Genomic DNA, 288,358 nt, shown 5'->3' on the forward strand with positions numbered 1-288,358 from the left:
GCAGCAAAAAACCGTTCTGTTAAAATATCATAGGTAGACTTAGTTGTTTAGATCCATCAAATAAAATTATACTTGCCATGTCATTAACCGTCATGGTTTCGCATACAAAAAAATTGTTTTATAAAAAGGAAAACTAGTCCATTGAAATGTTACATTTAGGGTTGCATTTCTTATAGGAGTCAATTTTATTCTTTTAATGTGTAGGGGGGTTCAGTAGAAGCTTAAGTTCAAGTTTTTGGGGTCGCCACCCTTGTCCCCCGGCCGCCATATTGGAAAACGGGGTGCAAAGAGCTTTCACGCTGTATCTCCTAAACTAGCAATCCTACAGAAAATTTAATACAACATAAAATGTAGCAAATTAAATTTTCTACAATTTTTTATTTATTACTTTTTATCGTCAAGTGACCAACAAAAAAGTTATAAACAAAAATAATAAAAAATTTTGTAAGAGGTTTCCTTTTGGAGATTATAACTTTTTTTCCGTTTATTTCACAATAAAATAACATCATAGCGATTTTGTAGAGGATTTTTTAATGAAGAATTTTCACTATAAAGTTGTTTAATTTTATTTATTATCTAGGTTTTACAGCGCTCCAAACTTTACCAAATTCTCGAATTCTCATAGGAATACAATAAAAACAATATTTTTCTATCCATATATTAGGCGAGCGGCATCAACCGTTATGCCGACCACGAAAATCACACTTAAGGTGAATGACCATTTTTTATCTATTTTTATGTTTTTGAGGTCGCTGAATCCGAATATGAAGTTTCATTTTATCTAGAGTTGGTGGAATATGTTCAAAAATGAAATTATACAGGGTATTAGTAAATAAGTATGAAAAATTTTAAGGGCTAATTCTACATGAAAAATTAATGCCAGTTGCTTTATAAACATATGTCCGCAAATGCTTGGTTTCGGAGATACGGGGTGTTGAAATTTTTATTTCAAAATGCCAATTTATTTATTGCTCTAAGACCAGTTGAGCTATGAAAATTAAATTTGGTGAGTTTTAAGAGGTAGTTATTACGAATTTTATGACATACAATTAAGAATTTTGTATTCATCATTGGCGCGCCTACGGGCAATGGTCTGAATTATTTTAAAGAAAAAAATAGTACTCCACTGAGATATTTCGAATTAGAAATTATTTTTAAATTCCACGTCTAATTTATGATATAAAACCTTTCTTGCCTTTTTTTCACATAATGCACCGTTTTTATGCAGAAAAATAAAACATCTTGGCGCATATTTTTCATTTCTTAATACATCATCAAGAACTATCCAATATAATATATAATAATACTAAACTAGAACAATAACAGAAAATATTACTAATACCATTTCAACTAGGTACAAAGCTGCAAGAAATGTTTAAAATGGTTTCCTTTACAGGTAACAGAAGAATTTTATATTCATCATTGGCGCGGGTACGGGTAATGGTCTGAATTTTTTGAAGAAAAAAATTATACGCCACCGAGATAATAATATGTCAAACTAAAAATCATTTTTGAATTCCTCGTTCAATGGACGACAAAAAACCTTTCTTGCATTTTTTTCATATGTGGCGCCGTTTTTATGCAAAAAAATTAAACATATTAACGTTTACAAAGTATTTGAACTAAGTTTCTATACATATGGAAACTACCTCAAATACTTGGTAAGCGTTAAGATATTTTATTTTTTTGTATAAAAACGGCCCCTCGTATGAAAAAAAGGAGAGAAAGATTTTTTGTCGTAAATTGAACGAGGAATTCAAAAATGATTTTTAGTTGACATATCTCAGTGGCGTACTATTTTTTTCTTCAAAAAATTCAGACCATTACCCGTACGAGCGCCAATGATTAATATAAAATTCTTCTGTTATATGTAAAGGAGATCATTTTAAACATTTCTTGCAGCTTTGCACCTAGTTGAAATCTTATTAGTAATATTTTCTGCTATTGTTCTAGTTTAGTATATTATATTGGATAGTTCTTGATGATGTATTAAGAAATGAAAAATACGCGCCAAGATGTTTTATTTTTCTGCATAAAAACGGTGCATCATATGAAAAAAAGGCAAGAAAGGTTTTTTATCATAAATTAGACGTGGAATTGAAAAATAATTTTTAATTCGAAATATCTCAGTGGCGTACTATTTTTTTCTTTAAAAAAATTCAGACCATTGCCCGTAGACGCGCCAATGATGAATACAAAATTCTAAATTGTATGTCAAAAAATTTGTAATAACTAACTCCTAAAACTCACCAAATTTCATTTTCATAGCTCAACTGGTCTTAGAGTAATAAATAAATTGGCAGTTTGAAATAAAAATTTCAACACCCCGTATCTCCGAAACTAAGCATTTGCAGACATATGTTTATAGAGCAAACTGATATTAATTTTTCATGTAGAATTAGCTTTTAAAATTTTTCATACTTATTTACTAACACCCTGTATACAAAAATGCCAAAAATCAATTTTGATGATTTTTCAAATTGACCTCGCTGTATCTTGAGTCGCTGTAAATATTTCCTTTTGAAAATTTTACTGTGTCATCTCTGAAGTATGTAGATAACAACGAAATTTGTCCAAAATGTTGGAACAAATTAAAAAAGGAGTTGCTAATTTTTAAACATTTTGTCATCATATTTCGTTAGTTTCATGTTTACTTAAAAAAGTTGAGCGACAATCTTTTTAGTTTATAATTTTAACTAACACAGCAATAAAATATAATTCATGAAGTAAGTTTTTTGGAAAATATTAAGTCAAAATATACAATAGGAAAAAAGTTATGTTACTTCAGAGACAAGCGGCACAACCAAAAACGCTTAAATCTCGAGATCCTGACCACGGTGTGATGAATGGCTAATTTTGATCATTCTTTATGATTTTGATATCAAAAATCGTTTTTTTGCTCTTCTTAAGAATGTTGCATTTTACTGTTGCGTCATTCTTCTTCTGAACCTAAGAATTTGTCCTCAAACAACTTCTTGGGCCTTTTCTATATATGCTTGGGGTTATAAGTCTTATAGTGGGGAGAAAGGTCAAAAACAGAATAATAATAGCATAGCAATGTTAAAATCATAATAAATTGTATGAATAAAAAATATATATAGATAGAAAAGTAAGCCTAGCTTTTGTTTTTATTGTATCCTTATGAGCATTCGAGAATCTGGTTAAGTTTGGAGCGCTGTAAAACCTATATAAATAAAAGAAATATAGTGGAAATTGTTCGCCGAAAAACCCTCTACAAAATTGCTATAATATTATTTTATTTTAAAATGAACTGAAAAAAAGTTATAACCTCCAAAAAGAAACTTGTTAATTTTTTTTACATATTTTTGTTTATATCTTATTTGTTGGTCACTTGACGATAAAAAGTAATAGAAACAAAATTGTAGAAAATTTAATTAACTACATTTTATATTGAATTAGATTTTCCGTAGGGTTGGGAGTTTACGAGATATAGCGCGAAACCACTTTGCACCCCATTGCCAAGATGGCGACCGGGGGACAAGGGTGGCGACCCCAAAAACTTGAACTTAAGCTTTTACTGATCCCCCCTACATAATAAAAAAATAAAATTGACTACTCTAACAACTGCAAGGTATGGCTTAAAAAATGTAGCATTTTAATGGACTAAACCATTCAAATTACAGTATCCTATCCTACTCTAATTCCTTCACTGCTTTATAGATAACAAAAGAATGCGAGGAATCTTGTACACCCATATATACCATAAATATATGTATTCTCTCTGCAGTCTTGATTTCTTGACCCCTTGAAGGGAGGGTAGTAGGGTAGTGATACTATGATAGTCTCCATAGATTTTTGTATCCGGCCATTTGTATTACATTATATTTATATTACTGTAATATGCAACTTCCTGGGATCTGGTTAATGCATCTCGCTTGAGATTTTCCTCGTATTCTGCGGTGTTCTACCGTCCCTTGAGTGATGAGTCTTTCCATATTGTCTGTGTCTGATCTCATGATATTATGTCCAAAATATTTCAGTTATTATAGTTGAGTTTTGCAGCAGAATCTCTTACTGATCTTTAGTCCGTTTAGAATGTAATTATTTGTTCTTAATCATCCATGGAATTCGCAAAACTCGACTCAAGCAGAACATTTCAGTGACTTCTACCTCTTTTCTTTCTGATTCTCTGAAAGTATGTCAAACACTTTTGCTAATCCTTTGATATGATTTTATATCTCAGTTATAATGGAAATTAGGTGCCTTGGCATGCCCACTTCTTTTAATCAGTCATAAATGATATTTTGCTTGTCAAATGCCTTGCAATAATCTAAGAAACTCTCTTGACTTCTCAATTGGTTTTCTTATATTTAAAAGTTGATCTTGTGTACATGTACCTTTGGCAAATCTGGTCTGCTCTTCTGTTATCTCTCTTTGGAAGAAAGTTTTCAGCCTTTCATTAATAATTGATGGTATTACCTTGCTGATAGGTGAGATAAGAGAAATGGTTCCATCATTGTCGCACTTACGAAAGCTGCATTTTTATGTAATCTGATTATAGTATGCGTCTAGTCCAGTCAGTGGCCCATTGCCGGGAATGCCATATTTAACTGCAGAGGAGAAAAAGTATGTTTATGCTGATTTATTTTATTTCCTTGGGCATTTTTGTTATCATATCTAGGCATGATGCCAAGTTAATTGATTGTCAGTTTTATTTCGCCTTCTAGTAGGTATATCTGTTCTTTCTTCCATTTCTTCTATGTTAAGATTGACATATTATTTGTTTTAGGTATTATTATGTCTTTAATTCTCAATTATTTGAAATGCGTAATCTGTTATCCAGTGTTTTCTCTTTATAGAAATATTTGTATTTACATGATTCGTTGGTATTATTTCACAATGTTTGACAGCTTCCTATATTTATTAAGATGTATCCAAAAGAACTCCACATCTAAATGTGAAAAAAAATTATTTAGAACTGAGTATTGAAAGGTTGGTACGACGACTGGATTTGAATGACAAAAAAATTTCGAGAATCACTTTTGTAATTTCTAAGTGCATCAATCAAGAAAAATTTAAGACTATCGGTTTGAGTGCTACGATCAATATATTTTATACTTCTAGCAGGGAGACTTCTACTTCTATACTGTAGAGACATAAAAATAGAAAAGAGAAGGGAATTTAAAGACATACTAGACAATCAAACCTTTTTCTTCTTCTTTTTCTATTGACATGTATTTGTCTGTTTTTCAATGTAAGTTGTCATTCCATCGTTTGTGTGGTCTTCTGACTGATCGTCTTCATATTTTGGGAAACTATCCCTTACCGTTCTTACTACACAATTTGTTGTCATTTTTTGTACCACTATGATAAAACAAATTTCTTTGATCTTGGTACAGTTTGGCAATATTTACTTTCTGAAGTTTAACAAACTTTCTATCATTATTGATTTTTCATAGAATTGATGTTTGCCATTTTTACTAGCTACATTTTTCTTCCGACAACACCACAATACTTCAACGATAAAAATTTCAGAGAATGGTCTGCCTGCTACATATAGATGAGCTTTTGAGATCAACGATAGATACGATCAATTTCGCGTTAATGATTGCCAACAATATCTTATGGAAATTGTCAGTTTCGCCATAGCTTTGAATTATTTCTAAAAAATGAGCATTGTAATAAAGCGCTGTAAGTGACATATTTGTTGGAAAGAGTCATTTTTGTATTGTTAAAGTCTTCCACAGAGCAGAGCCCGTGATGTTTTTAACAAATAACTGCTTTGGAATTTATTTGCTACTAAAATAAAATGGAACTAAACATAGTGTGCCAGCTAATATCACACCAAATTATTATATTTAATATTTTAATACACATAGTGATTAGAGTAATTTTTCACTTGTTTCATCCACAAACAAATCACAAAAAGAAAGTGAACAACATCAGTTTCTATTCTTTCTAGTCATTTGTTCGATTCGGTCTTGAATTTTAAATGATTTCTCTTTTCTCTTAAACTGTCGCCATCTTGCTCTATCCTCTGCAACTCTGAAACAATTCCGTTTAGTAGAACTCCGACCTCTTTTCTAATGTTGTCCACATACGTTGCTGGTGATCTTCCCCAGATCTCACTCCTTGCACCATCCCCTGCAATGTCAACTTCTCCAGACCATCTCTAAGCACCACATGACCCAAGTAAGGGGTGATTTTTTCGGCTAGAATATTTCGAAGCCTACTTGTAACATGCAGCTATCTAAGAATGTAACGACGAAATTCACCCTGTAGGAATAATGGAAAATAGAATTTGACAAGATGTTGATATGTAATATAAGGGGATGTAAACGTGTTATACAATTTAAAGAACATGTCCTCGGTTGCTCTGTAACGGAGTAGATATGGGAGTGGCTCTTAACGGGATGTTGTTAATATTCTCTTATTAGCTTAAACGTAACTGCATTTTAGATCTCCCAAACTCAATCTTCAGAAACCAAACGCCCCTTCCAAAATAATTTGATTTCCCATCAATAATCCTCACAACTAATTACAGACTTAAGGCACTCACTTCAAATCAAAATCTTAACCAATAGGAGAATGCAAAATACGCTCTGGGTTAAACCCTCTGGAGTAAACCAAAACAGCTCATCCAATCACCAAGAGGACAAACAAAACCGATTTTAGTAGTTCCTACGAGCTTCTTCCCACGAAAAATGCCAAATCCACGAAAAAGACACTTGGACCCGCTGGTAACACTTAGAACCAAAATCCACAAGGAAAGAAAAGTTTTCCTGTAGTTGGCTGTATACCATCAATCACAAAAATTGGAATAAATCCTTTGTAAAAGGTATAAAATTTATTAAAATCCCTAAAGGGCTACATCAGAACAAAACGTTTTCGATTTTATTACAAAATCATCATCAGTGTAAGACAGTCTGGATGCTAGCTGAGCCGCCAAAGAAATATAGGGGTAATAACCCTTCAAATATAAAATGTATGCTTTACAGATGCATATTTACTTAAAATGCCTTGTGATGGGCAAAAGGCAACAGGAATAATGCCCTAAGGTAAGGTATTTAAATTCCCAACAAGTGGGATACAAAAAAATTTGAGTTTACATTTCGATGACTTTATGGCAACTCACCTACAATACCTTACCTTAGGGCATTATTCCTGTTGCCTTTTGCCCATCACAAGGCATTTTAAGTAAATATGCATCTGTAAAGCATACATTTTATATTTGAAGGGTTATTACCCCTATATTTCTTTGGTGGCTCAGCTAGCATCCAGACTGTCTTACACTGATGATGATTTTGTAATAAAATCGAAAACGTTTTGTTCTGATGTAGCCCTTTACGGGTTTTAATAAATTTTATACCTTTTACTTAGAACCACTTATCCCCATAAGATAAACATTTTTCAGTTTCACATGTGCCAAAATCACATTAGTGAATGATTTATACCTAAAGATCACTTTGGCGGTTTGAAATAACGTGAACACGTGGAGAAATAAAAATTTATCTATTCATGAGAAAAACAAGATCAATCTAACACTGTGAAAAACGAAAAAGAATCACAGACGACATAATCCCATGCAATACACGGTACAATTCCTGAAACCGATTTAGCATACAGGGTGGAGCGATAATACTAAGGATTCGAAAATGTTAATGATTTTTGTACAGGTTACAAGAACAGACTTGTTAATTCTTCTTGTTATCCAGGGTATTTGCACAATTGTAGGTATGTCAACTTCTGTCAAAACCCAGCATTCAGATCCATATAAAAAAATGGAGAAGACCATTGGCTTTACAAGCCTTATCTTAGTATCCATGAGATGTTGTGGATTTTCCATACTTTGGTGAGCTCTGTCGTTGCTCCCTTGGCCATGGATGATCGTATTTTTATTTCTTTGGGGCATCCTCCGGAATTGGTTGTCAAGGTGCCCAGAGATACAAATTTATTTACCACTTCGATATCAATGATTCTGGCAATGTTTTGCTGGCTGTTATTTCTTTTATCTATGATCATAATCAACCTTACAGTTTCTTAAGTTCTTCCAAGAAGTCCTGCTATTACAACAACTAAATTACTGAAATTTTGGAAAAAATAAAGCATATTTAAAACATGAACATGTAGCTATATTTGATAGGTAAACTACTTCTGATATTTTAGTAAGTCGTATTTCGCTCTCATCACCCCGCCTATTAGTTCCTTAAGTTACTTTATACACAACTTTCTTGTTGGCATCCCATCAGCGGCGTTCTTACAGTAACTACCTCCCTGTGGTAGATGCCTGGTTTATGGGGGAAAATTACGGACGCGGGGGACACCATTGGGGAAGTTTTGAGGGGTGGCGGCCGTCGGTTGTGGTCGATTTGAGCGTAAATTGTGGGGTCGTCTCTGTGCAGTAACGTGCCGTACTGATTTCCGCCGTTTTTGATGGGCTCCAGGGAGTTGGGTCTCACGTGGGATAGTTCGGCGTAGGTCACTTCGTTGTCAATCTGAAACCAAGTGCATATATTTTATTTATGAATAAAAGCGATTTTGTTTTCAATTTATTTTTAGTAAATTCGGAAAATTGCTAGAGTGCTTTTTACAAATATCTGCAAATATTCAGTAAATGTATACAGTGTGTCAATTTTAAAACTTACAATGGGCTATATCTCACGAACAAAAGCTGATATCGAAAAATGCTTGAAACGTTTCTAGGATAGTAAGGGGGAACTAAAATGACATGAAAGAGAACTCACCCTGATCAACCCCCTAGGGCCCACCCACCACATCCAAAAAAGTTTAAATTGCAAACCCCTACTTGTGATACATCATTGAAAGGCTATAAAAAATTCTATCCAATGGTATAAATAATAATTATACAGGGTGAAGCAATAATTGTGAAACTTTGGCTTAAATGAAAAATTTAATAAGGTTTTTGTTGAACTACAAATTTGTTAAAAATGTCAATTAAATAAATGTTCAAAGTAGCTTCCGTTGTTTTGTAAACAATAATACAGCCTATTTTCAAATTCTGCACGAACTTTGGCAAATGTTGTTCTTGTAATAGCGCGACATGCTTGCGTAATTCTTTCTCGCAATTCCTCAAGTGACGCAGGTTGAGTTTTATAAACAACTGACTTGAGGTAACCCCATAGAAAAAAGTCAGGTGGCGGTAAGTCTGGTGATCTCGGTGGCCATTCAATAGGACCTCTCCTTTCAATCTATTTGTTCGGATAATTAGTATCTAACCAGTGCTTAACTGGAGCTGCATAGTGAGGAGGTGCTCCATCTTGCTGGAAGTGCAGAAAATCTTCGTCTAGAGCTAGGTTGCCTTGGTCGTCCCTTTGGTTCTCTAATTCATGCACAATTAAAGTCTAGATGGTTTTTTTGCAGCATATCGAGATAAATGTCGTCAATTAAATTGCCTGGTATGAACAAGGGGCCAGTTATAGCACCGCCTAATATTCCTGCCCAAACATTCAGTTTTTCAGGATATTGAGTGTGACCTTCTCTGAATCGATGCGGGTTCGCATCACTCCAGTACCGACAGTTTTGTTTATTTACATTACTATTCAGCATAAAAGTACTTACATTCATCAGTGAAAGAAATATTTTTTAACAATCTCGGTTCAACGCGAATTCTTTCAGTGATGAGTTCACAAAACTCAATTCGTCGGTCTGGATCATCATCGCCTAGTTCTTGAAGAATTTGTGTTTTGTACGGGTGAAACTTATGTAATTTCAACACCTTTCTAACCGACTCATGTGAAAGTCCTGTCATTGCAGGTACTTGACGTGTTGATGCAATTGGCTCTATTGCAAAATTTCCAATTAACTCAATTTGGGATGCTTCGTTCAGTAATCTTGGGCATTCCTTTTTTTATTTTACACTGATCCCGTTTCTCTAAATTTTTCAACTAAATCGCGGACGTACACCTGACTTAAATTTTTGTCCGGATACCTTTCATTAAAAATACTTGAGCTGTTCGTAAATAACACTGGTTCTGGGACGCAAATATTAAAATGATCTCCACGAGTTCAGGTATACTGTAAACTTTGTACACCATCATGACAACTACAAAACTAATGATATTTAAAGGTCCCAAATAAACCAAAAATTACTGTATCTGACAGAAACAATAAAACAGATGTTTTTAACTTGTTTTGCAAAAACGGCAAATTAAGTTTTTATACAAAAAAAATGTACCAACGGACATTATTTATCATTCACAATAATAGTCCGGGAGATAGCATTACAAATATAAAAGTCATAGTAAGCCGGCTGATATTAACACCCTGTATAATTATTATTTATACCATCGGAGAGCATTTTTTATAGTCTTTTAAATGATGTATCACAAGTAGGGGTTTGCAATTTAACATTTTTTAGTTGTGGCGGGTGGGGCCTAGGAGGTTGATGGGGGTGAGTTCTCTTTCATGTCCTTTTAGTTCCCCCGTACTTTTCTAGAAACGGTTTCAAGCATTTTTCGATATCAGCTTTTGTTCGTGAGATATAGCCCGTTGTAAGTTTTAAAATTGACACACTGTATATTGTATATGATATCAATAACTTGGTCAATTTTAATATTTTGTGATGACAATTCACAATCCGATTCAGATTTCTGTTAATTTTTCACATAGATTAAGAAGCCCGAGATGTAACATGAACTTATTTAGATAGCTGTGCGAATGTTTCCTTGTTTCTAAACAGAATCGCTCGGGTTGGGAGCTTCTACATAAATGAAACAGAGTTGGATTCAGAATAAATAATAATATTTATTGAATTAGTTTCGAATATAACACAAATTAATATACACTTATTTAACTAATTACACTAATCGTATTGACTAATCACAAAAAACAAGAAGTTATCTTAAATTTAAAATTAATATCGTCGGTCTAATGAGCAAATTGCCTAAGTCCATTTTTTGCGAAAATTGTTTTTTGGTTTCATCTAGTAGTAGACGGTAAAAGCTACCGCCTGACAATTCCCACAAGCACAATTATTATTTTAGTTCGCGGCATTTTCGCTAAACGAAAGTTATTTTCCTCATAGAACATAGGCAAACTCCACACTTTTTTGTCTCTCCTGTAAAATTTTCAATTTGTGACTTAGGCAATTTGCGCATTAGACCGATGATATTTTAATGTAGGATATGCACACGTTTGAAATATACTTTGTTTACCGTATATTTTTATAACATAAAGTTTTACAATAATAGTAGATTATACCACGAGTCAATAATTATGGCTATTATTCCCGAGGAATATTTATGAACCGAGCCGCGTTAGCGGCGAGGGAGTAACATTCCGAGGGAATGAGAGCCATTATTGCGAGTAGTATACTCTACTTTATCTACGACAAATTAATTAATTTAAGATTTTTAATGAACAACTTTATTTGTTAAAAACATTAAAATAGTAATAGTACAATTAATAAACTGAATTGGTTGAGAATCATCATTAACTTTAGTAGAGTTTTTAATACAAATATTTGGGATCTCGATTGCTGTAGAACAAGAAGATGGTACATTACTGTTTATCTCTTTAGCGATAGTATCTGCTGTAGTTGCCTTGTTTCTCATAGACTGATCAATGTATCCTTCAGCTACCTGTGTTGACTTCCAGCCCCCATGACGCTTTAATCCAGTTAAATCGCCTCCTCCATCAATATACATAGATTTAATCATTGAATAGAATGACCATAATAGAAGACGGTTTATATTTTGCACTTAATTCAGCGAAATAGGCCAGCAGAACATTTTCGGAAAATGATTTCGCGTTGTTTCGAACACGCCATTCGTTGAAGATTGCGTACGTTTTATTATAAATGGATTTCGATGTTTCAGGTATTAAGGTAGATGCTGTTGCTGTAGCTAGTTCTACAATTTCTGGTGGTGTACAATTAAAAGATTCTTCATTTTCGTCCATCTCAACACAAACTGTCAAATATACTATTCGTTTGACAGTGACACTTTTTGAGGTTGATTATTTTGTTTCCGTGGTGAATTTTGTGATTGTTGTGCCAGAGGGATTAATAGCTATTAATCCCGCATTATTAATCCCTAAGGGATTATTATATGGCATTATATTGCAAACACCACAAGTATAATATATATATTATGTATCAGTCGTAGATAAAAATAATCAATGATCAAAAACTAAAAAATATTTTCATTGTCCAGAAAATAATGTCATTTTATTGTGAATAATTTTTTTACTTTTACTAGTATCTATAATTGTTTTATTATAATGATGAATTCGGACGTTAATGTAGGTGAAAATTATTAGTTTTAATAAATTGGAATAATGTGACTCTAAAAAGGAATAATATTTTAAATTGTTGTTTAAGTTCTTAAATAATAATTGTTCTGTTAATTCTTTTAATATTTGGATATTAACAATATTAACATTAATACGTTTATGTGACACTGTAGCACTTTTTCGGCAGTAGAGCAAATAATAACAACATCTTTGGATGGATAAGTTAAATTTAATGTATCTCTTTGGTTGACGAATGATGTCAACAAGTCTGCTCGGTCTCCTATAAGTGCGTTTACACAATCTTCACATTTCAAAATTATCGATATTTTATAAATGACATCCTGAAATGTATATAATAACTTCTCTCTTGTAATGTGTAAATGATAAGTTCCTTAATTGAAGTGATATAAAATTTGTATTGGATATGTCATCGTTATCATCAACACAATCGTCTTTAACAATTCGTTCTCGGCCACAAGACTTATTAACTAGTTTTTCAGGAACCATAACTGTAATCAGTTCTAAAGAAGTACAATTTCCTCTAAAACTAGCCCTTAATTCTAAATGTTTTAACAATTTTCTATAAGCTGCCTTAAACTGTTTAGCAGTTGGATTATTGCTATAACCCCCCCACTGATCTAATTAACCCCAAAAAAAGTTTCTTTGTATTTATTTTGTATATATTTTTGTAATATTTTTTTAAGTTATATTACATTGCATTAATATAAAACATATTTAGAATCAACAACTAACTGACTACGACATCTTGAGCATATATTTAAAAAAAATAAACAAAACAATACAATGCTAAAATAAGTAACTCGGTACTTTTTACAATTACAAACAATCTGGCATAATACCACCCTGGTGTCGAATGTAAATAAAGCGGCATTGGAATTTGGAGCTTCGAACATGATCGGCGGTTCTCGTCACGATACGAAGCTAATGTCGACTCCAATTGGTGGAATCGCTTAGGTAGGGATAAAGAAGAATTTGGCACACTGCGCAATGAACGATGTTACATCTCGGGGTTTTCATTAATCTAAGATTTTTCACAAGAACATGACACTCCCTAATAAGCCGTTAAAAAGTTGTAGAAACAAACCGGAATTTATATTTACTAAACCAGTTTTAGCAGGCTACTGCTTGCGCCACTTAATTTTTAAAATTTTTAGTCTTGCTTAAAATTTGTAGACTGGATTTAATAATAATTACATTAAGGTTGAATTTCTCATGTCGAATTCAACTCAAGGTTAAGCTGAACTTCCAGTGAACCACAGTTAAACGTCAAAATTTTGACGTTTAACTGTAGTTCACCAAAAGTTCAGGTTAAACTTGAGTTGAACTCGACATGAGAAATTGGCCCTAAAAAAATACGATTGCAATTATAAAGGCATTAAATAGTCATTTTAGTAGCAATATCTCAGCCTGGTGTTGCACTTCTGTAGAATAGTTGATATCTACAATTATTAGGGGAGAAGAGGGAGACTTGATCATATGTGAGACTTGATCACTCTTTAAAATTTCAGTAAATAAGTAGCCTAACATTATAAAACCGGCAACAAAGCGTAGCTGTTAGTATGTCTGAAATTCCAATTTAATTTAGTTTGTATTAGAATACTTTACGAAGAGCACGTGTTTATTACAAGTTTTTTGTCCCTACCGAGAAGTGTTTTCAGAATTATTTCAAGTTGATTTTCTTTAATATTCGTTAAGGTGAGTTTTTCGTATCATTTTTATTTAACACCATAATCATTCAGTTTACGTTTTGCACAGTTTGCAATGAGTTCTAGTTTGTCGACATATTTTTATAGACAAAAATGTTAAAACGGCGTCTTGGGGGAGACTTGATTTCATCTGATCTGGGAGATATGATCCCGGGATCAAGTCTTCCAGAAAGTCCTTATAGATGAGTGTTTTTTATTTTATAGATATGCCACGTTAATACAAAAGGAGGAAGGAGGTTTTAGACCTGTTTTAGACGTTATTAATAACGGGACGTCTCTCAAGGGAACGGCAAGTCGTTATCAAATAAATGTTATGACATTAAAAAGATACGTTCGCCGACAACGATCAGAAAATGTTGAAATAACCTATTATCCTGATTACAAGAAGGCTCAAATATTTACAGATGCAGAGGAAAATATGTTTAAAGATTATTTAGATGTTGCCAGCAAATTACACCATGGCCTTACAACCAAAAAAGCAAAAAAAACTAGCGTACGAGTTTGCCGTAAGAAATAATAAAAAAATACCTGCTTCGTGGAATAAACATAAGCAAGCCAGTTACGACTGGTTATACAGATTTCTGAAAAGGATGAATACCTTATCACTACGATATCAGGAAGCAACCAGTCTTACTAGCGCAACTAGCTTCAACAAAAACAATGTATCAACATTTTTCATAAATTTAAAGACAGTTTTTGAAAGCAATGGAATTGGACCAGAAGCAATTTGGAGCGTAGACGAAACTGGCCTTTCAACTGCTCATAAGCCAAAGAAGATCATTGCATGCAAAGGTGCAAAACAGGTTGGTAAAATTACGTCAGGGGAACGTGGAGCAACAGTAACTCTTTGTTGTGCAATCAACGCAATTGGAAACCATATACCGTCTTTTATGGTTTTTCCTCGAAAACTTTGGCAAGATCGCATGATTGATCATAGCCCACCAGGGACCACCGCCGTAGTTTATGAAAGTGCGAACATTTTCTAAAACATGTAAAGGCGACTACCGACAATAAATCTTTAATCATAATGGACAATTACGATAACCACATTAGTCTGGAAGCCATAACGTATGCCAAAGAACACGGAATAGTTCTTCTTACCATACCACCACATACGTCGCATAAGCTCCAGGCGTTAGACAGGAGTGTATTTGGCCCTCTCAAGAGTTTTTATAATACTGCCTGTGATGATTGGATGGTGGCCCACCCAGGAAGGACAATTACAATATATGAAGTCGGAGGATGCTTAGCTTGCGCTTTCCCCCTAGCTTTTACTCCACGTAATATTGAGAGTGGATTCAGAGTTAAGGGTATATGGCCTTTCAATTCCAATATTTTTACCGATGAGGATTTTATGTCGGCGTATGTTACTGATCGCGAAGATCCGGAAAAGAAATCTACTTTATCTCAGTTTGATGTTGCACAATCAGCCATAGATAACAATAACCAACCCTCCACTTTTATTGGCACTTTCACCACCCCTGAAATTATTAGACCACGTTCCTTAAGTGGATCCATTTCACATAATCAACAACTACGACGAACACTACTTGAGGACAAAAATTAGCCTTCTACTTCTACTGGCACTTTAACCACACCTCAAATAATTAGATCCCATTCTGTAAATGGTAATACTTCACAAAATGAACAGCTACAACAAACATCAAAGGAGCACAATAACCAGCCTTTCACTTCTGCCACTTTTGCTAGCCCAGAAATGATTAGACCCCACCCTAAAGGCGGGCCCAGGACTTCAACAAAGGGTAGAAAGCGAGCAACTACACAAAAATTCTCACAGCAACACCAGAAAAACTTGCGTTTGAAGCTGAAGTTAAGGCTAAAGTAGAGAAAAAGTTATAAAACGAGCAAAGGGCCAAAATAAGAGCACTAAAAAGAATAACTAAACAAAAACTTAAGGATTTGAGAAAATCTTTAAGTTCGGGGGGCAGTGACATTATACTACCATCGTCAGAGTCTGAATATGATCCTAATGATAAAATGCAAGTTGAGACAGATAGTGAATGTGAATTGGAAGCAGAAGGTGACGAGTTTGAATTGAGTGTGCAAGATTGGGTAATTGTCAGCTTTGTCTCCGAAAGAAACTTAGTCCATCGTTACGTAGGACAGATAATGGGAAAAAGAAGGAGGATTTTAAAATCAAATTTGCCCAAAAAAGGGATGAAAAAACCTTTAAGAGGCCAGAAAAAGAAGACAAAGGTGAAGTCGCACGTGACCAAATTTTAAAAAAGTTACCACGCCCGACTTTTAGGAGCTACAGTAAGCGCATAGGATGTTTTGTCTTTGCTAAATCACTAAGGATGTTCAATATTCGAGAATAATTTTTTTCTTTTATAATTTTTCAGTATAATTTTCTACCAGAAAGTGTTATATATTTTTAATAACATTATTTGTTATAAGTCATGACTGAGTAAAGTTAGTTTTCAGCATCCAATTTTTGGGTTTATTTTAATATCGTAAATCTGTTTTATTTTAATATCGTAAATCTGGAAAGGCGTAATCAAGTCATGATTAGTTTCTCCATATTATGAGATTCTACAAAAACTCGTTATTTATTAGCAGTATATTTTTCGGGTGTATAATACCCAAAACTGTGATAAATTTGTAATGTTCCACTAAATTATCAAGGTTCTAGATTGGTTGTAAAAATAGTTATTTGAAAAAATGTAACGGTGGAATCAAGTCTCCCTCTTCTCCCCTAAAGTGCAAAGTATTGTGTCGTTCAGATAGCCAAGCAGGAGAGGCGCTCAACTCGCAGTCGCTAAAGCAAATTGCGATAAATGAAATCTTATTCTTCATGTGCCATCTCCGCGACGGAGGTTGGCAATCATCATGGCTATTCTGATCTTAGATGCTGCTGCTCTAAATAGTTCGGTTGATGTGCATCCGTACCATTCCCTCAAGTTACGCTGTTATAAATGTCAAGTATTAAATGAAATAGATAAAGCTAAAGCAAGAGATACTAGACCAAGGCGGATCTTTGAAAAACGTTTACATTTGGATGTCAGAGGTTATGTCGTGATAACTTCAGTAATAATAATTGACTTATCCGATAGATTATTCGATAAATTTTTAAAAAATATTGAACACGTAGTTTTTAGTTTTTCGATTTGACGTTTATTACGCGAAATTTTCGCTTTTTTGTAAAACTTTTTGACCCTTCCATTTCCGTAGGCCCCGCTCAAATCATCAGATTTTTCAAATATACACTTTCTTGCATGTACTTAACTTACCTTATCTTAATCTGACAATTTGGAGTATTTTTAAGGATATATTTTTTTTTCGGGCCCCCCTGAACGAACTCCCCTATGTTAAAAGCCAATATATGGTACATCTGCAGGGTATCACGTTTCTTCCCATATGATAATCTGACGCGCTCGAGTAACTGCAAAAATCCCCGCTTGGGCTCCCCTACCATTATAAATGTCTTAACAACATAAGTATCATTGTGCTGGTTTCCTAAAATTTCAGTATTTCATAATTCAATTTCAATAATTTGTGCTAGATTATTAAATTTCACTAAGAGACCGCTGTCTGTAATTTTTTGGTTATACATAATTCAATATAACTTTAAATTTCTCAAACATAATCTTTATACAGTGCTCTTCAAGTCTTTCCATTTTTAGTAGTAATTAAACCTTTAAAGCAATACCAATTTTAATAATCTTTGTGATTAACGACTTCCTTTTAATTATTATTTTAACAAAAATTCCATCAGAGCTAAGTACTTTCGTGAAGTAGCAGCTTTATGTTTCCAAAGGGACCGGTAATAAATTTAATATCGCTTGTAATAAACTTAAATATTTCGTTAAAACAACTTTTAGGGAAAAGGCACTTAAAGAAGTAAAATTACGTGCAAAAGCTGGAAGCGACTGATAAAGTGCAGTTTTAAGTGCTCTAAGCGATATTCGTGTAGTCTTAAGAACACTTACTAATTAATATACATTTGGAAGAGGTGTGTAACGTTCCTAAAATAAAAAATAAAAGTGTAAACGCCAAACAAAACTTAAAGCAAAATTAAAATAATAAAATAAAAAAGTAAACAAAAATGCCAACTAAGCAAATAATATTTTAAAACAAATATAATAGACCACTCATCAGCGGTAAAAAAGCTGTAAAACCGTGGAATTTTGAGAATCAATACTGATTTTAATCAAAAATTTGGGTTTAAGCTCTGTTGACACTCTTCTTCAAAATCTACCCTATGCCGAACTGCGCTTTTGCCCTGGGGTGAAAACAACCCCATCTAGTGGTTGTTCTATAAAATTTCCAAGTTATTTACGATGAACTATGCATTTGTCATTGAAAACATCACGTTTTATAACCGTTTTTCACGAATAACTTAAAAATTTAATTTTATAGAAAAAATCATAAAAAACAAAATTGTGGTTAATAAAAAAAACAAAGAGATCTGCGTCGAAAAGACCTATTCTGCGTTCCGCAGTCACTTTGCACTGTGGGCAGCATATCCCAATATAAAACTTATGGAACTTTGCAGCTCAGTGTTGCCGGTTTTAAGCAGACGAACTTAAAGTCCGTCTAAACCGAATATTCCAGAAGTCCAAAACATCTTGATATGACAATCTGTGGGTTTTATTATTTTTAAATAATTCATAAATAGGTACTACGAAAGATATTTATACGGTATTAAAGATATATCATTTGAATATTAATTAAATTAGCCTGTGATTAATATTATATTTAATAGTTATTTATGATATAAGTGTGAAAAGTATAATTTTAAGGCACGCATGTGAAAGTTTGCAGAATGAGCGAAGCGAATTCTGCAATTCACATGAGTTCCTTAAAAATGTAGTTTTTAACACGTGTACGTTGTACGCACGTAAGAAGTTATACTTCCATTATATGATTTCAACGAAATAAATATACTTTCAACAGGTTATTTGTATTTAAAGAGTAAACTAATTTTTACTCACTACTTTCCAAAAATTTTTATTAAGACAATACTAAAAATAAAAAAAGAGTTAGATAACACACGGATTCGAACCAGGGACCTCTCGATCTCAAGTCTAACGCGCTACCACCGAGCTAAACTCCCTTTACTTTAATAGCTTACAAGATTTCTCATCAAAACTGATAAATTTAATAGACCAAGTAAGGTATAAAAATACTTTAAAATTTATTTAATATAAATATTGATATCTCTTGGCAACACTGTTCTTCATAAGAGTCTGCACTGAAAGGTGACCGTGGAACGCAGTATAGGTAAACCCAATAACGATTGAGTTATTGCTCTTTAAACAATAGTTATTTTCGAAGAACCTCGGAATGGAGAACCTTCAATCTCAAATAACTCGAATGTGGTGAAATTTTTTAAATAACTTAAAGGACATTATTTAAAGCTCATTAAAGCATCTTTAAAATAAACTCTGACAAAAGTTTTTTTGCATAATAATTGACTGACTTATGACGAAAATAAAGTCGCTCTCTACTTTTTTCTTTTTGAAATGTAAAAATTAAACCCTCGTCGTTAAAATCCTAATAAATATGAATAGCTTCCCACTTAAAATTAATTTAATTTGGGTATAATTGATACGATCCATGTAATTCGACCGGTTTGAAAAAATAGTTGATTAAATCGAAAATGGCATTATTATAATTTAAAAAAGTGCATTTTCTTAAATAAACCTAAAAGTTTTCATGATACATAAACAAACAAAAAATCAAAATTTACAATAAAAAAAATTCTACAAATAATATTCGAACCATTTTTTGCATATTATGAATATTTTAGATTTATTTAAGAAAAATGCACTTTTTTAACTATTAAAAATGTCATTTTCGATTTAACCAACTATTTTTTCTAAACTAAGCATTCCCAACCGATAAAATCGCATGTATCGTATCAACTATACCTAAGTCAAGTTAATTTTAAGTGGGAAGCTATTCATTTCTATTAGGTTTGTAACGAAGAGGGTTTAGAAAGCGACGTTATTTTCGTCATAAGTCAGTCAGTTCTTATGCAAAAAACTTTATCAGAGATTATTTGAAAGGTTTTTAATGATCTTTTAAAAGATGTCTCTTAAGTTTTCCCAACAAATTGCACCACATTCGAGTTATTTGAGATTAAAAGTTCTCCATTACGATGTTCTTCGAAAATTACCATCCTTTAAAGGGTAATAACTCAGACGTTATTGGGTTTACATAGGTCTTCCAGACGCCAATCTCCTTGCTTTTATTAGCTACACTCTTGTTTTTAACAATTTTTCTAAAAAGGTAATTTTTTTTAAATTATTTATAAAAAACAGTTATAAAATGTGAGTTTTTTCAATGAACAATGCGTAGTTTTAATAGTAAATAACTTGAAAGTGTCAATTTTGCAAAAAAATTTTATAGAACAAAACTTACTCAGAATTGGCCATTTTATCGAATTCCATATTTGTTTTGATTAAAAAATTTTCATCCCCTAGATGGAGTTGTTTTCACCCCCAGGGCAAAAGTGCAGTTTGGCATAGGGTAGATTTTGACAAAGGTTATAATTATTACCTAAATCCAAATTTTCAGTAGTAATTGCACAAGAGCTCTACAATTATCGAATTTTTCCCGTGTGACACTTTGACAGTTTTAATTTCACAACCCGAAGGGGGTGAAGTATATCCCCCGGGCCAAAGACCCTCGGTATATACACCATTGACCTCAAGCGTTATTATCCTTATAATACCCTTGGCACCTTAATAAATATAATAGCTAAACGGTGTCTAATTGAACAAACTTTAATGTACGGAAACACTGGAACAGGAGAAGTTTTAATTGTGGAACAGGTTACAGGTTTCAAACGTCAGACAAACGTCGGACAGAACTTCGAACTGAGTTACTCTCCTTTCATTAAACTCTCATGCAAAACTCAGACTGCTATTTACCACCAATATAAATCCTGTTATTTGACATGTTTTACGTCTCGAACTTATTAAAATGCCCAACATAATTATCGGACACAAACACTGTTTCATATATTATATATAAAGTTTGCTATTAAATAAACTTAAAAACAACCTGCTAGTTTTTACAATCATAAACTTGTCGGGATGACACGTTCCACAATTAAAACTTCCCCTGTTCCAGCGTTCCCGAACATCAAAGTTTGTCCAGCACCGTTAAGCTATTAACAAATTTGCAGCTTGCTATTAATCAACCTTTTTTTGGTACGCGGGATCCAGGCCTATATGTAAAATCAAATCAAATAACAAATATTAACAAATGTAATAGGTTAACATTGTTGTCATCAACATCAGCATGATAGAAAAATACAGATAGTGGTAAAACGACGTCTAGCGTTGTCTGTGTTAAATGCGTCATCTCCACTTTTTATAGCAATTATTGATGGCCATTCCAAAATTAAAATTTGCATGCTTTAAGTTTTTTTTTTAAATCGTGTGTTTCTGACATAATGAATTTATACCATACATTTGAATCATACTGTATGTTAAATAATTCACTTGTTTCTTAATTAATTTAATGGCTAAAGTTAGAGAAACACTAAAGAATTCGTCTGTAATTGATGTATTATACAAGCCATTACCTAGAATGTTCCATGTTTACGAAACATTTTCGGTAATTGTGGCGTTGCTGGAGTTTATTAGCTAGCTAGCACTGTTTTACCTCTTCCATTATTTTCCGTTCATTGTAAATCACAGGAGCTGTCGTATGCTACTTTTAAGGAAGAGATATTGCGCTATCGTATAGTGGTTTGAACGTAACCGATAAATTTTAACATGTACTTACCACTTTGATAATAACTAAAATTTTTTTATATGGCAAGCTACAAATTCTATAAAACGATTACCTATTATTTAAGGGCTAAGGCCCAAAATGTCGCCTGTCAAAATATTAATGTGTTCTAAGTGTATTAATTTTTTTCCTATTCTGAGAAAACTAATAAATATTCTTAAAAAAATTTAAACGCAGAATGAAAGACTGCATTATTACTGAGGGCCAAAAGTCCCAGAAAATTTCTTTAATGTTTATTTTAATAAGTTACAGGGGTGAAAACAAAAGAGAAAATTTAGTGTGATTTTTAATTGTAAATATTTCATCCAAACGTAATAATAACGTAATAATCTTTCATTCATTCTGCGTTTAAATGTTGCACAAATAATTATCGGCTTTCTCAGGGTTCGAAAAAAATGAATACATTTAAAAGACATTGAAAATTTTGACAGGTGACATTTTGCACCTTTACCCCTTATTATCTCTTTTAAACCATTTTAAACACTTTTTTAGGTTTCGGATCTAACAATATTGTTTAGTATGCAGTGATGAGCAAGCTAAAAACCGGCAGAATAACGTAAAAGTAGAAAAACACATTAAGTTGTGAGATAAAAAGAAATCAAACTAGCGGAGGTGGGAGATTTCGCGATAAAAACCTATAAATTTACATTCCACTTGTTGATTCCCACCTTCAGACATATCGGACGAGTTTGGCAACTGCCACTATGACAGTGACGGTTTTAGTTGACATGCTCCTCTGATACATCTTAAGACAAGAAACAATAAATAGAATGTAAGTTTATAGGTTTTTATCGCTAAATATACTACCCCCACTAGTTTTATTTATTTTTATCTCACAACTTAATATGTTTTCTATTTTTTGCGTTATTTTACCGGTTATTAGCTCGCTCATCACTAAAGTCCGGATTATAAGAATGACAGAAAGGTCAAAATAAGCTCTTATATAAGCAAAAAAGTCGCAAAAATAAGCTGTTTTTATGAAATAAGCAAGGTTCAAGAAAAAAAAAACGTGTAAGTAAACATGGATATAATGATATAAATATGAATAAAGGACATTAACATTAAATTATATTTATTTTTAATTCTCGTATTACTAACAATAAATAAAAAATTTCAAAAGTGCCAAGCTATAATAAAAAAAATCGAAAAATAATTAACATATATCTAATATATTTTTATTCATGGCCATAAATTAAAAACCAATTAACAATAATATGTTTTTCAAAATTTTCTTGTAAAAAGCTATGGTTTCTATTTGTATACATATATTTATGCGTAGAAAAAATTCTTTCAACATCTGCAGATGTGATTGGTGCGTATTTAAATTTCGACAAATAAATGTACCTGTCTGCAGACAAATTAGTTTATTACATGGACAGGGATTAAAATTCTTATGATTTATTGAATTATTCGAGTTTTATAGCTCCGTATACTTCATAGAATTTTGCTTAAGACAGGAAGTAACATGAAATTTTACTATAGTTTATCATAAGAAGCAAAATAAACAAAGATAAGCAACTTATCTTTAAATTAAGCATTTTTACTAAAAATCCTAATTATACGCAAAAAAAGCAAAATGTTTATAATCCGGACTTTAACTTATCACTGTATTATGTTTGATTAAATTTTGGCAATTATTTGAAAAGGAACTTAATTTTTTGCAATCTAAATCGTCTTTAGCAATCCGTGCGGGGTACTAGTTTCCAGGCGTCTTTTCAGATGGCGGTTAGGGAGGATGGGGAAAGATGATAATGATGATGAATTTATTTAAAAATTTTAAATAGAAAATGTATTTTTCTTTGCTTTTAATTTTCTGAGAATCGTTTTTTCGTAGCCTATCACCAAACTAGAATAGTAATGAAGAGCATTCTAGTTTCTGGGACTACTACATCTTCTTTGGATATTTACTTACTATAGATCGTTGGCTTAGCTACATTTTAACTCGCTTGAAGCAAATTAAAAGAAAAACTGATTGAAAAAGTTCTGATTGAACTAGAATATAAAGCGGCTGCCGTTTCGTGTTGCAACGAAATTGAAAACGGTTATTCATTTTTCATTTACATGTTTACTCTGATTGGAGTACGAAGGAAACCATTCTGGTTGGAACTTTACCGCGCTGAGCAGATGGGACGTGAATTATAAATTGTAAAATTCCCTCATCTTCTTTAGTCCCAGCATCGTTATGGCTTGCAAATTTTAGAAGCCTCGGAGGTGTAACCAGAGAAGGTTCCCATTGTTTTCAATCTGGTGTGATGTAGAGTAATATTTTTAATACTATTTTATGTGCTATTAGATTGAAAACTTAGCCTTTTTTCAAATTTAAGAACTTTTATTACTATCCAAGACTTTTATGGAACCCATTTTGAATATAGATAGCTGAATTATCATCCATGATATTCTTCTGTAGCCTTGTTTCATTGGTTCTTCATCTTCTTTCTCTGCTTTATATTTTGTAGGAATGTGTATTTTTGTCGACAGATTAGATAGCTCAAGTATTCCAATTTTCCCTTCGTTATGCTTTTTATTCGAAAAATCGAAGCCTGAAATATACCAAACCGAAATTAGGCAAGAAAAATATTATAGCTATAAAAAAAAATCAACAAGGCCAACTAGAAACAAGCAAAGCTCAGATATCGAAGATAATTGAAAACTTCTATACTGAATTATACCATTCAAAAAACGATCCCCCCGACTGTTCAAAGCAAAATCTGAAAAGACAAATAATGGTAGGGGAGCCCAAGCGGGGATTTTTGCAGTTACTCGAGCGCGTCAGATTAGCATATGGGGAGAAACCTGGTACCCTGAAGATGTACCTCTACCATATATGGGCTCTTAACACAGGGGAGTTCGTTGAGGGGGGCCCGAAAAAAAAAATCTATCCTTAAATAAACTCGAAATTGTCAGATTAAGATAAGGTAAGTTAAGTACATGCAAAATAGTGTATATTTCAAAAATCTGACGATTTGAGCCGGGCGTAAGGAAATGGATGAGTCCCAAAATTTCACAAGAAAAAAGCGAATATTTCGCTTCGATGCGAAAGTTCGATGTATATCAACTAACAGAAAAAGCCGGTTTTAGAAAAGGCTTCAGTACATGCGACCATCTTCATACACTAAAGATCCTAATAGAAAAAGTTAACGAATACAATTTACCAATCTGCTTAGCATTTATAGATTACGAAAAAGCTTTTGACAGCATAGAATTATGGGCTATTGAGGAAGCACTGGTCAATAGCAGAATCGATTCTAGATATAGGATATTAATACATAATATATACAAACATGCTGAAATGGTAGTCACGATGGATAACGACATGAAAACTAGGCCAATCAAAATCAACGGAGGAGTAAGACAGGGAGACACCATATCTCCAAACTATTTACTGCCGCACTTGAAGACATCTTTAAATCATTAAATTGGGAAACAAAGTGACTCTCGATAAATGGAAAGTATTTAAACCACCTAAGATATGCAGATAACGTGGTACTAATAGCCGACAGCTGGAAAGAACTGAAGGTGATGATCGATGAGCTTCATAGAGGATCCTTAAAAAAAGACTAAAAATGAACTTGAGCAAAACTAAGCTAATGTCGAACAAAGATGATCAACCAACGATAACCATCCAAGGAACAAAAGTGGAACATGTAAAAGAATATATATATATATATATATATATATATATATATATATATATATATATATATATATATATATATATATATATATATATATATATATATATATATATATATATATATATCTAGGCCAGAATATCAAGGTAAACAAAGAAAACCAAACTACCGAAATAAGCAGACGAGTAAAAATGGGATGGGCTGCATTCGGAAAACTCTCACATATACTAAAAGACAAAAAGATACCACAATACCTTCGAACCAAAGTGTTCGATTCTTGTATCCTTCCCGTTCTCACTTACGGAGCTCAAACCTGGACATTCACAAAAATGAACATGGACAAGATTAGAAAAACTCAAAGAGCCATGGAACGACAGCTGCTTGGTATCTCACTCATAGATCGGCAAACAAACGAAGCAACCCGAAACAAAACAAAAGTAAGGGATGCCGTGGAACAAGCGGCTAAATTAAAATGGAAATGGGCTGGACACAACGAACGTCTCGAAAATGGTAGATGGAGCAAGGAAGTTGGATACTGGCGACCGTACGAAGCGAAGAGACCAAGGGGAAGACCTCAAATGCGCTGGAGCGATGACATCAGAAGAGTCGCAGGACCAGTGTGGAAACGCCTCACACACAACAGAGATGAATGGCGAGAAATGGGAGAGGCCTTTATTCGACATTTCGAATAGAAAAAAGGCTATAAAAAATGCTTTTTATTACTTCAGGCCTTTTGTCCATTCGTCTCAATACTTCTTCATTTATGATTCGACCTTCTTCATCTTCTTCAAGTGCCGTGCTCGATTATCGAACGTTGGATATCAAATTGGCTATAGCAATTTTGTTAACAGCAGCTCGGAAAAGGGATGCAGAGGATCTGTTATACCATTCTCTCAGATTTTTAAGCCATGACTTTCTTCTTCGACTCTGGGTGTCGCATAACATGGCAAAAATATTCAAGTTTTCGATTTTTAATGATTCGACCAACCCAACTTATTCTTAATATTGGACGATAGTATCGAATTTACAAACTATTAACGCTGTTTTTGTTCTGTTTTAGAGAGTAGGTACGGCTTTTACGTCATACAGCAAAGTACTAGTACTAAACATATTTATGTTCTTAACATTATTGTTCATAGAGAGAGACTGTTTAATAATCGTGATATTCTGTGAGAATATCACGATAACAGTCATTATCGGATTAAATACTGTTATACACTCTGAATTTAATTTTGCTGTCTATTTCTGGTTTCCCAAAAATTGCATTATTGAATGAGTAACCTTATTCAGTTTATTACTTATTGCTATGGCCGTTTTATCGTTATCTTATTTCCCAAATATTCAAAAGTAGATGCTTGTTCCTTTAAGCTTGTTCTATTCAGCCTGGTCGTCTTCCATTTCTTTCTCTATCTCTAATCTTAGACGTTTTTTTATAAATCTCGTATATACCTTGAAACTGACCAATGACAAGCATATTGCTCTATAATTATCACATTCTTTATGTTGTCCTTTTTTGTATATTGGTAGAACTATATTTTTTTTTCTAGTCTTTCTTCTGATATTTTCTGTGTACTCCATGCATCCTTGCATATCTGTACTAGCCAATCGTCTCCTTTCTATCCCATCTTTTTTAGCATTTTTGGATCTATTTGGTCCTCTCCTGCCGTTTTTCCAATTTTAATATTCTTCATTGTCTCTTACCATTCTTCCTACTATTATATTCTCTGGTTTCTCTGCGTCTTCCACTTCTGGTCGATTTCCTCCTACTTCGTTTCTTTCTACTTCTTCTTGTTTGATTTTATCTTCGTAGTGTTGTTTCCATACTTCTTCTATTTCTGTAGTCTCCAATTTTAAATGGTTCTTTATTTTTGATTCCATACTATTTCCTACCTTTTTACCTAAATATAAATATGAGGATATGTATAGGGAATCCTTTTAAAATATTGTATGTTTGCTTTATCACGTATAAATCACCTTGTAGTATACGGCATATTTTCCAACCATGGAGAATACTAATGCTTACTTCTTCTCTTCTTCTTCTTCATGTGCCTTGTCTGTTGTGGACGTTGGATATTATCATAGCAATTTTAATTTTGTTTGCGGCATTTCTAAATAACTCGATCGATGTTAGTCCTAACCATTAGCGTAAATTTTTAAGCCATCAATGTCTTCTTCTTCCGCGTACGTGTTTGCTATCTATTTTACCCTGTATTATCAGTTGGAGTATATGATATCCATCATGACTCATAATATGACCGAGGTATTCAAGTTTCCGTTTCTTAATTGTGAAAGAGGTTCCCTTTTGTTTTCCCATTCGGCGCAACACCTCTACGTTGGTGGTGTGAGTCTTCCAGGATATTTTGAGGATACATCGTTACTCCTACATTTCGAAAGCCTCCAGCTTCCCCAATAATGTTTCCGTTATTGTGCAGGCCTTGTGCAGGCCTCTGTGCCATACACCAAAACTGGAAATACATAGCATTTTAGCAGCCGTATTTTTAGTGGGAGAGATATGTCGGAATGGGTGAATATATTTCTCATGTTGTTAAATGTTGCTCTGATCTTTTCAATTCTAGATCGTATTTCAATTGTTTGATCCCATTTCGTGTTGACGACTGTTCTAAGGTATATTTACGAGTCAACGTGTTGAATTAATTGGTTTTTTATTTTCAATAGTCTGAGAGGTTTTTGAGTTTTGCTGGCCAGCATCAACTTTGTTTTATTTATGTTGAGGATAATTCCTCTTTCTTCACTCGCTCTTTGTATCCTGTCCATAAGATGCTGAAGTTCATCGATATTACTGGCAAGTAAGACTGTATCGTTTGCATACCGGATATTATTTGTCAATTCTACATTGATTTTAATGCATTCGTTTGCTTCATCCAGTGCTTTTTTAAAAATTTGTTCAGAGTAAATATTAAAAAGGACAGGGGAGAGAACACATCCTTATCGCACACCTTTTCTGCTATAAATGCTCACTGAGGACGAAGTGCCAGTTTTTACCCTGGCTGTCTGATTCCAGTAGAGACTTGTCACAATTCGGATGTTCTTATCATCTATATTTTGTAGAATTTCAATTAGTTGGTCATGTCTTACATTGTCAAAGGCCTTTGAGTAATATACAAAGCACATGCAGACATCCTTGTTCATATCTCTATACCTCTGTACTAATCCTTGCAGGCAAAACCCTGCCTCCGTTTTGCCTAAAACGTTCCTAAAACCAAACTGTTACTCATTGATTTCCGCTTCACACTTGTTGTTGATTCTGTTATATACGATTTTGGTGAAGACTTTGATCAGTCTATGTTGGTCACACAATTTAGTGTTTGGTTTTTTAGGTATGTCGGTTCAGGTTTGTTAGGTAACCAAATTGTGTTGGTTACACGTAAAAATGTGTCCCTCTTAGATCAAAAATCGACTTGTTTCGTGATTTCCTTAAAATCTAATAAATACTGCCAAATATCGAGGTTGACACTTTTTTTTGGCCCACTCTGTATATAATAATAATTGGTCTTTTACATTACTATATATATTAAAAATCAAATAGCACTGGGGTGAAGTGAACGCAAAGATATTTTCTGATGATCAAATTTTATGTAAAAGTATTATTAATCTTGTACAGCTTGTATGTTCAGACAAAATAAGATTCATCAAGTAAAGTTACCTGAAAGACGTAAACTACGTCGTCTACATGCAAGCACAAGTTTTCGAACACCTCATAAACTTTTGTAAACTTACTAGTATCGACGCTCTATTACAGCAACACTAAGTATGCAAAACAAGGTAAACTGAATTAATTACCATTATCAGAAAGTTCATCTTCCGTTCCAAATGAAAACAGACATGTAAATTGAGGTTGGGGAGATAGTTACGGAACTATTAGGTCTATTAAGCTTTTGTTCTTATGATTATAAGTTTACGGCATAATACATAGCGATATCAAAGTTAATTTAAAGTCTGACAATTGTTTTGCATGACTGAGAGATTCGAAAAGCTTTACGGTGAAGTTATTCGCGCGAGGATAAATTCTTTCGATTGTGAACTTTCATTTACAATATTTTCTATAAGTAATTTAAATATAGTCCTGGTTAAGAAAAAGCTGCTCCAATACGGAATTATTATATTTCATTGCGTTTTGCTACCTGAGATACGATGAACTGTTTGGGCATTGGGCTACAAGGGCATTGAATACCTAAGTGGTAATGTTTAACAGTACCCAAAAATATGAATCTGGATGTAGGGATGTAACATCGATATCAAATTAATACTAAAACCAACGATCAAATGTGAAAATTGGAAGAGAAGTGTCAGAAGAAATAGAGATAAGGAAAGGGGCCAGGTAAGGTTACATACTGTCGCCGTTATTGTTTAATGCTTATTCTGAATATATCATACAAGAAGCTTTGGTTAACGAGACAGTTGGCATAAAAGTGAATGGAAGTTTAATTAATAACATTGGGCATGCTGATGATACAGTCATAATAGCCGACAAGTTGGAAGACTGAGAAAGAATAATGAACAAAATATTAAGATGTAGTGGAGAATACGAACTCTGTCTTAATATCAACAAAACCAACTTTATGAAAATTAGCAAGAACAACAATACAAACGAAATATTATCGGTGGGCCGTCAGCACAGAGTAAAAAAATGTACTTATTTGAGAACGATATCTAAAATAACGATTATACTGCAGAAATAAGAGAGAATTGACAAAGCACGTGCCAACTTCGTGCAATTGAAAAATATTTTATGCAGCAATGATCTGACATTGGTCCTCAGAATAAGGCTAATTAAATGTTACGTACACAGTGTGCTTTACTGTGGAGCTGAATTATGGGCATTAAACAGAAATGCAATAAATCGACTTTTGAAATATAGACATTTAGACTAGAGTTACGAATATAGAACTGTTAAGGAGACTAATAGGCAGGGAGAGGGTAATGGAAAACATAGTAAAAGAAAGGAAATTGCAATATCTCTGACATATGATGAGAGGCGAAAGATACATCTTCTTCTTCTTCTTCTTCTTTTTCTTCTTCTTCTTCTTTTTCTTTTTGTATAGACATGACTGTCTGTTTTTTCAATGTGCCTCTAGTAAGTTGTGGTTTCATCGTTTTCGTGATCTTCCCACTGATCGTTTTTCTATTGGGGAACCGTCTCTCGCTGTCCTGACTATCCTATTTGTTGTCATTCGGCTTATATGGTCATTCCATGCTATTCTTCTGTTTCTTACCCAGTTATTATTTTTATACACGTTGCATCTCCGTCGTATATCTGTACTTCTAGCTCTGTCCCATAGAGTCTTACCATCGATTTTTCGAAGGGTTTTCATCTCCGCTGTTTCGAGCAATCTTTTTGTCCTCTCTGTGTCGGGTCGTGTTTCTGTCGCGTATGCCATTATTGGTTTGATGATTGTTTTGTAAATTCTGACTTTAATTATTTCTTTTCCGATATTTTTATTTCTCCATATTGTGTCATTCAGGCAACCTGCGGCTCTGTTTGCTCTATTCACTTGATCTTCCACTTCTGTTTAGAGCCTTCCGTAGCTAGATAGTGTGATGCCTAGGTATTTAAACTCCATCACTTGTTCTATTATCTGACCTTCCAGCTCCAATTTACATTTTATTAGATCTGCTGTTATAACCGTGCATTTTGTATTTTGTGAGGAAATTAACATGTTAAATTTTCTGGCGATTATGTTGAATTGGTGCAGCATTCGTTGTAAATCGCCTCCACTTTGAGAGATTAGTATTGCATCGTCCGCATAACAGATTATTTTAAGTTGTTTTTCTCCCATTTGATATTCTTTTTTAGTTCTTAGTTTTTTTATTATTTCGTCCATGATCAGGTTGAACAATAAAGTACTCAAGGAATCCCTCTGTCTTATCCCATTGCCGGCTTCAATTAGGTCAGTTAATTAATCGTCCACTTTTACTTTTATTGTGCTGTTCTGGTAGATGTTTTCGATCGGTTTAATTATTCCTAGAGGTACCTCTCTCGAGTATAACAAATGGTTAAAGTCCTTTAATGTGACCCTGTCAAATGCTTTCTTAAGGTCCACGAAACATAAATATGCCGGTTTGATGTATTCCAACGATTTCTCTTAAACTTGCCTCATTATAAATATAGCGTCAGTGCATGACCTTCCCGACCTAAAACCTTGTTGTTCTTCTGCTAATGTTATAATTTCATTCAATTTGTTTGTTATCACTTTGGTTGTTAATTTTAATGTTGCGTTTAATAAGTTAATTCCTCTGTAATTCTCCGGGTCCGATTTGTCTCTTTTTTTGAAGAAAGGTATTAGATACATCTTGAGACTCATAATTCAAGGAAAAATAGAGGCTAGGAGAAACGTGGAAGAAGACGCGTTTCCTCGTTGAATAACCTGAGAGAATGGCAGCTCAAGGCAATTGTTCAGAGAAGTTGCCTCGAAGGTTAGAATAGCCATGATGATTGCCAAACTTCGTCGCGGAGATGGCACTTAAAGAAGATGAATGTTTCACAAATAAACTTACAGTTAATGCATATCACGGAAAAGTATTCTTTTATTTTTTATTTGCTGAGTAATTTAATTTCTTATTTAACTTAATTTATTTGAACAATCTGTTCCGCCCATCGGAAAAATAAGTCAAATTTATGTAGAGTGAGGACGTTTGAGTTGAAATAAATTCATTATCTCGAGAAGAGGCGAATTTGGAGAGAAATCCTGAGACAGGTCGATTTTTGTTTCTAATTATGACTTTTTGGCGTATATATCATACTAGTGACGTCATCCATCTGGGCATGATGCCGTAATTGGTGATTTTTTTTAATGAGAGTAAGGGTCGTGTGATAGATCATTTAAAAGGTTTATTAATTCTCTATTCAGTAATATAAACGTTAACATAATAATTGTTTATACAAGATGTCCAAAAATTTTTTCTTAAATTAAATTAATTGGGAAAAAAGAAGAATGTATGTAATCCATTCATGTCAGAATACATTTCAGTGCTGTCAGAAAACAGAAAGAAATGTTTATTTAACAAATAAACATTGTTTTTCGCTTAAATTCAATGTTAAAACTGCCACCCACCTGTCTCTTAGCAGTTTGGTCATTGACTTTAAGTGAAGAGCCAAGCTAATTTGTGAAATAAACAGTATTACCTGTTTTCCTGACAGAAGTAAAACGTATTTTGAATTAAATAAATTACTTACATTTTTCTTTTTTGTAAATTAATTTAATTCAAAAAATGTCTTTTGTACACCTTGTATAAATATTTGTGTTAAAGTTTATTTTACCGGATAAATATTTAATAACCTTTTAAACCAGCTATAACACAACCCCTACTCTCATTTAAAAAAATAATCGATTACGCCCAGATGGATGATGTCACTAATATGATATACTTAGGTATATGCCAAAAAGTCATAATTTAAAAACAAAAATCGACCTGTCTCAGGATTTTTCTCCAAATTCGCTCATTTTCGAGATAATGAATTTATTCCAACTCAAACGTCCTCACTGTATATTACATAATTAATAGTCCTGTAGAGAGAGCTTCCAATAAAATTTCTCTTTAACTAAACATTCAATATTGAGGGACATATGGACACTTACACTTTTACTAATAAAATACTCGTATTGTAAGGTTATTCCGTATTTACATCTAGAATAGTTATCCTAAGTATAAGGTAGATGTAGTACGAAAATAATTCGTTACTAATAAACTCGGTATAAGTTAGATATAAGTATTCCCACTTTATTCCGAAATAATAGTTTGGCAACGTTGCAATCTTCTGCACAAATACATAGAACAACGATATATGGTGTCAAATATGTCAATTTTGATGTTTCTCTGTAACTGACAAACCAAATTAACCTAGTAAATAGGCGAAAAGTTTTCGGAATGATAAAAATGAGCTTTTATTGATTTTTTAAATGCCAACGTTTAAAATACCAGTATTCTTCTTTCACATCGTTTCCACAGAATGGCTGTATCATTATTATTTTCTGAACGAATTGACGAATCACCTTGAAATTTTTTGTGCATTATATGGACTGTTTGACTCAACTTTTCGTGCAATATATATTCAAATTCAAATAAGTGAATAACCTATTAAGTTTTCTAAAAACCTTACACCATCTTTAGAAAACCGATATTTAATTCTGAATTCCTTATCGGTGTATTGTGAAAAGTGATTTATTCTATCTTAGAAAAGTTTCCCTTTTCGTGTATTTTCTATCATGTTAATTAAATTATCAACTTCTTCGACACCCCTTAAACAAATTTTTTTATTATATAATAACTCACAAAACAAATCAAAAGATAATACATTTTTGCCTCTGATGACACTGACAGTCATAAAATAGGTTATACCAGACTTAAACAAGGGTGATTGTCGGTATGTATAAACTTGGACTAAATTCTTGTACCACGTATAACCTATATCTAAGTTATTCCATGTGGTAACAGTGATAATGTTTAAATTTATTTCAGTCTGATCTTAAAATCAAGTTAATAAGTCAGTTTGACTATAACGTTTTAATCTGTGTACTTCACCACTATCGTCGAACAGCTCATTCACGAGAGTGTTGGAATACACACTTAAGGCTGATTTGTCTTACTACGGACGTGGACGGCAAGTTTGTTTTACGGTGCATGTTGAAGAATCGGGTGATATGAAAAGCTTTGGCTTGTTTATAGTACAATGGATTGGGGCGACAACGGGGACGTGCTCTGTCTATTGTTCTACGTCACGTGCCGTCGACGTCCTGTCATAAGATAAACCAACCTTTAGTTTCTCTTTGTATTTTTTTGCGGAAGGTGTACCTTTTCATTCCTTTCAATATCAGTACGTACAGGCACCACAGTAAACTCAATTTGTTACTCTTTCCGATCTAAATCAGATTCTGAAGACAGTTCCAAACTAACTCAAAATCAATCCAATTTGATTACAGTGGCTTTAATGCCTCCAGACAATTAGATCTAATTTTTACACATTTGTTCCAGCAGTTCCTCGTCATTAGTTCTTGAACGTACATAGGTATCTACAGTAGAAATTTCCGCTTGGAAGACAGTAGAGTGATTATCTAGTTTTCACTAGGGGCTAGCCTTGGTTCTCTCCGGATACCTCAGCCTTATCCTTAAGAAGTTGGCAAAATCGCAGAGGCCACGTAAAAACGATCCAGACAAAGAAAACTTTCGCATCAAAACCGACAAATATTTTTTACGAATAAGTGGTTTCCCTTAAGTGCTTTCTTGTGGCTTTCAATGAAACAGACAATTTCATAAAAGTTATCGCTTTAAAAAAGAGCACCACCTGGGAAACGAAGACTGATTCTGACCAATGAAAGACTATTCCACCAAACAAGTGATCTAGAGAAAATTTAAAAGAAGCGAGTATGCATATTTTGTTTGAGATTCTTGAGTACGAAGTCATTACTCACGTGCACAAAAAAATAAAAAGTTTCTACCATCTTATCTGACCCTAGAAAAATTTATTCCCTTTACAAGAAATCATACCAAAATCCTGTGTGGTATCTCTATTGTAGATCTGAATTTTTTAAATTAAATCTGTCATTTGTTGCTGCCTCGAACTGATACTTGCCATAAATACGACAAGTTTATTATGCTACTGAAATGCAGCAATGGATCAGAGAAAGAATCTGCAACAACAGAAAAGGAAAATCACGTGGTCTCTGCAGAACTGGTATATTAGATACCAGCCTCTTTATTAGTCTTCACTCTTAAGCTGTCCGGTGCCAGCCACCGGAGGAAGTCGTGCGCGTACGAGCGAAGCGGAACAGAAAAATCTCCGCTGACAGAAAAACAGAATACGAAAAAAAGAAGCCTTCCCACCACTTTCTGGAGACGAGGCAAAGTCATGGGAAAGCAAAGCCAACGAAGATAGGAGGGCTATGTCACTCCCTCTCATCCTGCCAAAAGGACCAATAGATCTAATACACCCAGCGACTAACACAGATGTGGATGCGCTTGCCTTGCGGCATCCCAGTGGTCCGGAGACAGAGATGTAGACAAACTAAAGTGAAGAAACCACCATGTGGCTCGAACAACAGGCAACACCACATCGAAAACCGCCTGTAATCAAATTACAGAGCGTCAGCGAGACAGGGGCTATCCTCACCGGTGTCGCGAAAAAAGGTCGCCAACAATTGGTCGAGCGAAAAAATGTCGCGCACATTTGAGCGCGTATCAAAAGGTCGCCGGCGAAAAAACAGCGCCGACGAAATAAGGTCGCGTGCAATTGATCGCGCGAAAAAAGATCGCGTCATGTTTTACATTATTAAAACCATTCAATTGGTTTTCAAAAAGGTTCTAAAGAAATTCTATTTGCATACTTTAACTTTATGCATTATGAGCCGATTAGTCTTGGAATTCCATCTAATTACTTTTTAATGTATTTTGGATGTATAAGAAGATGGGAAAAATAACGTATATCTAAATACTTTTTAATGTATTTTGGATGTGTAGGAAGATGGGAAATATAGGAGAATGGGAAATTATTTCATATGGTATTTTCAGGTTATTCAAGTGAATATACTTGAAAATTGAACAATTTTTAACATGAAGAAAGTATTTTTTTTGTTCTACGTGAATAATTTTAATATATGGATCTAAATTCAGAAAGGTACTTTCCTTCACACTTTTTACAGGCTTAGGACTGTCAGCAAAAAACTGGCGTGTTTAAAAGTGTTTGCTCTTCCTAATCGGATATCGTTAAAAATGTACAGTAATAATAGTTCTATTTACAGTATATATTACATACAAACGAATACCAGGTACCAGTTTACCTATTTTTGGTATTTTCAGAGACCGGTAATTAGCATAATTGGTTCTTAGTAGAAAGTCGTTATGCAGATTAGTGAAGAATAAGTAGTTTAGATAAGGGCACCTTATTGTGTAGGTATTTATTAGGAATTCCATGAAGTCATTACGATAAGACATTATTGGAAATGCTAAAATAAATATTGTACAAAAGTTCTTTGTCTAATTGTGCGTTATTCACTAATGTGGTAATTATTATTCCATATTCGTGAAACGTACTTTTATTACTTTTTAATGTATTTTGGATGTATAAGAAGATGGGAAAAATATCGTATATCTCATTATTCATTAGCTTGTCGATTTGTCAAGATGGTCTTAACTTACGTAAAGAGTCAAAAAGGTGCCAATATGTTGGTGTATAATGGATATATCCATAGAAAGGAAAAAACGATTGATCAAAAGACAATTTGGAAGTGCGCTCAGTACAATAAGCATAAATGTACCGGGAGAGTTCACACAGTGGGAGATGAAGTAGTGAAAAGTACAAGTCACAACCACGTTGCCGATGCGTCAATATTAGAAGCAAAAAAGGCTTGTAACAGAATGAAAGAACTGGCTCATCAAGTTGAACTAACAACACAAGGAATCATAGCTACCGTTTCACAAGAAGTGTCTGTGGGTGCAACTGGGCAGCTACCTTCTATTTCATCCCTAAAGCGAACTATTCAGAACACACGCCAAAGAGTGGAAGCTATTCCGGCAAATCCAAGAAGCTTAACAGAGCTTATTATTCCGGAAGAATACACCAGAAACAATAACGGCGAACCGTTTCTTTTATTTGACAGTGGTCCAAACGAACAGAGAATTTTAATATTTTCCACTGAAAGAAATTTAACTTTGATGGCGAGCTGTGAACACTGGTATGCCGATGGAACATTCACATGTACTCCTCTATTGTTTGGTCAGCTGTATACAATACATGGCGTACAGTATAGCAACGTTATTTCAACTGTTTTTGCTCTACTTCCTAATAAAACTCAGGCAACATACACTCGACTCTTCCATGAATTAAAAACGTTACGACCAGGTTTACGTCCTACAACAATAATGGTGGATTATGAAAAAGCAGCAATTAATGCTTTACAACAAGAGTTTCCTGAAGTCAGAATCCGTGGATGTTTCTTTCATTTCACACAATGTTTGTGGAGAAACATGCAAGGTACAGGACTGCAACAAGTTTATACAGAAGACGCGAATTTTGCTCTACATCTGCGACAATTGGCAGCCCTAGCCTTCGTACCTGAAGTAGATGTTGTTGCAACATTCGGAGAGCTACTGGACAGCGAGTTTTACACCCAAAATGAAAATTTACTAACACCTTTAATAAACTACTTTGAGGATGTATGGATAGGCAGATTGGATCGACGACAACAAAGAAGACCGCCAATGTTTCCAAGGAATCTTTGGAATTGCTTCGAATTTATAGAGGAAGATCTACCGCGTACTAATAATGCTGTCGAAGGTTGGCACAACAGCTTCTCCTCGATATTAAATGCAGCACACCCAAATCTATGGAAGTTTATTACGGGGCTAAAGAAAGAAGAGAGTTTAAATCGATTAAAAGTGGAGCAATACATAGCTGGAAACCAACAACCTCAAAAAAAATTTATAAAGATACAGCGCGGCGAATAAAAACGATTTGTTTGCAATACGGGAACCGGCCAAATCTAGAATATTTAAGAGGAATTGCCCAAAATTTTCAACTGCAAGTATAAAAAACTAAAAAACAATTAAAAAAAAAATTTGAAAAAAAACAAAAAAAAATAAAAATTAAAAAAACACAAAAAAATAAAAAAAAATAAAAATTAGAAAAAAATAAAAAAATTAAAATTAAAAAAACTTTTAAACACGCCAGTTACTAACTGCCAGTCCTAAGCCTGGATAAAGTGTGAAGGAAAGTTAAAGTATGCAAATCTGTTATTAATATAAATGTATTCTTTAACTATGATATCTTCAATAAGTACTCACCAGTGACAATGTATTAATGAAATTGTGCCTGTTATATAATTTTTAACCACAATATCATTATTTTATTTGGGAAATTTTATTTTAATAAAGATGGTAGCCCTTAACCTACCCTATCTATATGTAGTATATACCCTGTAAAATATATTAAGCTTATATTAAAACTTACTCTTAAATAACCAAGGGTAAATTTTGCGACACTGCTAAGTCGTGAAATAATACCTCTAGGTACTTTCCCTACAACATTTACAGTTAAAATTACCTTAATTCGACCATTAAATTGGTCGAACATTTTACATGATCAATTTCAAATAGGATTATTTACTTCCAATTATTTTCCTATTATTTAAAGTGGAAAATAAAACTAAAGTCATTTAGAAGTCAATATTGGGTTGACGAAATATTTTTTTCCACCTACCTCTACCGAAAGTATACTTTTCCGGACCTGATTGTAGGGAGCAAAGTTGTACTTTTCCTCCCTAGGGAGGAAAATATTTTTCCTCCCTAGGGAGGAAAAGTAAAAGTGACGTCATGGTATTTCATTCATGAAATATAACTTATTGACGCCCTGTATAATATCTATTTTCTATTACGAAGTATCTATACATTTTAACGTTTATTTATAAAACATCCTGTATTTTGCAGAATGGTAAAAAACAGTAAATTGTTATTTTGATTTAACAATGTTTACATTAATAATTTGACTTATATTTGACAGTTGACAGTTATATTGTACCTACTTGTTGTTTTAGTTCTAATAAATTTTGTTGGTTAGTTACATAAATAAATTAAGTAAAAATGAAAAAATTACTTGTTATTTGAGGAAGGTGGAAAACCCATATGTATAACATGGGAGTAAAGTGCCTTTTCCTCCCTTGAATGATTACTGCCCTCCGCTACGCGTCGGGCAGTAAACTTCATTCTCGGGAGGAAAAGTTACACTTTCCTCCCTTGTTATACAAATAGCTATTACCAATAGGTTAAAATGACTAATAAGAAAATATTTAACTGTTTGGGTCATTATTTAACAGCAGTCCTTTAGTTCTATTGCATCATCTAAATCTGACCTAAGCCTGGATTAAGTGTGAAGGAAAGTTAAAGTATGCAAATGAAAACATATTTTCTGACGCGATCTTTTTTCGCGCGATCAATTGCACGCGACCTTATTTCGTCGGCGCTGTTTTTTCGCCGGCGACCTTTTGATACGCGCTCAAATGTGCGCGACATTTTTTCGCTCGACCAATTGTTGGCGACCTTTTTTCGTAGATCCATCCTCACCATAGCTCAAGCACAAACAGTATACACGGCCAACAGGATTTCCAAGAGTGGTAGGGAAACCCTCATCCAGGCGAAAAGCCCGGAAGACTATAGAAAAATGGTGAGGATAGTGGAAGAGTACGCGAAGACTTACAACGCCAAAGAAAAAGTCAAGAGGCTACAATGAATAGCCTTCCCGTTAGATGAGGACGTAAAACCCAGAGTGGTTTTAAGAGGATTGCCCACGAACACCACAGAAGACGCAATCCAAGAAGAGATGGCAGCACAGTACCAAATACCCTGTCACTCCGCGAAGAATATGTCAACCAGAGTAGGCCCAAAAAGACAACTACCCATGTTCATCCTGACTCTGAATCATGAGGACGTCGAAAAGACAAAGCGTATCACAAATCTGTGCCACATGAAGGTTGTAGTAGAGGACCTACGCAAAGCGACCGGACCAACGCAGTGTTTCAACTGCCAAGACTACCACCATGCCCAGAACGCGTGCCACAAGGACCCAAAATGTGTGAAATGCAGAGAAGACCACCCCTCAAAGCTATGCAAACGAGCCAGAGAAGTTAAGGCGACATGTGCTAACTGCAATCTAAGCTATCCAGCCAACTACAGAGGATACCATAGGTGCCCAACCTGGGGAAGACCTTCACCACAGAGGCCACAACAAACGAACAGACGACAGCAGGCAACCGGGGTATCCTACGCCCAAGCCACACAAACAAACAAACAACAACAACAAACATAGAACAACACAGCGATCCCCCAAGACGAAGACTACTTAGTCAAAATGGTCATAAACATAGTGACTAAGGTAGTCCAAGAAGTTATCCTAGGCACCAGGCAGACGCAGAAGTAATGCAGGCCGACAGGGGATACTTGAGGATAGGCTCCTGGAATCCAGGCGGCATATCAACAAATCAAAACATCATGGATGAACTCGCCAACAGATACGAGATGGACATCGTAGCAATACAGGAAACCAAGCTTACAAACAACTTTAACCTAAAGTTTCCTGGGTACGATGTATATAGGAACGACCTCACAAGAAGATCAGAAGAAACGGCCATCCTAGTCAAGAAGGGAATTAAACAAACAAGACTCACGACCCCACCACTTGTAAACATGGAGGCAACAATAATAGAAGTGAAAATGAGGCAAGACGCAGTCAGAATAACATCAGCCTACGTAAGACCGCAAGACCCACTAATGGACGATGACCTAGATGCGTTCCTAAACATCGCTGAAACATCAATAATAACAGGAGACATAAATGCAAGATCCATCAACTGAAACGATAGAGTTATGAAGAGGAACGGACGACTACTAAATAGCTATATAGAAAATAACGAAGATACAATGGCAATGGGCCGAGAAGAACCAACTCACTTCCCAGGAAATGGACTTCCCACCCATATCGACATCGTTGTGGCCAAAAATCTAGGACTACAAGCTGAACTAATCATGTTGAACGAAGGAACCACAGATCACAACCCCATTCTACTAGAAATAGGAACATGGGAAGAAACAAACCCGCCGAAAAGAATAAAAAAGAATGTGTGTGTACTTTGTACACACGTAAGAAGTTATACTTCTATTATATAATTTCAACGAAATAAATATACTTAACAGTTACAATACAAAAAATTAACAATAATTACCAAAAATTAACCAAAACTTAACAATGCCAAAATTTAAAAAAAAAATATGAATCATCCGGGATTTGAACCCGCTATCTCGCGATTTCTCGATCCCTGGTCTAATGCTCTACCAACCAGGCTATCAAGGCACGTGTTATTGACGTTTCGGATATACATAATTACACATAACGGTGACAAGTGAAATATAAAAATAGATATTTTATTATTTTACGCCCAAGGAAGACAAATTCAAAGACACAAAAATTATAATAAATAATACATTTACTGAAAAACACTAATATATTATTTTAATGGCTTATTTGCGCTGATACATAATTTGAAAGATTAGCAACTAAACGTCATACTGTCTGTGTGCGCATGCGCGCAGATTTATGAAAAATTTTACTCTTAATCGCGCCTAAAGAAGTATAACTTCAAAAAGAAAATAAAGTGGACAAATTACAAAAGATAAGTGAGTGAAGCAATAAATATAGTGCCAGTTATAAATAACCCTCAAGAAATAAAAGAAAAAGTCCTAGAGCTAGGAAACATCATCCAAGAAGCAATTAGAAACAGCACAACAGAGGAAGAAATCGAGATCCACACGGGAAGATTCAAAGACATACCACAAGAAGTAGAAAACTTAATAAGGGAAAAAACAGAGCGAAGCAAATAGCCAGACGAACAAGAAACCGAGTAGACAAAACCTGGGCAAATACATTAAACAGAGAGGTCAAAACGGCTCTTCAACTACACCGCAGCGAAAAACGGGACAACTTCGTACAAGAGATGGAAGAACTAGACTCAAACATGAAAAATGTTTGGAAGCTCCAGAAAATGATGAGAAACAACAGAAAACCCATCCCCCCATTACATGGAGAAAACGGCATGGTGTATACCATAGAAGAGAAAGCAGAGGTGATGAGGTCTACACTCGAAAGATAATGCAGGTTAAACTTCCACCAATACGAGGACGTAGACTTCGTGGAAGAAGTCGAAGAGCAAGAAGAAAGACCAGAGGATGCAGAAGATATCATTCCCCAACATCTACGGAAGAAATCAACGAACATATAAGAAATAGTTCACCGAGAAAAGCGCCTGGTCTAGACGAAATAACAAATAGAGCCCTAAAATATTTGCCTATTAGAGCTATAGTGTACTTTACAAACATAGTGAACGGGATATTAAGATACAAAATATTCCCGAACAGATGGAAAGAGGTCCATGTCATCATAATCCCGAAACCTGGCAAGAACCACACATTCCCGCAGAACTACAGGCCAATCAGCTTACTCCCAGCGATCAGCAAAATAGTGGAAAGAATTATCTTCAGCAGACTGCAAGCGGAAACAAACAGATTAGAGATAATCCCAGAAGCTCAATTCGGATTCAGACCAGAGCGCTCCAGCGAGCTTTAATTACTCAGATTAACTGAGTACATAGCAGCTGGATTCAACGACAAGCAGTACACTGGATCAGCATTCCTGGACGTAAGCAAAGCTTTCGGCAGAGTATGGCACAAGGGGCTCATGGATACAGGGGAGCGATGACGAGGCTGATCTCCTTGTACTTAGGCGGCCGGAGTTTCAGGGTTCGGATAGGACAAGTCCTGTCCGAGCTCGGAAGCCCGGAGGCTGTAGTGCCACAGGGAGCGGTCCTGTCACCTCTGCTATACACAATATACACCGCTGACGTACCTAGGACACCAGGTACCCTAATGAGCCTCTACGCCGACGATACAGCGATAGCGGCCAAACACAGAAACGTAGACATCGCAGTGACCAACCTGCAAACAGCGTTAGAAGACATCGAGGAATGGTGTATACAATGGAAGATAGCCATCAACTCCGAAAAGACGCAAGCGGTACTATATAAGAAAGGAAGATAACAGCCAGAAGAACAGCTGACGGTGCTGAACAACCCCATCGAGTGGAAAAATGAAGCTAAATACCTGGGAGTCATCATGGACAAAGGATTAACCTTCCAAAAACACGTAGAAGCCACAGTCCAGAAGGCCAACATGGCGAGAGCAACTTTAAAAGGACTCACAGGAAGAAAAAGTAAACTAAGACTAAAAACGAGGTTTAGACTAATAAATAGCATAATATTACCGGTATTAACATACGCATCTCTCGCATGGGGACAAGTATGCAACACCCACAAAAAGAAGATACAAGCGGTCCACAAGGATCTTAAGCAGCTTAAGAGAAGCAGCCAGAGTACCAAGATACGTCGCAGAAAGGTTCCTATTTAGAGAACTTCAACAGGTGAGAGTCACCAAAATGATGACAGATAAGGCAAGGGTCAAATTCGCGGAGCTGGAGCACCACCCAAGTCACATACTGCGAGAGATGCTAGGGTATAACGCGTTCCACTGATGGAAGCACAAACGTCCTAAACAGCAAATAGTGGATTAAAGTGAATCGAATATAGCAAACAAAGAGTGACAAAGTAAAATAAAAAGTAAAAGTGAAAGTAGTAGTCAGTTCGTAGCTCGAAATACCAAGTGCCGAAGAAATACACAACCCAAGCGTAGGTCCAACATCACGACCAGGTAAGAAAATAGAGGAAAAGGCGCAGGCCAAACAAAAAACAAAAAAACAAAAAAGGCGTAAGCCACCAAAAAAAATCATAAAAAACAAAAAAATCATAAAATTCTTGAGCACCAAGCCATTGGACAGAGCTCAGTGGGGCTTGGTACAATGACTTGGGGCCCAAGCAAGCAATTTTAGTTCCGCGGATAAGTAAATAGAAGATAAAGGCATAGAGCGCTTCACGCTGGCCTAGTTTTGAAATTCGATTAGGGCACCACATTGAAATCTTATTACCCAGGATTCCATTGTGAATGGCTGATAGTTGGTATCAGCATTTGGCTGATAGTTGTGCCCCCATTGCACATCAGCGTGCTATGGGGGGAAAGGGATGGCCTGGGGCATTGGAGCGAGGTGGGGTGATCCCTGTTTTTTACTCGGGTCAAAACACCTCGCCCCAATGAATTGTTACACACGAATGTACTTTTTCGATAGGGTGGACATCTCCCACAGGTCGGATTGAATCAAATTGCTTGCTTCCTTGCTTGCTTGCTTAGTCTTCACTCTTCAGTCGCTTTTTACAAGTGACAGCTATGGGCATTTAACCTCATTTTAATGGATGAAAATAAAAAGTCCAAGCATTTAAGGTGGTACGAACGTACTGTAAAACGAGGGACCAATGAGGTTAGACCATGTTTGTATAAAATATTTCTAGAATTGTCTCCGAAGTTACCCATGTTGCGCTTTATTAAAATACATGTGGAGAACAAAATAAAAATGCGAATATTTCATCCATGATTATGTCAATATTACACAGATCACAAGTAAACGTGCAAGTAGCGAATCATAAGTTTATGGTACCTGGGCATTGGGCATACCCACATGGTAGCACAGTTCACGATCGAGAAAAAAAAAAAGAAAAAGAACGAATATAGGATTTTTTCTTCCTCTTAATTGGTAGCAGTTGGTCCTCAGATCAACAAGTTCAAAATTTGAAGTAATGGAGATGGCCCGTAAGGATTTTTTCGATTTTGCTTCTCTGCTAAAGGGGCCATTGGTGTCTAGGAAAACAGACGAGCAAGGAGAACCTTTTGGCTGTTCTGATGTGCAATGGCCAAATTATAGAAAAAGGGACCATGAGAAAATATGTTCCAAAAAATTCTTTCAGAGGAGACATTTAAGGAAATTTCTTTTATTAGACTAAATGAGATGCTTTCATTGAAATAAAAGGCGGGTGTAGAAATAAATAAAGAAAACAAGAAGGATCTTCTTGATTTGCTTGTCTTAACCCCTACAAGTTTTCAAGGTTTCTATGAAAATTTTTCGTCGAGATAAACAGCGTTGCTGGGGTACTTATCTAGGTATCGACGAAGATATTGATTAAACTAGTTACATAATATTATGTTTAAGTGGTTCACTCTTTGTTTTTAAGATGTAAACTTCCTTTTCCAGAGCAAATAGATATTTTTGTTAAACTTAAAATAGTAAATTAACGGAAAGCTCGTAATAACATAAACTAATAGCAATATTGGAATAACTTATATCTATATAGTTTGGGTTTTTAACGAAGGAACGGAATAATTTCGGGCACGAGAAACTTACGTGTTGTGGTGGATAACTCCTGTCCCGAGCCATGTAGGCCTCCTGCAGCGGTCCCAGCGGTTGTTGTTGAGAGGCGGCGGTCACGTTTACTACCCCCACCGGCGTTCCTGTAGCTCCGTTCCCGGTTGTCGTCTCGTATTCGGTGGGAGCAATCCCTGAATTATTCAGACCCGGAGTTTGCAAGGCCGAACCCAACTGGTAGTCGGAATCTGCAAAAAATTATTAATTCGTACATTATTAATTCCAAATTTTCAAGGGCCGTGCATTGCAGCCATGAAGGATGAGGGACAGGTTCGGGAGTTCGAGGGTCTTGAAAGGGAATTTGATATTTCCTTAACGATTACGTACTGATTGCGGTCGAGTGAAAGGATGGGGATAAAAAATTTAAAACGGTACAAAAATCTCGTATATTATTGCTCTAACATTAAAATTCATCATTTCACGGGCGTGTGCCAAACAAATATTTTGGTTTATTTCTAAAGAATAATATATATAGTCCGGGATCCCAGGGCCATTTTCACTATTTATTACTAACAAGCTAATTTTTCGTGAGTATCTTCATTTTGACAAGACGCCCACCTTTTGTCCTTACAATAATTTTTGTTTGTGGTAGCTAACAGGGCTAGCAGGGATGAAATATGTTGATTTGACGATTCTTAGAAAAGTATTACTAACTGGGTTATTTTGTTATTTTTGTTAGTTTTCAAGATAATTATCTCAATTAACCGAAAAAATATTTGTCCTACAAAATGACAGGCTTTATCAAAGAGGTCATGAAAATGATTACTAACCACCTGATTTTTTTGTTGGTTAGTTAATATTTACTTAATTTAACACTCTCCTACAAATTGTGTGGTACTTTGTCCTGGTCATACGTTCTAAAGTTTAATACCACAAGACCATTTTTTTCACTAGTTACTTTAGTACAAAGGTATCACGTGATAGGTGTGTGTATTTTTCATCCAAATAAAACAATATCCTACAAGATAACATGTGTGCATCGCAAGTCTGACAAGAATTGTCATGCGCACAAAAAAGACGTGGGTGTTAAATTATATAAATATTAATTTTCATGACGTCGTTACTGATACAAGTTGAAAAGAGGGGATTCTTTACCGTTTACCCTTTACGGCTAATTTAGATAATCAACTTGAGAATTAACAAAAATAACCAAGTTAGTAATAATTTTTTGAAAATTGTCAAATTAACACATTTCGCCCCTGCTACTCTTGTTAGTTACCATAAACAAAAATTTTTGTAAAGACAAAAGTTAGGCGTCTAGTCAAAATGAAGCTAAGCACGAAAAATTAGCTTGTTAGTAATAAATGGTGAAAATGTGCCTGTAATCCCAGACTGTATTTGTATTTGTGATTATATACTTTTCATTTAATTATATTCAACGTTTGTGCTGTAAATATAGCATCGTTTTTGTTGCTGGACTGTAAATTTTCTTGTGGTAAAAAACTATGTAAAAAAATTCGATTTATTTTTTTAATATCAATAATTTAGCGTTGCTAAAAACTGTTTTAAAACAAAACTAATATTATATGGGCTCCTCTAACTTGCTGAACTTCTGCACAACGTCCAAGCCTTCTTTCAATCACATTTTTAGACCAGTTTCTTTATCTAGTTGTTCCCATTCTTCCACTTCCTCGACCTGTTGTAGGTTTCTTAGTGGCTGACACAAGCGCTTCCCGAGGGTATCCCAAATTTGTTCAATGGGATTTAAATCTGGACTCCTAGCTGGCCTCTTCATAACCTGAATATTGTGGATGGTCAAATAATATTGCACTCTTCTGGCCACGTGCGGTCTCGGATACTATATTTTGCTGAAAAATAGATTATAGACCCATGTGGTTTAAGTACCTACTTCATTGCTGCATTGCAGCCCTGAAGGATGAGGAACAGGTTCGGGCGTTCGATGGTCTTGAAAGGAATTTGATATTTCCTTAACGATTACGTACTGATTGCGGTCTGGTGAAAGGATGGGGATAAAAATTTTAGAACGGTACAAAAATCTCGTATATTATTGCTTTAACATTAAAATTTTTCGTTTCACAGGCGTGTGCCAAACAAATATTTTTTTTGTCAAAAGAATAATCTACACATATGTACACTGATGAAAACGAAGAAGGGGCCACTTATAAGGATGTTCGTAGTTTTCAACTAATTATTTCTATGAATATATTATTTTTATTTAATTACATCTAACGTTATTAGCTATAAATATAACAAAGTTTTTGTTACTGAACTGTAAATTTTCTTGTTAAAAAAAAGTAATAAATTTGAAAAAATTCAATTTTAATTTAGCGTTGCTAAAAAATATTTTAAAACAAAACTATTAGCGTGTATGGGCTCCTTTAACTCACCGAACAACGTCCAGGCATGCTACCAATCACATTTTGAATAGTTTATTGATATAATTGTTACAATTTTTCCATGAGGGAACCGGTCCTGGTAAAGAGACAGTGAGGTCGATTTAAATCCGCTCCGCAAAAAAACTTCAAATACTGAAGCTTTGCGAGCAGAAAAATCACCAAATTATTTGCAAAGTGTAAATAAGTGAGTTAAGAAATTTACAGTGTAAATTTAAAAAGAATATTGAAAGTAAGATCCATACATTATTAATCTAACCTAGTTTTAATAAAATTTTATTTTAACTACTAACAGTAAAATAATTACAGTCATAGTCAAGTTTTTTGGCACTGATAAGAAGTCAAGGTCCTATGGGTGGACTAGCCGAAGCTGCTTTCAGCAGTGGTAATTACTAATAAATTGATTTAATTATAATTAAGGTACTTCGGTATCTATCTATCGAAAAATACAGAGTCGGCTTTCTGAACGAAAACAAGAAGATATTGAAGAATAAGAAGATATTGAAGAATAAGAAGATATCGAAGAATAAGAAGATATTGAAGATAAGAAGAAGACATTGTTGATAAATCTAATTTATTCAAGTGAACATTAATTGTTGATATAAATAAATAAATAAGATATTAAATGGTATTTAAATAGTTTTATAATTAAAGTAAAAAATTGAATAATATATAAATATTTTGAAATTAAAGTAAAAAATTTAATTAATTTGATTTAATCAAGTAGGTTTTAATTTGATTTAATATTTGTATTTATAAATACATACCTACTTTAATAATTTGAATAGGAAGAAAGATGGCGGATGGTAATGATAGCATTAATGAGGACGGTAAAAGAAAAAGCAAAGAGGAGCCAGATATATTTAGCAGGAGTAGAAAAGTGAACCGAACACCAGACAGGTCGAAACCATCAACGAATGAAACCAGCAGCCAGAACGAAATGATGGAACTAATGAGACAATTAGCAAGCGATAACAAAAAGAAAAACAAGGACCTGGAAGATATAAAAAATACAATGGGTAATATGATTGAGGAACTAAAAGAAATTAGGAAGGAAAATAATGAATACAAATTGCAAATGAAAGAAATAATAAGAGAAAATGAAAATCTAAAGAAAGAAATGGCTACGATGAAACAAAAAATAGATAAAATAGAAATAACCTTGGAAGCACGTCAGAAAGAAAAGAAGAAAAATAACCTAATAATGAGAGGCTTACCACTAGACACAATAGGAACAGAGCAAATAGAGAACTTCATAGAAGCAAAAATGGGAGTAAAATCAGAAATAAATAGGGTACAAAAGATAAATGAAACAATGTGTGTTATAGAATGTAAAAAATTCGAAGATAAAATGAAAATACTGAAAGCCAAGGGTAAACTAATGAGCTATAAACAACATAGAGTATATATAGAATGTGACCTAACATTAAAAGAGATAGAAATACAAAGAAACCTTAGGAAGATAGCAGCAGAGGAAAAGACTAATGGGAAAAGGACAAAAATTGGATATGGATTCATAATTATTGAAGGCATTAAGTGGAAATGGAACCAAAAAACAAGCCGGATAGAAAAAGTAACATACAATACAGAACCAACTTGTTCAAAAAACTAGCTGTAGAAAACACAATGATGGACCGAGAAACAAAACAGGCAAAGAACAGGGACATGACCAGATTTAAAGATAATAACACAAACGTAAGGAAAAACAAATTGAAGTACAACTTAAACATAGAAAAGAACAGAACAATTTTGAAAATGGCATCATGGAATGTAAGAGGTATAAATGGGAAAGAAATAGAACTGGGGGAAGAAATTAGAGATAAGAACATTGAAATAGTAGCTATAACAGAGACAAAGAAAAAAGGAAGAGGATCAATAATATTAGAAAACGGAATGTTACTAATATACAGTGGAGTGGAAGAAACGAAGAGAGCTCAGGCAGGAGTAGCGTGCCTGATTAAGAAGGATAGTATCAACAAAGTAAAAAATTGGATATATTACAACGAACGTATACTAAGAGTAGACATATATATGGATACAGAGGAAACCAATACAAACCTAATCATATGCTATGGACCAGATGAAGACGCAACAAAAAACGAAAAGAATGAGTTCTGGGACAAATTACAAGAAGTGATAAATGATTGTACAGAGAAAATGGTGATCACAGGAGACATGAACAGTAGAGTGGGGAAAGAAGCAGAAAAATGGAACAATGTCATCGGACCGTATGGGGAGGAAAAAATAAACAAAAATGGAAAATTACTACTTGAATTCTGTCTAGACAATAACCTGGTGATTATGAACACACACTTCCAACATAAAAGGATACACAAGATCACAAGAGAAGTCAAATCAAGAGACGAACAATCAATTATAGACTATACTATAGTGCAAAAAACAGAGAAGAACTGGATAAGAGACGTAAGGGTGAAAAGGAGTTATGAAATTGGTAGTGACCACTATCTACTAGAAACCACATTCAAAAGCAAAAGAAAGAAATAAAAAGAAATGAGAACATAAACAGAGAACACAAAGAAATAATAAAAATTTACAAACTAAGGGAAGAAACAACGAAAATAAGATACACAGAAGGGCTAGAGAAAGAAATAGACAATGAACATATAATAACAGAAACAATAGAAGAAGAATGGGGAAAATTTAAAAATGCGATGATAAAAACAGCTAAATCAATATGTGGAACCACAAGAAATAACAACAGAGGGAAACGAACGTCTTGGTGGAACGATGAAGTGAAAAGAGAAATAAAAGAAAAGAAGAAATTATGGAAAGAATACATACAAGACAAAACACAACAAAAATATGAAAATTATAAGAGAAAAAGAACAAAAGTTAAAGAGATAGTTAGGAAAGAGAAAAAGAAAAGTTGGGAAAAATTCGGAGAAAAAATGGAAGAAAACAGCACAGAAAACGTAAAATTATTTTATAGAACACTGAAAAACCTAAGAAGCAACAAAGAAACGAAACTGAAACAAATAATGAACAAGGAAGGAATAATAATAAATGACGATAAAACAATAATGGAAAGATGGAGGGAACATTTCCAGCTGTTACTGAATGGAAATCAAGTGAACACAATGGAGAAGGAAAGCCACATAAAGAGAGTATCCATAAGAAACACGGAAAATCCAGAAACTATAGAAAAAGAAGAACTAGAAGAAGCAATAAGAAAGATAAAGATTGGAAAAGCACCAGGAAGCGATGAAGTAGCACCAGAAATGATGAAATATATAGGAATAAAAGCAAAAGAAAAATTGTTATACATATATAACCTAATATGGAAGAGAAAAGTAATACCCAGAGAATGGACAAATGCAGTAATTATACCTATATACAAAAAAGGAAACACAAGAGACTGTAAGAACTATAGAGGTATATCACTACTATGTGTAGCAGCAAAAGTATACGAAACCATAATAGAAAGGAAAATCAGAAAAGAAATAGAACATAAATTAGAGGACGTACAAAGTGGATTCAGGAAAGGACACAACACACAAGACCATATATTTACCATGCAACAAGTAATAGAAAAAGCATTAAAGAAAAATAGAGAAATATACCTGAGCTTTATAGACATGGAAAAAGCCTTCGACTCAGTCAAAAGAAAAGATATATGGGAAAGCCTAAAGAAGAAGGAAGTAAGCGAAGAACTGATAGAAGCAACAAAGAGTATATACATGAAAACAACAAATACAGTAAGAATGTTAAATATACAGTCAGAACCATTTGAAACAACTCAAGGAGTTAGACAAGGGGGAAGTCTCAGCCCAGTGCTATTCATAAATGTAATAGATGAGATAGTGAAAGAATGTAAGAAAACTTTCAAGAAATACTGCATCGGTTGGAACAGAATGCAAATGATAAACGCTGAGATGTGTATATTTGCAGACGACATAGTATTAATTGCGGAAACAGCAGAAAAACTGAAATACAACTTAGAGAAATGGAACCTAGAAGCAAGCAAATACAACTTAAACGTAAACAAAGAGAAGACTCAGATAATGAAAATATCAAGGAAACAAGGGACGGAAGATCAAATAGAAATAATGATAGACCAACATCAATTAATACAGACAAATTCATACAAATACTTAGGAACAGTAATCAACAACAAAGGAGACATAGAGGACGATCTTAACAACAGAATGGAAAACACAGGAAAACTATTCCAAGCACTAAATAGAGGATTCCTTAATAACAAAGAAATATCAACAAAGACCAAGATGACAATATACAAAACAATATATAGACCTACGGTGACATATGGAGCAGAAAATTGGATATTAAACAAAAGACACCAGAGCAGAATACAGGCAGCAGAGATGAAATACCTCAGAAGAACGATAGGAGTAAAAAGAACAGATAGAATCAGAAATGAAGAAATAAGAGAAAGACTCAAAATCAAGCCGATACTCGACTCAATCAAGAAGAAAAAATTGGCATGGTTCGGACATCTAACCCGAATGGACAATGATAGACAAGTGAAAAGAGTGTGGGAAGCCAAACCAATAGGTAAGAATAGAAGAGGAAGGCCCATCAAAGAATGGAACAGTGACATTTCGCAGATACTGCAGAGTAAGGGTAAGACTTGGCAGGAAGCAACACAGATGGCATCCAATAGGAAGGAATGGAGAAAATTCGTTAAGAGCTAGGACAATTCAGAAGATTGTAAAATATTGTAATTTATTGAATTGTAATTTAATGAATTGTATTATAAATGGCCCTACACCGAAAGGTACTAATGGGTCTACTGATTAAGTAAAGTAAAGTAAAGTGTTTAACAAACGGTACCAGAATAATAATAAGTAAGTAAGTTTTCCATGAGAATCTCCTCGACATGTTGTAGATTTCTTGGTAGCTGACAATCCTTCAAGCGCTTCCTGAGTGTATCCCAAATGTGTTCAATGGGATTTAAATCTGGACTCCGCGCTGGCCACTCCATATCCTGAATATTATGAGTATTTAAATTATTTTGCATTATTCTAGCCACGTGCAGTCTCGCATCATCTGGCTGAAGGATAAATCATGGACCCATATTTTCATCAAATTGGACATGTGGTTAAAGAACTTCGTTAATGTACGCTCTACCGTCATTACCCCTCACCGAATAATTACTAGGTCAGAGCGGCCATTTAAAGTTATCCCACTCCAATTCATAATTAAACTTTCGCCAAAAGCTTAGGTTTATTAAATTGTGGAATCCAAAAACGCTTGCCTAATCTTTAATCACTATAATTAACACTGCAATTAATATGATTCAAAAGACATCTGGACTCGTCAGTAAATATCACGTTAATCCATTATGCCACGGTCGAATTCATGTGTTTTTCAGCAAACAAGCGTCTGTTTCAAAAACTAAAGAAAGGCTCAAAAAATAAAGAAAGGAAAAGCGGTAGGACCAGATGATATTCCTGGGAAAGTATGGAGAGCATTGGGGAGATAGGAACAAGGTGGCTAGCAGGTCTATTCAATAGAATTATGGAAGTTGGACAAATGCCAGAAGAATGGAGAAGCAGTATACTGGTACCTGTTTACAAAAACAAGGGAGATATACAACAATGTACAAACTACAGGGCTATAAAACTGCTTAACCACATCATGAAAATATGGGAAAGAGTAATTATTGATAAACGGATACGTGAATAGACCGAAATATCCGAGAATCAATTTGGCTTTATGCAGGGGAGATCAACAACAGATGCAATTTTCATTACAAGGCAGTTGATGGAAAAATACAGGAGTAAAGAAACAAACGCTCATATGGTATTCATTGATCTTGAGAAAGCATATGATAGAGTTCCTCGAGAACGGTGTGGTGGGCACTCAATAAGAAAGGAGTCCCTGGTGAATATGTAAAGATTGTGAGGGATATGTATGAGGGAGTAACAACTAGTGTTAGGACAGGTGTGGGAGAGACTGATAAATTTCATGTGAAAGTAGGATTGCACCAAGGATCTGTGCTTAGTCTGTATTTATTCTCATTAGTTTTGGAGCAGATAACAGCGAAACTACAGGTTAACATTCCATGGTGCTTGATGATGTCGTGTTAGTAGCAAATAGTGAATGAGACTTAGAACAAAAACTGAAACAGTGAAGGCAACCTCTGGAGGAAAAAGGATTAAAACTTAGTAGGACAAAAACAGAGTATTTGGAATGTTCATTTAAAGATGGAGTTACTACAAATAAAATGGTACCTTTGGATGGTGAACTGATTGTAAAAAGCAATAGTTTTAAGTACCTGGGATCGGTATTACAGAGTAATGGAGAAATAGATGGAGATACATGCAGTAGAATTAGGGCTGGATGGATGAAGTGGAAAGAAGCGAGTGGTGTGTTGTGTGACAGAAAAGTTCCAATGAATCTGAAGGAAAAATTCAATAAAACAACCATAAGACCGGCTATAATGTACGGAACTGAACGTTGGACAGTAAAGAAGAAAGAGGAACAACGAATGCTTGTGGCGGAAATGAGAATGCTTAGATGGATGAGTGGAGTGACAAAGAAGGATAAAATTAGAAATGAGTATATTAGGGGAAGTCTAGGTGTGGCACCAATTGATGCCAATATGAGAGAGCATAGGTTAAGATGGTTTGGTCATGTTCAACGTCGAGACGTTATTCACCCAATACGAAGAATAGCTGAAGTGCAAATTCCTGGAACTAGTAGGAGAGGAAGACCAAAGAAGACCTGGGGGGAGACGATAAGGCAGGACATGTTGGTAAAGGGGATTGACATTGATATGACCCAAGATAGAATTGTATGAAGAAGTGCAATTAGGGAAGCCGACCCCGCATAGGGATAAGGCAAAGAGAATAATGATGAGGTATATTCTTGGACTTATTCTATCTCATTGCCATTTAAAGTTATACGTCTTGGGTCGTCTGTATTTGTTATTGTTTTTGTTTTTGCCATATTTATTTTTAGACCGACGGATGCGACGTATTGGGAGTTGTCCTCGAATGTGCCTTGTAGATGAGGGTGTCGATAGCGAATCTGAGGTAGTTTTGATGGCGTCTTTTAGGGCTAGATTAAAAATCTTTGGCGATATTACGTCACATTCGTGGATAAAATTTTGTCATATAATTTTTGTTATTTGACTATAATAATGAGGAGCTATTAATTGTAGAATATATATTATATTCTACAATTATTAATAACTTGTCTGTGGCCCACACCTCATACTGTCAAATGCCTTTTCATAGTCTATGAAGACAAGAAATACGGGTAGTTGGTATTTGTCTTCCCTATCAACGTCTCATTGTCAGCAGATGGTCTGATGTTACTTTATCCTTTGCGAAGCCAGCCTGTTCTACCGGTGGGTAAAGATCCAAGTCAAGTAGTTATTAATAATTCCCATAAACTGTTTGTATAGTTGACCGAGCAACGATATACGTCTATAAATACATAAATTACTTAACACATTCTTTTAAAGCCTTTAAAATATAGGAGTGTTACGATTTTTGGTTATCCGATGAGCAAATTGCTCACCCATTAGGACCATTATACAGGGTTGCGAAAAAGTCTGACAACACGGTAATTTATCGGAAACCGCTAGCACGATTTTTATGTGTTTTTCTGGTTGAGGGTATTTTAATGCGGCCGATATCACAGTGGTAATTACATTGTTGTCAAATCGTCCGTTTTTCTAGAAGTATACTAAACTTTCTTATTTTAAATGGAACACCCTATAAATTTTTTAAGTTTAAGTTTCGGAATCCATAAGGAATACTTATTCTTTTTCGTACGATATTCCCTATAATACCTAAATGCCATAATTTCGGAGTTATTGCTACATTTATTAAAAAAAATTAAACAATTTATAAAAATCAATTTTTCGGCCTGGATAGATAATATTTTAGATTCTTCAGATCATTTGGAACAAAAAAGTTCTTTTGTAATTTTTCTCTAAACTTATACGTTTTCGAGTTATAAACAATTTGAAACTGAAAAAAAAACGAAAAATGACGATTTTCAAGGTTCAAAAACACAAGTAAAAAAAATGTGTGTGTACTTTGAACGCACCTAAGAAGTTATACTTCTGTTATAATAGAATATCAACAAAATAAATAATATACTTAACAGATTAGTTGTATTTTATTTAAATATTAAACTAACTTTCTTACCTACCAAAAAATTTTTATTAAAACTACCAAAAATTAAAAAAAAATGAATCATCCGGGATTGGAACCCGGGACCTCTCGATCTCTGTTCCAATGCTCTGCTAACCAAGCTATCGAGCCCCTTGTAATTGACATCTCGGATATAATTACACAACACGGTGACAAATAGATCAAGTGAAGTATAAAAATGTTATGCCTAGATATTTTATTATCTTACTACCGAGGAAGACAAATCCAAACACACAAAAATTATAATAAATAATACATTTACTAAAACCACTAATATTATGTTCTTTTAATGGCTTATTTGCGCTGATATATACATACCTATCTTGAAAGATTAGCAAGGAACTACATACTGTCTGTGTGCGCATGCGCCAGGGAATTATAAAATTTCACTCTCGATCGTAAAGAAGTATAACTTCAAAAAATAATTTTTGAAACCTACTTAAATTCAAGATCAAACCTTCTTCTATCAGACACCTTTTTGGCACGTTTTATTCTAAATTATTGTTTTCTTAATTATAATGAAGCGAATATGAGAGAACGGGAGATCGGACTGCATTAACAACTAAAAAATAATATTTATTTACAAGACCAAATTGCTTATCGGTATCTGATAAAATATTGCTCAAACTTGAATTTAGGCACTTCGTTGTTTCAAAAATAATATTTTTTGCTTGTGTTTTTGAATCTAGAAAATCGTTATTCTTCGATTTTTTCAGTTTTAAATTGTTTGTAACTCAGAAAGGATCAACTTTAGAGGAAAATTAAACAAAAAGTTTTTTAAACAAATTTAAACTTAAACAAAAAAGCATCCGTTATAGCTTGCAAATTGTAGAAGCCTCGGAGGTGTTACCAGAGAAGGTTCCCATTGTTTTCAGTCTGGTAGGATGTAGAATGACATTTTTGGATGTTGTTTTATGTGCTATAAGATTGAAAACTTAGTTTTTTTGATAGCAGTTGCCGCTAGGGCATCCCTGCCATTTCGTTCGTTGTAATCCGTGACTGCACGCCGTGGTTTGTCCTAGTTGGGTCAGAGAGCAGCATATGTGCCTCCTGATGAGAGACTAATAAGTTTCGAAACCGGTGGAAGTGCTTGCTGCACTCTCTGATTGAACTGGAATAATGATGCGGCTGTAGTTTTGTGTTACAACGAAATTGAAAATGGTTATTCATTTTTAAAAACTTTTTTGTTCACAATGATCCAATGAACCTAAAATAGTGTCTACCCGGGCCGAAAAACTTAATTTTTTATAATTGTTTACATTTTTTTTTAATAAATGTGGCAATAACTTCTAAATTATGGCATTTAGGTAGGTATAGGGAATATCATATGAAAAATAATCAGTATCCTTTAGGAGTTCCATAACGCAGAAAATATACAGGGTGTTCTATTTAAAATAAGAAAGATCATTAGATTTCCAGAAAAACGGAAGATTTGACAACAATTTAATTAATATCGGCCGTATTCAAAGACCCTCACCCACCAAAATCCATAAAAATCGTTCCCTCACCCGTAAAAAAAAGCCACGAGGTGGCTAACGGCAATTAGATATTGGGGAATACATGGTTTCGGATTTGGTGAATCCATACAAAGAATCTGGGAGAAACATAACCACGGACAATGTTTTCACTGCACTACAATTAGCTGATACGTTGAATTATAGGGATATGAGTGTATTTGGATAAGAAAAATTATAAGCGGTTTCTATCACCAAATGTGTAACCTTTGAAAAGTCGAAATATTTATTCGAGTAATTTTTCGTATACAAAAGAGGTCACAGTTTGTTCTTATGTTCTCAAAATTATTAATAAATAGTTAGTTATGCTGTCATCAGTCTACAAGACTCCAAAAATATCAAACACATTATCTGCAAAAAACAGAAATTATTCTATAAAAATGTATACCATTCATAGAAATTATTCTGTATTGTACAATAAAAATAAAGTAGAGTTGATACAATAAATAATATTTATGTTTTTGGAATATACCACTAGGCGAGGAATCCAAAGTTGGTGACTGGAATTTTTTTTTCATTTTAGACTATATGTGACAGCTTTGGCCATTTAGAAGTATATTATATGTATAGATAAGAGTCGTAAACTAAGAAACGTAGATAACACGCATCGAATGTTTCTCAAAAACTCACAAGATCAACTTTGCATTGTGCTCATCCGTACTCGTCTTACCCTTCCAAAGGTAGAAGGAAAATAGTTTAACAAAACGGTTACGGAAGCGTCTTTGCGACATCAACTATTGCTATCTACAATACTGGAACTTCAAAAAGGGCAACAACGTATCGCATCTTGATACGTCATCTTGATTGGCCGTTGTTACATATGCCGCCAAGCCAATTACAAATAGCGAAAGACAACAAAAGGTCCAAACCAAAGGACCAGACCAAAATTCAACAATTATTGTATAAATAATTGCGTTGCGCATTAGAATTTTATTCGGTGACCTATAATGAGGTAGGTACATATATAATATATGTACCATTTCAGTAATAGAAGTCACTAAAAAATACCATTCAAGCTTTTTGCCACTTCGAGTCAATCAAAAAATCATAAAAATGTTTATTTTTTGGACCTTATTTTGATTACTCCTAAGAAATCAGCCCCTGGATCTTTTTTAGAACCAAATCAATAAAAAGTAGATAGCAAAAGTTAGATGTGTACCCTTCCAGTAATTCAAAGGTTAAAAGAGAAAAATCGAACAATTATTAAAATTGCATAAGACATAATAACACATCAAGTAGTATACATATATTTTTATGCATAATATTTCTCATATTAAAATTTTATTACTGAATAAAATATTCATATTAGTATGAAATTAAAAAGAGATAACGGGACTACCAAAAAATATGTATTACATCTTATCTACATATAACTATTTATTGCTTTCACTTGGCTGTAATTAGGGAATTTTGGTAGACAAAAAAAAACAATCAAATAAAGAGGAAAAGAGAAATCAAAAATATGTACACATCTTATCTACACATAACTATTTATTGCTTTCACTTGGCTGTAATTAGGGAATTTTGGTAGACAAAAAAACAATCAAACAAAGAGGAAAAGAGAAAGCGTTGAATTGTTGTTATCGATAAAATTTGATAAACAACTTAAAAACATTTAGATTGGGTGGTTTCGCTTAATGAGGGTGTGTTGCAGGTAAGACAAATTTCTATATAACAAGAAGTTTAATAATATTTTAGTTAGTTGTGATAAAACTTTTTAACTGTTTAATTGTGTTACGCAGCAAAGTTCTACAAGATGGGTAATAAGAAAAATTCTCAAAAGAGGAAAGGCAAACCAGGAAGACCAAAAACGTAAGTTTTTTTCAGTACTTATATATACAATTCCTATTTATTGAACAGTTTTCTATTATCTATTTCGCCCTTCTCCTTTTTTTATCTGTTTCCTATGAATTATTGAATTCCGGCAAAACGTTTTTTTAAGTAGCTTCTATCCTGGAGACCAAATATAACATAAAGTAGTTCCAATTACTGTTTTTTTTTCCTTACATTACGCATCAACCACGCAGGGTTATTAGCGTGTATGGATTGTGTTACAAAATTATAACTTAAAAATAGATTTTAAACATAACAATAGGAAATTATAAAAAGCTCTAAGTCTATACAAAGTAAAGTAAAATACTATATTTTTGGTAAGAGGTTGCAGTCTTTGAGGAATGTGAAGATGCTTTTTGTATCACTGTCTTTTCCGAGTGCACTATTTAATGTTGGTGGTATGTTGCACTTTTTTTCGTTGCACTTTATACTTCGGACACTGAAATAAACAATGCTTTACGGTAAGGACACTTCTACACAAATCACACACAGGTTGATCGGCACGTTGGAGTATGTAGTCATGGGTTAATCGAGTATGGCCAATCCGGAGACGAGTGAAGATTACTTGCTCTCTTCTGTTTTTGAATTGTGGAATTTGATTGTGGTTAATGTCGACTTCGTATAGCTTGGTTGATGAGTCCCTCCATGTATCCTGCCATATTTTAAAAGTATTTACTTTGAAATATGCTTTCAGGTCGGTGTGTAGGGTTTTCATGTTCTCTTCTGCGTTTGGGTTATTAGGTGCATTCTTTGCTATTTTGTCCACAACTTCGTTACCTTCGATTCCAGTATGAGATGGTACCCAAATAAAATTAACTTTAATATCCATATTTTCTGCATATTTCAGTTCCTTTTTAATGAAAAGTAGTAGTGGATGATCAGAATAGAGTTGTTTTAATGCCAATATTGAGCTGAGAGAATCTGTGATAATGATGTTTCTCTGATGATCAGAGCCAATGCTTTTAGAATAGCAAACAGTTCAGCGGAGAACGTTGTTGTATATGAAGGTAACTTATAAGCTGCTGTGTAATCTGACGAGTAGATTGCTGCGCCAGTTCCGTCTTCGTTTTTGGAGGCATCGGTGTAAACTTTGAAGCAGCTACCATATTTGCTTAATATTTTAAGAAATTCTTCATTTATTTGACTTGCAGGCGTTTCTGATTTGTTTAGTCGCAATAAGCTGGTATCAGTAAAGGGAAGGCGAATTGTCCAAGGAGGAGGGGTTTGGATTGCGGAAATATCATAGGTGTCTGGAAAATGAATACCTATTTTTGATAAGTAAGTTTGTATGCGGTAATAAAAAGGGTGATCAGTTCTATTTGAGTTTTGGAAACAACTTTTAAAGCGGTCAGCAAATACGTTGTGTATAACTGAGTTATCTTGATTAGAGGATACTGCAGCGGCATAAGAAAGACTTAGATATTGTCTTCTAAACGTGAGTGGGATCTCTCCAGTCTCCCAGTATAGAGTTTGTATTGGACTTGTGTGGTGTGCTCCTAGGGAAATTCGAAGACCTGTGTTTTGAATCACATCTATTGTTTTTAAGTACGTCTTTTTTGAGGAGTTGTTAACGATTGAGCCGTAGTCAAGTTTGGAACGTACTAGGGCCTTGTAGATATGTAGTAATGTAGACGAGTCGGCGCCCCATTTTTTGTTTGCAAGTGATCGTAACAAATTTATTCCAGGCTGACATGTCTTTTTTAAATATTCTAAATGTATTTTCCAAGTTAGTTTTTGATCAAATATCATACCGAGAAATCTAACTTCGTCTACATATTTAACCTCTGCTCCATTTCAGTATAAGTTCTTCAGTTGTATTTGGTGACTTTTTGTAAAACACACTGCTTTGGTTTTAAGGGTATTAAACTGAAGTCCACTTGTGGATGACCATTCTAATTACTGTTTTTGAATTACTAAAATTAATATTTTTGAATATTATTAGGGAAACAAGTTTTTCTCGGGCCCCAGTATATGACGGAATTGTTCTTTATTATACCCATAGTAAACAAACCTATAATGCTTTCTGCAGAAATTTTGGCGTGGTTTTTTAAATTTTTGATAATTTAGTGCGATATTTTTGAATTTTCGGTTACCATTAAAAATATTTATACTTCAATATAAATATTTTGTCTATTAAGATATATCTAGATAAATCTTTTAAACTGTATTTTTTTAAATTGTTGTTAAAAAAACACCAATAAATTACCGTATGGAAAGTAGACTTTAATTCTAAAATGAATTAAAACAAGTTACAAAATAGTCTGGGCAGATTATGGGAGAATCAAATCTTATGATTCTATATACAGGGTGTTTCATTAATAATTGTCCATATAGTAACTGGAGAAACCTTAGCATAAAATACGAAGATTTAACTTAAAACGCTTAAATAAAATGTGGTTCCTTACTGAGTTACAGGGTGTTTTATCTAAAAATTTGAAAACTATTTTGGCTCGGCATTTCAAAACTATTGAACGTATCTTTTACATACTTGGCAGAAAGTGTAACTACTAGATACCCTACTAAATTATGATAAACAAAGGTTTCTAGCTACTACCAGAGGCGTACGACAGGGGATGGTGAATGGTTGACCCTTCTCAAATTCTACGCCGCTGGGGGAATTACTATTTTATTACTATTTTTGGATTCTCCAATACTTTCTACGTAAATAATATACTCTTCATTGGTAACGATGAAGTCATTAGTTTTCGAGATATTTGAAGTTAAATATGAAACGGCACAGTTATTTTGATTAATTTATGATATGATTCATATGATTAAAATTTAAAAATTATTTGTACCCAGTACTTTAAAACTATTTGGCGTATCCTTATCATACTTGGCAGAAAGTGTAGGTACGCAAATAGGCAAAGTACGCGTAGTGGCAAATTCTACGCCACTGACGAAATTGCTATTTTAGTGTAAATTTTTGATTTTGCAATACTTTTTATGTAAATAATATACTCTTCATTCGTAACGATAAAATGATTAGTTTTCGAAATATTTTAAATTAAAAATGAAGCGACACAATTCATTAATCAAAATAACCGTGTCGTTTCATTTTTAACTTCAAATATCTCGAAAACTAATGACTTTATCGTTACGAATGAAGAGTATATTATTTTCAGAGAAAGTATTGGAGAATCCAAAATATTAACTAAAATAGCAATTTCGCCAGTGGCGTAGAATTTGGAAAGGGTCAACCCGTCACTTTCCCCCGTCGTACGCCTCTGGTAATAGCCAGAAACTTGTATAGTACCTATACTTCCTGCCAAGTATGAAAAGGATACGTCGAATAGTTTTAAAATGCTGAGCAAAAATAGTTTTTAAATTTTTAGATAAAACACCCTGTAACTCAGTAAGGAACCACATTTTATTTAAGTATTTTAGGTTAAATCTTCTTATTTTGTGCCAAGGTTTCTCCAGTTACTATATGGGCAATTATTAATGAAACACCCTGTATTAATAGTATAGGTATGCAAAGTCCTCACATAGTGTGCACACTTTTTTATAAATAAAATGGAGCCCCAAAAGCCTGTGTTTTTTTCAATTATTGCTCTATAACTCAAAATATTTTAACTTAACACCAAAAACATCCAAATAAAAATTCACCGTAATTGAATTCTGCATTTATGTTCTTTTCGATTATTTCAACGAAAATTTTCTTTGGAAAATACTGGGGTTTCCAACAAAATTTTTAATTTTCAACTAATATTTTATGTAAGTAATTATTTATCAATAATTAAATAACTTGATGACAAAGGACAAAAAGCCCTTTTGGTATCGATTATACTTCCAGAAGCCTATGAAAATTGAATGAAAAGTTTAGCAACAATTAAATTATTAATTAACAATTTACGGTCGCTGTAATAACCATAACAATTATGATACATAAGAATAACTATGAGTTTTGTACAAAAAGGCACTATACCTATATAATGTACTTTACAGAATTGAAATTGCACTATTTAAAGGGCTTAAGGAATATTCGAGATTATAAACAAAATTTGGCTTATAAACAAATAGAATATCTCAGCGCTATTAAATTTTGAAAACGGTATTGGGAAAAATGCGACAGGACGCTTTTTTTAAAGAAATAACATTTAATTGTGATGAGTGGTTCCTGAAATACAACGGGTCAAAATTGACCGGCATGTACGGCGGAGATAAAAACAATAAGATGGTAATTTTCGAATCATCACCTTTTTATTTCAATTCTCTCTCTCCACACAAATGTTCATATATTTGAAAATAAAAACTATCCATATTACGAATGAAAAATGCCAAAAATACCAAAATTCCAATCAAAAATTGGGTTGGAGAAAATGGAATCTCAAAGTTCAAAATCGGTATACGTTAAAAACAATGCATTTGCTCAGCTTCAAAAGCGTATTTTAACAAATTAAAAAAGGGGTCCGGTCCTGGAAATCGAAAGTGACAACGTGAAAAATTTAGCTCTCATAAAAATCAAAAATTAAGTGGTATAAACAAATAATAAAATATTAAAAGTAAGATTAATAGTTAAAGGAAAGTGCAGTGTACGACACAACGCAAAAGCCTTCAGAAAAACTGTAAGTTAATGCATGCCTAGATTAATATTCATAAAATCAAAAATCCAGTACCTAATATTTAAGCATATTATAATCAAAAACTAAATAAAATAAACCAGGAACAAAAAAACTTGTCGAGAATAGATTAAGACCAGCCGTTTAGCAAAATTAAATATAAAAGTCAGGGACGGCTTTGGAAAATTTAATCAGGTGGAAGATAAATTAAATTAAAGTAGGTAGGTAGTGTTTTTCTCTGAACGGATAGGGTGGAAGACACTGCCTGACGCCAACTTTAAACAAAATAAGGTTACGGGTATAATCCCACTCGAATGAACAATAAAAGGAGCAAACCGGAGCATGATAATTCGTTTGACAAAGAGGAAGCATTTAAGAAAAGTAAGTCAAAAAAAGAACACCACCCCAAAAAGACGATAAGGAAAAGCAAGAAATGGATGAAATAAAGAACATATTAGCAGAACTGAAGCAGGAGATTAAAACAGAAATAAATAACTTAAAAACAGAAATGAAGGAAGAAAATAAGAAGACCAGAAGTGATATAAAAGAACTAAAAGAAGAAATAAAACAAAATAATGAAGAAATAAATATTATAAAACTAGAAATCCAAAAAATGAAAAATGAATGGACTAAGGAAAGACAAGATTTGATAGAAGAAAATGAATTGTTTAAAAAAGAAAATAAAAAGATAACAGAAGATATAAAAGAACTCCAACGAACAATAGAAATAATGGACAAAGACAAAAGGAAAAATAATTTAATTATTAGTGGGTTAGAAATTGATACTGACGATTCAGCAACACTGAAATAAAGAGCAACAAATATGATTGGAAAACATTTAGGTGTAAATATTAATATTAAAAGAGCATGTAAGATTGGAATAAGAACATGCTTAATAGAACTAGGAAACGAAACAGAAAAAACAGCCATTCTACGAAATAGGAACAAACTAAAGAATGTTGAACCCAAGAAAATATGGATAACAGAGGACCTTACAAAAAAAGAGAGAGAAAAAATGAAATATCTAAGAGACAAAGCCAGGGAAATGAGAGATAAAGGAAAAACAGTGAAAATTGGGTACAACAAAATTACAGTGGATGGTAAGGAATGGAGATGGAACTACAATGAGGAAAAGGTAGTGGAGGTAGCGAGTCCAAAAAACTAGCAGAGCGACAGAGAAGAGACGAAGTAGATGCCAGACAAGGATCAGAAAACAAGGAAATTACGAATACACTGGACAATGAAAATAAAAGTATAGACTCGATTAGTGATAAGATTAGGTTTAGGAGTTCAAATGTTAAACATAATAATAGAAATAGGATGGGTGGTGGAAATATTGGTAGTATAGGTAGTATAAATAGTAGTAGTAGTAGTAAGAACAATAATGGAAAATCAAATACTAGTTTTGTAAATGAAGAATCAGAACAAATAGGAATAGCAACATGGAACGTGACCTCAATAAATGGAAAGGAAATAGAAATAACTGAAGAAATGGAAAAAATGGGTATCCAAATAATGGGAATAAGTGAAACAAAAAAGGTAGGAGGAGGGCACATAAATCTAAATGAGGAATATAGTCTTTATTATTCAGGAGTACCGCAGGGACAAAGAGCAAAGGAAGGAGTTGGTATAATAGTAAATAAGAGACTAGAATCAAGAATAACACACTATGAAACATTATCATCTAGAATTATAACAATCCAAATGGACCTAAAAGACAAAATAGGATTCATACAATTATATGGACCAACTGAAGGCAGAGATGAAGAAACGATGACAGAATTCTACAATGAACTCCAAAGAGCACTAGACAAATTAAGAGAATCGAGAGAGAAAATCATAATTTTAGGAGATTGGAATTCAAGAGTGGGCAAGGATGTCAACAAAGGATTAGGATGCATTGGAAAATACGGAGAGGAATGTTTGAACAGGAATGGTGTCAAAATGCTAGATTTCTGCCAAGCAAATGACCTACTAATAGGAAACACATTTACAAACCAAAACATCGAAGACAAATATACGTTCGTGGCGGAAGAGAGAAGAGCGAAAAGTTTGATAGATTACATAGTTTATACGATAAACCTAGAAGATAAAATACATAACGTCTTAACTGAAAAGGAACCGGAACTAGCTACAGAGCGCAGGATGGTTACTGTAAAACTCGAGGATGAAAAAATAAAGGAGGTGGAAAGAAAAGATTACCAAAGAGTAAAAGTAAATAAGCTCAAATTAGAACAGGTGCGAGAACATTACAAAAAAGAAACAAATAGAAGATTAAGACAACTAGAAAACCAAAAAGAGGCATGGACACTGGAAGAAAGATGGAACGCCTTCAAAGTAGTCATAAAGTCTACAGCAACAGAAATATGTGGAATCAGAAAACATAACAAACTCCATAAAAGAACGAGATGGTGGAACAATGAAGTTAAAACAGCAGTGAAGAAAAAGAAAATAGCATGGAAAAAATACATTGAGACCGAACTGGAAGAAGATAAAGAAGAATACAAAAGGCTGAGACGATTAGCGAAAAACACCATAAAACAAGTAAAAACAAAAACGTGGGAAGAGTTTGGAGAAGAATTACAACAAAACTATGTAACAAATAATAGAAGCTTCTGGACAACAATTAGACATATGAAGAAAGGAAAACATAAAGAAATAACAGCCGTAAGGGATACAACAAACCAAATCCAAACAACTCCAGAACAAATAGCTAAAGTATGGAAAGAATACTATGAAAACAAATTTAGAAATGCAATAATAGATGATAGAAATGAAACATATCAAGATAACGAGAACAAAGAATTGGAGCAAATAAATAGAGAAGAAGTAATATTGGAAGTATCAAACGTAAAAATAGGTAAAGCTGGAGGGGATGATGACATAGACCCGGAAATGGTCAAGTACATGGGAGAAGAAGGGATAAACTGGTTGTTGAAAATATACAAAGAGGCATGGGAAAAGCAGCAAATCCCAAAAGACTGGCAAAGTAACCTTATAGTGCCAATATACAAAAAGGGAGAACACGTCAACTGCGAAAATTATAGAGCAATATGTTTATCATCGGTATGTTTTAAACTATACACGAAAATAGTAGAGAAGAGGCTAAGACAAGAGGTAGAAAAAGAACTGGGAGAAGAACAAGCAGCGTTTAGACCAGAAAGACAGACAAACGATAACATTTACATCATTAGAAATATAATAGAAAGAAGTATTGACTCGGGGGGAAAGCTCATTCTAGCATTCATAGATCTAAGGGCAGCATTCGACTCTATAGAAAGACAAATTATATGGAAATGCTTGCAGAACATGAAAGTACCAAGTACACTGATAAAAATAATTGAAAATATATACGGAGTAGTAAAAGGACGTGTACAGATAGCAGGAGAAAGATCTGAAGAATTCAATTGGGAAAGAGGTATCAAGCAAGGAGACAGTCTTAGTCCGCTACTATTCATAATAGTCATGAATGAATTGACTAGAAATACTGGAGAAAGAACGAACCAAATACAGACAACAATAGGATACCAAAGATTACAGCCAATAAAAATAGAAGCCCTATTGTATGCGGATGACATAGTCCTTATAGCAGATTCCGTGACAAAAATGCAAAAACTCATAAATGTATGGACAGAAGAAATAGAGAAATTAAAAATGGAAATAAACATCGAGAAAAGTAAAATAATGGTCATCGGCGAAAAGGAAGAAAATGAAGTAATTATAAAATGCAAAAATACTCAACTGGAAATAGTTACAGCATATGATTATCTTGGAAGTATTATTACCAATGATGGGAAAATAGACCTCGAAATAACAAACAGAACTAAAAAATCAAATAAACTGTACTACGCACTAGCGCCAATTCTGAGGAAAAAAGAATTGCCCCACGAAACAAAAATTAAAATCTATAATACGATTGTGATACCGACGATACTGTATACAAGCGAAAATTGGACTTTACAGAAAAAGCATAATAGTAGGATTAATGCAATTGAAATGAGACATTTACGTGCTATAGCCGGAAAGACCAAATGGGATAGAATAAGAAATGAGACAATAAGAGGGATAACTAAACCGGAACCAATAATGAATAAAATAATAAAGAGGCAATTAAACTGGTATGGACATCTGATGAGAATGAAACCTAGTAGACTAGCAAGGAAAATTCACGAAACAAGGAATATTACAAAAAAGAAAAAAGGCAGGCCGAAGAAAAAATGGATACAGCAAATAGTAGAAGCAGGAAAAATCAAACAGAAAACGCTAGAAGAAATGAAACTAATAGCACAGGACCGAAAAGAATGGAAGAGATGGGTGAATATGTAGCTAAATTAAACCCAAATCCGACACCTGAAAGGGTATAAGGAAGGGGAGAAAGAAAGAGAGAAAGAACAAATTAAAAATTTTTGGTATAATAACTAAATAAATTTATTATAATAAAATAAAAGCAACTTTGACATTTAATGCGTTAGATAGCTCTACTCGAGTTACTTGGGAACAAAAAAAAAATGTGGAAAATTGCTCCATCGGAAACCGAAAAAATACATTTTTTTAACATATACCGATTTTGAACTTTGAGATTTCATTTTCTTCAACACAATTTTTCATTGGAATTTTAGTATTTTTGGCATTTTTCACTCATAATATCGATAGTTTTTATTATTATAATATATGTTATGAGTCTTTTAAAGATGTGAAAATTTGTGTGGAGGAATAGTACCAAAATAAAAAGGTGATGTTTTGAAAATTACCATCCTGTTGTTTATATTTTCGCCGTACATACCGGTCAAATTTGACCGACTGTATCTCAGGAAACACTCATCGTAATTAAAAGTTTTTTTCTTTTAACAGAAGCGTCCTGCCGCGTTATTTCCAATACCGTTTTCATAATTTAGGAAAAAAAGTGAATATGTTCATTTCAAAAAATTGTGAATATGTTCATTTTTCAACAAAATAACCGCGCTGTTAGACGGTTTTTCGCAAATATTTTAAATAGTAAGTATTTTGTCGAAAAAAACAATCTTAGCAAAAACATAGCCCGCAAAAAATTGAAAAAAAATGTGTATATTTTAGGTTCTATACCTGGTAAAAGCAGAGTTATAGCTAATGAAAAATAGGTACATATTCGTTCAATTCCAAATGGAATATTTTAACGTGAAATAAATAAAAAATGAAGCACGTTCGGGGAAAACTCTTTACAAATTATTTAAAGTATTTAAAAAGGTTTCATTTTTGTTTTACAAAAAAAATTTCTAGCATCAAAAGTAAACAAGTTACGCTCAAAATAAAGTTAGTCCCTTTTTTTTTGGTAAAAAATCGGTAAAATCGCCTCCTAATTAGTATCTCAGATGAACTTAATCGTTACCACTTCATAAGTTTCTTTACTCGTGTATGTATTGTTTATATGATCTGTAAGTTTCATCGGTTCAAAGTCCTTATTTTTGAAAGAGCTGTAGTTAAAAGGGCTTGAACGAGTCACTGATCACGAGTGTATGCAAAACTTAATCCACCAAATCTTAATCCATGAAACACCAAATCTTAATCAATTTCTGTCTTACAGAAAAACAAAAAATACAAGATATTCAGAAAAGTAATACCTACTGACTTTTATGTTTTTTGAGATTTTTGGTATCTCTAACAATTTTTAAGTTATTTTTAAAAAAAAGCATATTTTTCAAAATTAAAAATTTTAAAAATTTTATTTCAAAACCAAATGTTTTCAAAAATAAGCACTTTGAGTCAATGAAACTTATATATCTTATAAACACAACTTAAGTTAAATAATTTGTGGAGCGGTAAAGATTAATTTCAGTTAGGTTGCCAATTAGGTGGTGATGTTCCCGATTTTTTTTGCCAAAACAAGATGAAGCAACTTTATTTTGAGCGTAACTTGCTTAAATTTGCTAGAAACTTAAAAAAAATACAGTTTTTAAACACTTTAAAAAAGCTGTCATAGGTTTTCCCCAAAAAGCGCTTTATTTTTTGGATATTTCACGTTGAAATAGCCTATTTGAAATTTGGCGAATATGAACCTATTTTTCATTGGCTATAACTCTGCTTCTACGAGGTCCAGAGACCTCAAGCGTACATAATTTTTTTTTATTTTTTCACAGGCTTTATTTTTCCTAAGGAGATTTTTTCGACAAAATATTTACTTTTTGAGTTATTTGCGAAAAACCGTCTAAAAACGTGGTTATTTTGTTGAAAAATGAACATATTCACTCGCAAATAACTCGAAAAGTGTTGACTTGTCGAAAAAACTCTATAAAAAAAAAGTTACTTAAAATTAGTCAGTTTATCTGTTTCCGGACTTATTTTTGACATATATCTTTTCACCCTCAAGAGGGGGTGACAGTCACCCCCAGGCCAAAAGCACACATTGGCACAATATCACTTTTTTTCTTTGACATGTTAGCTATGCGTATGCCAAATTTCATCTCAATTCAAGCGGTTCTTAAAAACTTACCGCAAAAACCGTGAAAGAATGTACTAGATAAAATTATTAATAGTTTTCGATTTAATCGCTATCGAAAATGTTAGTTTTATATCAAAAAAATCAATGTTTTTCGATAGACTCGTTTACGATTCACTCAATTTTTGCCGTAGAAAAAAATTTTTAAACCAATTTCTTGGAAATTAAACAATTATACAATTTTTCCTATCTCTGATGCTATATGATGATCTTTGTATTCTGAAGAAAATGACATTTTTTACCAAACTACACAAATTTGTTATTCGCTTTTACCTCCAGTCTTTTAAAAACTAATCATTCTAAGCCAGTCAGACTCATAGAATCTATTAGTAATACATAAATAAAGAAGAATGAATAAGGCTAATGACCAAAAACACCGCCAACTTACATTATTATGCTTATGCTTTATACTTTTTTTTTTTCAAAAAAATATATTGATTTTTTAACCTTAACTTTTTTATTTTTTATCTTAGAAAGTTTGGTAAAAAAGAATTTGGTAGGTTTTTACAAGATCTATTAGCCAATTAATATTAAATCTTTTTATAATCCTCAGTCGCAAAAAGAGGTCACTTTGAAAGGGTTGCTAAAGGTGGTTTTTGCATGTTAGTATGTAAAAGTTTTAATTATTGTCAAGAGCTCACTCAATTTTTACCGTGAAAAAAATGTTTGCAAACCAGATTATTGGGAATTAATTAAGCTACAATTTCATATTTAAATATTTTTTCGTATTTCTGACGGTAATCTTTCTTTTCTGAAGAAAAAGCCATGTTTTCAAAACTACAAAAATTCGTTATTCGTTTTTAACTCCATTTTTTTAAAAACTAATTATTCTAAGCCGGTCAAACTTCTAAAACCTATTAATATTACATAATTTAAGAAGACCAAATAAGGTCAATGACTAATTTTAATTAGAGTGGTGATTATGGGTTTGTTTCGGTTCACTTTTTCTATGAAAAACAGTAGGGACTGATATTCTTTTCATTATAAGTTACTTAATTTTTGAGCTAGAAACTTTTTTTATTTCTGGAGATAGATATTCTTAAATAATTTAAATTCGTTTGAATAAGTTATCCTCGAAAAATGCTTAGTTTTCCCGTCTTTTCACTTTGAAACCACTGATATTCTTTTCATTATAAGTTACTTAATTTTTGAGCTAGAAACTTTTTTTATTTCTGGAGATGGATATTCTTAAATAATTTAAATTCGTTTGAATAAGTTATCCTCGAAAAATGCTTAGTTTTCCCGTCTTTTGACTTTGAAACCACAATATTTAGCATTTGACGAAGAAGAGCTGACATATATAATAAAGTAAAGCTCTATTACCATCGGTCCTAAAGAAAATTCAAAAAAACGGTTTTGTTTATCTTTTTAAAAAGCTACATTTTTGTTAGCTAAAGTTGTTTTGATAGAACGAAAACTTTTGGAGTTATTAGCAGAAAATTTATTAAAACATTGATTTTTTGGAAATATAACACTTTAGATAGCGAATAAATCGAAAACTATTAATTTTATCAAAAAAATGTATAGAACCTTTTTTGCTTAGAATGAATGTTTTTACCAACATCTGTAGTCAAAATATAATAATAAATTTCCACCCCGACATGGGGTGACAACCACCCCCATGGTAAAAGCGCCTTTCGGAATCATGCAGATTTTGATCCTTGGACTATCCATTACTTATTCTCAAATTTTTAAGCAAATCGATCCATTCTGTAAAAATTGCGAGGTTTTGTCCCTTCATTACTTGGACTATTAGTGACTCCCCCTGTACTGCTTTATTCCATTGTTTGTATCTATATCCATAAGTTGTCGATCTATTCTGGCATTCGGTCTGTGTCAAGCTGGCAAGTACCACGTCAGTTTCTTCGAGCAGGGAAGCCATGTTGCTCTTTAAGTATTAAAATCTGTTAACACCGACATAGTGTCGCCTTACAAATGCATATTGTAATCAAAAACCGTGTATTAATGATGTCTTTATTTCAACTAGTGGCCTCGTTGCATTTACTAAACAGAATGTCACTGCAGATGATCTGACTAGATCGAAAACGTTCTGATGTTTATTGATGTTGTGAAATTTCTTAAAGTTTCAGGGTAGTCTTTAACAAATTAATACCTCTAGAAAATACTGGTTGTTTTTTAGCACGATTTTAAATAATAGGAATATCAGTCTTGTCCTTGGCTATTTAGAAGTTGAGAGGTGACTCATATGTTTTTGCAGAAATTGCTTGAATATAACTTATATAATAATATTTGAGTTATCCTCCCACTGAAAAAGGTCCGGAACATTGTTTAAGTATTCAAAATGTCAAAAAATGAAGAAAAAATTCGATTTTTTTCTTCGTTCTTTGATTATAACTTTGAAAATATTCATTTCTGAGAAAAGTTCTACTAACATAAAAGTTGCACAATTAAATTCCCTACAATATAGAATTTGTTAAAATTTTTAAAAATTGCCACCTTTGTTGCAATATAGCAATAATTGCGAAAAAACGATAAAATAAACAAGATTTCGCATTTTACGTTCTTCAACCATTTATGCTACACTTAGGACCTTCATATTTTTACCAAGAAAAAGTTTATAATATAAGAAAACAATACTGTGAACTTAATTAGGATCAATTGAATAGATTTTGCAAAATAAATTTTGCAATCCAGCTTTCGCAAAAAAAAATAATTTTTTCAAGACTGCAGGACTGAATATAAAGCAGACAGCAAGTTTATTTTTTTTATATATAGAAGAATACCGTACCTTTCATTTTCAATTTGCAAAATTCAAATCAATTAACCACTACGGCGTCAGGATTTTTTTTAAATACACAATTTTTTTGTGCTACGCGCAGGACAGCGGATAGTTTGCTCTGATTGGGCATTCCAATGACCTTTGATAATGATTGACAAATTTTAATTTTTAGTACATTTTGATATAAATAAATAAATTTGTTTATTGCAAAAAAAAACCCATGCTCTCTCCTTTAAAATAACACTTTTTTTGGCAAAAACTTTCTTTTTTTCATATATTTTAAGTTAGAGAATAAAAGTTTATTATATGTAAACATATGCAACTGTTTAAACAATATTTCACAAACAATAATCAAATTAGTTTGATTTTTGTGGAATTAAAATATTAAAATACAACAAAATATAGTGTAAGAAAATAATATATTAGATAAATATTGGAAGAAATTTTGGTGGAAATCAACTTGTGTGAATCGAAAACCGCTGTCCTGCGCGTAGCACCAAAAATTAATGTTTATTTAAAAAAATTCTTGACGCCGTGGTAGTTAGTGGATTTTAATTATGAAATATGCAAATGAAAAGTACGGTATTCTTCTATTCGTCAAAAAAATTGCTATCAACTTGCTATCTGCTTTATTTTCAGTCCTGCAACATGTTGAAAAATGAATTTTTTTTGCGAAAGCTGGATTGCAAAATTTATTTTGCAAAATGTATTGCACCGACATTAATGAAATTAAAGTATTGTTTTACTATATTATATAGTTTTTCTGGGTAAAATATGATGGTCCTTAGTGCAGCATAAATGGTTAAAATACGTAAAATGCAAATATTTGTTTTTTATGTTTTTTTCGCAATTATTGCTATTTTGCAACAAGGGTGACAATTTTGAAAATTTGTAACTAATTTTATACTGTAGGAAATTTAATTACGCAACTTTTATATCAGTACAACTTTTCTGGAAAGTGAATAATTTGAAAGTTATAATCAAAAAACCAAGAAAATAATCGAATTTTTCTTTCATTTTTTGACATTTTGATTATCTAAACAATGTTCCGGACATTTTTGAGTAGGAGGATAACCCAATTATTGTTATAGGAGTTACTTTCAAGAAATTTCTGCAAAAAAAATAGTCACCTCTCAACGTGCATCTCAAAACAGATGCGCCATGGACTATCTATTCTTCTAAAGTATTTAAATGTCTCTCATTATCTCGATAACTAATGTTTTCAATTGATCAGTCATTGCCGCTCTCCGATATTTCAAAAAATTTTTTTAAAAGTCAATCCATATATCCATTTCCATCTGTTTTGGGTCAACTGATTCATTTACCTACGCTTTCTGAACTTATAAAGCCTCATGTTTCTTTTTATAAACCATAAAAATCGTGCTACACTACTTCTATTGAGAAGCGTTCCCAGTGCTCGTTTTTAATTCTTCTCATAAATGCATATGTTTCATTCCTTACTCTCTTGTAATTTTCATATAATTGTGTCTTGTTTCACATGCACTTCAAGCATACTTTCTTTGTTTTCTTGAATTTTTCCTTTACCTCCACACAGAACGAGGGTTTTATCGCTTCTAAGAGTGACTTGCTTTTATTTATCTCTTTTCCTCCCAGCTTCTTTAGCTGATATGTTCGTTTTAATTTCTACCCAGCTTTCCTTGACTTCATCTGTTTGGATGATACACATATAATATGTTTCTGCATTTTTTGTCTCCAAGCTCCGAGTTGGTATAATTTTGTTTGGCTCATGGTAATTTCCATATTTTTTTTCTTTCTTCCTTTTCTTTAACCCTATCATGGTGTGGGAATTGGGCTAGCTACTTTAAGTTCCATTCAATATCTCTTTCATTCTTTTCAATTTTCTGATATTGGGGGGAAAAGTAGTTTTCTTTTAATTTGATTCAGAGTTGGACCACCAACAAGCCTGCCTTTTAAGGGAAATCACCGCGATGCAGTAATTCCACCTTTGAGGCGCAAAACAGAGCAAAACAGCAAAACATCTCTAGTAAAACTAGCAAGACGACGAAAAGACCCAGATGCAAAGTTTACTGTAATAAAACAATTAAAATAATTGAAATAAAACAATAAGCAATATTTTAAATCCAAGACTTTTCGTCGAAAGAAACTGTATTCTGGTTACATCCTGAATCTCCGGCTTTATAAGCAACAAGACGACGAATATAGAAGAAAGTAGAAAGGACAACGGTCACGTATCTACTATATTTTCGTCTAGGAAAAAGTGCCGAAAGACAGTTTCGAGTACTCAAAAATCTGTGTAAAGAAGAACAAGGGGGAAAGGCAGTTTTGTTTTAATTTGATTCAGAGTTGGACCACCAACTGGTGGAGTTTCGGGTACTCAAAAATCTGAGTAAAGAAGAACAAGGGGGAAAGGCAGTTTTGTTTTAATTTGATTCAGAGTTATACCACCAACTCCACCAGTTGGTGGTCCAATTCTGAATCAAATTAAAACAAAACTGCCTTTCCCCCTTGTTCTTCATTACTCAGATTTTTGAGTACTTGAAACTGTCTTTCGGCACCTTTTCCTAGACGAAAAGGGAGTAGATACGTGACCGTTGTTCTTTCTACTTTCTTCTATATTCGTCGTGTCCGTGCTTATAAAGCCGGAGATTCAGGATGGAACCAGAAAGCAGTTTCTTTCGACGGAAAGTCTTAGATTTAAAATATTGTTAATTGTTTTATTTCAATTATTTTAATTGTTTTATTACAGTAAACTTTGCATCTGGGTCTTTCCTCGTCTTTCTGATATTAATTTCAAATCTTCGAGTAATTTTTGTTTAACTTTTCCTAACTACTACTTGATGCGTCCATTTTGTTCTTGGTCTGCCCCTTCTTTTAACGATGGTCTTTGCTTCGCTGATTTTTTTGTAATCCTATTGGATGGCATCCTCATCTAATGCCCATACTAGTTCATTTGTCTCTTTGCTATTTTATTCATTATGGGTTCTTGGTTGGCCATTCTCCTAATAGTCTCGTTACTTAATCTATCTCATTTTGTCTTTCCAGCTATTCTTCTTGCGTGTCTTATCTCCATTGCATTTAATGCTCATGTTTTCCAGAATTGTCCAGTTTTTACTTGCATAGAGCACAGTCGGTATCACTATTGTGTTATTTACTTTTATCCTGGTCTCTCGTGCAAGTCTTTTTCCTAGTATTGTTGCTCACATTACATGAAAAATATGCTTCCTAATTTATTGTGTAATGTTATTTATTACGTTATTTATTTTAACAATATATGTTTCATGCTATAATATACAGCTATAAATTTAAGTATATCTTAACCACTAGGTTTATTTTTTGGTTACAGATCTGGAAAATTAGATAGTCCGATGATGACAGTGGAAGAAAACTCTAAATGCCTAGATATGTTGGAAAAAGAGAAAACCATGGTACTAGAGGCACCTGAAATATCTAAACTGAACCAAAGTTGTAACAAGTCTACCATAGTCTCGAATGACTATAAATCTTTTAAATCAAATATAACACAACTCGCATCTGATGCTCAAAGTTTCCTCAGTGTAAATGAAGAATTAACTGAAAATAATGCAAATGACATTGATTTAAAGATGGATATAGAGTCCCACCAAAACATGTCAAGCGAATCAGCAGTCACTAGAAATATGTCAAAAGCTTCAAGAAGCTTACATAGTGATCAAGCTGAAAGCTCAAGTAAATCTTCAGGAAGCTTGCAGAATGGTAAAGTTGAAAATATCAAAGATATTGTAGCAGAATATAAAAATAAAAAGGTTGTTGCCATCGAAACTACCCAGGAGAAAGTGAAACCTAATTCTAGAAGTAGTAGAAGACATCCTGTACGAACTGTTAGAAATACAACGAAAAATCTCACCACACTTCAAGAGGATTTCCCCAAGAATACCAGTGTCAATATCGTGGACAAGGAAAATAAGGTAGGAAGCTTTTAATAATACACTTAAGATCTTCGTTAACGATTATATCGGGTCAAAAACATATTTTTCTACTCCCATACTTTAATATATCAATTATGATTTAACTACCTGTATCATAGTGAGCTTCATTATGATACAGATTTTCATTATAGTACAGATTTGTAAAGAATAGAATCGCGAGATGACATTAGCGGTGAGGTGGCACATATGCAGTGACCAATGTCGAGTCAAATGTATACGGGTAATTCCATTTCAAATCACAATTTTGGAGCCAAAAAAAATTTGGATCTCAGATTTGTCTGAAAATTGGTATGTAGCTTCTGCGGGACGTAAAAATATGATATTTGAGGTCAAAATATCTTCTTCTTTTTTTCTCAAAATGTTTTATGCGATTTTACAGTGATTTGGTGTTTATTTAAAATAATTTGCATTTTCTATCGTAAAGTATCAATGGAAAACATAATATTTTAAATATTTTAATAGAAGGGACTCAAAAATGTCACTATATGGTATTATAATCAGTTACGTTGATTCAAAACAAGTTTTTGACCAAATTATATAGTGTAGAAAACGTTAAAATACCGTTTTTTACATTTTTCCCCATTCCCAAAATAAATCATAATAGATTGGGCTTAAGAGTTGTCCACGGATAGCCAAAACATAGGGCTTTAAGTGGTGAGAAGGATTTGAATTTTATTACAATACCAAAAAAGTTACACCAATATCATAATCAAAAATATAGGCGTCTACTGTAAGTAAAATTAACACGAAAATATCGACCTCACGACAAAAATTGTTAAGAGATTGTAATAAATATAAACACGATTTATTTGGAACAATTTCAGTTTCTACCATTTTTGTCGAAAAGTTAAAAATAGCGGAGATATTGAACAAAACAAGTTCTCCTTTAAAATCAAGATGGCGGCTAACGTAACGGAGGAATTCATTCGTGATTTTAAATTTAGGCTACTATTGACTCCCCTAAAGATTAGAAAATAGCTATTTGTATAAGAAGGGAGGAAAATGCTACTTTTCCTCCCGGGAATTAAGTTTACTGCCCGACGCGTAGCGGAGTGCAGTAATCATTAAAGGGAGGAAAGGCACTTTACTCCCATGTTATACATATGGTTTTTCCACCTTCCTCAAATATCAAGTCATCTTTTCATTTTTACTTTATTTATTTATGTAACTAACCAACAAAATTTATTAGAACTAAAACTAATAAGTAGGTACAATATAACTGTCAACTGTCAAATATAAGTCAAATTATTAATGTAAACATTGTTAAATCAGAATAACAATTTACTGTTTTTTACCATTTTGCAAAATACAGAGTGTTTTTAAATAAACGTTAAAATGTATAGATACTTACGTACTAAAAAATAGATATTGTACAGGGCGTCAATAAGTTATATTTCATGAATGAAATACCATGACGTCACTTTTACTTAGGGATGACCCTAGGGAGGAAAAGTACAACTTTGCTCCCTACAATCAGGTCCGGAATAGTATACTTTCGGTAGAGGTAGAAAAAAAAATTTGGGCAGCTCGGCATGCTATTCCGACTGGACTAATATACTTTAGAGTCTGATATTACTACATGTAACTTTTTCGGTATTGTAAAATAATTCAAATCCTAACCACTTAAAGTCCTATGTTTTGGCTATCTGCGGGCAAATTTTCAGCCAAATCGATTATGGTGTATTTTGGGAATGGAGAAAAATGTAAAAAAAAACCTTGTTTTGAATCAAAATAACTTGTTATAATGCCATATAATGACATTATTGAGCCCCTTCTATTAAAATATTATGTTTTTCATTGATACCTTGCGACACAAAATGCAAATTTGTTTAAATAAACACCAAGTCACTGTAAAATTGCATAAAATAAAAAAAAAACAGTAAAATCCTTTATAAAATTTATATATTTAAAATCCCTAAAAAGGGCTACATCACGATCACATAACTAGTTTTCGACTGGTTTACCAGTCATCATCAGTGTTTTCGTGAAGTTTACATGCTAACTACCAAAACATAAATTAACAAAAATATGAGGGTCAAAGCCCTGTAATAGTAATCCGTCAAGGAAATATTTATTTATTTATTAATAACAGATACAAACAGGTTTCCCTACTTACATGTATCCGTATCTACAATGACAACAGTTTAGTACAACATGCACATAATGTAATAATTCGAGGTAATAGAGACAAAAACGACAGATGTTTACCAGCAAAAACGTTAAAAATAATAATAAAAACAAAACCTCTCTTTATATTATTCATGCAATAGACGTTTAAATAATTGCAAATTTATTCCAAATAATTCCAGACAAGTGGTTGTTGTTAAATCGTTGTAAATTTGGCACATTTTATTAAGTGGGCTAGAAGTATTTACAAAAAATACTATGTTTCTTGGACGGGTTCTGTGATCCGGGATATAAAATTGTATTTGCCCCAAAAGATCAGGCGAGTCTATTAAGTGATTACATAGTTTATAGAGAAAAATTAAACAACGTTGAAGTCTTCTTTGCTCTAATTTTTTATATTAAATTCTTTTCTTAATGGTTGATACGAATCATATTCTGGCGATATTTTATGCTTTTTGTAAAATAAATATTTAATAAACTTGTTTTGAATTGATTCAATTTGGCGCATGTGACCACTATTTATTAAGGTACTCCAGACAATACTCCCATATTCTAATTTGCTTCTAACAAATGAATTAAAGAGCCGTTTAATTGAGTCTATATTATGAAATTTATATGTTACAGGTTTAATAAGTCCCATCATTTTGTATGACTGAGACATAATATTTTGCACATGTAAGTTGAAACTTAAATTATTTACAAACGTAATACCAAGATCCGTCACTTTATTGATCCTATGTAAGTTATTATTTCCCATATTGTACATAAAATAACTAGGGTTTGCCTGACGACTATATGTCATGATCGTTCATTTGTTCAAATTAAAATACAGTTTATTACGTATTGACCAATCATAAATCTCGTTTAAATCGTACTGTAATTGAAAATAATCATTCAAATCTTTAATTTCTCTAAATATTTTTAAATCATCCATATAAAAGGCACCGAGATGTAAAGAAGGTAATTCATTCACAAACAGGAAAAATAATAGCGGTCCTAAATTTTAACCTTGTGGTATACCTGATTCCACCAGGAAAACCTCCGATTTATCTCCTTTATATGATACAAATTGCCTTCTATCTGTCAAGTATGTTACAAAAAGTTCTAGCAATGAATTGCTTAGCCCAAAGTACAATAATTTTTCTAATAGAATATCATGGTTGACCTTATCGAAGGCTTTGGCGAGATCAGTGTATACCACGTCTACCTGGTTCTTGTGGACTATGACATCATTAATATAATTAGTAAATAATAATAAATTAGCTTCAATAGATTTATTTTTACAAAATCCATATTGTTGTGAGCATATAATTTTCTGTACATGTGCATACATTTTTTCATGTAAGATGTGTTCAAAAATTTTTGCTATACAATTCAAAATTGCAATAGGTCTGTAATTTTTGCAATCATTTCGTGAACCTTTTTTATGGATAGGAGTTACCTTAGTAATTTTAAAAAAATTCGGAAAATAATTATTATCTACTATTTTTTGGAAGATAATTATTAGAGGATATGTAAGGTAGTCGCGACATACTTTAAATATATACCCCGGAATACCATCAGGTCCCGAAGAAAACTTTGGTTTTAATTTTGAAAATGCGTTATGTATATCACGCACTGTAACTTTAGTGAAACTGAGCAAAGGAGAATTATTGTGACTAGAATTAATAAAATTTAAATCGTATGTAGAAGATTTACTTAAAATAATCAGCAAACTCTTGAGAAATTGTTTTACTGTCAGAAATTATTTCATTGTTTCCATTAATTATATATTAAGTGTCAATACTCGCTTTCTTGTTTCTATTTACCAAATTCCAAAATAAGTTAGGGCTAGTATTGATACTGTTTTCGGCATTATGTATGTATGACTCATGCGCTTCCCTGATCCTATTTTTTAAAAGTGCTCGCAGTCTTTTATATTCAGTTACATGATAAACCGCTACATTTTGCATACCCCTATGAAACTCTTTCTCCCTTTGCAAACGAATAATATCTGGAGTACACCACACAGGAAATTTGTTTATTCTACTCTAAGTTCGAAATCTAGGTACACACATCTCAAGTATTTCATAAATTTTATGATAAAAATAGTCAACTGCAATGTCAATATCTTGTATACATCCTAAATTATCCCAGCTACAGTTCCTCAATAAATGACACAACATAGGGAAATTGGCTTTTTTAAAATTAAATTGGTTAGTTAGATTATTCATCTCATGACGATTGATTGTTCCTGTCTTTATCATGTTAAATTCTATACTCAAACTGGATGTTCCTTATCCTCATTTGTAAATGGATAGTTATTTTTACCAACTAAAATATCAATATTACTCAAAATTAGATCTAAGGTTCGCACATCCTTATTCACAATGTTATTGAAAGACTGAAAGTTATACATACTAATTAATTCATGAATTGACAAATATTTGAGAGAAGTGTTGTTTTCAAATTTATAGTCAACACCGGTTACACAAGGTAAATTAAAGTCTCCAAAAACTAAAATAGATGTGTTCATTGGATTATCTATGTACGAAAAAAGATCAAAAAAGCTATATAATCGTTATTGCTCGACTGGGGGGCAAATATACGTTACTAAGAATTAATTTATTTCCAAATACATCCAATTCAACGAATAGTACCTCTAATTCAGTATTTACTAAGATTTGTTTAGATTTATATTTTTTATGAACTGCAATCAGAACACCTCCGCCTCTTGCCTTACGCGTCCTGACAAGGTCCCTTTCTATAAACCACATACCTTTCGTCAAACAATTCAGAATCATTAATGTCATTACTTAACCAGGTTTCCGTCAAACCAATAATATCCAAGGTTTCTATCAACAAACTTTGGTAAAAATCTGTTGTTTTCGTCCTTAAACCTCTCGAATTTTGGTAATAAGCGCTAATTTTCATTAAAAAAAAACTCTGGAGCTCCATAATTGATTATACAACTTATATAAAATAATTACTTAATTTAATATCCTTGGACGCAAAACTTAAACAAAAAACCTAATTAAATACAAAACAAGTTGTTACCATATAATACCATAATTAAAAATAAAGAAAGCAATAATTATTATAAGTACTGATCAATCATTAACAAAATGAGGAGTTCCCAAATACATTAAACAACTAAATATTAGTATCTAAATTAGATTAAAATAAAAAAACATGTCTACCATAAAAAGTGGAAAGATAAATGAAGGTACCAAATAGTTTGTACTAGATACTACGCAGATAATGACCAAACCTCCATCTTGTCACGTTGCCACGTTTACCATTAAGTAGCTGATTTAAAGATCATGGTGCGACGTAATATTTTTGATACCTCCGTCCTTAATAAAGATTTTGCCATCCCTGGACCATGCATTTTGTTTACCGTATTTTTGTTTTGCTGCATTCAGTAGCTGATATTGCGGCTTCGTAAGGTTTTCACTAATAAATATGTGGGTACCGTTTAACAACTTTTTTGAAATCAAAATTTCTTTCTTCTTTAGATAGGATACCATTTCGAGTAAAACAATTCTTGGTTTATTATTATCAACCTCTCTCTTACCCAGTCGATACACATTATTGATATAATTTTCACTTAAGTTCTCGACTTTCATTGTTGAATGGATTAATTCTTTAACCACCCTAGTCAAATTCTCCTGTTCCTGTTCTGGTAAACCATATATTCTGAGAGTATTATTCCGTCTAACCTGCATAATACCATCCAAATAGGTTTCATTTTTTATAATCCTATTGTCATTACTAACAACCCTACTGTCAATTTTATCTACAGTAGTTTTTAGACAAACCAATGTCTTATCAACTTTAATAAGCCTTTCATTAAGATCTTTAACAATTTTGCTGCATACCTTTTCAATTAGCATTTCCAACGTTCTATCATCGGGCAAAGACATAGGCGTAACCAGGGGGGGTTTTGGGGGTTATAACCCCCCCCCCCCCATTGGGATGTACTTTGAGCTCTATACGCTTAACACCATACCCTTCAGAGACCTTCCAGTAGTTGTAACCCCCCCCTTTCAGGTAGTTGTAACCCCCCCTTAGGATCATCCTGGTTACGCCTATGGGCAAAGATATGCTTCGGCTACGGGTCCCTTTATCCATTTTTCAAGATGTTCGTAGGTAGATATTAGATGATGTTTTTTCCAACACTGAATTATACCCACCTAAACTTTAGACACTAATGACGGTATAATGTGACTTAGTAACAATTTTTGTGAACATTAAATTAGTAATTTGATTCAAAATATCGGAGCTCACTTTCAGACATTTACACGTGCATGCGGCGTTGCCACGTTCTGAATATCGCGCATCGGTTGAAAATAGAAACTTAAGCGTGGATGTTTGAAATATTTACTAATATGCCCCAGGTAAAATCTGAGCTGTGGATTTGACTTGTTCACATGGTGGAAGTGTGGCAGCAAGTGACAATGAAAATGATTGTCAATGAAAATGTTTTATTGCCATTCAAGCTATGTTTTTCTTTAAGTGGTTTGAGGATTTTTTTCTCCAACACTGATATAAGGATATAATGGATTTTTCTCCATTTGTGGTCAATAGTTAAGCATTTTCGCATTATGTTCTTTGATTTTTCTCATAAAGTGAACTTTCGTCAAATAGCAGTCGAATCTGTCATTTACTTAAATCTACCTTTGAGTAAACCGTATGTAGAATCGTTTGAGAATTTAGTTTGTAAAAGAAGTTAATTTAGTATTGTTAAACTGTGTTTTTTACACACTTATGCACATAACAACATGGCGCCTCTGGATCCAATTCTGAAAGAACTTTAGAACCAATTTCAATTTTTTTTAAATTTATTTAATATTTGAAAAAGTATATCGGTCTCTGTAGTATATTAATTATTATTGAGGCTTAGTATACTTTATTAGATGCTTCAAAACGAATTGCTAACATTCCTTTTTGTTCTTTGCAGGCTGTGACGAAATCTCCTGATGCAAAACTTCCTGAAGAATATCCTGTCCACGTACACGAGAAACATGATTCCAAGCCAGAACCGAAAAAAAGGAAATTTTTCGCTAACACTATCCGAGATCTCCAGGACTCATGCACATCTGACCAATCAGATCTATCCAAGAAGCCACCGCCTGTCCCCAAGAACCAACTGAGCTCCTGTACAGCAGCGAATAGGAAATCTGTACCCAAAAAACTGAAAAAACCAGCTTCACCAGTAGGGATGGGGGAAACTGTTCCATTGGGTACGTTAAAACCTTTAATTAACAGTACGACCGATTTGTTAAAGCAGTATTTTATTAGTACCAAAGAGAACCCAAATATCATTAAATCAGATTCTCCTTTGAGTAGTTTTGAAAATAAGGTGGAAATTCTTAGGAACCAAGCTTATTTGTTTGCGATAGTAAATAATTTAGGTAAAAGTGGAGTTACAGAAAAATTTAAAGATTTAAATTTACATGATGATGGGAAAAAATAGGATATATATTATGTGTAAAGTTAAAATTTTTTTAGCTTATAATAACCTGTTGACAATATCTTTTATTGTAAGATTTGAACTCAATATTGGTACTATGATATGTTTGACTGCAGATATTACTGATATACTGATCCCAGTTTTACTTCCAATTCTTTTTTACCGTTTAACTAGAGTCTTCTTCACTATATCTACATGTACCACGTGTATCACCACTCCATGTGATATTTCAACATATATTATTCAATTTAAGCAACACTAGGTCTCATTTTGATGTACCTTTTAAATATCTTTCTGATCATATATTTTATCTTACTCTGTTACTAGGTATACTTTACTTGATCCCTAGCATTCTTCTTTTTCTCAACCTTCAATGTTCTGGATATAGGCATCACCCAACTCCTTGCATCCATTTCTATCCTGAGCAATACCCCCAATTGTTTCCGGCTATTTTATCGATAGCATCTACCCTTCTCATCTGCTCTTTCTCTTGATTGTTTGTGTTTTATCCAGTACTGTGTGCCAATGTTTCAGCATTGTCCTTTTTTCTAGCATTGTGGTCTGTGATGGCAATTTTGTTTTTGACTATATTATGATCACAGTATCTTTCTATCTGATGGTCGTATAACTATACAATGATGAGCACGCTAATAACCGGCAAAATAGCTCAAAAGATGGAAACATCATACAGTGATAAGCGCGCTAATAACCGGCAAAATAGCGCAAAAGATGGAAAACATAATATATTGCGAAACAAAAAGAGATGAAACTAGTGGAGATGGAAATGACCGTTATAAACGTATAAATTAACATTACATTACATAATTTCCCACCTTTAGAAAGACGTATTAGAGGAGTATAATAACTGCCACTGTGACAGTAGAACTTTATAAAATACTCCTGTCACAGACGTCCAAAGCTGGGAAACTATGTAATGTAACGTTAATTTATACGTTTATAACGATCATTTCCACCTCCACTAGTTTCATTTCTTTTTGTTCCGCAATGTATTATGTTTTCCATCTTTTGCGCTATTTTGCCGGTTATTAGCGTGCTCATCACTGTATATTGCGAAGCAAAAGCGGATGAAACTAGTGGAGGTGGAAATTATCGTTATAAACGTATTAATTAACATTACATTACATAGTTTCCCACCTTTAGTCGTCTGTGACAGGAGTATTTTATAAAATTCTACTGTCACAGTGACATACTGTGTTATACTCCTCTGATACGTCTAAAGATGGGAAACTATGTAATGTAATGTTATTTTAGACGTTTATAACGATAATTTCCACCTCCACTAGTTTCATATCTTTTTGTTTCGAAATGTATTATGTTTTCCATCTTTTGAGCTATTTTGCCGGTTATTAGCGCGCTCATAACTGTATAGCATAGTGTTATATGTCTGTCTTGCATTCTGATTTCTGTTGTGGTTATGCCATTTATAATTTCCTTTATTAAAGTCCAGGTTTGATATCCATATCATGATAGGAAGGATACACTGGTTGATCATTTTGCTCCTCCAATATTGAGGTATTTTGTGGTTCTTAAGTATCCAACCGAGTTTTCCAAATTCTGTTCATGCTATTCTTATTCTTTTAGTGATTTTCGCACTTTGGTGTCCTTTGTTAACTTTCAGAATTAGGCCTAGCTAGATATTATTGTTTATTTTAAATACAGTCGGAAAAATGAAAGAAATGAACGATCACATCAATCGCTTATTTTGTATTTGCTGTCTTTTTCTATAAATAAACGTTTGTCATGGAAAAAGAAAGCAAATACAAAATAAGTGATTGATGTGATCGTTCGTGGATATCCTTTCATTTTTCCGACTGTATTAGTTTTAAACTAATTTTTACATACATAGATACAAATTTATCTATTAAATAGCCTTAACTATTGTAGTCAGTAATAAATTTCGTCCATTTTTAGCAATACGTTATATGAAATACATGTAGTACATTTTTTGTAATATTTGAATTTAAATCAAAAGACTGATGGTAATAGACTCATTTATAATGTATATACCTACCGTAAAATGTATGTTTTTATTAAATTTTTTTGGAAAATAAAATGTAATGTAAGCTTTTATTTTGTTTAATTTATATACCTCGACTCAAAACTTTGATTACTTTTTTAATTGTTAGTTAGATATAATGTATATATTAGTCCAGAAAGCCACTGCGCATCCGCTAGGAAAAATAATCTGATTCGGATTTTTTGCACAATCTTACTCAAAAAGGACTCCTTTTAACAAATTTTCATGTTACCAGGACCAAAAGGTGGTCAAAAATTTTTTAAACGTTTTTTTTTGTTTTTTTCCTAAAATTATTTTTTTTTTGCATGGAAAAAAGTTTTTTTTTTTGGTTTTTTGGATCATTCCAAACAGAAAAGGTCTTTAGTGACTTTTCTCTAAAAATGATAGTTTTTGACATATAAGCGATTAAAAATTGCGAAATCGGCCATTTTTAACCCTCAAAAACTATGTGAAAAACTAAAAATTTAAATGTTGCCAAGGTAGGTAGATATTCTTTAAACATCGATTGATGAAACCTTGAAGAGCTTTTTGCAATACAATATTCAAAACTCCTTTGTTTTTTAATTGATAATAAAGCGTGCGCGACACTATTTTCCACCGACAGTATGGTGCAAATGGAAGAAATAAATTCGTTATTTCGTAAACCCGCGACTAAAAGGAAAATCCCGAATCAGGTCGATTTTTATTTTTAAGTTATGATATTGTGGCATATATGGTATACAGTCGAACCCGCTTATTGGAATAGCCTTCGTGCCAATCAAAAGTATTTCTATAACCGGGATATTCTAATAACCGATCATTGGTCGCTAGTAGAAACGTTTCGGGACCTCAAATTTCTATTCCTTAAACCGGGATATTCCTTTAAGAGGTATTCTAATAAGCGGGTTTGACTGTACTTGTGACGTCATCCGTCTGGGCGTGATGAGGTAATCAATGATTGTTTTAAATGAGAATAGGGGTCGTGTGGTAGCTCATTTGAAAGATTCTTCAATTCTCTATTCAGTAATGTAAACATTTACATATTTATTTATACAGGGTGTCCTTCTACTTCTTCTTTTGTAAAATAATTTAATTAAAAATTTCTTTTGGGCACCCTGTATAAATAATTATGTAAATGTTTATATTACTAATTGAACCTTTCAAATGAGCTAGCACACGACCCCTATTCTCATTTAAAAAAATCATCGATTACGTCATCACGTCCAGATGGATGACGTCACTAGTATACCATATATGCCACAATATCATAACTTAAAAATAAAAATCGACCTGTTCCGGGATTTTTCCTTAAAGTCGCCGGTTTACGAAATAACGAATTTATTCCTTTCATTTGCACCATACTGTCGGTGGAAAATAGTGTCGCGCACGCTTGATAAACAATTAAAAAACAAAGTAGTTCTGAATATTGTATTGCAAAAAACTCTTCGGGATTTCATCAATAGATGTTTAAAGAATATCTACCTACCTTGGCAACATTCAAATTTTCAGTTTTTTCACATAGTTTTTGAGGGTTAAAAATGGCCGATTTCGCAATTTTTCAATTTTTAATCGCTTATATGTCAAAAACTATCATTTTTAGAGAAAAGTCACTCAAGACCTTTTCTGTTTGGAATGAGCCAAAAAACCTAAAAAAACTTTTTTCCATGCAAGAAAAATAATTTTAGGAAAAAAACAAAAAAAAATCTTTTAAAAAATTTTGGACCACCTTTTGGTCTTGGCAACATGCAAATTTGTTAAAAGGAGTCCTTTTGAGTAAGATTGTGCAAAAAATCCGAATCAGAATATTTTTCCTAGCGGATGCGCAGTGGCTTTCTGGACTAAATGTAATCTTTATAATATTTACTATTTTATACTGTGTTCCATTGCTCTCCATTTCATTAATTAAAAAATTTCGTTCTACGATTGAACAGTCGGTATTATTTTTATTCTTATAATTGTCGTAAATTACCAATTTTCATTAATTATAAAAGCAGAGTGATCCAGAAATATCTTAATGACCACATTAGTAAAATATCTGCGATATTTAGTACAAAAACAACACCGATAACATGTTCCCCTTGTCTCTCGTGACAACACAATAAAAATAAAGTTACCACTTCCGACTTCCCTGTAGAACTCTTTAAGAACTCCATTTATTTCATCATATTTCGCCAACCGTACTCAAAGGCTAAATGGATAGAGTCAAGCTCCGATTATAAAATTGTTTCCCACACAAAAGTTTTGAGTTCAACCACTCGTTCCGGAGCTACCGCCACGTCGTTCTTTTAAGCATTCTAAGGTTCAATGTAATGAACAATTTAACTTTAAATTTCTATTTAAATGCAGAATTACTGAATTCCATGATACCCACTAATTGGTCTTTTGAGGTTTTCTATTTAAAATTTCAACTTTTATATCGGCAGTCGCTACGAATAGAAATGTTTTTATTATTAAAAAACATTTTAAATTTAAACGTCGATGTAAATTAAGCCCTTCTTTTATAAATTGCTAATACCATTCAGTTAGTTTCAGTTTCAATACTCATTGTATTCTTTTTATGCTGGTTGCTTTTGTCGGTTTTATATCTGCAAACTGGAATTTGTTTTAGTCGATATTATGATGCCAATATGCTGTGATTAATAGTTTACTGAAAATTTACGACTAGACGAAAACCGGCTTATTTATAAAAGAAAATAATTATAAAAATTGATTTTTTTCCTTTAAAATCCAATTTTTTAATAATTTTGGTTATTTTAAGACGACATATTTATTGTAGTTTTTTTTTCTAAAAATGCTTAATTTAAGCGTAAAATGCAATAAACAATGAAACACGTCAAAAAGTCCCCTTTAGAAATAACAACAGAGGGAAACGAACATCTTGGTGAAAAGATGAAGTGAAAAGAGAAAAAAAAAGAAGAAATTATGGAAAGAATACATACAAGACAAAACACAACAAAAATATGAAAATTATAAGAGACAAAGAACAAAAGTTAAAGAGATAATTAAGAAAGAGAAAAAGAAAAGTTAAGAAAAATTCGGAGAAAAAATTGAAGAAAACAGCACAGAAAACGTAAAATTATTTTATGGAACACGACTTAAAAACCTAAGAAGCAACAAAGAAACGAAAGTTAAACAAATAATGAACAAGGAAGGAACAATAATAAACGACGATAAGACAATAATGGAACGATGGAGGGAATATTTCCGGCTGATTCTGAATGTAAATCAAGCGAATACAATGGAGAAGAAACGCCACATCAAGAGAGTATCCATGAGAAACACGAAAAATCCAGAAACTACAGAAAAAGACGAACTGAAAAATATATAGGAGTAAAAGCAAAAGAAAAATTGCTATCCATATATAACCCAATATGGAAGAGAAAAGTAATACCCAGAGAATGGACAAATGCAGTAATTATACCTATTGTATATACAAGAAAGGAAACACAAGAGACTGTAAGAACTATAGAGGTATATCACTACTATGTGTAGCAGCAAAAGTATACGAAACGCCTTAAAGAAAAATAGAGAAATATATCTGAGCTTTATAGACATGGAAAAAGCATTCGACTTAGTCAAAAGAAAAGATATATGGAAAAGCCTAAAGAAGAAACAAGTAAGTGAAGAACTGATAAAAGCGACAAAAAGTATATACATGAAAACAACAAATACAGTAAGAATGTTAAATATACAGTCAGAACCATTTGAAACAACTCAAGGAGTTAGACAAGGGGGAAGTCTCAGCCCAGTGCTATTCATAAATGTAATAGATGAGATAGTGAAAGAATGTAAGAAAACTTTCAAGAAATACTGCATCGGTTGGAACAGAACGCAAATGATAAACGCTGAAATGTGTATATTTGCAGACGACCTAGTATTAATTGCTGAAACAGCAGAAAAACTGAAATACAACTTAGAGAAATGAAACCTAGAAGCAAACAAATACAACTTAAACGTAAACAAAGAGAAGACTCAGATAATGAAAATATCAAGGAAACAAGGGACGAAAGATCAAATAGAAGTAATGATAGACCAACAAAAAATAATACAGACAAATTCATACAAATACTTAAGAACAGTAATCAAAACAAAGACCAATATGACAATATACAAAATAATATATAGACCTACGGTGATATATGGAGCAGAAAATTGGACATTAAACAAGACAGTAGAGCAGAATTCAGGCAGCAGAGATGAAATACTTTAGAAGAACGATCGGAGTAAAAAGGATTTAGAATCAAAAATGAAGAAATAAGAGAAAGACTCAAAATCAAACCGATACTCGACTCAATCAAGGAGAAAAAATTGGCATGGTTCGGACATCTAACCCGGATGGACAATAATAGACAACTATAAAGAGTGTGGGACGCCAAACCAATAGGGAAGAACAGAAGAAGAAGACCCATTAAAGAATGAAACAGTGACATCTCGCAGATACTGCAGAGTAAGTGTAAGACTTGGCAGAAAGCAACACAGATGGCATCCAATAGGAAGGAATGGAGAGAGTTCGTTAAGAGTTAGGACACCTCAGAAGATTGTAAAATATTGTCATAAATGAAGTGTATTATAAACGGCCCAACACCGAAAAGTACAAATGGGTCTACTGATTAAGTTAAGACGACATATTTATCCTTGTAATTTTTTTCGAAAAATGCTTACTTTAAGCGTAAAATGCAATAAACCATGAAACATGCTAAAAAAAAGCCACCTTTAGCGTTTTTGAGTCCATTTTTCAGTAGGTTGGATATCGAATTAAAGAAAAACAAAAAATATTCGATGGGAGCTTAGTCAGGTAATATTAAAACGCTCAATTCTATTTGGATTTTATATGGCATAAGTCAGTTTAAAAATTCTACATTATAGTTTCAAAAGTTATGCATCACTTAAAATTAAACAAATTAACGGATTCCGCTAATTTTTTTTATTATTTTAGATTTTTCTTTGGTATTTACACAGTTGGGAAAAGGTTTACTCAAACTTCTCTTTTGAATTTATACCGGGTGGAATAAAAGATATGTTTTTCTGATGTTAAGTTTGAGACACCCTGTAGGGAGGACGAGGTATATGTGTGGGTAGGTATACATCAAAATCGTGTTATAGCCTTATGTTTTATGAACATTTTGTTTTTTGAATGCACCTAAGAACTTTCGAAACAAAGAAATTAGACGGTTTAATTCTTTAATATGACGTGTTTTCGGGCGGAGGTAAATTCCTCACCAACCAGTAAAAACATATAATCCGACAGGTATTTTCTTCACCAAATTTAAAGGTTCCTATTAATCCGGTAGGTATTTTCCTCACCAACTCACTAAGGTAATAAAATAAAAATATAGGTTTAATTTAAGAATGTCTATTATGAAAGCATCCGAAATCCGAATTTGATTAGACTGATATTTTATTAATAAATTTACTACATTTTTCAATTTCAGTTTAACTTGTTTATCTTTGATAGGTTTTGCAATATGCCAACTTTAAATTTTAACATACGTAACTACCTGAAATTCTTTAATTTTTTCAAAGAAAATATATATGGATGGATGCGTATTACAAAACGATAAATTAAAATGCGAATGAAAAGATTCGCAAGCATTCGTAATACAAATAACAGATGAATTTGCCTCTGTCCGCAAATATGGGGAGAATATGGCATTTTCGTCTATAACGTTTCAACTAAATAATCAACATATCTATTTTAAATTTCATTTCGTGGTTTGCATGACATTAATTCAAACACAAAACAATCTGATACGTCTTCTGGTTTTATATGTAAGGCCAAAAGTATGTTTCAGCCACTTGCCTCTTTCAGAATCATTTTTATATTCTGATATTAAATCAAGAGACCAAGATATTTCTATACCAAGCTTAGTGTAGGTGAAATTTACAACCATGTATTTTAGTGTTCGGACACATTTCAATAATTGCATTCCTTTTCAAAATCTTCAAAAATTTTACTAACATTAAACTCAATTTTGAGAGCTTTAAAAATTTCTGATTTTAACAAATAAAAAATATTGTTGTAAATTTCTGTTTTTTTTTTGTTTGGCAGTAAACAGTATAATAAAGAAATATAATGCCCATTAATTAGCCGATGAATAATGAATAATTGCAATGTGCCATCCATATAATAAAATTCAATGTGGCTAAAAGTCTTAATTTATTTCACAACTAAATACAATGATCCTACTTTTGACACAGTTTATAAAGAGAAAATTTTCCCTCTTGGTTGTTTTTTCAGCACACCCCGTCACAAGTTCTTGAACCACATCAATATTGGAAGGAAGTCGACCAGGCATCATTTTTCGTCGATAATTATATATTTTTTGTTATGTAATTGACAACAATCGTAGTAATTGTTTCAGACAAATTAGCTGCAAGTGCTTGGCGTAAAATTTTTGCTGGTTTTTCAATTCTCTTCTGCTTTACGTTTACCATCGTTAGAAACAATTTTTCGATCTAACTTCTGACAATCTGGTTCATGATTATGTTTTCGGCTACTTCTAAATATTGCAAAAATTGCACCAATAGTAAAAAATTTCGCACTACAAGTTGTTTTATCCTCCAGAACACTTCTTCACTTTTTAAAACTTTCACTTTATAAAAAATTAGATTTTCAAATACCAATACCGCGTAAGATTTACCGCGATCACTTTCTATTAAACATGCCATTTTTGTCAAAATTCCAATTGTGACTAAAAATAAAATACTATAATTAATTAATTAATTATTATAATTATAGGTACCTACTGTAATTTAATAGTAGATCAATAATTCAATTGAATGCCTTTTAGCAAAAACTACCTGAAATAACTGAAATAACCATTTTGGTCTTGGTGAGGAAAATACCTGTGAGATTATGACATACCCTTATAAACGCAGGCAAAAGATTATTTTGGTGAGGAAATTACACCCGCCGGTGTTTTCACTGAAACAAAACTAAATAAAAAATAACAGTTAATAAACCTTTAAAACAGCCAAGACCAAGTGAGCGGTATGCACAGCAACATAAGAGAGATGAAATGGTTTAAGAAAGGCTCTATGATGTTTTGGGGTGGAATTTCCTTGAGAGTAAGTACGAATTTGGTGTCTACGTGGAGGCTATTTAAAGAGCGAGAGGTACATTGCACAGATAACTTTCTGTGAACACTTTCTTCCTTTCGCAGTATATATAGAAAATAATTTCATCTTAGTGCCTGATAAGACATGGCTTCCTCGCGTATCGTATGTCGTCACTTAAAACATATATCAACGATTAAAATCGTGTAGTTTTTTTTTATTAAAGATATCAGAGAAACTAAAAAATAAAATGTTCACAAAATATAAGACTATAACATAATTTCAATGTATACCCACCGTTCTACCTTTTTCTTCCTACAGGGTGTCTCAAACTTCGTGTCAGTTAAAACACATGTTCCAGTATCAAACCGTCTATTTTCTTTTTTCTAAAGATATCAGGACATTCAAAAAACAAAAGGTCCACAAAATATAAGACTGCAATAGCATTTTGGTGTATATCCACACATGTACCTTGTCCTCGCTACATGATGTCTCAAACTTGACATAAGAATAACATATCTTTTCTTTCACCCGGTATAAGTTCAAAAACAATTTAAGTAAACTTTTGCCCAACTGTGTGAATGCCAAAGAAAAATGTAAATTAATAAAAAAAAAACATTAGCGGAATCCATTAATTTGTTACAGATAATATATATTATCTACGGTTAATATGTTTATAAACAAATTCATATACCGTTGCATTTCAAGATATAATATCGCCGGTCCGGAAAAAGTTTGACATATAACATAAAAAGCAAAATTCTTCAGGAGAGCAAAAAAAAGATTTTTAAATACACTGCGTGTCAGAGAAAACGGGCCACGCACAAAATGGGTCATTTTTATATCTCGAATTTCCTAAACGTACTGTCCGATTTAAGTGATTTTTTTAATGTGTTATATCCTTATTATTTAGCAATACTGCTGTAATAACATTGTTGCTAGACAGGTAAATTGTCATTGTATACCAGGTATGTTTTCAGTATCAAACTGTGTTTTTTTTCTTAAAGTTCACCAAACCCTGTGAAATATTTTATCATTTATAACATACTGAAATAAAAACCCAACTATAGGCCCAGGTTTTCTGAACGTTCTGTTTTTTTATTCATTTGCTTATGTTGGATAATAAAAAATGTTAGGTGCTTTAACATGTTCTTCATCAATACAGGTTGTTTCTAAATAAGTGCGACAAACTTTAAAAGCTTATTCTGGATCAAAAAAGAATAATCGTTTGCTTGATAAACATATGAAGCAAACAATAAAACACAAACTTTAAAATACAAACTTTAAAAGCTTATTCTGGATCAAAAAAGAATAATCGTTTGCTTGATAAACATATGTCTGCAAATGCTTCGTTTCCAAGATATAGGTTGAATATTTTTTTGCAAATTGATGATTTATTTATTGTTCTAAAACCGGTTAAGATATGCAAATGAAATTTGGTAGTTTTTAAGAGACAGTTATTGCGCATTCTTGACACGCAATTAAGAGTTCTATATTCTCCATTGGCGCGCATACGGATCATATTACCTTTCGAGTCTGGTATCAAGAGTCATCCGCTAATATGTTTTGAGCTGCGCAAATAAAGTTATTATTGCCAATATATCTGCCAACGCTTGATAATCGGACAGGGTACTGAAAGAAAAGGACTCCTGTCATAAAAACTAGGACTCCGTGAACATAAAAGGGCAAACTTACATTTATATGTTATCGTTTTCTAATTAATTTATTGACTCTTTCGTATTTTTTACGTGCTGTCTTCCATTAGAAGGTTGGCGACTATCATAGCGATTTGAATTTTCAGTAATAATTGAATGACTGAAAATAAACACAAATTTCTAATAATATGTACAACAAATGAATGCAAATAAACAAATGCACGGTATTGTATAGGTTAATAGGATTAAGTTCATCTATTTAGGATCTGTGAGTAAAAATAACACGTAATGTAAAAAATACTAAATAAATAATGTCAAACGTCTGCAAATAAGCAACGTTCAGTCTAGGGATGGGAAAAACCTACCGGTTTTAACTGAAAACCGGTTTTTTTACTTCGCAGTAGCCGGTTTTACCGGTTTTTTGTCCCGGTTATAACCGATTTTTTCTTTTTAAAGTAAAAACCGGTTATTAGGTTTTTACGGTAATTAGGATTAGGTTAGGGATTATTTTGGATCCCAATCATAATTATTATTCTCAAGTAATTATTCCAAACAAAACCATATTTCAAATTTTATTTTATAAATACAGAAGCATACTGAAAGTGAAAACTCACAGTAGCCAGAAACAATTAATTTTATTACATTATTTCGTTGAAAAGGTATTTGTAATCATAATATTTACATAAGAAGTGATCTGGTTGAAGTAGACGCAAACATCATCTATTTTTCACACTCGACTCTTGACATTGAAAGTGGGTGAACGACTTTTTTCGATTACCAAAAATAATTTTCTGACTATTAATATCGAATTACCGATTACGAATACGAATCTCCAAGGATTTCCCTACGTTTTCAAAACGATACACCCATACAGGAAGTATTAAATGATTTAAAATGTACCTATTATACAAAAATATACAAACGTGTTAAAAGAAATACATGATAAATTTTTTTTGATGGCAGTAAAAATAAAAGATAGATTGCATTATCCAATTTATCTTTAAGTAAAATATTTATGTTGATATTATTTTTTTTAAATCCCATTTGAAAGAGTATGGGAAATTTTTTATAAGTTGACATGGTTGGGTTAAATTGTATATTATTGCAATATGTATATATTAATCTTACGCTATATTATATTTAATAATAGTCGGTAAATATATAATAATAGAAAATAATAAATAAATATAATAATTAATAGAATAAAATGGTTTTATTAAAAATTGTGTTTTATTTACATTGATATTGATGTTCTTTCTATAGTACTAATTTTGATCATATTGATATCGAGTATCGAGTCGAGTGGAGTATCGCAAACTAAAGTGCATTGCAAATGTAACATTGTAACCTATTGAATTAAAAAACCGAAAACCGGTTTTTTAAAAAACCGTTTTTTTTTTGGCCGGTTATAACCGCCAGGTTAAACCGTAAGCAAAAATAACCGGTATAACCGAAAACCGGTGTTTTCTCAAAAACCGCCATCCCTAGTTTAGTCTAAACTGTTTCGATACATTATATTCTCTATAATTTCTATATTTTGCATAATAATTATGATATTTGTAATTTTTGAACAAAATGCTCTATATATTATTTTATAATTATTAATTAAGTTAACGATAATAAACTTACCCTTATTACTAGGTATCACATCGGGATTCTTATCATCTTTATCAAAAAGATCCTCCGATTCAGATCGTAAAGGCAAAGTGACTTTCTCCTTTGCATTGAAAAAGGACGGACGAAGAGCTCGGGAACCCTCCCTTCGCGCTGTTCTTATCCTAATAGCCCCCAACACAACAACTGTTACTAGAAGAAGGGCAGTTACGATCCCGACGAGGATGCCTAGAATGGGTGCGAGCTCTATATTGTCCTTTGTACCCAGTGACAGAACTGAAAGAATATAAAATTTGTTAGTAGATGGATTCGACCGTTACTTGATGGAAATTCATTTTATCTAATAATAAAACACTGGAAGCTTTGTTTTCAATACTTCTCAGTACAAAATTTGTTATAATTTATTACTTATAGAACTGTTCCGGCAGAGTGCCTTTCTTCAGTAATTTATTTTACTATGAATCTGCATTTTTAAGTCTCTAACTGTACAGGTTGAAGAGCGAGAAACTGTTTGTCAAGATTTTTATTCAGAATCATATTTTTGAAGTTATACTTCTTTACGATCGAGAGTGAAATTTTATAATGCCGGGCGCATGAGCACACAGACAGTATGTATTTCGTTGCTAATCATTCAAGATATGTATGTATCAGCGCTGTCAGCGCAAATAAGTCATATTATATCATATAAAAGGATATATTAGTGTTCTTAGTAAATGTATTATTTAATTTAATTTTTGTGTCTTTGGATTTGTCTTCCTCGGGAATAAGATATTTTATAATAATAGTAAGTATATTTAAAGTATTTTTGTATACTTCACTTGGTCCATTAAATTTGTCAGTATGTATGAGAAATCTTGTAACCTGTCAAAGCAAAAGGAATATAGCTCAGTGGTAGAGCGTGTGACCGGCGATCAAGAGGTCCCGGGTTTAAATCCCGGACGATTCATATTCTTTTTTTTTTATATTTTTGGTATCGTTTTAATAAAAAAATTTTAAAAGTGGTAGCTAAAGAAAGTTAGTTTAATATTTAAATAAAATACAAATAACCTGTTAAGTATATTAATTTCGTTGAAATCATAATAATAGAAGTATAACTTCTTACGTGCGTACAAAGTACACACACACATTGTTTTATATTTTTTAATTTATTAATTTCCATAAATTCTAATAAAGTTAGTCAGACCTTTATTTTGAATATGAGAAATTTGAAACTGTTCATTTAACTAAGTGTGGCCGCTAAGTGCAGAAAATTGCACATACGCCCCCATCCCACTTAGTAGCCGTCACTAATACTTCCAACCAGTGGTCTCATGGCAAAATTAGCAGTGCCGGAACGCAATGCCGGAACGCACTGCTAATTTTTGTTTACAAAACCTAAATTCTCTATATATATTTTTTTTCTTTTCTTAACCAGTGCCGGAACGGCGTTCCCGCGCGTTTCCTCACCATGACACCACTGCTTCCAACTTACTCTTCAGTTTGCTAAACGCTGCCGATCTTGTAACGGTGAGTGCCATCGTTACGATAATATTATATTTATTCCTATAAGTCACCTAACAAGTATGCAACCAGTTATGCGTTCGTGCTTAGAACGGGTTACCTAAATTTGGGACCAAATACAATATAAGGTTGGTACTAGATTGCGGAATTCTGGTCTCAGCGTGTGGCTGTACGGCTTCCGACGGAGGGGCATATCATATCGCCAGCGGAGCGGATGGTCACTTGAATTTCTAATCTCGTTGGATGAACCCATAAATAACTTCTTCCATGGCCATTGTTTGAAGAATACTATTTTTTTGGTTGAAATATTCGTTTATAGCAGAGCAGTTTACGTTGGAAGGAATTATTATTATTTTGTTTTGGATTTGTGGAGTGAAAAAGAAGAGTTTTGTTTCCAATATTTTTTTTTTGAAAAGCAATGGGTATGTATGAAAACTATCACTTAGCTGTTTTTTATGTCTTTTTTCTATTAAAAATAACCATCTAAATCATTTTTAATACCATATTTAGATTATATTAAAAGCATTGCTACTCTTCAATTATCACATTTCCAATTCTTAAATACTTCTAATCTACGTTTACAGGAAAAAAATAGAATTCTTAGAATTACATTTTCACTCTCAAATAAGTTTGGAATCAATGATCATTTTCATTCTCTCCTTTATATAAGTCCATATAGTAATCTTTGATTACAAAGATCCACATTTACTTGTCCAAATACTTTCTTATATTCGTTTAAAAAGGCTTTTTCCAGTCAAGGATAATCAAGGTCAATGAACTTCAAGCATGTATATCAAACTTCATTTTTTCCCTAGATTTTTTCTCTGTCAAGTTCTGATAAGGTGATCCACCTTTTTATAGTGACCCTGTTTCTTGCGTACTCAAGGAAAACCAGCTTATAGGTTTTTTTTCTATTCTTTTAGCCATGGAAGAAAGAAGATAAGATAGGAAATTAAGTCAACCAATACTTTAGTTTGCCTTTATGGAATGAAACATTATTTTGGGGAATTCTTTTGGATGTAAATTGGAAGTTTTTTTTTGGTTCTTTGGAATAGAAGTTGAGTTTTTTTGATACTGGGAAAGTACCTCCTTGTCATACCTTCCTTTGGTTGAGGATCTCCCAAGGATTGAGGGAAAACGGAGGATACCTTATTTGGCGCTCCCACCATCAGCTTCACAGGGTTTGAAGAAGCAACACGCCTACGTTGTAGCGACAGGTTTTTATAATAAAAATTTGCATGTCATTTGTTCTAATAATATTTTTCAATTACTATTTTTTGTGTCAATAACTTAAAAATAAGCTCTCTAATAATAATATATCTTCATTTTTCATTAAAAAATATAGTTAACATAGTAATATTCAACATTGTCAACAAATTTAATCTTTTCACAGTTCATACCTTTTATTTAAAATAGTTGGGGATTATGACCTATGACGATGTTGTGTACAATATCTAGCGTAGATTCTCTTATTTAATAATATTTATTCCATTTGTCAGGTATTGTAGTCAGGTTGTCACCTCCGATCAGATTCGGGATTGTCAGCCAATATTAATCCTCATTCATAGTCAGGTTGTATATACATAGGTAGATCAATAATTAACTGTCTTTGTAATAAATTCAACACATTTTTTCTTACTGTAAAAGCTGCGTTGCAGACAGGAGCGTACTAGCCTAGTACGTCAGGAATTAGCTAGTTTGTATAAAATTGTATATGGGGGTTATAGGTATTTTTCTTCATTAAATTTGTTGGTTGTACATATATGTTTTATTATCCTCTACCATTTTAATAGTATTAGTTAGGTACAGCAATATAGGTCACGTGGAGAAGAAAATACTCAATTCTTCCCTGGCGCCCTTATACGTTCTCAGTAATATCTTCTCGGTCAGTAGTTCTTTTTTTTCATTTCTTTCCTTATTTTAATTTAGTTTCTTAACACTCCAGTACTTCATTAGGTACCGTCTTATTTCGGGCGTGCAAATACGGCCTGATCCTCTCCTGAGTCCACTTGATACAGTCTCTTAAATATCCAGCTAGCCTAGTTTCAGGAAACTTAAATAACTAAGTAATTACCCCTTTGAAGCTATATCTATTCTGCCACAACAAAACCTCATTTTGTTACAATCTGTTTGCATTATTTTTTTACCATTAATCAAAGAGCACTGGTCTACAAGTGTAGACCGCGCGACTAAGAGTGTTCCAGTTTTTAGTTTTATATACAGTGCGTCCATAAAGTAACGCATAAATTCATTATTTCGTAAACTAGCAACTTTTAATTTTTAATTTTTCGATTTTTATTTTTAATTTCCGATTTTTTGGCATATATATCAAATTAGTGACGTCATCCATTTTATCGTGACGACGTAATCGATGATTTTTTTTAAATAAGAATAGGGGTCATGTGATAGTTCATTTGAAAGGATATTCAATTCTCTATTCCATAATATAAATATTAACATAATTATTTATACAAGGTGTTCAAAAAAACATTTTTTTATTTAAAATAATTGAGACAAAAAGAAGAATGTATGTAATTTATCTCATTCAAAATACGTTTTAATGTTGTCAGAAAACAGGAAATAAATGTTTATTTGACAAATAAATATTATTTTTCGCTAAAATTCAATGTTAAAGCTGCCACCCAGTTTGCCAGTTTTGCCAGTTTGATTATTTCGTTTAAGCGAAAATCAATGTTTATTTGTCAAATAATTTTTTTTTGTTTTCTGACAGTAATAAAACGCATTTTGAATTAAATCAATTACATACATTCTTTTTGTCTCAATTATTTTAATTAATAAAATATTTTTTTTGAACACCCTGTATAAATAATTATGTTAATGTTTATATTAGTGAATAGAGAATTGAATAGCCTTTCAAATGAGCTATCACATGACCCCTATTCTGATTAAAAAAACATCGAATACGTCATCACGCCCAGACGGATGACGTCACTAGTATGATATATCCCGAAAAATCGTAATTTAAAAATAAAAATCAGCCTGTTTCGGAATTTTTCCTTTAAGTCGCTGGTTTACGAAATAGCGAATTTATGCGTTACTTTATGGACGCACTGTATAAAGCGACCTCATTGAAAACTTAACATAGGAACTATGTATTCAAACAGCAAATTAAATATGGATCAACTATACATTCCCTGCTAAGAGAACTTAGACTAGACGACGAGCTCGCGTACTGCTCGGAGTTCAAGAAGTCGTACCCCCTCCCCCTAATATTCCAACAAATTACGTGGTACGATGTTGAATTCGTGAACGAATTTGCAATATGTCAACAAGAACAGCATGCCAAAGATGTGACAAATTTGCATGCAAGGATCATCTCAGGGATATTTGCACTGAATGTTTGACGGACTAAAATTGTGCCACATTTGCCATTTAATAGTTTTGTTCTTTTTTTAATTTTTAGTACTATTCTTTATTATCCATCCCTATTGGTCATTCTAGAAGTTCATAGATAAAAAATATTTGTGTTTTTTACTAAATTGAGCTTATTTTTGTGACCACTTTCACTTACTTGCGAATAAAGACCCAAAAAATTATGACTTCGTTTTTAATTTTACCACTGTAAAAATAAGAAATGCGAAGGAACAAAACATATCTAATATCAAAGTACGGACATAAATAAACATGTTATTAACCATTAATTTGTTAATTTTGTTAAAATCCGGTATTATACGATAAAAAACTATTGGGCTACAATCGTAGATTGCGCGACTATGCTCATCAGCAATAACCGCGCGCAGGGCCTATTTTACCACTAGGCCAGTGAGGCACCTGCCTCGGGCTCGCATTTTAATGGGGCCCGGAAAGATCATCAAAAAAATTTTATTGCAATAAAACAAAATAAATTTTCAAATTTGTCAACTGTGGTCTTAGAACCACATGAGCCACACTTTGGAAATCTTTCTACGTATCATCCACAGTAGAATCAGAGATAAATGTGAAGAAGATCAGGATGAAACACAATTTGCCTTCAGAAATGGACTGGGAACCCGGGTCGCACTCTTTGCACTAAATGTATAATTGCAGAAATACCGAGATCAAAGGAAATACATATTTGCTGTATTTATTGACTATGAGAAAGCCTTTGATCGAGTACAACATCACAAATTAATTAAAATATTAAAGGATTAAGGAGTTGATAGTCAAGATGTACGAATCATAGACAAATTATACTGGCGTCAAACAGCGACAGCTTGGATAAAAAGAAAATTAACAGAAATATTCAAAATACAAAGAGGTGTCAGACAGGGTTGAATAATGTCTCCACTGTTATTCAATTTATATTCAGATAGAATATTTAAAGAAGCGCTCCATATTTTGGAATGGGGTGTGAAAGTTAATGGAATTCTGATAAATGCAATCAGATATGCAGACGATACAGTTATTTTAAGTGATGATATGAATACATTACAACACCTTTTAAATGCCATTGACCCAGTGGGAAGAGAGTTTGGCCTAAACATAAACTGTTCAAAAACAAAATACATGGTATTTAGCCGTTTGGCCCATCAAGATTCAGAGTTATATGTTGATGGTCATATAATTCAAAGAGTACCCAGTTTTAAATATCTTGGTTGCCATACTGAACAACTAGATCCAGATAAAGAGATAAAATGTAGAATCGAGATAGCCCGCACGACATTTTAAAAAATGAGGTCATTCTTCTGTAATGATAAATTGCAACTTAAACTTCGAAAGCGCATGATTAAATGTTACATTTGGTCAGTCCACTTGTATGGTGTCGAAGCATGGACATTAGAAATATCGACCATTAATCGTTTGGAGGCCTTTGAAATGTAGCTGCACAGACGTAACACTGAAAATACCATGGACGGCTACTCTGACAAGTGTGGCAGTCCTTACGAGAGCAAATGCTGCCCGCGAGCTGCTTGATAACATCAAATATAGAAAGATGGCCTATTTTGGACACGTAGTAAGGGGAGACCGGTATAATATTCTTCAACTTATTATGATTGGTAAAATCGAAGGACGCAGAGGAATTGGTAGAAAGCAGGCCTCTTGGTTGAATAATATCCGGGAGGGGACAGGAATAAAGAAAGCAGAACAACTATTTAGAATAGCTCGAGATAGAGACAGTTTCGCCATGTTAATCGCCAACGTCAAGAGGACTTGATAGGGCACGTTAAGAAGAAGAAGATCTTAGAACAATTAAAAAATTTGATATCAATATTAACTAATTAACTGAATTAAGATTATTATTAAATTATATTTAGAGGCCCGAAAATTATGCAGTGCCTCGGGCCTGATTTTAAGTAAAATAGGTTCTGACCGCGCGCCTAACGTAGGGTTAAATAATGATTATGATCTAGAAGGTGATTTGCGTACGTAGAATCTGTTTTTCTATTGTTGAAAACCCTTTTGTGGTCTGCTATCCGTTTATCAAAAGTATTGCCAGTTTGGCCGATGTAAGTTTTTGGACAGTGATCACATGTCAGTTTGTAAACACCGCTCTGCAATTGCTTTTTCTTTCGGCTCTTATTATTCTTAATGTTAATTCTGAAAGCTACCATTTTTTCGAACTAGCAATAACTTGAGGAAATATATTAAGAACAATAAAAGTCAAAAGAAAAAAAAACTATTACAGAGTGATGTTTACAAACTGACATGTGGTGACTGTCCACAAAATTACATCGGTCAAACTGGCAGAACCTTTGACAAACGGATAGCAGAACACAAAAGGGCTTTCAACAATAGAAAAACAGATTCAAGATCATAATCATTATTTTTTTAATGAACAGTTTCAAATTCCTCGTATCCAAACTAAAGGCCTTAAGGTGTCTTTATTAGAATCTATGGAAGTTAATAAATTGAAAAATACAGATATAATTCTGAATGGTCAACTTAAGACAAACAGCTCCCCAATCCTAAAACCTATTCACATATTCAGTTAGAGCAAGAGAAAATAAGTCATTTGTGCAAGGCCCTCTGCCAAAACAGCTATGTAACATTAAGTTATAATAAATTTTATGGAAGTATCGAAAACCAAAATTTTCAGTGTTTTATTGTTAGACAAAATTTGTTAGTTTCATACTTTCTAAAAATAAAATTAAATTTGCACTTTGTTAGAATGCATTATACATGTTGATAATACCCAACAGTAATTAAAATAATATTAAATACCTATTTTCAATTTAATATTTACAATATTACAGCTTCATTATATTTATTTAAAATTTACATATAAAAGTACCAAAGAGAAAAGCAATTTGCAATTTTAACCTATACCTAAATTTAAATACCAGTTTTAAAGTTATATTATTTATGGCATTTGATTATACTGAATATAATTAGGGGAGTGCATATAAATTTTCACTTTGGAAAAAATCAAACAAGATAGAACTTTTTGTAATTTCATTAAGAAATGTTTAATAAACAACATATCAAAAAGTTCTACTCGAGAAGTGGGTACTTCATTTTTTATTAAACAAATGAGCTGCGAAATTAGATGTTTTTTTAAATAACTCCGAAATAATAAAATTTAGGAAAAAACTGACTTGACCATTGAAAAATTCAGAAAATTTTACAAAAAACCTTATATTATATAGTCGAGGAAATGAAGCTGAAAAAATGGCAAAACCTCGCAATTTTTTCGTCCAGCATCGATTTGTACAAAAATTTGGTGATAGGCTCATTTTACCCTCTAGTTCATTTTCTATATTGAGCCGTTGTACGCTTTTGGTTTTTTAAGGGTGAAAACTAGCCCTAATGGCAAAAAAATATAAAATAATATTTTAAACTTTATTATCGTCAACATTTGGTTCTTACTAGTTACATAATGATTATTTTATGCTTTAAGATATACAACTATCATAATATTTCAACCCTTAAAACCACCCTTGTTGGAGCTATATTTAAAAAATTTACTTATCCTAAAAGAATAATTTTGGTGCATCGATTTACATAAAAAATTGGGATTAGAATCATCTCACCCTGTACTTCATATTCTATATCATGCTTAAGGGCGTTGATTATTTTTAGGGGTGTAAACTACCCCTTATTGTCAAAAATTATATAAAAACATGGTAAACTTTAATATGGGTAAAATTTGGTTTTGATTGGTTAAATAATGATTGTTTTATACTTTATGATATAACATCATAATATTTCAACCCTTAAAAATCACCGTTAATAACTTTACAGTTTTTATAAGTAGATATTTTAATATATCTATACAGAAAAAAAAGTAGAATTAAAGAATTACAAAAACATTTATTTACAAAAAAATATGAATTTATAAATATGTACAAATACAAATACAAATAGTTTTTTAGTCATCTTCCAGTATACGAACCGGTTCTGTGGTATTATACATACATTGAAAATTATCTATAAGCGGACTATCCGAATTTTTCGAAAAAAAAATCGTTTTATAAACATGGCTCCTTCATTTTTGGCGATAAAAAGTTTTTTCAAAAATGACTTAGTAGGATTTTTGAAGAGTTATAAGACTGTGTAAACTAAATTCCGTAAGATCCCTTAGGTTTTAATTAGGGTGGGTTTAAAAGGCTCGAATAAGGGCGTGTTTGCTCGTAAATAGAGGTTTTAAACAGCTATATCTCGCTAACTGTTCACTATAATGAGAATATATTTACAAGGAAATTTTAATTATTAAAAAAGCTACAATTTAGTAGTCTATCATTTTTTTAGTATCTTCAGTATTTTCGGAGATATTTTGAAGTAAAAGGTAAAAAATGGGAAATTCCAAAAAATTAATTTTTTTTAAACTCCAATTTTTCTAAAATTAGGCCTTTTAAATAGGTAAAACTTATTGGGTGTATTGACAATATAAATATAAAAGAAATTACAGAAAGGTGAAGACCAATTCTTAATTAGGAGGGTAGTTAGGGGGTTGTTTTCACTGATTTTTTCGTAGAGAAAAGCAGGTACCGACATTTTTTTGATCATAAGTTACTTAATTTTCAGGCTTGAAACTTTTTATTATTATTTTTTGAAAGAACCAACTGTATACTTGAAAAGATATTATTTACATTTTCCTCGAAAAATGCAAAGTTTTTCCGTTATTTTACTTTGAATATTTCAAATTATGCATTTGGCGAAAAAAGCTAACATTTAACATGCCGTATCTCGGTTTGTATTGGTCGTAAAGATATTACAGAAAAAAAATTTGGTTTGTGTTACTAAAAGATACAATTTTGATATATACAGATTTTTTGATTAAATGCATATTTTTCGAGGTATTCTCAAAAAACCCTCAAGAAAAGTCGATTTTTTCACCGAAAAACTATTACTTTCAAGCGCGAATAACTCGAAAAATATTAGTTTTACGAAGAAAATGTAAAAAGCATTTTTCTCTTAGAAATACATTTTACATCCATTTACATGGTTAAAATGTAATAAAAAATTCCCGCCCCCGAGATGAGGTGGCAACCACCCCCAAGGTTTTAGCGTACAGCGGCATGATATAGAAAATGATCCTTGGACTGTTCCCTACCTTCTGTGAAAATTTCAAGTAAATCCATACTGGACGAAAACATTGCGAGCCAAAATGCTTCATTTCCTCGACTAATAAAGATTACTCTAAAATTAAATCTGTAGCTTCTATAATTTTTTATTTTTAACGCTAAAGTCACCCTTCTCACAAACATTGGCGGACTGTAAACTAGCGTAAGGCGAAGTGCACGGTTAAGTTATTTTAATGTAAATCTTTAACTAATCAATTAAATGAAATTTTACAAATTGGACACAAAAGAAAAATAATTAAGCTATCTTATGGTTATAATAAAAAGAAATAAAATATATGGGCATAAGTACGGTGTGGGCTGAAAATGAGACTTACATGAATTTTGTTTAAAAATGATTTAAAAATGTGTAACTATTACAATTTTTCTTATAAAACTTGAAATTTTGAACAACGTACCTTTCAAACACCTTACTAAACGATGTTTTATTCAAAAAAAATCTCAAAAATTTAATTCAAATGATACGACGTCTCAAAAAATGTAATTTTTGAAAATTTCATCGTTTACAGAATTAACACCACTTTAAGAAGGTATTACTTAAGTTTGAACAGATCTATTACAGTTTTGTAGGCGTTTTTTTAAGACTAGGGTGAATACTTTAAAATACACTAAATTATTTTACTTCAGAAATGAAATAAACTATTTTTTTTAAGAAAATTAAGAAAGATAACAAAAATGTAATAGAAAAACCGAAAATTACCAGCTAAAAAAATGTTTCTACAAAGTGATCAAAACTCTTTTCTGTAAAACTTACCTAAATTACATTTAATAATAAGCTTCAACAATAATAAATGTTCAACAAACAAATTTTTTTAGTTCTTATACAGTATGTCTGCGTAACTTGGAACCTATTGATAACTTTTTTATTATCAGTCTTACGAAAAAAAGTTTCTCTTTATAAAATACTCTGCATCGTATATAATCTAAGACGCAACAATCAAATATAAAATTTTATTACTTTTTTACGAGGTATGTCAAAAAATATGAATTTCACTCAAGAGTAGAGTACCTTTATAATTCACAATATTAAAAATTAATATTAAGAAAAGTTGTTTGGAAATAAAACATGTTTCAGTGTTCAATTACATCCTTCTAATTAAAATATTGTGAATAATAAAGGCATTTAACTCTTTTGAAAAATTCATATTATTTACATACCTCGTAGAAAAATAAAAAAGTTTTATGCATTTTATGAAGAATAACTTTTTCCGTAAAATTGATAATAAAAAAGTTTTCTATGTGGTACCTAGCTACGCAAACATACTGTATAAGAATTTTCAAATTGTAATGCCCTATTCAGATTCAGCATATCCAAAAACAAAATAGAAACATATTTGTTCAAAGTAAAATGATGAATTCAACGATATTTTTAAAATTATTTATACAAAATAATTGTTATTGTTTAAACAATTAATAAACAATTAGCGTCCAAATCTGCGAGTAGAACTTTTTACTTTAACATGTATTATATAAACTAACAAAAAAAGTTTTAGAAAAATATAAGCTTGTTTGAATTTTTCCGAAACAATGCATGTTTTCGTTCTAATTGCACTCCCCTAAATCCAGAACATTGGTTATCTATAGCAGTGATTCCCAACCGGAGGGCAATGGCCCCCGGTGGGCGATTTAAGATTTTCAGGGGGGCGACAGAGCGAAGGGGGCGATATGGGGGGCGATAGAGAAAAGGGGGTGATAAGGGGGCGTTTAGAATCCGGGAAACGAAAAATGGGTAGTTGAGAAAAAAAAATACAATACTTCCGATCGGATAATAAAAACTGAATATGTATACCCGTGCAGGTAATATGGTAATAATAACACAAGCATCTCGTCTAGTAACAGAGGGCTATGAATCATGACACAATTTAATTCGATAGGTATAGTCGCCTCGCAAATGGACTAGAAAATTTAAACCGATTATAACAAAATTCAGTTTGGCGACATTGTGTAAATACCAAGTCTTCTTAGATATCGACAGAACCATAATTGAATCCAGACAAATTAAAATATATATTTGCCAAAAAACTGAGATGTTTTAACCAAATAATGTTTCAAATGGTAGGGGAGCCCAAGCGGGGATTTTTGCAGTTACTCCAGCGCGTCAGAAAATCACAGGGGAAAAAACCCTGTACCCTGTAAATGTACCTCTACCATAAATATATTGGCTCTTCATACAGGGGAGTTCGTTCAGAAAAAAAGGTTCGAAAAGGTCCAGGTCGAAGGGTCTGAAAAAAAATGTATCCTTAGAAAAACTCGAAATCTTCAGATTAAGATAAGGTAAGTTAAGTACATGCAAAACAGTGTATATTTCAAAAATCTAACGATTTGAGTGGGGTGTAACGAAATAGGCGAGTCACAAACTTTCACAAAGAAAAAGCGAATATTTCGCGAAATGAACGTCAGATCGGAAAACTAAAAAATACCTGTTTAATATTTTTCAATATTCTGTCGAATCATACCAAACACTACCCCCTACGGAGAGGCGTGCGTCTAAATTTAAGATTTTAAATACGAACCCCGCAATATTTCGCGAAATGAACATCAGATCGAAAAGCTGAAAAATTCAGGTATTCAATATTTTTGAAAAATCTATCGAATGACACCAAACACGACCCCCCATGGAGGTGGGGTGTGAAGTTACTTTAAAATCTTAAATTGGAGCCCTCATATTTTTGTTGCAGATTTGGATTTATTAGGTAAAAATAAGTAACTTTTTTTCGAGACAATCGAAAAACGATTGTTGGAAATGAAAAATTAAATAAAAAAATGGAAAATCCCCCACTTATGGAAAACTTAACTCAACTTTTTGGTTTTAGGATCTACCCTTTAGAACCCAATACTTTTCCATAACGCTCGAGTAACTGCAAATTTAGCATACTTTCCTCCCCTACTAAAATTTGATGTGAAAAATATATTTTAATTCGATTCGCTAATTAATTTGCTTTTTTGTCCTTAAAAGTAGAAAAAACGTTCAATTTCTCTTGCGTAATAGTTGTAGTGTAATTATTTTAACTGTACTATGCGAATAATTAAATGAAATGAACCTGCAACTACAAGGGAAGAACATAAATATGGCCAAAGCGAAGGGAGTAGTCGAAGTATTCAGTGACAAACTATCTATTTTTGAACAAAATATGCAGAGAAGAGATCTGACCAAATTCCCCAACAAGAAATCTTCTTGTGGTTGTGGTGATTCTGAGGATTTTCAAACATATTGCCTCCACCTTCAAATATTGAAAGAAATCTGCAGCCCCGATTCCAAGATCTGACTAGTCTGAAAGTGCCAACTTGGTTTATCAATCCTTTTAGCGTGGAAGTTTCAACGGCATGTCCTTATCTTTAAGAAAGCTTGATTGATTTGAAACATGATGTTGAAATTGAAAGTCTGTTTCAGGAGTGTGGCTATGAAAGATTTTGACCGCAGGTAAAAGAAGTGTATCCAATCTTGTGGAATGCAATCAAATAGCGATTATCAGCATTCCCCACAATATATCTAGTGGAGAAAGGTTTTAGTTCTGTATGCATATTAAAAAACAAACAAAGAAATAGGCTGGACATAATTTAAAGAGGGGATTTGAGGTTGCTATTAACCAACATTAAGCCAGACATAAAGAAATTATGTGAGAGACACCAGGCCCAAGAAAGCCATACATATAATCATTTATCATTTTACGAAATGCAAAAATAAATAAATACGGATACGTACCTTTTTAGAGAAGGCGAAAACGGCGGGTTCGTTGGAAAAAATATTCCCATGAGATTTTTTTCCATAATCACATGCGTGAGACATCCCAGAATAAGCTTCAAGAAGTCGCCCACGTGAAAAGCGGTCCAAATTTTTTTTAATAATTTTTTTAATCAAATTGTAAAAATCAATATTTTTGGCCGGACAATTTTTTTTAGTTTTCTTGGACTATTCTGGACAAAAAAGTTCTTTTATAATTTTTCTCTAAAGTTGATTGTTTTCGAGTTATAAGCAATTTAAAATTGAAAAAAACAAAAAATGACGAATTTTAAGGCAACTAGGTTAAAAGTTATTATTCTGAAAGTCAAAAAGTGACTAAATCAAAGTTTAAAGCCCTCCCTACAGGATGCTGAGGAAATTTTTGTCATTATTTTATTACTAAGCTGTTATTTTTAAATAATAATAATGAGCGCCATGCACGTGTTAGGCGGTTGTCAATGCTGAGTGCGAGAGAGATGCCATTCCGGCAGTCGAATTGTGCATCTTACTCGCACTCACATTTACAGCCGCGTCAATACGCTCTTACGGCTTATTGTTAATAATTAAAAATAACAGCTTAGTAATCAATTAATGACACAAATTTCTTCAGGATCATGTAGGGGGGCTTTAAACTTTGTTTTAGTCACTTTCTGACTTTCATAATAATAATTTTTAACCGAGTTATTAAGTCTTAAAAATGGCAATTTTCGCGTTTTTCAAATTTTAAATTGCTTATAACTCGAAAAAGATGAACTTAAAAAAAAATATATGAGCCCTTTTTTGTCTAAAATGGTCCAAAAGTCTAAAAAAAAATTGTCCGTCCCAAAATATTGATTTTGGCAATTTGATTAAAAAAAATTGTTAAAAAAAATTTGGACCATTTTTTACGTGGGCGCCGTCTTGAACCTTATTCTGGGATGTCTCACGAATATAATTATGCAAAAAAATCTCATGGGAATATTTTTCCCAACGAACCCGCTGTTTTCGCTCTGTCTATTTGTACTGATTAATTATTTGTTTCAATTTATTTTAATAGGGGGGGACGATTGATGTATTCATAACTGACGAAAGATGTCTAAGGGGGCGATCATCGGAAAAAGGTTGGGAACCACTGATCTATAGTACAACAGGAACATGAAGATGGCGAAGAATACATGTAACAGAAGCTACTAATTATATGAGGTGCAAATCAAATACGTCGTTTATTAATAATAAAATAAAAACAAGAAGTTGGACTTCGTGATTCCTATATTTTCACACAAGCTGACCGGAAGTAGAAGTAAAGTCGATATTTGTCATTCATGTCGATTGATAAAGGAATGCGTTATTTTTGCCAAACTTCCGGTCATAACTTCTTAACCCGAAATTACACCAAAACTGGTACTAAAATATTCGAGCTGAACTTATCAATACACGTCGTTTGATTTAAATCACATCACATACCTACTAACTCTGCGGCTACAATGTTGCCTTTCCGGTTACAACTTTAACCGGAATTAGGTTGTAACTCTAGAGCCAGAGGTCCGAGAATAAGCATGTTTGTGTTATAATTTCTCATTAAACACGTCATTTACCATTATATCTGGTCAATGACGAAAGAATTGAGTGCCGTTACAACTTTAACCAGAAGTGCTGACTTTAAAACAGTACTTCCAGTTTCAACTCTGAGTTTGGAATGTCCGATGATGTTGTGTCCGATGATCTCTGTGTTATAAACTCTCATTCAGCACCTCATAATTTGTCATCCTATCTGTTCAATGACGAAGGAGTTGTATTAAGATTTCTGGTTACAACTTTAAGCGAAAGTGCTGTCTTTAAAATAGTACTTCCTGAATCCGGAAGTCCGAGGTTAACCATCTTTGGATTATAAGTTCTCATTCGACAGCTCATTTGCCATTAACTGTTCAGTGACGAAGGAGTTGTGTTCACAAACAGACAAACGGCCGGATAGGCAGGCATGAAACCGGAAATATACATTTGTTCTCGTCTTACTAAGGCTAAGGCTCCACGGGCGACAAATTTACGCTAGTAGTAGCCGTAAAACGAACTTAAGGTTCCGCGGAATAGAATAGGAATAGCCGAACTGAACCGACCACAGGACTTGTGCGTAGTCGGTTCAGTTTGGCTATTCCTATTCCGTTCCGCGGAACCTAAAGTTCGTTTTACGGCTACTGCTAGCGTAAATTTGTCGCCCGTGCAGCCTTAGCCAAAGCCGTATCGAATAATATATTGTGTGTAATATTTCGGCGACTTTAAAACAGTACTTCCGGTTGCATACTCTAAAGCCGGGAGTTACAGGTCAAATTTATCACCTTTAACACCATCCTTGGTTATAAGCTTTCATTCGACACGCATTTGTCATTCTATCTGGTCTACTGACGGAGGAGTTGTGTCTACCGGTGGACAGACAGACATGGATAATTATTCAAGGTTTTCACATATTTCCAAAATGGGTGAAAACAATAATATCGGTTCACAACATTTTAATAGTTGTGCCTAAATTTTCATACGTAATATACGGTCCTTTACAGTGCCAGCTGTTTTTTCAAACGTATAACGATTCAAAAATAGTTTTCAATAATATAAAAAGATATTTCTACGTAATAGGCTTATTTGGATCCCACGTACCAAACAAAAAGTTTATTAATAGCAAGCTGATTTTTTTAGAATACTCTAAGAAAGACTTAAGTAATAATCAGACGATGGAACTGACATCAGATACCAACTGAGTACTAGTTATTGTTTAAGTGTGAACTAAATCAATATATACTTTGTATAAATGAGTAGCTCTGTATGGTGAATGGATAGTTAAAGGCTCTGTATGGTGAATCTTCTCGTGAAATAGCGTGAATATAAAATAACGTGAAAAAAATCCACTATCTCGTATTAGCAGATCGCCGACTGAAGGTGCGCGAAATATCTGAAACAGTACGCATCTTACAAGGTCTCGTGGATCATATCTTGCATAAAATTTTCGCTAAAGAAAGCTGCCGACGCCATGACCGCAGCGTATGCTCACTAAGGACAACAGCGCAACAATTAGACCACGTCAGAGCAGTGTTAGCGCTTGTTTAAGCGTAATCCGAAGAAGTTTCTACATTGTTTCCTAACTGACGACTAAACATGGATCCACTGGTACAGATCAGAGATTAAGGAACAGTCGAAACAGTGGACGTCACCCGGCTAAAGTGCTCCGAAGGATGCGAAAATTGTTCTATCGACCGGAAAGGTGATGACCACCGTTTTCTGGGATTCACAGGGTGTCATCGATCACTACTTCCTGGAAAAGGGCAAGACAGTCGCAGGGCTTCCGTAAACTGTTGAATTATTGGGCCGATTCGACACTGAATTGCAGTAAAACAGCCGCAATTGGGCAATAAAAAAGTGCTCTTCTTCTATGACAACGCCCTGGCTCACACCTTCGCCATCATCATGACCAAATTGGTTGAATTGGGCTCCAAACTGCTGTCCCATCCACCGTACTCTCCAGATTTGGCCCTATACGACTTCTTTGTTTCCAAATTTGAAAAAGTCACTCGCCTGGCAGAAATTTAAGTCGAATGAAGAGGTGAACGCCGCCACAGAAGCCTACTTTGAAAACCTCGAGAAAACGCATTTTTCAGACAAGTTAACACATTGAACGCCACGTGAGTTCTCACGTAGGCGTAACTCACGCCTTGTTTGGCCCAGGCGCTCAGTGAGTTAAGTATAATTCACATTAGCATTGAGATTCTGAACGTGGAGCCTGAAAGGAAAATACAAAAAATTTTAACGTAGCGGTTAATGAAAGAAGTTGTAGCATCACTAGAAGTGTATTGAGCTAAACGGAGACTATGTTCAGAAATAAATTACCACTTTTTCAAAAATTTCTTTTGCAGGCTAAATACTAGTCGGACTGCCCTAGTAGATGGATTTATACATTGTTTTGTAAATATTGATAAAATTACTATGTGGACTGATACTGCTAATATTATGTAGGGATATATTGGAAGTATTATCTACAGTTGTCAAATTACTCAATCGCAATAAACATGTCTTAAATGTATCAGCATGTGATAATACAATTATATCACAAGGACAATTTAATCATGTCTATGTAATGAATCCTCAGACGGGCAATTTGAAAGGTGATCGCTACGAGTAATTTAATCGCTTTGATTTATTAATGCTTTCTGATTCTCTGTGCTCCGCAGATACTGACGTAGTGAGTAGTGATATATACAAGTGAATTAAAGGTCTATTATGGCAGGAGTATAGTATGTGGATTTATGGGATCCAGTTTAATGATGCATGTTGTGTGTTATAAATATTTTTAAAGCCGAATTCTAAAGCCAAGTAAGGGGCGCTTACATGGGCAACAAAAATTGCTCAATTATGTCGATTGTGATGTGAAAAATACACGAAATTTTGCAACTGCAAAATAGCAAAATGTATCAATTTTGAAAAATGTTTAGCAACTACAATATTGAGGGATGAGGAGCAAATCGAAGAAACTAGATAGTTGAAAAATGCGCTCTACTTGGATGACATTCTGGCTGCGGCGGCTTGTAATGCTTTTATTCTTCTTCTTTAAGTGCCATGTCCGCGACGAAGGCTGGCAATCATCATGGTAATTCTGACCTACTGTAACGGTTTGGCACGTTACGGAATCATTTTTGAACTCTTTAATTATTTTTATAATTATTTTCTCTTGATCTCTTAATTAATTTCTCCAATTTTCGCGTAATTAACTATTTATAATTATTATCTTTTATATTTAAAATTTCTTGCAACGATGTCACACCTAATTATGTTTTGGTATCACTGATGGAACGTACTATATACGCCACCTAGCGAGAAATATTCTTTCGTGTTCTAAAAAATTCGACAAGGCGGTCGTGCTTGATTTTTACTTGACTGTGAAGTGCGCTGGAAGTAGCTCGGCGGACCTCTGGTTCCATAATGGCGGAAGATCTCGTTTTTTAAAAAGTTATTTACTGGGAAATACAGTTCCATTGGAAGTAGAAATGGTGTCCCGTGGGTTTGTTAAATCCATCCAGCATGTTCTTGAGGAAAAACAATATGGGAAATTCCGGGAAATATTTTTTTTGACATGTGAAGGTTAGGTTGGATCTTACATTTAATTTTTCATTTAAAATATCCTTTCCAGTTCAATTTTCCCAGTAAATTTGTTAATTATTGAATTTAGTTTCTTTTATTCATTCCACCGTGTGCAATACTTGTTCGAAGAAAGTTCTAATAGTCTTAGTTTTTGGTTAATTAAGTTTGAAGTCTGTCCACACCCAATATTTGATAAATTGTAAATAAAAAATCTAACGATATGCCGCTCATATCACACTGGCAATATAATTATCCTATAACATTTTGTTCTACATATCATATTCTGTATTTAAATTCTACATCAAGGTCACACACAATACCTTTTCACATCTGATAAGCTGTGTTAATGGATGTTTTTTATTGCTGTTCATTCTAAAAAACCTCTTCCTCATTACTTCTTCTTTTGTTTTTTCTACTCACACATGTTAGATTGGAAATTGAAACTAATACTGGAAAATGTTTGTTTTTTAGCCATTTGGGAGAAATATTAAAACCTACCATGTATCTTTCGACCACCTGGAAGGAGACGATTACAGCCACAGTCAAGTCACTTGGGGAAACAAGTTTTTGGGGGCATTCCAGCTCCTTTTCGTCTTAGCACCTGGGTCTACAGGAGGCTTGGTTTTGCACCATCCTGGTGCTTATTTCCGGAGATGCAGCAGCATCCTCTTTAGGAGTCGTTTAGGTTTGGTTTGGGAACATTTAGTGTTGTGCCTTAAGTAACTATTATGATTAATATCACAGACATTTGGTTAATGCATTATGTTTATTAATTCTTTTTCTTAAGATTTATTTGGGTTTTGATATAGGTACATATAAGTTTATTAAGTTCTCGAACATGTATAATTTTGCGGTATTGTACGTTGAGCTCGGCGTATCTGCCAAAAGGTATCTTTTTATATTTGATGGTCTATTTAGGTCGATTTCATGTCATTATATAAATTTAGGTTGTATTAGTTGCTTGTTTCCCAAATATTTTGTGTCATTAGCTTTTCTTCATTTGTTCGGTCAATTTAAGTCGTTTGTATAGGTATTTAGCTTAACTTCATTTCTTTAACTTTCATTCAATAATTTTGCTTAATTCATTATTGTATTTCCCTTAGTCAGGCTTGTGCCTGCTTATTTATAGTTTCTCATATCCGTCGGTTTTTAATTAAGTTGTACGTAGCAAGTGTACTATAACCATTTGGTAAAAGTCTCATGTGATTTGTACTCTATATGTAAGTAAGAGGTACTTATATAATTTTATAACAGGTAACATGATTGTTGTTATATTGAATATAAATTGTTAAAATATAACGTTGTCATTTTAGAGTCACATAATATTAGCCCAGTAAATAAACGGGAAATTCGGTGATACCGTGTAATTTTCAGGGGCAACTCCGAATTGCATGAAAATTTGGATTTAGGTTCTACTTACCCTCCACTTCAAAGTTGAATTTGTGCCGTTGGTTGCTTTTACTTGGGGAGTGACAGTTACCCCTTCTCGGGGGTGAAAAAACATACGTTCAAGATAAGACCGGAAATGGATAAATTGACTGATGTTAAGCAACTTGTGTTCTATAGAGTTTTTTAAGTAAGTCAATACTTTTCGAGTTATTTGCCATTGAAAATGTTAATTTTTCGACAAAAAAATTACGTTTTCAGACGGTTTTTCGCAAATAACTCAAAAAGTAAATATTGTATCGAAACAAATATCCTTAGCAAAAGTGTAGCTTATAAAAAACCCAAAAAAATGGTGTATCAGTAAACTCCATCAATCAAATAAAAATAAAGTTGTAGCTCATGAAAAATACGTTCTTATACGTCTAATTCAAAATCGAATATTTCAAGGTGAAATCACCAAAAAATTAAGCATTTTCGGGAAAACCCATTTAAACTTTTTTAAAGTGTTTATAAAAAGCTTTGTTTTAATTGTTAACAAAAGTTTTAGCATTAAAAATAAGCGAGTTACGCTCAACATAAAGTTGGCCCTCTTTTTTTTTTTTGTAAAAAATCATGAAAATTTCGCCGTGTTTAGCTCCCCTAATGAAATTAATCGCTAAAGCTTTACAAACAATTTACTTACCTATTTATTTTTTATATGATCTATCAGTCTCACCGGTTTAAAGTGTTTATTTTTGAAAGGGTTATAATTGAGAAAGCTTGAATGGGTCACTAATCACGAGTGTATGCAAATTTTGAACAGCCATATCTTAACCAATTATTGTCTTACTGAGAAACAAAATGAAACTAGCATATCTATAATAGCAAAACCTACATTTTTTTACTCTTTAAGACTTTTCTTATCACTAATACTTTTTAAGTTATTTTGAAAAAATTAAATCTTTCAAAAATTTTTGGAAAAATGTTTTTTATTATAAAACCAAATGTTTTAAAAAATAAGCACATCAAGCCAATCAAACTTACAGATCATATAAACAATACACATACAGTTAAAATAGATGGTAAAGCCAAACGATTAATTTCATTTAGGGTGCTAAATAGAGGGAGGTTTTCACGATTTTTTTTACCAAAAAAAAGGGGCCAACTTTTTTTCAGTGTAACTCGTTTATTTTTGATGCTGTAAACTTCTGTAAAAAACAAGTAATAAGCTATTTTTCGATACTTTAAAAATGGTAATAAGGTTTTCCCGAAAAACGCTTCTTTCTTCGGTGATTTCGGTTGAATTATTCGATTTGGAATTAGACGAATAAGAACGTATTTTTCATGAGCTACAACTTTGCTTCTACTCAATTTGTAGACTTTACTGGTACACCATTTTTTTATAGGCTACACTTTTGCTAGATATATTTTTTTCGACAAAATATTTACTTTTTGAGTTATTTGGTAAGAACGGTCTGAAAACGTAGTTTTTTTGTCGAAAAATCAACATTTTAAATCGCGAATAACTCGAAAAGTATTGACTTACGTAAAAAACTTTATAGAACAAAAGGTGCTTAAAATAAGTCAATTTATTCATTTCCGGCCTTATTTTAAACACGCGTTTTTCACCCCTCGAGAAGGGGTAAATATCACCCCCCAAGTAAAAGCAACCAACGGCAAAAATTCAACTTTGAAGTGGAGGGTAAGTAGATCCTAAATCCAAATTTTCATGCAATTCGGAGTTGCCCCTGGAAATTACACTCCAAAACGGTCATTTATTGGGCTATATGCATTTGGTTAACTCAGAGATTGTTAAAAATCTAGTAGTTATTTTTAATAAATGTTTATTCACTTTGTATATCATTTATTCTTATTTCTTTTATATTTACATTTACTTATAAGTTTAATATATTTAATATTTAATAGCAGTGTAAGATACCTGGGAGAGTGATCGAAGATCATTTTCTTGGCGCCCATGATTTGTTAGTGTTTTTTAATTTGTTCTTCTTCAGCAATTATTCTCTTTTATTCATTTCAAAACATTATTCTTATCTTAGTAGTAATTTCCTTTCTTAGTCTTCATCCCTATATACTTAGAGCTACCGTTTTCAACAGGCATGCAAAATTAGCCGTATCCATCCTTGAGTGTCAAGTTGTCGTTCTCTTGCACCTTTAGCTAGCCTAACTCCCTTAGTTTGCCTCTGTCTATTCATGTATCTATTACCTATTTATTCATCACTCCTTTCACCTTATCATTTTATTTTACAAATACTACTTCAAAGTAGTATTTTGTTACTTCTGCTTCTCAACGTAGAAGCCGCACATTTTTGTTCTTATTTAGTTACACATAGTCATTTTCTTTTTCCTTACTTCTGTTGGAGTTTATCATCCTCTTGACTTTCACTCACACAGAAGAAGTTCTTTTTTTTTGTTACATTGGCGCCCAATAGGGAGGCAGTTACACTGAACAGTTACCTTAAAATGCAAGCAAACCATTCTCTCAGGTTCTTTAAATAGGAAACGCGTCTCCTTCCTACGCTTCTCCTACCCTCTAATTTCCTTTCTTTTATTGTGTCTTCCATTAGAGAGGCCTCTCTCTGCCTACTCTCCATAACACTTCTATATACGTGGCTCTATGTACCCATGAAATCCTAAAAACTCTTCTAAATGCCCACATTTCAAACACGTTCGATCTATTGCATTTCGGTTTAATGTCCATGATTCAGCTCCACAATAAAGCACACTCTGTACATTTACTACTACTACATGTCGTTTATAACGTTCTCTGCCGTTTTTTGACTTCCAGTCGCCACTTTGTCGGGTTGTTCCATAGGTTTTCTTCTATGTCTCCTTCATGCATAACATTTAATTAGCCCTATTCTGAGGACCAATGCAGGGCTTCCAATCCCGCAATACCAAGATCTCGGTATCGCGTTATTTTCCAATCCCGCGTGATGCGGGACTACAGGCGCGGGATTTGCGGGACTGAAAAAAGCGTACATTACTGCTATAGCTACGCTCAAAATGATTAAAAAAACTCTCTTTGCTCCGTATTTTACAACGACGTAGAAATGTGACTGCACTACTGATTTATCTCAAAAGCCTTGTAGTTACCAAGCGTCGTGTGACGATGAAACTTTTCATCTTCCACCGAAAAGTTTATTCGAAAAGAAATTAATGATTTTGTAACGGGAATGAACTTCAGCCTTTTAAATTCATCTGAGAGCAATGATGATGAAGAGGCTGATCAAGTAAGAAACACGTGAGAAACAATGTAGAGGTTCCATCATGGGGTTCCGTTCTTGATCTTACATTGCAACAGGAGTTAGAGTTATGACTATATCGTCAGCATGTACCTAATTTATTTAGTTTACCCGTCGCCATTTTGAGCTAATACACTTGAATCGATAGAGCGAATACACTCTATGAATCTGGGGAGTCAATGGGAAAATATCTTAAATTTACATATAAAGCCTAAAAACGAATACCGTCGACGTATGGAAGCCGAAAGGGCATTTTCTGCTGCTGGCTATATTGTGTCTAAAATACTCAGGAATTTGACAGATGACAGTTTAGATTTAGATATTGGCTCGTATGAATAAAAATGAGAATGGAGTTTATACTCCAAATCTTGGAGTACATACTCCACGCGGTAGTATCTACTCTTATGTACGCTGAGTAGAAACTCGCATCTCAACAACAGGTTTTTTATACAAATGAAATGTAGTATAAACTTATACTTTATATAATTGATGGATTCGACCGTTACTTGATGGTAGTTCATTTTATCTCACAATAAAACACTGAAAAACGTTTGTTTTCTATACTTCCACAAAATTTATTACAACTATGTTATTACTACAACTGTTTCGGCAAAGTGCCTTTCTCAAGTGATATATTTTACAATGTGTTTGTCTTTTTAAGTCTTTAACTGAAGAGGTTGAGGAGTGGGGAGCTGTTTGTCTCAAATTGGTCATTCAGAATTATATCTGTATTTTTCAATTTAATAATTTCCATTGATTCTAAAAGTGATAGCTTAAGGCCTTTATTTTGAATATGTAGAATTTAAAACTCTCCATTGAAAGAATGATTATGATCTAGAAGGTGAAGTGCGTATGTAGAAGTATCTGTTTTTCTACTGTTGAAAGCCCTTTTGTGTTCTGCTATCCGTTTGTCAAAAGTTCTGCCAGTTTGACCGATGTAAGTTTTCGGACAGTCACCACAAGTTAGTTTGTACACACCACTCTGTAGTTGCTTTCTCTTTCGGCTTTTATTGTTTTTAATATGTTTGCTTAAGTTGTTGTTAGTTCTGAAAGCTGGTGTTATTCCTTTCTTTTTTATGTATCTGGCTATTTTTGTTGTTATTTTGCCAGTATATGTGAGAGAGCAGAAGGTACTGGGTTTTTTCTGTGGTGGTGGATACACTAATTTCAAGGCTTTCTTATGGAGTTTTTGGTTTAAAATGTTGTTAACTGTTTGTTCGTTATAGCCATTGTTTACTGCTATTTGTCTAATGATATTTAGTTCTGTCTCGAAGTTATTTTTTGTCATAGGAATTTCTGTCAGTCTATGTATCATGCTATGGTAGGCTGCTAATTTGTGTTGTGTAGGATGGGATGATGAATTGTGTATAGTTGTGTCAGTATGGGTAGGTTTATGATATACGGAGAACTCATGTTTGTTGTGTAGTCTGGTAATCGTTACATCTAGAAAGTTTATGGAATTATTCTGTTCTGTTTCTATTGTGAACTCAATATTACTATGAAGTGAATTAATGCATGATAGAAATTGGTCAAGTTGTCTGTTAGTTCCTGTAAAGCAGGCTAGTATGTCATCCACGTATCTCCACCAATATAAGAACTGTTTAAATACGGGGTGTTTAGAAATTGTTGTTCCAAGTTGGTTCATAAATATATCTGATAGTAATGGGCTTAGAGGATTACCCATAATAAGTCCTGCACTGTTGTTTGTGTAAATTTGATTATACTTTATGCCGATACTCATGAGAACGTACTCGGAGTTTATACTCCGTTTTTATTCATACCATCCAATATGTTGTGTTTCCTTTGCAAACATTTTCAATTGAAAGCTTAGCTAATAATAGTAACTTATAGCAAGCAATATAGCAACTAAATTAGTAAACTATATTAATTTTCAGTTGAAAATGGGTTTTTTTGGTTGATTTTTAAAATTTTGTTGGTATATTTTTTAAGAAGATAAATTTTTTGTTTTTTCAGTATTTGTTACTGCTTTTTTGTAAAGAAAAAACAGATTTGATCTCATACTAATAGTAATACTTAAATAAATGTGGAGTTAGTTGATTAATTTATTGTTTTATTTGCCTTATATAAATATGACTATTTTCAATATGCGGGATTCCGCAAATACCGAGATCCCGCGGGATTGAAAATTCGTAGTCCCGCAAATACCGAGATTGAACTCAGGCTGCGGGATTGGAAGCCCTAGACCAATGTCAGATCTTTCCTGCATAAACTCTTTTTCATTTTCACGAAGTTGACACGTGCTCTTTCAATTCTCATTCTTATTTCAGCAGTATACTCGTTATTTTCTGTGATTATCGTTCCCAAGTAAGTATATTTCTTACTCTCTCAATATGCTGGCCGCCTATCGTTAATATTTCGTTTGTATTGTTGTTCCTGCTAATTTTCATAAATTTTGTTATTTTGATGTAAAGGGAGAGTCTGTATTCTCCACTATATCTTAATATTTTGTTCATTATTCTTTCTAAGTCTTCCAAGTTGTCGGCTAACATGAGTGTATCGTCGGCATACCTAATGTTATTGATTAATCTTCCATTCACTTTTATGCCGACTGTCTCCTTTACCAAAGCTTCTTGTATGATTTATTCAGAATACGTATTAAACAGTATACAACCTTGACTGGCCCCTCTCCTTATCTCCATTTCTTCTGACACTTCTCGTCCAATTTTCACATTCGATCGTTGGCTGTAGTGTAAATTTGATATCAAAGATTTACATCCCTCATATCCAGATTCTTGTTTTTGAGTACGTCTATAATATAAGTTGTTCATGTTTTACCTTGTGCTTTTATTATCATTAGTAATAATAGGAGGGTCCCGTTTATATCGTTAAATTATTTCTAGGTGTTCTAACTGTCTAGATGTTCTCGTCGGCACTGGGATTCAATCCCAGACCTTATGTGTGGAATCAGACATCCAACTGCCTGAGCTATTGGACCCATTAATTATCATGAGTCAACACCAAAAAAAAAGAGAAGGAATATGCATATCTGATCAACCTTATTTAAAAATTAAAATAGATAGTGATACCAAGCAATCAAAAAAATGGTTTTTGTATAATAAGCTGAAACTGACTGAAGAAAAAATCATAATTTTTTGATTTAAACTTGCTAGAAAAATATTTTTAATACGCAACTAAGTTTATATAATTCCTAAGAGTATTCTTAGCTTGTGCTAATTTGCACTGTTCCAGTTACAGTACGGAATAAGGTGTGGCGTTAGTCACGCAGATAGGATTAATGCAATAATAATTGCAAGATCCGAGTGTAAGAACCACTGTAAACCTCTACTTTTGGATTTTAATATTCAATCATAGTAACATAAACTCACTTACCAGTTTGCTTTTCAGCTATGTTTAACGTAAACCCTTCCAATGGTATTTGTTCACTTTTTCCTTTACTATTTGCAGCATAAACAATCATTTTTAGAGACTTTCCTGGATCCAGGCCGCTCACGATGAACACAGGAAATTTGGATGAGACATTCGCTAATGACAGCCCGTTCCCAGAATCATAAACTTCTAATATAAAATGTTGTGGAAGACCACCTAAAATAAAAAGAATAAACTTACAAGATTTGAAACCGATGCATTATTCTACAGAAATTTCAGATTGATAGGTCTAACTTATTTAGCCTTCATAAATAACATTAAATTATCTTCTACTAATATATTATTCATAGTTAATTCTGAATAAAGTAAGAATAAAATAGTACAATGCATCCAGGATACCAAATATGATGTTAGTTTTGATTTTTTTTTCCTACGAATCCTTTATAATATCGGACCATCAAAATCAGAGTTGGCTGGGCAATCATTTAAGGGCTAGTTTGTAGTTTAGTGAACACCAATTTTTCCGTTGCAGTGTTGTTTTTATAACTTCATGACAAAATTTTTTTTTTAAATAAAATTCGCTTAGTAGTGTTGATTATTTGGGATTATCATCGTGCATGTTACTATAATCTTAACATAAAGCCTTGATGTCCCTTTGTTTTTGCTACCAGTTACTCATCTGTTGAATTGTTTTGCTAGTAGTTTCATACAGACCATTCTCTTCAGTATTATTTCATTTTACTTTTGCTTCCACCGGGCAGTGGAATTTGTATACGATTATTGTTCTGGTTTTCGTGATATACAGGGTGTAACAAAAATACAGGTCATAAATTAAATCACATATTCTGGGACCAAAAATAGTTCGAATGAACCTAACTTACCTTTAAAGCTAAAAAAAGTTACGGCTCTTTGAAGTTACAAAATGAAAATCAATTGGCAAAAATGGACATGTGGCATTAATATGGCAGGAAAATCTTAAAGAAAAATTATAGTGAAATTTGTGCACCCCATAAAAATTTTATTGACTTTTGTTCCTTTAAACCCCCCCGAAACTTCTGTGTACGTCTCAATTAAATTATTATTGTGGTACCATTAGTTAAACTCAATATTCTTAAAACTTTTTTGCCTCTTAGTATTTTTTCGATAAGGCAGTTTTTATTGAGTTGAGGTTTATTTTTTAATATGTTTACATAAAATTTTTATGGGGGTTTTGTTCTTTTAAACCCCCCAAATGTTTGTGACGTTCCAATATAAAATAAAATAAAAATATAATAAATATAAAATATTGCGGTACCATTAGTTAAATACAGTGTTTTTAAAATATTTTGCCTCTTTGTATTTTTTCGAGAAGGCACCTTTTATCGAGATGTAGCTTCTTTTTTAATATGGTTCAAAATATACCTAAATATATAAATTTTCATATTATTACCAAGTCTCCATAATCTTACTTAACCATATACAAATATGTGGTGGATTTGACAAATATTCAAAATATCTCGATAAAAACTGACTTTTCGAAAAAGTAATAAGAGGCAAAAAAATTTTACAAACACTGTGTTTAACTACTGGTACTATAATAATTATTTAATTGGAACGTACACAAAAGTTTGGGGGGTTTAAAGGAACAAAACCCCCATAAAATTTTTATGGGGTGTCCAAATTTCATTTTATTTTTTTAAGATGCTACTGCCATAAGAATGCCACATGTCCATTTTCAATAAAAAATCTCTAACAGTTTTCGGTATATTGGAAAAAATCGATTTTCATTTTGTAACTTCAAAGGGTTGTAACTTTTTTATGTGCACATTTGTACTAAGGTAAGTTAGGTTCAATCAAACTATTTTTGGTCCCAGAATATGTGATTAAATTTATGACCTGTATTTTTGTTACACCCTGTATATCCTGCTCTACTCATCCTATCCTGTTTTCTAGTTTTTATGAGAACTATAATTTGTTTCCTTTATTATATATTTAGATAAATCTACTCCTGTAAAGGAGGACATACATCTATGTAAAAGGCGGGTAAAAACTTTTTATCTGCTTCGGCATACAATTAGGAGACATTGTTTTCCAAGTTGCTTATCGTACAGTCAGTTAAATCTAAATGATTTGCATTCATCATCATTAGTCCCTTTTAAGTCCACTGCAAGACATAGGCCTCTCGTGTTTGTATCCGGTTTTCTATCCGGAGTTCACGGTAGGCATTAAATATTTCGTCACATTTTGCAGATCATCTTGTCATCGTGTAGATGGTCTTCCTCTCTATTGATTATCTGTTGTTTTTTCTTCAGTCTGTTAAATTGCGTGTCTACCTTTCGTCCTTCTTTTTTTTTGCTAAGTTATTCATAATAGTGGGGGAGCCCAAGCGGGGATTTTTGCAGTTACTCGAGCGTGTCAGATTATTACATGGGGAGAAACCTTGTACCCTGAAAATGTACCTCTACCATATATTGGCTCTTAATTCAGGGGAGTTCGTTAAGGGGGGGCCCTAAAAAAAATCTATCCAGAGAAAAACTCGAAATCGTCACATTAAGATAAGGTAAGTTAAGTACATGAAAAACAGTTTATATTTAAAAAATCGGATGATTTGAGCAGGGCGTAAGGAAAAGGGTGAGTCTCAAAGTTTCACAAGAAAAAAGCGAATTTGTCGCGAAAAGAATAACAGATCGAAAAACTAAAAAATACGTACTCAAAATCATTAAAAAATCTATCGCAAGCAAGCAAGCAATTTGATTCAACCCGACCTGTGGGAGATGTTCACCCTATCGAAATCACCCATACCGATGTTCACCCATATATCAAACTATATCAATATATTAACAATAATATATCAAATAATATATCAAAAAGTATATCAAACTTTGTAATACGTCATTTTAAAGCTTTTTCTATAATCTTGAAGATAATTGTAATAAAAAAACCATAAGTTTCCCTGTTTTCCATTGATTTAAAAAAAAATTAAAAATGCCATTTTTTGACACTTAATTGTTTATAAATAAAAATGGTCGCCAGATCTTACGCAGGAAATAGTTACAATTTGCTCTTATAGGTATTACCTGTCGAAAAAACGTTTCAGTATCCTGGCTGTTCAAGTGTCATGGAAAAAACCTTATTACCCTGGACTAATATTTGTATGAAGTATAACTTGATTATATTTAGGTATATACAAAATGTAATTTTCCAGTAGTTTTCGAACTCACTTTATATTATTAGTTACGATATAATATTAAATTGAAGCCAAGAAGCAAACTGTAACAAAAATTCTATTTGTTCAACTCGATATTAATTTAATTGTGAAGGTATACACTTAGCTCCTATTTCTCGAAACACACTAAAGCTATAATTAAATATAAAAGAAGTCAGAAAAGTGCTGGGCACTTACTTGACGGTGAAGTGTTGAACGGTTTGGAACGAATTGGAAAGCACCTGCAGAGAGTTTATGAGACAGAACATCGGCTAGAGAGGAGCTTTGGAGCTCTTTAGGAAGCTTTATTATAATTGTGTTTGTAAAAAGGTCTAAAGGATGTGTACAACCTCAAATACACATGGAGATTTTACACGCTGGTATTTTCAAGAGAAAATAGTGCAACCAGTAAAGATAGTGATTTAATTTTATTTTCTAAAACTTTTGAAATTGATTAAAAAAACAAAGAGTAGTCTGTACATATAGAGTGCAAATCTATATTATGTTATATAAAAACATGCATATAATCCAATATTTATTTTAATTTATTTATCCGCATCATTTAAATGGTTAGAAACGTAATAATAAGTAAGTGCCTTGTTACCTAGTAAAGTGGACCTTATTATCTTTATAATGAGCAGTATATTATATTCAAGCCACCAGAGTACGGGAGGTAAGTACCGATCCGACAAAGATGACAATTGCTCTTTTTTTTTAATAAAATACCACAATGCCGACAATTTTATTTTTAATAAAACGACTTCTAGATTATCTACGAAGTTTTTAAGCTCAATTTATTAAGCTCAATAACCTCAATGAGGCCATTATTAAATTCGTATTTATTATTTTTCTTCTAAAGCTGTCTTTATTCCGATATATCTAAAAATAAAGCCATATTTTTTAACCGGCAATGTCCTAAAATCGGTTTCACTGTTTAATAGCCCTTTAAAGTTAAATGTAAATAAACAAAGAATTGCATTTATAAAATACCTTGTGAATGTGAACAATTTTATTTAGGTGAAACGTCAAGACCATTAAACGTTAGAATAAGTGAACATCAGTCTTATATTAGAAATAGAGAATTTGATAGATCTCAAATATGTTAACACGCATGGGATAATGAACATAGAGTTCAGTGGAGAGATTCAAGTATAGTCCTGAAAAAATCAGATAATAAAAAGATAAGAATCAAAAAAGCGTCTCTAATTATGCGAAATGAAACCAATTGTGTCGCAAATTCCTCGGTAGAATGCACTAGGATGCCGTTAGCCATACTGAAAGAGGAAGTCAATAGAAAAAAAATACCACGATTAGTAAGTCAATAACATATGGAGTTAGCACAAATTTTATATTTTAGTATTACTTATTTATATCTATGTATTATTAATATTATTTATAATTTAAACGTAATAAAGTCAGAATTTGGTATTAGCTTTTTGAAAGTAAATTAAATGTAAGACCAAATACTTACGATGCGCGATGTCGGGATAGTATCATGAGGTTTTTTCCTGGTTTTCCCTCGTGATTTACTATGGAATCTCTAACGCGAGAATTTTACTGTCATCGTTGCATTTGGTTGTCTTTTTAAAAGACAGATCACATGCTATGCTCTTTTGTGACGGATATTCTTGAGTTGGGATTGATTTCATGTAATTGAATAAACTATCTTTTAGTAAAGTCGTCCCAAAAACGCAACTCATAAATATTGGCGATATCATTTTAAAGTCTTTTACTTTAAAATGTATATTATACGTCTAAATTGCCACTATAAATGAGTTAAATAAATTATTAGAAGATTTTTTTTACTTAGCAACAACATTGTTGTACTGTGTCATCTTTGAAAAATTTAGATAAAAATGAAATTTCTCTAAGATGTTTAAACAATTTAGAAGAGAAGTTATTTTCATGTTTACTTAAAAAAGTTGGGTGACAAACTTTTTAGTTTATAATTTTAATCAACACAGCATTAAAACTTAGTTCATGAAAAAGTTTTCTGGAACATTTCAAGTCAAAATATGCAACACAAAATGTGACTTTATTAACGAGTTGCACTTTCTCAAAAAACGCTTATTTCTCGAGATACCTACTAACCACGATGTGGTGAATGGCTAATTTTGGTATTACTTTATGTAATAGCGCCTCAATTTTATTCAGTTAGTAATTCCTCTGTAGTTGTCTAGGTCTGATTTGTCTTCCTTTTTGATTATAACATTTATCGAAACAGCAGTAGAAGATTAAGTTAATAGAGCAAAAACAGAGCTGCAAGATGCCCGAATGAAACAATATGGAGAAATAAAATACTGTGTGATAAGACACTATGGGACAGCTAGAAGTACATATAGACTACAAAGATGCAAACTGGATAACATCAAGGACTACGTAAGAACAAGGTGCGTAAACCGAAATGACCATATAAGCCGAAAGACAACAAATAGAATCGTAAAGATGCCGAGAGACGGTTTCCTCATAGAAAGACGATTAGTGAGAAGACTAAAAAATGAAAGGAAAGACAATAATTTACTTGTAACGTTACAAACGTAGCATCTTTGATATTTTATTTTTAAATAATTATTTTACTGTATTTTCTTTAATATTTCATCAACAATAATTTTTCTTCTATTTGTTTTACCTGTTTTCTTCGTTAAACACTCGTAGGCGACCTCTTTTATTATCCTCTTTTATCATCCTCTTTTATTATCCTCTTTTATTATCTTCAATTTACTATATCCCTTTTCATCTAAAATCTAAATCATCAACTGAACATACTGAACGTACCCCTTATATTCTGACTCTGTAAGTAATTGTCTTTCAATACGGAACATGCCTGCTACCTCATAGTACTTGGTCGCCTTTTCAAACGTCGCACTGTCATGAAAGTGACACTTCATTCCTACCCGCTGACACAAAATGAAAATGGAAAGGACAGGGAAAAATTATCTATTTAAAGAGATGAGCTCATAATGCCTTATCTATTTCCAGAGTTTAATTCTCTTGGGGTGAGTTGTGTTCTAATTATTTTTTTTTTGTAATTACATTTCTAAAATCTAACGGCTTTTTCTAAAAATTTTTATATCTAACCTCCAGTGTTAAAAGCATGGTTTCTGATATTTTAGTTTTAAATATACTATCTTTTTAATTTACATATAAAATGAACGTTTGGTAATCAAATTTTTATTCTCCTCATCTAAATGTCATTTAATTTATTCTTGTCATTTGCTACTATTTCTGCCGATTAGAATGGCAGACGGCACACGTTGGTTTATCTTCTTGATTGTTGATATGTGTTTTGCTGTTCTAATTTTTGGGATAAGATCACCGTTCTCCCTCCAAGAGTTTCAACAACCCTCAAATCGCCGGCGATAGAACAACGAGGACATGTCATCCATGCTGCACCCACATCACCAACACTGCAACGACCAACATCCGTAGGCCTGGTGGAATACAACACCTACAACCTCAGGGCCCGTTGCAGAACCAGAAGCAGTACCATTCAACATCAAGAAGTTACTGTCAGATACCAAAAGCAATAAGTATAATCAAGAATTGTTAGTTTTTGGTAAGAATTTGAATATATTTGTTAATACAATTCATAAGTCATATTTTTATTATATTTTTATGAACAATAAACATGATTAGTTAAAAATACTGTTTTGTTTGCTTTCACTCCAAACTTTCCTAGTTCATTTCTAAGATTACGACAAGACGAACACATACCTGAGTGACTGAGCTAAGCTAAGGGTGTAGCGATGGCTATCTTGGATAATTGAGGTAATATTTTCGAATGTTATTTCAATTAGCTGGGGTAGTCCATCGCTTATTTTGTTTTATACTGAAGGCAAATTGAAAAAGAAACAGATTCATGTGTACACAAAAAGAATAAAATACTTGTAAAATCTCGTTAACACACTGATAAGAGCGTTAACTTAGTGAGCATAAAAACCTAGAACGGTCGAAATTGGGCCTGGGACATTTTATTAAAAAAAATTCTCATATTTTGTCGGATCGGTTGTTTCCTGACTTACCGCGGTCAACATAACATATAATAAATTGCTCATTGTGAAGATAATGGGGACGACTTTGCTTGGTAACAAGGCACTTATTTTGTTTTAATTTGATGAAACTATTCATTTTTAATGTGCTTTTTATTTTTTGTTTAACTTGACAACAACTGAGAGCATGTATATTAATTATCAATATGTAATATATTTTTCAGATACATGTACGCTAGGGTGGAACGAAAAAAATGATTTTATAATTTCAATGTGTAATAGTGATAGAAAGTTGCCTATCGCCATTGTGAAGCCACAAATAAAATATTTTTCCAAACAAAATATTTTTAGAGGTGCCGCAAAAGGGTTGAAAGTTAGAATTTTTAGTTAAATTTTGCAAATTTTGATGATTTTGGTTTGGTAAAAAATAGCTATTGTAATGTCTTAATTCCTATTTTAAATGATAAATACACACTCTAAAACTACTCTTTCAAGATAATTTGAGTTTTAACTTACAACAATCCATTGTTTATTTTTACTAAAACTGGTAAAGTTTGAACTCGAATTCCACATTTAAAGAAATATTTAATAGGAAATATTTATTTCATTCCTTAATACAATTTAACATTCTGACTAGAGCAGAAGAGCATATTTCAATAGTAGAGGAACCTGGATCAACCTTGCTAGGGTATATAACTTCTGCTTCCGGAACAGGTGAAGCTATAAAAGATAATGGAGCATTTTCGAGAGGACAATTTTTTGAACATTTCCAATATAACAGCTGTCGGATTTGATGGAACTGCCACTAACACCGGCATTAACAATGGTGTAATTGCTTTTATAGAAAAAAACCTAAATAAGCCTCTGAAGTGGCCAATTTGTTTGTTCTATACCAATGAATAATTGCTGCATATATATTGCTAATAATTGCTAATTTGCATCATTTGTTTTGCACATTGGATGGAAAAACTAAAGACCTTAATGAATTTGGAGGGCTTTTAGGCAAAGAACTTGAAATCTGTAACCAGCTTCATGTGGTTAATTTCGTTCCCATACAAAACAACCTCCCTACTCTAGAGATTAAGGATGATCTAAGCACAGATCAAAACTATTTACTTGAAATGTGCAAAGCAATCTCCAGTGGTGTATATCCTTCTGATCTTTCTTTAAAAACCCATGGGAAATTCGCTCATTTACGATGGCTTACGTTGGCCAATCGCCTTCTTCGGTTATATGTTGCAACAGAGAATCCTTCAAATAATCCGACAACTGTAACTATGTATGTGATGAATGTGTATGTTCCAGTCTGATTTCATATCAAACTGAAACGATTTTGTGTAAATGGATCAAAACATCTATGGAGACTCATCAAATTTTCACGTTATCTTTGTGAGGAACATCTCTAAATAATTGATCCAGTAATTCAAAGGAATGGGACAAGAGAAAACATATAAGGGAGCTAGGTCTGCTGCGACTTTTGAAGGCAAGATCGGAACTCATAAATGGTGTAAGGAAGTTTGTTGTCCCGAAGCTTAACTTTAATGCCAATGACTTACATTGATATAGATATAATTAACTGGACGGTAGAATAAAATTACTTAGCCTCCTATGACAAAACATAGAACTGACGAGGACTTAAAAAATATATAAGTGAAGCAAGAGACCCTAGTTGTCAGGTACTGTGTGTGGATTTTCCGTGTTTTCCCAGTGAAAAGAGCCATAAAGCTCGTGACTGTGTCATCTCTTAGTGTCTGTGGTCTTGAAGTAAAAATGGCTTTGTCAGAGCAAAGATTTCTTCCCAAAGATCATGCTCAAGTTTGAGACAAAAAACCATTTTATTTAAGTATCAAGATGAATATTGTAACTAAAGAAATCTTATAGCAATGTGTACATATAGCAATGATAGCAAGGTTAACTGTTATTAGAAACAATATTTGACTAAGAAATGTTAGTTACGTCACCAGGCTAAATATAAAAATATTTGAAATTTTCTGTATTTTTTGTTAAAAACCTATCTTTTCAAAGCTCTTGCGGCACCTCAAGATGTAAACCTAGAACAAAAACATTTTGTAGTTTTATTGTAGACATGATAAAGCAACTTTCGAGTGCTATTAGAAAGTTCCATGAAACAAAAAAATGTTTTTCCTATCCTTTGGTTCCACCCTAATGTACGCCAGTCAATGGGAACAAGAATAGGACATTACCTCCGAATTTTATCCTACTGCATGGATTTTAATGAAATTTTGGGCCTAGCCTCTACTTATCACCTAAATTCAAAGTCTGCCCTAAGCCGATGTGTGCTTTTATCTTGGCGGTGGTTCTGAGGGGTGGAAAATTTTTTGGTTAAAATTATCACGGAATTCGATAGAGAATCTAATTCTAAGCAAAAACTGTTCTATAAGTAATTTTTTTTTGAAAACTCAATACGTTTTGAGTTATTATATATATATATATATATATATATATATATATATATATATATATATATATATATATATATATATAGTCTTTTAAGTCCCTTTTACTTTTCAGTGTCGGGACTAATGTCTATTCACGTGTGCACAAACTTTGACCATTGTTTTCTATCCTGCGCCAGTCTGCTTGCTTCTGCTACGGTTTTCCCTTTCTTTTGGATAATCTTCGCAATGGTTGTATCCCAGTTTTCTGATGGTCTTCCTCTGTTTCTTTTTTCTGAATTCTTGCTTCCCATACTTTCCTTACTGGTATGTTTCTTCTCATTCTTTTCATGTGGCCCCACCAACTCAGCTGTTTTACTTCGATGTATTCTAGGAGTGGTTTAGTTTTGAGCTCTGCTCGTATATCTATATTTCTTAGTCTGTCTCTTTTTGATACTCCTTTTACTCGTCTTAGGTATTTCATTTCCAGTGCCTGGATCTTACTCTTCATACTTCTTGTTAATACCCAAGACTCGCACCCGTATGTAAGTACTGGTCTGTATATCGTGTTGAAGACAGTTATTTTGGTTTTTCTGGATATTTCTTTTTTGTTTAAAAATTTGTTGTTAATTGCGTGGAATATTTTAGACGTTTTGTTAATCCGTTCTTCTATATCTTTGTGTTGTTTTCCGTTGTTTTCCACTGTTACTCCCAGGTATTGAAAGTAGCTTACCTGTTCTATTGTTTCTCCATTGATTTGTATGTTTAATACGGGTTGTTCTTGTGCTACTACCATAATCTTTGTTTTGCGTGTGTTTATTTTCATCCCATGCCTATTTAATACCTCATTCCTTGTTTGTAGATTATTTCTTAGATCTTCCTCTTTATTTGCCATGACAATTACATCATCAGCAAATGCACATTCTGATATTCCTATTCTTTCTAGGTTTCGGTAACCTACATGTAGCTTTTTTAATTGTGGTATACATTCTTTGATTATTTCGTCCATGAAGATGTTAAAGAGTGTAGGGCTCATGACTCCTCCTTGTCTTAAGCCTTCAGATGTTTTAAATTGTTGCGATTTCATATTTTTATGCATTATGTAATTCGTGTTTCTTTTATATAGACTTTTGATGACTTCTATTAGTTTTCTATCAACTACTCTTCTAATTAGACTGTTCCATATTGTTTCTCTTTTCGCTCTGTCGAATGCTTTTTCTAGGTCGATGAAGGCCATGTACGCTTTGGTTTTAGTCAGTAGTGTTTTTTCTGTTATTTGCTTCACTGTGAATATGTGATCTTGCACCCCTCGTCCTTTCCGGAAACCACTCTGGGCTTCTTCTAGTGTCGTTTCTATTATATTCTTCAGCTTTTGTTCTAATACTGTTTCATATACTTTCAGTGCTGTACATAATAGTGTAATTCCTCTATCATTGTTACATTCTTTGATATCTCTTTTCTTATATATGGGCAGTATTACTCCCATCTCCCAGTCCGACGGTATTTCTTCTTTCTTCCATGCCTCATTGCATATTTCTCTGAGCAATTTCCTACCTTCCAGTCCCATATACTTCAGCATTTCTGGTGTTATTCTATCATGTCCAGGAGATTTCCCATTTTTAAGTTTCTTTATTGCTGTTTCTATTTCTTCGTTTGTTATTTCATCGGTGTTTTCTTCCTGTTCTGTTCTTTCTTCATTTTCTTCGTTGTTTTCTTCTCTGTTTACTTCATTACTAGTTAGTAGGTCTTAAAAGTGTTGCTTCCATCGTTCCATTATTTCTTGATCGTCTGTTATTATTGTTCTATCTGTGTTTTTTATTCTTGTATCTCTTTTTGTATCTTTTTGTATCTGTTTTGAGTTATTCGTGGTTGAAAATTGGCCATTTTCATTGAAACATAATAGCTTTTCGAACGGTTTTTTGCGAATACCTTAAAAACTATACATCTAACTAAAAAACTATATTCAACATTTTTGTAAGTTATAAAAAAACAAAGAGACACTTGCCTCCATAACTCTTCTAGTTATAATACAAAAACAGATATGGTAGGGAAAATAGTTTGCTTTTTGGTACATTCTCAAATTGGTGTATTCAACTTGAAATAACAGAGAGACGGTCGATTTTAGGTGTATAACCTTTTGTAGTGCTTGAACATACCTTTATAATGAGCTATATTAAAGGTCCATTACATTAAAAGTAAGGGAGATAATATGCTGCAAACAACTACCAAAATGTAAATGCATCGTTTTCCTTCTACAATACCTGCCTATAGCGTTATTTCTATGTTCAGAAAGTTAGACGGGTTTAAAATGAATGGTTTTTGAAAAAAAAGATCAAATTATAGATGTCAATGGGAGCAAGAATAGGATATTACCTCCTAATTCTGTCTACTGCATGGATTTTAATAAAATCTTGGGCATACCCTCTACTTATCTCCTTATTCAAAGTCTACCCTATGCCGATGTGTGCTTTTATCTTGGGGGTGGTTCCCACCCCATTTTGGGGGTGGAAAATTTTTGGTTATAATTACCACGGAACTCGCTAGGGAACCTGATTCTAAGCAAAAACTGTCCTATAATTTTTTTTTTGAAAACTCAATACTTTTTGAGATATTCGTGGTTGAAAATTGGCCATTTTCATTGAAAGATAATGCTTACTCGAACGGTTTTTTGCGAATACCTTAAAAACTATGCATCTAACTAAAAAACTATATTAAACATTTTTGTAGGTTATAAAAAAACAAAGAGACACTTGCCTTCATAAGTCTTCTAGTTATAATACAAAATAGATATGGTAGGTGAAAATAGTTTGTTTTTCGGTACATTCTCAAATTGGTGTATTCAACTTGAAATAACAGAGAAACGGTCGATTTTAGGTGTATAATGCTACTAATACCTTTTGTAGTGCCTGAAAATACCTTTAAAGTGAGCTTCATTAAAGGTCCATTACATTAAAAATAAGCAAGATATGCTGCAAACAAAATTGATAACTAATGTATTTTAAGAAAAAGATGACAAGTAATTTTAACCCCCATCCACCAAAATATAAATGCATCGTTTTCTTTCCACAATACCTTTTATTACAGTGTTATTTCTGTGTTCAAAAAGTTGGATGGGTTTAAAATGAATGGTTTTTGAAAAAAAAAAGATCAAATTATAGAGCGAATTTTTAAATTTTCTTAAAACTTTTGTTTTCCATGTAACTTGAAAATTGTAAGAGATACAGTAATAAAAAGTTAAAAGGAAATTTTTATCTGAAAAAGTCCTACATTTTTGTGTGGGATCTTTTTTCGCATCTCTTATCTTTTTCGAGTTACATGGAGGAAAAGAAGATAATAAAAGGTATTGTAGAAGAAAAACGATGTATTTAAATTCTGATGGATGATGGGTTAAGTATACTTCTCATTTCTTCTTAAAATACATTAGTCATCAACTTTTTTTGCAGCATATCTCGCTTAGTTTGAATATAACCGACATTTAGTATTGCTCATTTTAAAGGCCTTTTTAAGGACTACAAAAGTTTAGGTATCATTTTACACCTAAAATCGACAGTATCTCTGTTATTTCAGGTTGAATACACCGATGTGAGCATGCAGCAAAAAAGCAAACTCTTCTTACCTAGCATATCTATCTTTGTACTTTAACTAGAAGATTTATGAAGGAACGAATCTCTTTGTTTTTTATAACCTACAGAAATATTTTATATAGTTTTTTCGTTAGATGCACAGCTTTTAAGGTATTCGCAAAAATCCGTCCGAAAAGGTGTAATTTTTTAATGAAAATGGGCAATTTTCAACCACGAATAACTCAAAAAGTATTAAGTTTTCAAAAAATAATTATAGAACAGTTTCCGCTTAAAATTAGGTTCTTTAGCCTCTTCCGTGGCTATTTTAACCACAACATTTTTCACCCCCGAGAAGGGGTGTGGACCACCCCAAGGTAAAAGCGCACATCGGCCTAGGGTAGACTTTGTTTCTTGAGCTATTCCCTACTTACTGTAAAAATATCAAGTAAATCGAATTAGTAGGATGGAATTCGGAGCCAAATACCTTCATTAACTGCCCTAATATATCGTTCTAAAATTTTGGTGAAAAATTATATTTTAAATAAATATTACTTTTTTGTTGTTTGATAAACGTATTATATAGGAAAATTGTATTTTTCAATACATTGCAAATGTTGATAAAGGCAATTAAAATTTCTTCAGATATTTGGTTAATACTGAAAATATAAATATAGCCTCACATAAACCAAAACGTTTGCATAATTAAGTTATTCAAACTTGCTTTTCATTTTTAGTTCGGTTTTTTTATATCAGAAAATATAATACTTCATAATAATTTTCACTTACCGTCAAACCCTTCAGTGCACTCCACCTCTAGCGACTCATTTGTCATATTAACTATAGTGCAATTATAGGGCGGATCAGGTTTCCCAGCAGGAATAATATGAAATATACATGGCTCCTGCTGTTTTCCTGCCAAATTGTTCGCCCAACACATTACAGTGCCGTAGTCCATTTCGTTCATGGGAGTATACGTCAACGTCGAGATGAATCTATGCAGACCTGTCTTATATCGCGTTGCGGGGACATCCGAGGATTCTGCTGAGTTGTTGAAGAGCCATTTAAAGTTATCTGGAGGGGGATAGGACTCTACTTCGCAAAGAACTTTAACCTTTTCTGTTTTGGCCACGCCATAAATTCGTTTTTGTTCTGAACGGCATATTGGTTTATCTAAAAAAGTAAAATTGCCATATAGACTATCAAATAGACATAATTTATTATCTAATAAAGTAATGTCCAATTCTAAAGAACACTTTTCAATTTTAATTAACCCTGCTGTCCCGTTCGAGTCAACTACACAAATGTACTGTTCGGGTCAATATGACCCAACTATGGTTTACGCTCCTTAATCGAAATAAAATAAGCTAATGGTGATAAATAAAACTTTATTAACAAGAAATTATGGTTAATTAAACAAAAATTATGTTGTTAATGTAAATTAAACCTTATTAAAAAAAACAAAAGGCATTTTTTCTTTCAAAAAATCCTAGTAACAAATATCTACAAAAATTTAATTCAGTTTACAACTGGGACAGTAATAAAAAGAATGGATTTTACAAATATGTTTGTGATATAATACAACATAACAATTAGTCTTGTTATCGTTTTTACGGCAAGTTTACAGCGTGTTCGTTTAGCAGGCGGAGTTAGATTTAATAGACGGTTCACTAGCATTTCCATCTTGTCTACTTGTTCCTGCTCGTGTCCTTTTTACCAGTTCGTAAGAGCCTTTAATTATCGGTATATTTTTTCTGGAAATGATGACTGGATTCATTAGTTTTTTCCCAATTCATCAAGAAAAATTCGCCGTTTTCCCAATTGATTGGTATTCCATTGGATATTTATTGATGCCCATAACACGAACGCGTTGTAGGCAGAAATGTCCAGTAGATTATAAAAAACAATCATTGGCCAGCGATTTATCTCTTCTCACATGTATACGTGCCAACAAGCTAATTATAGAGTATCCACTGCTCCCTTATTTGAATTGTAATCTAAAATAATTTGGGGCTTTTTCATTTGATGAAAGTGATGCATGATGCATCGATTCATGATGCAAAGTACTCATAAGAACAACATTTTTATTATTTTTGGGAATATTGTCAAATCTTGCATGAAGCAAAAAGGTCGAGCTATGAACTTCTTTATTCGCGATTTTTGCTGAAAGCTCCCGTTTATTTTACTTATAATCCCCGGTATTGTATCTACATATTTTGTTTTAGGAGAAATTGTCCTAAATTTTACAATGTAAAAAAGTTATACACGTAATATTGTGGCATTCCAGATCACTACTCAAGTCACACATCACACGCATTTCTGTATAGATCTGCAATTTTAGAGCATAAGAAGTTTTAATGTTCATAATTACATAAACCCCAAAGTTATGTGCCATATTTCGCTGGCTTGCTGAAATGTACCATTTGAAGGGAGAGCGGCCTGTAAAGGCATTTAGTTGCTTATCGACGGTAACATTTTCATCAGGGTTAAAATTTCTTTTTACATTTTCTACCCATGTTTCATAAATTTCACGTATTGCCGCAAGTTTATTAAAACGTCTTCTATCCTGTCTAGTAGTTTTGTTATCAAAACGTATTACTTGCAAACTTTTTGTAAATATATCAAGCGACATTGTTGATCGAAATATAGTACGACCCGTTTCTTTATTCCATAAACTTTTAGTTGATTCACCATGCGACTTATAAACTCGAGCTAAAAATAAAAGACCAATGTATGCTTGGAAACCAACTTTATTCATGTCTTTCCAGTTGGTTCCAAATACATGCTGTCCGTCCATGTTGGTCATATTTATAATTTGGTTTGCAACATCGTCCAGCTATACTACTACAGTTTATTTTACAAGTTTTAGCTTGCAGAAACCTGTGTTTATTTACAGACGTATCCGGCTGACAAACACACAGGTACTGCTAATATAGAATACTGCCACCTAAACACACATACACAGGTAATTTTTAACGGTTTAAATACGCGGGTCACATTGACCCGAACGTACCCTAGGTAACAATTTCATTTTTATCAAAAAAATCAGGAAGTTGAATGTTTATCTCACATGCAATTGAAAGACTTCATATTAGGTAATAAAGTCACGAAACACCAAATCGTTCCGCCGCGTAATAATTTGTAAAATAAGAAATAAATTATTTTTTGGGTCAAATAGACCCGAACAGGACAGCAGGGTTAAAACCTGTCGGGACTACTAGGGAATGGATAAAACCTCAATATGATTTTCCATCTTTGTTAATACAAAATAATTCAGCAAATAATTATTAACAGTAGTAGGCAACGCTATATTATTTCGACAATTCGATGAAATAAAATTATTTTGACATGATATTCGAAAGTCAAATCGGTAGACAATAACAGTCGTTTTGAATCATCGTCATGGAAACCAAGATCGTCCTCATGCTAACTAATTATATTGAAAGTTTGGTTTTGACAACCTTGTCAAAGAATTAATTTGTGTATGTATTTTCATATTAATTAAAATAATTTTGGTAATTTTTTAAAGACTCTTAGAAAAAATATTGTTCCTAACTCTTGCAGAAAGTCTCTTTTCCGCACTTGACTGCTTGCCGAACTCCCGCTTCGCGTCGTTCGGCAAACTGAAGTCGCGTGCGCAAAAGAATGACTTTCTGCACTTGTTAGGAAAATAACTATTTTAACACGCAATATTTTTTCTACAAACGTAATTACAGAACAATATCTACAAAAACTTTTACTTGAACTTAACTGACATTCCAATTTTATATCTTTTTGACATTACATCAAAATTGCATATACGGTCAATACGAACTGCAGTGCCTTAAATTTTTTTTAAAGCACTAGGGCCTTAAATAACATTTTTAACGCTCGTATGGAGTGCTAAAAATTGGATTTCAACACGGTTGTAGAAAAAAAAACTTTTATTTAAATTTCCAAAACAAACAGTTTTCTAGTTTTATGTTTTTTTCTACAGCCGTGTTAAAAATACAATTTTTAGCACTCCATACGGGCGTTAAAAATGCTACTTTAAGGCACTAGTGCTTTAAAATATTTTTAAGGCACTGCAGTTCGTATTGACCGTATAGGCAATTTTGACGTAATGTGCTTGCTTGCTTGTATTCAAGAAACTAGGTGGAAAGGACAAAGGGCGAAAGAACTAGGTGAAGGATACAAATTGTGGTATGTAGGGAGTAGTAACACTAGAAATGGAGTTGGTATAATTGATGATAGTGAAATGAAAGATAACGTAGTAGAAGTTGTAAGAACGAGTGATAGAATGATGTCAGTGAAATTTGTAATTGATAAAGAGGTATTGAATGTTGTGTGTGTGTATGCTCCCCAAACAGGTCTGGGTGAGAATGAAAGAAGAGCTTTCTATGATCAATTAGGAGACGTACTGAGTGATATTCCAGCAGAGGAGAAAGTTATAATAGGAGGTGATTTCAATGCACATGTGGGCCAAACCAAGACAGGATATGAAACAATACATGGGGGATTAGGCTTTGGAACTAGAAATGAAGCTGGAGATGACATGCTTGAATTAGCAACAGCATTGGATATGGCGATTGTTAACACATTCTTTAAAAAGAGAGAAACTCAACTTATTACCTACAAAAGTGGACAACATCAATCCCAAATAGACTACTTCATGATAAGGAAAGAAGACATACGTGAATGTAAGGACTGCAAGGTAATAGTGAGTGAGACAGTAAGCCAACAACATAAGCTGCTTCTTCTGGACATCGAAGTAAAAAGCGAAACTAAACAAAAATATCGGAGAGGACCACAAAAAATCAAGTGGTGGCTGCTGAAAGATGAGAAAGAAGGTCTATTCAGGAGAAGAATAGTAGAAAAAATATGTTGGAACATGAAAGGAAGCCCTAATACAATTTGGAGAAAAATGGCCAGTAGTATTAGAGAGACTGCTATTGAAATACTTGGGAAAACGTCAGGAAAAAAGTTTGAGGATAAAGAGACTTGGTGGTGGTCAAACGAAGTACAAGGAAAAATAAAAGAGAAGAGAATATTATATAAAAAGTGGCAAGAAACTAGATCCGACATAGATCTTCAAAACTATATGGTGGCGAAAAAGGAAGCGAAAGTAGCAGTAGCAAAAGCCAAAGCAGAAGCGTATTCAAACCTATACGATCAACTTGATACCAGGGAAGGCGAAACGAAGATATATAAAATAGCCAAACAGAGAGCAAAGAAAGCAAAAGATTTTAATCAGATTAGATGTATCCGAGATGAAAATAATAAAATACTAGTTCACGAAAGGGAAGTCAAAAAGAGATGGAGAAAGTACTTTGACAGCTTATTAAATGAAGAATTTGACAGACAGCCTGTAGAGTCAACGGAGACAGTAGCAGCAATGGTCACCAAAATAACCAACGAGGAAGTGGCTCAAGCGCTTCAAAAAATAAAGAAAGGAAAAGCGGTAGGACCAGATGATATTCCTGGGGAAGTATGGAGAGCATTGGAAGAGACAGGAACAAGGTGGCTAGCAGGTCTATTTAATAGAATTATGGAAGTCGGACAAATGCCAGACGAATGGAGAAGCAGTATACTGGTACCTGTTTACAAAAACAAGGGAGATATACAACAATGTACAAACTACAGGGCTATAAAACTGCTTAGCCACACCATGAAAATATGGGAAAGAGTAATTGACAGACGGATACGTGAAGAGACCGAAATATCCGAGAATCAATTTGGCTTTATGCAGGGTAGATCAACAACAGATGCAATTTTCATTATAAGGCAATTGATGGAAAAATACAGGAGTAAAGAAACAAACGCTCATATGGTATTCATTGACCTTGAGAAAGCATATGATAGAGTTCCTCGAGAGATTCTGTGGTGGGCACTCAATAAGAAAGGAGTCCCTGGTGAATATGTAAAGATTGTGAGGGATATGTATGAGGGAGTAACGACTAGTGTTAGGACAGGTGTGGGAGAGACTGATAAATTTCATGTGAAAGTAGGATTGCACCAAGGTTCTGTGCTTAGTCCGTATTTATTCTCATTAGTTGTGGACCAGATAACAACGAAACTACAGGGTAATATTCCATGGTGCTTAATGTATGCTGATGATGTCGTGTTAGTAGGAAATAGTGAAAGAGACCTAGAACAAAAACTGGAACAGTGGAGACAAGCTCTGGAGGAAAAAGGTTTATAACTTAGTAGGACAAAAACAGAGTATTTGGAATGTTCATTTAAAGATGGAGCTACTACAAATAAAATGGTATCTTTGGATGGTGAAATGATTGTGAAAAGCAATAGTTTTAAGTACCTAGGATCGGTATTACAGAGTAATGGAGAAATAGATGGAGATGCATGCAGTAGAATTAGGGCTGGATGGATGAAATGGAAAGAAGCGAGTGGTGTGTTGTGTGACAGAAAAATTCCAATGAAGCTGAAGGGAAAATTCTATAAAACAGCCATAAGACCGGCTATGATGTACGGAACTGAATGTTGGGCAGTGAAAAAGAAAGAGGAACAACGAATACATGTGGCGGAAATGAGAATGCTTAGATGGATGAGTGGAGTGACAAAGAAGGATAAAATTAGAAATGAGTATATTAGGGGAAGTCTAGGTGTGGCACCAATTGATGCCAAAATGAGAGAGCATAGGTTAAGATGGTTTGGTCATGTTCAACGTCGAGACGTTAATCACCCAATACGAAGAATAGCTGAAGTGCAGATTCCTGGAAGGAGTAGGAGAGGAAGACCAAAGAAGACCTGGGGGGAGGCGATAAGGCAGGACATGTTGGTAAAGGGGATTAACATTGATATGACCCAAGACAGAATTGTGTGGAGAAATGCAATTAGGGAAGCCGACCCCGCATAGGGATAAGGCAAAGAGAATGATGATGTCAAAAAAATATAAAAATGTCAGTCAAGTTCAAGTAAAAGTTTTTGTAGATATTGTCCTGTAATTACGTTTGTAGAAAAAATATTGTATGATATGCGTGTTAAAAAGTACATATTTAAGGCACTCATGTGAATTGCAGAACTCGCTTCGCTCATTTTGCAAACTTTCACATGCGTGCCTTAAGAGGATCGGTACGTATTTTCGGCTGCAATGCTATTCAAATGGGGATTCATTTATTTCGAATCCTGAGAAAACTAATAAGTATTTTTGAAAAATTTAAACGCAGAATGAAAGATTACGTTATTAGCGAGGGCCGAAAGTCCCTGAGAACTTCTATAATGTTTATTTTAATAAGTTAAAGGGGTGAAAAACTAAGAGAAAATTTAGTGTGATTTTTAATTTCAAATATCTCATTCAAAATAAACTTTTTATTTATTCTAAGGGACTTTCGACCCTCGGTAATAATTTATTCTTTCATTCTGCGTTTAAATTTTTCAAAAATATTTATTGGTTTTTTCAGGATTCCAAAAAAAATGAACATAATGCCGTGGTAATATTTTCCAAATCTATCTTTGTCTTACAACGCACTCAGCCGAATATAATATTGTCAGCATATTATTGTCAGTCAGACACTGACAATCAGTGACAATTTTAAATATTTGACATTGCATCGGGAATATTTTGAGTTATTGATGAAATATTATTTATATAGTGTATTTGATAAATAATGATTTAAGACGTGAACTTGATAAAAAGTTATGTATTGTGTATTATTTGTGGAAGATCCAAGCAGAGAATACATCAGGATAATAAATTCTGTAATCCAAGTATTTTGTTGTTAAAGATGTTCAAAATTGTAAGCGTTCCATAACAATATATTATTAAAAAATCACTTTAACACTTTTCCTCTTTTCTCGATTGAGTATTAGTTTTTGTTGTACAAATAAATTATTACAATCACTGAATACATAGTTAGTGAAAAAATTATCACATTTATTAACTGAATTAATAATTTGCAATTATAAAAATAACAGTTATCCAAGAACATTCAAAAGCCATCTCTTTAATGATGACATTTTCAAGTAGAATGACATTCTAGTAATGTTAACATATCCATACCAGTGTAAATTTTACTACACGTAATTTGCTGTGTAAAGACAGAAAAAGTAGGGATTCACGTAAAATATTTGCAAATTATGTACCCATAGCCTTAAACGTGTACTTTTAATACTTAGAGGCAGGTTGACATTACTAGTGAATAAAGAACGTGGCTCACGCTTACGTATTTTGCCCGTGCTATTGTTAGATATTGTATTATCTATTTTCAAACTCGAGCAGTACATTTGTATTTATGCAATGCATAGATACAAATGTACTGCTGGAGTTTGAAAATAGATAATAAAATATCTAACAATAGCACGAGCAAAATACGTAAGCGTGAGCCACTTTCGTTATTCACTAGTAATGTCAACCCGCCTTATATCATAAATAACTATTACAAAACTTTTCAAACGTTAGTGTGACATGGTAGTCATTAATTTCTTTGTCGAAAAAGTCAAAATGGTACTACCGATATTCAAACTCAAAAATTATTTCTAAACATAATTTTTTTAGCAATATTGTGGGATTGACGGTAAATTTCACAATCGTTTAACCATAAAATCAAGCTATAAGCGTTCCTGTGAATTTCAAATTCATAAAACATAGAATTCAATTATCAATAGTAGATTGAAGAAGAGCAGAAGAGTTGAGACTTCTGAGCTTCACCGATGAGGCATAAGGATGCTGAAATAGCTATATGGAGATGGTGGTCCAACTGTGAATCAAATATAAACAAAACCTGCCTTGATCTTTTTTATCTTTATCAATAGTAATACTACTAGTGATTCAATTTTCGCGATAAGTCTGTCGATTTACCTCTAAACGAAACTGAGTCAAATAACATCTAAATATTAGTTTATTGCATGTATTATAATTACTTTAAGGCCGTATTAACATATCTAAATTAACACGCGTGCGGAAAAGTAAAAACCGCGTGCGGAAAAGTAACACGCGTGCGGAAAAGTGAAACTTTCTAAATTAAAATGCGTGCGCTAACGTAGACATTTTTGCACGCTCGTAGAAAAAGTACATTTTTAAGGCACTCATGTGAATTGCAGAACTCGCTTTCACTCATTCTGCAAACTTTCACATGCGTGCCTTAAACGTGTACTTTTAACACTTATATCACAAATAACTATTACCACAACTGAAAAAATCTGGTTCAAAGGTAGGAATATAATGTGTTTCATCGACATCGAGAAACCTTTGAATGTGCTACCTACGACAAATTAATAGGTTTCTTGCAACAGATGGAAATTGATGACCAAGATCTACGTATTATCAAAAAATTTATATTGACATCAATGTGTCTTCTTCTTCAGGTGCCGTGTCCGTATTCAGATGTTGGCCGTCATCATGTTTACAAATTCCTGAAACTTCTCTCCGTCGGCTGCTCGTAAAATAATTCTTCTACCGTGGAATTACACCATTGTCTAATATTACGCAACCATGAAAGTTTCATTCGACCAATCCATCTCTTTCCCTCCACTTCTCCTTGTTTTACAAGGCGAAGTAGATGATATTTAGGCCCTCTAATTATATGGCCGAAGTGTTCTGTTTTTCTCCTCTTTATGATGTTTATGAGCAGACGTTCTGAATTCATCATTTGGAGAACATTTTCATTGGAAGTGTGCGAAACCCACGATATCTTTAGGATTCGTCCATAGCACCACAAATCGAATGCTTCTAATTTATTTAGCACTGTTGTTTTTAACTTCCATGTCTCACAGCCATACAATAATATAGACCACACGTAACATTTTAGGACCTTCTTGCGAATTTTCTTCGAGAGGCTTCGGTTACATAAAACTGGTTTCCAGGTCATAAAAGCATCACGTGATATTTCAATCCTGGTTATTATCTCTTCATCACAATTGCAATTTACATTTAACCAACTGCCAAGGTACTTAAAATGGTTTACCCGTTCTATCTCCTCTCTATCAAGAGAAAGCACGCCTTGATCTACATTTATCTTTCCAACTGCCATCCACTTTGTCTTTGAAGTATTGATTTTTAGGCCTCTCCGATAACATGTTTCACTGTGTAAACATACGAATTGGTCAGACCAGGACAGAAGCAGTGAAGATATGACGAGAAGTGGGGCAAGTATGGATTTTATGCCTCTATTTAACATCGACTTTAAGGTTCTCTTCAAAGAAATATTAAATGAAGATAAAGGCATTTAGCTCAACGGAATTAATGTCAATAATCTCAGATACGCAGACGACTTGAAGCTCATTGCTTCAATTGAAAAAGAATTGCAACGAATTACAAATAGGTTTCAATATGATGAATATTACAGCTTAAACCTTAATACTTCTAAGAAAAAACTTATGGTTGTCACCAAAATTACAACTACAACTTAAATTTTCATCAGGGTGCATGGAATAACGATAGAAAGAGTTTAAAATATCACCTATTTGATTTAGGCGCAAACAATAATTATAGCTGGTACATAAACAATGAAATTAGAATAGCAATTGAAACATCCAGAGTTGCTTTTTATTAAATAAAACTTTGATTAAAAGGTAAACCTTTAATCTGAAAATGATATTAATACCCTGCTATAATAAAATCTTCACATGGCAATTTGGTATGGAGAGCTGGATAGATAGAGAAAATTGCTTACAATGCGATGTAACCGTCTCTTTTATATGGTTGTCTTATTATACTGGAATTATTGGTAATATAACAGCAGAGAATTTTCCGAAAGAAGCTACCAACCATAGCACTGGAATATCCCTAATTCATCTAGCTAACTATCTCCAAGTAGATTTTAAAAGTCACTGGAAAATACAGAATCCAATGGACTGGACACTTCTATAGAATGAATGACAACAGACAAGTTAAAATGATACGGGAAGCGAGGCCGATCGGAAAAAAACAAGAGAGGCCGACCAAAGAAAACCTGAAATACAAGTGTGATGGAAATATTAAAGAATAGAGGAAAACCGTGACAGGAAGCCAAATAATTAGCTAGGGAGAGAAAAAAGTGGCATAAATTCGCTGATAATAACGAGTAAAAAAGACACCTCGACATCTTCCGGTATAAGAGGAACATCGATTATATATGTATGTAAGACAAAAGTTTAAGTACATATTACTTTTATCGTATTTAATACTAAAAGTATTTTTTCTACAAACGTGTTAAAAATGCAACTTATAGCACTCCATAAAAGAATTAAAAATGTTACTTTAAAGCACTAGTGCTTTAAAATTTTTAAGGCACTGCAGTTAAAATTGAAATATCAAATTTTGAAAACAAACGTCAAAATATTTTTCATATTTCATTTACTAACAATAATATTAACAGTACAACTTGCGCAATTTGAAAAAGGTTTTTTAGAAGGTTTTTTAAAATTTAATTTAAACTGTTTTATTGCATTTTTAACACGTTTGTAGGAAAAACTATTAAAATTTTTTAGAATATACAACAATAAAAGTAGATGTTATTCAATAGTTTATAGTTGTTATGATTTACGTATTGACAGTATAGGCAGTTTTGATGTAATGTCAAGAAAAATATAAAAATGGAATGTCAGTAAAATGTTCAAGTAAAAGTTTTTGTAGGTATTATCCTGTAATTGAGAATGAATAAATTATAATTTTTGACATATAAGACGTTTGTAGAAAAAATATTGTAGGATATACGTGTTAATATTACATTTTAAAGGCACTCATGTGAATGACCTAACCTAAACCTTCACATGCGTGTTTTAAAATTGTATTTTAACACTTATATCATACATAACTATTAACGAATAAGTATTTTATTTTTATTACTTATTATCCCAATTAGTGTCTTTTACATTACAACAGTTACTTTAAAAATAAATTCTCTGAATCATCTTTATATAACAAAGCCAGCTTTAGACTTAAAATTGGCTGTAAAATACCAGCAGTTGTTTGATGTAAATAACAGAACTGCATTGGCTACATTTTAGTGCAATTATTTCGCATGAGTAATTTGGAAGGTAAAAGAATCTTTTGCACTCCAAGTTATTTCCAACATACCAAAGAAAGTTAAACAGCTATCAGCTACATTTGATACATTTAGTTACTTTGCTTTAGATTTTATATTTTAAAAGCACATGATCGTGAAATATAGGTAAATACTCTTGTATCCTCATTTAAATGAAAAATAATTTTTATTATAAAATATGCCAAAAACGAAGGTTTTCAAAAATTAAAGCAAATTATTTGAGTATTGGCGGAAAATAATAACAGGACTTAAAAATGACCCCGGATATGATTTAAAAATTTAAATACATGGTTATTGCTTATTTTTTTCCAAAGTTAAACTTGATCTGACCTCACCTGATTATATCGTGGAACTATTTTTTCAGAACCTGCTAAATTTTTTAGATGACCTGCCTCATAAAAGCAGAAAAATTCTATGTGTGAACTTCAACATTAATAATTATGCTGCTGCTTGTGCTACCCAAGTGTCCTTGGCCAACATACTTGAATCGTATGGTCTCTCAATGCACGTTAATTCTCCTACAAGGATTACAAAAACTACATCTATCATAATCGACTATATTGTCTCACCTTTCGCACCCCTTGATGTCTGAGCTCTACAGTTATTATTGCGGGACTATCTGATCACGAGGCAGTGTGTACGAATTTTAACATCTTCAGCAAACCCTTCTAGAAACCCCGACGTTTAGGTAGGATTTTTCCGCTTAGAGTTTATGTAAATTCCAAAATTTATGCTTAAGTACTGAGTGGACTTCAATTTCAGAGTTTTTCTAGATAAGCTTCTCTGTATCTTCAATAAGGCACTTCCTTTAATTACAATTAAGCCAAAAAATCGCAAACCCTGGGCTACGAAAGGTATTCGCACATCAGCCAAGAATATGCGTTCACTACTATACATCAAGTAATTTACTACCAACGTTTCTGTCACTGAATATATCACGAAGTACAGGGCAGCGTATCTAAAACTTATCAAATCAGCTAAAAAAGCCTTATTTCAAGATCGTCTAGAAAGCTCTAAATGTGTTGCAAAGGAAACTTGGTCCATAATAAAAGATCTTCGAAAGAAAACTCAAACAGCTCAATCATTTTCCCTTCCAAACCCTGAAAGTCTAGGCAAATACTTCGTTATTGTGAGTAAAAATATAACATCAACTATTTTGCCACAACAAGATCCCATTTCCTATCTACCTAATTCAGGAGTGGTCTCGAATTCATTCTTTGTAAGACCAGTCGATAACTCTGAACTAATCCAAACAATCAATAGCAATAGTATCAAAAGCAAATCGTGCTCTAGTACATCTATAAAAGTTTTCTCAAATCTCACAAAAAATGTGTTAAATCTCACTAATTAATGATTCCTTTGAAAAAGGTAAATTTCCAGAGTGCCTACAGACAGCCATTATTATTCCTTTTCATAAGGGTGGTGAAAAATCTAATGATTGCAACTATAAACATATTGCCTTCTAAAGGTACTCTCCAAAATTATTGAGAAACTCATAAAAACTCGACTTATGTCTTTTCTCGTTGATAACAATATTTTATCACAAAACGAGTTCGGAATTTGAAATAATAAAAATATACCACTGATGCCATGTTTTGTGTACTACATGAAGTTTACCAAGCACTAAACAATAATCTTTAAACTGCCACTGTTCTCTGTAACTACATATTCCAAAGCTTTTGATTGTGTAAATCACGACATTTTAACTAAATTTCTACGAAATTCTAAGTACTTATTTCTTTGAATTGGTTCCAATCCTACTTGGATAATAGGAAACAACTGGTTACAACAAATGATACTGACTCTAGTCCCAAAAACATTGTATGTGGTGTACCACTAGGTTCAGTATTGGGTCCTCTACTTTTCCTTATCTTTATAAATAACATTACTAATTTAAAAATAGATGGAAAAATGTTTCCTTTTGCTGATGATACCAGTATCACTTGGAGCAACTCAACTATTCCAACTCTTCATGCAACCATAACTTCGGATCTACCTACGATGAAAACCTGGTTTGACTTTAATATACTTTCTTTTAACGTGGATAAGACAGTAGCATTATCCTATAAAAGATCTCTTCATCCTTTGCTTCTTAATAACAGCCAGATCCGTACCGTTGATTCTGTAAAATTTCTTGGTATTTTTTTAGACAGCAACCTCAAAAATGGTCCTTCATATCGATTCGTTAAGTAAGAAATTCGCCTCAGCTTGCTATGCAGTAAGATCTATTTCAAGGGAAATAAATTTAACATCTTCTAAAATAACATATTTTTCGTTGTAGAGTCTCATCTTCGATATGGTCGTCCTTTTTGGGGTTCTAGTACAGCTGATCAATCATAAGTTATTTTTAAATTACAACAAAAAAAATAATATAACTATATATTGCAGAAGTTACTTCAGAGATCACGGAATTTTAACACTTTCATCTTAGGGGAAGCAATAAAGCACTAAAATTGGCCTTACCTCCGAAAAAAAAAACGACAAGACGGATCTTACTAATTCTTTTTGCATTCGTCCCTAATGACGAATATGACATCGGAAGTAATATCCAGAATATTTGGTGCCCAGGGTACCTACTGTTTACCTCGTCTTCGGAAATTTTGGGCAAATTCATTAAAAAGTTATTCAAAAATTATTAGTCACGAGATAAAAAGTAGGTACCCTGGGCACCAGGTACTCCGGAGATCACTTCCGATGTAATATTCGTCATCAGCGACTTAAAAAACCCCCCGAGTAATGATTTTTGACTAATATTTTAAGGAATTTGCCGAAAAGTCCCGAAGACCAGGTAAACAGTAGGTACCCTGGGCACCAAGTATTCCAGAGATCACTTCCGACGTCATATTCGTCGTTAGCGACCTCAAAAATCCCCCGAGTAATGATTTTTGACTCATTTTTTAATAAATTTTTTGGCGGAAACTCCATAAGACGAGTTAACGCCTAGGTACGCTGGGTACCAGGTACTCCGTAGATCACTTCCGATGTCATATTCGTCGTTAGTGACCCTAAAAACCCTCGAGTAATGATTTTTGACTAATGTTTTAATGAATTTTAATGACGAGGAAAACCGTAAGTGCCCTGGGCATCAGGTACTCCGGAGATCACTTACGACGTCATATTTATTTTCAGCGACCCCAGAAACCCCAGAGTAACAAAATTTAACTTATTTCCGCCGATAATTGACGAGTTCTCAATTTCTTTTAATGTCTGTTTGAGTTGCACTTAAGGAATGCATTTTTTGTATGCAATTTTTTAATATTATATCATGGCTCGGGGTCACAAAGATTCCTGAAGCATTCACGAATCGAATGCAAAAAGAATTATTAAGATCTGTCTTGTCCCTTTTTTTTTGGAGGTTCAGTGCTTTATTGCTTCCACAATCTTTATATATTTTAGAAACGGTTTGCTTAATTCGTAAACACCTTAATGTCTTTTCCGCAAGGCCTAATCATCTCTACTCCACCAAGAATTCAACCTTTGATATTTATTTACCGATCCCGTCCACTGAGTTAGTAAAGAAATCTATATCATATTTCTCAAAAGAACCTATACAGCCATCTCCCTTTACAACTTAAATCTGCAACATATTTCCCAAAGTTCCGTAAAATTACAAAAGCCATCTATCTAAAAGACCATATCGACGGTGGAAAAGCAAAACACTTGAAGCGACATTTTGATCAAAAATGACATTTATATATCACTGAAATCAGCATTTTTTTCTGCGTCGATTGGTATTAGTTTCATCACTCTCTGAGGACTTTGATGTCGCTTAAAGTATTGCAGTTTTGTGGATCATTTTTTATCGCCGATAAGTGTACCGACACAAAATTTTGTCAATTTCCGTATAGGTTGCTTTTAAGTTAACACCCGTTTGATATATTTGGCATTCCAATTGTTTATGCTTTCCCTTTTTAGCTAGCGAGAGGTGGTGACATTGTTTTTCCTTATCCTGAACTATGTTACTAATAATACTTAAAGTGTTTTTCTCTGTTCATACTAGTTAGTGGTAGGTGACTTAAATTATTTTTCCTATCTAACATTTACTGAACATCGCGTATTTAATGCGTTTTCCTCATATTTTCAGAATGGGTTGAATGGCGTTCAATTTGTGTTGCAAGATGTCTAATAAAATACGAAGTGTCGCTTAATGTAACGTATAAAAAATTATCACAAATGTTTTTAAATTAACCGACAGCATTACAATTTTTATAAATGGCGCCTAAATTGTTTTGACTGCAATTGTAAATGATGTTTAGTGTCGGTTAAGATATACATTTTTCTGATTACATATTTAATTAACGTGTAGTTTAATGCAACGTTTTTTTAACGAATTTTTTGCAAGTGACGAAGTTATAAATAGAAGTGCCAATCAAAGGTCGCTTCAGTCAGTGATCAGCCGTTACGGGGAGAGATCACGTTTGTTGAGCCTTATCGATAAGGGTGATAGTAGAACCGAGTAAGTAAATTATTACCTTTTGTTTGTTAATTATCTTAAAAGTATCCGATTTATTATTAGTCTATAGTCTATGGTATTATTTTAAATATAAAATAGTTGTTTATTTATTAAATTTGTCATATTCATTAACTGCCTAATTCAAAAACTTTTTTACAGTTACGTGATGATGGACCGTAGGAAGTTTTATAAAAAAGTAATATCCGAATTCTCTCAGGTACATGCTTAACGTAAATTATCCTTCGAAGACGAAATAGCATCAAACCCTACACAGGAACAACAATCTTCGGAATTAACTTGGATAATAATCAACCCTTGACATGCATTGAAAATATGGGTGATCATGTTTCATCTTCTAGAATATTTTATAAAAATCATCAGTCAATAAGTAAATCAGGTATGTATTATATTTAATAATTATTTATTCACTATATTTACCATTGTATGATTTTTACTCCACTTTCGCCTATGTTGCCATCTTCCTTTATAAGGATAAATGCGGCTTTTGTTTCTAATAAACGCATTGGTGGGATTGAAACGTAGGCTACTACCTGTTATATTTAAAGTAAATGACGAGTGTTTAGTGTTTGGACTAAATTTTTCTTGGGATATGTTATGAACACAAAGCTTCTCTCTATACAAGTACTAATGGATACAATAGTTTGAGAAATAAATTGTAGTAATTTATTTCAGAAATACACAAAAGCACGGATGTCCCACAAATAGAATGTTTGCAAAACAATAATACCGATGGCCATAATACTGAGACTCCACCAACCTTGGAAGGAATAGGTTCGTATTGGAATTTGTTATTTTCAATAATATTAATTTGCAATATTCAACTAATTGATAAAAGATAGATGATGATTTGAGTTTTAAATATCATTTTAGAAAAGGGTAGACGATACACTATAGCAAACATTATCATTACACGGCTCTGAAATGCTCAACTTGCGAACGTTTTGGGTGCTTCATTTGTATGTACCTTCATGATAATTTATTGCCAGTCTTTCTATTATTCATTCTTGTTATATTAGCCCTATTATGAAACATAAATAAAATATCATCTCTTTTGTTTCAGTTGACACTGTTGCAGAGTTTCAACGGACTATTGATAGCAATGTAATTAATAGCAATGTAATAACAAACACAATGGAAAATTTAGTCGCCAAAGATGCTGCTTCTGATCCTATTAATATTAAGCAAAATACAAAACGATCCAAACGACCCAGACTTAACAAAAAGACATATTGTGAATTTATCTCCGATAATGAAGACCCGTTTTTTATTTATGGTTCTAGTTCGTGGAGTGATACAGGTAACACTGTAACGATTAGTTATTACCATCGTTACTAAAATATTTATTCCAATAGTAACTAGGTATGCAACCAACTTTACAGACAATTGTATTGAAAGTTGCCGTTGATCGACGACAAAATTGGTAACTTTTGGGGAATTCAGAACCTAGAAGTTGGTTTGTGTGTCGATACGGCTTCCGGCTGACGTGATTGTCATTGAAGAAGGGGCTATTCGTCACTTCAATCTCGGCTGTTGTTGAAATCAGACCCATCAGCCATCACGCCAGTGGCCATTACAGAGAATATAAAATTTTAGTTGAAATGTTTGAATAGAATATACGTTTACGTGGGAAGAAGTTGTTTTGTTCTTGGTTGTTAAGTGGTTTTGAAAAGAAGAGGTTTTTTTTGTTTTCCAACACCTTTTTGAAGAGTAATGGGTATGTATTAAAAAAATGATGTTTTTTTTCCTTAAATAAAAAATAACCCTGTTATTCATTTCAAATATCTTACATATATTATCTTTAAATGAATTGTTATTCTTCAATCATCAGATTTGCAATACTTCAATACCATCGCACTTATTTTTTTCTACAGAGAAAAGAATTCTTTCTAACTATATACTTCCAGTTCAGAATCAGTTTGAAATTAATGACCATTCTCCTTCTTTCCTTTATATAACTCCATAAAGTAATCTTAATTACCAGATTCATATTTACTTGTTCAAATACTTCCTTATATTCGTTTAAAAAGGCTCTTTCCAGTCAAGGATAATCAAGGTCAATGACTTCAAGCATGGACGTCAAACTCAATTTTTACTTAGATTTTTTCTCTGTCAAGTTCTGATAAGGTGATACACCTTTTTGCAGAGGCCCTGTTTCTTTTGTGGTCAAGGCAATCAGCTGATCAAGGTTTGTTTTTTTAGCCACTGGTGGAGATCAAGATTAAGTCAATCCTTTTTTTTTGGGATATGGCATAAATAGAGGATAATTTTGAGTTCCTTTGGCATTGGATGGATTTTATTTTTTGTTTTTTTTTTGGAGATAGACAGTTTTCCCGGTGCTAGGAAGTACCTCCTTGTCGCACCACATCGTCGTACCTTCTGGTTGGTGAGAAGTACTCCCCCTAAGGTAGAGGAAACCTGGAATATACCTTACTTGGCTCTCCCGCATCAACTTAACCGGAGTTTGGAGAAGCCACAGGCCTACTGTTTGTAGAAACGACAGGTTTTATTATTAAAATTTACATTTTCAATTCTTTTCGTAACATATTTCAACTTTAACATTTTTAATAACATATATAATCTTAATAATCAAATAAATTCATTTTTCTAAAATCAATTAACGTAATCATAATCAATATTTTTCTTTTCCACAACTTTTATATGTCATTTTCATTATTGTATTTGCATTTTATTTTATTTAAAATAGTCCGGAGACCATAACCTATCTGGTAAGATACTGTGCACACTATCTCGGGTTATTATCACAATATATCAGTATTGTCCGGTGTGTCATTCCGATCAGATGTGGGATTGTCAACCAATATTGTAATCCTCCTTAATAATAAGTTTTTGTACACCCATATTTAGATCCATTAACTGTCTTGGTATAATAAATTCAATATATTTGCTTTTCTCTACTGTAATATCTGTGTAATAGACAGGAGCGTACTAGCTTAGTACGTCAGGTGGTTAGCTAGTTTGTATAAAATTGTATATAGGGGTTATAGGTATTTTTTTTTCATTAAATTTGTTGGTTGTACATATAAGTTTTATTATCCTACCATTTTAATAGTATTAGTTAGGTACAGCAATATAGGTCACGTGGAGAAGAAAATATTCAACTCTTCCCTGGCGCTCAACACTACTTCTGAATATCTTCTTGGTCAATAGTTCTTTTCTTTTCATTACTCCTTATATTAATTTATTTTCTTTATCATTCAAGTATTTCAGTAGGTACCGTCTTACTAGGGCGTGCAAATACGGCCTGATCCTCCCCTGAGCCCTACTGTTTAGTCTCTTCAATTTCCAGCTAGCCTAGTTTGAGGAAACTTCCATAAATAAGTAACTACCCTTTTAAGATATATCTATTCTGCCACAACAAAACCTCGTTTTTGTTACAATTGACGCTCGCCAACGTGGAGCCCGATTTTCAGTAAGACAGTACCTTTCTTTATTTTGTTGCTTAGTGTAAAGTTTTCTAGTAAGTATCTTTCTGGTTCATTGTTGTATATTTTGTAATTATATAGAGATACATTTTTGATTCCTTTTGTACGTTATTTAGAAAATACACTAGTGCACTTGTATTGCTGTATTGGTACTATTTTAATTTATTTAAAATAATAATTGTAAATCGTGAGTAGGATAATATTTGAACAGGTGTATTGGTTGACAGTTCGGTCTGGTCGGTTTGGTGATACCTGGATATTTATTTTTGAAAAATTTTGAATTATTTATTTTTTTGATATCTAGGTACATTACTACTTTTGATTTAGGTGCAGCCACAATATACTACAGTTAGCTAAATTTTTGCTTACCATACCTATATATAATTTATAAAGTTTTCATTTTTTTATATACATTTTCGTTTAAACATCTACTTAAATTATTTTAAATATCTACCCCAAATATATATCTCGGTTATATTTGGTTTGTCGGTTTGTTAGGTCGTTAGTTTAGCAGCTCGTCGGTTGAGCAGCTTGTTTAGTAGATTGTCGGTTAATTGGGTCGTTAGTTTGTTGGGTTGGGTTCGTTTTGTCGTTGTTGGGTTGGGCTTATTGTTACTAAATTTTTCCTACCACCATGTGTACCTTTCAGCCAGAGCATTTATTAGTTAAGGAGGTAGATTATGAGTTGAGGATAAGAGAAATAGAGGTTGAAGAATCCGCTAAATGTGATAGAAAACGCAGTCTATTGCGTGGTGCTCTTAAACAGGAGCAAGGAAATAGGAGCTTCCGACAAATTTCAGCTGCAGCTATTCCTTTCCTGGAACAACAACAGGGAATAAATGAGACACTAGAGGATCTTACGCAAAAGATAAATAATTTTGGAGGGACTGTCCATGATAGCATGTATTCTAGATACATTTCACGTCTTGCTCATATCTCTGGTCGTGTCCACTTATTATGTTGCTCAGATGAGGAGCAACAACTTTACAAACGCTCTATGTCCATTAGGATTCTCAGTCTAGAAGGTGAACTCGATTCTCGAGTAAATCCTCTAGCCACGTCCACTCCTGTTTCTCCAGTTCAAGCCTCTAATTCCTTGTTACATCCCAAGCCTGTGCAGGTACATAAGTGGGGAGTTTCGTTTTCTGGTGAAGGCCACTATGACAAAGTTATTTCATTTTTGGATAGGGTAGAATGTCTCCGTGTTTCAAGAGGCGTGAGTGAAGAGGATCTTTTTTCAGCTTCTGCAGAATTATTTACTGGCCATGCTTTTACGTGGTTTATGAACAACCGTGGTAGCTTTACCACTTGGACTGATTTGGCTCAGAAACTGAAATCTGACTTTCTGCCGTATTCTTTCCAGACTGATCTCTTAGACGAGATCAAGAACCACAAGCAGAAACCTGGAGAATCAGTGACCATGTTTATCAATACTATGTTAGGCATGTGTAGTCGATTAGACACTCCTTTAACGGATAGTTCGAAAATCAAAATAATTCTAAAATGTTTGCTACCTTTTTACCATGCCCAATTAGCACTGGTTGATATAGCCAGTATAGAAGACCTCACAGAAAAATGTAAACGCTTAGAGGAAACTCTATCTTGGTCTCTTAATTCCCCTACCACTTCGCAATTCAATTCTGGTCCTGTTGGTTTTAATTCTCAACCCTCAAGAAATCGTTCTTGGCAATCTAGACCCCATACACCGAATGTGTCTGTGACTACTTCTTCTTTTTCTTGCTGGAATTGTCGGGAAGCTAATCACGCATTTCGTGATTGTACCAGACCCCAAACGCGGATTTTTTGCCACGGTTGTGGTAGAGACAACACATTAAAACGTAACTGTTTTAAGTGTTCGGGAAACGAGCATGTAGAGGCTCGTACCCTGAGCGTTCCTCAAACAGCAGCACCATCAGGGAACATGACCGCAGCTGTAGACGAAGCTTCAGGTCCAATACCCGCCAGCAGCTCGAACACCTCTCAGGAAGGAAGAAACACTTCCAACCGGAGACCAGCACGCAAACCGAAATCCGGGAAAAAGTAATTGTTAGTAACACTTCAGTTGACTCGTACGGTTCGCTTGATCGTAGATTATCCCCTCCAGTCTTAAGCTGGAATTTTAGTAATAAGCATAATCAGGACGAGGAAACAGTTCCAAATTCTATACCAGGTTGTACGTTTGTAAATAATAATAATATGTCTATGTTAATACCAGATAATTTTGAAAATAAATCAGATATTTTGGATTTTGATATAAATTCGTTATTAGTTAGGAAACATAATGATAACCGACCTTATCTTGAAATTGAAATTTTAGGACAATCTTGTTTAGCTCTATTAGACAGTGGCTCTAACATTTCTTTAATAGGTTCGTATTCGCTGAAATTGTTAGAAAACACCGATATTAATGTTATGCCTATTTCTTCTCTGCAAGTCTCTACTGCGGATGGTGCAATCCAGTCAATTACAGGTAAATTTGACACAGAAATCGTACTTGCCAATATTCGGAAAATAATTACATTTTATGTTATCCCTTCAGTTAAAAATTCTATAATTCTTGGCATGGATTTCTTAAATGCATTTAATAGTACATTAAACTGTTCAGATTTTTCGTTGTTTATATCTTCCTTTAATGTCGCAACTGTAAGTGCCATTCGTGAGTTCTCTAGTTTGTCTAGCTTAGAACAGAACCAGTTAGAGAATATTATCTCTAAATTTTCTTCTATCTCTTCCAAAGATAAATTAGGCCGTACACATTTAATATCTCATACTATCGAAGTGAACACTTCAACTCCGTTTAGACAATATCAATATCCCATACCTCAGGCATGGCAAGCAGATTTAGGTAAAGAAATTGATTCGATGCTCTCTCTAAACATTATCGAACATTCAAATTCTTCGTATTGTTCGCCGTTATGGATGACGAAGAAGAAGGATGGATCATTCCGAGTATGCTTCGATGGTCGCAAACTTAATAGTATCACTACTAATCGAGATGCTTATCCCATCCCTCGGATAGATATAATTCTGAGCAAACTTCAGAATGCCAAATATATCTCTTCTATCGATTTATCCAAAGCCTTCTTACAGATTCCGTTAAGCGAAGAGAGTAAGAAGTATACTGCTTTCGCTGTCAGGGGTAAAGGGTTATTTCAATTTGTCACAATGCCTTTCGGTCTAGTTTCAGCTCCGCAAACAATGTGTCGTTTGATGGACTTGGTTATTGGTCCCCAACTCGAACCATTCGTATTCTATTATTTAGACGACATCATAGTTGTTACTCCTGATTTTTCTTCACATATTGAAATATTGGAGAAATTATTTTCACGCCTTAGAGAGGCTAATCTCACTGTTAATTTAGAGAAATGTAATTTTTGTCGTCCTAATTTGAAATTTCTAGGATATGTTGTTGATCATCAAGGTTTGAGAACAGATCCTGATAAAGTAACCGCTATTAAGGACTTCCCCATTCCTAAAACCACTACACAATTACGTAGGATCTTGGGCATGTGTGGTTACTATCGTCGATTTGTGCCTTCTTATTCTACTTTATTATCACCCCTTACTGACCTATTTAAGAATAGGAAAAAGGGCCAGACTATCACCTGGACTCCTGAAGCTGATGATGCTTTTCATCGCATTAAAGAAGCTCTTACCAGTGCTCCGGTCATGACTTCACCTGATTTCAGTGAACACTTCTACCTCATGACTGATTGTTCGAATACCGCTTCAGGTGGCGTACTCTTTCAGATGAAAGATGGTTCTGAACACCCCATAGCCTATACTAGTAAGAAGCTTAATAAGGCTCAGAAAAATTACTCCACTACAGAGCGTGAACTCCTTGCTATTATTCATGGCTTGGAGGCTTTCCGTTACTATTTAGAAGGTCGTAAGTGCACCCTTATTACTGACCACAGTTCATTATTGTGGATGCATTCTATGCGTAACCCCTCCCAACGTTTGTCTCGATGGATTTGTAAGTTGTCAGCCTTTGATTATAATATCGTCCATCGTAAAGCAAATGGTGTTGTAGTAGCTGATGCTTTGTCTCGAACATTTGATGTCAATCTTCTTGACTTATCCACTTTAGTTCCGGATGCATGGTATCAGAAAATGGTGGAAAAGGTTACCCAAGAACCTGATCAGTATCCTGATTTTAAAGTAGAAAATAATATCCTTTATAAGCATGTTGTTAGTTCAGTAGAAGCTTTGTCTAATATGTCTGATTGGAAAATTGTCGTCCCAACAGCAAACAGGGATGAAATTCTTCGTACTTTTCATGATAATGTGACATCTGGTCATTTCGGTTCCTATAAAACATTTAGTAGGATAGCAGAATTATATTATTGGCCTGGCATGCGCAACTATATTAAGAAATATATATCTAGATGCAAAGTTTGTGCTACTTGCAAGCCAAGTACTATGCCACAAGCTGGATTAATGGGTACTTTTAGGAACATTGACTTCCCATGGCAGATGATATCCATGGATCTGATTGGACCATATCCTCGTAGTTACAATGGCTATACCTATTGTTTAGTAGTTGTGGACTACTTTACTAAATTTCCACTAGTTTTTCCTCTTCGGAATGCTGCTGTCCCTGCCATTGTGAAATATTTGGAGGAACAAGTCTTTTTGTTGTTTGGTGTTCCCCAAATTGTGTCTTGTGACAATGGTCCTCAATTTGTGTCTAAGGCCTTTAAGGATCTTCTAACTAAGTACAAAGTTCAGAAGATCTTTTATAATGCTGCATACCATCCGCAAGCTAATCATAGTGAGCGAGTGAACCGCAGTATTGTAACAGCCCTTAGATCGTACACCTATCCAGATCACAGAGCTTGGGACCAGTATATCCACTCGATAGCTCAAGCCATAAGAACTTCGGTCCATGAAGTTACTCAATGTTCTCCAGCTTATCTGAATTTTGGTAGAAATATTGCTTTGTCTGGTGATTATTTTGGTTTAATTTCAGACAATTCCTCAAATCTCCCTCAGATCTCTGAGAAACTTCATCGTTTAGATGATGTTCAGACTTTGCCCCCAATATTTGCAGACATCAGGAAGAAGTTAAAATCTTCTTACCTTAAGTCACAGAGTCAATACAATTTGAGGAAAAGAGATTTGCGATTCTTTGTTGGTGATCGGGTATTAAAACGTAATTTTGTTAAGTCAAGTAAAGGTGATGCTATTTCTGCCAAATTTTGTCAGAAATATGTCCCATGTGTTGTCAGTAAAGTAATCTCTCCTTTAATATATGAATTAAAAGATAGTTCGTCCAACAGGAAACTTGGTCGATTTCACATAAAGGACTTACTACCAGATAATACTGTCAACGACTTAGCATCTTCGTCGTCAGAAGAAGAAGATTAACTTAACAGGTTTGATCAAGTTAACTCCTCTTTCTAAATTTTAGAAATACTCGATTGTTCAATGAATAGGTTAACGATTGGATTTTGATTTTAGTCACCAGATGGGGACTCTATGTTTTATCTATTATAGTAGTCTTTCTAGCTTTCCATATTCTATGTATCTGAGGTGTCATTAGTTTATTATTGAGATTTAGCTTAGTTGGGCTTAATATTGAACTGGTATGGAGCTGTTAACACCTTGTATGTGATTATGCTTATATATGTCATCACTTGTAGATTAATGTATCTACCAAATAGGTTTAGATTAGGATTATCTTGTTTTGTATTTGATTTTGTAGTTTCTACTGGAAAGTTATTTCAATGCTTAGCATGATTCCTTGGTACATTAGCTTATTTTTGTCTAAAGAAGTCATTGTGATATTTGTTTGGGTAAATGCAATTTTAGTATACAGTGTGATTCCAAAGTTATACTTCATGTGTCCAAATTTGGATAAAGTTAATTGAGATTAAATTTATGATAAAGACTATGAAACCATTTCATTATTTATTGTAATGAACATTTCTTAGGAAAGTGGTTTGCCTAGCTTGGCTATGCAAATACGTGGGTTCGAGACTTGTTGCTTATCGACTGTGCACCTGATAGGAAGCAGATTTCATTGCTCACAGTTGCCTAGTTCCAAGCCATACCTCAATTAGTTCAGATGCTGAATCTTTATGATAGAATGTTTCATCATCATTTTAATCATGCACTAGGCATTCTTATTCGATTTTCAGTTTACATTCATTCTGAAGAAACTTAGTCTTAACTTGTATGTTTATCTATCCTTCTTAAGTTTTACTATTTTATTATTCTGATAATGATGGTAACTTCTTTGCTATATTGAAATATTGTAGCTTTTGTATTCACCAAGGGATTATTTTGTTCAAGCATCATCTTTCCGAGAACTAAATTTTTTTTTGTTCATATGTACCTTAGGGTCAGGATCAATATCCTGTTCTCTGTGAGTAACTAGGGAACATTTCTTAATCTGCAGTTTCTTTAGAAATTGATTTACTTGTTCTCTAGTATTTCCATAATTGGATTTATTTATAAGAGTTATTAATATGTGACTTCTTGAATTCTTTCATGAGAGATGACTTCGAAATATTGGTTAGCTTCTTCTGGCCATTCTTATCATTCTGTTGTAGCTATAGCTATAGTTAGAGAATCCCAGAGTAAGCTAACTTCTGTTAGGTCAACTATTCGATTAGTTACCCTTAGATAGATCTCCCATTGAATCTGATACAAATCTGATGATCGGTTGAGTTAGGGTCATGGTAACAAATATGTAATCATCATTAGTACATTTAGTACTAGGTTGTAGCGTTGCTCAATTAAATCTGCCTGATTGTTCCACCTTGGATATGCTTCAATATAAATCTGTTGTCTAATGTCGGATCAATTTAGGATAAAAGGCTTGCTACAATATTTTCCTTTCTTGTCAATAACTCTTATATTTATTTTGATATACTATGGTCTATGTTGGCTTATTGCGAATTGGCTACGAAATCTACTAATTGTTCACTTTGGATATGCTCTATTTAAATCTGTTGTCCATCGATAGAACGATCTTGTATTACTCGTCCCATTCGACATTTTTTTTGATTAGGATTTATCTGAATTATGTAATTTAGAAAAGGGTTATAATAAACCTTAAATATGTATGTTGGTACCATATGTGATATATTGGTCATTAGGACAACTCCATTTACATGACTCATAATTTGCGGTTAGGTATAATCGATCGAGTCAAATGTAAGTGTTTATAAGTTAGTCGTTGTATAGGTTATGCTTTGTTTTGCAGTTATGAATATGGTTATTATGGTGTTCTTGTTGACTATAATTTGGGGTTTTATAAAAATCTACTGAATCAACTTGAACACAATTTGGTCTTTATGAAGTATGCCACCGAGAACTTGTCCTACGAGTTCTGTGTCACCAATATAGGTTATTTTAGAGTAGAGTAGTATTCTTAGATTCGTAGTATATTTTAGATATTTGGTTATTCACGCCTGTGTTGGATCCCACAGCGTGTGATTTCTTTTTTATGGATACTTGTATTGAGTATTTATATATGTATAAAAAAAAATTGTTCATTAGATCAATTTTTTTTTCTCCGAGTAACGGGGGAATGTAACGATTAGTTATTACCATCGTTACTAAAATATTTATTCCAATAGTAACTAGGTATGCAACCAACTTTACAGACAATTGTATTGAAAGTTGCCGTTGATCGACGACAAAATTGGTAACTTTTGGGGAATTCAGAACCTAGAAGTTGGTTTGTGTGTCGATACGGCTTCCGGCTGACGTGATTGTCATTGAAGAAGGGGCTATTCGTCACTTCAATCTCGGCTGTTGTTGAAATCAGACCCATCAGCCATCACGCCAGTGGCCATTACAGAGAATATAAAATTTTAGTTGAAATGTTTGAATAGAATATACGTTTACGTGGGAAGAAGTTGTTTTGTTCTTGGTTGTTAAGTGGTTTTGAAAAGAAGAGGTTTTTTTTGTTTTCCAACACCTTTTTGAAGAGTAATGGGTATGTATTAAAAAAATGATGTTTTTTTCCTTAAATAAAAAATAACCCTGTTATTCATTTCAAATATCTTACATATATTACCTTTAAATGAATGGTTATTCTTCAATCATCAGATTTGCAATACTTCAATACCATCGCACTTATTTTTTTCTACAGAGAAAAGAATTCTTTCTAACTATATATTTCCAGTTCAGAATCAGTTTGGAATTAATGACCATTCTCCTTCTTTCCTTTATATAACTCCATAAAGTAATCTTAATTACCAGATTCATATTTACTTGTTCAAATACTTCCTTATATTCGTTTAAAAAGGCTCTTTCCAGTCAAGGATAATCAAGGTCAATGACTTCAAACATGGACGTCAAACTCAATTTTTACTTAGATTTTTTCTCTGTCGAGTTCTGATAAGGTGATACACCTTTTTGCAGAGGCCCTGTTTCTTTTGTGGTCAAGGCAATCAGCTGATCAAGGTTTGTTTTTTTAGCCACTGGTGGAGATCAAGATTAAGTCAATCCTTTTTTTTTGGGATATGGCATAAATAGAGGATAATTTTGAGTTCCTTTGGCATTGGATGGATTTTATTTTTTGTTTTTTTTTGGAGATAGACAGTTTTCCCGGTGCTAGGAAGTACCTCCTTGTCGCACCACATCGTCGTACCTTCTGGTTGGTGAGAAGTACTCCCCCTAAGGTAGAGGAAACCTGGAATATACCTTACTTGGCTCTCCCGCATCAACTTAACCGGAGTTTGGAGAAGCCACAGGCCTACTGTTTGTAGAAACGACAGGTTTTATTATTAAAATTTACATTTTCAATCCTTTTCGTAACATATTTCAACTTTAACATTTTTAATAACATATATAATCTTAATAATCATATAAATTCATTTTTCTAAAATAAATTAACGTAATCATAATCAATATTTTTCTTTTCCACAACTTTTATATGTCATTTTCATTATTGTATTTGCATTTTATTTTATTTAAAATAGTCCGGAGACCATAACCTATCTGGTAAGATACTGTGCACACTATCTCGGGTTATTATCACAATATATCAGTATTGTCCGGTGTGTCATTCCGATCAGATGTGGGATTGTCAACCAATATTGTAATCCTCCTTAATAATAAGTTTTTGTACACCCATATTTAGATCCATTAACTGTCTTGGTATAATAAATTCAATATATTTGCTTTTCTCTACTGTAATATCTGTGTAATAGACAGGAGCGTACTAGCTTAGTACGTCAGGTGGTTAGCTAGTTTGTATAAAATTGTATATAGGGGTTATAGGTATTTTTTTTTTCATTAAATTTGTTGGTTGTACATATATGTTTTATTATCCTACCATTTTAATAGTATTAGTTAGGTACAGCAATATAGGTCACGTGGAGAAAAAAATATTCAATTCTTCCCTGGCGCTCAACACTACTTCTGAATATCTTCTTGGTCAATAGTTCTTTTCTTTTCATTACTCCTTATATTAATTTATTTTCTTTATCATTCAAGTATTTCAGTAGGTACCGTCTTACTAGGGCGTGCAAATACGGCCTGATCCTCCCCTGAGCCCTACTGTTTAGTCTCTTCAATTTCCAGCTAGCCTAGTTTGAGGAAACTTCCATAAATAAGTAACTACCCTTTTAAGCTATATCTATTCTGCCACAACAAAACCTCGTTTTTGTTACAACACGTCTTCAGATACATCTACCCATAATAAGAGGCCTAAGAAAAAGATAGTCAAAAAACACAGAAGGTAAGTAAGGAGTTAGCCAGTAAAACAGATGATATTGGCATAGTTGGCGAAAAAGGTAAAAAAACAAAACGAATAAATTATAGAAAGAATAGAAAGGATCTTAAAAATAGAGGTCAAGATTATACCCGAGCAGACGGAACAATACGTTCTAAAAGAGGAATTAAACTTAATCCTTGTATCGGAAAAAAATGCGGCAATGGCTGCCAGAATGTACCCGAAAAACGAAGATTGTCATTGTTTCATCATGTCATTGTTTCATCATTGTTTGGAGTTTGAGTAGTGCTAGACAACGCGATTGGATTGTAAATATGAGCCGACGAAATTCTATCAAGAGAAAACGTTCAAAAGATAGTGGGAAACGTTCTTTTTCGTACGAATATTACATTAATGATAACGAAGATAGACGAAGAGTCTGCCAGCAGTTTCTACTTAACACCCTAGACATTACACAAACTTATGTGTATTATACACTAACAAATTCCATTGAGGGATCTGCAAAAGATGATCTAAGAGGTAAAATCATACCTGCTAATAAAACTAAGGAAACTACACGACAAAGCGTTATAAACTTCATCAAGAAGTTGCCAGCACTTCCCTCTCACTACTGTCGAAAGGATACTACTAAACTTTATTTACCAGTTGAATTTAAGAACCAAAAAAAATTTGTACCGTATTTACAAAGACGAGAAAACATCCGAGGGAATAGACTATGCCAGTGAAAAATTTTTTTAAACATATTTAATACTGAATTTAATATAGGCTTTCATATTCCTAAGAAAAATAAATGTCTCAAATGTATTAAATTTGATGCAGCAAACACTGAAGAGAGCAAAGCAGAAAAGCAAGACCACCTTATGGAAAAGAAAGCTAGCAAGGAAAGGTATAGTTTTCATTGTGAAATGAGTCAGAAACGCACAGATTTAATTTGTACATCTTTTGATCTTCAAAAGGTATTGAACACTCCGCATGGCGAAAGCATGTTACTCTATTATTCAAGAAAATACGCCGTATACAACTTATGTTTTTATGAAAATGGCAGTAGAGAAGGCTTTTGTTACATCTAGGGAGAAACTGAAGGAAAACGAGGGAGCAATGAAATTGCTTCTATTATCCAGAAATACATAGATCTAGTGGATGCACGGATCTCAGTGAAACACCTCATACTGTATTCCGGTTCATGTCCCGGACAGTATAAGAATAGGCTCATTTTGTCAGCCATTCATAATGCGCTTAAAAACTGAAAATATTGTAAGCATCCAAATGAACTACTTGCTCCCGGGACATACAGAGATGTCTGTTGATTCTATGCACTCTGTTATAGAAGGCGCTGTAAAAAATACTATTGTATGGGCCCCTTCGCAATGGGCTACAGTTTGTCAGTTAGCTAGAAAAGAACCAAAGCCTTATAACGTCAGTTATTTGGATCATACAGATTTCCAAGGTTATGGAAGCTTTGCTGACAAATACTTTCGCGGTAATTTAACTGGAAAGATAAGCAAGATCAGAGTTGCTACTTTTAAAAAGTCTAAAATCAATCAGATGTCAGTCAAATATAGTATGAGATCAACTGAAGAAGAAGAAATTATTCCTATCATCATTTGAGGAATAAATTCAAAGGTCGTGGACCAATTGTACAAAACATCTTTGCCCATAAGTAAAACAAAATATAACGATTTAAAAAACTTTGTGATGATCAGGTGATCCCCAAATTGTTCCAAAGGAATATATAAATTTACCTTCAGTTACAGGAATTGATACCCTCGCAGAAACGGGCATAGACGACATTATGTAAAACTTTGTTTTAGATATTTAATTTTTGTTTCCTTTTCACATCAGTTAGCCTTATATATTTAATACCCAAACTTATTGTACACAAGATTTATCTTGTATAACGAAAGAGTTTTTGTTTTTATACTTTATTATATTAATATTATTTTCTAAACGTTATTTTATTTCTGATAACCGTCACCCTAGATATAGGTAAGTGTCGAATTAAAACTAGAGTGCAATAATTATGTTTAATAAGGTATTAGATGACTCGTAATAATGTGCCTTTGTTGTTACAATTACTTTTTCAGTTTATTGTATTTTAGTTATAATAATAATGTTTTCAATTAAACTTCTTTTAAAAATCTTAGTTTTTTTAGTTTTTCCTTTACTTATTTAGTACAAGAGTAGGTATGTACTTAATTTATTCATTGCCTAATTTTTATTACTTGTTAAAGTACTTAAGATGTTTTTCTCGAGGCATTTTAGAGAGTATTGCGTCATATAATTTGTTCTGCCTAGCAGATATAAAAGTTTACCAATGCAGTTGAATTGTTTTTATGCATCTCATAATTTGGTAAGAGTGGTGGTTAATGTGTTTTTCCTTACCCAAATAAAGTGTCTGTGAGTACATTAAATTGTTTTGCCTTATTTTATATTTTGACTAAAATCATTAAACGCCACTTATTTTTATTTATATCTATCATTCTAGATTCTAAACTGACCGTAATTCTGACATACCGTTATTTTTTATCGAGATAAGAGTAAAATTGAATTTTTTATGAATTTTTTTCGTAAAATTATAACTTTAATTGGCTCTCCTGTAAAGTTTAAAAAATGGCGCTTCAAGTGTTTTGCTTTTCCACCGTGCGTCGATATTATTCAATAGAACAAAAATTTCTTAATGAATAAATAAGAAAATTGGGTGTCATGTGCAGCATGTTGAACCTTATTAGTTCCTATTATTGTATTTTTTTTTTGTTGTATGTTCAGTTTGCAATTTATATAAATTTTGCAATATATTGTTTTTATTTTTGCTTTACTTTAATTATCTTATACACTGTATATTGACGATTTATCTAATTTTAGCAAATTGTATTATTTGTTATTGTTATTTTTTGACTGTATGTAAGCTTTGTCCATATTGACCAGTGACAGTAAGGCATATTTCTATTCTATATTCTATTCTAAATTTGTTATACCTATCTATAACTTTGTATTTTTCATAATTTTGTTAATTTCAAGATTTTTGTTAGAAATCTAGAAACATTTTCATTTTGAACATTTATTTCAAGTGCTGTCTCGCTAAGCACAGCAAAGAGAAATTATTAAGGAGATATAGCAATATCCAACTTCACTAAATTCTTAATTTCTTTGTTTCACGATTCCTCAAGACAACAGCCAGAGTCGACGTGAAACACGAGAAAGCTCTAATTTTATTTGTTTTAGGGTTATATAATATGAAATACGAGCATCCATTCTACGTGCGCCTAGTACGTCAAAAAATTTCAAAGGCAGAACGAAACTCCGTATAATTTAAGAAAGATCGTTTCTTTTTTTACAGCGATTATCTTTTAATGATTTTAACCTCTAATCGTGTAGTAAGATTTTTTATCACGTGTTTAATTCTGTCCAATCAGATTATTATTTCATCGGTAATTTTCTACTGTAGAAAATAACAGTGGGAGTTCTTTTAGGTAGATTATTTCAGTTTAATTTCAACCAGTTTCTTAGTTTTGACAACTCTCACATTTAAGAAGATATCCATAATAAACTTTTAGTTCTGCATTTAACGTCAAATTGTCATGAGGAGAAAACAAATCGGCAAATTTAAGCGCCCTAGTTTACTTCGCATGAATACAACTGTATTTATAAATAATTATACGTCTAATTCTAATATCTTCATCTAAATATTTGCTAAAGTCTGCTGTTTACTTTGACAAGTTGAAAAATGTGTATCACATTAATTGGGATCAATGTCATGACGACGACAGAAGAATAAAATAAGAAGAAAAATAAATAAGAAAATAATGCTCCACTTTTTCTCAAACTGGTTGTCATTGGGCAACAGGCACTCGAGCCCTGTTTTCGAGTCACTCGAGCCTTTCTGTTTTTAAAGTTGTGTTAACGGATATGTTTTATTGTTAATTCAGTTTTGTTTCAGATAAGACACACGTCAAAAAGCAAAACCACCTATTCTCTTTATTTCTAAAGATATCAGGAAAACTTAAAACACAAAATATTCACAAAACGTAAGACTATAATAGGATCCGATATATAATCACATTTGTAGCTCGTTTCTCTACAAGTACAAAAAAGATGTGTGAGAAAACTTTTACACAACCGTGTTAATACTGGTTAATGAATACTGTTAAGAAAAATCTAAAACAAGAAAAAAAATAACGAAATCCATCTATATCTTCACGAAAAAATCAACTATGAAAATGAGCATAATTTTCTATATCCCTAACTTATGCATCGCAGTATATAGGCTGAGGCAGATAAAGGGCCTATTAGAAATATCTGGAGAACTAAAGGCTAAACTGAATTACAAAAATTGGAATAAGGGTATTTTGAAGACTGATCTATTTAATGAAAATATTTTCATCTATTTGGTACTTCCGGTTATACCGGAAGTTGCTTATAGCTTCGTTTTTTTAAATGGCACACCCTGTATATTTTTACATTTTTTGATTCTTCTCGATTTCTTCTTTCTTAAAATATGGGGTTTTGTAATATTATACAGGGTAGGTTAAAAGATAATTACGTTTTCTTATTAATTTCGTACCAATATTCACACCCTGTAGGATTGTAGTAGTTTGACATAATAAACTCTGTTTATGTTTAAATGATTTTTAATATAGTTTACTATTTTTAACAATTATTAGTATAGCTCAATTTTAATTTTAGTATACAGGGTGGGTCAAAACTCGGAATGAGTATTTTCTGAGTTTTCTTAAATAGAAAACCATATATTTAATTATTGTAATGAAATGGTATTTCATGGTACTTTTTTACTTCTTAAGCATTCCCTATACCTAGCTGCTTTAATTTGTGCTTAATTGTTAATCGCACCAACAATCTTAACTTCGATGGTATTTTGATAGATGAACCATTATTGGCAATTTTAAGTATTAGACTAGATTAATATGTATTTATTTCCAAAAAATTATTTGTGATTAAATATTTTCACGGCCAACCTAATACAATTTCACGTATTTTGTGTTGCAATTAATGTTTGGCTTGAATGACCACTAACTCACAAATTAAAGCAGTTAGGTATAGGGAATGCTTAAGAAATTAAAAAGTTCCATAAAATAACATTTCATTATAATACTAAAATACAGGGTGTTCCATTTAAGAAAACTCAGAAAATACTCATTCCGAGTTTCGACCAACCCTGTATAAATACTAAAATGAAAAATTTAACTATACCAATTATTCTTAACCACGTTCTACACCTTCGGCAAAGGATTAAAGATTTGCATGAAATTTTAGTATGTTATAGTTTACTTCAAAAAACTAAGACTTGATTTTTTAAAAATTGTTTTACCGTGCCGTTTAATTATTATTAAGGGTCAAAGTTAAGTTTTAACATGGGATCTTATGGGAATTTTTAAAAAGTTAATAACTTTTGACCCAAATTTACGATGTTTAATTATTTGTGCTTAAATTAAAGGTTTTTTTGTAAGGAATAACATATTAAAAAATGAGGATTGTTTACCGTACCATTTATTTTTAATTTATTTATTATAATTAATTCGGTAATTTATTCCGTAATTTCAGTAATTTATTATAATTTATTTTTATAAAGTATGCAATACTGAAACATATGATTTGAGTATTCTGCTATAAATGCATTGTTACCAACTTTCGCTTGCATATAAGTTTCCCCCCTTTATATAACGTCGTTAACAATAGTAGACTATGCTAAAAATTATTTGAATATAAATATAGTTTATTATGTCAAACTACTACAATCCTACAGGGTGTGAATGATGCTACGAAATTAATAATAAAACGTAATTATCTTTTAACCTACCATGTATAATATTACATAACCTTATATTTTAAGAAAGAAAAAATCGAGGTGAATCCAAAAATGTAAAAATATACAGGGTGTCCCATTAAAAAAACGAAGTTGCAATGAACTTCCGGTATAACCGGAAGTAGCAAAGAGACGAAATTATTTTCATTAAATAGTTCACACCTCAAAGCCCCTGTATTCCAATTTTCATGATCTTCTTTCTTATAGTTCTCGAGATATTTCTAATAGGCCCTTTATCTGCCTCACCCTGTATGTTACAGATTAGTTCGTTCATAGAGATTCTGACCAATAGAAATCAACAAAAATAAAAATTTCAGCGATTATTTTTTAATGATTTTAATTTCCACTCTTGCAGGTAGTAATATTTTTCATCACTCTACTTACATATTTATATGAGGAATAAATTTAAGTATTTTGTTTCTCAAAAATGAATAACCATTTTCAATTTCGTTGCAACATGAAACTACAGCCGCATCTTTATTCTAGTTCAATCAGAGAGTGCAGCAAGCACCTCTACCGGTTTCGAAACTTATTAGTCCCTCATCAGGAGGCACATATGCTGCTCTCTCTGACCCAACTAGGACAAAACCCGGCGTGCAGTTACGGATTGCAACGAACGAAATGGCAGGGATGTCCTAGCGGCAACTGCTAACAAAGGACTAAGTTTTCAATCTAATAGCACATAAAACAACATAAAAAAATGTTACTCTACATCCTACCAGATTGAAAACAATGGGAACCTTCTCTGGTAACACCTCCGAGGCTTCTACAATTTGCAAGTCTCCTGATGAGAGACTAATAAGTTTCGAAACCTGTAGAGGTGCTTGCTGCACTCTGATTGAACTAGAATAATGGTGCGGCTGTAGTTTCGTGTTGCAACGAAATTGAAAATGGATATTCATTTTTGATTTACATGTTTACTCTGATTGGAGTACGAAGGGAACCATTCTCGTTGGAGCTTTACCGCGCTGAGCAGATGGGACGTGAATTATAAATTGTAAAATTCCCTCATCTTCCTTAGTCTCAGCATCCGTTATGACTTGCAAATTGTAGAAGCCTCTGATGTGTGACCATAGAAGATTCCCATTGTTTTCAATCTAGTAGAATGTAGAGTAACATTTTTTGATGTTATTTTATGTGCTATTAGATTGAAAACTTAGTCTTTTGCTAGTATTTTGTTTCTGTTTAACCACAATGAATTTACTAATTTTTACTAGCATCGTAGCATCAAAGAACATAAACACTGTTGGAGAATATAAATAATTGGGTGAGAAAGAGAAGAGTAGAACGGAACGACCACATAAGCCGAATGGCAACAAATAGATATGTAAGGACTACGAGAGACGATTCCCCAATAGGAAGACGATCATTGAGAAGACCGCAAAAACGATGGAACGACAAATTATTAGAGGCACATTGAAAAAACAGAAATAGTTATGTCTACGCAAAAAGAGTAAGAGGAAGAAGATGTTTATTTTATACATTTTTTTAACTTTTGGTATCTTTGTTGGAGGAATAAATAAATATTGATTTTAACCAGTCTGGTGTAAACTGGTAAACTGGTATATTTGATTGAACAGTAAACTCCGTTCTTTAATATTGTTATTTCAGAATAACTCGATCGATTCACTATATATTTGATCTCATCCACTGCTTTTATTGTTTTCGGCTTGGCTTGTGGCTTAAGTGATGAAGTGTGATAAATTAGTTTTACCTATGCTGTATGGGCCCACCCTCTTAGGCTATACCGCCACGTTTTCTTTCTGTGTATAATTCCCTTTCGATTTATATTCGATACTTCTTCCTAATATTACTTAAAGTTGGTGAAACTCTCTATAACGCAATAGATGCTCATGGTATGAGGGCTTCCTAATTTTAGCGAGTGTTGGTCACGTCTTGTTATTTAAGCTATCCTCGTCAGTAGTTGTGACTGTCTATCTTATTCGCAACATCCATCGATAGATCCACATTTTGAAGGCTTTTAGTCTTCTTATTTCATCTTTGATATTTTGCATTAGTACAGTACTAAGGACCATATTATACAGTAAAATTTTGGAGTTTACAAAATCCTTACTTACTTAAGCCGTTCTCTTTTACATTTCGAGGTAAGTGGAGAAATCAGACGTCTCCATGCCTTTCGGTCTTTCTGTCTAGTAGCTAGTCTTTCTGCTTCTCTTCACCCAATATTTTTTTACGCAAGCCTTTCCAATATTTGCGTTCCACGTCCTTGCTGGCCTGCCTCTTCATCGTTTGTTGTCAGATGCCGCTTTCCATACCGCTTTAGAGTTCTACCTTCACCCATTCTCGCTATATGCCCGAACCACGATAACTGTTTCGTTTCAACTCTGTCTAAGGTTCTTCCAACACCGCACTTTTCACGCATGTCTTCATTGCTTATACGATCACGTCTGGTCGCCTCGGATACCGCACGTAAATAAATATCGCAATTCGGATGCTTGAATTTTACTACGGATGTTGTTGTTCACCGTCCACGTTTCACTACCGTAGAGCAGCAACGGCTCGTATACAGTTTGAAATACTTTCATTTTTGTTTTCAGGCTTACTTCTTTCTTCCTAATAAAACTTTTATTTAGTGCATAGTATAATTCTGTTGCACTCATTACCCTGCTGTTTATTTCTGGTTCTATATTTCCTTGGCTATTCATTGTTGATCCTAGGTACTTGAAGTCCTCTACTTGTGTAATGGTCTCATTATTAAGCTTTACATTTATATTTTCTTGAGTTTTTGATATTACCAAAGCTTCTGTTTTATTCTATATTTATTTTCATCCCAAATTTCTTAAAGACTTCATTCCAAACATTCACATTCACTTGCAAGTCTTTTTCTGATTTTGCCACAATTACCAGGTCATCGGCATATATCAACTCTGACACGTAAACTTGTTGAAGTTTATACACCTCTACCCTAGTTCTTTTTACCTTACCCCTGCATTCTTTTGCCAATTTCGTCCATTGGAATGACGGATAACAACGGACTCAGAACACCACCTTGTCTGACACCTGTCCTTGTGTAGAATTCTAGAGATGAGCGATTGTTCGTTCTTACATTATTACGTCTACATTTGTAATATACTCTTTATTGCTTGGATTAACTTCGGTTTCACATTTCTATGGTTTAATATTTCCCAGATCTTGTTACGTGGCGCCCGACCAAATGCTTTTTCTATGTCCACAAAACAAAGAAACAACTTACTGTTATGCTCTAGGGCTTTTTCTGATAACTGTCTCACCGTGAATATGAGATCGGTTGTACCTCGCCCTGGCCTAAAGCCGCATTGGCTGTCATCCAGTGTGGCCTCGATATTTTCTCGCAGCTTTTTCTCTAGTAATATTTCGTAGATTTTACTAGCAACTACCAACAATGATATTCCCCTGTAGTTAGAACATTTATGTTTATCACCTTTTTTGTATAATGGTAGAATAGTTGCAAGATTCCAACCTCTAGGTATGCATCCGGTACGCCAACAGTTCCTTATGATCTTCCATAGTAATCGTAATCCTTCTTCTTCTATATATTTAATTAGCTCAGCCTTAATATTATCCTGTCCTGCAGCCTTGCCATTTTTTAATTTTAAAATTGCTTCCCTGTATTCTTCGTATGTTATGTCATCATCAACTTGTTCATTTAAATTGTATGCCTCCCTGTCATTCTCTATTTCGTTGTTTTCTCCCATTAATAATTCCATAAAATGTACCCGCCATCTTTCGGTAATCTCTTTATTTTTGAAGTTATATTTCTTTACGATCGAGAGTGAAATCTTATAATGCCGGGCGCATGCGCACACAGACAGTTTGTATTTCGTTGCTAATCTTTCAAGATATGTATGTATCGGCGCTGTTAGCGCAAATAAATCATATTATATCATATAAAAGTATATATTAGTGTTTTTAGTAAATGTATTATTTATTATAATTTTTGTGTCTTTTGATTTGTCTTCCTCGGGAATAAGATATTTTATAATAATAGTAAGTATATTTAAAATATTTTTGTATACAGTAGAACCCCGATTATCCGTGTGCGGATTATCCGGGTAGCGGATTATCCGTGCTATGATTTTCTATTACTCAAATTGCATTTTTGAGGTTTTATCAAAGTAGCGTCAGCGTAAATCACTCGAGTTAAACCCTACATGCCGAGGAGAAGACTCATAATGAAAGATTTATATTTTCTGTTATCTTTTTATGGTAGGTACATATTATGTATGTATGTATATACGTACATATGCATTATAATATGAGAAATAAATGTTTGGATTATCCGTGCATTTCAATTATCCGTGCCAACGTCCGGTCCCGAGGAGCACGGATAATCGAGGTTCTACTGTACTTCACTTGGTCTATTAAATTTGTCAGTATGTATGAGAAATCTTGTAACCTGTCAAAGCAAAGGGAATATAGCTCAGTGGTAGAGCGTGTGACCGGAGATCAAGAGGTCCCGGGTTAAAATCCCGGACGATTCATATTCTTATTTTTATATATTTTTGGTATCGTTTTAATAAAAAAATTTTAAAAGTGGTAGGTAAAGAAAGTTAGTTTAATATTTAAATAAAATACAAATAACCTGTTAAGTATATTATCTTGGTTGAAATCATAATAAAAGTATAACTTCTTACGTGCGTACAAAGCACACACACATTCTTTTTTAATAATATGTTACCATCTTTGTTCTCTAAACCTGTTACTCCGTTTGATTTCGTTTGTCTTAGATTTTTTAGGGTCCTATAGAGCAACTTCGCATTACCCTTGCTATCACTTTACATTTTATTTCCAAATTCTTCCCATTAACGATTCTTAACTTCTTTAATTTTAATTTTAACCAATGTTCTCTGTTCCTTATATTATTGACAATTACTTTCACTTTTATTGCTTATATACTTTTTCCACAATTTTTTCTTCTTCGAAACTTTAAATTTTATGTCATTATTCCACCAAGCTGTACCTTTTAGATATCTTCCTTTCGTTACACCACATACTTTACTCCCAGTTACATACACCAGCTCCTTAAAAATATTCTATAATATTTCTATATCCTCCTCATTTTTCCAATTTGTTTTTCGTATTTCTTCACTTAATTTACGACATTATTCTTTCCTAATATTTTCAGACTGAAGTTTGTTTACTTTAATACATGGTTGTTCGTAGCGATTTTCTTCATTTTTAATATTAAATGTCTGTTCTCTCATTATCTTTATTTTAGCTTCAACGAGAAAATGATCCGAGCTGATCTCATAACCTTTTTTAACACGAACGTCCGCTATTTTAATTTTTATATCTGTTCTGTACTAATACTAGGTCAATAATTCTGATAATAACTAATTTTGACTAGCATCAAAGAACATGAACAATGTGGGAGAACATTAATAATTGGGTGAGAAACAGAAGAGTAGAACGGAACGACCACATAAGCCGAATAACAACAAATAGAGTAGTAAGGACGGCAAGAGATGGTTACGCAATAGGAAGACGATCAGTAAGAAAACCGCGAAAACGATGGAACGACAAAATATTAGAGGCACATTGAAAAATACAGAAAGAATTATGTCTACGCAAAAAGAGTAAGAAGAAGAAGATGTTTATCAAACTAATAAGTTTGCAGTCACTACATTTTTTGAACTTTTGGTATCTTAGTGGGAGGAATAAAGATTGATTTTAACCAGTCGTCTGGTGGAATTACTCTGGATAAATTCAGTTCTTTAATATTGTTATTTCAGAGTAATTTGATCGATTCACTATATATTTGATCTCATCCACTGCTTTTATGGTTTTCGGCTTGGCTTGTGGCTTAAGTGATGAAATGTGATAAATTAGTTTTACGTATGCTGTATGGGCCCACCCACTTAGGCCATAGGGCCATGTTTTCTTTCTCTGTATAATTCCCTTTCGATTGATGTTCGACACTTCTTCCTAATATTACTTAAAATTGTTCAAACTCTCTATAACGCAATAGATGCTCATGGTATGACGGCTTTCTAATTTTAGCGAGTGCTGGTCACGTCTTGATGATATTTTTAAGCGATCCTCGTCAGTAGGTGTGACTGTCTATCTTATAGACTAAGAGCCGCTATAGGTGAAAGGGCCTAGCCGGGTAAGATGATGAAAAGTGCCCCCAACTCGATTCGAATTCCATATAGGTCACCGTTTAGCATATATAGTGAAACTAACTTTCTGAAATTTTTAGCCCTCTAGGTGGTCATGTGACCCACCTAGAGCCTAATTAGGCTTTCTAAGTTTTTATTTTTTATCTCAGCCGCATCGAGAACTAGCGAAAAACTTTAAATAAACAAGTTGTAAACTTTAAAAAGTTCTGTCTGAAAAAAAATTTGTTTTTAATTTTTGGCGGGAAATTTAAATTTTAGAACGATTTTAAAATTTTAAATAATTATAAAAAATAACTAAGACATTCGTTTTCACGAAAAAAATATATAACGTGTATTTTTGCATAATATTTCACCCTGAATTTTTTCAAATTTTTAAAATTGGTGAAACGCACCTTCAAAAATAAAAAACCGCATTTTTTCTGTTTTTTTTTTTTCGTTTTTTGATATAATTTTATACATATTTTTCAAAAAAGGTAACACCTCACTGGAGCAGGTAAAAAATTTAAAAAGAATTGGGGTTTGCTTAATAAAAATTTTTTGTAACACCATTCATTTTCAAGATACAGGGCGTTGAAGAAAACACAATTTTGAAGAAACTACTGGCAACATTGTAATAAAACTTGGCGGGTTTTAAGAGGTAGTTATTATGCATGTTTTGACATACAATTAAGGATTTGATATTCATCATTGGCGCGCTTAGGGGAAATGGTCTGAACTTTTCAAAGAAACAAAGATAGTACGCCACTGACATATTTCAAATTAACAATCATTTTTAAATTCCTCATTCAATTTGCGATAAAAAAACTATCTTATCATTTTTTCATACGAGGCGCCATTCTGCTGGAAAAAATAAAATATCTTAACGCTTCCAAAGTATTCGAATTAGTTTTTATAATGGACGTACGAGTTTACGTATGTAGATGTAGAAACTACTAATAGAAGTTCGAATACTTTGTAAGGGTTAAGATCTTTTATTTTTTGTATAAAAATGGCGGGTCGTATGAAAAAATAGGAAGATAGATTTTTTGTCACAAATTAAACGAGGAATTCAAAAAGGATTGTTAATTTGAAATATGTCAGTGGCGTACTATCTTTTTTCTTTAAAAAGTTCAGACCATTATCCGTATACGCGCCAATGATAAATATAAAATTCTTAATTGTATGTCAAAAAATGCACAACAACTACCTCTTAAAACTCGCCAAATTCTGTTACAATGTTGCCAGTAGTTTCGGCAAAATCGTAAAAAATGTGTAAACTTTTGTTTTTTTCAACGCCCTGTATATTGAAAATGGATGGGATTACAAAAATGTCTCAGTTATTTTTTTATACTCATTTAAAATTTTAAAATCGTTCTAAAATTTAAATATCCCGCCAAAAATAAAAAAAAAATTTTCGGACAGAACTTTTTAAAGCTTACAACTTTTTTATTTAAAGTTTTTCGCTAGTTCTCGATGCGGCTGAGATAAAAAATAAAAACTTAAAAAGCCTAATTAGGCTCTAGGTGGGTCACATGACCACTTAGGGGGCTAAAAATTTCAGAAAGTTAGTTTCACTATATATGCTAAACGGTGACCTATATGGAATTCGAATCGAGTTGGGGGCACTTTTCATCATCTTAACCGGCTAGGCCCTTTCTTAATCATTTTAGGCACGACGGGACTCTATAACTTAAATAGTAGAACCTAAAAGAAAACGTTTGAGCACTGTGCCGTCACTTTTCAGTGGCACATGCGTCTACAGTGGCGCATCAAACTTTCCACTTATGGACGGGATACATAAATTAAAAAATACTCTCACTCATTACCAGAATTTATTTTTTTTCATTTTTTAAGTTCTATGTGATTAAGACATAAGATTCATCGTAATTTTAACCCACCACCCCCTTCTCCCTGCCCCCACCATCAAAAACTTTATTTTTCGATTTTATTTTTTTTGGTGGGATGCAATCAATTTTAAAATTTTGAAAAAATCCACACACGTAGTTAAGGCCTTTATAAAACAAGTTTATTTTTTATAGACCTGTAGGTTGAGTGTACATAACCTCAAAAAAATAAAAAAAAATTTTTTTTGGAAAAAAGTATATAACTTTTTTTGGGGATAGCTGTAGATCTAATTTTTTTCTTATTCTTGTGTATTTTATCAAACACTATATTTCTAATTTTTTTCAGATTTTTCTGTAGCGCTGGTCACCTTCAAAAATTCAAAAAACTGTTTTTTTAAGGGGGTTTTGGGGGGTTTGAACATGTTTTTCTGATTTTTAAATATTCTAAAGAACTCAGTTACTTCAAGTTATATATAACCTATAAAAACAAAATTGGTTTGATATATTATCAAGTCTATAAAATAGGAAAAATCCCCCAAAACCCCCCAAAAAACAGTTTTTCGGATTTTTGAAGGTCCAGAGCATTACGGAAACATCTGAAAAAAATTAAAAATATAGTGTTTGATAAAACACATAAGATTAAGAAAAAATTAGACCTGCAGCTATTCCTCCAAAAAAGTTATACGCTTTTTTGAAAAAAAAAATCTTTTAATTTTTTGAGGTTATGTACACTCTACCTATGGGTCTATAAAAAATAGGCATGTTTTATAAAAGCCTGCGTGTGAATTTTTGAGATTTTAAAATTGATTGCATCCCACCAAAAAAAAATAAAAACTAAAAATGAAGTTTTTGATGGTGGGGGCAGGGGGAGGGGGGTGGTGGGTTAAAATTACGCTGAATCCTATGCGTTAATCACATAGAACTTAAAAAAATAGAAAAAAAATAATTCTGTTAGTAAAAGAGGGTAACTTTTAATTTATTTATCACGTCCATAAGTGGAAAGTTTGATGCGCCACTGTCGACGCATGTGCCACTGAAAAGTGACGGCATAGTGTTCAAACGTTTTCTTTTAGGTTCTACTATTTAAGTTATAGGGTCCCATCGTGCCTAAAATGATTAAGAAATTTCACCTATAGCGGCACTGTCTATTATTCGCAACATACATCGATTGATCTACATTTTGATGCAGGCTCTTAGTCTTCTGATCTCATCTTTAAAATTTTGCATTAGTACAGTACTAAGGACCATATTATACAGCAAAATTTGGGAGTTTACAAAATCCTATTATTATGAATAATTTTGTGTAACAGAGCATTTTAAGCATGTTTATAAAGCCTTATGTTGCTATTTCGATACGTATTCTAATTTCGTCAGAGTAGCCTCTAAGTTTTTCTATCTTTCTGCGAAGTAGATGTAACTCTGTCAATTATGAAGGATGTTGACATCTACACTTTTATCGATTGTAATTTGGCGAGTTTTATGATGTAATTTGGCGAGATGTTTTAGTGGTACTCTTGAACAAAACTTATAGCTCAGGCACATTACCCAAAGAATGGATGACGTCGATCTTGATTTGCTTCCCTAAAAAGAAAAACGCAAGAGAATGCGGCGACTACCGCACCATTAATTTGATGTCCCATGTGCTAATGTTGCTACTGAAAGTCATCCATAACCGAATATATCATAAACTGGACATAGACATTAACGATACCCAATTTGGGTTTCGCAAAGGCCTGGGAGTAAAGGTAAATGGAGTTCCAATTAACAACATTAGATATGCGGATTACACTGTCATCTTAGCTGAAAATATTGGGGATCTTCAGAGGCTGGTGATCAGAATAGCAGAGTTTGGACTAGAATACGGGCTAACAATGAATGTCAAGAAGACAAAGTTTATGAGAATATCGAAAACTCAAAGAAATAACGAAAATATCAAACGAGTCGACCAATATGCATACCTTGGAACAATGATCAACTCCATAGGAGATTACTTACAGGAAATTAAATTCATGATAGAAAAGGCTAGGGCAAATTTTAACAAAATGAGAAAAGTGCTCTGAACAAGAGATTTGTAGTTGGAGCTAAGAGTTAGGTCGGCTAGGTGCATCGTTTTCTTGACTTTGTTTTATGGCATGGAAGCATGGACCTTGAATGCTGCATCAATGAGAAAACTAGAATTATTCGAGCTGTGGATGTACAGAAGAATTCTGAAAATATCGTGGACAGAACACGTCACAAACAAAGAGGTTCTGAGAAAGATGAATAAAGAAATTGAAATCCTAAATACCATCAAAACAAGAAAATTGGAATATCTTGGACATATTACACGTAGAGAGAGATACAGCTTGCTCCAATTGATTATGCAGGGAAAGATTCAAGGAAAGAGAAGCATAGGGAGACGCAGAATATCGTGGCTGCGCAACCTGAGAGAGTGGTATGGATGTACATCAAATGAACTTTTCAGAGCAGCCTCTAAAATACAAATAGCTATGATAGTTGCCGACCTCCGCCGCGGAGACGGCACTTAAAGAAGAAGAATTTGGCGAGGGTGAGTTGCTACCTACTGCCCGTAATGTAAGGACATACAGTAAGCGGCACCCTACTAGGTACATCGGAACATTGAGCTATTACAGTCCAGGACCCTCCACTTGTTGCAGTGTTTGTTTTTATGTATAGTGACATATATAACGTCAGAAAATGTATAGATAGAAACTGATGTATAACTATCGTTTATTTCACGTTAAGAATAGAACATCGGCTTGGGGAGATCAGTATTGCCAAACCTCTCGCGCATCGTATCAACCTTCCTTTAGTTTTACTCTAATACTTAATCATTTCAGGCTACTTGTCCTGTCATATGCATGGACGAGACTAACACTACTGCTTTGTATTTCTTTAGAAAATAAGAGTAGCATCATGATTGTATGCCAGATTTGAGGAAAAATATGGCATACAATCTCTTTCCTTGCTTGCTTTCATATTGGTGAGCAGAAATCTCTTATTATTTTCTAAATAAGCCCACTAACGTCATGTGACACGAATTCTAGACTTTAAAGAGGTCAAAACTGGTAAAAAGTTATCTGTGGTAACCTTTCGCCCAGAACCTTTATAAGACGTGACTAGATCCAAAACTGTTCGTTTGCAACGTTCACTTGTCGGGGAACTATATTAGACCAGGCCGCATCTGTAAAAATATTAGTACATTTGGACGTTGAGAGGTGACTCAAATTTTTTTGCAGAAATTGCTTCAAAATAATTCAAATAATAATATTTGAAACTTTAAAAGGGTAAACCCTGTAGTTGGCTGTATACCTTTGTTAAGACAACGTAGAATGAAGTAAACACTTCTGTTGTATGTAGGTATATAAATGTATTAAAAAATTCTTAAAATTTATCCACAAGGGAGTGGAAGTACAACAAAACGTTTTCGGTCAAACTGACCATCCTCAGTGTAAACGTCCAGTGTACAAGTAATTGAAACTAGCCACTTGAATAGGTGTAAAACCTCAAAATAACATTATTGCTACATTATGAGCTGTATAGTAATCGACAATAAGTCCATGTCTTAAGATTAAAAATATATCACATGTGGATGTATGTCATCCTTGCTCGGAATTTGCACAAGGTTGTTGTGATGTTACCAAATGCACCAAATGAGTTGGTTGTTAACCTCTCACCTGATCACAACAACCTTGTGCAAATTCCGAGCAAGGATGACATACATCCACATGTGATATATTTTTAATCTTAAGACATCGACTTATTGTCGATTACTATACAGCTCGTAATGTAGCAATAATGTTATTTTGAGGTTTTACACCTATTCAAGTGGCTAGTTTCAATTACTTGTACACTGGACGTTTACACTGAGGATGGTCAGTTTGACCGAAAACGTTTTGTAGTACTTCCACTCCCTTGTGGATAAATTTTAAGAATTTTTTAATAAATTTATATACCTACATACAACAGAAGTGTTTCCTTCATTCTACGTTGTAATAATATTTGAGTTATCCTCCCTCTCAAAAAGGTCCGGAACATTGTTTAAACAATCAAAATGTCAAAAAATGAAGGAAAAATTCGATATTTTTCTTCGTTCTTTGATTATAACTTTAAAAGTATTCATTTCCGAAAAAAGTTGTACTAACATAAAAGTTACGTTATTAAATTTCCTACAATATAGAATTGGTTAAAAATTTAAAAAATAGTCACTGTTGATGCAAAATAGCAATAATTGCGAAAAAACCATACAAAAACAAATATTCACCTTTTACGTTTTTCAACCATTTATGCTACACTTAAGACCTTCATATTTCACCCAGAAAAACTTTATGATACATTAAAACAACACTGTAAATTTCATTAAGATCGGTTCAACAGATTTTCCAGCTTTCGCAAAAAAAATTCATTTTTTCAAAATGTTACAGGACTGAAAGTAAAGCAGATAGCAAGTTAAAATTTCTTTTGCCTATAGAAGTGTACTGTACCTTTCATTTGCAATTTTCAAAATTAAAATGGATTAACTACCACGGCGTCAGGAATTTTTTTAAATAAACATTAATTATTGGTGCTACGCGCAGGACAGCGCATAGTTTGCTCTAATTGGGCATTCCAATGACCTTTGATAATGATTGATACATTTTAATTTTTATTACATTTTGATATAAATAAATAAATTTGTTTATTGCAAAATAAAAACACATACTCTATCCTTTGAAATAATACTTTTTTTAGCAAAAACTTTCTTTGTTCATATATTTTAACTTAGAGAATAAAAGTTTATTAGTTTTAAACATATGCAATTGTTTAAACAATATTTCACAAACAATAATAAAATTAGTTTGATTTTTGTGGAATTAAAATATTAAAATACAACAAAATATAGAGTAAGAAAATAATATATTAGATAAAGATTGAAAGAAATTTTGGTGGAAATCAACTTGTGTTAATCGAACACCGCTGTCCTGCGCGTAGCACCAAAAATTAATGTTTATTTAAAAAATTTTCTGTCGCCGTGGTAATCAATCGATTTTAATTTTGCAAATTGCAAATGAAAGTTACAGTACACTTCTATAAGCAAAAAAAGTTCAACTTGCTATCTGCTTTATTTTCAGTCCTGCAATATTTAAAAAAATTAATTTTTTTGCGAAAGCTGGATTTCAAAATTTATTTTGCAAAATCTATTAAACCGATCTTAATGAAATTTATAGTGTTGTTTTACTATATCATAAAGTTTTTTTGGGTAAAATATGAAGGTCCTAAGTGTAGCATAAATGATTGAAAAACGTAAGATGCGAATACTTGTTTTTGTATGGGTTTTTTCGCAATTATTGATATTTTGCAACAAGGGTGACTATTTTTTAAATTTGTAACCAATTTTGTATTGTAGGAAATTTAATTAGGCAACTTTTATGTCAGTACAACTTTTCTCAGAAATAAATATTTTTAAAGTTATAATCAAAAAACCAATAAAAAATCGAATTTTTCCTTCATATTTTGACATTTTGATTATTTAAACAATGTTCCGGACCATTTTGAGTGGGAGGATAACTCAAATATTATTGAGTTATTTTCAAGCAATTTCTGCAAAAAAATTTGAGTCACCTCTCAACGTCCATCTCAAAACAGATGCGTCCTGGACTATATTCTGTTTTTCAAATATAAAGATGAATTTGTATGGAATAAGGTGTATGATGCATTACAAACCCAAAATACCATGTTTAGTGTGTTTGGAAGATATATTGTGTACATTTTGTAGTTATGGCCTTTAAACGGAAACAACTGTTCATCTATGGTTATGCATTGGGATGGTTTGTAGTCTTGTTGCACATTTTTATTCAGTCAGCATTGTCCAGATATCTCGTATGAGTGCAGCCTTATCGGCTTTTTTGCGTTATTTGCGGGTATTTTCGTTGTCAAATCTTAAGTATTAGCATGGTCTTGAGATGATCACGAGCATAGCTGCACTTATGAGTCGCAGGGACTCCATATTCCCCATCTCACTCAAGTTTTCTTCGTTGATTCTATTTATACTTCTTTTGTCGGCATTTTGGTAAAGTAGATGTAGAATCATTAATACTAATGATAATTTTCAGTAGTAATTGCACAAGAGCTCTGAAATTATTGAATTTTTCCCGAGTGACACTTTGACAGTTTTAATTTCACGAGCCGAAGGCGAGTGAAATTATGTCAAAGTGTCACTCGAGCACTCGAAGGCACGAGAGCAAAAATTCTATATTAATTTCAGAGGTCGAGTGCAATTTGTTGCGATTATTTCATGAATAAAACTGTTCCAAACCAAAATTTTATTGTAATTTATTTATGTAAGTACCATTAAACACACAGTTTTTATAAATATTTGACGATTGAAAGGCATCACTTTTATAATTTTTAAAACATAAATTGTCATTAATGTCACTGAATGTATTTTTTCGTAGCAACGAAGGGCATCTGACGTAATATACTTAACGACGGGAGATTATCAAAAATTATCGATTTAATTCAGATTTCTGTAGCTTTCTATTGGTCAGAATCTCCTGTGAATGAAATAATCAGGTATACATATATTGACAAACACCAAACAATTAAATGTGGATGAAATCTATGTTTCCAGTTGAAATACAATACAATGCTACTCTTCCAAGAATTTGTTTACGACCACTATTTCAAAAAGTTTATTGTTGCAGAAATTTCAGTAATTTACGATAGATAACAGGGATCACTTAAAAGCGGCTTCCAATCTTTGTTTGTAAATCTATACAAGGACAAATTACCGAATAATATTATTTATTTATTGCAATATTAAACAATTTTGTAACAGTTATGCTAGCAATAAATAATATTATCTTAAAACTAACAAATATTTCCCTTTAGATTAAGGATTTTTTAAGAAAATATGTAATAGGTACAATTGTACCTATGCCGTCTGTTACCGGTGTAAAATTATGCCGCTCGACAAAGGTTAAAGTCGTAAGAGTTTTAAAATATTGTAATATGCTTGTTGTATGATTAAAGTTATTCTAAAACAGAGTAATAATACTATTAACTAATGTGTTTTTTTGTATGGAAAAACAATTATTTTGAATAGTTTCTTGACAGTAACACGAGAGGGATGAAAGTCACATTTGAGAACGGACGGGATTAGCTCATACGCATAGCAATTAGGTACCTACTCATGTATCTAGTAGGGTGGCGCTTACTGTATACTTCAAACAAGCAACCGGAATTGCCTTATGGGGTGTCATACGATGCCAAAGGCCATAACTATAAGAATTTCAGCCATCGCTTGAATTTATTAATAACAGTGAACTTATAACATATTTTTAAAACATTTGAAGGGTTTTTACAAACGAACTGTCAATACTGATGGAATGGACATGAGGCGAATTTAATGCGGCCATGATGAGAGAACATAGTCAGGGAAGGAGGGAAGATAATCGCCATTTTTCGTAAACAAAAAAATTGATAGTAGTAGCCAGGGTTGCCAGATTGGGGTATTTTCCCACAATTTTGGAGTAATTTGAAAGCGTCTAGGGGAATTTTTCTAAGCAGAAATGATTGGGGGATTTTTTGTGGGGGGGGGGAGGGAATTATGGAGGGTTTTAAGGGGTCATGGTAAATTAAATTAAATTGCGAATATACATAGGACTGTATATTATACTCACATATAAGCGAAGACGGTAGGACCTATGAATTATTTTCAGGGCCCTCTGTTGATAAGTAGTATAATTTTGAAATGTAAGGTAAAGTTTTCATCCTAATACCCCAGGCTGTGGGTGAAGAAACGTGATATAATTCATGAATTTTTGAAACCTATCAGGTGTTGTAAAGGACGATGCCAGGAATAACTTCTACTAAAATGTAACCAAAAATATTGTGCGCTTTTTTTTATATTGCGACTTTCATTTGTTAAATTTGCAATTTTTAATGATTTTTAATTTTGCAGCTTACGATATTGATTTTAGAGAAAAACTTTATAATAGAAAGTTGTAGTAAATTAAAACACATACAATTTGAGCTCTGGTAAGTTTAATTTCATTTATTGGTTATTGCAAAACAGCCTGCGAAATGTCCAAAATGGCCGTTTTTTACAATTGCATTATTTATTGTACAAATAATTTTTTTATTTTTTAAAGCTTTAAAATGAAGATCTTTCAATTCCAAACATGGGCAAATTTATTTATAAACATTTAGAACTGAAGCGGCCCTGTACATCCAATGAGTTTCTAACTTATAGATTATTGTTGCTGAAGACGAAACGAAGATTTATAAAAAAATAAAAATTTTCTACAACCAACTGAAGCCGAGATAATTGTTTTTTTTTCTTAAATCGTAGTGCCTTTATTTATAACAAATAAGAAATTATTTTAAAGTCATTGACTAAAGAAAAACTTATATTATCTTAAAATAAAAATTATTATAAAATATAATTATATTTAATTATTAAAAATTATTTTTAAATTCGGTGCTTTTGCAAGCGGACGAACTTTGCAAATCCGCGCGCTCGGAAAATGTTTACGTAACTTGTATTAAATTTTGACAGAAAACAATTCAATAATATTATTATACCATTATAATATACAGTCTATTTACCACTGTATTTGTTTTTCTTGATAAACTTTTATATCTGAAATTTCATTTCTGAAGAAATAATATTACAAAAATGATACATATATGTATATGAAATATATAACTATATTTTAAATTTTCTCATTGTTATATAAATTTAATAATAATAATGTTACTTCTTACTATAATATACAATATAAAACTTTTTCTTCTTGTAGTGACTATTCGTTTTGGATTTCACATATAAAAGTTCATCAAGAAAGGCAAATACATTGGTAAATAGACTGTATATTATAATGGTAATATTATTAAATTGTTTTCTGCGAAAATTTAATACAAGTTACTTAAAAATTTTCCGAGCGCACGGATTTGAAGCGAGCCGGGCGATTTGCAAAATTCGGCCGCTTGCAAAAGCACCGATTTTAAAAATAATTTTTAATAATTAAATGTTCTCATATTTTATAATAATTTTTATTTTAAGATAATATAAGTCTTTCTTTAGTCAATGACTTTAAAATAATTTCTTAATTATTATAAATACAGGCACTACGATTTAAGAAAAACAAAAACAATTATCTCGGCTTCAGTTGGTTGTAGAAAATTTTTATTTTTTTATAAATCTTCGTTTCGTCTTCAGCAACAATAATCTTTAAGTTAGAAACTCATTGGATGTACAGGGCCGCTTCAGCTCTAAATGTTTATAACGAAATTTGCCCCCTTATTTTCAAACCCAAAAATTTTCACGGCTTCAGTTAGTCGTAGAAATATTTTATTTCTTTATAAATCTTCATTTCATCTTTAGCAACAATAATCTGTAAGTTAGAAACTCATAGGATGTACAGGGCCGCTTCAGCTCTAAATGTTTATAACGAAATTTGCCCCCTTATTTTCAAACCCAAAAATTAGAGGTTTAAAAATGTTTTACGCATTTATTTACATCAGAATATGAAAATATAACTCCTTAGAAGGAGATTGGATGTTTCGCCAACTCTCTACGATGTTTTTTTCAAAAAGTTATAGCCTTCAACATTTGACCTTTTGAGATAAACAGTTTATAATATCTAAGAAACAAATTCGTTAATCTGGCTTTAAAATTTTTTTATGTTTGGAATTGAAAGATCATTTTAAAGCTTTAAAAAATAAAAAAAAAATTTGTACAATAAATAATGCAATTGTAAAAATCGGCAATTTCGGACTTTTCGCAGGCTGTTCTGCAATAACCAATTAACGAAATTAAACTTACCGTACCTCAAATTGTAGGTTTTTTAATTTACTACAACTTTCTATTAAAAAGTTTTTCTCTAAAATCAATATCCTAAGCTGCAAAATTAAAAATCATTAAAAATTGCAAATTTAACAAGTGAAAACCGCAATAAAAAAAAGCGCAAAATATTTTTGGTTACATTTTAGTAGAAGTTATTTCTGGCATCGTCCTTTACAACACCTGATAGCTTTTAAAAATTCCTGAATTATATCCTGAAATCGACCTATTTTTTACCCACAGCCTGGGGTATAATAGCAACATTAATAATATTGAAAAATATTAAAAAAACTACTAAAAGATTTTTAAATAAAAACTTTTTGGCCCATTTCCTTGGTAACACCTCCATGGTTTCTACAATTTGCAAGCCAGATGGATGCTGAAACGAAGAAGATAAGAGGGAATTCAAAAACTTACAATTCACGACCCCGTCTGTTCAGCTAGTAAATTCCAACAGAAAATGGACCTAGTTACTCAAAGCATTACAACTGAATAAAAATGGAATTTTTATTTTATTTTTATTTTTATATTGGTCTTTACTCCTTTGAGTAACTAGGTCCATTTTCTGTTGGAATTTACCAGCTTAACAGACGGGGTCGTGAGTTGTAAGTTTTTGAATTCCCCTTGTCTTCTTCGTTTCAGCATCCATCTGGCTTGCAAATTGTAGAAGCCATGGAGGTGTTACCAAGGAAATGGACCAAAATGTTTTTATTTAAAAATCTTTTAGTAATATTTTTTTATACACTTTGTTACAGTCAAAATTACTGATTAACTTTAAATCATCTCAGGTACATGATTAAAGTATTTATAAGCTAGAAAATTCGTTGTAATAAAAACACAATTTCATCCATTTGATTAAATATAAATAGCGTAAATTCATAAATTCGATTTGTAGGTATTTTTTTTGTTTTTTTTTTATATTGTCATTGAAATTGGTCATTTACTCTATAGCTGACGTTTGTTTAAGTCTAGTTGAATAAATAGCGTTGACAATTCTTCTTTTTCGGATCCAATGTGGCACCGCTTCTGGTTATCGTATTTTTGTTCGTTTTATGTTTTGACAGACTTTTAAATCTGTCAAATCAAAGTTCTATTTTTAAAAGAAGAATGTGACTTAGTTGGTCACTTAGCAGCTTGTAAAATCGAAATTGTTGATTTGAACGTCACCGCCGAATTTTTTTAAACGTCTGATTTTTTTGAAAATAAGGATTTATCTGATCCATCCATTAATTTGGGATCTATAAATCAGACTTTCGCATAAACTAGTAATTATTGGAGTTAGCAAAATTGATTTTGAAGATATATTACTAGTTTAGTCCAATTTTTGGGATAACATACGGCTGTGGTGTCATTTCTTCGATTTGATACGAATTAATGTTTGGTTTGAGGCCAGAAAACGGGTTTCTGTATCGAAGTTGTACTGAAGACACGTGATCCTCTGAAAGCTGGAAGACCCCATCGATTTTGGGTAAGTTATGCTATATTACATCCCACCTCGGGGGGGGGGGTTTAAGGGATACTTGTGAATTTTAATAAGTGGGATTAATGCTTGTTTTGTTTTAGGGTTTTTCCACGTGGTTTTTATTTTGGGGTTTGGATCTCAATAACTGGATTTCAGATGGGTTACTTTAATGATTTTGATTTGTAACCATTTAATTTGCTGATCTTCTTTTTTTTTAATCTGTAAAATTTGATAATTTAGGTTGCGGTAATTTATTTGTATATTTTATTTGTTGAATTCAGGTATCTACATTAGGTTGGTTTTTTTTTAATTTATTAGTATTTCCTTTTATAATTTATATGTACACGGCTCTTGATCGGATAGTCAATTGTTTATTTTCCGCTACGCGTACTCGACCTTACCATTCGCAGAGCTCTACGATTGCCTCTCGAGGTTTATAAAGTGCGTTTCTTTTTTTATATATACGTGTATATTTTTTTTTGTTGCCACCCATATTTAGGTAATTTACCCAGTGATCAGTGGTCGTTGTTTGGTTCAGTTTGGTTAGTTTTAGTAGTTAGTTTAGTGTAATTTTTAAAAAAGTGTTCAATATATTATGTGTTCAATTAAAGTGTCAAAGGTGTAGTATTATTCCGATTCTTTTGGCAAATTCGGGAATTTAGGTACACTGGATTGGTGTTTGGGGCATGAATTTGTCTGGCGCCCCCTTTAACAACAAAATAGTAAAATTGGGAATCCACCCCATCTCCATTGTATAAAAGCTAGCCCGCAACACCTGTGCTCTCACCTCCAACGAATTTTATGTTGCGTTGTGAGGTGGTGGCAACTTTAAATACACTTTAAAGTCTATTTTTTATTTCGCACAAGTACACTTTTTACCTTTAACGATATCGATAACGATATCGAATTAATTATTATTAATTCATTAACGCGAGTGATTGTCTTCAACGCTCATCATTTAAGTCTTTACTCAAAGTACCCCGGGTCAACATCCATAGTGTAAGTCTCATCAATAAACTCTGCTACTATTATTTGGTGTTTCCATCACAACTTAAAGACCATCTACACTGAGCCAACGAAGGGATATTGTTCATGGTAATGAAACGGTGTTTTTATTGTGATAGGTTTCGATTCTGAATTTACCTTATCGCCAAACACACCGGCCGCACAACCTCTTGCTTTGCCTGCCAAACTCGAACTCAGCCTTACGCCCAAAAGTAGAAATGCTTAGGACTATAAAGTTAGTAATATTTTTATTATTTTTCAATATTATTAATGTTGCTATTAGGATTGAAAACTTCACCCTTCAATTGCCAGATAACGCTAGTCACCTAATCCATACACGTCAGTTGCAATGTGGGGATAAGCTTTCATGGTTGGTCACTTCGAGTAGAGAGCAGCAGGCCTACGCCTCTCCGATGATGACTCCAGTAATAGTCGAAAATCTTCGATTCAGAGTGCTGTTCTGCGCTCCCTATTCTAAGTGAAAAATAAGATTGTTTTGCCTTCGCATTACAACTGAATAAAAATGGAATTTTTATTTTGTTTTTAGTATAAATGTGGCTTACTGTTCTATACATTTGACATGACATTTGACTGAAATGAAATGAAATGAAATGAAATGTTATGTGTGGTCTATCCTATTGTATGGTTGTGAGACATGGACGTTAAAAACCACAATGCTAAACAAAATAGAAGCATTCGAATTGTGGTGCTATCGACGAATCCTAAAGATATCGTGGGTTTCGCACACTTCCAATGAAGATGTTCTTCAAATGCTGAATTCAGAACGTCTGCTCATAAGCATCATAAGGAGGAGAAAAACAGAATACTTCCGCCATATAATTAGAGGACCTAAATACCATCTGCTTCGCCTTATAATACAAGGAAAAGTGGAGGGAAAGAGATGGAATGGTCGAAAGAAACTTTCATGGCTGCGTAATATTAGACAATTGTGTGGCTGCAGAGTAGAAGAATTATTTCGCGCAGCAGCCGATAGAGAGAATTTTAAGAAATTGTCAACATGATGAAGGCCAACGTCTGAATACAGACACGGCACCTAAAGAAGAAGAAGAAGACATTTGACTACTAATTTATTAAAATGCGGCAAAAATTTAAATTTGGGGAATTTGAGCTTCAATTTGAGGGAATTTCAGTTTCTAAGTGGGGGTTTATAAAATCACATCTGGCAACTCTGGTGGTAGTTGTAGCAAATTTTCTCTGACAAATTCTCTGTCTCTCTAGGACCTCTCTCTTGTATGTTGGCCGCAATCTCGCTTCACTGTTTGAATGGGACAGGGCCGTTTCATCAGTATTGACAATTCGTTGATTTTTACCCATGTACTTTTGGTGGCTCAGCATGTGATTAGCCTGTATCAGCACTGATGATGATCTACATAGATCAAAAACGTTCTGTCATCTAGATGTAGCCCTTTGAGGGATTTAATAAAATATATACCTGTTATAAAGAATTCTTCAGATTTTTCAATAAATTTTTTGTGATTAATGATATACACGCAACTAAAAGAAAATTTTCCCTTGTGGACATTTTATAGGTTCATATATTTTTAGTTTCTTAAATCACGTTGATTTCTATATTGCTTCTGACAAGCTATAATAACGGGAGGTATTATTAAAGAGATATAAGATATCCCACTCGGCTAAATTTTTAATTTCGTTGTTTCACGATTCCTCAACACAACAGGCAGAGTCGACGTGAAACACGAGAAAGCTCTAATTTTTCTGTTTTAGGATTATATAATATGAAATACGAGCATCCATTCTACGTGCGTCTAGAGCATCAAATGGTATCAAATGTTAAGTGAAAATCCGTATTCATTAGGAAAGGGGTCTCTCGACTCTTACCGTCAGAATAAAAATATACGTTTTTCATTATCTCTAAAAAGGAATATGTAAATAAGTAAGACGTTTATTGGTGGAAGATTTAAAAGGATTTACCAACACAAAAATGACGCGTGTTTAATTAAAAATATTAATAACTAATATACAGGGTGTAACAAAAATACAGGTAATAAATTAAATTATATGTTCTGGGACCAAAAATAGTTTGATTGAACCTAACTTATCTTAGTAAAAATGTGCACAGATAAAAAGGTATAGCCCCTCGAATTTAAAAAATAAAAATCGATTTTTTCTAATATATTGAAAACTATTACAGAGTTTTTATTGAAAATGTACGTGTTGCATGCTTATGACATGAACATCTTAAAAAAAATAAAAGTGAAATTTTTGCACCCCATAAAAATTGTATGGGGGTTTTGTTCCCTTAAACCCCCCCAAATATTTGTGTAGGTTACAATTAAATTATTATTGTGGTACCATTGGTTAAACAAAATGTTTTTGAAACTTTTTTGTCTCTCTCTAATTTTTCGATAAGTTAGCTTTTATCGCGATATTTTGAACATTTGTAAAATCCAACACAAATTTTTACATGGTAAGTGAGATTATAGAGACCTGGTAATAATATGAAAATTTATTGTGAATAATTTAAATTTTTTAGGTATATATGGGAACATATTAATATCTCGATAAAAAATCGTTTATCGAAAAAATACTAAGAGGCAAAAAAGTTTTAAAAACATTGTGTTTAACTAATGATACCACAAGAATAATTTAATTTTAACGTACACAAACATTTGGGGCGTTTAAGGGAAAAAACCCCCATAAAATTTTCATATAAAAATATTAAAAAAGAAGCCGCATCTCGGTAAATACTGGCTTATCGAAAAAATACTAAGAGGCAAAAAAGTTTTACATTGTGTTTAACTAATGGTACCGAAGTAACAATTGAATTGGAACGTACAAAAATATTTATTAGGGGGTTTAAGTGAACTAAACCCCAATAAATTTTTTATGGGATGTACAAATTTCACTGTTATTATTTTTTTGAGATGGCCGTACCATACACATGTCTATTTTCAATAAAAAATTTCTAATAGTTTTCGATATATTGGAAAAAATCCATTTTCATTTTGTAACTTAAAACGACTGTAACTTTTTTTATGTGTACATTTGTACTAAATTAAGTTAGGGTTTGCTCACTACGGAGACCATCGCATCGTATCCTAGCCTAGAGCTTAGTATCCTATTCTTCATTTTGGTGAATGCTCGCATTTAAAATAATGCATCTGGAGATCGATAATTTGGTACGAGCAGTACGAGGGATACAAGGGAGCGAGAGTCGGCGCCTCGTTGTGAGCAGAACTTTAGGTTCAATCGAACTGTTTTTGGTCGCAGAATATGTGATTTAATTTATGACCTGCATTTTTGTTACACCCTGTACATATTTTGATAAAAACGGAAAATTCAATATTTGCCATGCAATAGTTATCTATTATTAGGTTTCCACATATTCTAAGCGGCCTGAAAATTAATACAGAAGACCAAGCAGAACTCAAAAATTCTGGGAAATTTTTTCCAAACCAACCTACAATTCTCTCATTTACCAGAACAAGGTGATATCACAAAAAGTACAATCTTACAGGAGAGCATTTTTTAAGTTTCAAAAAATCATAAACTGGTAATGACTAAATTAATTTGCTTGAAATTGTAATTGGTGTATATTTTAACTATTAACTTTGAATAAAACCAGTCATTTTATCTAGAATTTATTATTATACTTATAGAATTAAGACATACAAAAAAAAAGAAACACATATATCACATCCTTTCTGAAAATATAGAAAGAAATTAATGCAATAAATTAACTTGTAACATTGTAGATGATAAAATTTTCTGGTTTTTGGTAACAAATAAATAAAACAGGTGGTTTTTATTCAAATCTTTATTGGAAGTTATAAAATATCTTAAAATAAATTGTGATTAACGATCATTCATGAATATGCTTTGAACACCAGAAGTAAAAAAAATGCTGTAAATGAACATTAAGTAAAAATATTACTAATGTATTAGTATTAGTAATGAAACAAATACCTAATCACTTTACAAAACAGTTTTGAGTGATAAGTTTAATGTTCACGCGTTATAAAATCTAATAGACTACTTATCCTAAGAAAGTATAGTCAGCATTACTCAATTGGACTAAAAATGTAAATGATACCGTAAAACTTACCCGTTACTAACAATTATAAATCTTCTTAAAAAGGTCTGTAATATCTTGGGATGAGATTCTTCTTAATCAAATCCATTAGATCTGCTTTTTCCTATCAGCTAAACCAGGTTTCTGTGAATGTGCGTTAGTCAATTCTATATTAATGTTTTTCTTTTTTTTATCACTATTGCCTTTAGAAACTCTTCATCAGCATATGAATATTTAAAAGATATACCTGAAGGATCTTCCTTTTTGAACTTAATAACCTTAATTTCTGACAGTTTGACAGGGTTCTTATCCATATCTTTTGTTAAAGTTAAATTCATTTGATTACATACGTTTTTCCAATCATAAAAATCTTCGTAACACATTTCGTTGACATGAAACGGAGTACTTTTTTTCCTCGCTGCCTTTATGGCACCTATAAAAGCATCAGGGGGTATACATTGGTCCTGATCTTAACTGTCTCTTTATCTCCTTTTCAATTTGAGAATGTGCCGAGTCTCTGCATACTCTGGTTTTCACCCCAGACACAGCTAAAAAGTATGCGTCATTATTTTCACGCTTTGGAGCAACACATCCCTGAGCATCAACTTTGACAACGATGTTTTGGTACAACTGTTTCGACGTTGTTCGCTAAGAATGTCCATTGTTTTTCAATGTCCCCCAGAGCCCAGTATTGTGCTAAAAGTTGTTGCCGCTGACTCTCTGTGATATTTACCTGACATTTGAATGTAAAGGTATATTTGCATGGTGGCTTTAAAAAGCGTTCTGGAACAATTTTACCGGATTTGGGGGATTGGTATGCTTTTACACTATTTCTTGACTTTTTCACAACATTTTTCTTCCATTCACTCTCCTGTCTTATTCTCTTCTTTCCCTTTTTCATTGGTGTTTCATCAGTTACTGGCGACTCAAGCTGCGCAGCAGTTACATTTTCCTCTGCATTAGTTGGATGTACATTTAAGATGTCCTGTACCGTTTTATATTGGTAAATATCTTGGTAAGAGGTGTCAATAGTAATCGATGTAGAAGGAGGAATTTCTTTATACTATGTTGAATATAGCATGTTGTCACAGCAGTTCCCGATATCATCATCAAAACTTTCAGTCATACGTTTTGGCCTTGGCTCTTCTAGTTCATAATTGGGATCCTTGACATAGGGTCACTATCTACAAAATAAAAAAATAATTTGTAGACCAGTGAAAAAATAAGAAAGTTACAATATCTGGGACACATAATATGAAATGCTAAGACATATACAGAGGGAAAGATAAGGAAGGAGTATAGGAAGAAGGAGAGTGTCATGGTTGAAGAATTTAAGGGACTGATTTAAATGAAGTTCTATAGAACTCCTCAAAAAAATAAAGATAGTGATGATGATATCAAACCTCCGATTAGGAGACGGCACAATGAATAAAACTAGAGAAAACTAACAGACTAATAACAAAGTAACGTTACTAATAAAGTACTTACATTCGTAGAATGACGAGACACTCTTTGTAGAACTACTTGATGAGCTACTGGACGAACTGCTTGATGATCTGCTTAATGAAATGCGGCTACCCGTAGATTCGCAGCGGTCATGTTTTCCGGGATTAACTACGCCTCCATGCTTCGTCTCCTCTGCTAAAAAACCACAAGATTAATTATCTACAAAATATTTATATCCATAGCAAATAATAAAATTTATAAAATTCTCACTTACCAAAAACATTATCAAATCAAAATTCTTAGAATTATCAGCCTCATTACCGGAAGAATCCAGCAACAGCACTATTATTTTCTAATTCTAAGTTGAGTATTTTGTTAGTCCGCGATCCCATCTGTAAAAATAACACTCTTTATGAATTTGTATTAGTATGTATAACGTGATAAAATGACATCCTAAATTGTGAAATAATGTAATTTTTCTGGAAAAAGTGCACAACAACAAATATTCAAAACAAAAAAATCAAGTTTATCATCAATACTGGTTCTTCTTTTGATATTACCTTTAAAAAATTATATTTTTACAACAGCAACGTGATATCAATGACAAGACTATTTCACATGTTACTGTATTTTTTCTGGAAGAACTAGTTAAATACCTTTGTTACATTTTAGAAATAAAACTAAACATTTGATTGTAGCTTACCTTTGCAATGATAATGGTATAGTTGTGATGTCACGTTGTTTGTGAAAACAGAGAGCACTTCACCGTACGTCATACAGATCACAACTAATATGTCACGCTATTGAAAATAACGAGGTGTCAGAAAGAGACAACGCTACAAGATGATTTGTCACATCATTTCTGTCTCTTTCCCTCCAAAGTACATTTTTACTTCTATGTTAAAGATACCACGTTATTACAGTATATAGAATGAAATACGGCGGATTTATTTAACGGATAATAAAAAAATCAGATTTTTCGAGATATCACGTTGTTCTGGTAAATGAGCGAATTATAGTCTGTTTTTAAACCAAGTGGAGTAATTCAAATTTACCGCTCCGTAATGCTTGTTTGTAATTGGTCCATCCTCAGGCAAGTTTACTACACTGTTTGTTTACTACACTGTGCAATTTTGACACTAATGACATTTATGAAATTTTGACACAACTGGAATATCATAGATTAGTTAAGTTATATCGGCCATTATTGTTTGTGTTTTTTGCTTTATTCTTTTTATTTTTAGATTCGTAATCTACGTTTACATAAAAAACAGTTGTTTTTAGAACTCATTAGCGACGTATTAGTATAATATAATATGTATGGATTACCGTCGAAGGCCGATATGATCAACCAAAAAAGAAGATGTATTTGGTGATTTTTCTAGTGACTTCCTTGTGTGCAAATCTACATTTTTAGTTTACTCCTCTTGGTTTAAAAACAAACCATAGAAATACTATCTCATAAAAGAAAACAACAAAAACTTCCTAAATATTGCAATGATGAAACAATACGAAAATGGAGAGGAAAATGCTAAGTCAAATTTATTCAATAGATGAAAAGAAAAAGAAAAAGATGTTAAAAATAGGGCAAAACCAAATTATAATAAATGGGGTGAAGGGTCGTTGAAATACAACAATCGAAAAAATAGAGAAACCTATATTAGGAAATAACAAAACAAGAACGGGGCAGTAAAGACAATGACGAAAAGACAAACCCAAGAGACATGGATATGAACAAGAAAAAACCTACAGAGACATTGGATAAACAATACTAAAACGAAAAAATTAAAATTATACTCAAATGGCTCTAAAGGAAATACAATAGGACAAAAGAGGAACAAGATACAAATAATACCAAAAACATAGAAACACACTAAACAGAAACCCAAAATTAATAAGAAAAGGAAAAAAGGGACTTGACAAAAGTTTAGTGAATCATTAAACCAAAATTATAGACAGCAGGAGAAGTTTTTGGAATAAAATAAGAAGCCGAATAGGATAGAAAACCACCGAACTCAGATGAGTAAGAAACAAACATATTTAACTAAAGACAAATATAACAGAAGTACTAGAGGTGTTAAATGCACATTACAAAGATATTATATAGTCGCAGAAACTAAAGAAACAATGACAGAGGGAACAGATAACAGCAAACAAAAATCAAATCAAAAAGGAAGAACAAAGGAAGCAAAAAGTACACTAAAAATAGGAAAACCTAGCGGATTGGCTAAACTTAATCAGATGTTATTTGAAAAAATTATTGAAATAATAAAAAAAAACGAACAGACAGCCATATTATGCAGCAACTGTAGACATCTTCCTGCCATCAGTAGAAAGATTTAGAAGAGAATAGCAGACAGAAGGCTAAGAAAGTGGTAGAGTTGGCCAAAGAAAACAGTCCACCTCGATATTTGGCAGTATTTATTAGATTTTAAGGAAATGAAGAGATATGCCGATTATTGATCTTAGGGGGACACATTTTTACGGTACATACTCGTATGTATATTTGTCATTTGTCAACCCCCTTCCTTCCACTTCCTCCACCCCTTATTTTAAAATACGAAATAGGGGCCTTATGCTAGCTCATTTGAAAGGGTATTCAATGCTTTATTCAGTAATATAAACATTAACAAAATTATTTATACAGGTGTCCAAGAAAAAAATATTTTAATTAAATTAATTGACACAAAAAGAAGAATGTATGTAATTTATTTAGTTCAAAATACATTTTACTGTTGTCAGAAAACAGAAAAAAATGTTTTTTTTTTTGGTAAATAAACATTGATTTTCGCTTAATTTCAATATTCAAGCGGCCACCCATCTGCCTTTTGGTAGGTTGAATATTGAATTTAAGTGAAAAACAATATTTATTTGTCAAATAAACATTTTTTTCTGTTTTGTGTCAGTAGTAGAATGTATTTTGAGTTAAATAAATGGCATACATTCTTCTTTTCGTGTCACTTCATTTAATTCAGAATAATTTTTCTTGGACAGCCTCTATAAATAATTATGTCGATGTTAATATTACTGAATATAGAATTGAATAACCTTTCAAATGAGGTAGCTCATGACCCCAATTTCCCATTTAAAAATAATGTGTGGGGTAAATGGAAGGGAGGGTCTTGACAAATGACAGATGTATGTACCGTAAAAATGTGTCCCCTTTAGATCAAAAATCGACCTGTCTCTTCATTTCCTTAAAATCTAATAAATACTGCCAAATATCGAGGTGCACTGTTTTCTTTGACCCACTCTGTATAATTTAATAATATAATTATTATCATTTGCTTAATTCTCACTATTATGTAGAGCAGGCTGCAAATTTGTAGTTAAGAAAAATAAAAAATCATTTGTAACGAACTAATACCGCGATAAACTTTTTATAGCTTACAACTGATCTTTCGAATCGTAATAAATACTATATATAAATCAAATTTCTCTCGATATTAATTTTTTCAACTTTATCTCTTAATTCTCGGCTGGCCGTAACTAACTATCATGTCGAGTCGGTTAAAAGCCAATTCGGCAATCGAGCGGACCGCGATAAATCTTCAGTTTTGCGACGAAAAAATTAATAAATCCCCGAGAGGACCTCCTTAATGTCAGATTAAAACTACCTCCATGGACTTACACATAATTTTCAGATCGACCGTGTTGCTGTCCCCGTCTCCTTCGACGTTTGACGCCACACATGAGTAATTTCCCGCCTGGCTGCGGGTCACACCTTGCAGGGCTAACGCCAACGTGCTCATGATCACGCCGCCCTTCTGGTTGGCCTGCATCACTTGACCCTGCAAAAAAATAACATTTATCAAATAAATTGTTTTATTCGGCCGGACGCGGGAATTATGGCGACATCTGAGGCATAAAGGCATGGCGTGGTCGCTGGGATTGTCTTGTGTGCTGATCTTTATTAATGGCAGAGTGGACAGTTGATATAGAGGATTTTCGGCTGTTGGAATTTTCGGTGAGAGCGGAAAATCTTTTATGTTTTGTCCGTTGATTGTTGGAGATTGCGTTTTTGGATTTCTTTCTTAATTAAAAGCGTAAAAAGAACAGTGTAAAGTAAGGTCGTTAATGGTCAAGCTCAAACATAATAGAAAAACAATTCTGTCTAAATTTCGTCGTAGGAAGTTTAATAAGACATGCTGAAATTAGTTAAAGATATCTAAATAAATTAAATAACATAAAACGCGTATACATTATGTATTTATATAACAGCACTACTAGATCAGCTTATAAACAGGATGTGCCACAAATAATGGATATTTATAAGTATAGTCAATTCGCTAATCTGAGACACAACTGTCTACATTACAATCACAATAAAGATGCATTAAAAAAAAACAAGCACGAGGACCACTCCCAAATCATGATTTGGGAGTGCTCCTCGAACATTCAAAGTGTGTTGGTTTGTATATTTCTATAAAGGGTGTCCAGAAACTCTACCGCAAACGAAGACAGGAGATTCCTCAGGTAACTTTATGACAATTTAACCAAATTCAACCAGTCCGAAAATGCACCCTAAGGGAGCTAGATCTCTTTAAAAATGGAGTCTTCTAATTAGTTTTTCTTAAATACCTCCAGAACGCTTCTAGTTAGAAAAACAAAAATTGGTATACGTATTTTTCTTCCAGAGATAAATCGATTCCATCCATTGCGAATTTATAGTACCGGTCCTAGGCGTCCGTTTTGGGTAGGGTAACGGTTATTGTATCGCATACCTTTTGTGTCTTTAACTCTTAAGCATTTTTGATACTGGATTAATAACCGTTTTCTAGAAAAATCGATTTGAAAATTTTTCGTCTCTTACATTTGAAAAAAAATTGAAAAAATGTTTAAAAAAACGGTGTATTTTACCAACCTAAAGCAAGAGTAACTTTTACTACTAGAACACCTCATAATTTAATAATCTAGTGTCAAAAATGCTTAAAAATTAAAGACAAAAAAGTTATGTGATAAAATAACCGTTGACCTACCCAAAACGGAAGCATATGACCGATAATAGAAATTCGCAATTAATGAAATCGGTTCATCGCCGGAATACAAATATTAAACTCTTCTTTCTCTACTCTAAAAAGTTTTCTTTTTTCTAAATAGTGTTTTTATTTAAAAAACAAAAAATATTCAAATCGATTTTTCTAGAAAATTGTGTATCCTATCGACTTAAAGAAAAGTACCTTTTAGTACAAGAATACCTCACAATTTAATAGTCGAGAGTTAAAAATGCTTAAAAGTTAAAGACAAAAAAGTTATGCAATAAAGTAACCGTTTCCCTACCCAAAATGGACACCTATGACCGGTACTAGAAATTTGCAATGGATGGAATCGATTTATTTCTGGAAGACAAACAGACACCAAAATTGGCAAAATTACTAACTATTTAGTAATTACTAACTATTTAGTAATTATTTTTTTGCCAATTTTACCAAATTGGCAAAATTATTTACTAAAATCACAAACCAGTTGTGTCTCAGCTTAGCAAATCGACTATACATAAGAATAATTATGATTTTTGTATAAAAAGGCACTATACCTATCTATTATATTTTACAGAATTGAAATTGGACTATTTAAGCGGCCTTGGGAATATTTTAAATTTACAAACAACTAATAAATTAAATCAAATTAACGAAACGATATTGGAAAGAATGCAGCAGGACGCTTCTTAAAAAAAACCTTGAATTGCAAAGAGTGATTCCTGAGATACAACCGGTCAAAGTTGACCGGCATGTACGGCGAAGATATAAATAAGAGGATGGTAATTTCCCAAGCGTCACCTTTTTATTTCGGTCTTTTTCTCCACTAAAATTTTCATATCATTAAAAGACTCATAACATATATTATAATAATAAAAACTATCGGTATTATGAGTGAAAAATACCCTAAATACCAAAATTTCAATCAAAAATTAGGTTGGAGAAAATGGAATCTCAAAGTTCAAAATCGGTATACTTTAAAAAAATGCATTTTATGAGCTTCCCGAGGAGCAATTTTCTTCATTTTTTTTTTGTTCCCAAGCAACTCTAGTAGAGCTACCACACTAATGGATTATTAAAGATCACAGTTGCTTTTGTTTTGTTATAATAAATTAATATATTTATAAGAAAATATAACCAGGTACATATTTTTTCCAGTTGTAGACTTTGTTTTAGAAAAACTTACCACCAGTGTACCTTTTAACGTTTAAAATACAAATATTCTCATTTGAAAGCTGTATAATAATTATTTAAACAATCTTCGTTTAAACAAATTAAAAATTTTCGTTATAATAAATTAATTAATTTATTATAACAAAACAAAAGCAACTTTGATATTTAATAATGCGTTAGTTAGGTGGCTCTACTCGAGTTACTTGGGAACAAAACAAAATGAAGACAATTGCTGCATGGGAAGCCGAGAAAATGCATTTTTTTAACGTATAAAGATTTTGAACTTTGAGATTCCATTTTCTCCAACCAAATATTTTATTGAAATTTTGGTATTTTTGGTATATTTTTCATTAGTAATACCGATAGTTTTTATTATTATAATATATGTTTTTTACCATATGAAAATTTGTGTGCAGAAAGATGACCGAAATAAAAAGGTGATGGTTCGGAAATTACCATCCTGCTGATTATATCTTCGCCGTACATGCCGGTCAAATTTGACCGGTTGTATCTAAGGAACCACTAATCGCAATTAAACGATTTTTCTTTTTAAAAAGCATCCTGTCGCGTTCTTTTCAATACCGTTTTCTTAATTGAATTTAATTCAATTGTTGTCCAGATATTCTATTTGTTTATAAGCCAAAAAAATTGTTTATAATTTTTAAATATTCCTGAGGCCGCTTAAATAGTTCAATTTCAACTGTATAAAGTACATTAGATAGATAGAGTGCCTTTTGATACAAAAATAGTAATTTTTCTTATGTATCATAATTACTAGAGTAATTATAGCGATCGTACATTTCCATTTAACAATTTAATTGTTGCTAAACTGTTCATTCAACTTTCATGTGTTTCTAGAAATGTAATCTACACCAAGAGCGCTTTTATGTTACCACGTTATTTAATTATTGATATATAATTACTTATCTAAAATCTTGGTTGAAAATTAAAGATTTTATTGGAAAAACCCGCATTTTCCGAGGAAAATTTTCATTGGAGTAAATCGGGAAAACATGTCTCTATGCAAAATTTAATTAAGATGACTTTTTATTTGAGTGTTTTTGGTGTAAAGATCAAATCTTTGGAGTTATATACCAATAATTGAAAGAACACGGTTTAGGTGCGCCATTTTGTTTATAAAAAAGTAGCACAGTATCTGCGGACTTTGCTTACCTATCTTATTAATATATAGAATGATAAGATTCGATTTCAGCCATAAAATTGCTGGTAAATAACTTTTCCCAAAAATGGCCTACTCTCCGATAATCTGCTCAGACTACTGTTTCAGTGTTCCCATACATCAAACTTTGTCCGACTAGATACAGTTAAGTTATTAAAAAATTTTCAACTTGCTATTAATCAATTTTTTTACGCGGGATTCAGGCGTATCTAAATTAGAATCATCTATCTAAATTATATTTAGCTTATTTTTTACATTATTCCAATTATCGTTTTTTACGTTAGCATTAGCAAGCGGTCATGTTTGATTCCCACAAGTCTATAATTAGATATTATTAAATATAAGCACCAAAAGCAAAAATTTTCTGTTTTTTATTATGAAAATTAGATTATGAAAACAAAAAATAAGCACAGGGTTTGCGACTGGGACGTATTGTTATTATAGATACAAGGTACATTCGTAAGTGATTCCAGCAAAGAAATCTTCTAAGGAAATCCTCAAATTCAAAACAAATTTTGCCTGCAAAATTTTTAGATAGAGAGTTTTGCCGTTGTTTTACTATGATTTTACTAATAGTCCAGAATCCTAAGCCAATTTTCACCATGTATTACAAACAAGCTAATTTTTATGTAGCTTCATTTTGACGAACCGCCCAACTTTTTTCCTTACAACAATTTCTGTTTGTGGTAGCTAACAAAGGTAACAGGGGTAAAACATATTGATTTGACGATTCTCAAAAATTTATAACTAACTGGGTTAGCTTTGATAATTCCAAGAAAATTATCTCAATTAGCCGAAAAAATATTTGTCCTACAAAAAGCAAGTTTTTGTCAAAGAATCCACCCTTTTCAACATGTATCAGGAAAGAGGTTATGAAAAATAATTACTAACCACTTTATTTTTTGTTGTTGGCTGTTCAATATTTATATAATTAAACACCCACGTTGTCCTACAAATTGCATGGTCCCTTATTTCGGTCCTCCAATTAAGTACATATTTAAAATTCGTGAAATTAAAAATCAATTTATTTTTTGTTATTAGAGCTGAGTTACACTGGTAAAAATACGCATGCGCACAACGTTGTTTACAGTTTGTTAGCGACGAATATAGGTTCATAGGTTTTTTCATCACTTTTTTTTGTGCGCATAACAATTCTTGTCGGACTTGCAATACATACTTTTTTCTTGTAGGAAATTGTTTTATTTGAATGAAAAATATACTTAATTATCACGTTATAACTTTGTCCCCCATTAACTAATAAAACAATGGTCTTGTGGTATTAAGAACTTTTGAACGTAGGACCAGGACAACGTACTACACAATTTGTAGAACTATGTGGGTGATAAATTATATAAATATTAACTAACCAACAAAAATATCACTTAACGTGAAGTAAAATACTCCTTGGTGCAGTTGGGATAATATTTTAATAAAAAATTACAATTTTAAAGAATCCAAAAGGATTACGTTCAAAACGTTTTCGGACTTATCAGTCCATCATCAGTGAACTCCCTGTCCTTGCAAAATAGCCACAATGCCAAATACTGGTTAGGTTAAAGTGTTTGGCATTGTTGGTATTTTGCAAGGACAGGGAGTTCACTGATGATGGACTGATAAATCCGAAAATGTTTTGAACGTAATCCTTTTGGATTTTGTAAAATTTTAATTTTTTATTAAAATATTATACCAACTACACCAGGGAGTGTTTTACTTCATATTAAGTCAATTAACTAGATGCTAAACATCCAACTTTCGGGAATTATCCCGTTTTATTTATTTATTTAAAAAAATCAAGTGGTTAGTATGGTATAGTATTTTTATGACTTCATTAATGATACATGTTAGACAGGGGACACCCTTTGATAAAACCTTTTATTTTGTAGAACATATATTTTTTCGGCTAATTTAGATAATTATCTTAAAAACTAACAAAAAAAAAACAGTAATAAATTTTTGAGAATCGTCAAATCAATATACCAAGTGATGAATCGTAAAGGACCTCAGAAAACTCAATGTAAAATTCTAAACTACTGAATACCTGCTTCCCTAATTATTTTACATCATAAGTCACGAGAGAATATTTGTAGAGAATTGAAATCTGTATTAAAATCAAACGTTAAAATTGTTCTACGATTTAAACGCATTCCAAAATTTTGAAAAATAGAATACATTTGCCACAGTAGGTATGTGTGTAAAAGTTAGGGCACACGTTACTATTTAACTGACAGCGCTCACACCATTGACTGAATAAAAAATCTTTATTATTAATATGTACTTTCTCGGCAACTGAGGGTACTTATCAACTGTATTGTTTTTAACCAATAAATGATAAAATAAAACTATTGACAGTTCAAAAATGTGAAAATAATAACTTAATTGTGACACATTGTTGCACTGTGTGTGGCCTAATTTTGGGCTGAAAACTGAAAAATGTATTACATTTTTACAAAATTTTGCAATATGTTTAATTCGTAGAACAATTCTAACAGTTGTTTTCAATACAGATTTCAATCCTCTACAAATAGTTTCTAATGTATTTTGATGTAAAATAATCAGGGAAGCAGGAATTCAACAGTTTAGAATTTTACATTGAGTTTCCTATAGCCCGTTTTCCAATTCACCACCCGGTATATTATTTCTCCTCTGCTACCTCTCTTGGCTACCACAAACAAAAATTGTTGTAAAGACAAAAGGGGTCTCGTCAAAATGAAGCTACTTACGAAAAATTAGCTTGTTAGTAATAAATGGTCGAAAGGGCCTGGGATCCCGGACTATATACATATACAATTAAAAAATGTACTTTTAAATTAAAACCGAACTTGTCGCGGTGTGATTACAAAACGGTTTTGGTGCATACATTAAACGTGATTTAATGTAAATCCAACTAGATGTTTGTACAACTACAGTTATTTGTCTACAGTTTAAATAAAACCGTAAGCGATATCCGATTAATCCATGTTTATTTAATAAACCACTAATTATTTTCCACAACACGGTCCAAATATTCAATAGATGCAGTTATAGACCAATTCATTAGACAAACACCTATGTTGTGGGCAACAATATAATCTAATTGGTCGACGAATAGTTTTAACCCAAAAACAATAAATCGATTTATCCATTATGAAACATTGTGCTGCGCACACCATTTTATATTGCCAAAATTAGGGATGGCGGTTGTCGACAAAACACCGGTTTCCAGTTATGCCGTTTGTTTTTACTTACGGTTTAATCTGGCGGTTATAATCAGTAAAAAACCGGTTATTCCAAAAACCGGTGTTCAGTTTTTTTAATCATTAGCCATTAACCAATAGGGGTCCCGGTGAATTCGTAACTATTTTAATCCCCCGTCCTAATTACAGGCCAACTGGTAACCCTGCCGCGCAGGTAATTTTTCGGTAACCCATCAAGTACCGGTAAATTTGTAACTTTCTTTTCTAAGTAGTTACTAACGATGTTGATAAACTAATACTGGTATTTCAGGTATGCACTTGTATAAATTACCCTCTTTGAAGGTGGTGTAAAAGTTATTCATCATTTATGTGCATGGTCTCTTGGATGAGTTACATGAGAAAGTCGAAATATTTTTTTTTAATTAAATTGAAACAAAAGAAGAATGTAGGTATATAATTTATTTAATTCGAAATACATTTTACTGTTGTCCTAAAGCAGAAAAAAAATGTTTTATTCGACAAACAACTATTGTTTTTCACTTATTTCAATATTAGTTGGCACCCACCAGCCTCTTAGCAGTTTTAACATTTAATTTAAGCGAAAAGCAATGTTTATTTTTCAAATTCACATTTTTTTCTGTTTTCTGACTGCAGTAAAATGTATTTTGCATTAAATAGATTACCTACATTCTTTTTTCTACGGCCATGCTAAAAGAGGCACTTTCACGCACGTATTTCGTTTCCGAAAGTTGCACTTTCCCGCACGGCGTGCGTGAATGTAAATTTTCCAGCATGGCGTGCGGGAAAGTAAAATACCTTGTAATATGGCATTGTAATATATTATAATACATGCAATAAACTAATTTTTAGATATTATTTACTAATGTATTTCAAATTTATGTTATTGTGTTCATGTTTTAATGAAATTAGCTCGATTATTTCTTTCATAGGAGATTCTGACCAATAGAAAGCTACAGAAATATAAATTAAACCGATAATTTTTGATAATTTCCCGTCGTCCAGTATATTACGTCAGATGCCCTTCGTTGCCATGAAAAAATACATTCAGTGACATTAATGACAATTAATGTTTTAAAAATTATAAAAATGATGACTTTCAACCATCAAATACTTATAATAACTGTGTGTTTAATTGTACTAATTTGTACTTACATAAATAAATTAAAATAAAATTTTGGTTTTGAACAGTTTTATTCATGAAATAATCACAACAAATTGCACTCGATCTCTAAAATTAATATAGAATTTTTGCCCTCGTGACACTTCGAAATAATTTCACTCGCCTTCGGCTCGTGAAATTAAAACTGTCAAAGTATCACTCGGGAAAAATTCAATAATTTTAGAGCTCTTGTGCAATTACTACTGATTATTTCATTCATAGGAGATTCTGACCAATAGAAAGCTACAGCAATCTGAATTAAATCGATAATTTTTTATAATCTCCCGTCGTTAAGTATATTACGTCAGATGCCCTTCGTTGCTATGAAAAAATACATTCAGTGACATTAATACCAATTAATGTTTTAAAAATTATAAAAGTGATGACTTTCAATCGTCAATTATAAAAACTGTGTGTTTAATGGTACTTACATAAATAAATTACAATAAAATTTTGGTTTTGAACAGTTTTATTCATGAAATAATCGCAACAAATTGCACTCGACCTCTGAAATTAATATAGAATTTTTGCTCTCGTGACACTTATGTAATAATTTCACTCGCCTTCGGCTCGTGAAATTAAAACTGTCAAAGTGTCACTCGGGAAAAATTCAATAATTTCAGAGCTCTTGTGCAATTACTACTGATTATTTCATTCATAGGAGATTCTAACCAATAGAAAGCTACAGAAATCTAAATTAAATTGATAACTTTTTTGATAATTGCCCATCGTCAAGCATATTACGTCATATGCTCTTATTGCTACGAAAAAATACATTCAGTGACATTAATGACAAATGTTGTAAAAATTATAAAAGTGATGACTTTTAACCTTCAAATACATATTTATAACAACTGTGTGTTTAATTGTACTAATTTGTACTTACATAAATAAATTACAATAAAATTTTGGTTTTGAACAGCTTTATTCATGAAATAATCGCAACAAATTGCACTCTATCTCTAAAATTAATATAGAATTTTAGAGCTCTTAGAAATAAAATTATTTTGACATAATATTTAAAAGTCAGATCAGTAGACAATTAAAATGGTTTTGAATCGTCGTCTACCTTGTCAAATAATTAATTTGTGTATTTTCATTTATAAACAAAAATTGATATAACTCTATTTTTTGTGGCTTTTTTCCAAACGTACGGCCCTAGAAAAAATATTGTTCCTAACTCATGCGTAAAGTGTCTTCCCCGCACTCGATTGCTTGCCCGAACTCCGCTATCGCGTCGTTCGGGTCAACGGCATTCTCGTGCGTGAAAGTATCACTTTCCGCACTAGTTAGGAAAATAACTATTTCCACCTACCTCTACCGAAAGTAAACTTTTCCGGACCTGATTGTGGGGAGCAAAGTTGTACTTTTCCTCCCTAGGGAGGAAAAGTAAAGGTGACGTCATGGTATTTCATTCATGAAATATAACTTATTGACGCCCTGTACAATACATATTTTCTATTACGTAAGTATACATTTTAACGTTTATTTATAAAACACTCTGTATTTTGCAGAATGGTAAAAAACAGTAAATTGTTATTTTCATTTAACAATGTTTACATTAATAATTTGACTTATATTTGACAGTTGATAGTTATATTGTACCTACTTGTTAGTTTTAGTTTTAATAAATTTTGTTGGTTAGTTACATAAATAAATTAAGTAAAAATGAAAAATTACTTGTTATTAATTTGAGGAAGGTGGAAAAACCATATGTATAACGTGGGAGTAAAGTGTCTTTTCCTCCCTAGTTATACAAATAGCTATTTTGTCTTAATTAAATTAATTCAAAAAATTTTTTTTGGGCACCCTGTATAAATAATTATGTTAATGTTTATATCAGTGAATACAAAATTGAATAGCCTTTCGAATGAGATACACACACGGCCTCTATTCTCATTTAAAAAAATCATCGATTGCGTCATCACGCCCAGATGGATGACGTCACTAGTATGATATGTATACCAAAAAATTAGAACTTAAAAAAAACGGCCTACCTTTATATGTAAAAAAATTAGCAAACTTCTAAATGGTCTACTTTTTTTTTTCAAAAATTTGAACTTTTTTAAAAAAATTTAGATTACAAAATTATTATGCAAAATCTATCAAGTCGATTTTAATGAAATTTGGTGGACGATTTAAGGCGATTTAAGTATGTTATAAGGACTTTCAATGCGAATTACGAAGGTTCTAAGTGCAACCAAAGTTGTTGAAAAACACTGAATAAAAAGAGGCTTATTTTGCCCCCTTATTTTGTATTTATTGCTATTTTACAGAAAAGTATTAATTTAAGACATTTTTAACCAGTCGTATATCATACAAAATTCAATTATCTTTATTTTATTTCCCTACGACTTTGCTCCAAAATGAATCGTTTTAAAGTTATAAGCAAAGAAATTAGAAAAATCAATGTTTTTCGAAATTTTTAAATATTGTAATTTTTTTATTAATGTTCCGGGCATATTTGCATAAGAAGGAGCATAAGTCAATTATTATTATTGAAGTTGTCACCTAACTTTATCTGCAAAAATCCGAATGCCACCTCGCACATCCGCAAATAGATGTTCTTTTACAGATCCGCCCTGGTATATACATATATCATATTGTTTCAATTATTTTATTAAGAGAATTTAATTTTTGTTATTTTTTTATAGGTACATATAATACACAACATGTTTTAAGCAAACCAAGAACCATTCGCTTACATAATATGCTATATGCCCCGTGTTGGCTTAATCCGTTACTGTTCAAATTTATTTCTTACCTTTTAACCTATCTACCTGTGGTATTAGAATTAAACAATGGTTTCGAATTCACCTGTATAAAGTTGCGAGTTGGGAGAGTCAGGTAGTAAAAAAGTTACGAATTGGCCGGTGTACATTTTGATTTGAAAAAGTTTGCCATTAAGAGTTACGAGTTGGCGCGTGTCCACCAATAGGTGTCAACCAAATGGCGTGGCAAGAGCGTCGAAGTGGTGTGGTGACCCAATGGTAGGTAAAATTCCTAAACATGTCTAAACATAATTTGTTTATATATGTTCCATACCCATAGGTATATCCTGCTAATTGCTAAACCTGTATAAACATAATATGTTTTTCTTCGTCGAATTCCAAATCGAATATTTTAACATGAAATAATGAAAAAATTAAACACTTTTCGGAGAAATTCATTGAAACATTTCTAAAACGTTTAATCTTTAACTAATATAAGAATTCTACTGAAAATATATTTAAAAATTCAATTTTTGACCTTGTTTATCTAACTAACCTATCACTGGAATGTGTTTTAAATACAATTGGTTTTAGTTTAGTTATAATCGGCTTTCTGGGAAGATCGTAATTTACATTTTAGTATTTTTTCTACGGGCGTGCAAAAATGTCTACTTTCACGCACACGTTTTAGTTTAGAAACTTTTACTTTTCCGCACGCGTTTTACTTTTCTGCACGCGTTTTACTTTTCCGCACGCGTTGAGATATTTTAATATGGTCTTAAAATAATTATAATGCATGCAATAAACTAATATTTAGATATTATTTTCTATTTTATTTCAAATGTATCTTATTGTTTTGTTGTCATTAAAAATTGTACAATTTTATCGACAAAATTTATAAAAAGTCAAGAAAACAAAAGAATAACAATTCAATTTACTAAAATTACATAAATCGTCACTATATTTACAATAATAACAATAATAATGAAGTTAAACAGAAATAATCAATTGCAAAATTTAAGTAAATTGCAAATGCATAGTCTACCTAGTAATTAATAAGTTTAAAAGTTAAGCTGCTGCATATGACACCCAAATATAGACAAAAAAATGATAAAAAAAATACTACTTGTGCAAAGGGTACTGTAATATCTTAGTTATTGATTAAGAAAATCTTCTACTGAATAATATGGTCTTTCAGATAGGTAGGCTTTTGTCAGTTTACGGAATTTGGGGAAAGATGCTGCAGATATAAGTTGAAGGAATGAAGGGGTTTTGAAGGGTGATCTATTTAATGAAAATATTTTCATCAATTTGCCACTTCCGGTTATACCGGAATTTGCTTAAAACTTCGTTTTTTTAAATGGGACACCCTGTATATTTTTACATTTTTAGATTCTACTTGATGTCTTCTTTCTTAAAATATGCGGTTTTGTAATGTTATACAGGGTAGTTTAAAAGCTAATTACGTTTCTTTATTAATTTCGTAGCAAATTTCACACTCTGTAGAGTTGTAGTAGTTGGATATCAAAAACTCTATTTATATTAAAATGATTTTTGATATAGTCTACTATTATTAAAAATTATTAGTATAGCTAAATGTTAAATTTTAGTATACAGGGTTGGTCGAAACTCGGAATGAGGATTTTCTGAATTTTCTTAAATGGAACACCCTGTATTTTAGTATTGCAATGAAAAGACATTTTATGGTACTTTTTTATTTCTTAAGCATTCCCTATACCTAAATGCTTTAATTTGTGCTTAATTGTTAATCGCGCCAAAAATGTTAACTACGTAGTATTTTGATAGCTCAACCATTATTGGTAATTTTAAAGATCAGTCTAGATTAATATGTATTTATTTCCGAAAAATTATTTGTGATTGAATATTTTCACGGCCAACCTAATAAAATTTCACGTATTTTTTGTTGAAATTATTGTTTGACTTGAATCACCAATAACTCACAAATTAAAGCAGTTAGGTATAGGGAATGCTCAAGAAATAAAAAAGTAGCATAAAATATCATTTCATTACAATAACAAAATATAGGGTGTTCTACTTAAGAAAACTCAGAAAATATTCTTTCCGAGTTTCGACCAACCCTGTATAGTACAATTCAACATTTAGCTATACTAACAATTTTTAACAATAGTAGACTATATTAAAAATCATTTGAACATAAATAGAGTTTTTGATGTCAAACTACTACAATTCTACAGGGTGTGAATATTGCTAGGAAGTTAAGAAATAAAACGTAATTATCTTTTAAACTACCCTGTATAACATTACAAAACCATATTTTAAGAAAGCAGACATCCAGGAGAATCCAAAAATGTAAAAATATAGAGGATGTTCCATTTAAAAAAAGGAAATTATAAGCCACTTCCGGTATAACCGGAAGTAGCAACTCGATGAAAATATTTTCATTAAAGAGATCACTCTTCAAAACCCCTTCATTCCAATTTTCATGATTCTGTTTCCTTTAGTTCTCGAGATATTTCTAATAGGACTTTTATCTGCCTCACCCTGTATATTCTCTCTTCCGACTTTGGCGTTGCAGTCTCCCATTATTATTTTGATGTCAAACCCTGGTAATTTATCATATTCTCTTTCCAATTGCTCGTAGAATTCATCTTTTTCTTCTTCTGTGGCATCTTCAATCGGTGCGTGTACATTTATTATACTTATGTTTCGTTTGTCCCCTTTTAATCTTATTGTGCATAACCTATCTGATATTGATTGGAATGCCATTACTCTTTCCTTCCATTTTCTCTGTATTATAAAACCTGTTCCTAACCTTCTGGTTTCTCCCCCGCTTTTAAAAAATACCACGTCTTCTATTTCTACTATTTCTGTCTCCAATTGTTTTGTCTCTTGTAAAGCTATTATTTCTACATTATATCTTTAAATTTCTCTAATTAATTCTTGAGTTTTCCTGTTTCGTATGTGCCTCTTACATTCCATGTACCCAAGTTAACTTTAGTTTTCTTTTTGTTATTTTTGCTTATTGCCTTGTCCATTGCCTGAGTCGTTTCCGTCTTCTTTATCTCTGTTGCAAACTGTATCTTGTCACTTTTCGGCTTTTCTTTTTTATTGCTGTCTTGATTTGTCTTATTTCCATAGTTCGTAATCCTCTTCTTTGCATTTTTCGTCGTCATTTGTTTCCTTTTGTTGCTATTGCTTAGTTTTTTGCTTTGGTTTCTACCACCAACGTTTGGTTTATTCCATCCCAGCGCCATATTTCATGATCGGCATATATTTTCTTATACCCTACTTTCACTTTTCTCCCTTCCTTTCTTAGTTCTTGCGCTTTTTGTCTGACACGTTTCTGTACAATTCTGTCGTTCTTTGATAGGTCGTCGTTGATATAAACTAGACCTTCTTCGCGATTTCTCAATTTGGTTTTGTTTCGCATGATTTTTCTTTTATCTTCTTCCTTTTCAAGCTCAACCAAACAAACTTTTTCTCCTAACTTCAAAGCCTTCTCTATTTGTACATCTACTTCTAATTCTGTCTGCAGAAAATTTTTCATTGCATGTTTTAGGATATCTGGGCCATTTGTATCTATTTTCAAACCATGTATATATATTTCAAACATTTCATATATATGTTTCAAACCATATATTATATATTTTCCCCCTTTTTTGATTTTCTAAACTTTCAAGCCGTTCTTCTATTTGATAAACTGCCTGTTTTAGTTTCGTGTTTTCTTTCCTTAATATTATATTCTCCTGTCGTAGCTCTCTTATTTCATCTCTATATTCTTTCTGCTCTTTACGCATCTCGCTAAGTTCTCTTGATTGTTCCTCGATTTTTAAACTTACTGCTGCCATCATTTTCATAATTTTTGTGCAATATCCTCCATTTTCTCCTTTCTGTAGGAGGGAGATCTGCTTATTTTTCGACTTTTGTTAAAAGCCCGTTCCAATTCTTCCTCTTTTCTCTTCTTGTCGTTTTCGTCCGTCGTGGTACCGTCACTTTCAATTCGAAATAGCTCTTCGTATTTTTTATCTTCTCTGCTCATTACAACTGGTTCGTTTCACTGCGATAAAGGTCTCGTTCGGACTATCTCCTCAGAAACTTAACCTTTCTCAGTGTAACGTCTTACTTTTTTCTTTTTTTTTGATAAATTATATTGAGCAGTATATCAACAAATCTAAAATGTTTCAAGTAAATGTTGCTTAGTTTTTATGATTAATCCAAATCTGCAATAAAAAATATAGGTTGTCATTTAACATTTTAAAGTTAACCCCCACCCCACCTGCAGGGGGTGGGGTGGAGGGTCATGTTTAATGTTATTTAATAGCTTTTTGAAAAATATTAAGAAGTTTTTTGGTTTTTAATTTTAAAGTGTATTTCTTGAGATATTAGGGCGTTTCTATAATTTACCTATGGTATCAGAATAAATTGTTTTTTCCGATTATAGCGCCGTGTATCCACAATTCGAAAACATTTCTCAAATAAAAGTTGTTTACTTTCACATAACGAATCCAAATCTGTAATAAAAGCTGGGGGTTTCTATTTAAGATTTTAAAGTTACTCCCTGCCCACCTACCTCCAGCGGTGGGGTGGGGGATCGTGTTTGGTGTCATGGGATAGATTTTTAAAAATTATTGAAAACATGTTTTTCAGAGATTTTCGCTCCGATGTTTATTTCGCGAAATGTTCGACCGTTCCGCTACTTTTGGGACACGCTACTTTTTTATATATTTATATAAAAAATACTTGTATAAAGGCTCCCCCAAACCGACGCGGAAAATTCGCATTACCTGCGGAATTCCGTACCGCATACGATTCGCATTGAATTGTTTCCACTGTGGTAAGTATACAAGTTCAGACAAGTACGATTTTCGTCGTTCGGGCATGCGTTTTGTCTGCGTATTTATTCGTCCGGAATCTTAGTTCGCACTCGACAGCGTTTTTATCAGTTTCGCAGTGGTTTCGCATGTGAAAAAATTGAAAATGGAGAGAATTATTGAGTTGGTTCGAAAGTATCCTATTCTCTATGACCTTTCTCATGAAGATTATAAAAATGTAAGGAAAAAGGACAAGATTTGGACTAGAATAGGAGAAGAAATAGGCGAAAATGGTGAGTAGTTTTACGATTTGTGTTGGTTTATTTTTCTACATCTAAGACTAAAGAAAAGCAGAGGCCTAAACAATACTATATTTACTGCAAGAAGAGTCCATTATTTTCATCGTGAACAATTTATTCATAGTCCTGAATTAAAATACGTGGCAAATTTTTCTCGAACAGAAAATGCCAGTCTTGCAGCTCTCCTTGGGTCATTGTCCAAATTTTGAAATGCTCCAAGTTCAGGCTCTGGTGGATCTAAAAGATCTATGAATCTATCATCACATTTTTTTGTCCTTAGAAAATTATGCAAAATACATGCAGTTTTCACAATGAGAATACTAGTATCAATTTTTGTTTCCATTAGTCTGTAGAATATACGCCATTTTTGTGCCAATATTCCGAAAGCGTTTTCTATTACTCTTCTCGCTTTACAGAGCCTCATATTATAATTTTCCTTGAAAATATATGTTCTGCTTTGACTGTATGGAAAGGGCCTCAACAAGTATGGTTTTAGTGCAAAGGCTTCGTCTCCAATTAAGACATGGGGGGAAAGTTCATTCTGGCCTCGGAGATTTTTCGGCTCAGGTACACCCATCTGATTTGTTTCAAATCTTCTTCCCATGTTGGAAGCTTCGAATATTCCACCGTCGCTGTTTTTACCAAAACCGCCAATATCAACTGAAATGAATCTATAATTTGGGCCAACAATAGCCATTAATACTGTAGAAAACTTATTCAAATAACACCAATAATTAGATCCTGTTTTGTCTGGACACTTGATAGTAACATGCTTGCCATCGATGCTACCAATACAATTTGGGAATCGCCAGGTATTTCTAAAACCTTCTTCAGATTTTTTCATATTTCTGTAGTTGGTTCGGGCAAGTAAATATGTTGCAAATTTCTACATAAAGCTTCACAAACTTCTACAACTATGGCACTTACAGTCGAAAACCCGACTCTAAAACTATGGCCTATTGTATAAAATGTATCTCCGGTAGCCAGATACCTAAAAAAGAGTATTTTGTTTCAGGGGATGAAATTAAAAAAAAATGGAGGAATCTGCGCGATACGTACGCTAAGTACATAAGAACTAATAAAACTAGAACTGGACAAGCGGCAAGCGATAAAAAAAATGGATATGGGCAGATCATATGGAATCGTTCAAACCGTTTTTTTGCTAAGACTGCATCCAATGTCACAGATGTTGATACACAAGAATCTGAAGCATTCCCAAATATAGAATCACCCGAAAATATATTAACGGATGAAAATTCCGCAGTACAGAAACCAACGTGTAGTAAAAATCTACTAACAACTCAGACAGATGATTCCCAGAATAAGATTCAACCCTCCTCATCGAAACCTACTCGAAATGAAGCTCCTAGGGTTACTCTTTCAAATGAAACTCCTTCTACAGGCAGAACAAACAGAAAACGCAATTCTGAGCCATCCACATCTGTGAAAGATATGATCAGTTATTTTGAGAGCAAAAAGAGAGTAGTGCATGATGCTACCGATCAACTGTTTTTGGCTCATGCTTCTACGGTAAAATCTTTCTCTCCTAGAAGGCAAATTGAAACAAAAATGAAGATTGCGCAAGTTATCATGGAGCAGGAGTTGCTTCAATTGGAGGAAAGTTCTTTGAATAGCCATCAATCTAGAGCTGAAAGTACAGACACTTATCAAAACCCCTCTTCCGTCGGAAGTATTTCGGTTGTATCCCTACCTTCACCAAATGACACTGCATTACCTAAACAATCGAATACTTCTGGGTTCTATGAAGTGAATTGTGAAAATAATTATATTACACTACACAACTTGGCGCAGAGTTGCAACCAAGCAGCTTCTCATAATCCATCAGTTTCCAACTATGTCAATTCCTTTGACCCTTACAATACATAAAGTATATTTTAGAGTTATTTTGATCCTTATTCTCTTTTACTGTAGTAAATTAATGATATAAATAATGCCTGCAGTTTTTTTTTCATTTTCTTACCTTAATGTTATGGCCAACCGTTCTTCGGGAGAAATAGCTTCTCGGTAATTCGTGTCTGATTTTCTAATATCATTTTCTACAAGGTGCAACAGTTCATCGAAACAATCTATTGTCATTCTAAAATAAATGTAGCATCTTTTATCGTCTTTTCGTAATTGAGGCATCAGCGTGTGATATTCCCCACATTTCAGTCTTTCTAGATTGATATCATGAACCCATTTTCTTCTTTTCCTAAGATTAAATTCATAATATAGTCCATATTGTTGTTTTAGGATAACTATAGATAATAATTTTACCTTGAATTGTCGTCCTCCATTGCTAACATTACAAGAGCTTCTTCTTCATCTGATGATGTATACATTTTTGTGAAGAATTGAGATCACTGAGTAGTATTCTTTGTTTTTCGTTGTCACCAACTCTTCTCAATACTAGACACATACGAGTATGACGCGAATATATTCGCTTCAATATGAAGTTCTTTACGAATTCCGTCAGGAATTCGACTGCGAACTTTCCGTCACGAATCCGCTGCGAATAATTCGCGTTGGTTTGGGGGAGCCTTAAAGCAAGTGTTAAAGCACTAACGATTAATTTTATTTGGAGCGGTAAATCGGTGGAGATTTGCACGATCTTTTTTAACAAAAAAATGGACCAACTTTATTTTGAGCACAACTCGCTTAGTTTTGAGGCTCGAAACTTTTATAAAAAATAAAAATAAAGCTTTCTTTTAACAATTTAAAAAATTTTAATTTTCCCGAAAAGTGCATAATTTTTTGATTATTTCACGTTAAAATATTCGATTTGTATTTGGAACAATTCGATTTGGAATAAGAAAATTTTTTCTTGAACTACAACTCTGTTTTACTGTTTCGATAGACTTCACGAATATACAGTTTTTTTTTGTTTTTTTATGAGCTACATTTTTGATAAAATTATTTTGTCGATTATTTCATTCATAGGAGATTCTGACTAATAGAAAGCTACAGAAATAAAAATTAAACTGATAATTTTTGATAATTTCCCGTCGTCAAGTATATTACGTCAGATGACCTTCGTTGCTATGAAAAAATACATTCAGTGACATTAATGACAATTAATGCTTTAAAAATTATAAAATTGATGATTTTCAACCGTCAAATATTTATAACAACTGCGTGTTTAATTGTACTAATTTATACTTACATAAATAAATTACAATAAAATTTTAGTCTTGAACAGTTTTATTCATGAAATAATCGCAACAAATTGCACTCGATCTCTAAAATTCCATGTAATACAGTAGACAAAGACATTCAGTCAATTATTACAGATCATGAAAATTTCTTTCAGTTGTACCCATTTACTGAGCAGGAACTGATCGAACTCCTGCAGTGTAAACTTAAAAACAAATCCTTTAGTGGTTTTGACGAGATACCTGCATTTTTGGTGAAAAAGGTTTTACCTTTTATAATCAATAATTTAACTTATCTCACCAATTTGTCTTTTTGCAATGGGGATTTTCCTAATTACTTAAAGACAGGCAAAGTAGTTCCCATTTAAAAAAAAATGAGATCCACGACTGGTCAGCAATTATAGGCCTATAACAATTCCCAGTATATTTTCAAAGGTATTTGAGTATGGATATTTAAAGAGATTAAATGGATATCTAAAAAATAATATTATCATAACTATAAATCAACATGGTTTTCAAGACAATAAATCTACTAATACGGCAGGCCATGCATTTTATGCTCATTTAACCAGTTTGATTGATGCAGGCGAATGTCCTATTGGAATATTTTGTGATCTCAGTAGGGCATTTGACTGTGTCAACCATAAAATATTATTTAAAAAACTAAAACAGATAGGTATTACAGGAAATTCTTTACAGTGGATTATGTCATTTCTAAACAATAGACAACAATATGTGAGCCTGCAGATGAGGATCGAGGATTGTGTGACCAGTTGTAGATCTAGTCTTGTTACTACAAACATGGGTGTTCCCCAAGGATCTATAATAGGACCAATTCTCTTTGTAGTCTACATTAACGACATCGTACAAGTGGACAGAGCGGTAAATTTCACTATATATGCGGATGATACGTCAATCATTCTATCAAACAAATCCAACGTAATCCTACAACATCAATGTAATGATTTTCTTTCATCTTTATATTCTTGGTTTTGTGATAACTCGTTGCATCTTAATGCAGAAAAAACGCAAGTTATACATTTTCACAATAAACAAAAATACCTTCAAAATCTTCAGTTTATTTTTAACAACATGCAAATAGCTACGGTCTCGTCAGTCAAGTTTTTGGGAATAACGATTGACGAAAGTTTTGATTGGAAGTTGCATTGTGGAGCGGTTGTTTCGAAGTTGAGTTCCATTAATTATCTAATTAGAAATTTAAAATATGTTTTGACGGAAAATCAGCTAATTATGATATATTATGCACTCGTGGAGTCCAGGCTAAGATACGGGATATGTTTTTGGGGTATGTCTGGTTATGCAAATGGTATTTTCGTCATACAAAAGAAAATATTGCGTTGTGACGCTGGTGTCTCCCGACTAACTAGTTGTAGAGAATATTTTAAAAAATATAAAATTTTAACATTGGCGTGTCTATACATTTTTGAATTATGTGTTTTTATTTTCAAAAACTTACATCAGTTTAAAACGAGTGGTGATATGCATAATTTAAATACCAGATATTGTAATAAACTTTATATACCATTTTCAAAAGGTAACATTAAATTTAAATCGCCTCGGGTATACCGGCTACAGGTGTTTAATCATTTGCCCACAGATGTAAAGTCCACCAGTTCAATAAATGTGTTTAAGAGGAATCTTAGGCAATTTTTGTGTGAAAAAGTGTTTTATACAGTCGAAGAATTTTTTAGATCTTAGATATTAGCTGTATTTCATTTAGTTTATAAATTCATTTCATTTTATGTCTTGTTTAGTCTAGTTTAGTGTTTAGTTTTTAGCAATGTATATTTATGACTAATTCTATACAAACTATGTTTGTCAGAAAGAAAATAAAGAATTTGAATTTGAATTTTGAATTTGAATTTGAAAATTAATATAGAATTTTAGAGCTCTTGTGCAATTACTACTGATAATTTTTCGATATCTAATTTGAGAAAGTACCTATTTTTTGACTTATTTGCGAGAAACCGCCTGAAAACGTGTTTTTTCTTTAAAAAATAAACAATTTTACTCGCAAATAACTCGGTATTGACTTAAATAAAGAACCTCTACAGAACAACACTTGCTTATAACTAGCCAATTTATACATTTTGGGACCTATTTTAAACGTATGTTTTCACCCCGAGAAGGGGTGATTTTCACCCCCCAAGTAAAGGTAACCAACGGCACAAGTCCGACTTTGCAGTAGAGCTTTTTACTGGACTATTTGCTGGGGTATTAGTGTATTCATGCACTGTTCCAACCATGTACATATGCATAAAATAATATAACAATAACACATTTTTACACATATATTAGGCGAAAGATGGGTCCCCTGACATATCGGGGCCTCCGCAAGCTCCATTCTACGGGGGGGCTCTGGTACGCCTTTGACTGCCAGTAATATGAATTATTTCTCATAAAGATGGCATTTGCTAGTGCAGTAAGTTTTTCAAGTGTATAATACCCATTATGTTAAGAAAAATGCTTTCGTTACGATCATTAAGTAAGGTGAAAAATATCAAAACGTAACATTATATCAATAAAAAAACGTCCAGATTAGCATCGAACTCGTGACCGGCTGTTTGTACCTACTAAAATAATAATCGCTCACCAGTTTCAACACGAATGTTTAAAGATCACACTTACGAGTATATACATAACTTTTTTTGCTTTTGATGCCAGAAATTTATTAACACTCCGTTCGACGACGGTGGTCTGTCAGGCCCAGACTACGAAGTAAAATATTAGTTCTTTAAAAATAAATAATCTAGGTACAATGTGGGGATTTACGTTATCTTTCATAGAAATAGCACGTACATTTTACATTACGTTTTACAAAACAAATCGTTTTATCCTTTTCAAAAAAAATTACTTTGTCTTGATAGACCATCGTCGTTTGTTTATTCATATGCAGGAAGCTTTTTCATATACAGGAAACTATAGTGTCAAAAAACGGCCTTTTTTCCTTTTTCTTCAAATAAATGGAAAAGAGAGAAACTTATGCTTTTTTTAGTACAAATATCTTCGAGAGCATGGAAAAAGCTTTAATATGGAATATTACAAAGCTCGATATACTCATTTATTGCTAATATAATTGCGAGAAAAAGTCGAAATTGCAAAAAAAATATTAATTTTGCAACAACTATTCCAAAAATCAGTGTACAGCTTTGAAAGTCATGTCAAGTAAGAGTTCTTTGGTGCTTAATATGCGACAAAAATTTCAAAGCGATTCATTTAATTGTTTAAATTTTATTCAAATTTTTTATCCTAGAAATCTTTTTATTTGCAATGATATAAGTCAGAAGAAAATGGTCTTAGAACCATTCTACAGGTGTCAAATGATAGATCACGCATAAAAAATGCATGTATTAGTAATAAATAATTATGCAAAAGTATCGTCAATTTTTCCTCATAAACTTTTTGAGTGACTATTTTCAAAAAAATCTATTTTTTACCGTGTTTTAAGTGGAAAAGTATAATGGTAGGGGAGCAAAGTATGCTAAATGTGCAGTCACTCGAGCGTTATGGGGACCTATTGGGTTGTGAAGAGTAGGTCATAAAACCAAAAAAAGTTAAGTAAAATTTTCCATTTTAGTGGGCGTTTGCCATTTTTTAATTTAATTTTTCATTTCCAATAATCGTTTTTTCCGATTATAACGCCATCTATCCATAGTTCGAAAAAATGTTTCGAATAAAAGTTACTTATTTTTACGTAAAAAATCCAAATCTGCAATAAAAAATGGGGGCTCCTATTTAAAATTTTAAAGTAATCCCCCACCCCACCTCCGTGGGGGGTCGAGTTTGATGCCATTCGATAGATTTTTCAAAAGTACTGAATAAGTGTATTTTACAGTTTTTCGATCTGATGTTCATTTCGCGAAATATCGCGGGATTCGTGTTTAAAATACTAAATTTACCCCCCACCCCTCTCCATGGGAAGTCGTGTTTAGTATCATTCGATAGATTTTTAAAAAATATTGAGCACATATTTTTTAGTTTTTCGATCTCTCATTCATTTCGCGAAATATTCGCTTTTTTCTTGTGAAATTTTGGGACTCGCCCATTTTCTTACGTCCTGCTCAAATCGTCAGATTTTTGAAATATATATACCCCTTTGCATGTACTTAATTTACCTTATCTTAATCTGACAATTTCGAGTATTTTTAAGGATAGATTTGTTTTTTCGGGCCCCCCTTAACGAACTCCCCTGTATTAAGAGCCAATATATGGTAGAGATACATCTACAGAGTACCAGGTTTCTCCCCATATGCTAATCTGACGCGCTCGAGTAACTGCAAAAATCCCCGCTTGGGCTCCCCTACCATAAAGTAACGTTATGTATATAATAAATGATAAAAAATTGTATGTATAATTTATTAAAAAAAAAAAGAATATAAGGAAAAATTGACGATAATTTTGTAAAATTATTTATTACTAATAAATGTTTTTTTTAATTCACTTTTTTGAACCAATTCGAAAATTTAGCTCGTGCTCTTTAATTTGACATCTGTAGAATCGTTCTAACATATTTTTTTGTCTTAATTATAATATTGCAAAAAGCTCTCTCCGAAAAACAATTTGAATAAAATTTAAACAATTGAATGAATCGTTTTGAAATTTTTGTAACATATTAATCACCAAAGAACCCTTATTTGACAAAAATTTCAAAGCTGTACACTAATTTTTAAAATAGTTATAGCGAAATTAGGTTTTTTTTGTAATTTCCAATTTTTTCGCAATTATATTAACAATAAATGAGTATATCTAACTTTGTATTACACCATTTTAAAGCTTTTTCCATGCTCTCGGAGTTTGTACAAAAAAACCATAGGTTTCACTGTTTTCCATTGATTTGAAAAAAAAATGGAAAAAGGGCCGTTTTTGACACTAAATTGTTTATAAATAAAAATGGCCGCCAGCTCCTACGCAGAAAATAGTTATAATAATTTGCTCTTATAGGTACTACCTGTCGCAAAAACGCTTCAGTACCTGGCTGTTGTCATGGAAAAATTCTTATTACATGAAATGAGACATTCTATAGTTAGATCTTACAGAGCACCTGTTCTCAGATCTTATAAAAGGGATGCTTTCTATTTTTAGAATGCAATGTACCTATCCTAGTTAAAATCTTCTAACATGCACGATCTATTGTTAGGATGATAAATTATGCGTATTGAGTCCAAATGTAGGCGGATATTAAATTTCGAAGACCATTAGTATCATTCATTTCACGAAAATCTAGTAGTTACCTAGACAAAACCAGGGTCTAGGAAGTTTCATCGCCGCCAGTTCATCGCCACCGTTTCGATGCCGCCAGTTCATCGCCGGCCGATTCATCGTCGGCCGTTTCGATGCCGCCGGTTCATCGCCAGTCAGTTAATCGCTGACTGATATATTTCCGAATTTTCGACCAATTTTCGACAGTTACATTTATTATTTATTTTTAGTATTAATTAGGAATTCTAGGAAATGCGAGATATGACCATTCCCGTTGCCATACTTAATCTTTCAATAGACTTTTAAACTTTTATAATATAAAATATAATTTAACACTACAAATTTAATACTGTTTAGTATCAAATTTAGGTGAAGTAGAAATAGAACAGTAAATTAATACAATAATATTTTTTATCTATTTATTTGCCATAAGTTTTGAACTGAATTTAACGTCGTGTCGTGTCATCTCCCATAATACAAGATCAACTGACTAACTGGCGATGAAACGGCCGGCGATGAAACGGCCGGCGATGAAATGGACTGGCGATGAACTGGCGGCATCGAAACGGCGGCGATGAACCGGCGGCGATGAAACGTCCCATTCCAACAAAACCATATAGATATTAGATACCAATTTAATTTTTTATTTATAATGTTAGTTTTGTTAGGTTATTATAACCAATTTTATAATCTAACTATGAAAAACTGTTTTCGGAATTAAAGAAGTGAAAGATGAGCAGAACGATCCATAAAAAGTAAGCGATTTATGAAAAGAAGTGGAATCCTCAATAAAACAATCCAAACGATACCGATAGAGAAACAAGAACTAGAAAAGGAACTAACAATTACAAAAGCCAAAATTGAAGGATTAAAAAAGAAAAAAAAAATCAAAAAATATAACAATTCAAGGTCTACCGATATATTTAAGTGACACACAAATCCCAAACGTAGGTAAGCTGGAGGTGTAGCGAAAAGAGTTAGGGATAAATTAAGAATAGAGGATGCCACAAAACTGTGCAATAAGACGTGCGTATTACAAAATAGATATAAATTCACATCAGTAAAAGAGCACTACATATTCACCAATCACGATCTCACTAAAGAAGAGATAAATACAATCGCAAAAATAAGAGATACCAAAACCAAAAAGGGAAAGGAAACGACGCAAAAAAATAAAACTCAACGAATTGATGGAAAAACAGAGCTTTGATAATGGAATCGAGAGAAAAAAGAAATTGAAAACCAATAACCCCCAACAAGCTACAAGAACCTAAAAGAGATGTAAAGAAGCAAGAAACAAGAGACAATGAAATGACCTAAGATACGAGAAGTAACTACCATAAAATAATCCTGTAAAGGGGTGTATAGAAGGACCAGGTTAAAGCAACAGAGGAATAAGACAACTTTGAAGTAGGTATACGTAGAAAAATAGTAATAGGACTAATACTATGGTTTGTTTTTTAACCACGAGGAGTGATTCAAATTAACCGCGCTGTATTGCTTGTCTGTAATTGGTCCAACCGCGGGCAAGTTTACTCCACTGTTATAAAATCTTGACACTAATGACATTTATCAAATTTTGACACTAGTGACATTTCATAGGTTAACCCGGCATTGGTCGCTAGATAGGTTGTTACGCGAGTGGTCGCGCGTGAGATTTTCTCTCACATATCCAACTTCTGCCTGTCTTAACAAAATTTTACAAAAAAGATGAGGTTTCATCAACGATAAAGCCATTTGCTTTAAAAAGACACGACGTTTTTCTGTTTTATTATTATTATATTTATATAAAATGTGACTATTGATGCCGCCAATATTTAACATTGAAAAATATATGGTAAGTGACCATCTACAACTAACCCGTGAAACAAAATATAGGATTTTCATAACATCGACTACATCCACGGCGCCTTTTATTACAATCATAAAAGGATATTATTTTAGGTTTTAAGGGGAAAAATAAAATTAATTTTTATACACAGTTGGTGACGCCGGTGGTCGCTTGATGAGAGAATCTCTCACATGAAGCTCACTGACTCAACAATATGATGATACTAAATAAACTGAGTCACTATCTGAGCAGACGAGTCTACTAGATTGTCGAGGGAGGATAGTTAGGAGGCTAGAAGGAACTACAGCGCGTATAATTTCCCAGAAAAAAAGTTGTGCGCAATTTTCTGAAACCGTCAGAGAAAATCTCATATAGCGACCACTGGCGGGTTAATTAAGTTCTATCGGCGATTTTTGTGTTATTCCTTTAATTTTTAGATTGTTAGTCTCTTTTTATATAAAAATCAGCTGTTTTTGGAACTCTCTAGCGACGTATTAATTTAATATAATATTTATGGACTACCGTTGAGGGCCGACTAGATCAACCAAAAAAGAAGATGTAGGGTAACGGGTACTGTTGTTGGCCGGTCACTAGTGATTGGCCACTTTCACAAAAATCCGAAATATTAAGATTTTTAGAAAGTATAAGGAAATAAATGTATTTGCATTGCAATTCGGCAACATTGGTATATATTTGGTCTAGCCATTATCTCTCTCAGTTAATATTGTCTAGTTGTGACAGCGTGTGTTGTTCGAAGCGTAACAGGTGCATCCAGTTTTAAGAGTTTTTTAAAGAATTTGTTAAGGAAGGCCATTCATGAGGTGAGTTATCTTGGCTAATAATATTGTGTATCTACTTATATTAATGTTTTGTGATAATTTAGTGGGGTACATCTTACGTTATCGGTGGTTTTAATAGTAAGGTTATAATTTTTTGGCGGTAAATTTTAGTGGCCAAGCGTTGTATCTTAAATATGTCCGCATTATAATGATTGGCCTACGGGCCAATTACTGTACCTACTTTAAATTAAAATATTTATTATAATTTAGGCTCTTTTAGCTTAGTCTGGCCAAACACAACATATTTCAAGCATTTTTTCTTATTTTTTATGGCAATAACTAGTGGTTGGCCGACTGCCAATCACTAAACCACAGGGTGGGCAATAACTGTAATGTGTAATAAGAATATATTTTTTGTCCGTACAATTATTTTAGTTGTTATAAAATTAATGCCAATGCGGGCAATCTGAATCAAATTTGAAACGTCCGTATTGTAGATAACATTATTAGATACTATTAAATGATTTTTATTTTTAGAATAAAAAATGCCAAATATTCGGAAAGATAAAACGTATCACAAAAAATATACAGAACAAGATCTTCAGTCTGCTTTTCAGGCCATAGAAAATGGCATGAGCCAACGGAAAGCCGCTGAACAATTTAATGTGCCAAGAGCAACACTGCAGTTTAGAGCAAGCGAAAAATTTAATGAAAAAACTAACCTTGGTCCCAATACTATTCTTTCTTTGGAGGAAGAGAATCGTTTAAAGAATTGGATCGTAACATGCCAAGACAAAGGTTTTCCAGTAAGAGTGGAAAATATACAAGACTCGGTTAAAGGTTTTCTTGATGCAAATCCACGTGCTAATCCTTTTACTGACAATCGGCCCGGAAGAGGTTGGTATAGATCCTTTTTAAAGAGACATCCAGATTTAAGCGAGCGAACTCCAGAAGCGGTAACAGCAGCAAGTTCAGTTGTGTCTGAAAAAGATATTATAAGAAAATGGTTCACCGGTGTTCAAGAATATTTACACCGTAAACGTTACATTGATATTCTTCAAGACCCTTCACGTGTTTTTAATGGGAATGAAACCTGCTTCCTCTTGTGTCCCAAAAATAAACGAGTGTTGGCTGTAAAGGGAAGCAAAAATGTATATCAAATAGAACATCACTCCAAAGTTAATTTGACGGTTATGTTTAGGTTTGCAGCATCTGAAGAAATAACAGCACCGATGATTATTTACCCATACAAACTACTTCCTAGCAATGTTATAAATTCAGTTCCTCGAGAATGGGGCATAGGCTGTAGCGATACGGGATGGATGAAGAATGAAATCTTCTATGAATACATAGGAAACGCCTTATATGAGTACCTAGTTGCAAAAAACACTAAATTTCCAGTCATTTTGTTCGTTGATGTACATAAATCTCACTTAACCATTCAAACTAGTAAATTATGCTCAAAGTTACAAATTATTTTTGTGGCATTATATCCCAATGCGACCAGAATTATACAGCCTGCAGATGTTGCTGCATTTAAACCATTAAAGGCAAATTGGAACCGGGCGGTATTAAAGTTTAGACGAGAAAATCCAAATAAAAAGATACTATTGTCACAGAAAATACAATGACTTTAGATATTCAATCGACATCCGATAATCTGCCTTTAGTAAATCAAGACAACTCATTATATAAAGAAATTGACACGTCAATTGACAAATTCTTTTTTGGCCAAAAACCCCAGAAAGAAAGGGTAAAAAACAAACAGAAAGGTTGCCTTTCGTGCTCACTTCTTCAGATCGTCAAAATGCAGAGAGGCGTAAAATTGAAGAGAAAGACGAACAAGAAAAAATAAAACTAGAACGAAAACAAAAGCGAATTGACGCAAAAGCAAACAATAAAGGTAAACAAAATAAAGAAACCAAGAAGAAAGTAATAAAAAAATTGCCACAAAAGCCAATTCCGAGAGCAAAAAATGTCAAAATGTTGTGAAGAATAAAGAAAATGTTACACTAAATACAGGTGATATTATAGATACAAATACTTTTTTAAATCAGACACACTTCTTGATCATACAATTAAAAGCACTACTTTGAGAAGTGGAGTTAGAGTACATATACCAGAAGTGATTAACGGCAAAGAAAACCACGAACTGCCACGGAATAGGGATGGCGGTTTTTGACAAAACACCGGTTTTCGGTTATACCGGTGTTTTTTGCTTACGGTTTAACCTGGCGGTTATAACCGGCCAAAAAAAACCGGTTTTTGGAAAAACCGGTTTTTGGTTTTTTCAATCCAATAGGTTACAAAGTTACATTTACAATACACTTTAGTTTGCGATACTCCATTCGACTCGATATCAATATGATTAAAATTAGTACTATCGAAAGAACATGTATTACTTTTAACACGTTTGTATATTTGTAGAATAGGTACATTTTAACTCATTTAACACTTCCTGTATGAGTGTATGGTTTTGAAAACGTAGCGAAATTCTTGGAGATTCGTATTCGTAATCAGTAATTCGATATTCGTAGTCAGAGCATTATTTTTGGTAATCAGAAAAAGTCATTCAACCACTTTCAATGTCAAGAGTTAAGTGTGAAAAATAGATGATGTTTGCGTCTAATTCAACCAGATCACTTCTTATGTAAATATTATGATTACAAATACCTTTTCAAGGAAATATTATAATACAACTTAATAATGTTTCTGGCTGATGTGAGATTGCACTTTCAGTTTGCTTCTGTATTTTATAAAATAAAATAAAATTTGAATTATGGTTTTGTTTGGAATCATTACTTGAGAATAATAATTATGATTGGGATCCAAAATAATACCTAACCTAATCCTAATCACCATAAAAACCTAATAACCGGTTTTTACTTTAAAAAGAAAAAACCGGTTATAACCGGGACAAAAAACAACCGGTAAAACCGGTTATTGCGAAGTAAAAAAACCGGTTTTAGGTTTAAACCGGTAGGTTTTTCCCATCCCTACCACGGAACCAATTTCCTGATTCTGTAGAGGAAAACGCTATTCTGCCCTTAATTGATAACGTATCTTTTGATGTCTCCAACAATAAGAATTCATCAAATTTGAGGAATACTTCCCAAAGCAAATGTACAAATTTGGAAACCAGCAAAGAAGAACGTGCTGGTGAGTCGGCTAAAAGAAAGTTGTTTTTCGAAACAGAGGGATATCCAGAACATGAAAAAATACAAATTCTCTCAGATATATTGGTGAAAGAATCAGACAACACCAACATATCTGTAAATAATAATCTTTTGTATACAGGATTGCGCTATTCTTGTTCCTAAAATATTTCTAAATCAAAAGTTGGAATAAAATGTTTATTTTGTGTCAGAGGCTCCCATATTGGTAGTTGTGTTAAAAAACAACAAGAAATTGAAAATCTAAATAGTTTTGTGTGTCCTAACTGCACAAACAAAAAAAGAAAATTAGGAATTTTATGAGTGGCCAATAACTGTAATTCTATATGCCAATAACTATGTTTGCATGGCCAATAACTGTGTAATTTTGTATGTTTTTAAATTTGTGTTAATTTTTTATGTACATTATTATTTTTACTAAAATAACCTGAGTTTTTATAAAATTTGATGTTTCGTTGTTATTAAAAAACCCTTACAAAATATTTCACATTAAAATATACCAATTTATAATTTTAATTCAATTTGAAATCCCTTAAGTGGCCAATCACTGTAGGCGTTACCCTATTTGGTTATTATTCCAGTGACTTTCTTGATTCCAAGACTTTCCAGTGAATCTGCCTTTTTAGTTTATTCCTCCTGGTTAAAAAAAGAATGTGGGTGTGTACTTTGTACGCACGTAAGAAGTTATACTTCTATTATATGATTTCAACGAAATAAATATACTTAAAAGTTTATTTGTATTTTATTTGATTAATAAACTAATTTTGATATTACCACTTTCAAAAATTTTTTTATTAAAACAACACCAAAAATTAAAAAAAAAAAGGATAACAATCGTCCGTGTCAGGATTTGAACCCGGGACCCTCGAGTTTTGTAGTCGAATGCTCTACAAATAACTCATCAGGGTTTTGTTTTTACGGCTTCTGGGACGTAATTACAAACGACGGTGACAAATAGATCAAGTGAAGTATTAAATACAAAAATGTTTAAAATACTTATTATCTTACTTCCAAGGGAGACAAATCCAAAGACACAAAAATTATAATAAATATATTTACTAAAAACACTAATATATTATTTTCAAACCTTGGTTGCGCTGATTCATACATAAATTGGATGATTTAGCAACTAACAGCATACTGTCGGTGTGCGAATGCGCCAGGGAATGTAAAAATTCACCCTCGTGCCTAAAGAAGTACAACTTCAAAAATAAAAAATAGTACAAAATAATAAACGTAAAAACACTAGCAATAAATGTAAACATAGTTTAGGTGACAAGTAAAAAAACAAGTCTAGTAAAATAAAATTACACTACATGTAAATCAAAATGTAAATTCGTACAGGGTGAAACACATTTTATATCAAAGTTTAGGTGGGTACAAAAGATATTTTCAAGAAAGTATCCAAATAATACAAGGGGATCATTGTTTAAATAATTAAAAAAGAGTCATTTTTGCAAAAAAATTACTTTTTTAACTGCTAAGGTCATTCAATTACTAATGAAGGTCTATAGGATTGTTTTCTGTAAATTTGAAGGGTAAATCTTTCACATAAGTCTTACTAAATTAAATTTGACCCCCTATTTATTTAAATAATTATACATAAATCTTTAAAAACAAATTTGCAAAATATTATTTTATCGTTTTAAATAAGCACTATAAGATATCTTATTTTACAGGATAAGTTGTGCTATGTTATCAGTATTAAGCAAAAAAAAATGGTCGAAACATATTTAATATTTTTTGAGATATTGAATTTGTTTATTAAATGTTACTATATTTTCAATTGCAAAAACGCGCTTGTTGTCAAAGAAATATTCACCTGTATTAAATCTTATTATTTTTATTTTTATGTATATTTTCGATAAATGTATTGATAAATTTAAATTTCAATTAAACTGCCCCCTAAAATTGCATTTAAAAATAATTCAAATTTGTTTATAATTTGTTGTTTTAATAACGTCGCGGTGATTAAATATTTTAAAATGCCGTTTCGATAATTGGGTTCCTGGGAATTTTTCACTAATTCACAAATTTTTTTGTCTTTTTTTCCTCTTCTTTTTTTTTCTTGGCATTGTATTACTACGGGCCCTTTTTGGGTTAAGTTTCATTAAGAATGTCGAATCTCTAAGTTGTAGATTCTAGACCTAAAAATATCAAGATTGGTCTAAAATCACTTAAATAAAATGTGGCTACTTAATGAGTTGCAGGGTGTTTTATTTAAAAATTTAAAAATTATTTTTACCAAGTACTTTCAAACTATTTGACGTATCCTTATCATACTTTACAGAAAGTGTGGGTACTATACAGTCTACTAAATTGTGATAAATAAAAGTTTCTAGCTACCACCAGAGGCGTACGACAGGGGCCAGTTATTGGTTGACCCTTCCCAAATTCTACGCCACTGAGGAAATTACTATTTTAGCGAAATTTTTCGATTTTCTAATACTTTCTATGTAAATAAAATACTCTTTACTGGTAATGATTAAGTTATTAGTTTTCGAGATATTGGACGTTAAAAATGAAACGGCTAGTTATTTTGATTCATTCATTCATTCATTTTAAACTTGCAATATCTCTCAAACTGATCACTTTATCAATACCAATAAAGTTATTTACATACAAAATATTGGAGAATCGAAAAATTTCGCTACAATAGTAATTCACTCAGTGGCGTAGAATTTGCGAAGGGTCAATCATTCACTATCCCCTGTCGTACGCCTCTGGCACTAGCTAGAAACGTTTGTTAATCACAATTTAATAGGGTGTATAATAGCCACACTTTCCTCCAAGTATGATAAGGATACGTCAAATAGTTTTAAAGTACTTGGTAACAATAATTCTTAAATTTTTAAATAAAACACCCTGTAACTCAGTAAGTAGCCACATTTTTTTTAAAAGATTTTAGTTAAATCTTAATATTTTTAGGTCTAGAATCTACAACTAGAGATTCGACATTTTTAATAAAATTAACCCTAAATGGGAACGTATTAATATAACTCCAAGAAGAAAAAGAAGAAGAAAAAACGACAAAAAAATTTTGTTAATTAGTAAAAAAATCCAAGGAACCCAATGATCGAAACGGCATTTCAAAATACTTAATCCCCGCGACGTTATTAAAAAAACAAATTATAAACAAATTTGAACAATTTTCAAATGCCATTTTAGGGGGAAGTATAACTGAAATTTGAATTTATCAATACATTTATCGAAATGATACATAAAAATAAAAATATTGAGATTTTAAGCAGGTCAATATTTCTTCGGCGACAACCGCGTTTTTGCAATTGAAAATATAGTAACATTTAATAAACCAATCCAATATCTCAAAAACTATTAAATATTTTTCGACCAATTTTTTTTTGCTTGATACTGGTAACATATTGCAAATTAGTCTGTAAAATAAGATATTTTATATTGCTTATTTAAAACGCTAAAAATAATTATTTGCAAATTTGTTTTTAAAGATAATATTTATATATCTTTAATAAGATTTATATAAGTAGGGGGTCAAATTTAATTTAGTAAGTTTTGTGAGAAATATTTACTCTTTAACTTTGAAGAAAAAAGTCCTATAGACCTTCGTTGGTAATTGAATGACCTCAGCAGTTAAAAGAGTATTTTTTTTGCAAAAATGACCCCTTTTTAATTATTTAAACAATGATCCCCTTGTATGATTTGGATACTTTCTTGAAAATATCTTTTGTACCCACCTAAACTTTGATATACAATTTGTTTTAACCTGTACGAATTTACATATTGACTTTTTTTTATTTTATCAGGCTATAAGGAGTTTATAAAGAAGAGGTACAAAAAAGATAATTATAGATAGATAAAATAATTATTATAGATCACTTTAGTACATGGGGGCAAATCTCCAGTCAATTTTGTTTCTTTCATTGTTTGTTAATTTTTTTTTAACTAAAGAATTGGAAAACGTAAATTTTTTGACAAATAACCAAAAAAGGATGTTAGAATATTTTTTATTAATTACATGCGAAACAATAATTTAAGTATTTATTTAATTTATTCATCAAAATCAGCTTAAACCCAAATAAAATTAGGATAATTGAGTAGGTATTTTTAATACCTTTCAAACGAGATATCACTTGCCATTAGGTTCCATTTAAAATTATCGGTCACAGTGGATCTGTAACATCATCTATGACTATTTCATCTGTTATGAATACTTGTGAAGCCTACTACTGTTGATTTCCTTCTTAAAAATTTCGCTATTATAAGTATAACTAATCAGCAGGGTGTTTTGTTAAGAATGCAAAATGAAAAAGAGCTGCTAACCACAATCAAAACTGCCAAAATCGTTTGAATCATGAGGAACAGCAAGAGGTATGAACTGATGCAACTAAATTTACAGGAAAAAGTAGAACGCAAACGATGACCAAGAAGGAGAAGGATTTTCTGGCTGAAAAATCTACCTACGTGGTTCAATAGAACAACCTAAAATCTTTTCAGATCAAGCAGCAGTGGGCAAAGTGCAGATGGCTATGATGGTCGCCAACATCTGAAACGGATAGGCACTACAAGAAGGTGAATATATTATGAATAACCGTTCACAACAAGGTACTAAGGGGAAAGGGAATTTTGACTAACATTGGAAAAGTTGTCATAACAACTTTAAAAATAATTTCGTTGTTTTGTTTTGTTAGTTGTTGTTATTTTAAAAACAAAAGTGATATTACGTATGTACGCCCCTGCAATTCGATTTATAAGATAGCAGTATATATCCTCAACCGTCGAGGCTGCATTTTATTGAACCGAGGACATCCTTTTTAGCGATCCTTAACGTTCCTTTATTTTCTCTATGGAAGAGCAAATATACGACTGTTTATACAGGGACAGAGGAGAGCTGTCGAGTATCGGAGCCATTTATTAAAACAATGTTTCACTTAAGCGCCAATTCCTAATATTATTGGAAAAATAAGCAACAAGAAGAAGCTTTTGTTTTATTTATTTTGATATAATGATGTTTGCGTTTGAGATATAAGTCCTTTGTCCACAAAGGTCGTAAACACCAATAATTGAAAATGTCAGAACATAATAGGCCTGCCAAATTTATTTGTAGTCCAGGATCCGAAGCTTTTCACCACGCAATTTTTACAGAATGTATCGATTTGACTGAAAATTTGAGTAGTGGGTAGTCCAAGGATCAAAATCTATATGATGCCGAAAGGCGCTTTTACCATGGGGGTGGTTGCCACCCCATCCCGGGGGTGGAAATTTTTCGTTATATTTTGACCGCAAAAGTTGATAAAAACGTTCATTCTAAGCAAAAACTGTTCTATACATTTTTTTGATAAAATTAATTGTTTTCGATTTATTCGCTATTGAACGTGTTAGTTTTATATCTAAAAAATCAATGTTTTTCGATGATATACTCATTTACGATTCACTAAATTTTTGCTGTAGAAAAAATATTTTCAAATCAAGTTATTGGGAATTAAATAATCTACAATTTCATATTTAAACATTTCTTCGTATCTCTGATGCTAATCTTACTATTCTGAAAAATTGCATTTCTAACAAATTACAAAAATTCGTTATTCCCTTTCCTCCTCCTCCTCTATCTGTTCTCCTTCGTAAGGATGTAGTGGCGTCATGTAAGTAGTTTGACTATTTTTGTCCAGTTCTCTCTCTCTCCTGTGCGTGTTGTTTTGCTTCGGAGAATGAGTAACCGGTCATGTCCTTTATTTGGTCCGACCATCGTAATGGAGATCTTCCTCTGGATCTTCTGCCCTGTACGTTGCCTTCAACTATCATTCGTTCCATGTCTTCTCTTCTTCTAGTTATATGTCCAAAATATCTCAGTATATTTTGGTTGATAGTTGTGCTGAGTCTAGTTTTTATGTTAAGTTCGGCTAATATTGAATTATTTGTGCGATGTGCGGTCCATGGTATGCGCAACATTCTCCGGTAGACCCACATTTCAAATGCCATTATACGTTTTGAATCTGCTTTTTTGATGGTCCAAGTCTCTGAAGCGTAGGTGGCGATAGGAAATATTAACGCTCGGACAAGGCGTAATTTTGTGTTTTTTGTAATGTCAGTATTCTTCCATATCTTTGTGAGTTTGGCTGTTGCCGATCTGGCCATTATGATGCGCCTACGAATCTCGTCTTCGCATCCTCCACTGTTAGTAGTAACGGAGCCTAAGTAATTAAATTTTCTGACCACTTCGTAACCTGCCGAGTCTCTTATCTCCGGTTGGTTGTTTCTGATTCTATCGATGATCATTACTTTGGTTTTCTGTATATTTATTTTCAAACCATATTCCGTACTCACCGTTCCTAGCCTATTCATAATTTCTTCCAGTTCTTCTGGTGAAGACGTTAATATAACAGTGTGATCAGCATACCGTAGGTTTTTTATTTTTCTTCCTCCTATCGTTGCTCCACCATGCCATTCCTCAAAAACTTGACGCATAATGTGTTCACTATATATATTGAATAGAATGGGGGATATTATACATCCCTGCCGTACTCCAGATTTTAATTTGAAGTTTTTCGAAACCACATTATTAACTCTTACATTAGCAGTGTTATTTACATAAAGTGCTTGTAATAGATAGATTAGATGTTCTGGCGTACCCATTTCTCTAAGTATATGCCACATTTTGTCCCATTTTACGTTATCGAAGGCCTTGGAGTAGTCAACAAAGCACAAATATGTTTTTATTCCATTTAGACTCCAGTTTTTTATAAAATAATTATTTTAAGCCAGTCAAACTTCTGGAATCTATTAATAAATACATAAATAAAGAAGAACATTTAAGGCCAATGACTAAAAACACCGACCACTTACATTATTATGCTTCCAATTGGATATCTCCTTTTTTTTTTCAAAAAAATATATTGATTTTTAAACCGTAACTTTTTATTTTTTATCTGAGAAAGTTTGGTAAAAAATAATTTTGTAGATATTGGAGTAAAATTAATTAATTATTGAGAGCTGAGAATTTATTTTTAATTTTAATAGTAATGAAAAACAGAGTGAAAAGGTGAAAATTGTCGGAAATTCAAATGTAGTCATGTCCATTATTGATTTTTTCGGACATGACTACATTTGAATTTCCTACAATTTTCACCTACTCACTCTGTTTTTCATTACTATTAAAATTAAAAATAAATTCTCAGCTATCAATAATTAATTAATTTTACTCCAATATCTTAACATTTATCAATATACGTAATATTCAAATCTAGACGTTCAATATTTCATTATGTAGCAGATTTTTACATTCAGGTCTCTACAATCAAAGAAAAAAAACATTTTTGGTTAAGACACTTACATCTCTTTCAACTATATTTTTCTCACTAACTTAATATCAGTTCTTATTCCATTCTACACTTCACATAATTTACAGATATTAATAGTATTTTCTTATTCCACTAATAATTAGTCTACTGAAACATATGCAAGCAACCATGTATTCAATACCAATTGTTTTACTCTACATAATATTACTCCATTAAAATACCATTTGTTTTTAAACACCTTTAGATAATTGCAAAAATATTCATTCGAGACCGATCCTGCATCGATAACTATAATGTTGTATTCAATGTGGGCTCCGAATATTTTTAATATTAACAAAGTTTAATATAAGTTATAAATTGTGAATCTCAGTGATATATTGAAATAAACTGTAAGTGTACAAACTCTTTACATAATATCCAGTAAAATTAGCATTAAAGTCAGCAAATTGCAATTATTTATTATTGTTGTCAATACACAAATCCAGTTTTACCAGCAAAATAACCGCTTTTAGTAAAGACCGATATACCTGTTTTAATAGGTGTACAGGGTCGGACTTACTTTTCACTTAACGTTTGTCGAAATGAATTCAAACATGGAATTCCACAACAGTTCTACAATACAAGACCATCAAAGTCAAATAAACGCATCACAGTCATACTCTTTGGCAGCGTCGAGAGTGCAATTTCCTTTAAAGTCCCAAGCAATTATCTTTAGTGCCTTAGAAAACACCAAACTTCAAGACTACCTTCTCCCACTTGGAAATATAATTCAACCGAAAAATATAATCTTCTCTTCTAGATTATCTAATAATCGCATATGTATGTATTTATCCAATAAACAAATAGTGGATGATTTTATGAATAATTATGGTCAAATATAAATACAAGGTGAAATTGTCAGAGCAAGAAGGTTAGTTACACTAGCGGAACGACTTGTGCTCTCCAGCGTATGTCCTTCAATACCGCACGACTTGCTAATCAAGGCGTTACAAAAAATCGGCATAGTTCCTGTCTCCCCCACGACATTCCTCAAAATTAGTGCTTCTATGCCTGAGTTCAATCACATCCTTAGTTTTCGACGACAAATCTATATCAGTCCTCACAGTCTAACACTACCAGAGTCATTTACTCTTGTTTTTGACAACACGATATATAGAATATTCATCTCTCAAGACAGTTTAGTTTGCTTTAGATGCAAGAAGCCAGGTCACATTGCATCACAGTGCTCCGAACCACTAGCTCAACTAAACCCCAACCAAAACAATGAAGCATCGGTATCCAGAGCAACAAATATATATTTGCAAGCACCCAATGATACAAACCCTTCTCAGTGTGAACAAATGTCTATTTCCAATGTCCCGGAGATACCGAACAAAGAAGATGCATCAAATAAGGACAGTCACATAATTAATCAACCAAAACGTAACTTTGATGAAATTATTTCACCTGAAGCAGATCCATCTTCAAAAGAATGTAACATTTTTCCACCACCTAAAGTCCAAGCAAAATCTAAAAAAGCTAAAATTAGTTCAGCAAGCACTTTTGAATGCTCATTTTCTCTCTCACTTGACCCTGCTAAAAACTTTATAGAAAATCACCCTCTACCTTTTCCTCTAAACTTTGATCAACTCAACATGCTCCTAATGAATATCACGGGATCAGCAGATCCTATAACCACAATTCAAGAATATACCACAGACCTATCAGCTTTGTCCCATATGCTCAGTCTAGTTTACCCCCATTTAAAGGAAAGATCCATAAAACGAAAATTCACTTCCATAAAGAAAAAAATTAATAGTTATCTTGGCAGTGAGGCGTCAGACTGGGAAAGTGACACATCTCAATTAAGGCAACATTAAGATTCAAGTTCTACTCCAAAAGAATATTGATGGAATTTTTCATCGCCTTGTTATGCTCCTACATCTTTCTCTGAATTCCAGCATCTATACTGCAGAGCTCTTTGGTTTGTTTAAAGCCATCAAACTATGTATATATTAAAAGCCTCCCTTGTTGCCCAGTCCTTTCCGACTCTCTTAGCACAGTCAAAGCTATGCAAAATATATACCATAAACACCCCATTGAGAAAAGAACCAAGGCCGAACTAATGGAAGCTCAAGAAAGATTCAGAAGAATCCACTTTCTGTGGATACCATCCCACATACGGATTAAAGGAAATATGAACAAGCAGATACTAGTGCGCGTAACGCTATCACTAATGATGCATCAGAATGAGAGTGTCGGAGTGTCGCTAGCGATCTAAAAGTTCATTTCAAAAATAAAGTGTTAGTGCGTGGAACCCAATTATTGCTCCAAAGGTTTAATTGTATACAAATTGTAATTCATTTTTACCAATTTTTGATTTAATATTGTTACAAATGTTACAGAAATGTCGCTAATAAACTTCGGGAGGATGCGACTTTGTCTTTCTAAATAAAAAAAAATATTCATTCATAACAATACTACAACTTTACTTAACTAAATTTAATTTTTCCACTCAGTTAATTTTGAAAAACATTCTATGATGTCACATAATGTTTGAGCAGACTTTTGCTTTTAAATTTTAATTTGTACTAATGAATGCATTACAACTAATTAACCTTTATTTACAAATTAGAGCTAACAATAAACTTTTTTAATACCTGCATATTTCAATATAACAATTTAAAATTCAATTCTAATTCTCTTTGTTAAAAATTTTTTTCGGATGACAGATGAAAAATCCACCTAACTTCCTTTGACATCTTGTCATACATTTCGGTCACCAAACTGTCTAATATTCAGTTGGTCGTTAACCTCTCAGTGGAACACAAGTACCTTGTACAATTTTCGAGCAAGGATGAAATACATTCACATGTGATCTTTATAATCTTAAGAAATCGACTTTGTGTCGATTACTTTTTAATAAAGAATGTAACAATAATGTACTTTAGAGGTTTTATTGAAGTGGCTAGTTACAATTACTTGTACACTGGACGTAACTAATCACACTTTCTTATTTTTTCAACTGCCAAAATTTCACCATTTTGCTTTTTAATTTTAGTGGTTAACTTATTTCCAGGTTTACATTGATGATGGTCAGTTTGACCGAAAACGTTTTGTGCTTCCACTCCCTTGTGGATAAATTTTAAGAATTTTTAATAAGTTCATATGCCTACATACAACACAAGTGTTTACTTCATTCCACGTTGTTATTTTTTGTTTTTCTGTAAGACAAAGGTTGGTTAATATTTGGTGTTTCTAAATTTGCATACACACGTAGGTAGTGACTCGTTCAAACCCTTTCAACTAGAGTTTTTTCAAAAATAAGAACTTTGAACCGATGAAACTTACAGATCATATAAACAATACACACACCAGTGAACACACAACTTGTGAAATGGTCACGGATAAGTTCATTTGAGATGTTTATTAGAGGATGATTTTCCCGATTTTTTTTGCAAAAAAAAAGGACCAACTTTATTTTGAGCGTCACTTGTTTAGTTTTGATACTAGAATTTTTTTTTATAAAAGAAAAACCTTTTTTTATACACTTTAAAGAAGTTGTAATAAGTTTTCGCCAAAAAGGTCTTATTTTTTGGTTATTTCACGTTAAAGTATTCAATTTGGAATTTGACGAATATGAACCTACTTTTCATTAGCTATAACTCTCCTTCTGCTATGTCTAAAAATCTAATACGTACATCATTTTTGTCACCTTTTTACAGGCTATATTTTTGTTACGAATATTTTTTTCGACAAAATACTTACTTTGTGAATTTTTTGCGAAAAACCGTCAAAAACGTTACTATTTTGTTGAAAAATGGACATATTCACTCGCAAATAATTTAAAAAGTATTGACAGGGTAAAAAAACTCTATAGAACAAATAGTCTAAGAGCTAGTCAACCCTCCGACTAACGGTCGTCCTGTAAGGCTAGAAATTTGTCTAGTGATAATTCATATCACACCAAGGCTAAAAACCATGACCTGACAGGCATCAGCCTTGCACGTATATATACCAGGTGAATCGAAAAGTGCATAGCTTAGGGGTAAAATAAACTTTCTCCTGTAAGGTTTAAATTTAAGTATAAGTAAGTCATTTAGAAGAAATGTGTACAATGACAGGCGATTCTGAAGAGCATAAGACCTTGCCAGGCGAGGGGAAAGATTAGGGGTTTTATTATTTTTTTTGCATCGAACAAATCTTTTTTAGGTTTTTTGAATCATTCCAAAGAGAAAAGGTCTTTAGTGATTTTTCTCTTAAGTTAATAGTTTTTGTTAATATAAACGATTGAAAATTTTGAAAATTGCGAAATCGGCAATTTTTAACCCTAAATCGGACATTTATCTAAAAATTTCAATGTTGCCAAAGTACGTAGATATTCTTTAGACATTGATTGGTGAAATCCCGAAGAGTTTTTTGCAATAAAATATCGAAAACCCCTTTGTTTTTTAATTGCTAATCAAGCAGGCGCGACACTGTAGTATAAGTGAGGACGTTTGAGTTTGCATAAATTCATTATCTCGAGAATGGGCAAATTTTAAGAGAAATCCTCAGACAGGTCGATTTTTATTTTTGAATTAGAACTTTTTGGCATATATATAATACTAATGACGTCATCGATGTGGGCGTCATGACGTAATCGATGATTTTTTTTAAATAAGAGTAGCGGTTGCGTGATAGCTCATTTGAAAGGTTATTTAATTCTCTCTTCAGTAATATAAACAATAACATAATTATTTATACAGGGTGTACAAAAAAATTTTTTTTCTATTTGTCAAATTTAATCAAAGTTAATTTAATAAAAAATTTTTTTTTTGTACACCCTGTATAAATAATTATGTTAATATTTATATTAGTGAATATAGAATTAAATAACCTTTCAAATGAGCTACCACACAACCCCTACTCTCATTTAAAAAAATCATCGATTACGTCATCACGCTCAGATGGATGACGTCACTAGTATTATATATATGCCAAAAAGTCCTAGTGTAAAAATAAAAATCGACCTGTCTGAGGATTTCTCTTGAAATCTGCCCTTTTTCGAGATAATGAATTTATGCCAACTCAAACGTCCTCACTTATACTACAGTCAGTCACAGTCGCGCCCGCTTGATTAGCAATTAAAAAACAAAGAGGTTTCCGATATTGTATTGCAAAAAACTCTTTGGGATTTCATCAATCAATGTTTAAAGAATATCTACCTACCTTTTTGAAATTTTTAGATAAATGTCCGATGTAGGGTTAAAAATGGCCGATTTCGCAATTTTCAAAATTTTCAATCGCTTATATAAGAAAAACTATTAATTTAAGAGAAAAATCACTAAAGACCTTTTCTGTTTGGAATGATTTAAAAAACCTAAAAAAAATTAGTTCGATGCAAAAAAAATAATTTTAGGAAAAACCCCTAATTTTTCCCCTCGCCTGGCAAGGTCTTATGCTCTTCAGAATCGCCTGTCATTGTACACATTTCTTCTAAATGACTTACTCAAACACATACTTAAATTTAAACCTTACAGGAGAAAGTTTATTTTACCCCTAAACTATGCACTTTTCGATTCACCTGGTAGATACACGTGCACGGCTGATGCCTGCCAGGTCATGGTTTTTAGCCTTGGTGTGTTATGAATTATCACTAGACAAACTTCTAGCCTTACAGGACGACCGTTAGTCGGAGGGTTCACTAGCTCTTATACTAAAAAAGTTGCTTAGAATTAGCCAGTTTATCGAATTCCGGACTTATTTTCGACGTATATTCTTTCCCAGTTAAGTGACCTCTAGGGCAAAAGCAAACATCGGCCTAATATCACTTTTTTCTTTGACTTATTAGTCAAATTTCATGTCAGTCCAAGCGGTTCTTTAAAATTTAGAGGTTTTGCAATATTTTACCGTTAAAGAACGTACTAGGTATTTACTTAAAATAAAGTGAAACTAAACAAAATAAAACTTACAATGGCTAAATTAAGTTTATTTTCTACTAAATATATTATTTTAAATAATCCCTTTTAAATTCACCATGAACTTTCCCAAGGGCGATAAACCTTTCAAAGAAAAGTGTGAAATCAACGACAGGAAAGCAAGATGTCCGTTGTTTATTTTATCCAAGCAAGAGGAAACACACAACAGCATTCTGTAATTACAGCCGAATGTCTGGACGTGTCTGGAGTTGCTGGAATTCCTTGGATAAAGGCAAGCGGAAGTAAAGGACCGTGAAATAGAGGGAGTAAGGGGTAAGAACGAACTCGTGCATACCAACTTGTATACAGAACACTTGACATAGAGAAATGGATACATACATCCAACGATATTAAGGCTTCCCTATGAGACATCAGGAATTCCTTACGATTGTTTCTTAACTGGGCCTATTCCAGGAGCGTCGATAATATTATATGTTGTGTACGTTGACACATAAATAAACTTTAATAATATAAACATTTTTAAATTTGTTTTTTTTATTAATTCAAAAGATAATAAAAAAATATGAAAAAAAAAATTTAAGAAACGCTTTTCTTCAGTTATGAGTGACTAAAATTTAAAATGTTATAAAAAAATCAACTAAAAAGCAAAAAATTAAAAAAATCAAACTCGAAGGATTATTCGAAAAAAAAAACGTTAGTAGAAAAAAGGAAAAAATCTAACACATTCGTTAAAGAAAAGTGTGGGGCTCAAACCGTTTATTCGATGAAGACGCGCCCCACGCTTTTCTTTAACGAATGTGTTAGATTTTTTCATTTTTTTAACTAACGTTTTTTTAGAATAATCATTCGTGTTTTATTTTTTTTTATTTTTTGCTTTTTGGTTGATTTTTTTATAATATTTTAAATTTTAGTCACTCATAACTGAAGAAAAGCGTTTCTTAAAATTTTATTTTTTTATTTTTTTATTTCTTACTTTTTAGTCTTACACTTTTCAAACAATAAACGATATGGTCATGCTTAAAAAAAAGGATGTAAGTATATGACAGATACATTTTTTGCATTTATTTCAACTTTTGATACATACATTGTACATTTTCTGTAATTTCCTTATACATTTCTTAAATCAAAATCATTATGTACACCTATTACAGTTTTCGCAGTCTTTAAATATCTTCTAATGCTTTACTACTGCACGGTGTAGACCCTGTTAATTTCTCGCAATGCAGTTCTTCGATGCGCAAGCCGTCTAAAGGTACGTATCCATGCAAGGGTAACCCTCGCTCGGTGTAACAGCTCCTCATAGTGGATAGCTCGGTGATCGCCGCTCAGCTCGGAGCTCACCTTCTTCGATTCGACCGGTTTGCAGTTTATATGTAGGGGAGCGCATGCTGTATCCATTTGAGCAGTTACATCGAGCGGGGTTCACCATTGTATGAATACGTACCTTAATAATCGCAATCGGCTCAATGCAACGTAAGCTTTTCAGGCTCAATGCAGGCTTTTAAGCCTGTCCTTACGCAAACACTTTCGGGCCCAAGTTTTATGGACAGTCGAAGCCCACGACAATACTAAGGGCAGCATTCGTCTCTCTGCAGTGCCATAACTTTTTTTCGCTGAAAACTGAATAAAAATCAGACAGAAACTGGATAAATTTGAAACTTTATTGTTTATGTATGAAGCATAACGTAAACAATTAACGTAAAAAGTGAAATTATGTATAGTTCATATAATTAGCTACAATCTGTAAACATTTCAAGTTTCTACATTGTAAAAAACAAGAGAATTTAAGCATTTTCCATTAAATTTTTTTTTATTTAAACAATTCATAAACACAAAAAAAATTTTTTTTATTGACTATTCGTGTATTGTTCCCACGAATGTCTGCAAAATTTCGTTCATTTGCATTGAAGAAAAGGCAGTCAAATTAATGTCTAAAGATTTGACGCAAACGATTGAACTAAATAAAAGCGTTTAAAAATGAGACGTAAAATTAAGATTTAAGGTTTAGTTTAAAGCTTTCAAAAGATATTATAACATATTTTTGAGTGTTATGTCATAGAGCAGTACAAAAAGAGATAAACAAAAGGGTATCTTAAGGTCTCCTTCATCTTTTTGCTGTATAGACATGACTCTGTTTTTCAATGTGCTTCCAGTAAATTGGCATTCCATCGTTTTCGTGGTCTTCCCACTTATCGTCTTCCTATTGGGGAACCGTCTCGACGCCTTACTACTCTGTTTGTTGTCATTCGGCTTATGTGGTCATTCCATTCTACTCTTCTGTTTTTTATCCAGTTATTAATGTTGTCCACCTTGCATCTCCGTCGTATATCTACACTTCTAGCTCTATCCCATACTGTCTTACCATCAATTTTTCGAAGACTGTTTTGTAAATTCTGCCTTTTATTTCTTTTCCCATATTTTTATTTCCCTACTTTTCTTTCTGTTTCGAGTTTTCCGTAGCTAGGTAGCCAAATTGTTTGAAAAGGAAGGCGTTCAACCAATCTGTGCTTCCAGTCATGACTTACGGCGCCGAAACATTATCGTTAACCCAGGCCACAGCAACGAAACTTAGGGTGGCCCAAAAAAAAATGGAACGGCCACTACTTGGACTGACTCTCAGAAACAGGGTCAGAAACGAAGAAATCAGAATAAGGACAGGCGTCATAGATGTCATAGAGCGAATAGCATGGCTGAAGTGAAATTGGGCGGGCCATGTAGCCAGAATGAAGGACGGGAGGTGGACCCAAAAAATTACAGTGCGGAGACCAAGAGAAGACAGAAGATCTAGAAGAATGTTCTAATCACGCGTTATCCAAATACAGGGTAAGCATTTGTCATGTGAACGTGCCCTTATTCCAAGTAGGTGTATGCATGTAACAATTTACTTCAGAATATCATATTGAGGTTTACTGTGGTAGTGTTGAAATAAATGTATTGATTAAATCTAACGGGAAGAACAAAACTTTAGCGAATATTTTAAGGGATAAAATAAAGTTTTATTCGTGGCGTAAATTCGAAGAAACTTATTATTTGATTAGATTCCTAACTCTTATACTTCTGACAATAAAGGTGATATCAAATTTCCTCTTAAAGTCCTTACAATTACCATTTGTCATTTAATCCAGTTATTTCATTTGGCGCAGTCCCAATTTAATATTATCTTACAAAGCAATTTCAGTGTTTGTTTGCACAAATCATTTGTCATTTTGTTGTATGGAGCGCAACGAGAAAATGTTGTAATCCACAACACGTCCGGGCACAGTCTCACACAAATCATACACAAAAGACATTAATGTTAAATTTCTACCGATGTTCGTATTTCTGTCTCTCAAGGAAATGCAAAATAACAGAGCAACTATGGATTTTTTTGTAACATGTAAGAAGTCAAAAGTAAAAAATAATTTAGTTAATTAATCATTTGGTCAAAATAAATTAGTTAATTTACAAAAAGTCATTTCCTGATATTTTTTGGTTGTTTTGTGTCCAGAGGCATATCCTGAATTGAAATACCGACACGATTTCTAAATATCACGCAAAGGTTTTAGAGAATAGAATAACAATAAAAAATAAGAGAACAATCTCACATAATTATGGTTCCTTAACCCATGAGTACACGCACCTCAGTAATAATTGCGACAAGGTTTTTTTAAAAATATCCTATAGCGCGATTTTTAGAAGAGGTATTTATTTGCAATATTCTTCTTCTTGTGGTGCTGTCTCGTTTAGTGGACGTTAGCGACTACATTGGCAAATCTGTCTCTGTCCAATGCGGCTTTAAACAAAGGTGTTGAGTCAAGGCCGGTCCAGTCTCAGATATTTCTAAGCCATTAAATCTGTCGTCTAGCGGGACCCTGTTTTTTTCAATCACCTTGGATGCTCAATTGCGAGAGGCGGAAATGTTCGTTTTTCATTATGTCATTATGTATTCCAGGTAGCTGATACCAGGTAACTTCTTTAAATGTGATGATCTTAAGCAGTTCCTTATCTATACCTATTCTCCTCATAACATTTTTGTTGGTGGTGTGGGTCAAAGCCTTTTAAATTATTAATCAGCGTTATGTTTAGCGTTCAGGCCTCCGTTCAGTACAAAAGTATTAACCACACATAGCAATGCAGAAAACAACGACATCTAAGGCTGATGTTATTGCTACTGTTACCAAATGAGCTTTTCACTTTATTAAAGCCTTGTCGGGCTACCCCTCTTCTCGTTTTTACTTCTTGTTTACAATCAAGTTTATTGTTAAACCATCAGCCAAGTTACGTATTCACGCTGTTGTTGGTTTACATATACATTCGAAGAGGTATATTTTTGTTCCCTGATATTTTCATAACGGGTTTTTGCAGTATTATACTTCATCCCCATTTTTTCACAATTCTCAGTGACCCTATTTAACAGTATCTGGAGACTATGGTCAAAATCAGTCACAAATCAGTCATTAAAACAGTGTCGACTGCATTGTGTGTCATTTGCAACATTAGGACTCTAATTTTGGGATATTTTGGCATAACTTTTAAGAAACTTATCATCCCTAAAATAAAGTGTAATCACTGCATATAGTAAGCTTTCAAAAAATCCGGTTGTTTAAAACATAACCTCAGTTTAATCATAGCAAGACATGGCGATAATTTCTATAAGATATATACCGATACATCAAAAGTAGAAGATTAACTAACTGACCCAATTAAAGATGGCAATGGGATTGCCAAAAATAATATGTGTGTACTTTGTACGCACGTAAGAAGTTATACTTCTATTATATTATATAATTTCACCTAAATAAATATACCTACTTAACAGTTACAATACAAAAAATTAACAATAATTACCAAAAATGAACCAAAACTTAACGCCAACTATTAAAAAAAAAAGAAAAAAATATGAATCGTCCGGGATTTGAACCCGCAATATCGCGATTTTTTGATCTCTGGTCCAATGCTCTACCAAAAAGGCCATCAAGCCGCATGCTAGTTACCTTTCAGATATACATAATTATACATCACGGTGAAAAGTGAAATATAAAAATAGATGTTTTGTTATTTTACGCCCAAGGAAGACAAATCCAAAGACTCAAAATTAAAATAAAAAACCTTTTAAACCACCTTTTTTTTCAAATTGCGCAAGTTGTATTATTAATATTAATGTTAATAAATGAAATATAAATATTTTGACGTTTCACAATTTGACAATTCACTTTTAACTGCAGTGCCTTAAAAATTTTAAAGCACTAGTGCCTTAAAGTAGCATTTTTAACGCTCCTATGGAGTCCTAAAAATTGCATTTTTAACACGTTTGTAGAAAAATATATTTGAAAACACTAATATATTCTTTCCACACCTTTTCTGGACTTATACATAAATAAATTAAAACATTTTAAAGTATAACTTTAAAAATATAATATGAAAACTATTTAAAAAGGCAGTATAACTATTAACTAACCTTTGTTGTTTCTCTTCCCACAAATTTTAAAACGCAACAACCATACATAACCAAACCGTCAACCGTCCAAACCACAGCTGCGCTACAGCTGCCATATTGGTTAATTTTTGACACGTCATTTGAACATCCAATCAGAACAAAGTTATAATGCGCATGCGCCGGGATCGTAGGTTTTAACATATAAAAATTCACCCTCATATCGCGCGTAAAGAAGTATAACTTCAATAAAAAAGACAATACATTGTAAATAATAATAATTAATTTTTACATACAAAAATTTAGTAGACATATTCAATCGACCGCCATTGTAGGATCTGATCGAACACTCCTCCACTAAATGTTTGCTCTTCTCATACCTTCGCTATTGGCAATGGGATAAAGCGGTAGGATTCCCTAATGCCCGGTTGCACCAGCAGATCTTAAGCTTAAGTCGAGAATATCAGAGGAATTAATTTAATATAATTATAACATATTACAATAAGAATACCATAATATAATAATAGGTATAATTAATAATAAGGTAAGAATCTAAAATTATGATGCAACGTAAGTGATACTCAAGGAGGCCCTATATATAAGTAGAGCTTAGCTAAACTGGAGCTTAAGATATGTTGGTGCAACCAGGCATAAGTCATTTATTCTTTAACCTGATCATTGATGAAATAGTGAAAAAGTAAGAACAAAAAAATGATACCAAATGGGAAAAACAACTCAAAATAATCTTCTATGCAAATAATACTAACGTCTCAAAGTGAACATTTAACATGGTTATTTCCCCAAAAAAAGAAAAAAATTCATGGTTATTACATCAAATTAAATAAGATTTAAATTGGAACGGGGGGGGGTCAGATAATAGAACGAGTGACGGAGTTCAAATATCTAGGCATCACACTATCTAGCTACGGAAAGCTAGAAACAGAAGTGGAAGATCAAGTGGATAGAGCTAACAGAGCCGTGGGTTAAATGAATGACACAATATGGAGAAATAAAAATATCGGAAAATAAAGGGCACCATGGGATAGAGCTAGAAGTACAGATATACGACGGAGATGCAAGGTAGAGAACACTAATAACTGGGTAAGAAACAGAAGAGTAGAATGGAATGACCACATAAGACGAATCACAACAAATAGAGTAGTAAGTTCAGAGAGAGACAGTCCCCCAATAAAAAGACGATCAGTGGGAAGACTACGAAAACAATGGAACGACAACTTAATGGAGGCACATTGAAAAAACAGACAGAGTCAAGTCTATATAAAAAGACGAAGAAGAACCAAGAAGTGATATTAGTAGTTTATACACTATCTAGTATTTTAACGATCCCTATACATTAACGTATATCCTAAAAGTTTTGACACAAAATATTTATCGGATTTTTTTTAATGAAGAACTTTATTTAAACTCGAACTAGTTATCATAAATTATAAATCAATACTTAACTAAACTGCACCATCGAACTATGTGGAGTGGCTTATTCTGCTCCACTAAACGTACACTTCTTTGAATGTCTCTCGTGAGGTCTTGGGCGATATTAGGTTCAATTTCTCTCAGTTTTTCGTAAATTCGCCGTATTAATTATTCTTCATCTTGGCTTCCCAGCCTATATGATAAACCCTCCTAGACTGTAAAGCAAAAAAATCGTTTATTGGGCGAGACTTCCCAATACAGGATTACCGTGAAATACTTTTTGTCATCTAAAATAATAATTTTAATTTATTCAGCAAAGTGTACTCATCTCAACTGACGACAGAATTTTGGTATACGATGGAGGTACGCTTAAGAGTGTTTGAGGCACTTACGTCTCCTTCGGTATTTAAGACCATTCCTCCTCAATTCCAGCGATATCGTACCCTTAGAAGATACGTATTGGCGAGTCAATCTCCTCAATAACATTCTAACCTGGTTTTTGATCTACTCACCAATCTGTCCGACCTGTGTGCAGTAAATGCACGTAGTCTTCCACTTCTTGGGTAGTTTTTGATATGGTATTTTCTTGTCGCATACCACTGTTGTTCTATAAATGATTCTGCATGAAACATTTCCATTCTGAAGTGTTCAACAGATTTCAGTTTTGGGTACCCGCCCAACCAACTTATTGATACTTTTACTTATTTCTACTATACCGGGTGGTGAATTGGAAAACGGTCCATAGGAAATTCAATGTAAAATTCTAAACTGTTGAATTACTGCTTCCCTAACTATTTTACATCAAAACACGTAAGAAACTATTTGTAGAGAATTTAAATCTGTATTGAAAACAACTGTTAAAATTGTTCTACGAATTAAACATGTTGCAAAATTTTGTAAAAATATAATAAATTTTTTAGACTATGACGCCAAAGTTAGGCCACACACAAAATGTCATCATGTGCAACGGTTGCGTTTGGTCACAATGAAGTTATTAATATTAACAGTATTTGAACTGTCAATATTTTTATTTTATCGTTTATTGTTTAAAAAATAATAAAGTTGATAAGATACCCTCAGTTGATAAGAAAGTATTAATAATAAAGATGTTTTATTCAATCAATACTGTGCGCATTGTTAGTTAAATAGTAACGTGGGCCTAAATTTTACACACATACCTACTGTGGCAACTCTATCATATTTTTCAAAATTTTGGAATATGTTTAAATCATAGAACAATTTTAACTTTTCTTTTTAGTACAGATTTCAATCTTCTACAAATTTTATCTCATGACTTTTGATGTAAAATAATTAGGGAAGCAGGAATTTAACAGTTTAAAATTTTACAATGAGTTTCCTATGGCCCGCTTTACAATTCACCACCCTCTATACGACTTCTTAAAAAGGAAACTTCAAACTAAGTCAGTCTCAACTGACAACTAACAAAGTAAATAAATTTTTGTTTCAAAAGGCAACTTATCTTGTTTTTGTTAAAATAAAAGGCAATGAATTATGTGCCAAAACTTTTAGTACATACGTTATCTAGTATTATAAGAAATTTCTACAAAAATAAACATGAGTTTTAAACAAATATTACGGTTAAATGAAAGTGAATTTGTTGAAAAGTCATGCGAGCTTAAATAAGTGTAAATAACTTCATCATTTCAACTGTACGCGTATAATTACGTAACTTTTCTGTTGGCGTGTTCAGCCTTGTTAAAAGGTTAAATTATATTGAATAACTTATGCTCTATGGATTATCCTTTCAATTCATTTACCGACATTAAAGCAGTAATAAAGTAATAACCAGTACAACTGCTAATTAGTTATTTCTTAAATGAAGTAGATGTTGGACTTTTTCCTAAAATTCTTATATGATTATACTTAGCAATTCTTCTTGTTTACCTTCTCATGCACCGAAGTACCTCATTGTAAGTCACTTTTTTAACTGGAATTCTCAGTTTCCGTCTGTATATGTTTGGTGACTGCTGTATTAGTTTCTAAATTGCTATCAATGTTATCCTTTTTTTAATTTTTATTTTCTTCATGGATCTTTTGTTGGTATGATTTCAATGCACTATATTTCAAATGGTCTCAAAACTACTTGTAATAAACTATATTTGGCATAAACCAACAAATAAACTTTTTATACGGCGCTGAAATTCATGACTGAAATAATAATTATTGATTATAATTACATAATAATACTTGTTCAATTCAATATAAAATAAATTGCCTTATATTAAAGCTGCAGATAAATATATAGTAAGTATTTTTTTTAATATCGAGAATATAAAAAACCTAAAACACATTAATTATTATATAAATAAATTCGTCTAAAAATGTATACTAATATTTTACATTATGTGCATCGCTGCAAGCAATACGCTGCATATTTCTCCTCGCTTGGTTCAATTCATGTTTTACATTTTTCTCCCAACTTCAATGAAATTTGAACACCTACTACATAGTTGGAGGATATATTTTGAGTTTTAATAATATGTTTTCTAAATTAACATCGGATAACCCTACTTAATAATAGTAGGGGAGCGAAGCATGCTAAATGTGCAGTCACTCGAGCGCTTTGGGAACCTATTGGGTTATGAAGAGTAGGCCCTAACAAAAAAAGTTAAGTAAAGTTTTTCATTTCAGTGGGGACTTTCCATTTTTAATTTAGTTTTTCATGTCCAACAATCGTTTTTCTGCTTATAGCGCCATCTATCCATAATTTGAAAAAATGTTTCTAATAAAAATTGCTTATTTTTACGCAAAGAATCCAAATCTGGAATAAAAAATTTGGGGCTTCTATTTAAGATTTTAAAGTAATCCCCCACCACACCTCCGTGGGTGGTCGTATTTGGTAATATTCGAGAGATTTTTCAAAAATATTGATTAATTATATTTTGCAGTTTTCCGATCTACGGTTTATTTTGCGAAATATCGCGGGATTTGTATTTAAAATTTTAAATTTACCCCCCACCCCTCTCCGTGGGGGTCATGTTTGGTATCATTCGATAGATTTTTGAAAAATATTTAACAAGTATTTTAATTATTCGCTTTTCTTTGTGAAACTTTTTAACTCACCCATTTCCTTACGCCCCGCTCAAATCGTCAGATTTTTGAAATGTACTCTGTTTTGCATGTCCTTAACTTACCTTATCTTAATAATTTCCAGTATTTTCCGAGTATTTTTAAAGATAGATTTTTTTTGAGTATTTTTAAAGATAGTTTTTTTTGTGCCCCCCCTAAACGAACTCCTCTGTGTTAAGAGCTAATATATGGTAAAGGTACATCTGTAGGGCACCAGGTTTTTTCCCATATGATAATCTGACATGCTCGAGTAATTGCAAAAATCCCCGCTTGGGCTCCCCTACCATAATACACCGAGCCATCCACAATATCGTTGCAAAATACTGAAAATAAGATTTTGAAACTATTCTGGCTGTAATATAACAATCTGATAGCATCTACCTTAAGTCCGTTTAAAAAATGTCTTAAAAATAAACATTATTATAAAATAAGGTTTTTTAAAAAATATTTTATTATTCTCTAATGCCTAGTTGCATTAACAAATCTTAAGCTTAAGGCGTTGCACCACTGAGTCTTAAATTAATATTCAGCTTTCCACAATGGATTGCCATGTGGACAGCATCTTAAGAGGAAACAGTAGCGATCAACAGGTAGCCAAAACGAGTTCCAAGATTGCGGCTGTAATTTTGAATATTTTTTCGAGATATTTAGCACACGCATTCGTAATATAATAACGAATGGCGGTACAGAGCCCAATTTGAAAAATATATTAATATGTGGAAATTACTCTGTAATTTAATACAATATTAAAAAAACGAGCCTGAACCGCCATTAAGAAGAACAAAAAAAAAATACACTTTCTTCAAATAAAATATTTTATCCAATGCCTAGATTTTGTGTCATTTTGGAACTAGTAATGAAATAAAAAAAATTAGTAGTTCCGGAATGACACAAAATCTAGGCATCGGATAAAAAAGTTTATTTGAAGAAAGTGTATTTTTTTGTTCTTCTTAATTGCGGTACAGGCTCGTTTTTTTAATATTGTATTTAATTACAGAGTAATTTCTACATATTAATATATTTTTCAAATTGGGCTCTGTACCGCCATTCTTTATTATATTACGAATACGTGTGCCAAATATCTCGAAAAAATATTCAAAATTACAGCCGCAATATTGGAATGGGTTTTCGCTACCTGTTGAGCGCTACTGTTTCCTCTTAGTTCGTCTCAGTTGAGACGTGCTTAATTAAGCTAAATTAAATTGAGACTAAATCACAACAACATTAAAAAACCGTAGGCGCAAAATTACCGACCAACTATTTATAAATGCATTCATTTTTTTGAATCCTGAGAAAACTAATAGACCTGGACCCCGTGTACCAAAAAAAAGTTGATTAATAGCAAGTTGAAAATTTGTTAATAGCTTAGTCTCTTAGTAACAGTCTAACAGTAACTCTAGTCGGACAAACTTTGATCTATGGGAACACTGGATCAGGGGAAGTTTTAATTGTGGAACAAGTTAAAAATTTGGAACATCAGACTACGAAAACGTTCCATGTATTTTGTCGGACAGAACTTCCCTTCCAATTGATGTGTTACCATTTCATTAAACTCTCACGCAAAAATCAGCCTGGTGTTTATCACCAACTGGGCATTTTAATGAGTGGAATACGAAGAAAATGTCTGATGACAGGGATCATGTTGGTTAGTAATAGCAGTCTGATTTTTGCATGAGAGTTTAATGAAAGGGTAACAAATCAATTGGATGTTCCGTCCGACAAAATACATGGGACGTTTTCGTAATCTGACGTTCCAAATTTTTAAACTGTTCCACAATTAAAACTTTCCCTGTCTCAGTATTCCCATACATCAAAGTTTTTCCGAGTAGACACTTTAAGCTATTAACAAATTTTTAGCTTGCTATTAAGCACCTATTTTGGTAAGCGGGATCCAGGCCAATAACACATATTTTTGAAAAATTTAAACGTAGAATGAATGATTACGTTATCACCGAGGGCCAAAAGTGCCTAAAATAAACAATATATTTCTCTTGAATGAGATATTTGAAATTAAATATCACACTGATTTTTCTATTTTTTTTTACCCCTGTAGCATCCCCTGTGAAGAGTTGAGTACGAAAGCAATAAAGTTGGTCTAAGAATTAATAAAGCTATGACAAAAATAGTGGTGGTCGACAGATTCCACACTATTCAACTGACTAAAATGTTATTAGTATGGTATAGTTAGACCCAAACCCAGACATCCAAAGTGAGAGTTATCCTCCAACACCAAATTGTTCTATATGGTCCACATATTGTTCAGTAAAAAGTTACACCATTTTCAGCGTCCCGTTTGGGGGGAGATGGGGGAGAAGTCGGTAAATTAGTAGTTTTTTTTAAGTTTTTCGTCAATATTTCTAAAACTATGCGTTAGCGTAAGGAATGTTCTATAGAAGAATGTTCTACATGTAATTTAAAAAAACAAGGTTCTATACATAATTGTTATAAAATCAACGGTTCCAGAGTTACGGAGAGTGAAAAGTGGAGGTTTTCGATACTTTTTATATTCACCGATTTCTCCCCCCTCTCCCCACCAAACCCGAAGCTCAAAATGGTGTGACTTTTTTCTGAACATTATGTAGACCATATAGAACAATTTGGTGTTGAAGGATAACTTTCACTTTGGATGTCTGGGAATTTGGTATAGTTATATCATAAATATTGCCCAAAAAATATAAAAAGTATCGAAAACCTCGAATTTTAACCCTCCGTAACTGTGGAATCGTTGATTTTATAACAATTATGTATAGAACATTTTTTGTTTTAAATTTCATGTAGAATATTCTTGTATATAACATTGTTTACGCTAAAGCATAGTTTTAGAAATATTGACGAAAAACCTAAAAAAACTACTAATTTACCGGCTTCTCTCCCATCTCCCTCCCAAACCGGACGCTCAAAATGGTGTAACTTTTTACTGAACAATATGTGGACCATATAGAACATTTTGTTGTTGGAGGAAAACTTTTACTTTGGATGTTTGGGTTAGGCCTTTTTTTGGACCAGTTATAGGTACTATACTACCTCCGTAACTTTGGAACCATTTATTTTAGAAAGATTATGCATAGGGCCTTTTTTATTTCAAATTTAATGTAGAACAATTTTTTATAGAGGGTTGTTCATGCTAAACCGCATAGTTTTAGAAATATTGGCGAAAAACTTAAAAAACTACGAATTTACCGATTTCTCCCCCCTCTCCCCCCCAAACCCAACGCTCAAAATGGTGTGACTTTTTTCTGGACATTGTGTGGACCATATAGAACAATTTGGTGTCGAAGGATAACTTTCACTTTGGATGTCTGGGTTATGCCATCTTTTGGATCAACTATACTATAATACTATATAGGAATACCAGCTAGTAAACAGCTTTGTCTATCTTGGGTGTAGTATAACTAACGAAGATAACTGTGAAGCAGAAGTTCGGAGGTATTAATATGGCAAAAAATGCGATGAGTCGCATAACTACAATTTGGAAAGACATATCTATCTATCACAATATTAATATAAGACTGGTGAATGCCCTTATATTCTCATTATTTTTGTACGGGGTAGAGACTTCTGCGCGCACGCGAGCGCCAAAAAATTAATGCCTTTGAGATGTGATGCTGGGGAAGAATGCTGCGCATACCTTGGACAGAACATAGGATAAACGTTTCCATTCTAAACCAACTCGAGATAAAAAAAAGGCTGTTCACAATACGTCTGCAATGAATTCTGCAATTCTTTGGTCACGTGGTTTCCAGAGGTGACGTTAATTTGGAGAGATTAATTGTTTTTGGAAACGTTCCGGGGAGATCAAGAGGACGATCACCAACTAGATGGTCCGACCAAATTAAGAATTTAGCTGGCAACTCATTCTGCGAAGCTATTAGAGTAGCTAAAGATAGAGACCAATGGCAAAAAAATTGTTAGGAATATTGGAAGAAATCACGATCCTCAGTAATGGGGAAACGACAAGAAAGAGAGAGTAACTTATTAGGCCGGCCGCACATCAAAGAAACATGAAACGTAAATTATGTTTCATGGATATAAAACACTGCTAAACAAATATACGTCCGGCCATTTATAAAACTCTCCGAAAATAAAAATGTGTCATGAGCATGAATCACACTCGTTTCATTGGTAGGCGGACTTTTAGATTTGTTTAGCAGTGTTTTATTTTCATGAAACGTAATTTACGTTTCATGTTTCATGTTTTTCGTTTCATGTTTCTTTGGTGTGCGGCTTGCCTTAAAGTAAACATTATAGAAGTTTTCAGGAGCTTTGTGCCTGGGGTAATAATTTAATTTTTATTCTGCGTTAAAATTTTTCAAAATTACGTATTAGTTTTCTCTTCTTCCTCTTTCTCATAACCAGTAGTGCCCTTCAGGGGGTCTCGGATGAAGAGTTTTCTCAGGATTCGAGAAAAATTAATGCATTATTTTAAAAAACATTATTCTGAAATTTTGCCTATGCTCTTAAGATTTTTTATATAGAATTCGACCAAAAGCTTTTTTCACGGATTCAAGAAATCTAGTAGCTCATAAATCTTTGTAAGGGTGGTGGAATTTGCCAAAAAACAGGTGAAACAGTTAAGAGCATTCGCCAAAATTTACGGCATATCTAATATTAAGCAAAGATAGGAAAACAGTTAAATCTATAGGAGGTCGTCTGCTAACAGGTCACTGTAATATGAATAGGCACTTGAAGCTGACGGGATTGTCTGATGACAACCTATGCAGATTTCCTCACATAGAAGAAGAAATAGCAGAGCATATTTTATGTCAGTGTGATAGCCTGGCAAACGCGGGGTTCTTTGCATTAGGCGAAGCATCAGGAAAAATTCCCAAAATCATACCAAATTGAAGATTTGATATCGCTGGAACCAAAAAACCGAATATATTTTATTTTTCTTTATATAGAAGCCTCTTTTAAAGTTCTACAGGCGTAAAATTTTTAAAATGAATATATTGTAAAACTCGCGATGGTATTTTATCTATACTCTTTATAAGCCAAAAAATTGTTTATAACTTTAAAAAATTCTCCAGGCTTTCCTAGTTGACCGATTTTAACTTTTCAAAGTGTGTTTGAAAGCTTCAGCTACATCTTCTGTATGTAAAAAATCGACTATTTAAAGTGCTTGTTTTGGTTGCAGCATAATTTTGCAAATTTCCAATTTTTTTGGAACCCTGCATTGCGAAATTATTATGCAAAAAATATCAAATCGACCCTACCGAAATTTAACACACGCTTCAGACGTATTATAAAGTTTTTCCACCCGAAAAATTTGGAAGAAAAACTATCTTTTTCCAGTCAGTTTATATTATGTGTTTTTCAGTCAAGTATTATGTTATATTAAAAAACAAAACTCTCACCTCTATAATTTTTTTGGAGCAATATATCTCAAATTAGTTGCAAAAATATGGGCGCAAAAAGCAATACTTTCCGACTTTCTTCTTTTTCTTCTTCTTCTTCTTCTTCTTCTTCTTGTTCTTCTTCCTCTTTTTCTTCTTCTTGTGCAATCTACTAATGGATGTTTGCGATCACGTTTAACTCTTATTTTATCCCTTGCAGTGGGTATTAGGTCTCCTATTTTTCTTAGCCCTGTCCATTGTTTGACATTACGGAGCCGTGACATTTTTTTCCTGCCGATTCCTCTTCTATCTTCGACCTTTCCTTCAATTTGCTTCAAGGTTTGTAGACATTTTTTATCTTTCGTTTCTAATTACGTGTCCCAGGTATGGCGTTTTTTTCTGTTTAATTGTGCATAACAGTTGTCGTTCTGTTCCAATTTTTCTTAAGATTTCTTCATTTGTTATTCGTACGGTCCCGGGAACTTTGGGGATTCGTCGACAAATTCACATCTCAAATGCCTCTAGCTTATTTATTGTGTTTATTTTTAAAATCGTTCCTTTCATGCCTAGGAGTTCCGACCATATATAGCATTTCGTGGATCTTAGTCTTACATTCAGGACAAAGTCAGAGCTTGCAAAGACGTTTCTGAATTTTATGAATGCGCTTCTGGCCCTGTCTATCTGACATTTAATTTTCATATCCGACATCCAGTATTCACATGGTCAAGTTCCCAGTTACTTAAATTTTAAATTACTATGCTAGCCTCTAGCCTTGCATTTTGATGTTGAGATAAGTGACGGCTGATTTCAAGGAACTTTATCTTTTTTATGTTGATGCTAAGTCCCATGTTCTTGCTATGTTCTTCAATATTATTAAAAAATTTTTGGAGGTCTTTTATATTGTCTGCTATTAAGACCGAGTCATCCGCATATCGTATTTTATTGAGCCAAGTAAAATTTTTTATGCCGCTTTCGCATTCCTCAAAAGCTTCCTGGAAGATACTGTCTGAATATAAATTGAACAGTAGTGGGGAGAGAATGCATCCCTGTCTTAAATCTCTGAGAATTTTTCGAGCTTTTGTTGTTTCGTAATGCAAAATGACGACCGATATTTGATTCCAGTAAAGAGCTTCTATGCAACGAATGTTTTTTGATCTATGCCGAGTTGTTTTATTATATGTACGAGTTTATGATGTTGTACTCGATCAAACGCTTTTTCATCACCTATAAAGCACATTATTACATCTGCTCTTTGATGCTAGCAGTTCTGGGCTAGCACCTGGGTTGCAACTAGTGCTCCCTCGTCCCAGGCCTTTTCTAAATCCAAATTGTGAGTAACCAATAACCTTATCGCATTTTGTGGAGATTCTGTAGTGAAGAACTTTGAGGAATAATTTTATGGAATGGCTCATCAGATCAGACTTACAGGTCGGTGGTTTATACATTTTGTTGCGTTGTTCTTTTTTTGGCAAAGAATAAAAAATCTTCTTGGAGTATCGGAATTTCTTCTTCATCTAACAATCTCAGTAACTCAACAATATTTTGATTAGGTCCAATGGCTTTCCTTTCTTTCGAGGTATTTACTGCTTTAGTAATTTCTTCAATTGTGACCTTGGTGTCAGATAAGTTGTTACCATCTTAAAAATTAAATCAGTTTCAGATTTTGTTAAATAAGAAATAAAACACAAGGTTTGTGACTGGCACTACAAGCTACATCTGAAAGTGATTCTAGTAAAAGAATAAACTCGTATGGAAAATGTCGCGGCAGATAGTTTTCTAGTATTCCCTCCAATTATTGGGCAGTGTATACTTTCGTCAGCCAGTTAAATTATCCGTATCATAATTATTGTATCTTTAGTTGAAATATTTTAGGACATTTCGAAAATTATATTTTGACAACTATTAAATATGAACTGACCTAACTATGTAATTACCAGAGAACGGCAGTTCTCGCCAGTGGCGCACACCCAAACCTCCCTACATGCCACACTATATATACACGAAATTTTCGATTTTCTAATCTGACTGAATTGAAAATTGCGCCAACTCCCATCTTAAAGTCCAGGAAAAGACTCACCCATTTATATATCAACCATCCGTTTTGGTCCAAGGGTGTGGATTTTACGGCCCTTCCTATTTAGGGTCTGTTTTTCGTTCTCGTCACCAAAACTCCCAAAAACTTCAATAATTTAAGTCCGGCCTTTGCGTATTCTGATAGTACTGCTCATTACCTTTCCAACGCATGTTTAATTTTGAAAATCGGTTATACCATTCAAAAGTTACCGAGCTCAGAAATATGACTCAATTTTTATTTAAAAAAGGGAAAATGTTTGTGGATATGTATGTGTGTGGAAAAGTTAAACCGATTTGATTTATTTTTTGTAAAGTATGTTATCAATCGAAGTAGCACAGAAAAAGACAATAAATATCGTCTCCATATCACCAAATTGACAACAGGGGGAATACTTTCTTTGGTTACACCTCCTGAGATTTTCAAAATTTATAAATCAAACAGGATTCCGAGGAAATTAAGATGAGAGAATTTTAAATAATTCACAACTCATCTGCTCAGCTTGGTAAGTTCCAACAATAAAGATTCCTTAATACTCCTACACAAGAGTAAATGAATTAAAAATTCATGAATTAAATTCATGAATGATTTAAAAATTCATGAATGAAGAGGATATGGGACTACTGACGAGGGGGAAAAGACCTCCGAAACCGGTATATACCCTTCCTGCACTCTCCGATTTAACCAGAGTATTATGCAGCTGCTGCATTTTCGTGTTGCAAAGAAATTGAAAATATTTATACATATTTTTTTTCTGTGCTTGAAGAGGGGGTCAGGGTCGCTTCATAACCGGTGTAGTTTGTGACTTTTGACCACCCATAACCAAAACGGCATATGTTTTGGGGGTATATATCTTCGTATCAAGAAGAGACAGGACTCAACCGCAAATACATCAAATCAATAGTGTGGAGCTAAGCTTTAAAATGGTATCTAATCCGTCAGGATCAGACATACACACGGCTCAGTATAGCCGAAAAACTGAAAAACTAAACTTTGAAAATTTTGGTTTTTCGACAATTACTCAAAATTTCAACCTACGAATTGCGCCAATAACTGAGCGTTTGAAGAAGGACTCTAGCCGAATCTAACGGTGTATACCTCATATCCGGGAAAATTCGAATTTTTAAGTCATAGGCTTCATAATTATGATTTTTTTTTCCTGTGGGAAAAACGGTTTCAACGGTTTTCAAGCTCAATAATTCCTGTAATAGCTTCAGTTATTATACTTGACCTTAGATCCGTCAGATACTACTAGTCAATACGTTTCAAACTCATGTTTACTAATCAAAATCGGTTAAGCCGTTTAGAAGTTATTAAGCTACAAAAGTATAATCCAATTAACGGTTATTCCCGAAATGGTTTATGTAGTTGTAGTGGTTACGACGCTAAATTTGATCTGGCAACGGGCAATTCGATTTCATTTACCGGCCATCTCAATATTTTTTTTCAATCTATTTTGAATAGAAAAAAATCTAGTGTACATTCGATGGAAACTAGATCATTTGGGAGATAATGCAACAAAGGTGACCATTTATAAAGCTTAACGTGTAATAGAGGAACATTGCATTCAACTTAATACATTTAATTTATAAATTACTTTGAAAAACTTCTGATACAAGAATAAAAAACCGCTAAACGCCGTAAAAATGAGTGGCGCATACAATATTCCAGCTACAAAAGATCTGATATGAATATTACGTGGCGCGAAAATGTATTTTCATTTTGATGCAAAACAAAATTTTAGTTTTATTTTAAAATATTTTTTCATAATATTTGCTAAATTTGAAGTAAACGCGCCACAAAAGAGTTTCAAAATTCAAACTGTATCAAAGTTATTATTTTCTGGCGCATTTATTTCAAATTTAGCAAATATTATGGAAAAATCTTTTAAAATAAAACTAAAATTTAATTTTGCATCAAAATTAAAAATACATATTCGCGCTACGTAATATTCATATCACCTCTTTTGTAGCTGGAATATTGTATGCGCCACTCATTTTTACGGCGTTTAGCGGTTTTTATTCTTGTATAACATGACATAACAACATGAAGGTGATGCTATAAATAGAGGAGGATAATATACCACCTCCCACGATATTTTGAACTTATAAAAATACAAAATAATTACAAACCTAAATCTAAAATCTTGAATTGAGAAGTCGAATTCGTTCAGATCTTCTCAACTGTGGAAGGGCATTACGGTCTTCAGCAGCAGGTTCATTAATAGGGACCGCATCAGGTTTATTAATGGGTATCAGTTCATTATCAGGATGATCAAGTTCTATCATTGAATCTACATTTTCGTTGATAAGGTTTGTATGTAAATGAACTGGAGGATCTGAACGTTGGATAGAAGCCAGAAGATGCAGGGAAGGTTCATGATATTGTGGCTGATAAATAATTACTTCTGGTTCGTTTAAAAAGGTTACATTCTTTTTAGGCACCACGGTTGTACGAAGTTCGTCAATGTGACGTTTTACACAATACCCATCATCAAGTTGTACTTGGTAATGTAGCAATTCATACTTTTTAACAATTTTGCAAAATTTCCAAACTTCCTGTTTAACTTGATAATACCGTGCTTGTACTCTACATTTCGATAATAATTATATTTTGACAACTATTAAAATATAAACTGACATAACTAATATTATATAACATTACATAACAACATGAAGGTGATACTATAAATAGAGGAGGTTATTATATAATAATAATATATAATTTATTTTGAATAGAAAAAAATCTAGTGTACATTCGATGGAAACTAGATCATTTGGGAGATAATGCAACATGTATATTCCTTAGACCATAAAAACTGATAGACACGCCTTGTACCGAACCGTTGAAGCAAAGACCTTCCGCGAAAGTGACGTCACAATACGGCAGGAACTCGTTTGGATTCTTAGCAAAGCACTAATAAAATTACCCAATTTTAGATTAACTATAGTATAACTTTTGTAATATAAGTAGTTTTGTAGTATAAGTTAATATTTTGTAAAAAATATGGAAGAAAAATCATTTAGCAAAGTAATTAATAAATATTTTTGACTCAAAGTAATTTTGTAAAAATAAATGTTTTATTTGAAATTATATCGTTGGTATATCTCTTCTTGTTTGATAATCAAAAATAAATTTAAAGGAGAGTAATTTTCTTTTGGGTGTTAGTTTCACGTTAGGTGAAAAAATATGTAGGAAATCTATTAATTAATGACCACAAAACAAAATAGCTTTTGATAACTTACTGCTAACTCTGATTACATTATTTAGTTTTTCACTTTCGTGGTACAATCTGATGTATCAATAATGCGAACAAATTATCTTTATTCGATTAAACAAATGGTTTGTTTCAAAATCATGATCAAACATGTTCTTTGTATTCGCTAAACACAGAACCATGCACGTTTAAGACCAATTTTGTCAATAATTTAGAATCGTTCAATTTTTTTGAATTGGACCTACATAATTCTAATTTCGCTTTCAGCAATTTTGCAAATATGAATGACGTCTTTAGAAGGTTGAATTAAAAATTTTTTGATATGCTATAATTTTTGTGTTTATGAATGGGCATTGTAAATTATCACATTCAATTGCACACAAACATATGTCACAATGTAATGTTTTCTTAATTTTCTTAATATAACTACAAACTTTTATAACTACAAACCCAGCGATATAGTCAACAACATCACAAACATAAGATGACTCTTTTTGAAAAACTTAAATTATTTACAGTATAATCATGGTTACTAGTTATTATTTCCCTATTATTTTCATCAGTTCTAGAGTTGTCAATGAGTTGATGATCAACAGTTTTCATTTTCACAGTATTTGTTGTGCTCATTGCTAAAATTGTGGAAGGTGCCTGTTCTATACAATTAGCCTGGGTAGATCCTGTAACACTTGTGTGCATTAAGAGTCTTTTATATGCATCTTCAAATTTTTTTGCCGTTGGGCTGTTGTTGTAACCTCCATGACTCCTATAATAGAACTAAAGAAAACTTCTAAGTGATACTGAGAAAGTTTATAGGCCGAAAGACACTTCAGACCTCCATCCATATGATCCTTTACGTAATTTTTCCAAATTCGCATTCGCATCATACCAATACAACCCATTTATTTTTGGCTTAGATGCAGTGGTTCACCATTGTTGGAATATTTGAGTGAATTAAGATACTTTATAAATTCTTCAATTTTTTGAAAGATCGCTTGTTTATTATGCTGCTGTAAACTGGATTTTAGGTGTTTTCCCCTTTTTTTGTCGCTGCGTACAATTAAATGCTCTGTAAGATAACACCATAATTAAAAAATTAGTGTATTGGAAAAATTTTAAATTGGAACACTTTAAAAAGTTTACAACGCTTATAAACACTTCTAATCTCTCACGTTTTCTGCCGTAAACTGACGTCACGCACAGCTGTATGAATCGTTTTATATTGGCTTCACTCTTCGAGACGAGAGAATAGCATTACGGCGTGTCTATCAGTTTTTATGGTCTAAGGTATATTCCGTTCATAGCGTAATCCACCTTTGGGTTGCCGTTCGTCAGGCCTGTCTATTCTGCCAGTCTTCTTCAAATAGATTTCTTGCTGACGTTGCTTTTGAAATTCCTTGCATCCATGTTGTTGGTGGTCTTCCTCGTTTTATTTTCTCTGGTGGTACCCATTCTAATATTTTTTTGGCAGTCTTTCTTCCCCCATACATTTAACATGTCTGTACCATCTTAGTTGTTGTTATTCGATCCCTTCTATACTTGGTCTTTTGTACTTTTATTTGGTTCTTTATGTCCTTATTTATCACATGTTCTAATATAGATTTCCCGTTGCTCTTCTCCAAAAATCCATGTTACCTTTAAATGTTTGTGATAACTGCTACACTTCTGAGCCATAGACGATTACTGACATATATTATGATATTAAATATTCTTTTTTTTTCCTTTCCGGTCTTATATTTTTTTGCCATAGTACTGAATTCAAAGTACCTATTACTTGTTTCTCTTTGGTTATTCTGTCTTTTATGGCTTCATCACTTCTCCCTGACTTTGTTAGTTTTACCCCCAAATATATACATTGATAAAATTTCTGAATTTTCCATCTACTAAGTCGAGGTGATCTGTAGTATTTTCTTCTCCTACGCAAAGGTATTGTGTTTTTTTGTACTTTTATTTCGAGGCCCCATTATTTGTATTCTTCCATTACTTTTCTAGCCGTATACTCCAGGTCTTCCCTGTATTAAACAATAACTACCTATTTACTCCACTCCAATTATTGGGCAGTGTATACTTTCATCAGCTAGTTAAATTATCCATATCATAATATTGTAATATACAAAATTAAAACATATATGAACATAAGTCTTTATTTATTTATATAAACGGATAACGATCCCCATCCGTATAACTCATTATAATATATTTATCAGGGTCAGTTCTCGATCGTTTAATCGCCTCTTAAATTATAAATTGTACGTTGACTCTACACGTTTTTAATGGAGCTATATGATGTAAAATTTATAAATATAGAATATTCTCAAGAGAATTCTTCAACAAAGGTATGATGATAAAATATGTATGAATAGGTCACAACATTTTTTGTCAGTATCTGTCGGGACAAAGTGGCTTAATTTAATGTCGAATATCCGATATAATATGGATGTGATCTACTTATGTATACAATTTGCAATTTGTGAATGATATTGTACTAGTTAGTACTTGTAGAGAGGAGTTACAAAAATGTAACAGAAATAAAGTCTAGTAGGCCAGGAACCGAAGCTTTTCACCTCGCAATTTTTACAGAATGAATCGCTTTACTTGAAAATTTGAGAATAAGTAGTGGATAGTCCAAGGATCAAAATCTATATGATTCCGAACGGCGCTTTTACCATGAGGATGGTTGTTACCCAATCTCGGGGGGTGGAAACTTTTTATTATATTTTGACCGTAAAAGTTGATAAAAATATTCATTCTTAGCAAAAAATGTCCTATACATTTTTTTGATAAAATTAATAGTTTTCAATTTATTCGCTATAGAAAATGTTAGTTTTGTATAGAAAAAATCAATGTTTTTTGATATACTCATTTACGATTCACACAATTTTTTCCGTAGATTTTTAAACAATGTACTTGGGAATTGAATAACCTACAATTTAAATTAAAACATTTTGCGTATCTCTGATGCTAGTCTTTCTATTCTGAAGAAAATAGCATTTTTTACCAAACTACAAAAATTCGTTATTCGCTTTTAACTCCAGTTTTTTTAAAAACCATTCATTCTAAGCCAATCAAACTTTTAGAGTCTATTAATGATACATAAATGAATAAGAATAAATAAGGCCAATGGCTAAAAACTTACATTATTATGCTGCAAATTGGATTTCTCCTTTTTTTTTCAAATAAAATATTGATTTTTTAACCGTAACTTTTTTATTTTTTATCTCAGAACGTTTGGTAAAAAATAATTTTATATATTTTTACAAAATCTATAAGTCTGTTGATATTAAATCTTTTTAAAGTCCTCAGTCGCAAAAAGAGGTGACTTTGAAAGGGTTGGTAAAGGTGGTTTTTGCATGTTATTACAAGATTTAATAATTGTCAATAGGTCGCTCAATTTTTCCCGTAGAAATATTTTTTGAAAACCAGGTTCTTGGGAATTAAACAAGCTGCAATTTTATATTTTACCATTTTTTCTTATCTCTGATGATAATCTTGCTATTCTGAAGAGAATTAAATTTTTTTCCAAACTACAAAAATACATTATTCGCATTTAACTCCATTTTTTTTTAAATTAATCATTCTAAGCCGGTCAAGCTTCTACAACCTATTAATTATACATAAATAAAAAAGATCGAATAAGGTCAATGACTAATTTTAATTAGAATGGTGATTAGGGGGTTGCTTGCGATCACTTTTTCGCTGAAAAAAATACGGACTGACATTCCTTTCATTATAAGTCACTTAATTTTTGAACTAGAGACTTTTTTTATTTCTTAAGATAGATATTTTTAAGTACTTTAAATTAGTTTGAACAAGTTGTCTTCGAATAATGCATAGTTTTCCCATCTTTTGACTTTGAAACTACAATATTTAGCATTTGACGAAGAAAAGACAACATATAATAAAGTATACCTCAATTACTATTAGAAATTAAAAAAAAACGATTTTGTTTATTTTTTCAAAAGGTACATTTTTGTTAAGTAAAGCTGTTTTGATAAAACGAAAACTTTTGGAGTTATTAGCAGAAAACTTATTAAAAACATTGATTTTTTTTTATATAAAACTAACTTTTGATAGCGAATTAATCGAAAACTATCAATTTTATCAAAAAAATGTATAAAACGTTGTTTGCATAGAATGAACGTTTTTACTAACTTTTGTGATTAAAATATAATCAAAAATTTCCACACTCGAGATGGGGTGGCAACCACCCCCATGGTAAAAGCGCCTTTCGGCATGATAAAGATTTTGATCCTTGGACTATCCACTACTTATTCTCAAGTTTTCAAGCAAATCGATCCATTCTGTAAAAATTGCGAGGTTTTGTCCTATTTTAAGCTTCATTACTTGGAATATGGAGAGAATGCCAGCTCAACAGGGTAAAAAATCCCAAATACGTTAAAAACAATTTTTGATAGTTTCTTCAAAAGGAATAGGGAATATAATTCGTCTTATACCCCATTCCAGGGATATACGACCCTATTGGATTATCGCGACAACGAATATTTTACTGTGCAAAATATGAAGAACGAAAGTAAATTGCAAATTATATTTTTGTTTATTGGAGTAATTATTAGAGCAAAACACTTTCGTACTTCTTATGTTGTACACTAAAATATTCGTTGTCGCGATAATCCAAAACAGTTGTATATTCGTGGAATACACCATTGCTATTTTTAATAAAATGTTACTGTTATGTTATTTATTATAGGCTCAAAGTATGAACAGTGTCTCTCGTAGTTACATAAAATTAAAAAATGATCTGCGTCTGTTACCGCTCTAATAAATGTTAAAAATATAGAACCGAGAGTGTAGAGGTAGAGTATACGGAAATTTATTTGAATATTTCATTTATAAAATCCTAATTCATTTAACGAAAGTAGTTAGAGAGTCTCGTATGTGCTTGAAAATATTTGATGTCTATAGAAGATAGGTAACAAGCTTTGTCTTCTTTGTATGCATGTATATTTTTACATATTTAATATTGTACCCTGTAGGAACTAGTATCCAGACCTAAAATATGGTATTTTGAATTCTATTATCACTAATATAGCATTTTTATTAGAGAAACATTATTTTTAAGAAACAGTATTTATTGCAGTTTTATCAGGTATATGATAATTATTAATGCTAGGATTTATCAAACTGTATATTCATAAAATTCATCTATATTTGCTTTATTTCATATTTTATGAGCAAATTACAGTATTTTTGAACATAATTGACATAAAAAAGCATATTTAGAACATTTCGCTACATTGATGCATATTTAGGGCTGAACGCATATTTTTGCTTATTTTGTTATTTTTCTCGAAATTCACCATATTTATAAATCAAATTGTGGTACATAACGTTTATTGATTGAAATGACCATTAATTCAAAACACTAACCTGATTTCCATTTAATGTCATCTGATACTGCATCATACGTCATGAACAAAACTTTATCAAATTTAAAAATATTTTCCCTCGTTTAATTCATATTATTTGCCTAGCTTCTAATGCCATCCCCTCTTTGTGAACACACACACACACACACCATGGAATAAATAGAGTTAGGCCTGGATCCCGCGTACCAAAAAAAGTTGACTAATAGCAAGCTGAAAATTTGTTAATAGCTTAAGGGTGTCTAGTCGGAAAAACTTTGATGTATGGGAACACTGGAACAGGGAAGTTTTAATTGTGGAACAGGTTAAAAATTTGGAACATCAGACTACGAAAACGTCCCATGTATTTTGTCGGACAGAACTTATAATTGATTTTTAACCTTTTCATTAAACTCTCTTGCAAAATTAGACTGCTATTTATCACCTGTCATAATTCCCGTCATTTGGCATGTTCTACGTATCGGACTTACTAAAATGCCCAGTGGATAATACATACCAGTCTGATTTTTGCATGAGAGTTTAATGAAAGGATAATAGATCAATTTTAAATTCTGTCCGACAAAATACATGAAACGTTTTTGTATTCTGACGTTCCAAATTCTTAACCTGTTCCACAATTAAAACTTCACCTGCTCCAGTGTTCTTGTACATCAAAGTTTTTCCGACTAGACACCGTTAGACTATTAACAAAGTTTCAGCTTGCTATTAAATAATTATTTAAATTGAAACTTCGATTGAAAATTCTCCCTACATGGCCGTTATGTAATAGACAAAGGTACATTTGAATTATTGTTTTAATGGAAGGAACAAAAATAAATGGGGTTAAATAAAATAAAACAATGTTTAAATACCAAAACACAATTTTAATTTTCTTTTACGTACAATATTCTTTCAACTACAGTCTTAAGATATTAAAATGTCTTTAGATTTACTAATATATCCAAGTAATTAAACTGAACTTCGGAACTAACAGAACTAATCGGGCCATTTAAAAAAATTATACAGTTAATGAGAAACGAGTTCTTGGCCAACTTGAACACTTGTATTTCTTGCAAACAGACAACAGAAAATAATGTGACAAGTTTGTCGCCTTTGCTGTTTCAGATTGCGGCTCTGCCGAAATTAGAGTTGGCAAAACTTCCTTGTGCCCCAAAACTTCGTTTATTAATTGTAGTTTCTTGTCTCTCTCAAATGAGGTGGCGGTTTTCTAGTAAGAAGTATGATAGCTGGATGGGCCATAAAGGAGGGACGACAAAACTGGTCAAATATATTGAAAAATTTTGAAAATAGACTTTTACACTAAATAAAAATATTTGGTTATTTTAAAATGTCCACTGCCTTAGAAAAAAAAAATAAATTTTAATGAATCGAGAGCTAAAGAAACAAGAATTTATCAAAAGTCATTGTACCACAGAAACCGAAGCGTTTAAAAATAGACTAATTGCTTGTAGTCCAGAAAGCCACTGCGCATCCGCTAGCAAAAATATTCCGATTCGGATTTTTTGCACAATCTTACTCGAAAAGGCTTATGAATCTTACTTTTAACAAATTTGCATGTTGCCAGGACCAAAAGTGGGTAAAAAATTTTTAAACGTTTTTTTTTTTGTTTTTTCCTAAAAGTATTTTTTTGCGTGGAACAAAGTTTTTTTAGGTTTTTTGGATCATTCCAAACAAAAAAGGTCTTTAGTTACTTTTCTCTAAAAATGTTTTTTTGACATATAAGCAATTAAAAACTGGATCACTGGACGGTACCTAACTCACCTTGACTTACATACCATTTACTTATGACTTTGTAGATGGAGTAGATTGTAAAAATGCAGTGTATCAAATAAAAAAAATTTATCTAACATTAAAATACTGAAAAATGTTGTTTTCTATAAGTTCACAAAATGTATTACAAGTTAATGTAACTACAATTGTTTCGGCAGAGTACGTTCTAGTCCTGTCGCCAGTAGGGGTACAACGGCCTCCTTAATTCAGATGGACTTACCCAAGTTTTCTTTATGTATTTTGACCCGTAGAATACCAATTTTTTGGGTAACAGTCGATCCGGATATCGATAAGATTGTTATAAACAAAGAACTTGAGGAATCATATAACAGCGATTTTTCGCAAAACAAAGCATTTTTTGTATATTTTGAGTCATTCTAAGCAAAAAATGTTTTTACAAGTTTTTTCGCATGATGCATAGTTTTCGACATAAACGAGGTTGAACTTTTAAAAAATCGAAAAATTGCAATTTTTGAACCCGAATAACTTTTGATTGAAAAATAAAATAGCAATTCTGCTAACCGCATTTGAAAGTTCAAGACAAATTCTATCGGATTTGATTATTTTCATTGCTAAAAAATAATTTTTTTATTGTCAAACAAAGCTATAAACACATAGTGATTGAATGGTGTTATCAATGCATTTCTAATTTGAAATCGAACGAGTAGGCGCGCATACAGAATTTCTACGTATATTACGTACATTAAAACGCATGCATTTGACACGGGAAACACTATATTATGTTTATAGCTTTGTTTGACAAATAAAAACTTAATTTTTAGCAATGCCAATAATCAAAACCGATGTAATTTGACTTGAATTTTCAAATGCAGTAAGCAGAATTGCTATTTTATTTTTTAATCAAAAGGTATTCCGGTTCAAAAATTGCACTTTTTCGATTTTTTGAAAGTTCAACCGCGTTTATCTCGAAAACTATGCATCCTAGGAAAAAACTTGTAAGTGATCAAAAAGAAAATTTTGCTTAGAATCACCCAAAAAATACAAAAAAATGTTTTGTTTTGCGAAAAATCGCTGCTATGTAATTCCTCAAGTTCTTTGTTTATAACAATCCTATCGATATCCGGATCAACTGTTACCCAAAAAATTCGTGTTCTACGGGTCAAAATACATAAAAAAACTTGGGTAAGTCCATCTAAATTAAGGAGGCCGTTGTACCCCCCTGGCGACAGGACTATTCCTCAAGTGATGTATTTTACTGAATTTAAAAAACCTTAAAAAACCACTGGATTTTATAGTTATTAAGGTACCAAGGGTATTATAAGGATAATAACGCTTGAGGTCAATAATGTATCGACCGAGGGTCTTCGGCCCGAGGTATATACGTTGACCAAAAGCGTTATTATTATAATACCCGTGGTGCCTTCAATGTTTAATGTCCGACTAAATTATTCTTTATATGCAAAAAGTTTGAATGAATTTTGAATTAATTAGTTTTCAAATAAGTACATTTACCAGAAATAGTCGTAACGTAATTGTGGTAACCATAGTTTTACTTAGAGTTTTATTTATCAACTTGACAGTATTAAACTCGTTATTTAAATTTAATAAGCCCTAGCGCGTTATTTTTCAATAACACGCCCTTGGGCGCTATATCGTACTTAATAGACTTCGAAATAACGTCATTATTTGTCAAATAATAGACCAGTCGGACATTAAAATATTTAACTGCATACACAGCAGAATTTTATTAGTCGGAGAGATAGAAGCGGATTTTGTGCGTGATAAGTAATATGGAAAAACTATACGGGAACATGTTGAATTAGTTGTGTACATGACTTTCCCCAACGGCCGGAAACCAGAGTGGGGGACGAGGGTAGTTATAAGGGGTCAAAGTCGCGGTTTTTATTATTTTTTTTGTGACGCTCATGATGTTCCTGATTGAGATAGTGCACCAAAATTTGGGAATAAGTAGACCATGACATAACTAAGTAAAATCCCCAGGGCCGGAAACCAGAGTGGAGGACGAGGGTAGTTATAAGGGGTCAAATTTGCGGTTTTTATTATTTTTTTGTGACGCCTATGATCGACATAGTGCATAAAATTTTTTTCTTCTTCTTCAGGTGCCATCTCCGCTACGGAGGTTGGCAATCATCATAGCTATTTTAATTTTTGAGGCAGTAGCTCTAAATAGTTGTTTTGAGCTGCATCCAAACCATTCTCTCAGGTTCTTCAGCCATGAAATTCGTCTTCTGCCGATGCTTCTTCTGCCATCTATCTTTCCCTGCATTATGAGTCGCAGGATGCCATACTTCTCGCCCCGCATCACATGTCCGAGGTACTGTAGTTTTCTTTCTTTAATTGTAAGTTCAACTTCCTTCTCTTTACCTATTCTTCTCAGTACTTCATTGTTCGTAACTCTATCTACCCAGGAAACCCTCATAATTCTTCTATACGTCCACATTTCAAACTTTCTTTAAAAACATGAAAATTTGAGATTTACGATGATAATGACACAAATTTCCTTCTAGATAGTGACAAAGTACCTGTACAAGCATTTAAAAATTATATTTTTTTATGGGATAAACCAATCGAATTTTTTAAAGTCGACTTAATTAATCTGGCCCATCTTTGAACTCCAAACTCTAATTGTGAATTACGTTTTAGATATTTTTATTGTTTATTTTAATAATTAGTATAAATAATTCAAAAACGTTTATTTTCGGGATTATTTTGCAGTAACTTGTTTGTCTATAAACATTTTTTAATTTATATAATCTTGTTTTAAAGAGTAAGTATTTTCAAAAAAGTCGTCTGTTAAACATTTTCGCCAACAACGTGTAGTCTGTTAAACATTTTCGCCAACAACTTGTAGTTTTTTCACAATATTGAAATGAATGAAAACATATCGCTTTTTTTATAAACAACCATTACGATGTAACAAATTTGGATATATACGCGATGGTACGCTTTTTCCATTAAAGGGGGGGGGAGGGTATGGTTTGAAATATTTAATTTTTTTTCTTATTTCAAATAAACATGCATATTTTCAAGAATACTCTCTGACAATTTCAGATTGATCGGAGTAAAATTACCCGAGATACAGAGTGTTGAATATCCCTACCTTCGACCCGCTTTGCCGTGGCTTCGCGCCAGCCCGCTTGAGCGTAGTGAGAAACGTTAAACAACTGTTCGCCTTGTCTTTTGTAGATTACTCCGCAATTCAAAAATATATTCCAATGTTCATTACTTTACGATTTGGCAGACAAATAAGAAGATAAAGATGCAGTTGTCAAAACTTTAAACGCATTTTTCTCAAAACTGCTTTTTCAAATGCGGTGGAAACTGTAACTGAAAAAACTACTTGACCGATCTACCTGAAATTTTGCAGAGATTTTCTTTAAACATTTCGTGAAGTAACAACGTCGAGTAATTTTTCGTTTTGTGCTTATTTTTTGTTCAACAATATTAAATCTGTTGGATTTCACAAAAATTTTATCAAAAATTTCGTATTTTTGACTTGAGTGATACCAAAAATTCAAAAATCATTAAAAATTAAAAAACTCGACGTTGTTACCTCGTGCAACTCATAAGCTAATTAAATCTTTTGAATTTTTTGTTTCGTATGATCCAGTGATGAGTTCTGATGTCCACCGCAAAATCCATTTTTTTTAACTGCCTGTCAAAATTTGTCACCAATGGCTTATTTTTCAATATTTTGGATTGAATTTTTTCTTAAATATTTTTTGAATTGTACTTAATATGCTTGTTTAATTTAAAAATAAAATAAGTCTACCATAGCTTCGAAAAAAAATTCACAAAACTGTGCTTGATATGTTGATTTCAAACCATACCCCCCCCCCTTAACTTCCCACAGGTATTCCAGATAACAAATACCGGCTAATAACTTTTTGAATTTTAAATTCTTCATGTCTTGGGGTATTTGATTATGTTAAAATGCCCACTTTCTTATACAATGCCAAATAAATTTTAATGAATAGAAATCTAAAGAAACAAGAATCCATCAAACCTCTTTAAATTTGATAAACTTATGCATATTTACTTTGACTAATTGCAATTAAAACGGTGATTGTCTTAGTTTTTTCCTTTAATTAAAATGATACGTTAGTCAATAAAAGAATTCCCATTTTGAGACGTAATTACTGAATGCGAATTTCTTAGCTTCTTAGCAAGTTACTAATGGGAGTTTAAGTGCACACTTTAGACATGGCGTTCCATTTTAATGTATAGCCTTGCTAACTTTCTTGTATTGTACTTTAAAGGAGATCTCTTTCTACATCTTGCTTGCGCCTGCAAAAGTTATTTGAAAAACAAGATCATGCATAAAATATTGGATGTGTCTATGGTCACATCTATGTATGAAAAAATTATGTAAAGGGGTATTATGATTAGAGACCGGAATGTAAGCAACAGAAAACAGATCAAATATACGGATATATTATATGCGCATAAAATTGCCGCAAATCTGCAAATTTCTTTAACCTTTATAATACCTGGAAGGTACTCGTGTAACTATTGCCGTTTACTTTCCATTTATTTGGCCTTAAAAAAAGATCCAGGTGATTAAGGTGTTTTCTTACGAGAACTCAAAATGGGGAACAAAAAATTTAATAAATACCTTCAGACTTTTTCAATTAATCCAAAGTGGAAAACAACTTAATGGTATTTTTTAGTGACGTGAATTATTACTGAAAAGGTACAGATCCACCTAGGACACCTAGGTAGATGTAGATTACATTGCATGATATTTGTTAGGGACGTTAATGACTGAAAAGGTACAGGTGTACCTAGACATAGATATCCCAGCCAGTTTCGGGTGGGTGCTTTTAAAACTTACAAATTAAAATTAAATTTAGATATAATGCATTTCACTTTTAGGCTATTGATTATGTTCAAAATAAGAGAGCTAAAAGGAACTACAACGTTAATGGGATTTTATTACCTCATATGGTCAACGGGCCTCTAAGTTTGAAAAAACCGCGGAGTGCTACCATTTAAATGGGTGCGTTTTTGAGAAAGGGGTGAATTAGTCCCTAGGCACAGGGCGAATTAGGGTGAGTTCTATGCACGTTTGGTACAAACACTTCTACAGGAAAATTGTTCCAGGTTAAATTTACTATGGAAATATCATATCTTAAAGTCCAAAGTATTTTTTTTACAAAAATATATTCAAAAGAAAAGCAAGAAAAAAACACGAAAGAAAGCAATTTTGTTTTTTGCCCCATAACTTTTTTCCACAGCGATATAGGTATAGCCATTGCTTCAGCGAAAAATAACTACCATCCTTTCTTTTTAAAATAACGTTTGGAAGAAGTCTTTATGATTTATAGTTTCTGAAATAGGATTTTTCAAAATTTGCCGCTCACAGAATTTTTGAGCCATTTTCCCCATTATTTCGCAAACATTGTTCTGTAACTTTTTTCTACGCATTTCTAGGTATATGCAATGGTACATTTAGTAGAAAGAGAAGTCAATTACCTTTAAAATGGTTTATTGTATAAGGCTGTACGCCTATTTTTAAACAAGTTATGCTTTTTCAAGGTTTTATACTTTTAATGATTTTTGATATTGTTTATGATTATTTTTTAAACTCCTCATTATGACTTTTTTTCTTGTACATTTAGGTATATACATTGTGGAATAAAAAAGCTTATTTTCTTTACTTTAAAATGGTGTATTGCAAACACCTCTAGGACTATTTTTAAACAAGATATCCGTAGGATATCCAAGGGTATCCGTAATTTGAGGAAAATTTTTAAAAAATTTTATTTTTTCAATTGGAAGAATATAATTGCATATTGTAAGATAATTTTTAATTCCAAGTAACTTTTCTTAATTAACACTTTTCGATATTGTGAAATATAAAGGTACTTTACTCTTGAGCGAAATTCATATTTTTTACCATACCTCGTACACTATTGATAAAATTTGATATCTGATGATTACATCTTAGGTTTTAGACTATGCAGAGCATTTTATAAATAATAATTTTTTTCATAAAGTTAATAATAAAATGTTTTCCATATGGTTCCAACTTAGTGGGACCAATTGCATGTGTATATGCCAAGCTTTGAAAAAGCATATCTTGTTCAAAAATAGACCTAGAATTTTTTACATTACACCATTTAAAATTAAGAAAATAGGCTTTCTTTTTTATTGGACAATGTATATACCTAAATATACAATAAAAAAAGTTATAATGAGAAATTTAAAAATAATCGTAAAATATATCAAAAATCATTAAAAGTATAAAATTTTGAAAAACCGTATCTTGCTTAAAAATAATCATACAGTCTTCTACGATAGACCATTTTAAAGGTAATTGACTTTTCTTCCTACTAAATAGGGATGGGAAAAACCTACCGGTTTAAACCTAAAACCGGTTTTTTTACTTCGCAATAACCGGTTTTACCGGTTATTTTTTTGTCCCGGTTATAACTGGTTTTTTCTTTTTAAAGAAAAAACCGGTTATTAGGTTTTTACGGTGATTAGGATTAGGTTAGGTATTATTTAGGATCCCAATCATAATTATTATTCTCACTCAAGTAACTATTCCAAACAAAACCATAATTCAAATTTTATTTTATTTTATAAATACAGAAGCGAACTGAAAGTGCAATCTCACATCAGACAGCAGAATCAGTTATTAAGTTTTATTTAATATCTCCTTTAAAAGGTATTTGTAATCATAATATTTACATAAAAAGTGTCTGTTTGAATTCGACGCAAGCCAAACATCATCTATTTTTCACAATAAACTCTTAACTCTTGACATTGAAAGTCGGTGAATGATTTTATCTGATTACCAAAAATAATGCTCTGCCTATGCATATCGTATTGCTGATTACGAATACGAATCTCCAAGAATTTCCCTACGTTTTCAAAACGATACACCCATACAGGAAGTATTAAATTAGTTAAAATGTACCTATTCTAGAAATATATACAAACGTGTTAAAAGTAATACATGATAAATTTTTTTTGAGTGTAGCAAAAATAAAAGATATATTGCATTATCCAATTTATTTTTAAGTAAAATATTTATGTTGATATTATTATTTTTTAAATCCCATTTCAAAGAGTCTGGGAAATTTTTTATAAGTTGAAATGGTTGGGGAATTTTTTGATTTTGGGAGGAGAGGAAAATTGTAATTGTAAATGTAACTTTGTAACCTATTGGATTAAAAAACCAAAAACCGGTTTTTCCAAAAACCGGTTTTTTTTTGGCCGGTTATAACCGCCAGGTTAAACCGTAAGCAAAAAAAACCGGTATAACCGAAAACCGGTTTTTTGTCAAAAACCGCCATCCCTACTACTAAATGTAACATTGCATATACCTAAAGCTGCGTAAAAAATAGTTACAGAACAATGTTTGCGAAGTAACAAGGAAAATGGCACAAAATCGCTGTGAGTGGTGAAAATTCAAAAATCATATTTTGGAAACTGTAAATCATAGAGACTTATACTAAACGTCATTTTAAAGAGGAAGGATGGAAGTTTTTTTTCTGTAAAGTAATGCCTATACCTATATCGCCGTGGAAAAAAGTTATGGGACAAGAAACAAAAATGCTACCTTATGTGTTTTTTTCTTGCTATTCTTTTGAATATATTTTTGTTTGACTTTAAAATGTAATATTTCGATAGAAAATTTAACCTAGAACATTTTTTCTGTAGAAGTGTTTGTACCAAACGTGCATAGAACTCACCCTAATTCGCCCTGTGCCTAGGGACTAATTCATCCCTTTCTCAAAAACGCACCCCACTAAATGGTAGCACTCCGCGGTTTTTTCATATCTAGAGGTCCATTGACTATATGAAACAATAAAACCCCGTTAACGTTGTAGTTCCTTTCTAAAATACATAATCAATAGCCTATTTTGCCAAGGTTATATTGTCTATTGCCAGATGTTGGGCTTGCACTGAAGTGCATCATAAAAATAATCTTAAAAATAATAAAACAATTTAAAGCTATTGTATGTACAGGTGTTTCTTTTAGGTAATCGACGTATATAAAAATTGCCGGTAATATAAAGGTTTTAAAGTCATTTATGTATTAAGAGCGAAGTGATACATTATTGCATGAGAGTAAGATTCGGTAATTACTCGAAAGCAATAATGTCACTTTGCGCTTGTAATACATACAACATTTTTTCTGCAATCACTTAATAAAATGCAACTATTTTTAAATCAAAAACTTTATTGTAACTATTTCATATCTGTCATTATTATGTCATAACATTAACTTTTTTCTACAATCACTTGATAAAGAAGACTTTTTCGCTTGTCAATGGCAACGAAAAGTTGACGTTTATTGAGTACCGTCACTTTATCGCTCTAACGAGTAAAGTTTGATTTTACGCTCGTCGTGCATAGCAACCTAAGTGGTTGAAAAACATTGACCAAAACAGGCTTATTTTGCCCCCTTATTTTGTATTTATTGCTATTTTGCAGAAAGGTTAATAGTTTAAGACATTTATTACTGAACGAATATGATACAAAATTTAATTATCTTTATTTTATTTCCCTACGACATTTTTCCAAAATAAATAGTTTTAAAGTTATAAGCAAACAAATTAGAAAAAAATCGATGTTTTTCGAAATTTTTATACAGTGCTAGTCAAAAGTCCGTACCCCCCTCGTATCTTTTGAACGGTTATACCTATAATAGTGAAATTTGGAGGGAGGAAATAAACGGATGTAAGCTTCTTAACTACTCATGACAGGTGACGTAATAGTGACAGATGACTTTACAGCGCCACTGTGACAGATAATTTTTAATGGGACCTTATGGCAAGTGATACCTCATTTGAAAGGTATTCAAAATACCTATTCAGTCATACTAAGTTTGTTTAAGTTTAAGCTAATTTTGATGATTAAATGAAATAAATATAAAATTGTAGTTAGTAAAATATTCAAAATTCCGCCTGTGATAACTTGTCAAAAAGGTTGACGTTGACTCAAAAACTACTAGAAAATTGAAAAACGTCAACTTTTTTGACAAAAAAACCATAGGCAGACCTTTGAATTTTTATTAATTAAACGCGAAATTGCAATATTTTATTTATTTAATTTATTCACCAAAATCAAAATCAACTTAAACCAAAAAAAAATTAGCATGCCTGAATAGATATTGTGAATACCTTTCAAACGAGGTAGCACTTTCTATAAGGTCCCATTTAAAATTGTAGGTCACAGTGGCTCTGTAACATCATCTGTCACTATTACGTCTCCTGTCATGACTATAAGGAAGCTTACGTCTGTTTATTTCCTCACTCAAAATTTCATTACTATAGGTATAACCGTTCAAAAGTTAAGAGGGGTACGGACTTTTGACTAGCACTGTATATTTTAATTGTTTTATTAATGTTTCAGGTATATTTAAGAAGGAGCATTAGTCAATTTAGTCCAGAAAGGCACTGCGCATCCACTAGGAAATATATTCCGATTCAGATTTTTTGCACAATCTTACTCAAAAAGGACCCCTTTTAACAAATTTGCATGTTGTTAGGACCAAAAGTGAGTCAAAAATTTTTTAAACGTTTTTTTTTTGGGTCTAGGACGTTTCATCGCCGCCGTTTCGATGCCGCCAGTTCGATGCCGATGCCGGCCGATTCATCGCCAGTCAATTAATCGCTATCTGATATATTTCCGAATTTTCGACAGCTACAATAATTATCAGTTATTTTTAGTATTAATTAGGAATTCTAGGAAATGCGAGATATGACGGCGATGAAATGGACTGGCGATGAACCGGCGGCATCGAAACGGCCGGCGATGAACCGGCGGCATCGAAACGTCCCATTCCGTTTTTGTTTTGTTGTTTTCCTAAAATTATTTTTTTTTTGCATGGCACAATTTTTTTTATGTTTTTCTTTGTCATTCCAAACAGAAAAGGTGTTTAGTGACATTCTCTAGAGTTGATAGTTTTTGACATATAAGCGATTAAAAATTGAAAAATTGCGAAATCGGCCATTTTTAACCCTCAAAAACTATGTAAAAAACTGAAAATTTGAATGTTGCCAACGTAGGTAGATGTTCTTTAAACATCGTTTGATGAAATCCCGAAGAGTGTTTTGCAATTCAATATTCAAAACTCCTTTGTTTTTTAATTGCTAATCAATCGTGCGCGACACTATTTTATACCGACAGTAAGGTGCAAATGAAAGGAATAAATTCCTTATTTCGTAAACCGGCGATTTTAAGAAAGAACCCGAAATAGGTCGATTTTTATTTTTAAGTTACGATATTGTGGCTTATATGGTATACTAGTGACGCCATCCATCTGGGCGTGATGACGTAATCGGTGATTTTTTTAAATGAGAATAGGGGTCGTGTGCTAGCTAATTTGAAAGGTTTTCCAATTCTCTATTGAGTAATATAAACATTTACATAATTATTTTTACAGGGAGCCCTTCTACTTCTTTTTTTTGTCAAATAATTTAATTTAATAAAAATTTTTTGGACACCCTGTATAAATAATTATATAAATATTTCTATTACTGAATAGAAAATTGAAAAAGCTTTCAAATGAGCTGGCACACGACCCCTATTCTCATTTAAAAAAATCATCCATTACGTCGTCACGCCCAGATGGATGACGTCACTAGTATACCATATATGCCACAATATCATAACTTTAAAATAAAAATCGACCTGTTTCGGGAATTTCCTTCAAGTCGCCGGTTTACGAAATAACGGATTTATTCCTTTCATTTGCACCATACCTACTGTATACACAATACACATGCAACGGTGTAAGTGTCGCGCACGCTTGATTAGCAATTAAAAAACAAAGGAATTTTGAATATTGTATGGCAAAAAACTCTTCGGGATTTCATCAATCGATGTTCAAAAAATATCTACCTACCTTGGCAACATTCAAATTTTCAGTTTTTCACATAGCTTTTGAAGGTTAAAAATGGCCGATTTCGCAATTTTTCAATTTTTAATCGCTTATATGTCAAAAACTATCAACTTTAGAGAAAAGCCACTAAAAACCTTTTCTGTTTGGAATGATCCAAAAAACCTAAAAAAACTTTGTTCCATGCAAGAAAAATAATTTTAAGAAAAAAACAAACAAAAAAATGTGTGTACTTTGTACGCACGTAAGAAGTTATACTTCTATTATATGATTTCAACGAAATCAATATACTTTAAACAGTTTCTCTACTACTTTCCAAAAATTTTTATTAAAACAATACCAAAAATTAAAAAAATAAAATAATAAAACACACACAAACACATTGAAAAATGCCACAAATGATTTCTGAACAATAATTGTTGCCAAAAAATTTAATTAAATACGTATTTTCTGAAAAAAATTATATAATAATATACTTACAATCATAAAATCTATAAAAAAAATAAAAAAATGATATAACTTGCATTGGGCTGGAACCTACTTCCCGTGTATCCCGCCGTACGAGAGTCGAAGCGATTTCAAACTGCACCACCTTCGCGTATACGTCATGTGGGAATATACACAAACTGAACAACTTTTTGACATTTTGTTTATATGAATTTTTATTAGTTTGATTTTTGTCGAATTAAAATACAACAATATATAGAGTAAGAAAACGATACATTAGATAAAAATTTGTAGAAAGTTTGTTCGTAATCAGATTATGTATATTAAAGCATTGCCTACTAGGGGTATAGCATAGCAAGTACTAGGTAAGTACATTATTTTTTTTTACATTTTCCAAATATGTAGGTATGAAGATAATTTTTTATTGGAATACAACTGAAACATTTAGAATTACGTACCTGTGGCTTTTCAAAACTATTTAAAAAGTCACTATAATTATAAATTTGATTTTATTTCTGTCCTCACAACAATAAAAACTAATATATTATACAACATTTTTGTTTACCGATAACCTCCATATTGAACAATTATTGACAGATCATTTCAACACCCAATCAGAGCCCGTATAAAGAGTAATACCAAACTGTCGGTGTGCGCATGCGCGCAGATCAATATAAATTCACCCTCAATCTCAATCGCGCCTAAAGTAGTATAACTTCAAAAAAAAGGTTTAAAAAATTTTTGACCCAGTTTTGGTCCTGTAAACATGCAAATTTGTTAAAAGGGGTCCTTTTTGAGTAAGATTGTGCAAAAAATCCGAATCGGAATATTTTTCCTAGCGGATGCGCAGTGGCTTTCTGGACTAATTATTATTATTGAAGCTGTCACCTCACTTTATATGCAAAAATTCGAATGCTACTTGGCACATCCAATAATAGACCTTTTTTCACAGATCCGCCCAGGTCTATAAGCTATCTTTTTTCTATTCTTTAGTTACTAATTTTGTACATATTTGTGTCATGATAACAAAAATTATTTCTGTTCAGTATTTTCAGCTCATTTATTCATATACTTTTATATACGTGTTTACTTTTTTTAACAGATTCATATTAGTAAGGACAAGACATAATAATTCTCACTGTCTGCGGTTCGAAGATAAGTTAATCGGACATAACCCGCGTCATATCAAACTCGCCGGGATCGGTTTGTTCAAAAGAGAAAGCACGATAGACAGAAAGTGGGATACCACGATTATGTAACTAGGATGCAAATGCCTCGACGCCATTGTTCGTCCCTAGCTTTGTTGTGGACGACAGAGCAAACTCGTCTTGAGTGGCGAAGTTGAGTAGAACATAAAAAGAAAGAATTTGGTTATAGTTGTGCGCAATGAACGTAGGTATTTGTATGATTTTAGTGGTTTTGTTTTATGTTTTACGACATACTTTTGTCTTTAGAATTCCTCCGAGGATATTTTGAATTGTTGAGTTTAATTGTACATACATTAATGGAATCCTGCGGAAATTATGTCTGAAGTTCATTTAACGTTTTTGGTTTAATTATATATACTTTCTACCAAAATTCTAACCTATTTCATTAAACTTTTCTATGTTGATATATGTTTCAACAATTGTTATAAAAGCATTTGTTAAATTATTATCGATTTATAATAAAATAGAGTCAGAAGCACGTAAGTACTTGGGTGGTTTCACATACGAATGGCATTCGGGGGGAGCAGGTCTGCGAGGTAACCCGTAAGGCGGCGGAAAGACGGGCTTCGCTGGGAGAGTAATGCTCCATATCGGGGGACCTAAACGCGAAAGGAGAAGGGTTCTACTCGGTGTTGTTCAATACTCTACGCGTCACTAGTCGATCAGTCTGGAGTACGGCTGTGGAAATACAGGCGTACAAGATGCTCTTGGTACGCGTTGACAGAATTGGTCTGCTGCGGGTAGCAAGTGCTTACAGGACTGTGTCTGCTTCTGCTCTGTGGATGATCACCAACTGTTCCTCCTTACATGTTGGTGAGAGAAGGAAAGGATGTTTCAGCGGAGAAATAGGGAGATACAAGGGGAGAACGTTAGAAACTAGAAGAGAGCCACATCCCAATGGGCGGATCCATTGGGATGTGGCAGGACGAGTGGGATGTAACGGACGATGTGACACAGTGGACGAGGTTACTAATGTCGAATCTGCGGACACAGTTTAGTGCTACTTCATATTCAAGAAGGCCGAATCGGACAATTGTCTGTATTGTGGGGCTTCGGAAATTGTGTCACGTACCCTTTTGGAGATTGTCAGATGGGTAAGAGAAACAAATGAGCTAGAGAGTGTGTTTGAATTGGTGAGGGAGATGGTAGGGGAGGGGGATGGTAAAAAAAACCACAACCATGCCAAAAAGTGTTACTTTAGTGCCGCAAATGGCGGCAAATGAGTACAATAATTAATGACTTTTGTGACGGTTGGCGATAAAATAAATTAGATGTTAGCGTCACTGAGAATCTGCATATTAGTATGAACGTTCTCGTAATCTAAGTGTCTAGTACGTCGAAACTATATAAAAATAATATTAAGTCTAATGTTAAATCAAGTTTAGTGTCAAAGCCATAGCCAACTAGAAAGAATATTTTTAGAATAGGATAGAATAGATTTTTATTAATATTTTATGCACTAACAATCTTAACAACGTAGGCATTTTGGCAGTTCATCCAATATTAATAAATTAAGGATCATTCTAGATTAACGTGTATTTATTTTCAAAAAATTATTTATGATTGAATATTTTTACGGCAAACCTAATAAAATTTCACGTAATTTTTGTTGCAATTAATTAATGTTTGGCTTAAAGAAATACGAATAACTTACAAATTGAAGCAGTTAGGTATAGGTAATGCTTAAGAAATAAAAAAGTAGGTACTATAAAATATCATTTCATTACAATACTAAAATACAGGGTGTTCCATTTAAGAAAGCTCAGAAAATACTCATTCCGAGTTTCGAACAACCCTGTATACTAAAATTAAACATTTAGCTATATAATTATTTTTTAATAATGACAGACTACATTAAAAATCACTTAAATATAAATGGAGCTTTTGATATCAAATCAGTACAATTCTACAGGGTGTGAAGTTTGCTACAAAATTTATAAAAAACTGTAACTATCTTTTAAACTGACTAAGAAAGAAAACATCGAGCAGAATCCAAAAATGTAAAAATATACAGTGTGTCGTATTTAAAAAGACGAAGTTACAATCAACTTCCGGTATAACCGGAAGTAGCAAATAGACCAAAATATTTTCATTAAATACCACAAAACCCCTGTTATTCCAATTTTCATGATTCTCTTACTTTTAGTTCTCGAGATATTTCGAATAGGCCTTTTATCTGCCCCATCCTATATATCGGTGTTTTTAGTAGATATATTTATTACAAATTTTGTTTCTTTGTATTTATTTGTCTTCGTCGGAAATAGGATAATAAGTATTAATATAATATGATGAAACGGATATGTAACTTAGAACAAAAACTGAAATAGTGGAAGCAAGCTCTTGAGGAAAAAGTTTTAAAAATTAGTAGGACAAAATCAGAGTATTCTTTGGAATGTCCGTTTTAAGATACAGTTTCTACAAATAAAATTATCCACGAGGAAAATAAACTTCCTGTAGCTGGCTGTATACCATAAATCACAAAAATGCCAAGTTTCTTGTAAAAGGTATATATTAAAATACCCTAAATAAGGGTCAAAATACAAAACGTTTTCGGATTAAGGAATCCATCATCAGTGTTTAAAAGCCCTAAAATTAAGTATAACCTAATTAAATGAGATAAAAGTTAAACTTGACAGAGGTTTTCAAGAACAAGAGGTCATACTTACAAAATTTGCATGCCTGAGCCACCAAAATGTATAGGGTAAAAACCCTTTAAATGTAAATAATAAAGATGTTTTACATATTTATATAAAATTCATCGGATGTAATAGATAAACCTGGATGTTACCCAGGGCAACACAGGACTCTCCCCACGTGGTTGGAACTTTTTTTGGTGAAAACCTCACATATTGGATTTCAATGGCCAACTGACAAGTGAATTAAAGAGCAACCCGAAATGACACCAAGAACTGTCAATGTAACCTAGTTGTAATATTACTTCAGCCACAACGTTAAAGATTAATTTAAATGTTTTAAGATAAAAAACAGTATCAAATTTACAAATAGTAAAAATAAAAGATGTTCACAAAATATGAAAGATTTTTTCCCTAGAAATAATGCATTAATTAAGTATTCAAAATAGGGAAATGAAATGTTTACGTTACAGGAAGTTATGCAGTCAACAATACCAATAGGTGTTGTATTAGTGGTATAAAATTGTCAATACGATTAGACAAATAATGGTAAAGGCCTTATACTAGGAACACAAAATAGTATGTAATGTGTACATATGTGTACGATTTTAAGAGTATTGATGAAATGATAATTGTTTAATGACTGATAACTTTCTTGGTAGTCGACCCAACATAAATTGTATAAAGATAGAAAAAGTGATATGATAATTGTAAAAATACTGTTTTGTTTTTATCTGATATTTATCTGAAAATGAGACTAAAGTAACTTGATGAAACTGAGTCCTCCAGAGACGTGACATCAAATTGGTTAAAAATGAAATGGTTGTAAAATATGGGGGGGAGTAGGACGGTATGAGAAGTCTGACATAGTATGTTGTGATATTGGACCATGGAAGATGTGTAGTGTGTTGTTATGAAATAAGAGTTATCTAATCTATA

At 32.7% G+C, this 288,358-nt stretch overlaps 2 protein-coding genes and 1 long non-coding RNA gene across 4 annotated transcripts; 1 reads left to right on the plus strand and 2 right to left on the minus strand.

The window, feature by feature from the left end:
* Window positions 1-7,272: 7,272 nt before the first annotated feature.
* LOC114330063 (nephrin-like) lies at window positions 7,273-204,406 on the minus strand. Its single transcript, XM_050652916.1, has 7 exons — window positions 204,377-204,406; window positions 201,400-201,559; window positions 137,431-137,814; window positions 123,516-123,728; window positions 96,709-96,969; window positions 45,177-45,385; window positions 7,273-8,456 (listed from the first exon to the last, which is right to left on the minus strand). The coding sequence occupies exons 1-7, from the start codon at window positions 204,404-204,406 to the stop codon at window positions 8,178-8,180; spliced, it is 1,536 nt and encodes a 511-aa protein (XP_050508873.1). The 3' UTR covers window positions 7,273-8,177.
* On the plus strand, window positions 153,765-165,820 carry LOC126887072 (uncharacterized). Of its 2 annotated transcripts, none has more exons than XR_007698947.1 (3): window positions 153,765-153,846; window positions 154,136-154,789; window positions 164,954-165,820. It is a non-coding gene; the product is annotated as an uncharacterized LOC126887072 (long non-coding RNA). The 2 variants fall into 2 exon arrangements; XR_007698946.1 differs by lacking the exon at window positions 164,954-165,820 and adding an exon at window positions 155,275-156,119.
* Window positions 204,407-218,096: 13,690 nt separating the features above from the next.
* Window positions 218,097-219,795, minus strand: LOC126886073 (uncharacterized). The gene is made up of 3 exons (XM_050652917.1): window positions 219,534-219,795; window positions 219,238-219,468; window positions 218,097-218,247 (listed from the first exon to the last, which is right to left on the minus strand). The coding sequence occupies exons 1-3, from the start codon at window positions 219,596-219,598 to the stop codon at window positions 218,097-218,099; spliced, it is 447 nt and encodes a 148-aa protein (XP_050508874.1). The 5' UTR covers window positions 219,599-219,795.
* Between the last annotated feature and the right edge of the window lie 68,563 nt (window positions 219,796-288,358).

The sequence above is a fragment of the Diabrotica virgifera genome, chromosome 6 (assembly GCF_917563875.1).
Source record: "Diabrotica virgifera virgifera chromosome 6, PGI_DIABVI_V3a".
Classification (NCBI taxonomy): domain Eukaryota; kingdom Metazoa; phylum Arthropoda; class Insecta; order Coleoptera; family Chrysomelidae; genus Diabrotica; species Diabrotica virgifera.

Excerpts from the sequence above, each read along its gene's own strand:
- LOC126886073 (XM_050652917.1), bottom strand. The coding sequence starts at position 219,598 with ATGTATACATCATCAGATGAAGAAGAAGCTCTTGTAATGTTAGCAATG. Across the intron at positions 219,469-219,533 it reads ATGGAGGACGACAATTCAAG|GAAAAGAAGAAAATGGGTTC; the intron begins GTAAAATTATTA and ends ATTTAATCTTAG. Across the intron at positions 218,248-219,237 it reads CGGTTGGCCATAACATTAAG|GTATCTGGCTACCGGAGATA; the intron begins GTAAGAAAATGA and ends ACTCTTTTTTAG.
- LOC114330063 (XM_050652916.1), bottom strand. The coding sequence starts at position 204,406 with ATGTACGGCGAAGATATAATCAGCAGGATG. Across the intron at positions 201,560-204,376 it reads AAGATATAATCAGCAGGATG|GGTCAAGTGATGCAGGCCAA; the intron begins GTAATTTCCGAA and ends ATTTTTTTGCAG. Across the intron at positions 123,729-137,430 it reads GTGCACTGAAGGGTTTGACG|GTGGTCTTCCACAACATTTT; the intron begins GTAAGTGAAAAT and ends TTTTTATTTTAG.